General features: G+C 44.1%; 1 protein-coding gene across 1 annotated transcript; it reads left to right on the forward strand.

Moving 5' to 3' along the window:
* Nucleotides 1-45,787: 45,787 nt before the first annotated feature.
* On the forward strand, nucleotides 45,788-222,569 carry CHST8 (carbohydrate sulfotransferase 8). Its single transcript, XM_054200900.1, has 4 exons — nucleotides 45,788-45,926; nucleotides 89,224-89,447; nucleotides 218,806-218,843; nucleotides 221,180-222,569. The coding sequence occupies exons 2-4, from the start codon at nucleotides 89,339-89,341 to the stop codon at nucleotides 222,317-222,319; spliced, it is 1,287 nt and encodes a 428-aa protein (XP_054056875.1). The 5' UTR covers nucleotides 45,788-45,926; nucleotides 89,224-89,338; the 3' UTR covers nucleotides 222,320-222,569.
* Nucleotides 222,570-222,773: the final 204 nt, after the last annotated feature.

Genomic DNA, 222,773 nt, shown 5'->3' on the forward strand with positions numbered 1-222,773 from the left:
TGGCATCACGTGACAGCCAGAAATAAAGAATTCAGCTTCAGAAAAGGAGATGGGTTTTTACGGAGTTCCAGTGCTGGGGAGAAGCCAGGCAGCAGCATCCCCCCAGGATGCTGTCAAGGCGCAGCAGCCAGCCTGCTCTCCAGCTCCCTTCTCCATGGATATATTGAGGGGTTTATGCTGAGTATCAGGAGGAATAAAGCAGGTATAACCCAGAACAGTTCCAGTATTAAACACGACGCAGCAGTGCTAATTTAGGACCTGACTTTGTGTGTTGTTTTAATTCCTACTGATTGCATGTTTCAACGCTGCAGTACCCATTTCGTGATACCAGCCTTCCCCTTTTGCATCGTATGGAGTTGGGGCAGAAAAGCACTAACGTTTGCCGCTTTCCCAAGACTGAAAAGAGGTAATTTTCACTGTGTTTGGGGGGGGGGGGGGGGGGGGGAAGGTAAGCAAGAGAGAAGGAGAAGCCTCTCCAGGCTCAGGCTTCTTTCTGAAATCCCATCTCAGGGCACTTCGGTCCCGTCAGCGGCTGGGCTCCGCACAGCTCCCTCACTGCGCGAGGTTTTCCCAGTTCCGCTCTGCTGCAGCAAGGATGGGAAAGCAAATCTCTGAGTCACACCGCAAAGCAGGCCCGATGACAGGCTGACTAATGGTGCTTTGACAACACCCAATAGATTTTACAGAGATTAAGGTCTTGTCAGAAATTTGTCAGCAGTAGTTTAGGAAATACTTACTGAAGATTTGCAGAGTTAACAACTCTGTGGGTGTTTGCTGTTTGGCTATCTACATAAACAAACAGCTGGCACAGCTGGAATAAAAGCAGCAAAGTTGTTACTAATTTAGACTCCTTGGGCACGTCTCTGCTCCAGGCACAGAAACGGCTGCGCTGGAGCATACTGGTACCCCGGCCAATTTTAAACCACCTAGCTTGGTACTGGAGGATGGCAGCTACAGCAGCCCAGAGCTCATCATGGATTCATTTACCCGGCTTTTTGGCTCAAATATTAGTGCCAACAGGGTTAGCTAAACCCTTTTAAAAATCAGAAAAAGGAGATACAAAGGACTTGATTCAGCAAGAGTCTGATTCAAAGAGGAAACTCTCAGTTGCTGGCTGCAGGAGCTGTGACAGGCTACGCAGATGAAGACAAGAAGCTTGAATTTGCTGTGGGGACAAGGGGGAGGCAGGGTGCCAGTCAGCGCCCGGGCTGCTGAGGGGAAGGGTCTGGCCTTCACTGTGAACCCTTTGTGTCACTGCAAATGGAAAATGTCACATGAAGAAGGAGACTCCTATTAATAAAGAGTCACTGGGGTAATGTGCGGTAGAAGAGGAGGAGGGATTGTGTCTGGACTTGTTCATCTGCAAAGAGCTTTATGTGCTGCGAGAGCGCTGACTTATTGCTTCTGGAAGTCTTTTCTAACTTCAGTGTCAAAGTTCAGGGACCTTTCCCACATCCCTGGCGCTAGCTGGCAGAACTGCCCCTTTGTTTGTAGTAATTTCTTATCAATAGTGACTTGTTTTACACATGTCGCTCTTGCTGGTCAGGGGCTGGTCAGACAAGCAGGACAGGCAATTGCCCAGGGCAGGAAAATGCTCGCTGCCCGCTAACTTCTGGCTGAGAGGAAGGACACAGTCCCGCTTACCCAATCACCTCTTGGCCTATCCCTCAACTTAGATTTATTCTGCTCCCTAGCTTGAGAGTCAGCAAGATTAAAAAGTGCAATGAACAAAAATGTAAAGTATAAAATGAAAACATCCAGTAAACTTCAGACCACCACCACAAGCCACGCTGCTTGCTGCCATCGCAATCTGTCACAGCAGGACTTGCTGAGAAAAGCAGTTTCTTGCAAAAGAGTGCTGCTTTGTTCAGAGTACTCAGGGCCATGCTAAGGCATGGATCGGGGCTAGGTCCTCAGAAAACTAAAGCGAAGACTGAAGAGCGGTACTTTAAGAAGCCTCCCAAAGCTATGCCAGCCTAGCCCAAAGGGGACGACAGTAGAAAATGCATCCAACTATTAGCTGGGGAGAAGCACAGTCCCTACGGTGCGCTGAAGAAAGAGTGAGGAATGCCATTGCCACAGTGCAGCGCAGCCTGCCAGGCTCTAATGAGACAGGCTGACTAACGGGGGAAGGAGATGGGAGATGTTCAGCAGGAGCGGGCCTTGACCTTGGAACCAAGCCCAAATCCTGTAGCGGAGAGTAATAATGAGAAAGGCAAGATCAAAGGAGACAGCTCTAACAGAGAGGCGAAAGAGATGGGTAAAGACACACGAGCACTTACCAAGTACTTGGCTTCTCAGTCCTTTGCTTTGGGCTCGACCTCGTGTTCTCCCGACTCCCTCGCTCCCCTCGTCTCCGCCAGCCCCAGCCCAGGGAGCAGGGACACGCTGGTGCTGCATACAGCACGCCTGCCTGAAACAGCCACAGCCATTATGCATGGGTAATTTTTATTACCCAGGGGCATTTCTCTTTTACATATCCCTAGCTACAATTTTACTGAAATAATTTTCTTTTTTATTGGCCTCTTACATTGTTAAGAGTGCCCGTGATTTCCCCAAGGTGAGATGATGAATGACAACACATCATACAAAGACAAAATACAGGCGTTTGCCAAGTATAAAATGGATTTTTTTCATTTGATACGTTGCCTTTTCTTGTGCAACAATGATAAGCAACCTTGATGGGATGAACAGTACAAATAGAAGTTTAACAAGCGCTCTTCTGAACCCAGGATCACAAAAAAATAGATTCAGTAAAGATACTAGATTTCTACTAACGTGGTTGGCCTCCAGAAAATGGAGTAACCATTGTAAAGACAATTTCAAATACAATCAGCTGTGTTCAATCCTGCAATTAGTTGTGCCTGGGCAGTCAGCTGGGTCCTTGAGAGGTTCCAGCGACTTCAGCAAAACCAGTGGGAATGTAGCGAGACGTACTGTTTCAACTATGTGCCATCACATGCTGGCTCGACTCCTCAGCCGCTCTGGGGTCTTCTCACCCCTTCTTTCCCCCCAGACCCGTCCCTCAGCCCAGGCGGCACAGCTGCCCCACCGGTCCCCAGGAACAGATCGTGCCTCGTCCCCCCACCAGCATCTGATGGCGGACGCAGCTCCCGGCCAACACCACGCAGGCGGCGGCTTTTGTACAGACACTATTTTCTGTTCAAACAGGCATTCCCAGCTGCTCCTGGGGAACAGAACATGAACATCACTGCTTTTCTGGCGGAAGCTACATGATCTTAGCCAAGCTTCAATCTGACCAACAGGTCCTTCCTTACAAAGCCAAGGAAGAAGCAGCAGGCAGCACGTGGGTGTCCACAGGCAGGTACCTGGTGGGAGAGCGCTGCCGCACCACCGGATGAAAGGGGCTCAGGGATGTGCCACGGAAAGATGGCATTGATCCAAACATTTCCTCTCAAACACACACAGGCTCTATGGACAGCAACGACTTGGCCTTAAAAAAAAAAAAACCAACTTAAATTCAGATTAGAAAAACAAGAGAGACGATCAACGCTATTTCAATTTCTTAAATACGTCCAAAAAATCCAATTATCAAAATCTCCAAGTGAACATTGTTGGGCTTACTGCCCTGAAGGCGCATATTTTAGCGGCAGAATGGTAGGATATAGGAATACCAAAGGCCCCAAACACTACAGAAATACTTAAAATCAAATACTCTATACCTACCTATCCCTGCACCTATCCACGCAACGCTGGAGGGAGTGCAGGTGGCCAATTCCGTCTTGGTTTCTTCAGTCCTGGCTTGTTGCCCAAAGAGGCATGCCAAGGGCGAAGAGCTGCCACCTCAATTACTTCCATCCCCCTTTTTCGAGACCTGATCCAAAACTCAGTGAAGTTCACTGAAAGACTCTGACTGACCCAAGGCTTTGGTTGACCCTTGTACCCTAATTTCTTCTATTACTGGGTGGAAAAAAAGATATTCTATTGTTAAAAAAAAAATTACCAGAAGAGAAAAAAAGAATATAATTTCAAAGCACCACATGTAACTAACAAGGTTTTAAAGAGAAGAACTAAGGAGAAAGCATAAATAACATGCAACCCCAAAAGAGCTTATAAACAAGTCACGCGCCTGAACTTTTGAACTCAGTCTTTCCACTGCACTATCATATATAGAAAGGACATGACTGATGGACTTGAAAACTGCATTTCAAATTTTGCAGATGAGATTAAATTAGAGAAAACATCCACATCATTTCTAATACAATGGAGGTGTTAGATTGATTATACTGTTGGATTAACAGATGGTAATTGCAGATACACGGAGACTTTTAAGTCTTCAAGCAAAGGACCTGCAGAAGAAATAGCTATTATTTGGAAAGGCGCGGGAGCAATCTACCTCATAAAATAGATAAAACTTACCGTGTAATATTGTTAAGGTTTTCAGCCAATGTACATATGAAATGAAAAATAGAGAATCAGATTGCTTAAGGAATAATGGCGAGATAAAAGGACCGACAGTTTTATTGTGCGAGGCGCTGGTTAGATGTCACAGAGACTTCAATCACCGAAATGAAAAAATATTTTCACTGTTGCAGTAGCGAGTGGAGGAAGAGTAATGTAATTAAGGGCGTACCCAGCCATGCAGTGCCAAACCTCTGCTGTGGCCTGGCAGAGCCAGCACTGAGCCCGTGGTTCAGCGGGGGGAGCCGGGGCGCGAGATGCATGCACAGCCAGCACAACCCCCTCGCCCCAGGGGTGCCGCGGGGCTCACACCTGGCCCGTGAACACGGCGTCACGACCATGCCTCTCGCAGCATTGGTGCTCTGTGAGGAGACCATGTGTGGCATCAGGTGAGCACAAAACGTAGAGCAAAGTCTACAAACACTGCCTAACTGCTTTGTTAAGCTTTTGTAGACAAGCTGCAAAGGAATCTCCAGCCTTTCAGCATTAGGTGGCAAGTGAAAAGGATCCAAACGTAGCAGCTATAAAATCTCATGAGTGATCTAACGTTGCAGCGCTTGAAGTAGGCTTTTAGATCCAAAGTTCTGCCAATCATATATAGATTGCTGACAAAAACTACAAGAATCAAATCTAAGGGTTTAAAAATGCAGAGTTTTTCCTGAGCGATCACAATATTGATACAGAGGTGGGCTGGGTGATAGGAACGCACAAGCCTTCCCATGCCAGGTGCAAGATTTCACTTCTCGCCTACACGTACATAACCACGGTTGACTCTCTCGCCTGTGTTCCTTTGATTAAAACTATTTATTTGTGATTTTCTAAAGTCTTCATAAAAGCGGTGTATATGCTGTGGAGAAGTGAAATGATCAAAGCATTTGCTACAGCAGCTACCTTGTGTAGTCCTGGAACAATCGATATCGGTCATACTAAGATCCCGCCTTACTGTGACAGAGCTACGCTGTGAAAGCTTGAAGAAAGGCAATGTTGGACTGGTTCTCAGAGCCAACAATAAACAGGTGCCACTCACCAGATTTTTTTAATCTACAAAATAGCGTCCTTTTTGTTCACGTACAGCAATGATGAAGAAGTATTAAATCTTCATCTGTCTGTCACAAAAATGCTGTGTGATTTCCAAAACCCTCCCTATCCCTAGCAATCACTGAAAAGGAAAGTTTCCTGCTATTAAACAGCTTCCACTTAAACTGGGAACCCTCCAGACAAACTGGTGTCCCGGCGGCGCAGGAGCACACACCAAGGGTTTGTCTAGCAGTAAGAGCAGCTTCTCTCACAAGCTTTGGGAGCTTGAATGCGAGCATGGCATTTATTTGTTCACACGCGGACAAACCTGGAACCTGCTGAGAGACAGCTACCTGGAAAATACCAGCTTAAAATAACATCGTAATCTTACATGCCTCAGACAAACCTCTTAAACGTGGGAGATGCAAGTTCAAACCCTTTTTGGGCAGAAGAAATCCCTTGCCTCCTGGCCAACACCACTTCATAAGAAGAAAATTCAAGTGGACGGCGTTTTCCCAGGGACAACCTGTGGCAGCAGAGGGGACCTGTGCAGACCTCGCCTCTTGCGCTGTGCCTTGTTTGCCCCTGCAGTAAGAAATTGGGACCTGCGTTGAGACAATCTGCTTGAAAATCCAGCCGAAACGCCCATCGCTCCTGAAATCACTCCAATCTGCTAAAAATATTTTAGCAGTATCTCAGTTGGAAGAGATTTCTTGTGTAGTTTTTAAGCCCCAAGTGACACACCTGTGTTAAGGACTCCGGCTGTAGGCATTAATCAGGAAAACCTCCCGCTGAGGTAACCATGCAAAGACCACCAGATCATACTCTAACACCATCAATTACTTCACACTAGCTAACGGAGAGGTGCACACACATGTACACATGGCATTGCTTTATCGCAGAATCACTGAATGGTTTGGGCTGGAAGAGACCTTAAAGCCCACCCAGTGCCACCCCCTGCCCTGTGCAGGGACACCTCCCACCAGCCCAGGCTGCTCCAAGCCCCGTCCAGCCTGGCCTTGAACACCTCCAGGGATGGGGCAGCCACAGCTTCTCTGGGCAACCTGGGCCAGGGGCTCACCACCCTCACGGCAAAGAATTTCTTCCCAATTTCTAACCTAAATCTCCCCTCTAGGTACCTGTTTCCGAGGTCAAGTAGTTGTAGCTCTGTGAGGCACTCACCAGATGAGAGCTCTGGATGATCCCTGTGAGGGTCAGAGCATTGTTGGCAACTGGGCACACACAGCTGGCACCGCAGCAGCCTCAGGGCAACTCCTGACCCACCCAGTGCTGAGCCCCCTGTCGCGACAACTGTCATGACACACCACTTGGAACTACGACAACAGCAATCGAAAGACCTCCTGCTTCAAATAAGCCATCTCAATTCACTCCAGGGCCAGAAAACACTTTGGAAATGGAGTTGAAAAAAAATAGAGCTTCTTTTTAAAAAAATGCAAATTTTTAGTCCTAGCAGATTTGCCACCAAGTCTTATAATACAAAATAAACCCAAAATCTTAAATGATTGAAACCGATGCTTATTTTCAGTGTTGTCTTCCTACTGAGTTTCTGTTTAAATGTAGGCTTAATACGATTTTCCCCCAGAAAACAAACTCACAGTCTGGAAAACAGGGAATCTCCTCATCCTGCTTTATTGCTTAAACCAGACCTTCTGGAGACAGTTCTTACTTTGCAAGAAAAACCATATTAACGGTGACGAATAAGCCCGAGATCAATGTTTTATTAAGGACAGACTCCTGTTACAACCTGCACAGATTCTTTTAAATCATAGCCTTTGTGTCTAAATTACAATTTTCATTTGAATAGTATTTTTGGATAGAAAAAGAGATTTGTTCTCAGTGTCTAGAATCCCTGTTGGGGTACCACAAATATAGCAGGAGCTGTCGAGAACATATGCATTCTTATATTAAAGCTATTATTCTGATCAGAGCTCCCATACGCGGCACAGTATATATACTTGTAGCTATCTTTATTTCCATTTAGATATGTTCTGTAGCAAAAGCAGCTTTGTCCTTCTAGCCGCTGAAGTAGCATTGAAGAACTTCCGAGACAGGAGCAGACATAAAGGATTTAATTATTCTTACCTTGGCTGCATGTTTGTGCATTTCTCTCTTGGGAAAACAAAAATTCTGCGCATACGGATGTTTGCAGACTAATGCTTTAGATACATTTCTGAGCAGAAGTTAATTTTCTTGCACGTTTACAGTAAATTTATAGCCAAACCTAAGTGTGGATGTCTCTGAACAAAACAGCATGTTTGAGACATCTGTATCTGAAATGACAGCAAATACTGAGTTACATGCACTTACGCTGTGTCGGTGGGTGAGTGGTTTCAGCAGTGGGCTCTGCAGGATGCCATTCAAGATAACGTTGTACTGAAAAGCTGTGCAGGTTTCAGAGAGCAAAACCAATAGATATTTACATTTTGACTTGGGTCAACAAGGGGTAATGGCTTCAAACTGGAAGAGGGGAGATTTAGATGAGGTATCAGGAACGAATTCCTTGCTGTGAGGCTGGTGAGCCCCTGGCCCAGGTTGCCCAGAGAAGCTGTGGCTGCCCCATCCCTGGAGGGGTTCAAGGCCAGGCTGGACGGGGCTTGGAGCAACCTGGGCTGGTGGGAGGTGTCTCTGCCCAGGGCAGGGGGTGGCACTGGGTGGGCTTTAAGGTCCTTTCCAACCCAAACCATTCTATGATTCTATAACTTGTTTATAAAATGCATCTAGCTCACATCCAAGACATTAAGCGCAGCTAACCGCTGATACAATTGCCAATATGAAGCCTCTGGTCTCCACAACTGCACGGATGGGACGGCAGGAGGAGACCTGCCCACAGATCAGCTCACCGTTTATTTTGGGAGAGGGGCAAAAAAACTGGGCTCTGCAAAAAATTCCTTGTCTTTGGGGACAGAACACTTCATTTTGTGTGTTGTACTCCTGCACGGGTGCCAAAACAATGGAAGAGGCAGAAATAGGGGGGAGAAAAGGACCCGCGGGGTTTGGGGATGAGTGCTTTGAAGTGGAATGGGGTGGTTGCATGGTGGGGGGCGGGGCGCAAGGCCACGAATTGTTCCTCGGCTGCAGCAGGACAGGGTTGGAGCTGACGACCAACGTGGAGCATCTCCCGGGCCAAACTTCTCCTTCCACCAGCAAGACGAGACGACTTGTGTCCAGAACAGGCACAGACGGCCAGGGAGCCGGGCTGAGGGAGGCCGTTGTCTCCGTGCATGGCTGGTAGAGCCACTCCAAACTGCTGCACGATGCCTGCACTAAACTAGAGTAGAATTTGGAAGTGCTGAAACATCACTTCAGATTTTAGGACTATAATTTTAAAAGCCTGGTTGAGAATTCTATCAGAATATGGAAATTACATGCATAAACTTAGTTTCTCTGCAAAAGCGACACATGCTCCAAAAGCCTCCTATTGACATGTTATCTGTGCTGAATTCTCTCTTGAATTTGGAAAAATTAGAGCTCCCAACGGCAAGTTTCTGACTTTCATTCTGCTATATGTACTATATTTGTGCAGATTATCGTGAAATAAAATTAACATTTTCATAAACCAGAAAGATTGTCTTAAGGTCATGCAGTGGGTCCTTACAGTCTTATTACTCTTTAGTCCCTGGTAAATAACTACAGTATAACAGCCACCAAAAATAATCACAGAATGTGACATTATCACACTCCTCCTCCTGGTTACAGCGCAGAAAGTGGATAATAACACTTAGTTTTCTGCGTGGAAGCTGTGCAGAGAGGCCATAAGAAGGACAGAGGAGGAGGAGGCAGCACCGATGTGAAAGCCAAGCGTATCTCGCTGTCTCCCCGCGTGAAGACGAGTGGCCTGCCGTGCCCCAGGGGAATCGCTTCACAGCTTTACGCTGCATCAGGAGGAGGAGAGCAAGGAAGATTAGGAAAGAAGGTGCCATTTGGATTTGTATAGTAGCAAATAACGTACCTCAAGAAATTCATGAATTCAGGCTATAATTCCGCCTTAGATTATGATCATGTGAATAAATAGTTCCTTCTCGTCTCTCATGGATTTAAGATGCCTCCAGCCAGGCTCTCAGAGGAATGAGATCTCACCGTGGGCGGCGAGGGGGTGTTTCCAGCTCTGCTAGTTATATTCCCCATGCGCTGCTTCTCCTTCCCTCCATGGCACCCCCGTTTTCTCTCCTTTGCACATAGGCATACAAGACAACACACTTTCTCCATCCTCGCTCCATGATACCGCATCATTTCCCTACTTACGTGGAAAGATAGAGCCAAGAGGCCAAAAGTTTAACTTCATCCCACAGCACAGAGATGGGGAAAATGATAAATTTATGGCAAATCACGAAGCGTTATCCTGCAAACTGAAGAAGGTGCAAAGCGGAGCCATCTGGCAGTCTCTCCTTCCTCCCTCTGAATCGCTGTCACATTTCAAGATCAGCCTGTGTTTTCCATCAAAAATTGGGAACCCATAGGCCGGGGGCTGGGAAATATCTCTAGAGTAGGTGGGGGGAGGCGCAGGAAGCCTGAATCCTTACTTGATACTTTATTTTGTGTTGATTTACTTCCAATCTGCTGCTTCTGCTTCTCCTAGGAGAGGGAGAGGAGCTGGCAGGTGGTGGGCAGGCAGGTGGTCGGTCCTTCGGCCATGAGCACCAGTGCTGGAGCGTTCGGGAAGCAGGTCTGAACCCCAGAATTTCCTGAGGGTCCATCAATTTCTGCAAGGTCAAGAGATGAATGCACTCAGTCTATTGCAGGAGACCCCGCCCCAGGGAAAAAGCATCCTTCCCACCACCACACACCCCACAACTCTGAGGGTGGTGAGCCCCTGGCCCAGGTTTCCCAGAGAAGCTGTGGCTGCCCCATCCCTGGAGGTGTTCAAGGCCAGGCTGGACGGGGCTTGGAGCAACCTGGGCTGGTGGGAGGTGTCCCTGCCCAGGGCAGGGAGTGGCACTGGGTGGGCTTTAAGGTCTCTTCCAGCCCAAACCATTCTGTGATTCTATAGTCCTTTCACCCCCACCCCACCGGAAAGCTGCAGCTATGCTGACATTTGGCTCCATCTTACTGTGTTTGAGCAAACAAGCTTCTGCAGAGACCGAGAGCACAAACTCATCTCTTTTGATGAAAAGAGAATTTTTCTCTCTGTAGGTCTGCAATTGTTTAGGCTCCCTCTGAACGGAGTTCAGGGATAAGCACGGGTACCCATGACAACGCGGCACACTCAGGCCTGGATATTCTGTGTGGGGCTGGGTGGGTTAGGACACCCACAATGAGGAGGATCTTCCAGATGAGCGATGACAGCAAATCACTTCCATCTGTGATGTAAAAGAAAACCTTGCCATTTCATTCTACATACTTGATCTCCTCTAAGTACCTTCCCATTTGTCCTATAAATAAATAATATTTTTAGTTTGAGTATGCTGTTCTCGCAGGTAAGTGGAAAAGGCTTGTTTCCCTTACCAAGGCAGGAGAAACATATTGGCTATAGGAACGACAACAAGGCAACATTTGTAGAGCCCAGCAAGCCCTGGGAAAGAAAAGGAAGTGGAAAAGTGATAGAGTGGTTCTGAGTTTATTTTGTTTGCTATTCAATTCTGTCTGTTCATTTCTTTTACCAATACAAAATTCTTGAGTCTTCAGGGGTAAAATATTGGTTTAACTAGCAAAGCAAGACTATACCGTAATCACAGTTCTGACCCAATTATTTCACTCTGCTTGGCAATCATTCCCTTCGGTAGGTGAGGACTGCAGTGTAGAGCAGTAGTCTGGAGTGAAAAAATTGCATGAGGACAGGATTATGCCTGATTTTTTTCTTTTCCTATACACGCAACTACCAGCAGAACTGTTCTGATACATTCTTTGGATGGGTCCTTGTGAGGATACAGACATGGAGGCATGTGCTTCTGTGCATTTGCTTATGAGTCACGGAGGACTTCATTTATATCTTAGTTCCACATCTCTTCCATCAAAAGACCACTTTCCCCCCCCCCCCCCCCCCCGTTTCAAACACAAGTCATAAATTCTTGATCCAAGCACTGTGCTTAAGCGGGACCTGACCTCACGTCAGAGACTGCATCACAACATAAAAAGACAGAACATGTCCTTCAAATGCTATGGAAATAGTGCCCCACACAAAATGCCGCAATATGCAGAATACGCCTATGTCTCTTTTACTCACACTGAGATCCTTGAATAGTTGTACAGAGTATTATCACTGATTTGATTGGGGCAGTATTTACTGCAACATATTCATGCTAGTTTTCAGGCCACTGCCTCAGTCCAATTATGATGCAAGTTCTTTTTTTTTTTTTTTTTTTTAAGCCCTTCATGCAGGCTTTTCATTAAAGTAGAAGAGAATCTGTAATGGATTCAATATGTAATGCAAAGATTAGCTTTGAAAATAGACTTATTTCTGCCTAAGTCATCAAATATTACATGTACCCGAGTCTAAGTTCTGAGAAAGCCAAGTGAAATAAGAAGCTGCCTCTGAAGATGATACTGTGGGTGCTGGGTATTAGAGAGATTTTCCATTTGTTCAAAGTCTCCTTTCTACTTCTCTACTCGGATCTTCCTTCCCAAATCTGCATATCCTCCCTTTCCATATCCTGCAGCCTCTTTGCCACCTCTGCTCCCTGAGACCCCCTGACGTCATCTCCTTCTGGTGACCTTGTGTCCCCCATCACACTTGTCTAAGGCATGGGATATACGGCGCATGGCCTTGCAGTATTTCCGCAGCACCAAAACTGGTAACTAGCCAAAATTTTCCATCCTCATCCCACAAAGCTTCCACTGACATTAATGGTTGAAGAGTCAATGAGTGATTTTACCTGATTTGGCCTTAAATGCTGCGTATATTAAAATGGAAAGGAAAGCAAGGAGATGCTGTCAGTTAGCATCCCAGTATTTGGGTACAAAATTAAGAATCAAAGTCTTCTCTCAAATCAGAGCAGACATGAACTCTTAAGAATAGGGCAGAACCTACCAGCAAAACATACAAATGAGTTCTGAAAAGCTATTTCTATTCATAATGAGCCATCAGTCCATCTGGACAAGATTTTTAAGTTCTCAGGGACATTTACAGGCTAATAACTAAATCAAATTGGTAACAAGGAGATGAAGGAAGAGAAATCTTCAAGGCATCAGTTACAGTAAATGGAAACAAATGGGAAGATATTCACAGAAATGATTTTTCAGCAAACAGTTTGCTATGAAGGATCTGCCAAGGGCATAAGGTAAAATTGAACACTTCAGGAGTAAACCCAACAATGACATACATCTGTTTGGTTGTCTAGAAATACATAACCAAAATGAACAATCAAATTCATGAAGAATCCGAGCAGCTTTATAGTTTGGCCTACGGGTTTTCAAGGCCAAGACAACATGCACTGGTGATCCAAGCTAACACTAACTGAGTGTAGTTCCCTGACATACTACTACAGAGGACCAAAAAATTGCTCAATTCGTATTTGACAAATAAGTGATCTGACAACGTTTTTGATTTATTGAGAATAAGGTGTATAGTGATTCACCTTCCTCCTTCCCACCTGTATTTTCAGCTTACAGAGCTGCATAAACGACTACTGAATATATTCATTGAACATTTTATTGGATTGATTTTTCAAAAATGCTTATAGACATCCAATGTTTTTTTCCTTCTCATTTTCTTGCTCATGTCACGCCACTACACTGCGAGTTAGGGATGGCTGGGAGCAGAGGAATCGGAGCCTTGGGGAGCCCTCAGCCTTCTTGGTTATAGCCAGGAGAAGACTTAGGGCACACCGGTGGCAACTCTGACTCCATCCACCAGGACCATCCCCTTTATGCCAGGAGTACCCAAACCACTGCGACAGTCCTGCAAACAACAGAAAGTCCGTTTACACACTGACAGAGCCTGAACTAGTCTAGTGACAGAAATTTTAAGACGCTTAACACTTTGCGTTTATTTTTAATGTTACTCTGCGTAAAATCAGAACCATTAAAATCCTTTCTGTAAAGATATTTCAGTAAAAGCTTTGCTGGTAAAATGAGAAGATGTCTGATGTTTAACCCCCCACCTCTTTGCTGTATTTCTCCCACTGTTCTTGTTGCGTTCAGTTCCTCTGCTACCGGCTCAGTAAAGCGGAGCACGATGCTACTAGTTGTTTAAATATATTTGGGGGAAAAAAGCAAACCCCCTACAAAGCCCTAGCTAACAGGATTGCTGTGAGCCCCAAGGAGCTGCGTTGCCTCTGTGCGTGGGTGGCCCGAGCACACGGCAGACACAGCAAAGCTCCAGAAGCCTACAAACTACCGCAGAGCTGAGGATCAGACTCAGTCCGAGCGTGAGCCGGTGTAAGTACACCCAAAGCAGGAGCTGCGCCTGGTCTTCCCAGCGTGGTTTTCTGCCAAAAACATGTACCAGCAGCACGTCCCCGCAGCCAAGGCTGGCCAGCCTTCCAGGGGGCCCTGCTGCCCAACGAGGAGGGACTGCGCTGGCAAGCTCGCTTAGCCAAAAACTGCCATTGCACAAACATTATTGTTTAGCAGTACTGTTATTGCTTCTCTTCACCGGGGGCTAGGAGGCCTGTGCCGCTCGGGAAAGGCTCAAAAGGATGAATTCCCACGCAAGTGACATGTTTGCATGGCACGCCTGACTGCCACCTCTCCTCTGCAGGGAGCGAGGCGAGGACCAGATCAGAAGCTGGAACTTCAGTAACGGGCACAGTCCCCCGAGATCCCCCCCTGAAAGCCCAGCACAGCAGGTACTAAAGGCAGTAGCTTGTAGGATGCGGAACATCAAACAGCAGTACGAGCCTTATCAAAGCCCAACTCAAAATGGGTGAAGATGGTGCCATGCTCTTTGTGAAAGCCTTCTGTTCCGCATGGCAGAAAATAGAGTGATGCTGGGTCAAACCCCGAAGCGGATCAAAGCTCAGACAGACTGTTCCACACATACACCCTACTTCAAATAGAGAAAGGGGAACAAGTGATAAAACATACTCCAAATGCCAAAAGTCATCCCACGGCTACAGCTGAGCCAGAGGCGCAGATTAGCTTGCCATGACACGCAGGGAGCAGCAGCATCACCAGAACGAGCAATCCAGCTTCGGTGTTTGATACTGCTTAATCACAATGAAGGATGCTCGGCCCGTCTACCGCATGTCCCCCAACCAGAGATCCTTCACACTTTTACAGCAGGCCTACTCATCTTTCTTCCCAAAACAGATAATTGCTCGGTCCCATTGCAAGCCACCAGTGACACTTAGTATGCCGATCACTCCACGCAAGCCCACCTGGTATATAGTGTTTTAAATCCAAGCGCTGTTATGGCTATGCATTTTCACTAGCTCTGTGGTACAACACAATAGCTCTATTCAGTAAGAAGTAAATCTAAATTCCAATCCTCGACTGACGAGGTTTATATAGGTGGGTTTTTTTAGACTTTTATGCATCTTGAAACCACATCTGTCAAAACATGTTAACTAAACAATGGGATACTTAAACACTCGCTGCAATATCAAGATGCTTTTTCTTCCTCCCATTTTGCTGGTTACAAACCTTTTTGATCTTAAACGCTGACAAAGGAGCATTGAAAAAGTCCCCACTGTCTGGAAAACACTATTTATCCTAGACAGTTTATCAATGTGTCATTTAGCTCAAGAAGATTATAAAAAGGGATGAAATGCACCAGCTTCAGAGGGACTTGCAGAAATCCTGACAACTCCCCACTTGGCTCCTGGCTTGCCTGCCCCCACATCCCCGCAAAAAAGGGTCCTACCAAGGTTTCTGCTCTGCTGCCATGGGGATGGGGCAGCGGATGGGACCTCCGGCCCCGCCCCCCCAAGGGTCCCAGCGTGACCCCAGATGGGTCAAGAAGCACACGGCGCTTCCACAGCAAAGGGAACAAAATACGGGGTCTGCTCCAAGGACCACGGACATCAGCGAGAGTTTCTGTGAGGACCTCGAGTCCTTTGTGAACATTTTTGCTGTTCTCTAAACCAAAGTCATCAATAAAAGCAGAAGGATAGATGGGAGCCCAGGCCTGCCTAAGCTGCCAGCTCTAAATGGCATAATGACAAAACGATGATAATTTCACGAAATCCTGGAGGCTCTCCTTACACCTAAATTTTCTCATTTACCATTTGTCCAGCACTGCCCACACTTCCCCATTAGCCTCTCTAGCACAGAGCAAACTTTTGTGTCACATAACTCCTTGGTGTGATTTATAAAGCTATCTCACTTGTTTTCTTCCTAGTACAGCTCATGTAACCTATTTGTCTTTTTATCACGGCATCTTATCTGCCCCTTATTTGCTGTAGCTATTTATCAAAGGCTTACAATAATACCTATTCCTCTAACTTTATTGACGCAGGTGCCTCCACAGGCAAAGCCTGGGCTTTGTCACAGGCCGGCCATGCTGTGGTGATGCCGACGGAGCACCAGCATCTCTGATCAACGATCCCAAGGGGAAACATCGCCTACCTACCCAGCCTGCACGCACACGCCTCGCATGGAACATCCCTGGTTTGTTGGTCTAACAGCAAGCCCAGGTAGATGCCCCGCCGTGCCCGGGGATCAGCAGGGCCACCATCGGCTGGTGAGAGTTCGCTCCGGCTGCTGGAGACTGACTCACGCTCTCTGCCTTCACGCCTCTATTGTAAATGAGTTATACCGGTATTTTGCTGCATGACAGAAGATTTACAAGGCTTAGATCATTCAGTATGTGGAGCTCTCTAGAGATGCGCTTAGTTTTATTGCTCTATTGTCAATGCTATTTCTGCAATTTGATTTCCAATCAAACGCCATGCTGTTCTGCGGTCAGTCAGCCACAGCTTTTTGGGGTTGGTTTTGGGTCTAATTTGCTAGTTTATATCAGCTTTAAAGAGGTAATGAAAAGCAAAATAGTGACAAAAATATTAAAAATATTGATGTTTAATATTCAGAAAAGGTAATAGGAGAAAATGCTTCCTAGGGTGCACGTATATTTATATACCTGTGCACGCAACTGGGGGCAGAGATGTTTCAAGATGTGTGGTCAGTAAAGCATCTTCCAGGCATTAGCTGTCCCAGACAGAAGGGCTGGGGGGTGTGTGCTGGGAACGCAACACACAAATTCCTTCAGAGCCTTGTTCTGGGAATGTAGTACTGAAAGTTGCGGAACACTAAAATCCATAAAGCTGTGTCTTCTCATTAAGAGATGTCTCAAAGCTTCTCTGAAACATGGAGATGTCATTTTTACCCTCCTGAAAAAAGCCAACGTGTGACCCAGCTGCCCCAACTGCCCAGGCGCTCACCAGCCCCAAGAGGCTCCGGGGTGCCTATTAATTAAATCTTCTCTAATGGTACAAATTCTCATTAGCCACATAAACACCTCACTCCTTTTCCCATGAACATCACTATATGTTGATACCCAGAAGCAGCAAGTTCAACGCAGTCATGATGTGTCACGTTAAAAAAGTTAGTAGTTTTTACATTGTCTTTCAATGCAATTTAATATTTCCATGTCCTTTCATTTTTTTAAAAAACAGCAAATAGGAAGAATGTAAATTATGATTTATACATTAACTCCTACTAGTTTTCTTCAGAACTAGCTAGTAGAAAGCCCAATGCTGTCAGCAAATGCAGGCAGAGCGATTCCAGAGCATCCAACAAGGCACAGGGAGTTTTTGATACATGGAAGAGAAGTAGTTAGTACCCATACCTGTAATCCCTCAAGGGCACAAGGATCATTGCGATCTTGGGATACAAAAGGGATCCCGACTCCTGCGGGAACTCGGTGCAGTGCTGAGGGTGGCTTGGACACCCTCCCAGCAGAGCCTCTGCAGCCCTGGGGGACGCTGGGGACCAGGCCGTCATTATGGAGACTGAGTGCTGGGTGGTCATTAGCACACATGCCCTCTGGGGAATGCAGTTCCCCCCCCCCACCCCCACCCCGCAGAGGGCGAGAGGGCTCCCACAGCAGATTTGCCAGAGGGAAGATGCATCAGAGGGAACTGGGACACTGGAGCTGCAGCTGAGGGAGGCCGAGGGCTGAAACTAGAAGGGGGATGTCAGGACCCGCGAGATTGTCTCCTTTAAATCCTTCATAAAGGCTTCCTCGTGCACGGGCTGAGCCCACAAAAATTGAGACGTCAGAGAGATGCGAATGGCAGGGTAAGAGGAGAGGTCAGGCCTGAACAAGGGGAAACAAAAGGCACTATTTTATCTGCAGCAGAAAAGCAGTGGGATGCTGCAGGTACCGAGTGACCCGACCGGAGAATACAATATGCATCATGAAGTCTGCAGGAAGGAGGGAGAATAATTTCTTCTTTTCAAAATCCAATTCAAGTAGAAGCAGCCTTAGCAAAAGCCGCTTTTTATATAAATTAACACAATTCTTCCATATATCACAATGACCGGTTCGGCCAGAGGACTTCCATTGTCTGCAATTTCCTCCCAGCTGCGGTCCTCTGGCTCCGCCGCACACGACACACGCAATAGAGCGGCTCGGCATGAAGACAAGGGCTGTCTGTGATATTCACCAGTTGCCTTCTGCCTCTTAAATGGTAAAATGAGGGCCAGATCATCTAATTAGTCTGCACTGACTGAGCATAGAGCCAGAACAAGGGATGGAAGTAACTCCAAGACACGCTGATTTCTATGCAATCGCCGAGCAACTCTGGACGAGCGGGAGGAGGTCGGCAGCAAAGCCCTGTGCTCCCCACTGCAGGGTCCTCCCTCCACACACCCCGTGAGACCTGGCTTTAGAAAGGCCCTCGCAAACTGCAAACTAGGCTGGAACAAGGTCAGTGACACCACAAAACATGGTATCACTAAGAAATTCGGTGAGTAACTGAATGATCGGAGGAAAACCAGGAGCATCATAGTGCTGCTCAGCAGAGGTGAAAGCTAATGATGTTAAGGCTTTCTTTTGAGCAATAGTCTTCAGCAAAAGGTCAACACCACTGCAATGGTGCAGCTCCCCCCTCTCCCAGGCCACATTGCGATGTCGAGACCAGCCAACATCGTGTTCTGGTCTTGGTTACGAGCACAGTGAACTGGGACCATCTGGCACCTTCTTATCTTGGTCACAGGTGCAGAGAGTTTGCTGTCCCAGTTACAGCAAGTTCAGCACTTCCTAACCATGCCTGAAACTCCTGTTACCTGGGAAAATGTACCCAGAACTCCTGCCGCCTGGATCGCAGCCTGCTCTGGAAGGTACCAGAATGATCTGGCAACACTGATGAAAGTCCATTACCTCAGACCCTATAAATAGCGAGACCCTTTGAGCTCTCCTGGATCGCAGTGGGCTGTGACCAGCATCTCCCCTGAGGTGGGATGTCCCTGAGGCACAACGAAGGGCCCGTTGAGGAATGCCAATACATTGCCAGTATTTACTCTAAGCTTGAGAAGAGGGAAATTTTAACTATAGGCTGGCCTCTCTCTTCCACCTCCCTCCCTATCCATGTGTTTGAATATACACATTAGCCTTCAGGCGTGCGGGTGCCTATGTATTTCCGTGGATCCAAATATTTCTCTCTGAGGAGTGGGAAGGGGCACGCGTCGTCTCATGGGGGTCAGCCACCACGAAGGGACTTTGGTCCTGGCAGTTAAGGACTTGGATGGGGTGTGTGTGTGTGAGTGTGACCCCTTGAATGGGGTGTGTTTCCATGCTTTGTGTTTATACATGTGTCCATGCATATATGTTGATTTGTGATGCCCTGAAGTAAGTCAGCACGAATCTTTTCATTTTCAAATCTGCAATTAAGCCACTGTTATAATTACAACATATTTTGCCGAATCACCTTGTTAATCCTTAAATTGGTTAACGATTAAGTGCTGCTAAAATTCAACCTTTTGCTCTACCACAAAGCATTAATAAATCTTGAATTGCTGGTAAATCATAACCATGTCAAATATTTTCATCTGCAACAGCCATGCAGATGGTGAACCTTTAAGGCCTATGATGGAAGTATCTAAAGTATCTATCACCATCTACACTAAAGGAAAGGAAAAAACCCCAACCAACCCAGACTCAAGGGTGCTTGAGTAAGTTAGATATTTCTGCTTGCTTCAGCCAATTAGTTCCTGAGGTAAAGAGCCTGCGGGTCGTTAGGCTGAGCCAGGCGGGACATCATTAGGGGTTCACCTTCCAGAAGTCACAGAGGACGCAGAGGACAACTGGAAAATGGCAGTGCCTGTGCTGAACATGGGGGGGTGGCGGAGTGAGGAATGGAGGGGCAGTCGGGAATGCTGGAACAAATAAACAAGTGATTTGTAAGGCCACAGAGGAGATGAACAGCACCGCACATGAATCTGTCACGTAAAAATAATGTCAAAACAAAATCATTTAATTTTGCAAGAAGGTAGCAGACCTTGTGGCAATGCGAGAAGGGTAAATGTCATACTTCACCCACTAAGTCTCTGACAGTGTTTCCTGTGATATTTTTATATAAGCTATGGATACACAACATAGATTAAACCACTGTAGGTGGATGCAAGAAAGACAGGGTGACTCAGGCTGGGGAGGAGATATTGATTGTTTACTGTCAAAACAGAAGGATGCACAAAACAAACTTTTTCCTTGGGGATTTGTCCTGAGCCAGCTCTGTTCAATGCCGTATTAGTGACCTAGAAGGTAGGATATAGAGTATTCTCAGTACACTTGCAAATGACCCCCAGCCAGAAGGGACTGCAAGTGTGTGGGAGGACAGGATCAGAATTGCAAATGGTCCTGACAAGCTGGGGAACCAGCACAAACAATAGGGTGCATTTCAATTACAGCCGGCAAAAACACTCCACTGCAGAAATACAGGATGAGGAAAATTGATTAGTTGGAAGTTCTTTAGAAAAGGATCTAGCAATTGTAGTAAATTACACTGAGTGGGAATGAAGAATGCCACAATTTTAAAAAAAAGACAAACGTATGTGCATAAATAAGGGGATAGTCTGCAACTTCTGCAGAGCAACAAGGCTTTTGTTGGGAAGTCTAGCCAGTGTGGGGCATCGTCCCTCAGGAGAGACCCGGGCCACCTGATGAGAGTCTGAAGGAGAGCAGTGGGAAAGGTCAGAGTCCAAGAAACAGGCCTACGTGGAACTTGTGAATAAGTATTTTTATTTAGCCTAATATTCTAGTGCAAAAACACAAGGAAGCAAATGCTTTCTTTGTCCCCAGCAGACAGAAGAAGCAGCAGTGGGAACCCAGTGTCCCCCATCCCGCACAGAGAGGCAGCAGAGCTGGTGAATGCAAACACTGCAGAGGCAGTCTGGTCTTAGAAGAAAAAAAAAAAAAAAACCCAAAACCACTCAGATAATGTGAAACCAGTTTAGCAGGTGCTCACACAACTACTTCAGACCCCAAATAGTCAGTCCTGTGATGAGAAAGGCATAGCCAAGATCAGCATACAGTGATCAGGGAGTGTTAACCACCGAGCAGCTGAGTTCAAGACGTGCCAGTCAATCAAGAGAAACAATAACAAAAAACATATCTTACTTCAAGGATAAAAAAAAAAGGCATTATTTGCATGTTCAGGCAATTGCAATATTATCAAAGAGGTCGTCCCGTTGACTATTCATAGACTGCCCTAGGCAAAGGCTTAAAGTGGTCAGAAAAGTCTCTGACTGCCCAGCAATATAATTTTATTTGTTCTTAATCAAGTTTTAGAATCAGACAGGCTCGTGTAATGGCACTTAAAACACTCCCTTGCTGGACATCTATCCCGTTCAACCTCACCTCTTATCGTCTAGCCTTATTTCTTGGGGACTGCTTTAGCCATAGCTGCACGGAGCCTACTCCGAAGCCTGCAGAAGACAGCTGCTTAGAACGGCACGGAAAAGCCCTTCACCGCCACCTCAGACCCCTCAAACTCCTGCAAACCTCCAAAAAGGTCACGGATGTTGAGGACTGTAGCTCTGTAGCTGAAGCAAGTCGGCATGCCACCACAGGCAGTGGGACCCACCTTGGCCACAGCAGCCCGCGGGGTCCCATGCGGGCATTGCCGCTCCAGGGCTGCGCCGAACCAGCCCAACACAGCCCTAACGAGGCAAACTCATTTCTAGCAAAAACACCCACACGGCCTGATTCGCAGCCACCTTGCATTTCACTGCTGATAGCCGTAATGATAACATTCACCCGGAGAAACTCCCACGTCTTATTCCGGCAGTAACACACAGCACCGTAGCGTTAATGAATTAGCGGGAGGAGAAAGCTACTCATCTGGAAGAGGCTTCTGGAGCAATATAAAGCCGCAGGAAACCTGCCTGATTTGTCTTTTGGCAGGTTCTGCTACTAGTTTTAAATTAACACTGCAAGTCTTATCAACTGATTCTCCATAGGAACTAGTTGAGTGAACCTGAGCACACCTGTAATTGCATGTTAAGGTTACATGGACCTCAGTTTTCTCTCTTAGAACAAATTAGGTTTATTTTTAGGTTTTTGTCTCCGACAGAATCCAAAGCTCCAGCCACAGCATCGTAATGTTAAACCCACAAAGGTCAAAATCAGAAGAAAATTATTGCAGCAGCCCTTACAAAGCGAAACACAGATTCTACAGAGCTCTGTTGGTAACGTTTTGTTCTGCTTCTCTGTCCTTTCACAGGTCTCTGTGCAAAGAGACTATTTTGACACCGGCATTGTATTCCATGAGCGCTAGCTAGAAACAACTTCTCCAACTTACACGAGATTTTTTTTAAACTAAGATTTTTTTTTTATTATTATGATCTTCATCCCTCCCACACCAACTTCGCAGTAATTAAGAAAAGCTACTTGGGTTCTTTGGGTTTTCCTTACATCTTGAATGCAATAATAGTGAACTGTTTGTTTTGGCAGATTAGGGTGCTTTAAGAAATATTAGAAGAGCTAAGGACATTTAAAAATTATTACAGCTTCTACGTTCTTAGCAATACACGATGAACAGGAGGAAACTTTAAAACATGGTAAAACCTTGTGGAAATTGGAGAACTTTTAGAACCAAAATGAATAACTCATCCCGCATGCTTGCTAACATTGCCAAGAGTGACCTGAAAATCAAAGTTAACAAAAACTCTCACCCTGAGTCATCCACGCCTCAGTCACTGTCAAAACCTCTAAAGTATATCAGATCTTCCAGTCAGCTGTAATTAAGAGTATTTTGGAGACAGAATTCCATTCCTCCTAACCTACCTTCTCTTGGTAGCGCAGAGCCTCACTTTCTCTCAGCTTTTCTTCAGGCACCAGACCTTGTTATTTCTCTTACCAGCTCCAGGGTCCCCCTCCCCAGGCCGGCAGTGCTTTGTGGCACTCCTGGAGGCTGGCATTCACCGGGGAGGCTCCAAGCAGCCTTCAGGCTGCTTTTACTCCCACACAGAGCCCTACCCAGGGCTACAGGAGCAGAAAATGTAGATGTTTCAGCTGTGCCTCCATTAGCCAGAAACTGGGTTCAGCTGGAGGGGGTTCAGGCGAGCAAAGCAGCAGGCGCTGAGACCCCTGACATCTCCAGCACCTGTGGGTTGTGGGGTTACTTTGGCTTAGATTTGGCTTGATCACCTAGGCCAAACCTCCCCCTTGCTCGGGGAATCAAAGCTCTCTGAAGGGAAAAAAGATTAGGTACGCTCCAAAATAACCTTGTGGTCCAGGGCGCAGCTGAGATCCCGGTGTCCCGTTAAACACTGCGCCGCTGTCCCAGCCTGATCCATCGAGTTAGAGTCCTGAATTCCTCACTTCTCTGTCCCAAATCCTTGGGAAATTTCTTAAGGTAATTGGGTTCATTTTGGGAGGAATGCTGCAGATGCCTTGAAAACGGGGGCATCGTGCAAATCTCAAAATCTCATTATGTGCCACCGCTCTGCGTTACATAGGTCTAATTCACCTCTGAAATGCATTCAGCTCCCAGCACAAACATCAGATTCAATCACCGCATGATTTTTAAGAAACGGTAACATTGCCAACTAAGAGAAGATGACCTGAGCTACTCCGGCCAGTTTTGATTAAAGCAATAGCGCACCTTTCCCTTCTCTGTGCGTTACAAACTTCGGCTGCTTCCTCTTAGTTACAAAGTTGAGATCTAAAGAGGCAAAACCCCCAAAGTTTACATAGAAAATCACCTTGCCTTATAATCTCAAAATAGGAAGTAAATTTCCAGTGTAGCGCGTTGCCCACCCAGCTGCACTTATGATGTGTTAAAACTCCCTATGCACCAAGCAGAAAATTTGCCCCTAAGCGTTTTTTAATTTTTTTCTTCCCATCCTGCAAACTGCCAGAATACTAAACAGATTTTTAGGAAATTGCTCTCAGTGGTAAAAATTCACCATCTGATCTCCAGGCAGAATTATAAACCTGAAACACAGAGGCCAGATACAGCCCTCTAATTAGGAGCGGGTAGGGATTTTCTGGCAAAACGTGTTTTGTCAGAGAATGTCAATTAATTGACTTGCCCCTCCATGTCTCCCCCAAAAAAGGAGAATTTCATTGAAATGTTCCCTGAGAAGCTCCTGGGTGCCAGCATGGACAAAGAGGCTCCTCTCCCAGCAGAAACTGGTCCGGGAGGTGCCGGGGCTGGGGCTCCATCTTCCCAGGCGTGCTATTTACTGAATAATTAACCGGTTAGCGGCCCCCAGAGCCCACAGGGGCGGCACAGCCGTTCTGCCACTCTTGGACGAGCAGCAAATTAGAAAGTTGTCTCCTCTCCTGCCCTAATTAATAACCATCGGGCCTGGGTGCTCATTGCTGGTGCGCGGCTCAGTCCCAGCATCCTCATTTTAAATGGCAAATTCAGTGAAATTATTGTGAGTCACCCTGAGCTTTGGCTAAGCGCAGAGGGTAGCTGTGCACCACGGCAAGTTATTTGAGGCCAGTAAATAATAGGGATTTGTCATTTCTTCTGCAAAAATGTGAGAAAGGCTATCTGCCGATCTCTGCCCTGCTCGCTGCGCTCTCAATATCCCGCTCTCCTGACGAGGCTTCGGCCAATACATCACACACCGATGCTCCTGGTTGAAATTCATTAAAAGAGAGATGTCTGGGTTGCTCCTTCTGCAGGAACGAGATTTTCTTCTGCAAACTGAGAGCTGATAAAAATTGCCTTTGTAAATACCAAGGTTGCTGGGAATTCTTCCTTCTAGTTTTCTTGTAGGAATGCGTTGGGGGATTTTTGTGGGGGGTGTCCGAGGGACGACCCCCGTACAGAACGGGAAATAGCAGAAATGTTTTGGGTTTTTTCTTCTGAAAAAGTCTGCATTTTGTGGGAAAGCTGAAAACATTTTCATTTTCTCCAGTTCTGACCTGAAAATACTTATTTTTGCTGCTTCTTAAGGCTTCTATGAGAAATCAAAATTTTTCTTCCAAAAATAATCATTTTACCAAAGCAGGCCAGTGTCCCCCAAGGGGATGAATAGCAGCCTGTTAATCGCAGCTGCGCCTCAGCCCTGCTCAGCACATTCTGCACATCAGAAAGAGAGAAAGATGTGAAGAACTATTGATCACCGCTGCTTAAATGCGCTGAAATTCTGAATTGAACAAAAGCAGGGGCCTGACACTGGAAACTTCTGTGTGTTCCCAAGACAAGCGCGTTATAAGCGCTACTTGCAGAGCCTTGCTCACGGAGCCCCAAGTTTAGTTCTTTTCCCCCAAAACAAACCTGCCTTGGTCCTGTTGCAGGTCACAGTCAGGGCTCTCAATTCATGTTCAGCTTGGACGATTTTTGTCACGTCCATAAAGAATTAGATTGTGGCCACTGCACTCACACGCTGAATAAATTGGGAATTATATACAGTCGGAGCAAGCCTCAAATAATGCCTTGCTAGTAACCTAGCCGTATTCTTTTAATTCTCTCTAAATCTCGGTGCTTATGGAAATCCCACAAGAGAAAATCTAAACAAATGAATCATAAGTGTTGTTTATGTAATTGGTAAATGGTGCGGGGATAAGCAAGCACTGCTTATTCCTACACAAACACAAATTAAATATGGCCACTGCACCAAAGATGTGCCCTCTAGTAGTCCAAATTTAACAAGGTTCAGGGATTAAGATGGCATCCCGCTCCTACGATTTGCATCTCCTTCTGCCATACCAGCCCTTCCCAGCTAAGCATCCTGATATACCAAGGGTCCCAAACTGGAACTGTGGATCAGGTATTTTCAAGAAAACATAAGCAGCGCATTTTTCACGTTCCAAGTGAAAAAGGAAAGGGCAAGATAACCCTTCAGCAACCTGACCCCTTATCGGGATCACAGGCAGTCCCATTACCACTATGACAACTAGCTCAGCTCCCAACCAAACGCCCGGAAAAGGCCAGCCAAAAATCCACTGGAACAAGCTCATTTGTCACTGCTGAAGGGAGGCCCCATGCTGGCGCCCGTGGCCGGCGCTTGGCAGAACCAGGCTGTGCAGCATGCGGGGACCGCGGCCGCCCGGGCACTGACACCTTCCCGCATGGAACATCGGCCCCAGCAGGGACAGTCAGCGCAGGGCACGGCGACGCGCAGAGCTCAGAGGCTGGCGCGGAGTCCCTCTGAGCCTGCCACACCGCGAGCACCCGCGGCGCATTGCTTTTAATATTTGACCAAACGGACTTCAGAAATTCAGAAGGCGGATTATTGGGTGGAGTGAGGAAGCCTATAAATAAATAGCAGCAAGCGGGTTTTTTGGGCCCATCCTAGCTTATTTTTCAACTCTGTACTCCGAGGAAGCACAATGCATCCATACCTTTCTTTAAAAGCATCTTTTTTAGGGACTTCAGTGCTGGCGGAGGCGCTGGATTGACAGTCCCGGAGATGCATTCCGCTGTTTACCCACGGAACAGGCGGAATGCAGGCAGCACAGGCTTCCCTCCGCCTGCCCTACCAATGTGCCTTTGGCACTTATTAAAAAATTCAACACCCTCAGATACCTTGCATGGATTGCGAAGGGAAGCTTGAGCGCCAAGCTCTCGGCTGGCAGCGTGCACCCACTTTGTGCTAACCCCATCGACACCCTATGGGCCCCCAGTGCCCCGCTGGCCCCACAGGCAGCAGGAGGATGTGGAGATACCATTCCTTGCTATTGCTGGTGCGTTAGTGTTAATGCTCTAACAAAGCCCCAGGGAGGGTTTGGAGTGGTTCTTTGCACCAGACCAAGAGCGGGGGCTGCGGGCCCCTCTCTGCAGCCGAGGCTGGGCAATGTTCCCGGCCGGAGGAGAGGCTACAGCACCGGGACAGTGGGGGAACGTGTCCCCAGGGCTGGGGCGGTGAGTGCCCGGCCACATCCTTGTCCCTCGTCTCCGTCAGGAAGGTACAGAAATGCCCGCAACGCTGCCCCATCCCACATCCCGCCGCTCAGGCTGCTTCCAGGACGTGTCCCCGGGCTGAGTGGAACGGAAGAGCGCAAAAGCCGGACAAGTTCAGAAGGCTTCATTTTCAGCAAGAAGCCCACATCTAGCCAGCCTCTTGACACTGGCGCCTGTCGATTTACCTGAGGGACCTCGTACGTAGCAAATTCTCAAATTCGCCGTTTCTTATTTCGGCAGAAGATTGGCAGACATTACAAAAGCAAGACAGTGATGTCGGAGTCGGCAGACGAGAGCAGGAGATTGAAGTCTGCTATTTAAATATCTTCTGTACACTGTGTAAGCAGATACCAGCTCAGCTCCCTCAAATTGCTTTACTAACCACATTAACCTCCGGGACGCCCCTTTGTTTCCTGGGGTGAGTGAGTAATAACTCAGGGATACAACGGTAATGGCTGAGCTCACTTTCCAGTGCGTACCGCATGAGACAACTGGTACAGCGTGCCCTACATCTTCAGCCGTGGTTTTCAGAAGTGATGTATTATTAGCGCTGCATCTGAAATAACCCAGTAATTGCTTAATGTTTTATATTTACATGGGCTGTACATTATGTTTGCTCTGAGAGAGGGAAGGAGAACTAAGCAGGAAAGGAGTTTGCAGTAAACCTACAGTAAGCAATAAAGAGCTATAAATGGTAATCTGTCAACAGCATCAGCTTCGCTAAGGGCTTGATTCAGAAAAAGGGGTGCATCCTCAGCTCCCAACAGATCTAAACCTGACCAAATGGGATGAGGTACCTGGCAGGATTGAGCCCTTCCTGAAGGATGAGCTATTAAATTTAAACATACATAAAATCTTATTTGAAAGACCATATTCATTATTAATAAGAGGAAAGATGATCTTTCAGATAAGGCACTGCTGCACCAGGACTCCGCAGTGAGCTCCAGCGCTGCCACAGATTCTTCGCTTCATCTTGAGAGACGTCCCCAAGGTCCCCGTTCCTCACGCCTTCATCCTCGCAGTGGGGATAACTCCTCTGCCTCCCTCCCCACGCCGGGCCGTGCTGGCTGCCTCTGACCACGCACAGCTCCCGGCCCCCCAGTTCCGCTGTGAAGTAAATAATGATTGGTAGTAATAACTTGTGAGTATTTCTTCTTTCTTTCCATCTTGGTAATTGCCTCCTACAATACCATCTATCACAGTAATATTCTGTCACAGGGGATTGGATTTATGCGGTGGGAGAAAGGGACAAGGGATGCATTTTATTTCATTTGTGTAGTAAATGCATAATTCTGCAGAGTTCACCAGATCCCCTAAGAAACTGAGACTAAACCAGCCACTTGCTGGGTTTTCATTTTGATCACGGCGATGTGTGGTCTCTTCTGAGTTCGCTGGCTACATTTGAACCTCTGTCACTGGGAAATGGAGGAGAACAAAGTCAAGCACACCAACTCACGGGTGTTCATCTGTTTTTAAAACAAAAACTTCTGCAGATTTTATAATAGCAGAACCGTCTGCACTGAGAAACCACCCAACCCTATGAAATAAGTGAGCAAGTACGTGTACGTGTGTGCAGCGCAGTGTGAATGCAAACTCACAGTGGCAGTGGATAACCAAAGTTTGCGATCTGCTTGTTTTCCAGGCCTTCAGTCTCAATTCACGTCGCACTGAATACAAAACAAAACGGCTCTTAGCTGTATAGACTGAAGAACGCCTCTCAAGTCAGCTATAATAGCTAAAAGCTATTAGGTTGGGAATTTTTAATGCATGTGCAATGTGGAAAAAACCCACCAGGGAGAGTCCTGGGCATGACCCAGCAGCTGGGGTGGAGGGTGGGAAAAGGAGGAGCATTACCAGCCTCCTGCCAGCCACACGCGGCCATGGGCTGTGCGTGCCGCACACAGAAACTGGCAGGGGTAAGGATACAGGAAAACCGGGAGCTAGAAATCTGTGAGGATATTATACAAGGATCACCATGTTATATGTACCATGCAGTCTACTGTGGGCAAAGAGAAGAAAAGAAAAAAAAAAAGGGGAAGGAAGGAAGGAAGGAAGGAAGGAAGGAAGGAAGGAAGGAAGGAAGGAAGGAAGGAAGGAAGGAAGGAAGGAAGGAAGGAAGGAAGGAAGGAAGGAAGGAGGGAAGGAGGGAAGGAGGGAAGGAAGGAAGGAACCCAACCAAAGCTAATTCCCTCAATTTATATACAGTTGTGTCTTGTAAGTAAAATACAAGATTCGCCCATTCCCAGCTTCTTGTGATTCCAACAGAAAATCCACTCGAGAGGTGATAAGGCCGGGGAGGGGTGAGCATCAGCCAGAGCAGAGGAGAAGCCGCAGCAAAGAGAAGAGCATGGGGCAGGAGGGAGCCGAGGGCACAGACGCAGGATTACGAACAGTGGGGACAGGGGCGACAGCCGAACTGTGACGCAGAGCTCTCCCTTCCCACCGCCAACTCTTCTCCACGCCACCTCAATCATTCTCACATATGGCGATGGCTACAGGACAGCCAGGGGAGGTCACAGCACCCCCTTCTATGTGATCACGAGAAAGACTTCCCCAGCGACAGCACTGTGTGCTGCAGAAGGTAAGGAACCCCGCAGGAGATGCCACCATACCTGGTTACTGAGAGAGCTTTATCAAAATCACGGGAAGAAAGAACTAATTAGCAGTGGGTGGTAGGAGATGAACTCTTTAAAAGGGAAGACCTTACTTTTTATGCCTATGGCACCTCGGTAACAAGCAGAAGAGAAAAGAAATACAGAAAGTACGTGAGACTGATGAGAAATTATTTGAAAATTCATAGAGCGGGACTGGGTATTTAGTTACAACCAGTGAACAAGAAAAGCATTAGCTGCTCCATCCTAGGAGCCGCAGCAGCCCCTCGGGCTCCACCAGCCTCTGCCGGGGCAGGGAGGTTGTGCAGGTTTGCAGCGCAGAGCGGAGGAGGGACGTCCCACGGGCGGCTCCCGGGGAAGGGTGCCCGGGTCCCCCCCTGCCACGCTGACAGGAGCTGCAAGTGCCCTCCAACGCTCAGGGAGTGAGAGAGAGATCACGCTCGCCTGGCAAATCCAACAAAATCCATCTGAGCCCTAATAAAACGTCTCCCGTTACACACTAACCTAGCCGGCAGCGAACACAAAGCAAAGCCCTGGCTGACGTCAGTGGGAAACAGCCGAGTCCCCAGTGGCATTTGCCGGAGGCAAATGAAGGAACATTTGCTCAATCCAGGACAGGCAACGCGCACGCGGCTGAAGGGGAAGCGAATCGGGGCCTTCGTGGCGAGGCAGAAATGGAGATACTGAAAAGTTGCCTTCACGGGGTCTTTGGACCCCTTCGCAAGGCTTCCTGGGCATCAACAGCACTGCAAAGACTGAAGAACCTGGCTTAACAAAAGAGAAAGAAACCATCATTTTTTTTAGTGGAAAAACAAACCCAAGCCCACCCCACACATAAAAGCTGTGCAACAAGACACTGTTAGAATAGCTTGTGGGAAATCTCCCCGTTGGTCAGCCCAACCTGCAGATCTGAGTAGCTTGAAAAGTCTGAATATATGTAATTTATTATTTTCACCATGGAAACGCTCAACAAAACTGACCTTTTCAGTTTCAATAAAACTGGATTTTCCTGTAGGTCCCCTGTCAGCCGCTGCAATAATAAGTGGAAGTGCTAAAACCTGGAGTTATTAAAAACCGAAAACGAGTAAAATGGTACCCAAAGCCTGCTGCTCCTGGGCTGGATCCGGCCGCACTCACTCTGCCAGGAGATGCGTACTCCTTCAAGCATTTCTGAAAACCGATTCCATCTGTGATTCTGCTGATGCAAATATGGAGCATCTGCTAACTTCCACGAAGTTAATCCTGGCTTGCTGGGTCCCACTTGGAGCAGGATACGGCCATCGCATCATCTACGCAGCTGCTTTTATCTGCGGTGTGCCATTTATGGGGCACCTTCAGTGCTGCTGACTATTCACGTGCATTTATCCCTCCCCATCAGGCTCTCCATTTGCCTGTTCCTACGCAGAGCACTAACGCACAGCCTGCAGGCACCGAGGAACAGGAGTCTTTCTTCGCTCTCCGGGATGCTGCTTCCCTCTGGCTGGCCGGAGCAATGACGGAGAAGGATGCAGATGGGGGAACGGAGCAGGATGGGTGGCAATGGACAGAGATTCATAGGATTATTTCAAACCCCAAAGTTTCTTATGTTTTTACCAAGGAATTTTGGCATTCCTGTCCTTCAGGCTACAACCAGTCTCGAGAGCAATTGCTAGAAAATATGGCTGGAAAAATATTGAAGATGTTTGTTTAGACACATGCTTTGTCAAGTATCCATCATTTGGCAGCAGTTGAACAAAGAAATTATTTCTCCCTTGTGTTTAACTTCCTCCAGTGGCTGGGCAGCCTGCCTTTGTTCAGGAAGGTATCCTCAAGGCTGATGAAATTCAAGGGTTCACATCTAAGTCAATGCTCCTGGAACCGGGGGGTTTTGATGTATTCTGATCTACATTTCACATGTCACGTTTTCAGTAAAATATAGACATGGGTAGACGAAATGTAAAACACAGCAGCTTTTAATAACCCTCTCGGATTCCAGGCAAGCTGCATTGTTAACGACAGCTCCAACCATCTTCCAGCACATCCCTCTCCTCCCCGCACTGCTGGTTGTATCAGTTCCAAAGGCTACATTTTCTCCCGAGACTCAGCGTGAGTTGTTAACATGCCAGGTGTACTTGATTCAGTTATTCCACGTGTCAGACAGACGACAACATCAGACTCCAAACAGGAGCCACAGCTCGGGAGGCTGCGAGCAGGGCGAGGGGCCGCCGCGTGGCTGTGGGTGGCACGGGGAGCCCTGGGGACGTGGCCCTGCTCCGGCTGCCACCGCACCGCACCGCCGCTCTCCGAGCCTCCCTTCCCATCTGTAAGACCCATGAGGATGCATTAAATCAGGACTATGTTTCGCTATGCTTTCAGTAAAATATCGCCTGGCTATGAACACCGTATATTACAGGGACAAGATATGGCAATTACCAAGCATTAGTGATGACATTTCTATTCAAAGTGTGCTTGGAAGCAGGCTCCATGTACACTGCCTGCTTGCCTAGAGAAAAGATGCAGAACCAGACCAAACCTTTTTTCTCAGCAGCTTTTCCGCCCCTTTGGACTTCCCAAAATACAAAATCGTGCACGTATCTGATCTCTCATCACTTTCTTTCCCTTTGCTTTTATGACAGAAGTTCTGGCTGTCCCCGTTCCCGCAGTGGAACTAATCTCCGGTGGCCCAACCTCAGCTGAACCTCATTCAGTGTCTGTTGGCTGGGGCAGCAGCAGCAGAACACGCCGCTCGTTAGCGAGGCCACAGCTTTCGGTGGTGCCACCCTGCTCCCCCTTGTACAGAGGCACCAAAGGAGAAACACCCACCTTCTGCTCCCAGGTACCATGGACTAGGCCGTGACGGAGATCCACTTTGTCGAGATTCCTCTTGTATCTTCCCGCTGCCTCCCCATGCCCAGATGTCCCAGCCCTCGCCTGGTCGGGCACCCCCAGCTCCTGGACAAAACCCGGCTGGAGGAGGGAGCCGTGGGAGGCAGGACCCCCCTTGCACGTGGGGAACCGCTCCTTCAGCTCCTGCTCCACCTGAGTTGTCTTAAGCTCAGCCTCTGCCTCAACGTGATATTTTTTCCTTGACAGCTTGAGAAAAAATAACTTTTGTTGTTCTGAAGACTATCAAAAGCAAAAACCAACAAAAATAAAAACCCCTTTTCCTATTTCATGCTGTCATTTTTGGAAGAGCTTTACAGCAAAATGGCTGAGGCGGCTGGCACGCGAATAGCTTCAGGCGATACTATTGCCTGAACGTCCTCACCGTGCCACTTACCGCGGTTACGCAGTGCGCGTGCTGCAACAGCTCCTAGAGCTGCGCATGGCTGGGACCACGGGGCAGGACACCTCACAGCTCCATGGGACGAGACGGTCCGTGCCCTGGAGGACTTAGAATCACAGAATGGTTTGGGTTGGAAGGGCTGTCCCACCCCCTGCCCTGGGCAGGGACACCTCTCACCAGACCAGGCTGCTCCAAGCCCCGTCCAGCCGGGCCTTGAACACTTCAGGGCACAATACCTTAGAGCACAATGGTGTAACAGCACCTTTGGGGCCGCTGGGACATCTTCAGGGAGGTCTGGGTTCACAGAAGCCCAAGTAAAAGCAACTGGCGCTGGAGAGCCAGTGGGGAAGCTATCAGGCTTTGTCAACACAGGGCAAATTACAGAGGTAAGGATTTTAATTATTTCATACCCCCTAAACGTAAAGAATGTTACTGAAAAGCCAGCTGAAGAACGAAGGACATAAAGGGAGCAGGTGAAAAGCTGATGCTGAAGTAGGGACGAGGATGAGCCCATCCACAAACTCCGAGTTAGAACATTTTATTTTAGACCTTTTATCTGTTGCTTTGTTCTGTTTACTGGAGCTTTAGACCTTTGATCCTACCATTGCATTTGCTGAAGGCGGCGCGGATGATTGCACCCGACGCGTTTCCTCGACCGGTGACATTCAGGCGCCTCTCGGCCGAAGGAGCAGCGCAGCCACGGAGAGGGATGCTGGGTGGGAAGCGCATTAGGAGACTGCCCATCCTCTCGGGACGTCCACCCGGGACAGCTGCGTCTCGCTAAACCCCGCCTCGGATGGAGAGACCAGGGCATTTTGCGCACACGGGGAATTTGGTTTGATTGTCGCAGTTCACAGCTTGGGCAGGCAACCCAAGGCATGAGGCCGGTGGTTCGCACTCCAACAAGAAACGTAAGAAAACAGCCCAGAGGTTTTTAATATAGGCATGGCACCCCAGGCACAGTCTGTGGCAGAGAGAGGGACGATCCCGAGCATCTCTGTCCCAGCCCCGCGCCAGGCTGCACACACTCCCAGGAGGTTTTCCACAGCGCCGGCCCCTCTGCGCAGCGGGGACGTCAGCCCTGGGCGACCGACAGCAGCCTGGCCAGCGAGCCAGGGCCGATGGCCAGCCCAGTGCTGGCGAGACGGGGCTGGGGGAGAGGGGAAACCTCTTCACGGTTTATTCCGCAGAAATGAAAGGTCTGACACGGTCCTTCATCTCAGCCCTGCTCGGTAAACGCAGCAGCTTCAGCAACAGGTTTCTCCATACGCTGGGCCAAACCCGGCGCGGGTGCCACCCCCTGCCCCCGGGGCCCAGGCAGGGACGTGGCCCCGCTCCCCCCCCACAGCAGCTTCATACAGAGCTGGGCTCAAAGGAACGGCGCAAAATCAGAGACTGCCTGGGGGAAATTAAGCAAACCCCCCTTCCGCCCAAATTTTAAGGAAATAACCTTGTGCACCGCAGAGTTTGTTTCACAAGGCTGGTTCTTCAAATGACTTTAAATTACACAGGCTCAAATAAAAAAGGATGGCAGCAAATAGGATGCTGTAAGTAAACATTGCTCCTTAACAGGTGGCGGATGAGATGCCAGCCATATCATACAATGGCATAAAATCTGAACAGATTTTCCTAATATTTCTCCTTCACTTCCATTCAAGAAAAAGAGGGCTCCTATTTGCAGCCTGTCATGGAGAGCTCTGAACACTGCTGGGTGTTTCCTCTGGGTTCCTTATTATTTATCTCATTTTCCAGGCACATTTCTCAAGAATCATCCACAGACATTTCCAAGCTTTTATATTTTTCTCCAGTTTTTCTCAGTCCCAGTATTCCCAAAGGAGTTAAAGCAGCTGAACGCGCAATCCTCGCCCTCGTTGATCAGTTTTGTTTCCAGAGAGACACAGCCTTTTTTCTGGACAATGACTGCACACCACAACCCGTCCTTCTCACTCCTCTGTGCGGTCATTAGCTCGGCTCGTCCCTTACCTGCCCCCCCGGGTAAGTTTACCAGCGGCACGGCAAGCGCGGATACGACGGGAGAAGGTGAGGGTTTACACGATAACACACATCATTAGCGCAGACAGGGCAGCCTGATCCACCGGGCTGAGAGGAGCCCCAGGTGAGGCGGCTGGAGTCCTCGATAAATGGCATTACAGCCACTAAACCTGCTGGTGCAAAGGCCCACGCAAGGCGGCCCGGCGTTAGCATTTCACCGTATTGCCTGTCACTATAACGTCACCTCGCTTGTGCAGGGGCCGCGGGGACAGTCTTCCCCAGCCTGTCGCCGCCGTGAGCCCGAGCAGCCCCTGCTTCTGCAGGAATGTGTCTTGAAACACAGATCTCAAAAGCGCCCCAAAATAAAAGCTAATGGCTGCTAGGTCTAACTATTTGCTAGCCCAGTGGCCACTGCTCTCACGTGGGGCTGGCTTGCTCAGACCCCACTGAAGCTGCCTTCTGTGCTTCAGCTCGACTCCTTCATTAGGCATGCTGAAGAAAAGACGCGTTCTTTTACAAATTAGGCTATTAGCTCAGATTCACTTTCTCTCTTCGCTTAATGAAAAGCAAGTTTCTACAGCATGTCAAATAAATAGCCCATAAGTACAATATAGTCAAGTTCTTTTAATGTATTTCTTAGAAAACGGGGTGTTCTCCTGGTAGGTCCAGCCTCACATTTGTATCCATTCCAGTCCTCGGCAAAAGGAGGACCAATGTCTTTGCACCCCGGCAGAAGGCTGCACCACCTCCCTCCTGCCACCAGCTCCTCCCACTTTCAGAACATCTCTCTTTTTCCCTTCCCTTCCCTTCCCTTCCCTTCCCTTCCCTTCCCGGCTTTCCTTCTTGCCCTGCCGCTGCTCTCCTGTGAGGTGATGCTCCAGCACCATGCCTCCTGCTGGTTCTGGAGCCTCATTTTTTGGAAGGATCAGATTTCCCAGTATCCTCAAGCCACTTCACGTTTTCCCTTCCCTTTTCTAACATATGCCCCGTCCCTTCATTCCTGCTCACCACTCTTATCCCCTTTGCTATTTTTTTCCCCATTCTTCTATTGATCCATTTTTCTCTTCTCCCTCTTCCTTTCAACTCTTTGCTTCTTTTTTCTCCCTGCCCCGTCCCACTGAAGCTTTCCAGCTAGATGTATTACCTGCCGCGGTGAGGGGAAGCAGCGCATCTGAATTCCTGTTGCACTCTACGGGAAAAGCAATTCTACATATACCTACAGAAACAGCAATCCATGATCTCAGTGTTCTCCCCTCCCCTTGCTAAATTCCCAAATCCAGACGCCTCCCGTTATCAAAACAGTTTTAAAGAAAGCTAAGGAGAGAATTAAATGGAAAATAAATTGGGCATTTAATGCCCGCTTGCGGAGCGCTCAGCTCCTCTCCCTTCAATGGCCACATCGCTGCCTTTCATCAGGCTGTGGCTCCTCAGAGGTGTCCCTCTCCAACAGCATGTTCCCCGTTCTTCCCAAGATGATACGGACACCCTGTACTGCCAGATAAGCACTGTATGTCGCTCTTCCTTGCCTAAGATTAAAATGAATATGTTAATTTATTTTCTGTTGGAGGCTGCAGCGCGGCGGGGAGGGGAGAGGGAGTGTGTCGTGCTCCCGGCTCTGCCCAGAGCCCCGGCACAGGCGCTGCCCTCCTGCGCACGCCGGCCCCTCGCGCCCACAGCAAACCCTGCGTGCTTCTGCGTAAAGTGGGCGTCAGTAAATAACTACTGCTCCAAGATTACATGATTTTGTGCTTTTTACACCTAAAGCAAGTGAATCCTAACATGCCTTCTCCTCGCATCCTTCTAGGAGAGACCCTCCCCAGCTGGAGCGGGGCAGAGCGCATCAGGGCGACAGGCATTCCCATCACAACCGGTACAGTATCATCTGTGAAATGAAAGTGCTTTAATTGAAAGCCATGTCAGAAAAATCACAGGGATGCCAAGAGAGCATTTTTTCAGCCCTCACAACGATCAGAATAAAAACGTAGAAAGCAGTTGTTCGGAGGGTGGAGGAGAGCTAGCTAGAAGGAGATAAAACTATAAGTTTATACATTCTGTGTATTTTCTTTCCGGTTTTTCATTTCTAAACTGGCTGTCACCCGTGGGTGAATTACTACATGAGGCTCGGGAGGCTGTAGTCACGGAGGGAGTCGGGGCACACATCCACCGCAGCCGTCCAGGCTGACGCACCGCGCGCCCCTGCACTGCTGAAGGCACGCAGAGAGGTAACAAAGAAACGCGTCTCTCACATATAAATTAAAAGCCAGAGAAGGAAAGTCTACTCCCCGGTGAAAAACTACAGAATATTTATATATGCGTTCATGTACAGGCATACACAGACACCCATACACCCGTACACGCACTGCGGGAGGGCAGGGGGGAGAGGGAGACATGGGAAAAACCATTACGGTCCTGCTGCTGCCACCAAAACGCATGGGAAAACACCCAATCCTTGTATACAATCAGATCTCCCAAGGCGTGGTCTAACATGTATCCCTTGCTTTCTATTTAGATGTACTCTCGGACTACTGAATTACAGGTTTAAAATATGCAGAATCAGTGCAGGAAACTGTGGGGAAAAGCAGAAATACGTTCCTCCTGAAGACTCAATTGAATTACTCTGAAAAAATTAATTAAAATTGAATTCTCTTTTGACACAAAGTCTCCTGTTTGCTAGTTCTTGGTATGTCTACTATCCAGTTTCCATTAGGAGATATTATACTCCGTAATGAAATATACTTCAAGGACCCTGTGGGATCAAACAAAAAGTTTCCTGTATGGCGAGAGCAGCAGCAGCAGCAGCATGCTTAATGAAAGAGGGCTGACATATTGCCACTGGGTTCCTATCAGTGATCCATACGACTGCTTTTTAAGGTACAGAAGGGCAAATAATCGAGTGTTGTGTTGATTAGAAAACAGCTGGATTTGCAAAGTGCCCACCTGGAGTCAGGTCTCCATTCGGCCTCGCCAAAAATCCAGGCAGCGGGCAGTGGGAGGAGGGGAGCTCCTTCCGCCCCGAGAGCAGCTTTGTAACTAGGACATGAATTATTAAAAACGAAAGGCTATCGGCCTCTCCAGCCTCCGGCTGTGTTTTTGCCGTCAGTTCCTGGGGAAGGCAGTATCACCTGCGTTAGGGACCAGTGTGAATGAATCACACACAAGACCAAGAGCATTTACATTGCCACTGGTGCTTCGGGTCAGCCACGCCGAAAAATACTGCTTCCTGCTTTACCCTGTCGCACTTGGAGCCTAACGAGACAGTTCCCATACTAAGAAACCACCCAAAAGGAGAATTTCAATGCAGTGTTGAACTGACAGCAGCACAAAGGGTCGCGGACCACCTTCACCGTAGAAGGGAAATCAGTCTGAGAGCGCCAGAGCAAACATTATTTGTGTCTCTCTCATTTCTGCATATTCCCCTTTCCTGGCACTTACAAAGACCAAATGAAACCCCCGGTGCCCTGAGCCCTTGCCCAGCAGCTGGCACTCGCGTCACAAGGGTAGGTGTGCGTGTGGTGGCTCTTTGGGGGCCACAAACAGGTACTTGCCACATCCCAAAGCGGCGCCTCCAGCTGCGCAGCCAGCAGTCTCCTAATGGGATCTTAAAATGTAAACACAAGCTGCTATTTTAGCGCAATCACACAAACGCAGCAGCTTGTGTTCCCTCCTCCTTTATTTCCAGGACAGAATGCTTGACTCAAGCTACAGATATTCCTTTTTATTTTTCCTCCTTTTTTCTTCTCCCTAAGTGCCCGGCCAATCGAGTCTCGCTCACACAAGTAATTCTTATTCGCCTTATTCCTACAATGACAGTTGACGCTGCTCAGACTAAAGGATGCCAAAATCTGCTTTTCCCTAGATAGTAAAAACACAAACAGAAATCAAACCCAAGCAGACTAATAAAGGATTACGAGAGCTGACAATGCTCTGTGAATTTGGAATGTTACATTGGTCGGTTCAAAATAAACCTGAAATCCTAATTCCACCCCGAGCTTTCGCCTCCCCTTTTCACCACGGTTAAAGGCGTTCTTCCCTTTGTCGTATGGATAGTTGTTCACCAAGGGGTTCACTGGTACCACCTTGCTCATCTAGTCCAGATGGCCAGAAGTGATGAAAATCCAAAGGTATTCCAGGAAGTGACCTTGGAGATGCTTTTGTGATTCAAAATTCAGGGAAGGCTGGAAGCCTGATTCTGGAAGCACCGCTGCTTTCGCTCCAAAGACAACCAGTGCACCTGGGCAGCAGCTGATGGGCAAAGGACAGCAGCAGACCTTCCCCAGTTGACAAGACATCTGCTACGGTATTCCACAATCCCCAATTTACACAGGAAATAAGAGCCAGTTTGCATCGCATATGTCAATAGCCAGGATTTTTGCCTTCTTACCCTTCAGATTCTATTACTTCTAGTAAGAGGAGATGACGATGCCTGTTCAGAAATGAAAACTGAGAGGGAAGAATCAGGGAAAAACCTGTAGGCCAATTAGTTTACTTCCCCACCCCACCCACCCCCAGATGGATCTGCTATCTGCTAGCTTTCCTCGGAGAAGTTGTCCAAACTAAAAATCCCAGGTCTGTGCTGCCCTCACCCTCTGTGTGCTGAGATACACAGTGCCTCTGCCCAAACCACGCCCGGCTCTGCCAAATAAAAATTAAATCAAGAGGGTTTTGCAACACAAAAGCCACCCTCTCACTTTTGCCGAGTCCTATTTGAAATAAAGATGGATCATAACGCGAGTCGTTTATCTCTCCTCTCTGATGCATTCACACGCACGCCTACCACTGCGGGGGGATTGAGAGAAGTGACCTGAATCTCAAGCACCTTTGGGTTTGCAAACAAAACCCAACCGATGAGGTTATGCAAAGGCAGCACTACCTCTATGGCTTCCCCTTTACCCCCCCTTCTTCTCCTCTCAGTATTTCAGCCAGTGAAAGAACCAGAAAAACACCGATGGTCTCGTATCATCAAACCATGTGTGCTACGGCGGGGCCTGACTAAGGCATTCCCATTTCACAGGAGGGACGTTCAAGCAGGCAGACGGGGTGAAATCCCAGGTGACGGCAATACTCGTACTTACTTTGATTGTTTATTGAAAACAGCACAACAGGTGCAAAAGAATGGTAGAAGGAAGAACCAGAAATACTGGATTAATTCACAGACTCTGCCTCCCTCCGCGCAAACCACGCGCAAAATCAATTCTTCACATTATATGTTTAAAAAAAAAAAAAAAAAAAGAAGTAGAACTGGTAACAGTGACGTGAGAGGGAAAAGAGAGCAGCAGCAAGGGCAAAGAGAAGAGGGGAAGGTCCAAGGCGGGCTCGTTCCCACCGTGGGGTGTGGGATGGGGGGCACAGAGGCTCCCCAAGGAAAGGGGCAGAAGGTGAGAGAGGCTGAAGAGGGGGTCCATGATGGAGATAGATAGAACCACCCCGGGGCCGGGAAGCGCGCTGTTTATTACACTTTGGGGTTGTTTTGCTTTGGTCAGACCTCAGAAGGGCTCTTCTGCAGGAGCAGGCTCACACGCCTGCAGCGCGCTCCCTCTCTGCTGAGTCACACCAAACACATAACGTCGAGGAGAATGAAAGCAAGTGTCAGGAGATCTGCCCCTGTTCCTGCTGGCCTAAAAAGGAACTTGTTTATGTCACCTATGAAAGAGTCATGACACATTTCTTCAGTGATGGAGCGCTCCCACTAGCATCACTTCTGCTGGCCAGCATTAAGCATATTTTTCTCTAATTCCTTTCCAGTATGATTCATTCCACTCATCCGCTTGGAAAAACATGCTCAGGGTCATCCCAACTGCTGCACAGCGAAGTCCGTCACTGTACCGATAGATGAGGGTTCAATTTCTTGCCCAAACACGGATAATAAGCAGCTGCATACAAGGTGCATACAAATTCTGTCCCTGCGTTTTACGACCTCTGGAAATGACAAAGCAAATCCAATCCAGCCGAGTCATTCCTAAAGAGCCCCAGGCCACAAATGCCAGAACGGGATGGGATTTGAATACATCTAACAGAGACCCAAAGGTAGAACAGTGCATTGTTTCACTCCCATCGAATTACGTCTTGGAGCGGAGGGGAGTATCTCAGCATACACCCACCTGTGTCCTGCTGAAAGAATCCTGCCCAGCACCTACCAGTGAAGTGAGGCCAAAGCTACAGCTCCCACTTACTCCAGGTTATCGATGGAGTTTCCGAAGAGCAGTTTTGGGGACGATTTTTGGATTCTGAGTCTGGTAGGTCTGGCTGTTCTCACTTAGACTAAATCAAATGCTTCTCAAGCTTTCCCTGTCTAAACCATATTGTTCCTTCTGGGCCTTTTGGCTATATTTTATGAAATAACTGATGTCCTCTGTCTCTAGGGGACAATTTGCTGCCGCTACCAAAGGACAAACCATATGATCTAATACATCTCTTCCAACTCTGTCTTTTGGGGTTTCTATATTTTTTCCCAGAGATTTTTATTTTGTCCCCAAAGAATGGTTTGTGTACCCAAGGATTTGTCCTGTTGCTATTCCTCAGTCTGATAAAGACACTGCCTCTCCAGACAACCCTTGTCACTCTTACCTTCCGGCTGCTACCCATGCAGAAGCATAGCTCCAGGGGCAGAGCGCATGGAATTATTTCATATTTTGGTTAACTCCCAGAAGATTCACTTTTCTTCTGCTTCCTTCTATCCCTAGCACGACCACCACTGCGTGTCTCCCTCTCCCATGACCCTCGCTGGCACTGCCCCATTCCCGGCCTGCCCAGCTCACCCTCCCTGCCTGGCTGCACGGGAAGCGATTTTTGGAAAGCAATTTTTTGGAGGAAAGCCCCGTTTCCACAGTCAGGCACGGCTACTCTAAAGCAGCATCAGTACGATAATACCGGATCCTGGGACTGCTCATGGCAGAAGTTTAACTCGAGTCCAAGCACCTACAGTCCCAGGCAGTCGCTTGACCCACAGCTTCACCCTCCTGCACGCGCCCATTCCAGCTGGCACCAAGGCGCACGGAGCTGCAGACCAGCGTCCTTCCCCGGCGGGTCACCTACGGGGCTCAGTTCCGGCTGCGCTGGCATCCCGGGATGAGCGGCTTTCCGAGGCGAGGACCCAAAGGGAAGGCAGGACTAGAGAGCTGGGAGACAACCCAGCCTAGATTTGCTCTCGACTCTCCTATAAGGCTCTCGATGCTCCGCCTTGTCGCGCTATTCTGGACGCACCTCTCGGGGAGGTTATTCCCCAGGAAATGGGGCTGCCTTTGGGTCTCTGCGGAATTTCAGCAACGCTGGGGGTAAAGGGAAAGGGAAGGGAAAAATGAACACTTAGGCCTGAGGATTTGCCTGATCTCAGGAAATCTACCAGGTTGCAAATAGATGTATACACACGCACACATATATATATAATTTTTTTCCCCCCTAAACCTCAGCTGCTTTCGCTGCTTCTCCAGGAGGCTGATTTTGAAATATCCTTTGCAAAGCTGGGATGGATGTTTCCAGTGTTGGGGTTTATTAAGTTCCTATGGCAGCTATTTCCAAGGCTGCTTTGTCATATATTTCTTTGCGAAAGACTTTAAGAATGGCAGAGAGGCTTTGCAGATAAGGGTTTGAATTGCAACCTTTACACTAGAAGTGTAATAGGAACATCGGGGAATTAAATAAAATTATATTTTTCCTAGATGTCTGCTTAAAAAGGAAATTCAGGATTTAATGGATGCCCCAGAGACAAACTATTACATTACATTCCTCGCAGTTCTTATTTGAGTGCTGTCTGTTTGAGCACCTCAAATAGCACAGAATCATTCATAAAGAATGGGCAAGAGAGACTGTGTCCCATCAATATTTCAGGCTTGGTTATCAAATCAAGAGAAATTCATGAGTTCTGCTCCAGCTCTACGCTTACAGGTTTGATACTATTGTTTGACAGTTTAAGGGTTTTTCCCTCTGCATTCTCATTGTCTTAAATATTTTATATAATCTTCCAGTTGATGCTATTGTAATATTTATTAATTTTTTTTTTTTACTTGGCTGCTCTAACCAGTTTTCTCTTTTCTTTCAGCAGGGAGAAATTCACACTCATTTGCTATTTGTGGGGTGATGACATAGTGTGAAGAAGCAGTAATGATGACTGACTGATAGAAGACACCATATGTTCTCTTCATTTTTCTCCGTGCTATTTTCTGAGAGATGAATAAAGAATATAAGATGAACTTTCCTACACTATATAATAAAAAAAATAAAATTGACTTTTCTTTTCAAATAATTGACAGGATGGGGAAAATAATCTTTTTCTCTAAAGCATTCATAGTATTGCTATAAATACCAGGCTCCAAATCAATGAGATAAATAATTTCCAGTCTTTTCCACCAGAAATATTTAACATGCCTCTAAGCACCAAACGCAACTTTACAATTAATTGCACCCTCCCCCAAATGTTCTCCAGCCTTCCACAGCAAACATTCTGAAAATATAAGTTGCGCTTGCCTATGACTAAACAAAGGTAAACAATTCCTGCTGATCTTAAAAGAAGTGAGATTTTATCTAGGGTTCTCAGTGACAATTTGTAAGGTACGATAACCGGCGATCCTCATCATAAGCGCAGCCCTAGTATCACTGGATGACAACAGCAACACTGGGTTATCTGCTGGGCTGTTCCTTTACGCCCTGAGCGTACGGGTCTGTACAACTAATAATACAGAAGGCTCCCTTCCGTAAATATTGCACTGGCTTTAACATGTTTTAATCTCAAAATAATTTGAAATCTCATTTCATATAAACACCTGAATGAAAAATCTTTTCTTGTTACAGCATACGACTTTACCAAGTATATTATTTTCTTATATATAATATTTTTTTTTCCATTCTGTCCTCTTATTTCATTCTAGCCTCTCAAAAGCAAGGCTTTTTGATTGCTACTCTAACTTTGTACCAGGCACTAACTAGCACCAGACACAGCCAGAGCCACACGCGTATCTGCTCCCGTTACGAAGCAGTCAGGAGCAGAAACAAAGAAGTAAACAAAAGGGATTCACGTTGCCTTCTGTTCCATTGGAGACAGACAGGGGAAAAAAACAAAAATCAATCCTCCCAAACACAAAAATAAACCCCAGAAATCAGTGTTTCGAGACACATTATTTTTCAAACTTCCAAGAACATTCTGCAAATAATGGAGACGAAATGGAAGCAAACCGTGAGTCCTGCAGGGAGCGGGGCAGAGAACTCGCTGTCACCGGACCAAGTGCCAGGGCTCTTCTTTGGGCTTTGTTTTCAGGGTCATTCCTTTAAAGCATTTTTCATACCACCACCTGAATAAAGAACAGAGCGCCACGTTCTGCTCACCCTGCTCGCGAGAGCGGCCCCCACCGATGCAGCAGGAAAGTTTCCTTACGCCACACGAAGCAGAGTTGCCCTCGGAGTACGGTATCCTCCCCGGTCACCTGCCATAGCAACAGACATCGAGGAATGTTTTTACATTTAGCGTATGTAACTCAATGCATTTTCCCCAGTTAGACTTATTTATTTTTGCTGTTAAAGCCCATGCGCCCTGCGTCACACAGAATATGACAGAAGGCGCTCAAGTAAAGCAATGACCGCAGTTTTCACGTAAGGAACGTGTGTTATTCTTCCTTTGAACTCCCAGTGGCACAAATGCATCTCCCCCGGAAAGCTGTGCCACCTGCACTCTTTTTTTTTTTCTATGACAATAGAATTACATACACTCAGATCTCAAAACTCTCAATCAAATATTCCATGCATCAGCAAAGAGCTGCCTTGCTTAAAGACTACAGGATTGGGTCCCTAATCAATACTTTAATAAATAACAGCTACTTAGTCAGAACAATTGATTGCTAGGGAGCAGACTAAGTATAATGTATTTCTGTTAATCTAGTCAGAGGATAAATGTCATAGTTTATTTATAAGACGCGCCTGGAACTACTCAGAGGGTTGTAGATAGGATCCATCTTGACCCCCGTTCAACACGGTATGTGCACAACAACTCATTAAGGGGGGACGGCAGGTACATCAACACGTGGCAGCTGCTTCGCTGGTGGCAAACCCCACTGCTGCCACTCGCCCTGCGCGGCCCACGCTCAGCTCCACTGTGCCCAGCAGCAAGGGCAGCTCCTGGGACCCCTCCCAGCCTCTCCTCTCGGAGTGTGGGCTCGGGGCACTATTCCCGCTATCGCTGGCGCTTCTTGCTTTCATCCAGTGGCCGCTTCATCGCCCTAGCAATAGCCGGGCATGCCACAGAGCCATCTTGGGGTTTCTTGGGGACGGAGCCATCCCTTGGTTTTGCTGTTGTCAGACCATTTAATCTGCTTCACAGTTGTGCAGGAAAAGCCTCTCGGTATTTTAGGGTGGAAAATAGCCAGCAGAGAGTGCAAGAGGCACCTTCTGTGCGGTTACTCCACAGTTCACGTTCCAGGCTCTAGACAAGGCACCTCGGTCCCCACCGTGCCCTGGCTCCAGCGCATTCGCTCCCGATTATTCTTCGAGAGCGTCATCGCTTCAGTTCTCCCACTGCTCCTACTGCTTCTCCCCTTGGGATCTGTGTTCAAAACCACCTTCTTCGGGGAGTGTTTGCCGGCCATCGCTCTTCCGAACTGCTCTTAAAACACACACATTTTCAGCAGCGTTAAAGCGCAGCCCGGCGGAGGGGATGCCCGGCAGGGCGCTCGTATCCACCCTGAGGATGGGGAAGGGCCCCCCCGCCCCGCTCCTCCCAGCAGCCCCCCGGCACCGGGGGCGGGGGGGCGGCAGCGGCTTCCCCGCCGCCCTGCGGGACCCCCGGGACCCCTCCACCTCCCCGCCGCGGCCGCTGCGGGGGCTGCCACGGGTCGGTGCCAGCCCCCCAGCACAGGCTCACGACGCAGCTTCCCAGCAGGGGCTGCGGGCGCCTGGGCGTGCACACAGACACGGGCGGACACGGGGACAGGGCACAGGGACGCGTCCTTCGGCAGCCCCCGCTCCGCACGGCGGGGATTTGCCCTTCAGAAAATGCAGAATCCGGCAGCCCCGGAGGCGGCCGGGGGGGGGCGGGCGGCGCCGCCAGAACGGCTCAAACTTGGGGACCGCACGGCACCCCGCAACGGCGACGCCGGCACCCCCAGAACGGCACCGCCGGCACCCCCGCACCGGCACCCGCCCCTCCGGTGCCCCGGCGAGGGGGATGCGCGGCGGGTCGGCCCCGCTCCCGGGCGCGTCCCCGCAGCGGCTGGCGGCGGGCGCGGGGGGGCGGGCGGAGCGGTGCCGGGGCGCGGCGGGGGCGGGGGGCGGGGAGGGGGCGGCGGCCTGCCGCCGGCGGGCGGGCGGGCTGTCCCGCTCCGCTCCGCTCCGCTCCCTCCTCCCCGCCGAGGCTGGCCGGCGCGGAGCCCGGCGCGGAGCCGCCGCTGCGGCGCGGAGGATGCGCTGAGCGCGGGAGGCGGCGCGACCGCGGCGCAGGTCAGTGGCGAGTCGTCCCCCGGGTCTTCCCCCCGCCGCGTTCCTCGGCTCTTCCCCGCACCACTTCGGGAAAGTGCCCAAACTTGCGGCGGCCCCGCGACCCCCTCACCTCGGGGCCGCCCTCCCGCCTTCCTCGCCGTAATTAGCAGCGCCGGTAATTGGAGGGGCGGGCGGGGGCGGGGGGCAGGTGCGGCGCGGGGGATGGAGCCGGCGGGGGCGGGCACGGGGCTGGGGGGGGTTCCCCACGGGGAATAACGGGTCCAGAGCAAACTAGTTGGTACCCGCCGGGGCTGCAAACGCCGCTCCCCGGAGCTGAGCCGCCGGGGGCGGTCGAGGGGGGCGAGGGCACTTGTTCCCCTCTAGGGTGGGTCTGCAGGGGAGGGTTTTAGGGGTGCAGCCCCCCCGGCGGGTCCCGCGTCCCCCTGCCCGGCCGTACCCGCACCTCGGACCTGGCGATGCCACCCGGCACCGCGCCTGGCCCTCGGAACGCACGCACTGCAAGGAAATCCGCGCACCCTGCGAAGAATAATTTTGTAGAAGCGCGTCGGCAGCAGTGGGCTAGTGAGGGGCGAGCGGACCGCCCGGGCACCTCGCTGGCCGTGCCCGGTGTGGGCTGTGGAAGTGGCCGGGAACAAGGCGATCCCCAGCCGTAGCTGCGCCGTTATTGTTCCAAGCTTTTTGAGGGGTTGGGAAAGCCCCTCACTGTAATTGTATTGTAATGTCGCTTTCTGTCTGTCGCTGGCTTGTGTTGTGTGCAGATTAACATGCTTAAAAAAACCCAGAGATGCTCGGTTTTTTATGTTAGGCGCTTACGCTGAAACGCTTGTATTTTATTGCAAGATTTAAAAGTTGCAGCTCTACGGAGAATAGGCTGTATGTACAGTACCAGCGAGGGAGGATGAATGGTGAACCCAAACGGTCTCAGAAGTGAAAATCGGAAATGCAGTCGCTAGATCCGTGTTGTTTATTAATGATACTCACCATTTGATGAGAGAGCTATCCCCCAGTTTATCCCGAGAAGATGTCATTTTGGCAGATGCCTGGCGTCTCATCAATTCCTTTCATGTCCCCCGGATTTTCTTTCCTCCAGGAGCAGGCCACGGCAGCTCTCTGTGTTGGGGATAACCGTTAAGCTCTTCTTTTGAATTCATGAGCTTCCAAATTAAACTTTTACTGACACCTGCTACCTAGCCTGGGTGAGCGGAATGACAGCGTCACCCTGGCTACTGGAGCCCTGCTCCCGAGCAAAGGAAATCACAAACAAAAATAGGTGTAAAGCGCGCGGGCTGGGTCACACAGCGATTTGGGGGAGCTCTGGGAAACTGGCTACTGGAAATTCTAATCAAAGTCTGCTTCTAATGGAGCAAACTTTCCAACCGCAATCACAGGCAGGAATTAAATCCATAGAGTAGACGGCAACGGAGATTAATAATCATCATCATCAATTAGCTGATGGAATCAAACAGAACAAAATGAGGGTAAACAAGAAACTGTCTCCCCTTCCCCCTCCAATCTATCCCACCTTTATTTATCCAGTGTCAAGGATCCCTCCTGAGCGCTGCTTTCAAGTGCCAAAAAATTTAGCAGGTGTCATAACATAAGGTCAAGACTTAATTATTTATATGGAGACATCAATCATCGTGGGGGATGATTTATTTATAAATCACCAGAGCTGTAAAAGGAGACGGTGAAGCCTGATGTTCTCCTGCTCGCCGCGGACGGGGAGCGGGCAGGACGAGCCGCGGCCGAGCCTCCTGCGCAGCCCGCGGGAGCTTCTGCCCGGCCCCGCAGGGAGGAGGCTTTTCTATGCCTTTTAAATCGTGTAACCAAAGTGTCACCGGGGAAATCTCATGCATATTTGCTACATCTCAGTAATGAACATTTACTGATTATGGATTATCTGGAGAATTTAGCTTTTTAAACATTATTCAAATTTTTATGTTTATGTAAGCTAATAAGACTGAGGAGATTCAGTAACTACTCTTTGCCTTATGGTATTTGAAAAGTATGTCCGTTGGGCTTAGCTCAGCATCTTCCAGAACCACTTTTAAAATGCTAAAATAGAATTTTTCTCCCTGAAAAAAAAACACAAACCAACCCTGTCTGTGCTCAGTGTAATGCTCTTTGCTCACAATTAATGCCAAAAATCAATTTGCTAACATGCTTTTTATGTTTCTGCTGATCACAAACAGGATGGCACAGTAAAAGCTTTTATTGCCACCTGATTAGCCCACGGTGGGGTGAGTGAACGGCCTGGGCTAGTGTGGCTGCAGGACCCCGTGCCGGCTGCCGCGGTGCGCAAGGGCGCTGAGCCCTGGGCACGATCCTGCTCCCGGGCAGTCAAACACGCTTTATCAACTGTAGGAGCAGAAGCAGGACCAGGCCCGTAGGTTTCCCAACGGCCGGCCAAAGTAACGAACGCGCGCTTGGGACATTCCTGAGCCCCCTCCTCTGGGTTTCTGAGGAAGGGTTAATTACAGCCAGGGATTCGCAGAGGGCTGTCCATTTATTTCTCTGTTAATAGAAATGGTGCTGCTGATCTTATTTACATGATTGCGTTTCAGACAGGGGGGTGATTAACTTAGACTGAGTGAAACTGGTAAAAAAAAAAAAGGCAGAATACAGGAAGAGAGGAGAGGAAAGTTAGGGTGAAAGGAGTGGAGCTGGGAGGGCAGGTTTCCTTTGCTCTCCTGTCATTATCTCACAGAACTCCCTGCAGCACAAACCCGTGAGCTTTACCGTTACAAAGGACTGTTGGAAGCATGAGGAGTATCCAGGGCAGCTCGTGATCCTTCTGAACTTCATGGCAGGACTCCATTTTGGCAAGAGCAAGTCAATAAGCTCTCCTGCACATCCATTATACTGCTCCCACTGATCTTGGAAGACGACCATTTATCACTGTTATTTCAGTGACAGAAATCCTAAAATAATATTTCACTGGGTTTTTAAGAGGGTGTAAATTACGGGTAAAAGGATGGATGAGCTGGTAGCATCTTCAAGGAACAATTAAGACATTAAGAGTGTGGGAAAATATTTTGAGGCATTAACCAATCAGTGAGAAAATCGGAATTTAGGACCCAATTCGGTTAGGAGAGGTTCCTTGAGCACCCTCTGGATCTCGCCCAGAGCATGTGGAAAACGAAAGATGAATAGTATTTCTTGTAGGCAAGACCAGTCAGCTGCTTGTGTATTCTTACGGTATACTGGGTACATTTATAGCATTTAGTAATGCCAGCAATGTTCACTATAAAGAGCAACAGATGAACGTATCGTGAAACAAGGCGCTGGCAAGGCAGGTGGGAAGCGGTTTCCAAAATACTGCAGTGAGCAGGCTGGGAGAGGTGTCGTAAGCTGGTAAACGTGATACAACAGACCGAAGGGGCTTTAACCAAGGGCAGGGCCAACGCCTCGGCCGAGTCCCACCGACGCAGGACCCAGCCCTGCTCCGCTTTCTGCAGGATCACCACCTCCAAACGCCGGCAGCGACGGTGTCCACGCCGCCCCGTCCCCCGCCAGAAGGAGAAAGGGACGATGGAATGACAGTGGAGCGTGAAGAGGAGAAAGGAGGGGAAATGAAATCGTATTGGCTCAACTGCAAGAAACAAATCGCAGATTTCCCTAATCAGACAGCTGATGCCGAACTGGGGCACAGAGCGAACCACGAGGGAAGGTGGCAGATTTCACAAATTAGTCATGGCAAAAATGGTGAATTTCACAGCTTGAAGTGAATTCATGTTATAGGATGAAACAGCACAAAGTGATTAAGAGCTCTAACTGATAGAAGTAATAAGCATGTGAGCCTTAGTCATCACACAGCAGCCGACATTTCTCCCTGGCTTCAGCTGAGCCACAGGAGCAGCACCTTCAGCAGCCTTCTCCCGCTCCTGATGCTGAGCAGGAGCTGGTGGGCACCACCACACACAAACGAGGTCCCACAGACGTCTCCGGGAGTTCTCCGTCTCCGGGAGGCACAACCGCAGCAGTCCAAGGAGAGTCGGAGCAGCCGCTCCGCAGAGAGGCGTTCTGCAGGCTCCCAGTGCCACCCCCAAACCCTGGAGCCGTGGCTTCAGCAGCCGAGGACGTGCCATGAGAAGAGCAAGCCAGGGGACAGCAGGGCTCGGTCTTCACAGCGTGACCCCCTCCGCTGAACAGCAGAGAGGGAGGACGGCCAGGGGAGGTTGGAACGAGGGGGGACACCGTTGCGGCACACTCCTGTCGTGCTGGGGACAACCTCACAGGACTGGCAGTGCCACTGGTGGAGCCACCTCACAATAACCAACACCACAGTACGCGCCCCTAACAGAAAGCAACCGTTAAACAGCCCATTCGATGGCTTGCTTCCAAAGGCCACCCAATTTCCATCATTCCAGGGGCTAAAAACCAACATGGCAAGCCTCTCTCACAGGTGCGGTTACGTGACTTTTGCTGGCAAAACATTTCAATAGCTGTTACAGCGCGTTTTCAAGGAAAACTCTGCTAACAGATACTGGAACCTTACCCCCCCATTTGTATCCCTGCTTAGACAAAGATAAAAATTCCGAAGAAAAATGTCACCATTGTATCTTAATTCTTTTGTTTCAATGTATGCTCTTCTATCATGGTTATTGAAACTCCGTAGAGCAAAATGGGAGCAGAGTGAGCTAATACCAGCCAGGCTGAGGCCGTCCTGGAGAATTCCTCCTCCGGCAGCATGAGCACCCTCCAGGCTCTGCCGGCGGGCGGCGGAGCTGGGCAGCCTGCGGCTCTGCAGGCTGCCAGGAGGGTTAACAAGCCCAGGGGCTGGCGGAGGGAGCTGGAGCCGTATGGGAGCAGTGAACCCTCGGAGAGCAGAGCCTGCCAGCTCCGCGGCGCACGGAGGGCGTCCCAGCACCGCGGCTTCCGCGTGGCGCAGCTGTAGGACGTCGTCAGGGACAGGGGAAGCTGCTGAAGCTGCCAGAACCAAAGCCATAGAGGAATGCAATGGGGCAGTTCCAGTTCCTTCAAACCCCACCTGGACGTGATCCGCACCCGCTGGCGGCGGCAGAGGAGCACCCGCACCCCGGAATAGGGAAGGCGCATCGTCTGCGCAGAGCCTGGGGCACCGCACAGCCCCGCTCCAGCCCACCCGAGAGCGGCCTGGGTGGGCATCGAAGAAACACCCTCAGAGGAACGGATCACTCCTGAACGAGGATGGGAAACAAAGTTTGGAAAGAATTACCATTTCTAAAGCATTTCTGAAGGAATGCCCTTGAACTCCTGGGAGGGAACCAGACAGGACTTTTAAAAAGGAGGGGTGGGGGGAGAGGCCCTCTTCTCCCAAATTGATTTCAAAACTTGGCAGATTTAAGAAACCTTTCAGTAACGTTTTGTGGATCGATGCTAATTTGATGCATCGGAGCTTAGCGCTGTGCCAATTCACTGTCACACTGATATTAACTAGGCACTTTTTGAGCATGTTTATAGCTCGAGGTCCATTAAATATGCAGACCTGACAATTATTGCACCTTCCTTAAAATACTTAATTTGAAACGTGCATCACAGCGTCCACCAGTGGTCTTTGACTTGTCGTCAGGAGGACTCGTCACTCGGTCCCTGGGAGGGGGGTGTCCCCGCTCCGGGGAAGGGGCTGGAGGTTGGGCCTGTGGAGGTGAGAGAAGGCGGGCAGGGACTGCCAGCCACCAGCACCGCCGCCTCCAACCCCCTTCAAACAGTGACCGACCTCACGAACGTCACTTAATATAAGGAAAAGACACTCATTGGGAGAGCAGGAATTACTCGCGTTGGGAATGGCGGCAGATCAGTTACATACGCTTTCCAAGTGGTCCTTGAACTTGAATGCCTGCAATCTGACATCCCGTTATAGCTAGGAGCTAAATAAAAGTGACTTTATTTTTGAACAGTGGCTAATTTGAGCCAAAGCTGCAGGAGATCCTGGTTTTTAAATTTGGGTCCCTTTAATACCTGCACTGAAATAGTTTGAGAAATGTTGGTTCCTCTTTCTCTTCAGCATCCCCCTCAAATGCAGAAATGATCCCCTTCTGAGCCGGGAGAATCAAAGCAGTAGTTAGCTGGTGACATGTATATTTAGATGACTAACTTTAGGCACCTATGTTTGAATATTTGATTTAATATGCCTTCATTTTTATATCCTGAAATGGGGATGCTACTTAGCTCAAAGAAGATCAATTAATTTTTCTGCTGCTTTTAAGTCCTTTAATGGAAAATGTTACATAAATTATTATTTAATATACTTTAACAGGGTTTTTTGCATGAGCTGCTTGATCTGCTTAAAGCATATAAGTCAGTATGAGCTGAACTAGTAAAATAAATTCAGAAATCTAAAGGGCGCATCAGAATTTAGACTAGTGCATAAGAAGGGATAAAAACTACGTTGCTCTTGCATTTGGCAAAAAAACCCGCAAGGATTGTTGTTTTGTGAACCTTTGGACGTCTCATTTCACAGGGATCACAAAATCCATTTGTGAAAAGATCTAGGAAAGAAAGGAAGAAATTGTAAAAGTAGCACCCTGGTCAATAAAGCGTAGGGGTCCGCAGGCACACAGGGGAGGGTGCCGTGAACCCCTTCTTTGTGCCGCGGTTCAGAAGAGCGGTTCTTTTCCTCGCTTTAGCAGATGCCAGCGGCCCAGGGAAGGGCACACTGAGAGAAGGCAACCCGGCCTGTCAGCAGGAATGCATTTGCCTGGTTTCTCCAGTGAGCAACCCCTCCCGGAGGCGCGCGCACACACACAAACACGCACACACATGCACCCCCCACACCCTGGAGCGGGACCAACAGTAACTTCATCCTTGTGTCTCCCGCTCCAGAAATCAGTCCATCCGACGCAGATTTCCACGTCTGCCAGTTTTAGGGGAAGTTCATTCCCTGCCATCCCTACGATGGTTTACAAACACCTAGGTGCTTTTTCTCCAGCTTTCCCCAAAAGTACGCTTCATCACACTCGCATCCAAGAAAACCACTCTCCAACTACAGAAGCTAATTTCTTAACTTTTCTGGCTTTTCTTCACAGCAGCTAGTAAGATCGCAGGTGGTGTTTCTCGCTCTTAGTACCTCCCCTGGCCGCAAAGCCCCGCCACAGCGTTTTAAAGAATCAGCTGTAACTTACTGGCAGAAGGGTTCACATCCACTTACTGGTTATGCCCGTACGACCCACGGGCGGAAGCTGCTGGCCAATAAAGTGCTGTTCTCGCCTGCCTTTGTGCAGCCCTCCCCGAACTCCCCGGCATCGCTCCTCTGCTCTCCATCACCTCACGTGGTGCCAAGATGGAAGGATGGCAGCTGTCTCCCGCTTCACGCCAGTATTCTTCCTCTGCAGGCAAGGGGGAAGGGATTTGCTTTCGCGCACAGACAGACAATAATATTATCCCGCATCTTTAAACACAGCTCTCCGAGTTAATGGTGCGACAGCAAGAAGCAGAGGCTTTGCGCTTGTGATACAGAAAATTTACACGGATCGCTTCTTTTTTATATTTTTTTTCAGCATTTAAAATCTAAAGTAACTTTTGCATCCTTAAAATAATCAATTCATCCATTTCTCATAAAACGCTATATTTTTTTGATGCTTTGGACTAGCACTGCCCGTATTGCTTCGTGCGTGCCGGCAACTTCCGGAGGGCTCGGCCTGTTCCCACCGCATGCGGTATGGTGTATGCCTGTGGCACTCGGGAGCCGACAGCCCACAGGAAGTTCTTCTAATTCCGCACGTCCCCCAGGAGGTCCACAGCACCGATGGCAGCGTGTAAATAGTATCTACAAGTAACACATCGTCGCACTTACCTGCACCGCGTTGTTCTAACGACATTGCTTTAACCTCCATCGCAGCATTTTTGCCTCAAAATACTAGAATCGGCTTGTTGATCAACCTCTGGTTTACACTGGGAGAAATCTGAGCTTCGGCTAATGTCGGGAGTTTATTTGAGGTCTCTCTCATAATATCAGCGTGTCGCTAGCACAGAAATTCATCTGGTTTTCATAAATATTTGATAGAGCTCTATCATCATCCTCCTCATCATCATTTTGGGCTGGTTGGAAGAAGATCCCCCCCCGCAATTGCAACCCATTTGCCGAGTTGTCCTGGAAAGTCAGTTGGTGATATTTCAATCAGAGTGTTCTTATAACAAATTCCATTCAAATTCCATCTGAAAGGTTTCATCCTGCTGCTCAGAGGAGGATATGCTAAACGCAGCTTCCCATGGGCTTGGCTGCAGCCCAGCGCTTTGTGATTTATCGTTCTCCTTCCCCATTCCGGCTGTGACCTTGGGACCTCGCTCCCAAGTCCCCCCCCCCGCTGCCTGCGCTCCCGCCACAAAGGCGGGGACGGAGCCCTCGGCGCCGTCCCCCAGCATCGGGGTGGCCCTCGGGGCATCGGGGCAGCCATCGGGGCATCAGACCCGCGCTCAGGCAGGTGCCCAGCAGGGAGAGAAGGGGAACCTTCATTTTCCTGCTCTTACTAATGGGACCGAATCACGGAGCATTGTTCTGAAATGACAGGAGTTATCAGCTAACTTCAAAGCACGAAAAGCGTTTACAGAAGACGTTTAAACTATATTGGCCAAAGGCATTTTCTGTGGAGACAGCCACAAAACAGCTCTAATTGGAGATCTCCAAACAGCTGTTGTGCCCTACGTATTCGTATCGGAAAAATAGCTTGGAAGATTATGTTAACATGCGATTGAAAAAAAAAAAAAAAGTTTTAACATTATTACTGATCTTATTGATAGTATACTGGGGGCGCCTAAGACGCTTTACTGAGAAATGTGTGTGTCCGTGGCCAGAGGAGCTGGCAACCCAGATTGTAACATATGCCACTTTTAACAGAAAAATTGTGCAATTGAGAGAAATTATTGCCCCTTGAAGATTACATTCATTATAGATTGTAACAGAGAAATGTCTTTAGAATGGCTGTAGTTCCCTTCAGTTAAATAGCTATTCAGAAATACGATCGTTTGAGCTTATGTATGTAGCTGCGGCTTGTTCTAACAAAGTTATGGAATGAAAGCAACTTTGGGGAAGGTGCGGCAGACCCACGCGGCACTTCTGTTCCTTTATTCTTTCCACATTTTTCAAGGACACATCTTCTGGAAATCCTTGTTTGGATGTACCTATCCGGGTTCCTTAGGATGGGGAATACTTTTAAAATTAAAAAAAGGGCGACTTTTAAAATCATTATTTTAAAAGTCTTTTAGATTTTTTATTTCACCAGTAATTGTCAGGGATTTTCGGCACAGCAAATGATACAGATTTAGCTTTAAAACAAAGACAGCAAAACTTGCTGGTTTCGGTCTTCAGAGTATTGCGCCTGGTATTTTTAATGATTGGCATTGACCATAAGTGAACCTTCTCCGTAACCCCGTCGTAGCCCTGACTTTACATAGATCTTTTCTGAAATGCTGCGTCTCTTATCTGTTGGGAAGACATCAGAGAATCATTACATTAAGTAGTTCTTTGTACAGAACCTCCCTCTGCAAGGCCCTGGTCACTAAGATACCACTGAACACATTCATCAACTCTGGATCGGTCTAAAAAGTGGTGACCCTCAACTGGGGAACTTCCGCGTGGATTCATGCTCATCTTCCCTGTTTCACTAATAACACAACTGAAGTTAAACTACGAAAGTGGTAGAAAATTGTATCCGATAGAGTGTTGCTATTCCAGCTCTTCCTCTGGACTAGCATTAAGGACGCAGCAGGCTCCCATTTAGTGGCTTCTGTTTTTTTGCCCCAGGTGCTGCAGCTCCCGTTGCCCCCAGGCGGTGGTGGCAGCGCGGGGAGTCGCGCTGCGATGCTCCGTGGGTACCACGCGCTAAAACAGCGCCGAGAGAGGGGCATCACGCCAAAAGACATCTCTTCTCTGGCAAATTAGGGGCTCTGCCCCTGAGCGAGCTTTGTGGGAAGGCTGGGCGTGCAGACAGCCCTGCTGCGGTGCCCCGCGGGAAAGGGCGACCGGCAGAATTTATGGAAGGTTGCTATAGAAGAGGTTTCTGTGCTGTACACCGAGTATTTATTTTGGCAGCAGCTCTGTAATTGTGCTGTAAACCACCCTGGGTACTGGTTGCTGTGTACCCAGGCGTCTGACTGGGTGCCAGCCAGCGCGAGCTCTGTGATCATCATCTGCCACCTCGCAGCAGGGACCCTGTGCCCGTGGGTAGCAACAGCCATCCCGCTCCTCCAACCCCAAACCCCACCTCCGGGGCATCTTCTGCACTCTGAACTTGCTGCCGTTTGTGTGCTGGGCGTGCGTGAGAAACACATTTCTCTCAACATGTTAATTAATATCAGGCTGTCTCAGACCTGGCTGACCCCGTTCCCTTGCATTTCTAGGGCAAACAGAAGTAACGGGGACAGCTTGTGCAGGGGGGACCCACCACCACAGCTCATAGGGTCCTACTCACTTGTTTCCTCCAGGGAAAGCCTTCACGTCAAAAAGTCCCACTCAGCCCTGGAAATCTCCTCGTTCTTGCAATGGAGGCCAACCAGAGGTGGCTTTTGAGGTGCTCTGAGCAGAGACAGCACTTTCTTCCAGCTTTTCAGTGTTGCAGAGAGTTTTTTGTACGATGCTTGGTATTATTCATGCAAACCTCCAGCTCCTCATCCTGAAGCGACTTTGAGATTTCCTTCTATAACCCGTCACGCCAGCAGCCCCCTTGGCCGGACTTGCCGTGGTAACCACTGCTCCTTCTGCCGGCAGCTCTCCCGACGCCTCGGTCAGCGGGACGGGAAGCTGAACTCGGCAAGAGGGGACGACAGGGAATTCATCCGCCTTTGGATGGGAAGGAGGGGTGCAGGGTGGATAAAGGAAATCTGTGAGGGGAGCAACAGAGGAGGCAGATGGGCTGGTTCGAAGAAACGTCTCTGCCTCACAGTTCGGAGCGGCGCTCTGTGACGTTACCCGAGCACAGCCCGCGAGACCGGGAACTCTTTCCATCTGATCTGGCTCTTTGCTGTCTGATTAAAGCCTCTCTCTCTCTTTTCCAGCAATACGCCAGCGCACGGGCTGCATAACCCTGGCAGTTACGCTACGCTGGGCACTTTCCCTCTCCGGCTATTAAACTGCCCTGCCGCTTTCTGTTGTCAGGGCTTCTTTCTCCCCCCTAATATCTCACCTAAAACTTTTTCTTTCTTAGCTCCAGGCCATTGCTCCCTGGCCTACAATTTTCTGAGACTGTGAATAATTCCCTCCCTTCGTTTCTATTGTTACCTTGAAGGTATTTATAGACTGTGATCATGTTCCCCCTGAGCCGTCTCTTTCGCTGGACACGATGAATTTCGCTTTCTCAGCCTCTTCACGTGTTACGTTCTCTAATCCACGTATCATTGCCCTCCTTTGTTTTCATCATCTTCTTTTGAAGGTTGGTTACTAGAAATACACAGCGCCGTGGTTTTACACAGCCATTATTTATAGGGATTTACATGCACTTCCCCCAGATATCTGTATTTTCTTACCCAGTGGGGCTATTTTTGTTTATATTGGTTTACTTTATGAAATATCTCTCTTTTCTCCAAATTTAATTTTGCAAATGAAAATATACGAAATAGCTCTCCATTTTGGTGCCAAGTTATGAGCAGAAGGCAGTAAGGCTGACGAAGGCCACCGACAGTAAAGACTCCTAAGGTCAGTTTTCCTTTGCTGCAAAAGCTTTGCCCGAGTTCGGTGCAGCCGCCGGCACAGGCGGAGGGACTGTCCTCGGGACTGCGCCTGTGCCCCGTCCCAGGGACTCTTTCCCTGCCCTTTGGGAAAGTAAAATGGGCTACCTGCCCCCAGCCACCCAGTTGCTCCATTTAGCATGCTTTCCTCCGCTTTATTGCCAAAATAGGAATTTCTGTCCTATGGAAAATCCTAATTTTGGTTTTATTATAGATTAAAAGTCTCAGTTTTAAAATTTGCCATGAAATACAAAATTCTTGGGAATGAAATTCAATTTTCAGGAAGTAGAAAGGCTCCATCTGAATGTTGTTATCTAAGTTGGGAGCTGTGATTCGGCTGCTCCCAGCTTCCTGGTAACCCCTCAGCTCAGCCGGGCGCTGGGCTCCACCACGCGCCACTGCCTTCTCGGCTCGCGGCTTTTCACAAAGCTTATAACAAATCTACAAAGGACAAATGTAAAAAGCAAAAAGCCTCGGGAAAAGGTTGTATCATGTCATGGAAAAGGAGACCGTGCCTGGGAGTGAGACCTTTATATAGGGACAGAATTACAGCTCCCCCCGAGCAACGGGACGGTTGGGATGAAGGGAGAAGTTTGAACCTATATTTGTAAAATTATGTCGTATTGAGATTTCTAACAAAGTCAAAGTACTGGAAGATGGAAGAAGCTTCCTACATGGTAGCAGATGTGGCTGCAGATGTGCCCAGGATTAGATTTCTGCACATCTCCCGTTCACTCGGGTGCCTGTGCAGAACCTGACACTAATGATGTCCCCTGTAAGACAGAATAATCTATCAAACTAACCGGTGCTGCTCCAGCTCACGCCGTGTACTTCCCCATCACTCGGCACCGGTCCTTTCGTTTTACTTAGTTCCTTATTGTTTGAAACAACTGCCTCTTTTTGTCCTGGGCCTGTACTCAATTTACAATTAGGGTCTCAGTTCTGAAACAGCACGAGAAATAACACCTGTAATAATAATACCGTGTCTAAAATAACTAATTCTTAGCTCTACATTGCTTTATCGAAGGAACTTCTCCAACGAGTAATAATAGCAATGTGTATGAGGACACCTGTCACACAGGACATGAAGAACTTTCTAAAGGATGTGCTATCTTCATACTGTACAAATACTTATTCTTAGCAACGCTCCTGATTTCACTAGCGCGCACACACACACCCCCCCCCGTCTCAGCAGAGCCACGCCAGGCCTGAACTGCCACAATAATTAATTGTTCTGTTCAGTGATTGAACCAAAATGAGCGGGGGAAAGGCTTGCTTCAGCTATGTCCGAAAGACAAGCGAGCGCTTCATTTTTATCACCGAAACAGAAATCTTCAAAGTTCAGACTAATTTCCAATACAAAGATCTTTTTTTGCTTACAAGCATCAAAATGAAACATTTGGGTTGTGTTTTTAAGTTTAGAGTAATTTGTAAGATGTCTAGTCAGTTGCTATGCTCATTTAAAAAAAACCAAGCAAACAGAACAACAAACACAAAGTTCAATTTACAAACGTTTTGTAAACGAAAGATCCCAGCAAGGTTTAGCAAGAATTAGAAGTTATCATCTCCTGCCTCGCAGAGAATCAGTGCTTTCAATGGCCACCAACAGGCACGCTGGAAACAGGCTGCTGCCTCTGTCTTTCAGTTAATTAATAAATTCAAGACGTTTGAAATACGCATTGTAAGGCAACTTTATTTTAATTTTCCCAGCAGAGACATTGACAGCTCCTGGATGATACCGCACTGAACTGTCCTCTTTAATGGCATTTTCTTTTTAATAATCATTGATCCACACAAGTTTGTCAGTTCTAGCCAGGAGCCCGTCGCGCAGGTGGCTCGAGAGCTCTGTGGAGGGCCGAGCGCGGCGCATCTCGGCTCTGCACGTCCGCCACGTCATCGCACCGTAGCTGGGGTACGATTTGGATCCTAATTTTTTGTGGCTGTTCTAAATACGACAGTGTACCAAAATACCACTTGTGTCCCCGTGCGCTGACGGCACTCAGAGAGGAAAGGTAAAATCCTGCGATGGAACATAAGGAAAATAAACTAATTTGGAAAGCAGTATTTCCTGTCCGCCCCCAAGGAAAGAACCTCTTATCTCCACCTTCACTGTGTTTGGGCCAAAACATCACCGTTTTCTTAATTTATTGTTTAAAGGGTTGGCCTGGCCAGCCCAGCCCAGGTCTTGCCGCAGATGGAGTCGGGGGGGGCGGCCGAGCTGGCGCGGCAGGAGGGGCTGGAACACAGGGTCCACCTGGGCACTGGCTTGGCCTTCCTGACCCCTGTCACCGGGCATAGTCCTGGGACCCTCCTGGACACCACACTGACCCCAAAACACACGGGATGAAATCAGGGAAAGACAGCACAACGTGCAACTGCCGTCGGCGCGAAGAGGGGGATCTGGGCTGTCCAGAGGCAGCAGAGGTGAGGCGAAGGGGGAAAACGTGCAAGAAGGTGTAAATCTGAGAGCAAGAGCTGAGACGTGAATGCGGGATGAGGAGGAGCCAGAGGAGCCCTGCCATCCATGCCCCAAGGGAGACCTCAAGTGGGGAACCGCAGGCTGCCCCGCCATGGAGGTCTCCTTTCAAGGAGACGGAGCGGGAGCAGCAGTTCCCAGGGACAGGGTATTTGATGAGTATCCCGCAGCCTGGACCTCGGATCAGTCAAAGCGTGGCAAAGCCTTGCTTTTCCCGCTCTCTGCCCTAGGTCTTGTCCTAGAGTGACCTTCAATGTTATGAAAGCAAACACCCAGTGGAAACTAAATCATAACCCGTGGTATAAGAGCACACGTGAAGCCCTGAAAACCCACGGCCGACGTTACAAAGAGGAGCTACTGTACCTTCAGGCTGCTGTACAGAGCCTGGCGGGGCACAATCCCCTTTACAGCCGGAGGAGGAAGAGAGATCAGCACTGCAGCGGGACTTCTTTCCTGAGTCCTACAGGGGAAAGAGACGAGGAAGAAAAGGACTCCCAGTCCTTTCCCGGAGAATCCCCTGGAATAGGGGAGGAGCGGCTTTGGGATCCCCCCGCAGACCAGAACTGCCTGTACTCCTTTTCCAGCGATTCCCGGTCCTCACAGATTACCACCCCTGAGGGCGCTCCCTTTTCTGCCGTTCCTTCCCTGGGCGGGCGTCCCTGGGCAGCAGGGAGGTTTACACTTCTCCGCTTTTCATCTCCTAAGCCGGACCCTGATCTCATTCTCTGCTGCTACACAAGCAATAAACCAGGCACCCGAGCATGGTTTATCTTAGCAATATCCCATTTCTCTGTCAGACTTCAGGTCAGGTGGTAATTTTGGGTGAGGTATCGTCTGCAAAGACAACAAATGCAAAAAACAATCTTTCTCCCAGCAAAGGATAAACTGGATGACCCGAGTGATTTTCTCTGTCGCTACTGCCTATGTTTCTATTATGGAATAAACCGCTGGACAAGGAGACGGATTTAACGCTTTGACTGTAGTGATGGATACTACCAAAAAGCTCAAGTTAGTTCATCTCCTCGCTGCCTTACGAGGGGCAGCACGCGTCCAGGAAAACAGCAGTATTTCTCTCCTGTGCAGAGGTGACGTGTAGAGCACAGCGCATTTCCCCCGAAGGGTATCACGGATTGCAGAGCTGCTGGGCTTGGATGGCTCATGAATATCCGTATGAAGTTACGAGGCAAATTTTGGCTTTCCTTATCGTCACTCTTTCCGAGATATTTGAGTCTGGAATGAATTTTTAAGACCCGTGTACTGTCCCTACAGCTCTAGAAATGCTGAAGCGGGGAGAGGGGAGTCGGGGAGTGCGGGGGTTACAGCCTCTCCCTCCCCGGCAGCCTGAGGACCAGCTCCTGAAGCACCTCCTCAGGCTGCCCCCTCCCCAGCTCGGGACAGGGAGGAAGCAGAACCGTGCCAGCAGAGAACTCCTCCAACAAATGGTCTGTTATTAAGATCCTATTCATTATATGGTAAATATACGTGTTGTCGTACTTCTCAAATGAGAATACCGTGGCCCAGCTCTTACCAACAGCAAGCCACCAGCCCTCAGCCTTGTCTATTTGCCTCTCTAGGCAACTGAAGAAAAAAAAACCTTTCTGAATGTGTTTAACAGAGGGAACCAAAGGTAATTATAGTTTATAAATGTGAAGGTGGCTCGTAGATGTTTACACTGCCCAGACTGAGAAATGTTGTTAAAGGGAACAAGACATCTTGATCCTACAGCGTCCTATTTTTTTCTATGATGTAAACCTCCACAGTACCAGAGGGTACTTCTGCTGCTGCTAGCCCCTTGATTCTATTAAGAAATCCTTGAATATTATTTCTCTGCCTCTTTCCTCTTTCTTCCCTTTTCTTTTTTTTCTGTTTAGCAGATAGAGAAATGCTTCGTGTAAAGCTCCATTGTAGTCGGTGAGTGTCTCTAGCTGACACCGGGTAACATTGCCATTATGATTTAGGGTTTCACTGATCGTGCTTTATTATTTTTGTATTTTGCAGAAGGTTTTAACTCTCATTTTATGTGTTCATCGAATTGTTTAAACTGAAGGGGCTCTCAGTCTCCATTGCCATACCAAAAGGAAATAGAGAGAGCTCGCTGTTATTACCATGCAAACTAGACAGTCTGAACAGTGTCTCTGAGCCAGATGTAAATCCACAATTATAAATCACCGTGGGAAGGGGAATGGCAATCACTGCCTTTTGATTTATTGCCACAATACTTTTCATATAAATACACTGACCGGAATAGGCAATTTAGGTGTCTTTTCTATGTCTTTATGCAGTAAACCTATCTCTTCAAAGCACCATTTGTGCTAGAAGTCAAAAGAGTATCTCTGAATAAAAGCTACTCGCGGAAGAAAGAAGAGATAGTGCCAGGCTTAGGCACAGCAGAGGGATAACAAACATTCGCTGCGTGGCATAACTGTGTAGGGCTGTATAATTTCTACAGATGGGGATGTACAGCATGTGTAGTTGTGTTCCCGCACGGCATAAATGGTTCCCCCTGCTCCAAAGAGAAGGGCTGTCCTGGGACATACGGGGCAATCCACGTTTTAGTTCCCACTTTCCCATAGACTTCTGCGGTATTTTCTGCAAGTCATTTCATTTCATTGCGCCTAAGTTTCTTCATCTGTAAAATAAATCCTTCAAATACAATTGGATCAGCTTCATGCAGCAAATTACATCTGATGCTGAATCATGTCTTTTATCTCTCTATCTGTCTGCTTATTTTTATTGTGAACTCCTCAGGGCAAAGACTATCACTTGAAGACTCATATATAATAAAAGTGTCTTTAGCACCGCAGATCCCATTCTCGGGGACTGGAAGCTTACTGTAATAAAAATAAACAAATGTGATCAGCCACTGGAATTAAAATAAAGCATCCAAACCAGAGAAAATCTATACTTATAACCCTCTCTCATGAATATACTGGCCCCCAAAACCAGATATGCTGTTTAGGTGCATCCCTGGACAGATGTAAAACACTGGCTACACTTCAGCCTTTGGCCAACTGGCAGCGTTAAGAAAAGCTCTTTTGCCACAGCAGAGCCATTTAGGAATAAAATAACCAAGACCGCAGGCTAGGAAACAGGGTACTCAATAGTTCAATCACCTTAGCTACAGACCGGAGAGGAACAGTAATACTCCTGAACCCCTGCTTTCTATTGTAGGAAAAAGTTTGCTAGTCTAAACATACCCGAGCTGGAGAAAGATCTGAAAAGGGGTTTTTCTGGCAATGCAGACACATGGGGGGCGTACGTGGAAAAGAGAGCCACGAACACACACGGGTCTGCCTCTTCCTAGAGCCAGGGCTACCGGCCAGGTTTGGTGGCATGCCCACAGAGCGTGGAAAGTCTCATTAAAAGAGTGCTTGCTTAGATGACAGAACTAAAATCTTGTTCTTCCTGAAAATGTCATCTCCTGATGCAGAATAAAGATACAACCTGAATAGGAATATGCCGGGGATTTGGTCTGCTGAGCAGTTTCACCTGGTCAAAAAACTGAAGAATGGCAAAGATGGAAATATTTTCTTTTGTAATGCCTTGATTTGATAGCTCTGAGCATTAATTACAAATAAATACAGAGAAGATAACAGGCACAGGAGGCTACAGAACACTCTTGAAAACCGCGGCAGGAGGTGCTGGATGGCTGAGCTCGGTCCCTTCAGATTAAGCGAGAGCTTCTTGCACGGACAAAACTCGGTGTCTCCCACCAGAGCCTGGCTGCAAGTCCCGAGCCCAGGGTTGTGCCCTAATGACAGGTTCAGGAGACACTGTTCGTTACCTTACACACATGTTAAACTCATTTTGATCACAGAAGAGGTCTCTGGCAAACGCCTCATGGTGCTCGCTCCCTTTAACGGCATTAACACCTTATGTGGCACTCATTTCTGCATTTTTGCTTGCTCTGTCCATATTTTAAAGAACATTGTTCTCTTCCAGAAAAACAACACAGTTCTTGCAATCAATGCTCGTTTTTGTAAATTAAGAAATGAATTGTGCCAAATTGTTCTCCCCTTTTTCTCTCTCCTGGGGTTATTTGCAATGTAGCTAATGCTCCTGTCTGTGCATCTACTGCGTGCTTTACAGGAAAATGAAATCATTACACATAACACAAATTACTAGACCTCTTTCATAATCACACACTCTTAATTGGTATGTAAGCACTAAGATCACTGTAATACATGCAGTAAGATGTCTCTGACTCACTTTTTTCTCCCAGGTTTAAAGGTCAACGAGAATATTTTTCTTTAATTTGACAGGCACACAAGAAATAATGCAAGACTCATTTATGGTCAGGTAATGCACAAAGAAATCTATAAATCAAGCTAAGGGGAATATTAGATCATGCTCATATCTGAACCCATCTGGCTTAGTTCACAAAGGAATCAATATGAGGCAGAGAGCTCAGTATTACTCGTGATTTATGCTCTTGCATCTAAGGGGAGAAACATTTGCAATTTTTAAGTCATTTCAGCTGAAACAAAAGGATATGAAAAAGAAACTACAGTCGGCTATTAGAACATAGGCATTAGGTAAGTAATTTGATGACAGATCAGGGCTGCTGGAGGAAGGGATGGTTCTAGTGGTTCATTCCACTTAATGACTCAGCACATTGCTGTAGCATTTGGATTTTCCTCCCCCCAAGGTGTATTATTCCAGAGATGTCAAGAAACAAAATTAGCCGGATTGCCAGGTGTTTGATTTTTGTAGATGGATTGCGATTGATAGTTCTCAGGCACAGTACTGTTAGAAAACAGAACACATTGCAACGTACGGCTTTTCTTCATTGCCTTCTTTCAAATACTACTGCCACCAATAAACCCCGCACCTAAAAACGTGTCGTGGCCCAATACTAATCCTACCCCGTACCCTGGTACATACGTAAGCTTTTGATCCTTCTGCAAACACCCAGGATTTACGTGAAAGCTTTCCACCTATATCGCACATCTCTCAACTACGTAAAATCTCCAATTGGCCTTAACTTCAGCCTCCCCAGGAGGCAGGACGGCACGTGCCGGGGGGGCAGGTGAGGGGCGAGAGACTTCACAAGGCAATTTGAGTGTGAAAAACAGATATCACAGTGATGGGTGCTGTAAAACTACCAGGGGAACTGGGGCAAGTAAAACATCCCTTTCAGCTACAGTGATTTGTTTTACATTCAGTGCTAATATCCTTCATAGAAGTACCGAATGCAGCTTAATTTAAATCTAGAAAGGCAGTTAGAGTAAAGGGAGAGCCCGACATATTCTTCTCCCAGCTTATGTGTACAAGTAGAATCAATATTTTTCCCAGTATATGTTGATAAATTATTACATCAGACATTATTGATCCAGCCAAAGAAGAAGGAGGTCAAAATAATGGAAATCAGATGGTTGTGATTAGAAATGCTTGGGATACTCATTTGGAAAAGGTTGATAACTAAAATGGTCTATGGGCTTTACACTTATTGATTTCATAAATAGAATAAGCCTTGCTGATCCACAACAAGGTTACTTGTACAGGTATTTCAGGGGGTTGTGCTACTGAAAGCCAGTCTATACGTCTTCTGGATGGGTTTGAATTATATTTTAGCCCAGCACACTGAAAGCATTCATTTTAAACACCTGTTCCTTTCAGCCACAATTTTCTACTGCGTTTTGCTGCTGAGAGCCCTTAGACTTCATTCTGGTAGTAGGCTTAGTACTCTTTCAAGTATTTATTTAGAAGGTTTTCATATGTTTGTGTCATTATTAATAATGAACGTGTTCATTCACTTACACATGCTTTACAAACACTGGGCAGGCTCCAGGAGCCTCCCGTGCGAGACGCGATGGGTTGAGGCTATGCTATCGATTCTTTCTCGGGTGTATTCTTTTAGCAGAGAATAATACATCACCATTGCACCTTTCAACCCAAAAAATTCCAAAACGTTTTCCAGGCCGAAAAGGGCAGCATGCCTGCAGCAGAGACCGCATCCTCCCTCCCAGGGAGGCACCACCTTGGAGGCACGCGTGGCAAGAGCCTGGCAACGCAGAGCCTGCCACGTCACTCACTACACACAACAGAGAGGAAAAAAGAGACAGAATGGGATTTACCTGAGTGGGACGCAGTCAGGATCCAAAATCCACAGCTTCCTCTCCCTTTGTCTTCATACTACTGGAGTCTCTTCTATTTTGGAGTCCCGCAGGTCTCTTCCCTCACCAGCTTTACCGTCCAGCCACTATTCCCCCAGCGGGGCTCAGCTCCCCTTTTGCAAACTCAGCCCTCTACTCCCATGGTTTTGCCGTTAACATGCTCTCCACCTGCCTCTTCTCCAAAACCCTCCTCCACCCTGCAGCCAGCAGCCTCTCCCAGCCCCCCATCGCCTCAGGACAGGGTGGCCCTTTGCAGTGCCGGTCCCCAGACCAGCTGTGTCCCCTCCCGGCTCTCCGGGCTGTTCCCTCTGCCCTGTGGCCTTGGCAGGGACAGGAGAGGGACTGACACAGCAAACCAAGGCCTGTGAATGCTCGTGGTAAGGGTGATCCCCACCAGCTGGGGCTTGTAAGGACAGAGGGGACCAGAACCTGCTTCACCTGCTCTCTCACAGCGGCATCTTCCCTGGCACCCACAGGAGCAGGCTGGAGCCCTGCCTGTGGGCAGGGTCGTTTAACTGAGCGTATAATGCAAGTATTACTGCCCTCCCCCTGAATTACCAACGAGAAGCAGAGCTCCACTCTGTCTCTGGGAAACGGCGGGGGTTGGTCACGTCTCATCAGTTCCAAAAGTCCTTCTAGACCAGGGTAACACAGGACATGTGTGTGTACAGATATGGCTCATTGAAAGTCAAAAATTCTTATCCCATTTTCTTTCCACTCTTAAGATTTTTCCAAAGTTTCCCTCGAGCATGAGAAACCAAATATGCTTTCCTTAAGGTCTTTAGAAATTCCTTGCGCTGGTTCTGGTGTAATGAATACCAACCGACTGTTGAGTTGACACTAGTTACAAAGCCTGGGCCACATGAGGCAGCAGCGTAGCGTGAAAAATGAAAACATCCATATGTGCTCCTCATTTGCCGTGAGTAGAAGGTGATCCTGAAAATGAATTCTATATTTCTTCCCAGTCATCCTTCACCATGGCCAATGCCTAAAAAGCTGTGTGTTTTCCCCTGGCAGCAGCACATCTAGCAGTCGCAGCAGCTGCGTAGGAGTTATATTGCCAGGGTGACAGAAGTCATCTTCCAGAGAGGTGGGAAATGACACAAGCTCCATGGCACATGTCTAGATCCGTCATACCTGCTCTGCATTATTTAAAGGCACGATAGCATAGCATAACATGTTTTATTGGCTAATTCGGTACAGCAGCAGCATAACCTCTCTGCTGGGTTATAGTTATGAATCTCCTTTGGACACCACGACGCAACTCTTCCTTCTGGATAGGGCCTATTATATTTGTTTCTTGGTCTAGAACAAGACACCTGGACCATCACTACCTCACACCAACTTTATAGGTTCTTCTGCCTGACCAGATTCTTTCATCCTAAACTCCCCAAACTGAGCAGCGCTAGAATGAGAAGGGCTGGGGTGAAACAGGGGAGAAACACTAGTTCCCTGTTCTGTAGGTGCTGCAAGATGACGCGGACTCTCCCGAGCTGGAGCGGTGGGATGTGGCAGAGCTTTCTGGTCCTTTCGAAACACTTGGCCCAAACTGTGCCGATGTAAATGCTAAGACAGAGGGTGCTCAAAGGGCCAGTGCTTAACATCTCCTTCTCTTTCCAGGCACTAAATTCAGCTTTGGACATTTACATGCAATAGTAGTTTGGGATTAGATTTAGAAGTACTCCATGCCTGGGATTGCACCCAAATTCGGGGAAGTCGTTTCAGATCTCTGAGGAGCAGCCTAAAGCCGAAAGGCAGCTGTCCTGTGCATAGAATCTTCATGAATCATAGAATCTTCATGGTCGGAAAGGACCTTTGAGATCATCAAGTCCAACCAACCAACCTACAATCTCTGCCACTAGAGCGTGCCCTGAAGTGCCACATCTAGACGTTTCTTAAACACCACTAGGGATGGTGACTCAACCACCTCCCTGGACGGGATGGTGGGGTGTCGAGCACTGCGCACCGATAAGGCAACAGAAAGTAATCTGGTGTCCCTCAACTGAAACAAGATATGATTTCCCCAGCAGGGATTCAGGTGATAGTGTTTATGTATCTCTGTTGAAATGGCATATTATTCCCAATGCTGATGTCTTTCTGGCCACAGAGGCTAAACTATTATTTCTTGTTCGTACATCCCCCCCACCGCAAAGCTTCACTTCTTTAATGGTTGTTATTTAGAAACTTTGTGTTATGTAAATAAAAGCTGTGACCTTTGCCTTGCCAGGGGCTGGAGCTAAGTTAATGCGGAACAGTGCCAAGAGAGAGTAGGCGCAGACAGGGTTAGAGCACATTTTAAAATGCCATTTTCTTGCTTGTAATTTATTCTTCCTACCTCTAGCGTTCCTCTGCAGAGATATTTATAAAAATAGGTGTTCCATGCACTGTATATCACAGGTTTATTTAGGACTGTTGTTGAAGATTTACACTGCTCAAAAGAGCAGTCATAGCAGATAATTCCATTTGCAAGCTTCAACAAAATGTTCCAGGGAAAGTGCTGTTATCACCGTGGAGAATTTTAATGATGCCAGGGTTTACAGACAACTTATTTGGCAAACAAGGCTGCAGCAACAGACACCTCAGCAAGTTCTTTTGCCAGTGGTGGTTTTCTGATTGTCGCTGCTGCCTGTGGAACACACCTTACATCCACCTCCCAGCCCGCTCCAGACCTTTCAGAACTGGGATCGCCCTGCAGTGCCGACCTCACTCCTCGGAAGCACCTGCCAGGGACTCACCTCCCAGCGGTCACCAGCACCTCGCAGGCCTGACTGGGGAACCCATCCACTGCTCGTTCTGTTATAAAACTTCTTGTTATGGCAATGCAAGTTTTGGCTTTGCCATCACAATACGGAAAACTAATAGTAACTTTACTACTAACGTAATATGATGCAAGGTGACCATGGGAGAAGCTGGGTTAAGGTACCTCCTGCATTCTGGGAGGTGCCTCATTGATCCACGTCTCGTTAACCACAGGATTCACTATTGCAATAAATTAATACGGTGGTTTAGTGATCTGTTACCAGCTGTCGGAGGGAGCGAGGAAAAGAGGAACTTGCAAGCTGGTAACTGCCCTCCCCTCCCAGTCCTCACTGACCACAGCCCCTCTCTGCAGGGGCACTCCAGAGGGACGGCAGTGACATCCTTGCTGTATATTGCACGTTGTATGTAATTATTACGTGCCATATATTGCACATAATAGGTAATAATAATATAGCGCTATATATTGCACTTACCTGGCTTAGACTCCCTTCCCTACAGGCAGACTGCTTTTCTGTGCCAGTGCCTTGGCAACCCCCAGAACCTGCTCGCTTGCCCATCTCTTGGCCACCAGCTGCCCCCGCAGCAGCCTCTACCACCGCCGAAAGAGGAAACCTGACTGCATAGACGTGGCCTTCCCTGCGCAACCCTTCACCGGGGCCTGGAACAGGGAATTCGAGCTACTCCCTCTCGTGTTGTTCCTTTTCAGCGAATCCATCGGGGCTTGGCGTTGCCAGTCTGACATCCCTTCATTAGCATCAGGAAAGCTCGTGAATGTAATCCCCTGTACGCTGCACTGGAAACCCTGCAAGACACCACGCTGCTCCCCAGTGATGTTTCTCCTTTCTCTCACTGCTTTTATGTTGTCAGCTAGAACAAAAGGAGTTTCAGCTAATTATCTGTGTATTTGCTGAAACCACTAACCTACATCCGAGCTAGTGCGAAACAGTTGCTTAACTGAAGTTCTTGGCAGATTTACACACCTTCTGGTTGTAAGTTTAAAAAAATCTGTTCCCGTTTTCAGATTTGCATATTCAGTTTCCTCTTATATAAAAAATAAACATGTTACCTTTTTCATTATTCGCCAGTAACTAAGGAAAAGGAGGAGGATTCAGTAGCTGGAATATTAACCTGAATTGCGGCGAGTCCAAACTCAGCTACTTCTTGTCCACAGATTTCCCACTTCTCTAGGCAAGTTCTTCGGCTTTCGCTGCCCCAGCTTCCCATTTGTAAAATGGGAGCAACAACGTTGTTTGCGCAACTACACATTGTGAAAATCTCAGCTGTTACAGTGACAGGGACAGTGCAGGTGACTAAAGAGATAAACCGTACTGCAAGAACAGGACGTGGAGGGCTTTAATCTGATTTAGTGTTTTGAAAATGTATTTATGTCCACGAATATGACTTTCTTGCGGTGCTGTTCTTTTTTGATGGACTGTTTCTCAGCTGAATCTGTTTCCTCAGTTCACTTCACTACCCAGCTCAAAGCCGTCACGCCAACGCAATGCAGCAGGCAGGACGAGAGGGGCAGAAGTAGTCACTGCTTGAGTTGTACCCACACCAAACAGCAAATCCTGGCCCTAGAGTTTCACGAATCGCTTTTTTGCACAGTGGCACATGACATCGCTGGAACTCAATTGACATTTCCACTGGCTTTGCACGGAGCTGTGACCTTGCATCCAGCATCCCAACAGATGACATGCGATGTCACAGCCACCTCATTGACAGATACAAACCGAACGTCACCATCTATGCACCCACCGTGTTGTCCTCACCCTTGATGGTAATTAAATGTGAATTTTCTCCTCCTGGGCAAAAATTAAACATCTGCAAAGTGTGGAGATTTTACCCTGAGCGTGGGGGGAGAGGGTTCAGATGTCTCTCTTCTTGCAGATAATTGCTTAGTTTAATGAGGAAGTTTTGCAGAATTCTTAACCATTGCTTCTGTGCCTTGTTTAATTATTTGCATATGGCATCATCAAGTTAAAAAGAGTGTGCATGTACAGCACTTCTTCTCATTGCTGTATTAGACATTAATGAAAGGAAGCACGAGGATAAGTTTCTCGCTAATGATGATGGAAAATTAGTTTGAAAATCCCAGAGGTGTCTTGAAAGGTACACCAATGATATATAAAGGTCCAAGGAGAGAAATTCAGTGCAAAATATTGCCTGAGCCCTTTTGAGCTGTTTCTCCAAGAGATGGTGTTCCCATCGAGCTCTGCAGTTCCGGGGGCGGGTGGCAAAGAGCAGATGCAGCGGGGTCTGAGGGACTGCAGCGCACACAGCGAGTAAGCGTGGCTGGTAAGCACGGCGCAGGAGAGACGCCGGATGCCAGCATGGCATATACAGTAAAGGTTATGTGCCTGGAGACCTACAGCCAAAGACAGATTCATGGCTTCTTTTTTTTTAAGTCTCAAGCTACTGAAAAGTTGTGTGTCTGGAGAGGAGCAACGCTTTATGCATTAGTCGTAACATTTGGAAGGGCAGCAAATCCACAGTCAGGAGCACAAGGTAGGGAAAAAAAACAGTTGCTAATTCTTCTCCTTTCTCGTCCTGCAAGATGCAGGCTCCGGTGACTCTCGGGCAGCTCAGTCAGGCCACAAGCAGCCAGCTCAGAGAGCATCACGCTCTGCTTACGCTGTGCTACCCCGTGCATCAGCATCTCGCTCGCAGTCTTGGGCAGTTCTCTGGAGTTTTCTTCTCTTGAGTTTTATAGTGGTGTTCAGTGCGAAGGGCAGAGATGGCATCGATCATTAGGACTTACTGGTTTAGTCGGTGGCCAGGAGTTGGTCAGGTATATAATACAAGCCCCATTTAACGGTAAGGGATCTGTTTGCCCAGCTTCACCCTTTCCAGCAGCTAAACTGGGAAGAGCGGGGGGAGCGAGGGCCGGGGGATGCTGCTGACACGGCTCAGCCGTTTCACCACCCAGAGAGAGCGTCACTTTGGAGGGTTCTTTATTTTCCTGATGGATAGAATCCTAATTTTTTCTTAAGAGTGCCTGGATCCCTCTGCAGATAAACAAGACTCTGACAATAAGGCTGCTTTTCTCAGATACTTTTGAAAGCAGTTTAGAAATAGCCCACGTACACTCAGCTTGAGAACTCCTCCGCCAGGCAGTCGCTGCGCCCTGCCTGCGGTTCCTGTTTGCCTGCCTTGTCTCCCAGGTCCCCTGGGTTATCACTTGAACGTCTTTGACATTAGAGCACTTTAACAGGAAGTTGCTTATTCTACGTAGGCAGAACTGGAAAAAAAGGGTGAGGCAAGAAGGAGAAAAAGATAAACGGAGGCAGCAAATAAGCTACCACTAATGGTTCGAGCCAAAATAGCTTTTTTTTTTTTATGTTTCAGTAGGTCTCTAAAACACAAATACATCACAACCATTAGCCATCAGATGCACGGTTTGCTTATGTTAGTCCTGATGCTCTCAATTTGTTCTGTTTTACTGATCTCTAATAATATTTTGCACACAATTATGATATTGCAATTACATTATACTTATGTGGGAAAGAAGCTCTTTAGTGCTTTCTTCTCATAGTGTGTGCTGGAAGCATGTCTAAACCAGAGCTAATGGTTTGAAGAGGCCTCAGATCCTCCCTGTGTTGCAATGCAACATTTAATAACGCGGTCATGATGCTACTGAAAAGGGATGCAAAATTTGTCTGTAAAAATAAATAATAAAAAATATTAAATATTTTTTTTAAAGTACTGGAGGGGGCTGGCTGTGAGGTGTGAAAGTCCAGAATGAAGTCTAAAATGGTCCATTAACCCCAGTGCCATACCTGGGTATTTGGGGGATCTAACGCTGTGCTCCAGCCGCTCTTCGTCACACCCAGCAAGCTGGACTACAGGCGAAGCTGTCATTTTCTCCGTGTGATCGTACACAAACCCCAGTGATTGTTAGCCCTGAAGAGGGCTGCAGAGCTGGAACGTTGCTATCTGGAACCACAGGAGTTCCTCTAATGGCTTCTCCAGTTTGTTCGATTGAACTTCTCCAGCGACGTGTGACAGCCAGGGCGGCAGAGCTAAGTTTCCCTTCTAACCACAGCTTACTGCGAGCGATCAGCCCACACACTGCTGCTAATTGAGTAGGATAGAAGTAATGTGCAGCCTGATTTGACTTTAAAAAAAAATATATATATTTTCCTCAAGTCCTACGCTGTTTTTCCTCTATTGGAGTCACACAAGCATGAGCTGTCATCTGATGAGGCAGCAGAACGTACAGTAATTACTAAAAGGTAGATTTCAGGCTCTGGCTATTTCTCTCTTGCTAGGATGAGTAGAGGCATCAGTCTGGAAAGAAAGGTGCTCAGGAGCCAGAAGTTGCTTTCAATGAATTTTGATACCAGCGTAGGGTGTCAGGCAGCGTCCCCTGGGAGACACCAAGAATGCTAAAATTCACTAACTAAAATCAAGATGATGAAAGCAGTTCCTTGCGAAAGGAACATTTCACAAGGCACTCCTTCCATCATCCTGGAAGGCACAAAATCTGTTGTGTATCCAAAATGAATCTAGCTAAAGAGCAGGTAGAGATCGGGCAGGATCTGGATCATTCTAAGGAAAAATTAACAGGAAGAATATCCTTCCTTCTTAGAACCCGGACTTCTCTCTGCTGAGAAGATTTATGGCCTGCGTTTACTGCGTCAAGCTGAAGCAGGTTTTTTTCCGGGGTATGGAGTCCTTAAGAGTATTTTGTATCGATATACTATATATCATGCAAAACGTATGTATTCCATAAGTATAGTAATATTCACAGTATTCTTTTTGACAATATAGGACACAGAACTTAACTTTGTCAAGGAAAGCACCTCTTGGATCACAAAATTATGACCAAAGAATCCATTTTCTGAAAGGTCCTGTTTTGTTAAAAAAGCCACTTTGGCAAAGAAAATTGACTCGCTCTAATCGAACCCACAACGCTATTACAATGTGAGATAACAGAGAGGTAACTATACATTTATGGGCATCTGAGCAGAAACTGGCGAAACAAGATTACCTGTGAAATGAAGGAGCAGGAGGGCACTTGTCCAGCTCTGCCCACAGGAGGGAGAAATCCCACCAGCCAGCACCTCTGTCAGGGAAAGAAAAATCCTGCATCAGCTCATTTTTCCGTTTTACTGATTTCAAGTGCTCGAAATTCTTGAATGACGCTCTCCAAAATAATGAGGTTTAAAAATAGCAAATGTCGTAAACGCTTTCTGGATTTTATTTCATAATCAAAAAAATTACAACGCTATTCAAGGTTAAGTGCCATAATATTATTAATCATTCATTACGCATGATTGAATTAAGGGCCAGCAGCACTCACACCAGTCCCGCAGACGCTTGCTGGCTGGCTACTAGCCTTTTCTTAATAGAAGTAGCACAGCTCGGCCGTCTCCAGGGGCTCTAGCAAAACATTAGCTTTTGTAACAGGACTGGAAAGTCACCAAGTTTGGGTTATTTTCAGTTTACGTGGGAGTAAGCTCCAGAAAAAGACCTGGTTGGGGAATTCTCCAGCAGAAGGATTTTCAGTAAGAAGCTGCCCTTTTCACAGAACCGAAGTTTGCTATGTGGAAAAAAAAAAGTTTGGAAAAATACATTTTTCCCTGGGAGAAGCAAAATGAAGGCTCGCCGGGCTGCTGCCTGCTCCGCGCTCCTGGGCTCAGCGCGCTCCAGGCAGGCTGCCGGAGGCCCGCAGTGCCGGCCGATGGAGGGAGAGGGAGGGGATGGAGCGGGAATTGGAGCCCCCCGCTCGCCGGGAAAACCCTCGGCAGGTCACAAGCTTTCTGCACAGCTGTCCAAGCGGTTAGCAGCCAAGCACAATGAAAACGCCACTTAAGGGCCCGATAAATTACATTTTTCTGAAAATCCATTTCTACAAAAATCTCCCTTTGACATTTTGTCCTGATTCGATACACCTCTTTTCCCCAGGGAAAAGGGCTTCTGTTTTCCAGACAATTCTGTCCACCTATGGCAGGGCTCCCGGAGGACCCCTCGCCCCCTTCTCCTGCGTGTCCTGATGAGGACACTCGGCTGGAGGGACCTTGCTGCCCACGGCCACCGCCACATCCATCCCCCAGGTGCGGCCTCTGGGGAGGTGCTGGCGTATCTGCGTAAGCAATTAGCAAACAGGCCTCAAGATTAGAGTTGAGATGGAAAGAAATGCTCAAAACCCTCTGCCAACACAGCTATGAAATGTTTGTCCCAGCCTCAGCATAGAAACATGGTTTTAATGGCACTTAAATAAATTGGCGTCTTACAGCATTCTAGGACATGAATATATTCGTCTCTTTGCTTAGTCGCAGGAAATTGCAGTGATGGATTGACATCATCTTGTAATTGCATGCGATGCACAACCCAAACAGAGGGCTCAGGCGCTGAGCTGCGATCTAACTAAATTCTCAGTATTTGTTAATAACAAAAGTTGAGCTAGCATGATGTAAGAACTGCACGTATAGGCTGAAATATTAATTTGCTATGCTTCGGTTGAGATTTTTAAGGTAGTCTTATTTTCCTTGAATGCATGGGTTTATCATTATCAGCCTGAACACAACTAGCACTCTTCAAGGTTTCTTGCTGAAAAGAAATTGAGCGTGCAAATACTCTTTCATCATAATCACACTGGCTGTGCAGGGTAATTCATAAAAGAGCCAGAAATATATTGAAATTCAATATTGTTTTAGTCCAAATCAATATTAATAATTGTTTGCATTTTTAAAGTGCAATTTACAATTGAAAAATGTACAGAGATCAACCCATAGTTGCTAACACATCAAATTTTCCTATTAAAGGCACAGTAATTTTACTTAAAAATGTTTCTTATAAAGCAGGAGAAGGCATTGATCTGTGAAAACAGCTATCTATTATTTATATGCACAACATTAGAACGGGTTTTAATTATAAATGAGCTAAAAGGTCAGTAACTATTTTATTTTTAAGGTCTGGGATTTTAAATTCAGATAGCTTAATTCAAATATTTCCGCGCTGTGGGCCTGGCAGTTTCTTCCGGCGGTGGGAGAGCTGGCAGAGGGAGGTGCACCCAGGGCTCAATCTCAGCAGCGGGGGCAAAGGAGGGGCCCCGGGCTGCAAACCTAAGTGTTCCCACTGCTCCACGGAAGAGTTCTCTATCTGTGAAACGCTCCTTGAAAGGGTATGAAGTGAAGCCAGGAGGCACTAGTGAGTAACGCAGGAAATGCAAATAATCAGAATTAAGCTTCAGAGAGTTTTGCCAGCGCCAGAGCTGGGGCTAAGAGGCATAGTCGGTTTGCAAATGGACAGACCTGGGCTTTTGTAGGAAAGTTTTGTGACAGGGAAGGATTTAAGAAGCTGTCAAGCACCAGACCATGTCTAAGGTGGCTTTCTGGACACGTGGTCATTGATAAAAAAAGTGAATGTGATGGAACCAGGAGTTAAGACTTTGTATCGCCCTGGTGTGAATGAAGCCGTTGCCGTCGCAGTGTGGATGGCAAGCCAGAGTCCTGTGCGGGAGTCCGGCGCAGGCACACCGCTTTCTTTATCATGTCAGTAATTACAGAGTGATAAAAGCAGAAAGGATTATAAAAATGATTAATTTCTTGATAAAGTCCGAGGAGGCCGTGGAATCTCTGTGCCCGGCACTGTCTGTGGGCGGGTCAGCGAAGCATCCTTCCCACTGGTTCATGTCCAGGGGAGGTAGTTCACCCTGGGGATAACTGACACTGGGCGAAGCAGAAAACTCAGCCCCGCTGGCACTGCTTTCCGTGACCTGTTTGTAACCGTTACCTGCTGCCACCTCAGTTTAATGAAAGCTTAAGGAAACCCTAGATCCAAAAGTGCAGATATTTAATTTTTTCCCGTCACGCTGTGCCTGTGGGATAAGCCCACCCAGCCGCTGGAGCTCCGGCACCAAAGCTGCGGGACCATAATGTGTTTGGTTTCTCTAGGCAACCCCAGTGAAGTCGTGGAGTACAAACCGGCACAACTGAGCAAGAAAACCATTTAGCAATGTGCTATCATCGGAAAATTAAAGTCCAGAAGGGATATTACAGTGATGTAGCCAACAAAATCCAAAGCTAAGCAGTCAGACTAACTTGAGCCGTATCTCTGCCAAACACTGTGCAGAAAGGAGAAGAATCAGACATCCCTTAATTGCTACGAGAGCTGCAGTGCTCGGCGGGTTGCAGGTGTGGAACAAGACCTACAGCATATGGCAGGACCCCCAGTCCTTGACTCCAGCCTTGACTTCTCACCGGTCACCTTTGGCATGTGCTTTTTTTCAGTCAAGGTTCTTCAAGCTTTGTGGAATTAACAGTATATCAATAGTGACGCTACCCTAGTAATATTACTAGTAGGAAGTACTCCTCTCAAATACACATTTTACTCCATATGGGTTTTGTATTTAAAAGAAAAATACTTGATCAAGCCTTTGGAAAAAAAGTGCATAAAAGCAGTAATTTAATTTCATCTATCACTAATGAATTCGTGATTAGTCCTTATCTGTAGTGTGAGAAAGCCAGCATCAGCTGTTGCTCTCCTAAGAAATATCCTGAATAACTTCATGTAAATCACATAACTCCTCCCTGTGCAGCAGTACATCTATATGTTAAAAAAAAATACAAAATCAATGCAATTACTTCTTTCCTTCAGAAAAGTGTCATGGGGGAAACACTGAAGATAGTGAGGCACAGATAATTACATTGATGGGAACCATAAAACCAACCAAACAAAAAACCAAGATAAGCTCTGGTGTTTATTATCGGTGCCAGGACAAATACTGATGCTTCGGTGTGTGCACTATCTGAAATTTGTCTTACCAAGTCTTATTCAGGCAAGTCATCTTTGCACCTTCTTCTCATCCCTCCTTTTACTGCCTGTGACACACAACACAGTGTCTGCGGCCAAAACCCAGTTCTTTTGGTACCTTTTACAGAACCATTAAATGTGAGTGACTTTGGAAAACTAACAACAATTTCTCTGAGCTTCAGTGAAGTCCTTTGAATGCGAATGCCTCAGTTGCAGCAACAAATGCAAATATTCGCGTTTGGGGTAACGTCTCCCCCAGCCAGAACTTGGCTGGTGTCAACCCAGAGGAGGGACGGCGCAGCACAGGGACAAGGTGGTACCGCCAGCCCCGAGAGCCACCCCCCGGCGTTTGAATAGCCCTGCCCGGGACAGGGCTGGACACGCCAAACAGGAAAAGATCCCGATTTTACATTCTCTTTGCTGTTCAGTGGTCTGAGCCTAATTCACCAGCACTAAGATGCTGGTAAGTGTCTCGACAGCGCAGCCCGAGCACTGCTGCTGGGGAGGGGAATACCAGAATAGCCGCCTTCTTCCCTGGGAGGATTCCTCTGCATCACAAACGCTTTGACAATTGTTCCATCTCCTGGAGCAGGCATCGTGATGCCTGTCTGCAGTACAGCAAAAAGAGGGAGGAAAGGACAGAAGTTCTGAGGCTGCATCTGCCTTTGCCTCACCGAACGCAGGAGCTGAGATTGGATGGAGTTACAAACCGCGCCTGATGTCGAACGCATCGAGTCAATAGAGCATATCCCATTCCTATAGAGTATCAATGTAACAACGGGAACTTTCCCAGTGGCATTTAATGATCTCCGATATTTACAGCACACAAGTATGCCTAGCAGCTAGTTGCCTTATCTGTTCTTATTACAAATCTGACAAAAGGTGCTTAAAAATAATTGAATAACAGCAAACCAAATAGTAAAATTCTCCCACTCTACTAGCGCCACAGAACTGATTTTAAAGAGAGTTCATGCCTATTCAGGATTCTCATTACAGCTCAATATTGAAAATCCCCTTATGCTTAAAAGGCTACTGAGTAGTTGCTGTAAAATCCATACGGTTCCTCTGACTGCTCTGAAATTTGGAGTCTCTGAAATTCCGGTGCACACTAGCATACAGATAAGGAAAAACTAGAAGTGCATGGCATGTAGGCATCCCAGTCCTTTATACAGTGACCATACTGATGTCTCTGCTCCCCTACGTAAACGGGGACCTATGGTCCTTTTTCAGACAGCCTTGCATCTCCCGTCTTCCCATTTCTACGGTCCCTGTAACCAGCGGCCAGTGAACAGCCCCATTTCTGAACAGGGACCGTGCCCGTCCCCCAGTGGTTCTGCTGGCAGATGCACTCCCATCTTTCCAAGTACGGCTGTGCTGAAGCCGCAGGTGGTACTGCACCCCTTCCCCAAAGCCAACCTTGCTAAAATGCAACACTTTCAGAAGCCAAGAGTGCAAGGGCAGGACAAATGCTCACCGCCCAATGTAAGCAATGCTCCAGTACAACACTGGCAAACAGGCACCATCAACCCAAACGCTGGGCTTGCTTCTTCCCCAGAAACTCACGGCCACATCCCAGCCCTGCCTCTCCACATCTCCACAGCTCCCCACGCACCCTTCCTCACTCACCATGGCACAAAGCCCCCAGATATTTCTCTTCCCTATTACACACCTTGGAGATCTCTCAGCTTGCAGAAGGGCTTCTTCCCGCTGGTCCCCCATGGCGTGTGGGCCGGAGGGGCTCAGTCCCTGCTCCGGACCTGCCAGCCCTACACCTCCCCGCACCCAGCCAGCTAATCCTTCACATTCCGCAGCAACACGGCAACTGAACGCCAAACAAAAATCCCATTTCATTTTGTTTAGAAATTGCACTTCAAAATAAAATGCAAATATTTGTTTCAGTTTGCTTTGCAAAGTATCCTGGGGGGTTTCAGCTGGAAAGGAAATGTAAGAGGCATTTTAGAGAAGAAAAAAGATCTAGTTTTCCAAGTAGATCTACTTACAGAATGTCTCCTTTCAATTAGCTGCTGGGTTTCAACTGCCCAAATCAAGGACAAGAGGAAACAACTTGTCTGACATACGGGCATAGTCTAAGGGAAAAAGAACCTTGACTAAACAGATGGTGATCTTTCATTAGGGAGAAAGCATTTGTAAAATTTCAATAAGAAACAAATTAGTCATCATGGCTAGAAGGATTAAGAGCCAGTATTAGGTGAAAACAGTCAGATGTACGTCGTTACAAAAGTTGCTCGAGTCAATGAAGGAACCCACTCCACCGCCACAGCAAGATGTTCCATGTCAAGGTTATGAGGGCTATTTTCTCCTTCCTGACGTAACCATAGTAGCATCACAATGAGCCAGACGCAGCGTGAGCCAGGAGGCTGTTTTCGTTCGGCTTTTGCAGAAATTTTCCTGTGTTTTGTTTCCACAAGTGTGGAATTAAAACCACCCTCACTCGTGACAAAGGTTTCTAATTCCTAGCTTACAGGGACCACTGCACAGTTTTCCTGTTTTGCTTGCTTGCTTAGGACTCCCACACGAAGAATCTCCACTTCAAATACTTTTAGGAAAAGGAAATAACATTGAGGAGTCATGAATCTCTACACCTTATTACATGAACCATCTTACATACGGCACAAACTTAAGCCATAATGTTGGAGGACAGGGCCCCACGCATGCATACACATAAAGCTACTCAAAATTGTTGTTATAAAAATGTATTTAAAATCTCATGATGTCGAGAGGTTTGGCATGTGAGGTTTTAGCCAAGGGGTAGGAACATATTGTTTAAGTTTATATTTTTATATATATAAAAGCAGTTCGTGAAGTCTTTAAGCTCTGTAATCTTTTTCTCCTTACCACAACCCATCTAAAACTGCACAGAAAAATTAATTTATAAAAGCAAACTCCAATGTACATTTGCTTCATACTGACATCAAGGAGGGAATATGTCCGAGGTAGTTACTTGTTTGGTACTTCTGGAAGTCCCGCTTATGCCAGGTGTGTCCTGTCCTCCGAAAGAAGGCGTTTTTATTCGGAATAGCCGGGAAACCCATAGAAGAGACAAAGGAAGCACCTTCGGGGCAACTGCAGAAGATTATTTCAGAGATGTGCAACCACCATCGTCACACGAGGGTGCAATCATCTGAAAAAGCCTTTGAAAACATCATAGTTACTTTAAGTAGAAGAGAGATTGAAGCAAGTGGAGGGAGAGGGAAGCATTTCAACCCAGGCTTTAACTAGAACCAAGTGGGCACCTGATAAACTAGGAACTTTTCTGCTGTATTTTACAAGAGAGTTCATTACTTTCCGCAGTTTTCTACATGATGTATTATAGGCGGGACAATATTGCCATAAACGCTGGTGCCAGGCAGAGCCCGGGAGGGCTGGGCTGCCCGCGGGGAGACCTGCCGTGCGCATCGCCTGCCTTCTGCTCGGGGTGGCAGGAAGCTGGACAAGTTCATTACTGACACTCGCTATTTACACTGTCACCACACAGCTCCTGTCAGATGTCAATCTGAAACAAAGTAAAGAAAAAAAATTTCATTTCAAATACAAACTGCTTTTAGAGATTATGTTTTAGCTTAGGAGTAGCATTATAAGCCCTGGAGGATCTTGGAGAGGTGTGTGTATTAACTTGCTAAGGACCCGCTGCAGTACTGAGAAGATTAGTAACACATGACTCCTGCTACAATTTGCACCCAGAAAGATAGGAAAGAAATCTTCTCGACTTTGAAAGGATTATTTTGGTTGTTTACTGAGTGCTGTCCCTTTTGGTCTTAAATTGTAGATGAAAGTGGAAACCAGAAGTGCCCGCTTCCCGTTGCAATGTGATGGAAACAAGAAGGGCAGCTTTAGCAGCTTTGCCGGCGGGGGGGTCGGAATGGGAAAAAGGGGCCATACGTTATCACTCTGACTTCAGCCACATAAATCAGTATCATAGCTTTTTGCAGTTATGTCAAAATTCAGGTTTGGCATATTTCGTAGATTGACATACATTCTAGTGGTGTGCAGGTCCAAAGGACAAAACTGGTATACATAACGGAGGAGAACTGCACCCACTGATACCTGACAAAACAAGTTTCCACCTGAATAAGAAAAAGCCTTTAAACCCCCTTTTCCCCACTTTTTGCAGAATATGGATTTGTGTATATTTGTGAGCAAAAGAGGATCCTGTAATTTTCAGGATTCTCTTCCTGTCGAGAAGTCCCCACGTTGCGTAATTGGAGGAGATGCTGAAAGCCAAGACGTGCAATGGCATCAGTGAGTGGAGAACAGAGGCGTTAAAAGGCAGTAAGTTCTGCCTAATTTCCTACCACGGCGCTGGTGTGCGCTGGGTGGCACGTAGCAGGGGTGCTCGGCCCAGCACGGTGGTTCGGGATGGCTGGGACACAGAAGAGACTAGTTCAGCTGCAGGGAGGAGGAGGTGCCGGCTCCTCGGGCAGAGCAGCGGGGCCCGTTCACCGCACACCAGTTCCTGCCCCTGCGAGCGGTTCGTAAGGAGAGGGAGAGCTCGGGGTCATGCTGCAGGAAAGCACAGAGGGCAGGAAAGCACAGAGGGCAGGAATGCTTCGCTGCCCCAACGCAAACTGCTCAACTGCTCCCTGTGCCCAGCAGCGCGGAGGGCGGCTCAGGACACAGCGTCGGGGCTGCCGGCAGTCACCATCATCCCTCAGACAGGGGTCGGGGGACAGAGAGGTGGGAAGGCTGAGCCACCTCTCTCCATGCCAGTAGTTCACTAGTGATCTCCAAGGATTTGTCAGTCAGAGGAACCTTTAACTGCACTCCTGATTTCATCGAAGCAGGTTCAATTCCTTTACCCATATGAAGGAAAAATACGAATCCAGATTTCTTTCAGGAAATAATTTTGGGGAGACTTCAGGGGCAGGCCATTTTGAACAGATTCAACTAAAAACTTCTTATTTCACCCTTCTTCAAAATACTTATTTTTCAAAATACTTATATAACACTTATTACAGTTATTACACAAAGAAGAACGTAATTACATATGAAGTTGAAGTAAGCCAGACAAAATGTTTTGATTTGAAATATCAGCTGGACAAAATTTGTTCTTTCCAAATCTCAGGAAAAAATCCAAGTTTTTGTTCTATTGAGACATGAGCAGGAATATAGCGACACAAAATCCAGCACCCAAAGATGAACATTTGGTGAATGGAAGCAGCCACAGGATTAATAGTTTCCTGCTTCTTTCTGGGCTAAAGAAGTTAAAGGATTTGGGGCATAATACTTGGGATTCATTTGCATTTCCTATTTCCAAGAAGAAGTGCTGACAGCTACAGAATAATGTGACTTTTAATATCTTCACCTCTAGTACAGTGCCTGCATTTGTAAAACTGCTATAAAAAGTTAGTTTTGCCGGTGAATATGAATAATGTTTATAAATCCTTTTTCTTTTGTAAATGTCATGACAAGCCTGATCTCAAAGCCGGGGGTAAAGCAGAGAGTGGACACCTGAGTGATGGGAAACCCTGGGGCCCTGTGCCTGACGGCCTTCTGTCCGTGTAGGTGCTCTGAAGCACGGAAACGTGTGCTTGGCTCAACGTCAAGAGACGAGAAGCTGCCGTTGCTCGCACAACGCAGAGAGACCCAGCTAATGTATCTTGAAGTGATCATTTCAGTAATAATAGCAAACCATTTTCTAATATTCTTGCAGTAATAGTATTCCTTTTTTTTCTATTCAGCTAATTGCCCGCTGTCATTATCCCAGTCTCTAACTATATTACACAATCTAAGTAAAGTTATCTTAATAGCGCACAAAGTAAGTGCTGCATTACGGTACCCTTTCAGAAGGCACAAAACAACACAGAGTAGAAGACAAAAGCCCATCACAGCTCCCAGCTGCCAACAGCTCCCAGTTAAACTGCCCCAGATGAGCGAGGGCAGCGCTGAAACTTACTGTGTAGGTTTTGTTTCTGTCAGGCAAAGATTGACTTGTAACAGTACTTCTGCATTTCTAAACCTCTCCCTCTGAACTGGCAGCACCCCGAGTCCATGGATGCCGTTAACTGAGGGCGGTTTGGCAAAGGTCGAAGGCACCACCGACGCTGTGCCTGTGCGGTGCCACATTTCTCCGTAGAGAGAGCCGGGATAGCGCTGCACGGAGCCGCACCTCCACGCGGAGCTCCACAGCACCATCCCGACATCCCAGTTTGCCTCCCAAGGGTGGTGCAACCACAAGAGCGGGAGCCCGTGCCCAGGCCGATCCCTGCTGCTCAGTACCTGGTTACTCCCCAGCACACATCCTCAATCCCTGCTTCCAAAGGGCCAAGATTCCTGGGCGCTGCTGCCCTCCTTTGAATAAGGAGCAGGCTTTGGCTGCAGTCGGAACCAGCAGCCTGCCATCAACTAAAGCTCGCGCAGCGTGAGAAATGAAGTTTACCGTGTACCTGTGAACTAGGCATTTACATTCATTCATAGGTGATTTGTAATTGTCCAATTTAGCAATCAGTAGGTGTTTGCAAACAACTTGGGTGTTTTGTTGACTTTCTGATGTATATGGTAATGTAAACCTGATGCTGGCATTAGCTTGCGTTCTGTGATGCACTGGGAGCTGCATCGGCACCTGCAGTGAGGGGCAGGAGGGAAGAGCCTAAGGGTGCCCTGCAGCGGGCAGGAGCCTCACGGGGCTCTGGCCCACCTTGGTCCTTCCACCCCTGGTTCCACATAGGAAAAGAGCCTCTTCTGTTCTCCTCTTGGCACAGCTCCTTTTGTCTCCAGGCTAATTTAGCTGGGCTGGTCGCCAGCTGTCCGGGGCAGTGATAGCACACCGGCACCCAGCTCAGAGGGTGAGGAGGCTTGGGTTCTGCAGGTTCTCTCTGCTGCCACCAGAGAGAAATGAAGGGCTGTAACTGTCTTGTGCCCCCCATCCCTCCTGTTCTCTGCGAGTGACCACGCTCTCGGAAAGCGGTGGTTGGTAGTGCTGTGAAAGCCGCACGCCCTGACATCGTGTTTTCCTGAGATGGCCAGTCTCAGATACGCTACCCACATAAAAAGAAGGTGACCTCAACCAAAGATCGACAGACCTTTTCCTGGGGGCAAGCTATTCTCCGCTTTGCTCTGCAAGGGTTTTTTACTTTCCTTTGAAGCTATTAGGGAAAGATCCAGTTCTAGATGGACCAAAGGCAACCCCCTGAGTTTCTACCTAAGAATTACATCTTGCCCTTAGATTACGATCTTATCCCTGCCATTCTTCACACGGACGTGTTAGCAGGCGAGGGAGAGAATGGCGTGTCCGCAGAGCTCATGGATGAACAAACAGCCAGGTGCCCTCGGACACAAGCCCAAGTGCAGCCTGGCTGACCCATCTGAGATGAGGAGTCAAACCACAGAGACGCAGGTAGAAAACTCTCTCTTTGCCTTTCTTGTGCTGAGCCCTTACCATAACCTCACACTGCTCCCAGAACAAACGTTCGGCATTATGCTCCCAGGGGCTGACTGCACAAAAGCAGGCCTAGAGAGCACTACTTCAGTGCCACTCCTGTCAAAAGATGTAAATGAATCTTTCCCATCATACTGGCTTGCAGTGTCTTTCAGTTCCACTTGGAAGCAGGGGAGAATTAGTCCTGCTTCTCTGTAAGTCAAAGATTTGGTGCCTAAAAATTTTGCTATAATATTCAAGTATTTTCCACAAACATATTTGGATGATTTTTACGTAAAACTTTTTTTCCTTAAAGGGCTTGCTTTAATGATGCAACACCTATTCTCCTACCCAACACCAATACTTCCTCACCCCACAATTCACAGGAGTACTATGGTGATTAATGAATCTCTGTGAATTGGAAAGTGCTATCTGAGTGCTAATTATTATCCACCCAAACACATACTTCTGCTGCTTTCAAGGGCAGAGCATTCACATACCCTGGTAATAGGAAAGCGCAGAAAAACATATTGATACCTTGGAGTTTTATCCACCCCAAAAATGTATAAAGGAAGAATAAATTAAAAGTTAGATGTTTCAATTCATTATTGTACGTTCTAGTGAACCACTCTCCATCTGTTTAATAAGTTCAGGGCAGCTGAAAATGGAGTTTAGATTGGAAGCTGTTGCAACCTTATCTTCTTGCACTCTCAGTAATACTAATAAGAATTATAAAAATACGTTATTGCCCATTGTAAAGAGCACGGTTAAGGTATGTGACTGCAAATCCAAAGTGTAAGTTGAAGGCTTTGGATTTGTCCCAGTTCTGCCTCCCAGATGCCAGGGCTCTGCATGGATCAATCCAAAGCTCCCACACACAGCGTCCCTCTCTCCCTCACGTGCCCGAGGAATTACTGCCTGAAGAAACTGTTAGCTGATGCTCCACTAAGGGTTTTGGAGGTTTTTAATTTCATCCATCTTTAAAATTATGTGATTTGAGTGTAAACGATATTTTCAAATATTTCCTTAATGAGGACACTTGGTTGACATTTATGGGTCAGCGCTATCTGCTTCCAGCGTTCCTCTGCTGCCGAAGCCCGGGACCAGCCTGGCAGGGCTGGGGACACACACGCTCAGCACGCATAAAGCAGCCGTTCCCATTCGCCGGGTTTGCTCTCCTAGGACACGTTAATTAAAGTCAACTGATTGAAAAAATAATTACAGGAGAAGAGGGAGGGGAAAAGCCTAGACCCATAATTTAAAGATCTCTGAAGTTTGTGTTTTGTTGAGAGGTAATAATTTTGTTGAGAGGAAAGAGCTTCTCATTCTTTTTCCTTCTCGGACTCCCTCTATATTCACTCCTGGCAAAGGCGTGCAATGGCAACAGGCCATGAGCAGCAGCCTTTCTTTGGAGTCACCCAAGCGCACGTGGCCTTTTCTTCTTTCAATATACGCTTCCATCCAGCTTTCTTACTGTTGCATCCTGAGGTGTCCCGAAGACACTGCAGTGTCTGACCTAAAGGGTTAGGTGACCCTGAACCCAGCTGTCCTATAGGATGTGGAACACTGTAAACATTGGAACTGTTAAAAACTGCTCCTGTAGCATTTCTCCCGCTAATTAAGAACTGGCTAGGGATCTTCTTTCTTGATGCTGCCTCTACTTCAAACAAAAACATTTCAACAAATCAAAACCAGGGGAAATGGTTTAGCATTTTAAGCTAATGATAATTGTTTTAGAAACCCATATTTGCTCAAGGGTATAATTCATTCAAAAAATGACCTTAAAACTCCGCATTAAGCAAATATAAACCCCTTGTTACTTGAGAGTGGATGTTTTTAAGCTGCTGTCTCTCAAACGACGATCAGGCGTTCCTTGCCAGCTCTCCGTCCCACCAGCTGCCGGGGCATTCCCCATGCTGCCAGCCCCATCCTGGGGGCTGGGAGGCCCTTCAGCTCCCTCACCGCCCTTCTGGAGAATCCTGGGCAGAGACACTTGCCTCCTGCCTGTCCTGTAAAACCAGGCTGGGGCGTCCTGCTCCCCGGGGACAGGCAGGGAGCATGAGTAGGCTACAGAATGGGAAATGCTTATATCAGGGATATTATATATAAGAATATTATATATTATATATTATATATATATAATATATATATTATATAATATATATTATATATATAAGAATATTATATATTCTTAGAAAAGCTCTGACTGGGCAGTTTTACAAAATGATGGTCTCATTCTGGTGGTGTACCAGCCTTGCCACAGGTAGATTTGGTTCAAAGCACCCATTTATCCAAACCCTTGATTATTCAGTGCAAACAAATTCTGTAGCGAAGCAGTGAGAGGGTGGTTGGTGTTCCCTAACTGTTTGCTTGTAACTACAACGTGTGGAACTGTAACACAGTGGCTTTGAAGTCTAATCCTCCTTCCCTAATCTGACTCCCCTAGGGCTTTACAGTTTGCATTTGACCCTTAAAAATACATATATAATAAATATGCGTACAAAAAGTCTATCCATACAACATACACGTGCACACCACAGGCACAGATGAACCTGCACAAGGACCCATAGGGATTTGGATTTCCTAGTGTGGAACAATGTCTTGCCATTTTCTTTTCATTTTACTTTTAATGGGGTGAGAAAGGTTTAAGGGAAAAAATAATAAAAATACGCAGTTAAGGTCTGCCATAATTTAAATAGAAAATAAAGCTGAGTTTGCCTGTGTAAAGAGAGAATTTAGGGCTCTGTATTATCTAAGATACAAGTATCCACCGGTGTTCCTGGCCTGCAGCCTACCTTCAGCTGCTTTAGGCACTGAATAAACATAGTTGCCGTTAAATAACCTTATCCATCAGAGTCACAGAAACGACTTCATCACGGCTACACGACTAGAAACTTACAATACCAGTAGACTGCAGAAAATTAAAAACCAGGTACGGAAACCATGAAAAGTGAACAAGTTGCCCCTGACACCAAATATTCTAGGCACACTGAGAACAAATCTTTAAAGACTTTTCCTGGCATAACTATTTTGAATGATCATCTTTCCACAGTCCATCCTCCCTGCAAACTAATGTTACACAGTCTTTCTGTACTTAATACCCCTTTCGTAAACAAAGGCCACCTTCAAAAACCTTCCTTTAGACCAGCTCACGTTTACAATTAGAAATGTGAGAAAAGCAAAGTGATCCCCACCCCTGTGACTTGCTGCTGATCTCCAGCCAGAGTCCTTGTGCTCAATAATTGCCTTCAATAAGGAATCTGGTTACGTTTTTGGGAACTAGTTCAGTGCTCTAATGGACCTTCCTTCATATTACTGAAAAAGGCAGGACCAGCACAGTTATGTGGCAAAAGCATTTATTTTAATTACTAAAGCCATGTGGCAGTGCTAATGGTTTTCCTCTCTGGGTCTTGCTCTTTCATTTGTTCCCTTCTTAGTACCTCGCAGGCAGGACACGGGTTCCGGCGGGACTGCTGATGTGCTGGCAGTGGAGTCCTTGCCTGAGGGCTGTGCTCAGCGGGGCGTTCCGGATGACACACAAGGTGGCCACCTGGGACTGCGGCTGCGGCCGTTTCCCTGGGACCGCATGTAGCGGCAAGTGTTGGAGCCAGCAGCGACAACTGGCAGAACCGATCACAAAACTGTTTGGGAGTTCCCAGGGGAGCCTTGAACACCCACAGAGCTTCTCCAGCGGGCGGCATGCATGCTTTACCAAGGGTGAAGCAGGCGGTTGTTCGTCCTTCGCCCCACGTTTGACACACACGGTGCGGCTCCTGTGATCGGTTCCCCCACATTATCTCCCTTCACGGTTTTCATATTGTTTAACCAGGGAAAAATAAAAAGTGGCACATGCTTCACTTGAAGCAAGCCAACTATTAAGAGGGGTTGCTGTGCAAATTGCAGCCATGGCATGACCTTTTTTCCCCAACTGCACTTTTTAATGGTATTCTACCTTGTCTTTTCAATATGTTAAAACCAGTGACATATAATTAAAGACAAACTGATGGGGCGGGCAGAAATTGACTGGATGAGTACAATTAACTGTACCAAAGAAATAATAGAGAAATCCGTTATTCGATCTAAACAAAGACTGAAATCTACTAATCTGCCTTGAAAAAATGAACGCTTCTTATGTTAAGTTTTAGGGGTTTGTTTTTTTACCTTTTGTAGATGTGTTACGCCAGACTTCCAGATGCGAGGAGGAGACTATGAGTGAAGAGCGTCTGGGAGACTGCGTGCAGTTCTTTTCCTGGGTCAGGACCAGACTGATCTGAGAACAATAATTATGAGGCTGACATGTATGTTCTCCTTCATCTTGCTGTTTGGAGCAGCTGGGCTCGTTGTCTTCATTCACCTGCAGGATCCAGAAGAAATAGTTCATCAGCAGACACCAGGTTAGCATTCCAATTTCTATTTGGCTCACTCGCGCTTTCACGTGCAACATTTTGAACTTACAGCTTTAACATGTTCTACACGTTTCACAGAGGTTGCCTCAACAAAGGTAGGTGTGTGTGTATTTTTTTAATAAAAGCTATTTTGAAGTTATTTAATAATTTCTTTTTTAAAAAAGAGGAGTTTGCTTAAAAAACAGTTCCAAACTGATTGGCTGATTATGCTGGAATCTTTGCCAAGGTGCACAGGGTCCAGCTGGATGGAGTTAATTTTCTGCTGAAGTTGAGAGCAGCTGCTGCTGCCAGCTACACCACCATCAACATGGAAGTGAGAAATTTTGCCAAAAGTTCAGTTCCTGCAAATACACGCCTCTGAATCCCCCCTTGCCTGTATACGGTATTCAGTGTGTCATGGAGATGCAAAATAAGAGATGCATAAACGAGGCAGGCAAGAAAGATAAAATGCTTTGGGATGCATTCCTTTAATGTGCTTAACTTCCATTAAACTTTCCGTAACTCTCATTCATACGCACGCCATCTTCCTGTGCTACTAACTCTGAAGTGTGTAGAGCCACAAAGACCACATCCACGTGAGAAGGAGAAAACTGTGGGCTGCAATAGTGGTTCCCTTCTGAAGGAGGGGCACGCAAGTATGAAAAAGCACGAGATCTCCTGATTTACTTGCAGCCACTTTCTCTGTGACCAAGGCTGCGGTGAAGGCTGGTTTAGAGCCCAGACAAATGCCAGTGCAGATCCTCCAGCTCATAATAATGTCCCTGCGCGCCGAGGTTTGGTCGCTATGTTTGCTCTTATGTGCACTGAAATTCTCCTTTGACTAAATATGTGCTTTATAAGAAGTCTATTGGATTGACATCTTCCTTGTACATCCCAAACCATTCTGTGATCCTGTGTGTGTGTGTGTGTGTGAACACCACTGCCTATATTTTAAAGTAATACTAAGATTTTTAAAGGAGCTGAACCCTAACACAGAGAACCCTTAAATAATTACATTAAGTGCTAATTTCTGTGTCCAGGCTTATTAAGTGCTTATTTCCACGTCACTAAACAAACTATACTTTAATATGTTTATTATTTAGTCCCACTGCATACCAATTTTGAAAGCAGCCACTCAGCTGAAACTACAGAAATAATGAATCATCAGTGTTGTCCAAAGCAGAGAATTAACCAGTCCCTTCAGTGTTTTTGCAATTAATTTTTGTATACTTAGATGCAAAAGAGTTTACAGATGAAAACTGGTGGTACTGGCCTCATTTGACTGAAACTGGCCAGTAGATTGGGGGTGAGGGGAAAGATGTATGGACAGCAAATGCAGGCAGTGCTCTAATGCATCTAAGAATGTGCAACTTTACATTGAAAAGTTAATTCTTTGCTCCTGAAAGAGAAGGAATTTCTAGTGGCGTCTCAAAACCAGTGCAATTTCTTCTCCATTTTTTCATTATTGGTCCCTCACCGTGGCCTGTCGTACCTCTGTTCTCTCTGCCACAAACCTGCTGAACGCGGACTGCTGATTGTAGCCCCCTGTGAAGGGATTTTGGAGAGGGATGTAACTGTAGAAGGGGACGCCCAAGCACACTTCAATAAAAGCGAGTTTGGCCAGAGTGCCCCAGCAGGGGAGCTCACCCCGTGCCGCAGGGGGCTGCTGTGGGCAGGGTTCCACAGAGCTAAAGCATGAACAGCCCGAGCGTGCTGCTGCTGCCAAAGGTGGGCAATCAATTGCTCGATTCGCACATTCAATTACTATTTATGTTAATAGGAGGCAGACTGTACCCTGGGGTAAAAGGTGCTCAATACAATTACTCTTATTTCTGTTTGGCTGATTTCCATGTGTGTTAAGTGCTTGCCACTCCCAGTGGGCTCAGAAACTCCTCACATCCACTGCTTCTGAAAATGATACCAGTTATCCCTAAAACATATTAGGCGGCTTAAAGGACACAGGAAAAAATATGCATTCATTTCATTAAAAAGAGAGGTAGGCATATTTCATCTCTAGAGATTCTCCTGTGCAAATCTGTCAGTTACAAGCAACGTTTTTGGGGAGCTGGGAAGGATCCTTCCCTTCCCCCGGGCAGGGTGCTTCTCCCGAAACGGGCCTGTTTCTAACGGGGATCAGATATTGCTATAACTTGCTTCTCTGATTGCCCCCTCAATAGAATTGAACACATGCACGTGTCATTAAGCTACTTACAGCAACAGACTCCGCATGGCAAAGTTTTATTGGATTAGCCTTTGCTTTTGTATTTCCCATGTAGTTGCTACGTAGTGAAACGTATTTGCCAGACGCTGGAAGCTCATCGGGAAGGGTGGGGAAAAGTCAGTAACATTTGTTTTCCACTGAAAAGCAGCATAGCAGAACTTTGCATTGTCCAAAAGGACATTTTTCATTGTTAGTACTTTCAGTCATCTTTAATCTAAAATAGTACAAGTTATGAAACAAGATTAATAAAAATACTTTGGTACTTTGGTTTTATCTGTCTGTTGCGGAAATTGTTCTTGATTGTTTTAGTCCTAGCAAGCATGATGGTGAGACCTTGATGTACTACTTAAACCGGTATAAAATCCACAGTCATAAAACTTTAAGTAATGCTTACATTACTTTCACTGAGCAAAGTACTCCTGACAGTAGCTGTTTGTGTTGATTTGTTACTATTCATTTATTCTTTCCCCGTGCTTCACATTGCTACCTAATTGTGATGCTGTACTGAGAAAGCAATATCAAAGTAATTTTCCACAACATTAGTTACAATTTTCTTCTGATCTTTCGAGTGAAACAATCCCATCCTGTTGGCTTCTGTGAGCATATAAACGTTGATTACATTTATCTGTTGGAAACCGGTGCTTACAAAGTCTATGTGCCCGGGACAGCGGGTGTGGAGCCTTTTCTGCTGATTGACAAACATGCTGTCTGTGTAGTTTTATTTATATAATGCACACCGCTCTGAGCAGATATATTTAAAACAGGGAGCCGTTTAGGGTGGGCAAAACAGATTTCCCAAGCCAATATATTCAATTCAATAGATAGTCCTGTGGTCAATAAAGAGACAATAGCTTCACTTACGATAGTCGTTTTCTCGGTGTCTTTTAAAAGTGCCATTACTACAGAGAATGCAGGATAAAGCGGGGGTGTGGGCTGAGAAGTGGTATGAATGATAGCCATATGCCGTACAGAAGGGCAATGCTTTTCTAATAATTCTCCCTGTATAATTATATAAAACTTGGTTTCTGCAGTAATCATGCCATTGTTCTTAGACAGAGTAAAGGGTTTGTTTTGAGTAAGTCAAACACATTTGCACATAGTGCACAAGAAAAATTTAATACATATCCTAATGCTAGTGACTCTTGAACGTATAACTCTCCTGTCTGTGACAGGGTGTTAAACATGCAAAAACTTTACAGTGATGGTTTTTGTCAGAGTTAGGTTGACGGTTGGACTAGATGATCGGAAAGGTCCCTTCCAACCTAGGCAATTCTACGATTCTATGGTTCTATGTGCCGCCACTCCACTGCTGTGTTTTCCTGGAACCACAGAAGTCCAGCCCTGTGGTTCACAGGAGGCACCTTCATCAGCCTGGCACGCACCCTGTCTCCTGGGATTTACCGCGGAAGAGCTGATAGGGCAAACGAGCACCTTTACAGCCTCGGCCAGGGCCACTGCAGTTCATGAGATCATGGACAGCAGGGAGAACTTGGATTTGTGAGAGCTGCATTCGGGTGGTACGGGAGAGCGACTTGGACAAACAGCGTCAGGAGGTGAGAGAAGAGTCTAGAGGATGCAACCCATCCCCACAGCACTCGGTGTCCAAGCTGCAGCCCAGCCAGTCCACGGGCTGGAGACAGGGCTGGGGTTATCAGCACCAGGCTGTCAGGTGGGGTCAGGACCACCAGGGCCACTGCTTCCCAGCTGCACCAGGGACACAGCAGCTATAGCTGTACTACATGTCTATAGCTGTACTTAAGACCATGTGCTCTGTGGACTTTAGTCAGAAGAGAAGGGATATTCTAAAATGGTATCTACTTCTCTAATAGGAAATTTTGCCAGATAAAAGCCCAGGGAAGTATTAATATTTCTATGCCCTATATCCACGTAGCAAAGTTTTCTATATACGGTGAATAACTCGTGGGAAAAAATTATTGCGTTTTTGCCATATGGGTACTGAATCCACAAACTTGTAAGAGTTTTCAGCTAGAACTTTTAAGATGAATATATGTGGACACACACTCCTCTGAGAGCTGGGAAAAGGTGGAAAATACATCTCAAAGGATGCTTGTTGTGAAAGCTCCAAAGGATGAAAACAGGGAGTAGAATGGAAATGGCTTTGCACTCTGACTAGATCAGAATTTGAAAGTCAAGTATGAATGTAACCAAGCCTGAAACTCATCTGACTGAGATTCTGCAGTGATTGCTGTCCTTACCTCATCTACCAGTTCCTAACATAATACTGTCATCATCTTTATTTTCTGCTTTGCTAGGGGTGTGATGGGGAGGAGAGGGAGGAAGGAGAGATGAGAGTCTGAAGGGCTGGCTTGCGAATGCGCTTGCCAGCCTGACGGCACAAGGGAGCCACAGTGCAGAAATCTTCCTGTGTATTGCAGTAGCCTTACAGTAAATACCAATATTAAGCTATACTGAAATTTTCTTAATTACTTATTCAGAGCACATACACCTCGTTACTCACAAATTACAGTCCTATGCACATCTCTGTGTTCACTGTACATTTCCATAATGCTATTCTAGTGCACAATGTACCACTTGTTTGTCATACTAGAAACTTTTTATAAATACAATTGAAAATGAACTAGCATTGATATATAATTTCAGAAGTAATTTTCCTACAATTTGCAACTTACTTCTCTTTATAAACTGGAAGCCGTTTAGTCTGCTTCTCAACTACCAGCATCAGCAGAAATCACGAACAAAAGAAGCTGGTGCCCGTAGGGGAGGCGAGTGGGCTGGCCGATACTCGTTTCAAGCAGAAGCAGCATACAGTTAGGTGTGTAAGGGTAGTTTCCACCAACGCACACGAGTGGATGAACCTTCTGCAGTCGCATCCTCTGAGTCTTCTTTAGCTGAACTTCCCCCGGCAAAGAACTTCCCTGTGTGCAGAATAGTTCCCAACGGTCTGCAGTTATTGGGAGGAAAAGAAAAAGATCTATTTCCTTGTCTGCTAAGGCAAGGCAATTATAAGGGAAACGTGCTCTTATGAGCATGATAGTCCTTTTGCTGTTGCTTGAAATGCTTGGGGTTTAGACGGACGGTGAACGTGAACCTGGTTATTTCTCCCATTGGAAAGAAGTGCTGGCAATGACTTCATCAGTCTGCGGCTATAGGGGGATGGAGCGCTGCCCAGATGGCTGCGAAGCAAACCCTACACCACACCGCCAGTGCAAATCTGTTCAAAAGAAACGCAGTCTAGCGCTGAAAGCAATCACCTATAAGCTGGTTTATCGCAAGTAATATAGAGAGATTGTCTCCTACAACACTTTTTCCCTGCTTTCATGACTATGCCATATCCTTGGCAGTCTTATGAAAAATGCAGCATTTATTTATGACATGGTATTGACAGCATGCCCCTTTTTTTTCTTTTTCTTTTCTTCTGTTTTTACAGTTTCTTTTAACATGCCTTAGCCTGAAGCCCATTAAAGTAAATACAGCTTTTAAGCTATAGCATCGCAGGCCAGCATTTATAGGACCAGCATTTCCCTTTTCCTGTCGACCATCAGCGAGTGCTTCCCAGGAGGCAGAGCACTTAGGTGTCAGACCGTGGAACTGGGATCCCAAGCTGCCGTGGTTTGTTCCTGTCCTGCCCCACTGCTCACAGACTGTGCTATATTGTGTTAAATCAGGCGATTCACCTGCTAAATGCTTCCATTTCCTATTATTACGGGGGTTCTCTGCAGGGAATTCAAGGTACCTAAGGACTGCAAGGTCCTACCACAAAAATGGAAGGCCAAAGCATATTAACTGCAATTATCACAAAATCCAGTGCATCACGGGCAGCAGTTATAATCCCACCTCAGTAGTGCACAAACACATCAGACGACTGAACTCAGGTCCACTGCCCATTTATTTGGTGTCAAAAGGTCCACATCACCTAATCCCAAATGTATTTATCAGCATAAAACCAGAGTGATGTCATGCTAAATCACTCACATAGCACAGCTTCCACTTCCACAGATATCCCTACCGTCTCTTTTTCTGTAAGCATTTCTTCTCAGATACTGACTGGTTAAAAAAAGAAAAAAAAAGGTTTGATATATCTTTTAAAGCCTACTTTTAAAAACTGTCAGAGGTTGACACTTCTTTGTTGTGTCTGGCAAAATAAAAAGTGACCTGCCATCTCAGAGCTGCATTCGTTTATGGTGCTTGGCAACATATCATAGGCAAAGCCCAGCCGCGCTGTGATGTGTCAGAGGACTCTCGGAGCAGCAGCTTTATGAAAGTGCATTCCTGGGGAACAAGCCTGGATGCTTCGCACATTCCCCTGGAAATCTGCAAAAGTTGATCAGCAGACTTCCATTTCACCTCAAAACATTTATTCTAAATATAAGGCTATATTGAATTTTTCATAGAAAATGTGTCAGTACTAGAAAGCTGCCTTCCATATGTCAGCTATCATTCAGTTTGCTTGATTTTTAAAACTTGATACCGCACTGAGGAGCTTAGATAAGTTTAAAATACTTTCTGGCTTTTCTGAAGTTTATGCCGTTTTAAACATGTTTTATAATATATGTTTCCATTTCTCAAAGTTATTAATGTTCCCCTAAAAGCTTAACCAAAACTTCCTCTCTCCAGCAGTATCATCCTTTTTCATTTAGTAAACATTAATTTTTCCTTTCATGATTCTAGTGGAGCTTGAAATTAAAGGTGGCTTTCTTCTCTATTATGGCTGGCTTTGTGTATCAGCATCAAACCTCCCAGTTAACTACTGCTTTAGCACCAGTCAAGAGAGCATAAAAAGCCAAATAATTGATCTTGTATAGGCCCTACACAAGAGCAACTTCTTGTGGACATCTTTATCATTTTCTGCAAATGAGTAATCTATCTATTTTTGAAAGTAAGTGACTGGTTTGGGATCTGTCACTGTTTGACATACGCAAGGTGATTAACTGATCTTAATCTCAGCACAGGCCCTATCCTGCAGGATGCCCAGAGCATCAGCGCAGAAAAGCTCGTCAGCATCGACTAAGCGGCTCGACTGTTGGCTCTGCTCCGACGCTCTGCTGCCTGAGGGTCACAATGTTCTGCATCTCGTAAAACGAAGCCCTATCTTTGTCCCTTGTTGGTCTCAGCCACTTCAGGAGACCTATGGGTGATTAAGGGGCAAAATGCTCCGGCCACTTCTGCACATCAGGGCAACTCCGTCATGCTTGTTCCCTCTTTTGTCAGAATCACTGTCCACTGGCTGTCCATACCTACAGAACTGCAGTCTTTGGGGGCCTCTCTTCCTGCTTCTTAGATAGGAAACCACACATTTTCTCATAAAACTCTTTGCGGGGACTGGATGTCTGATGTTTTGCTCTTTGCAGCGCATTAGCCAGGAGATGAGTGTTTGCAGACTTCGGGTATCCCTACGGGATGAAGGCGAAACACGCTGTGCCACTGAGTGTGCGTGCGCACACTCACGGAGAGTTATGCGGGCTGGGGGGAAATCAAGGGACATCGAATCCCTTTATGGAGCAGTGGGAACTGAACAGCCTCGGGAGGGAGAAAAAAGCAGGTTGTGAATGCAATTCTTCATCCTTCAAGAAGGTGCCCGTGCTCCAGTGCCCTGTTCCTTCTGTCCCAGTTCGTTTACCTTTCTTGTTCCATTTGGCATAACGATTGGCAGCGCTGAGCTTTCTGTACTGGCGGCACAGCTAATGCTTGGGACAAACAAAGGTACATTTGGCTTTAGAATTATTTTAGGCTTGAATTCACAGGAGCCGTCGGATGGCCTGCACTGGCTGCAGACAGAGTGGCTGACAGGGAAGCAAGGGAGACACATAAATACTTACTCTCTTGTGGCCAGGAGGACGAAAGCACAAGCCTAAACAGAGGAAACTGGTCATTTGCCCAGTGGCTATTTGAGAGGGGTGGGAGGGGAGACTCCTTTTCGCCAGCTGTAGGTAGTGCACATCGGCCAAGATCCTACATACCAGTTCCCAGCTTGTTGCATTTTCTTTTCTTGACTTGTTTGACTTGACTTTATTTGTTAATAAAGTTCTGCAGAGCTTAATGCCCATAAGTCAAACCACAGGAGAAATTATAGACAGCAATCACTGCCGCTCTGTGTGAACTGAATGGAGCTTTAATTGGGTCCTCCTAATTGTGCATGCAGCTGCTAGGAAAAACATGATGATGCTTGTCTCAGACAAGAAAACAAATTCCTCTCACTACTCCATTGTAAACAAATGAAAAGGAGTGTATTCAAATAGTCACAAAAGTAAATGTATATACCTGCAGGCAGATACCCTGAATTTTATGCCATAGCAAAGCAATTCTGTACTCATTGAGACTTTAATGCAGTTCACTGTGATTGTTTAAAACTCATCCGAAAGACATTGGCGAGAACTTAAGCAGTGCTGGGATACCATTCACATGCGCAAAACCAGCATCAGCACCCCAGCCACCAAGTTCCCTTAGATACTGTGAACAGCCGAGATTCATACTGGAAACCAATCAACTGATTTTTTTATAAGCTGTTAAATTGAAACCTGTCCCTCCATTCATTTAGCTCAAGAGAGGTTATTACCTTGTAAACAGGAGGCATCCTTAAGTCACTACCTAATTAAAATTCCAATTATTCTGCATTTATGAGCTGCTCATTCTCATGCTACCGAAGGGAATTAAGTTACTCAAGAATGTACAAAGTCAGGTATTGTTTAACACCTATATATACTGACGAGGTGTTCAGCGCTGCACGTTAAACCAGCCATGTCACTGCCTGTTCCAGCAGCATGTTTCACCGATCCCCGCAGAATGATTCTTGCCATCATTTATATTTTGTAGGAGAAAAACAAAATGAACAGACCTTAGCAAACCATTATAACAGCGTGAGGAGAGAAAAGCATGTAAGTGGGAGAGAAACAGAAAAAAAAAAAAAAAGATGTGTGCAGCACAGAAAGAAGAATGGTAGGAAAGGAGGTCTGAGATGCAGAAGTTGGGGTAACTTCCTATTCTGCTCTTCACATTTGAAATTACTTAATGAAAGGAGCTTTGGGGGGGGGTGTAGAAAAACATACACGGAGACTAGTTCTGCTAGATACTTTAAACATTTTTTTAAAAGGAAAATTAAAAAAAACATTATTAAAACCAAAATGTTTAGTGAAATTAGAATGTAACAGAAAATTTACTGCACTTTGATAATTCATGTTACTAGACAATGGGGCCAGAATGATGATGACTGAAGTTCCCAGGGGTGCTAAAATGGAGACAAGGGAAGTCGTAAGGAAAATGAATATTTACTACAGTAAATTTACAGTAGTTAACAAACTTAGAAAGAACACTTTAGATTTTTAAAAGCATTAAATATTCCTAATGAACGGTAATGATCTAATTGTATTACACTTCCACATACAAGTCTTTGAGACATAACACGTTCTTAATGTCTACGCATTTGCACACCATATTTTTCCTCTTGCTTGTTTCCAGAGATCAAATTACATATTCAGTATATTCTGATTGTTCTCTGCCTTTTCCTCTAAAGGCACTGGCTTCACTTCTTAATTGAGACCCAGTGGAGAGAAGTTCACCACAACATAATTTAATGAACTATGGAAGAGTTACCTTTTACTGCATGAAATATCAAGCTGCATGACAGAGAAAGAATATCTCCTAGGTGATGTTTCAGGAGATAATAATTAACTGAGACATCTCCTAAAATAATACCACCCACACACAAATGCAGCCCTTTCCCCCTCTGAAATTGGACAACACATAAAGCGAGTTAATAAGCCAAGGACAGAGTTCCTAAAAGGAGTTCAGTGGCACAATTTCTTTCCTCCATGAAATCACAGATTAGAAATCAGAGACCTACAGTACAGACGAGAGAAGTTTCCTCTTTTCCCCCTTCAACTTCAAAGGCTGAATTGTACTTGATTTACTCTTCATATTAGTCTTGGATGTGCCACCACCACAGTCCCTCCCAGGTGTGAAGAAGATTTTCCTTTTCGCTCAGAAGGGTTTTGAGCCGATTCTGCAGCATCACCCTCACTGTATTTTTTGGTTATTTACTTATATTTTTGGGTAGGGGATGAAACTCTGACTTTTAAATGTGAGGCAGCCCAGGGCACAGGACGGAGCCGCTGGCAGCCCCCCTCTCGGGGACATGGGGGACAGCGCGCTGCCGTCCCCTGCACCGCCATCACCCCAGCGCGCTGCTGCCAGCCCCGTCCCTACCCTGAGTAGCGACGGCAACCTTCTCTCCCTTGGTCTTTGTATATTTTGTTGCAATTTAATGTTAATTAGATTTCAGATTCCTCAAATTAGGGAGTGCAAGTCCAATGCTGGCTCCAACTGAGTCCAGAAGGGTGCGGGAATTCATAGGCATTTTTACAGCATTCAACCCTTTGATCACAGCCCCCCACGCCACCACAAACAGATTGTCATTTGATTGTAACAAAAGATGTTCCACAAAGAACTGCTGAGACACCATTTCAAGAATTCTGAATATTTTAATATTCATGAATTAAATGTTTCTGGGTTTCTGTCCTTTTAGCAACCAAGCACTGATGCTGTAAAAACATTCAAGTGAAGGGCAAATCGTTAATATTCCAAGAGAAACCCTGTTTGCTATGAGAGCAGCTCTAATTAGCAAGACAAACCATCTTCTTGTAGTCATTTAGAGAAATAAGAAGCAAGCACAGGTCTTGATAGCAGCAAAATATTTACCATCTCCTGTCTCAATGGAGAAGGTGCCCAGGGTCAGAGACTCACCTTGGGAAAAGGCAATTCTGTTGCCTGGCTTTGACTTTGCTCCCTGAAGAAAGCTCTCATTAGATCTGTTGCAGGTAACGGCTGCATTTTCTTAGCCTAGTTGCATGAATACAAGGGCAAGTGTAGGGTCTGCAGCTGGGGAGGAATAACCCTGTGCACCCCTCTGCAGAGAGGGACCTGGGAGTCCTGGTGGACAACAGGATTGGATCCTAAAGACGACAGGGCGTTTGTCCCTGGGTGCAGCAGTAGCAGTAACAGCAGGTTGTCAGTCTCCCACCCTCGCGGTGGGCCGCCGCGGTGTCAGTGTCAAACACAACCCGAGGAGGCAGCCGGGATGGGAAGGATTCTCAGAGGCGGGGAAGGTAATATAAGGTGTTGCTTTAAGTCAAATCTATCTTGCAGGTTATTGATACTAAGGGGAAAAAGAAACTTTTCTAGTTTTATTCTTTGCATTTCCTGGACTCAGTACATTGCAGTTTGTGTTTTAGAAATGACGCTCAAAAGCCATTCTGCAGTTCGCATGTTACCCAGCGAGGCTGTGTCACGACTGCAGCGTGTAAATGCCAAATAGCTCAAGCCACCGGCCAGCCCTCATAAATCAGAGTTTAAAACAAATACCACTGAAGCTTATCTACCGGTACTACTGTGTATATTCAATCAATACCCTGGGGCAGTGCCATCTGATAATGCTCTTCCTACTCCAGGGGAAGCTTTCTCACCGATCCCACTGGACAGCCAGCAAACACTCTGTATTCTTCAATACAATGGGCGTGCTTTCAACCAAAAATGATCTTTCTAAATGAGTATATTTAAAATGTAAATTTTGCAAAATTTTATTTCTTGGGGGTAAAAAAAAAAAAGAATAAAGGTTAAAACACATCCGAAAACAGAATGAAACATTCTGGATTAAAGAAAATGATCCACACTGAAAGGCAGACAATGTTGCAGCAGGACAAAAAAAAAAAAAAAAAGAAAAAAAAAAAGGAAAAAAAAAAAAATCTCAATTTATTCTTTTCCCAACCTTTTTTAGTTTAGCTACCAATTCAAAATGTAGACATAGTTTGCCTAAGTGACATTTCAAAGGAAACCTAATATTTATTGAGTAAACCATCGCTGTCTTCTAGACATGGCATTAAATACAACTTGCTCTCCTGCTGTGCTGAGCTCTCTTCTCTGCTTTCCTGATGCAAGAGCAACGAATGGGGCTTTTGGGGACCTACCTGATATGAAGTGAGAGATGTAAAAAATGTAACTTATTTTTAGTTAGAGAATTTTATTAAGGTAAAGATGTAATCCCTTCCTCCAGCATTCTAGTCCTAAACAAAATAATTACTGCCAAAGAATGTCTTTTTTTTCATAAAACATGTACACCAAAAAAGCCACCCCCGAGCCCAACAGCCATAGCCTCCGTCGCAGGATAACCTACCAACCACGGCACCGCTGCTGAGCAGCCACCTGCCCACCGCTGCCTTCTTTCAAAAGCCGAAAGCAAAAAACCCGCATGCACACATATATGAAAACTAATGGACTCCAACATACAACTTCAAAATGTTTACCCAAAGCTTTATAGAGAAGCTAATAGGTTTTTTAAGTGCCACACAAATTTATTGAACTGAAAAGAGTATTAACATGATATGCTAATGAAATAGGCATTTAATAAGATATATATCCATGGAAATTCTGTACGTTTCTGTCAACACAGCATATTGCAAAAATGAGCCATTGAGACTGCAGTTTAAGCTGATATAAAATCAAATGGCCCATGTTAACAAGACAATTAAGTAACTGTCAGAAACTAAAGAAAAAATTATCAGTTCACCAGATATAAACTGCTTTTGAATAATGTGAAAGCACGATTATACAGTATGCAAACTGAAAGATGTTACTGTGATTAGAATAATATGGGTGGTAAATTAGATACCAGTTTTACTATGAAAAAAGTCTAGCTCAGGTGCTTCAAAAAAGAAAGGAAAACTGCAGATTACATGCTGTTTATGTTGGCCTATTTAAAATTACTGGAGAATGCATTACAAGGGAGTAAGCATTTGGAAAGGCAGTAAAACTGAAATTTATGACAGCTGCTTTTCAGCTGGACATGGCAAACATAATGATACACCATATATGTTACGTAGCCGGTTGGTAGATGCTATTTCCCACAGCAAAACATTACCATGCAATGGGTACAAACCACGGGAATTAAACCTTCCGCTTAAAATTCGACAGCTTCTAGCTAGTAATACTGTATACCTGCAGTCTGAAGATGCAATATAGGGATTTCTCCCCAGCAAAAGTTTATTCTCGAGGCAATGCATAAACAGCCCTGTACAGCTCCCTCGTAGGCACATTTGTCAGCTTTACTTTTGTGAAAACAGCCCAGAAGTTGGATGCTCGGAGACACCGGGGAGCTGATCTGTGAGCGCAGCTCTGGCATCCCCATTTCTGCCTCTCCACAATCCCTTTAGCGCAGTAGCTGTCAGTAAGTCAGTGTGGTCTGTGGGCCCTTGGAAGTCCATGGATTGCTTTTAAGGTAAACAAAATGTCCGAATAAAGGTAAGAAAAATAAGCTTACACCTGGCAGACCTCAATATAAAGAGGTCCACATGTCTGCACAATTAATTTTAGAGGCTCACAGATTTAATGAAGGTTGAAAGTACTGTTTGAAGGGTATAATTACCAGAAATGCACCTAAAGCTATGCATTTGGTTTGAACTACAAACCAGAAATGTTCTCTCCAAAAGGAGATTGAAGTAATACACAGTGCTTCCTGGGCATGTAGTATCAGGAGTGCTCCACACCAGATACAAATACCCACCCAGCTAAAGAGTCGCATTATCTCACTGGCCAGCGCAGGAGCAGGGTCAGCAGTAAATGTGCCTGCACTGAACGGCCCGTTTTGCAGCCTCACTCAGCTTCAAGGGGAAAAAACCCAGCACCTTTCCTCAGAAGCCACGCAATATTTGTTTTGTCTTTCATCAGGGAACTTTTGAGGATGACTCTACATGAAGCTCCTCTCTTCCCCTCCCTGTGGTTACCCGTACGGCTTATCCATCACCCCAGGAGCCTGCAGCTCCCCGGGGGCCAGGCACAGAGAAGCAGCACATTAGATTCACTCCAGCTGTAACTGGCCACCACATTTAACCCTCCTTGCAACTGTACATCTTTCAGATCTCTTCTTCTAACATTTACTTATATATGTGAAACAACAGGAAGGGAAAGATATTATCTGGGGAAATAACCAAAGCTTCAGAATCGCCAGTTTGGTTTCAAATTCAGCTTCCCCACAAAAGGCTGCAGAAGTCACGCAGATGGCCTCTGCTAGGGCTGATGGCAACCTCCTCCTTTCCGCTGCAGTTCGGTTCAGCCACTGTACCCCTGCCCAGACAGCAGTGCAAGTCCTTGTGGCAGTGAGCGGGGCTGGACGCGGACAGTATCTAGCAATCCTACGGGCAAGTTAGAGCCTTCCCACTTCGGCACCCAAAAGCATCAGTGATCAGCCTCAGCAGGTTCCGACAACACCTCTGCTTTCAACCTTTTGGTGCATGGGGCACACAGATCTTTCCAGGAGTGCTTTATCCTCTCACACACATAAATAGCCAATTTGCTCAACAATTACATTAGCTGCTAATGCAGGTGAAGATTCAGGTACATAAGTACTTTAAAAATAGCTTTAGAAAACCTGATTTAGAAAACCTGAAAGTCCCTAGGAACTTTTCCATTGATTTGCTTTGGATTGTGTCCCAAGTACTTATCAGTTCCTTCAGCGCCTGTGCTTCAAAAGAGCTGAACTCTGCTTATTGAAGATGATACCCTGCTTTTTTCCTGTTACTGGCTGAAATTCATATTCATAGCGCAGCACTTTGAATCAGAGGTTTTCCCCAGATGCTTCTGATGCTCATCCTCCTTTGTTAAAGAGAATGCTGCTTCATACAGCAGAGCTGGCAGCCTCTATTCAGAATCTACTGTGCTCCAAAGAATGATGTTGTCAGACAGACCGATCTTTCTCCAGGAGCTTTTGCAGCCCTTTTCTTATAAAGATGTTAAAGATAACATGGAAGAGCAAAGGAGCAGCTTTAGAGGCTTGGGATAACAAAATACAAAGCATGACAAAGAATCATAATAGTGATACTTGTAATTGAAAGAGCTACTGAGAAAGTATATCCTGGGCTTTGTGAAAGAATATGGGGAACGAGTAATGTAGGCTGCTAAAAAAATAAATAGATTTTTGTGAAAAAGGATAACAAAATTTTTTGAAGGACTGATAATTGTTTTGTTTCATTGTTTTAACTGAGATTTAATTGTGGTAACTGGAAAGAATATCAGCTCAAGACAGCACACCTTCAGGAGTCTGAGCCCCCAACTCACAATGAAGTTAATCCAGGGAACTGATAAGTACAATAAAAGACTGGGAATAGCACGTATATCATGGGAACAGAGATTCACAGCAGTTATTCTAGCTCTGTGAAATAAAAATGATAATGAACAGATTTCACAATGCATTGCTATTGAGAGTCCTTAGCAACATTAGACTAACAACGTTACGGCGCAGCCTTTCAGGCCAGGTTCTGCTTCCATGGCCAAGGTTTGTACGTCGCCTGCTAGGTGGCATTTTCCAAAGTAACAACAACAACAAAAGATCTCCATTTCCCACCACTAAAGTTTAACTGGTAACTCTAAGGGTAACAGATTTATGCTAGTGCTAAATACTTTTCAAAACTTCAAATACTGAAGAGTAGAAAGTCACATAAAGAGCTTGTTAAATACACAGGGGACAAAGTACAAGATTATTCTGCAAACTACACATATTCAAAGACAGCTTATGCAAGAGTGGAAGAGATTCTTCTAATACGCATCATCATCCTTCATGGAAAGCGTTCCATGCTCCGACTAAACAAGAAGTACAGGTTGCCCTTAACTCATCTTATTTTGGTTAGATTTCCTATTTCTTGGAGTTAGCCCTTTTCCTATTAGAGAGACAAACCCCAACCAAACAAGGAGCCCCAAGACAGTAGCTACAGTTAAATAAAAGCTGGATTTCCTCATTGCTGAGGACCGGCCACAGCCCAGCAAGCACCAAGTGGCAAAGCCCAGAGGAGGGTTCCTGGCACCCAGCGCCTGGCTCTTCCACGCCTGGACGCATTACAGCCTGCAACCAGGCGCTCTCGCAGCCGCTCCCACGATGTTTCTCTCCCTTTGCTACACCTAATGGACAAGTTTAAAAGGATCAAACCACCGAGTGGATAATGTACCGGGTGGGCTCTCTCCAAGTATATTCTTCTTGTTTTCTACCTTTGTAAACAAGTTAAAAATGCAGCAGAGAGGAAAATTGCTAGTGACACATCAGACCTTGCTGGCTTTCCTACGCTACCACAAGTTGTAAAAAGCCACTCTGAATGGCACAGAAAAGCAGTTATGCCAATTAAAAGGGTTGGAGTAATAATTTTGAAGTACCAGATGTCTAACTTGTCATTTTTAAGTGAAGTCTTCTAACACAATTTCTATATTTTCTGGAATTTTTGCACAAAGTACCGTAGCCTGCAGAAGCCTTATAATTAAACACGTATCATAGTGAATAGCACGTACCAGAGTTGAGGATTAGGCGATCTTATTCCTGTAATAGGATTTGCTGCTAATTGTCACTAATGTGACAGCAGTCTCTGTTCACAGGAGCATAGGAATTGCCATGGTGGCTCAGATCAGCAGCCCATCTCTCCATTAAAATATCCTGTCTTTAGCAATGGATGGCATGATATGATTTAGAGGAAAATGCAAGGTAGTCTGCAATAGAATACTATCCAGTAAAGTTTTTTCAATATTCTCATTAGCACTCATATTTCTTACAAAGCTCCTTTTACTTTAGCGAAGAAGCCCAAACTTTTTAATTTATCTTCAAAAAATTCTCTTTCGTGACTCCTGAACCATCTCACAATTCAGAAAACATACAGCGTGGTGCCTCTCCTTGTTCTTCATTTGAACTTGTTTGCAGCATCACAGTCGTGCCCAGAGCAGCTCGTGGTGGTTGCATGGTTAGAACTTCAGGGAGGGCAAAGACCAGAAACTGATGGACTCAAAGGTGGTGTTGCAAGAAGTGAGACGCGTAGAGAAGACTTTCCTACAGCCCGCTGCTGAAATAATTAAGCTTTGGGATCAGTTCAAGAAACCTTGGAATTCACAAGACAACAGCAATAGTAGCGGAAAGCGCAACTGAATTCAGTAGTGGCTCCTACTGACTGTAGGAGAACCACCTCAAATCCTTAGGCCGGGCTGTAAAGAAGGATGAAAGCTACAGCAGCTTCCCTGGGCATACCAGGAGCAAGGCATCCAGGACAAAGAAGCACCTCTGCTGCACCAGCATGGTCCTGCCCTGTCACCCTGTAATGTGCAAGGAAAGAGGATATTAAAGAGGGAGAGGAATGGAGGTGGGTGATGCAAGAAGAGCGGTGCTCTGAATATTTGTCTCATCAAGGGTTAAAACAAAGTCTGCCCATGGCAGGGTTACAGATCAGTCAGCTCCTGACTTCACTTGTAAGCTGCAATCATTTAATGATATGGGAATCTTGTTTCTTTCTACTCTCATACCCAAGTGATCATTCGGAAAACTTGCACCATGACTTTTGCATTATTGTTTCTACTGCAAGAATAAGACAAAAACCAAGCCCTGAAAGCAGTACGCTGCAATATCAGGTAATTATATCGCAATACACTCAAGCTCTTTCAAATAATTAGTTAGTCAAACATCTGCTGCAAATTAATACTGGGCCAAACTTGTCTCTTGGGTAATTCAATGGACTCCAGTACCATTAGGCAAGGGATGATCTGTTCCAACACATTTACTGTCTGTGGATAATTTGCTCTGGTTTAGAGCTTCTTCCTTGCATTGCTCTAGCTTGAAATCCTCTTGCAGTGCAGTTGCTATTTACCAGCTTGTGCTGATGCATCCACTTTTTCTGGCTTAACTCAAGAAAATTCAAAACGCATACACTGCCAAGGAAATGAATTTATTCAATAAGCCCTGCAATGTCAACTCTTACTAATTCTGCAATGCTGGAATAAACAAAGGCAGAAATTGTGCTTGGCCTTCTAGCCAAGGTCCACCAATAAAACCTTATAAATCTGTAAGGACTCATAAATTTCACTGTACAAAAACTGGTATTAAGGCAACTCTTAACTTGGAAAATTCAAATTGCATTTTAACCAAACAACAAATGAAGCTAATATGGATTGACTGCATTAACAATTCATAAATGCACAGAAAAGAAATAAAAACTCTTTACAGTGTCGCCATGTCTTTGAGGCATTGATTAAGCTCTGTAGATGCCGGTCTGTCACATCAGCAGCTATTCAATAAGTCCAGTGTTTGTCCATCAATGTCTTTTGTCATTGGTCTGACTGTCCCGCTCCTGCGAAGCTTGGCAGCTATTTCAAAAAAAAATGAACTGTCACCATGGGATAATCAATTAATCAAGCATGAATTGCTTGACCGAATCTTCTAATGAATGTTAACACGTAAACACTTGTCAGACGCTCTGCAGAACAGAGGGTTTGTGTGGTCGGACTCCTGCCTGGGAAGCTGACTGGCAGCAAAGCCCATAAGCACAGACCTTACACATCACTTACAAGTATTTCTTTAAAATAGATTAGCTACAACCATAATGATTTTATTGATTTCACAATCTTTTCCCTTCTGTGGAAACTGAGGTAAATCTGTGCAGGAAGAAGCCGGCACCCTACAGGAGCGAGGCGAGTATCCATCCTCTCACACCCTAGTGGGAAAGGTTAATGCATTTTCATGAGCCATCACCGCCTCTCACACACGAGAGAAATTTATATCCAAACCCTGTAATTACAATACTTTTAGCAACACCCCAAAATTCCATTGCTATTTCAGTGATAAGCCGCATTCTTAGGGATTACATTTGTCACATTGATAGTAAACTATGCAACAGTTCTCTGTGAAGATGTACATTTTAATTATTTTCTATAAATACAGTGGCTTAAATCACTGTGGCTGTTATTAGCAGAAGAGTGGAAGGTAACTATTTCAGTAAGCAGTATTAATTGTCTGCTAAGCTATCCTGAGGCACGCTGAAGTATCACTTTTGTTCCCTAAACTTATTCTTGAACCTTTAAATAACTTATTTCGTTATTTAAACTGGTGAACAGGATGGGTTAAAGACTTCTTCAGACAAACAGAAGCATCTTATTTCTAAGGTAAGAGGATTTCAACAACCAAACACTAGATTTTCTCCCTCAGAAGTTTTGTTTCTTTTTTTTTTTCTTTCCACTGAAACCTCCAACAAAACCCACAAAGGAAAAAACTCAATACCACATTATTTTTCTACATAAAAACAGAATAGTTTCAAATTTTCTCCAGGCTGAACACCCCCAGCTCCCTCAGCCGCTCCTCACGAGACCCGTACTCCAGACCCCTCACCAGCTCCGTTGCCCTTCTCTGGACACGCTCCAGCACCTCAACGTCTTTCCTGTAGTGAGGGGCCCAAAACTGGACACAGCACTTGAGGTGGGCCCTCACCAGTGCCCAGTACGGGGGGACCGTCACTGCCCCAGTCCTGCCGGCCACACTATTGCTGATACAGGCCGGGATGCTGCTGGCCTCCTTGCCCACCTGGGCACACTGCTGGCTCATATTCAGCTGCTGTCGACCAACACCCCTCAGTCCTTTTCCACCAGGCAGCTCTCCAGCCGCTCTGCCCCAGGCCTGGAGCGTTCAGGAGGGTTGGTGTGACCCAAGTGCAGGACCCGGCGCTTGGCCTTGTTGAACCTCACACCATTGGCCTCAGCCCATCCATCCAGCCTGTCCAGATCCTTCTGCAGAGCCTTCCTGTCCTCCCGCAGATCAACACTCCCAACAAACTTGGTGTCCTCTGCAAACTGACTGAGGGTGCACTCGACCCCTGTGTCCAGGTTGTTGATAAAGACATTAAACAGAACTGGCCCCAATACTGAGCCCTGGGGAACACCACTTGTGACCGGCCACCAACTGGATTGAACTCCATTCACCACCACTCTTTGGGCCCAGCCTTCCCGCCAGTTTTTTACCCAGCAAAGCATATGCCTGTCAGGGCCATGAGCAGACAGTTTCTCCTTAGTTTAAGCCACCACTAAACCAAGATTTGAGCTGAGATTACTGATTTAACATGGAAATGCCTAATGCAAAAACAAATGGATCGAGGGTAGCAGCATCTTGAAATGCCACAGTCTCTACTACTTGTTATCTGGCAACTCATGCACTTTCCAGAGGTTTTAGAGATAAAACACTGTGGTGAGTACATGGATTATTCTGTTCTGAAATTAAGCTGTATGTTCTTTTATGCTTCTGAAATCACATAGTGTTATTAATATAACATAAAAAGCATCAAAGATGAAAAAGGCATGAGACAGTGCATATCACACTATATACATGCTTTTAAAAGCAGTTTAGCACTGAAAGTATGCATCAAGTTGTTTTAATGCTAGTTACCCTGTGTATTTCTATTTTTGCTACATTGTTGTAAGATAATATTTACTTACAAATAAATTATTTCATTCATTGCAAACACCTGAAATCAGTTTCCAGAAAGAGATTAAACTTACAAACCTTGGGCTGTATCAACTTTCAGGCTTCCGAAGCCTGAAGTTAGATCAGCCAACGCACAGCTAGCTTGTTTTAATCAAAACTGAGTTTTTAAAATTATTGCCACTTCTCTTGATTTTCTGGAACCACATGAGTGATGGGGCAGAGCAGCATGTTTCATTCATTCCTTAGATTACAGTTTGTAATGTAAGTGCTCCTTCTGAATACCCATGAAATTAAAATGTATGTGAAGTAGTATTTATTTTCTTGAGAAAGAGAATTGCTTTTGGAGGGGAGGCGAGCAAGAAAATCCCACCCAGGTTGCATAAAATGCTCTCTACCTGTGCCCTCTTCAGCGTGTTCTTCAGAATGAGATGAAAAAGAGAAATGAGGCATTGAAGCGTAACAAAAATATATCAGTTAACACAGCTATCAAGTTTAGTTTGCTTGATGTCATGGAGTTTGATGCTTGTTTAGGCTTTTCCACTATAATTTATACCCTGGGAAAGTACACGTAAATTGCTAGAAAGTATAGAGGGGTGTTAATGTAACCAAAAATAAGGGTCACGTAATGTCACTGGCTTTTCATAGAACAGCCTGGAAACCTCAGACGTTACTTACAAGTTTTATTTAAGGAACAGACATTTTTGCTACTTCCCTGGATTTAACAAAGTCGATAGAAGGTATACATAAATGTAAAGGATTGAAAAGCCATTACCTAAATTTATGAAGCCTGGGATTTCCCCGCATGGGACTCTCAATCCTTTTAAATTCCATGATGCCTTTCTGCATTGATAATAGCTATTCTACAATATCGTTCAGGTCTTATTCCCAACCCCATTTAAGTTTGCAATATCTGTGTAACTGCAAAAAAAAAAATTAAAACAGAAGGGCAAACCGTAGCAAATACATTAGATCTGTGACTTGAGTGAAGCCACACTGCTGCAGATTAGCACATAATTTAGTCCACTGCCTCTCTCAGATGCCCTAACCAGGCTCCACCGCACATGAGCTCCTGTCGCATCAAGGGTTTACTCATTTCCTAGGGGCCCGGAGTGCGATCAGATGTATTCAGTTTAGCACGAGATTTTAATGAAAGATGGCCAGATTGAATGTGCATGAAAACTCCACTGCACTGATACCTGAGAGCATTCCCTATTTTCTGCAGCGCTCACTTTCGTCTACAGAAGAGCAGTGACGTTTCTGACACATGCTCTGTTGCCATCATAACATTTTTCTTACCCTTTTGCCGAAAGCCCTGGGGCTGGGAGCTCCCCACGGCCTGCTGCAGACCAGCCGGCTGCATATACACTAAATGAGTGATTCCAGCATCACCCTAAAGCATCAGCCCACCAGGAGCTGCCTGGGAGGTTATTGCCTGTCAGCCTCCTGCAGCTTCTTAGCCCGCAAAGGAACTGGGGAACCTGTGAGGTGTATTTCATATGGTCCCAAATCGATTTCCATACCTCGGGAAGGGTGTTATCCACAGCACATCTCTGATCACCTAACACCAGATTGCAGCAATCTTTTTGGAAAGACTTTGCCTGAAGCATTGATTTTGCAAATGCATTCATACATGCTAAACCTTAATCATGTGCCTACTCCCATGGAAATCAGCGACACAATATGAATATTTGTTTTCTACTTAATACACTATGGAGTGATAGAACAAGGACAGAAAAGCATCTCTCTCTAAACAGACTAAGGATCGTGAGAAACTGAACCAAAGAAACAATACCTACACTTCTCCCTACCCGTTGCAAAAGTTTTTTTTTCCTCTCTCTCTTGTGGTATTGATGTATATTTCTGCTTCTAAAGCTCTTTTTAATTCAGTGTTTTCATTTTAAAATGCTGGTTGAAGATATAAAGAACCTACAGCATCAATATTTTGAAAGCTGTTGGAACTTACAGTATCAGTTTACAAGATTTTTTAATTCTTTTGTATTCATTTCGTTAATCTTAACTTAATAGAAGGTTTTTTTTCTATAGTCATCTGTAATATTTTTCTGTTAATATGACAGCAGAACACTTATTTAATGAAAAATAAAATGATAACTACTCATAATCACCTGACTGCAGGATAAAGGGATTTGGAAAAAAACTCATGCTTTTAAGCAAGTTTTTAAAATCATGTTTAACATATGACAACTAGTAATAATTTTTTTTTTTATAATCATTAAAACCACCTGTCAGGCCTTGAGCCCAGAGCAGGGAGCCGGGCGCTCCCCAGCGCAGCGAGGGAAGGGCAGAGAGCGGCCCCACCAGCCAAGGGCAGCGCAGATGCGGGGAGGGAGCACAGACTGCACCGGTCCTTATACATTCCATATCCCCTGCTGCTGCCTAAAAAATCTGCGTTGTGATTTGAGGGACCCACAACAATTTATTGTCATTTAGACAATTATTCTGTCACCTGATGACCTCTCCCCACCTGGGAAGGGGAATCAGGAAAAAACAAGGAAACCCAAGGATTGAAATATAAACAGGTTGAATAGAATAATACTAAATAATTAACATTAATAACACTAACGAACCAGTACTGATCCCAATACCAGTATAAAATATACGAGGATTATCCTCAGCCCATTCCATCAGCAGAAGCCGTGCACTCCCCACAGGGACAGCAAACGTGGGATCCTGCGAGCGCTGCGGCTTCGGGAGGAAGGGAAGGGCTCAGGGCTCCGGCACCAGGGTGAGGAGTTCTCAGGATCCCAGCCATAAAGGGAGACAGACAGAAAGAGAACTCCTCAGCAAACTTTCTAATTTCTGTTGAATGTGACGTTCATGGTATGAATTAATCCTGTTGGCAGCTGGGGTCAAGTGTCCAGGTCTTGCTCCTGCTCATCCCTGCACCTGGTGAGCTCGAAAGCACCGAGACCTTGAAACCCACATAGCATAGCTAGCTATAAAGTAAGTATTTTCACAAATTCAGACACTAGAGTCTCCTAAAAGAGCAGTTTTCCCAAGCATTAGAAGACACTCTACTGAAAAATAAAATTACTGAAAGAGAAATGAGTCCTGTGTTGCTCAAAGAGGAGTCGTGGTCTGCCAAGGATGGAGGGGGCTCTGGGGGGTGGAGCCCAGCCCGGCAGGAGGGCTGACAGCAGCTGTACCAGCCGCAGTCGGGCTGCGATGCTGTCCCTCCAGCTGCAGCCCCGTGGCTCACAATGACTTGGCAGGCAGCAGTGTCCCCGATTCCAGCAGCACGGCAGGCTTTAACGTCAACTTTCTCCTACTGCTCTTTGAGATAAATCCAGCATGCTCCTTAATCCTACCAGTGGCTTAGCTCTGCTTTTTCACTACCTACAGCTTACAGGATCAATCCCTGAGTTGTTAAACGATCCAGGAGAAATACATTTCAGGATATTCCTATCTTCAGGCTTTGCAAAAAGGCGATTGGTGAAAAAGACAGTGAATAATCATATTTGTTCTGCTATTAAATGGCCAAATATCTGAAGTGCATCAATTCAAAATGTTCATGCTGCTACTGAATACCACCACACCCACCTAAATACAGCTGGGTAGATCGGTTGGAAGATGGTGTTCACCTGAAGCTGAGAGCTGGAGGTGCGCGCTGCACACAGCATGCACTCAGCTAATCCACAGAAACCAGCAAGATCTGCGGGCAAAAGGAGAATCTGAAACCCCTCAGCAGCACAGTCGCACCGGCTCAGCTCTGAAGTTGCGCTACTGACACTCATCCCCAACAGGAATTATTTAACCTTTTACTAGGAGGGTATGTCATGGAAAGCACAGGATTGAATTCCATTTTCATTCAGAAATGCGAGATCCCTGCCCAGGTGGTGAGGCACGCAGCCCTGCAAGCACCGCTGTACTCACGTGCGGCCGCCCCCCCTCGTTCGGTCGCACGCCCTGTTAGACGGTTGCCACTTGCATTTAGTTGTTCACACAAGAACATGTTTTGACCCGCTGTTTAGTGGAGCAGATATTCCTGTTTGAATGCACATCAGAAGATTTAGTTTAAAATTTATCTGACATATTACAGATAATAGGATCAGATCTTCAGTTGCTGTAAATGCGTCAAAGAAGTCCTTGCCGGAAGCTCAGGAGCTAGTTACCCGCCTGATTTCTTTGGCTAATTAAGTCTTCTACACAAAGTATTGTTTTGCAGACAGCATTGCACGCACGCTGAAAGAGTAATAAACCAGTAGAGCTGTTCATGTTAAGTGTTTGTACTGCTTGTACTCTGTTAAAGAAAGTGTAAATCTATTCAGAAAAGGAATCATTGCTATCATACAGGAAATTAGCTCAAGGATAGCTTATTTCTCAACTAAATAAATACCTGCATATCTCTCTCCACATATAGATATAAAAGGATGAAAATAATCCTCTTTGTGGGTTTTATTTGTTCTTGCTCTAAGTTAACACTCTGTGCCTGTCTAAAAGGACCGCCTGGCACAGTTCATGCACTGGTGTGAGCCAGTACCACGAACCTCAAGGATGCTGTAGCCTTTTCCCTGCAGAGGTGCAATCCTTGCTACCCAGACCTCTCGATCAATGAGCAATTCCAAAAGCAACACAGATCATAATATCGACTGATTTCTTTTGCTTGTTTTATTTCAGCAGCTAAATCCTTGCACAAATGCAATCTGAAGTACTAGACAAGCTCAAGTGTTTCTTGGTCCGTGCGCTCAAGGCCAAAGGAAGAACTCCCTCCCGCTCCACATCACATCACAGCAATGTCACTCTGACTTCAGACTTAGGGTAGAAGATGTAAGTACCAGTAGCGTAGAAGGTCTATCAGTAGCATTAGGAGACCTTCGAAAAACCTAAAATTAATTTAACTAGGGACTCTAATTTTCATACATGTCACAAGGGGTATAAAAGAAAGGCTTTCTGCTACGTTTAACAAACAGCACATGTAGGCATCCTGCCAGTCTTCACACGGGCCAGGGGACAGGCAGTAAACTCTTACAGCTTTACCGTTTACTTCATGGCTTCTCTGAAAACAACAGTGGCTAACTATGTTGATGGAAGTCTTGCCTGTGGTCCCCGAACAGTCATTAAACTCTTAGCCTTCTGTTCAATATAAAATGACATGCTCGTTCTGCATTTCCTCCACTGAGCTGCTGCGGAGGAGCCGTGATTCGATTGATATGCCTGGCCCGAGCCCAAAAATGATTGCATTGCACTTTCCTGTAGCGGGCTGTCAGTTTGCATTCAGAGACCCATGCAGGATGCTACTGTCTGGTCACCCAAAATAGCTTCGGTGCATATTTAAGCCATTTCACAGTGGCAATATGAGAATTAATTCTCTCTTCTCCTTCTGGAAACTTATCATTTGCATGGCAGTGCTGTTCAGCGTGCACGGAATCATCGCATCCCACCACATATTAATATTTTAGTTTGTTATCTCTTAAGTTATTTTTAGCAGCCAAGTGTCCTTGCGCGGAGCTCAGCATTGCAGCGAGATGCTGAGGCATGTTCCGTGCATGGTCAAGGACGCACTGTCACACATCTGCTCAGCAGGCTGCAGCCTTCTCTATTATTAAAGTAATCTCTGAACTCCTACTCTAACACATGTAATCATCAGGCGCAGGATGTCTTTTCCCACCTGCTCGCTATTTATTACCCTGCTACGCTACAAGTTTTAACAGTAACTTGTATTTTAGCTGATAAACACCTGCAACTGAGACTCACCATAACAAGGCACAGGGTGTTTTGTGATTATTTTTTTTTTTGAGCTACTAGAGCATATTCTCAGCTTTTCAGTATGCATTTCTATTTTTAGCATTAGTTTGAGGACACAGAAATTCATAATGATCAAAGTTAATTAAATATCAATATTCTGAATTTACAGGCAAGAATCTCTCCCATTTAATAACCAAGTGGGTAATAGCTTCTATTGCTTTGTCCTACTTTTTGAAAATGCACAGGCTTTCTATAGGAACTGAAGCATTAGAATATCAGTTTGGAAATGGATTTATGTCAAATTTCATATGCTTGAAAGATCAGTGGTCCCCAACTGAAACCTTTGCTGCTTTTTCATGACATAGTAAAGGGCTCCACAAGATCTATGATGTGTTAGCTGCATATACTCCCCTGCCAACATATTAACTATCTAATTTTTCTACCTCTTGAGAGCAGAACTTTTGCATTTTGGCGACTTTAGCACAGTACATGTAGGTATTAAGGGACACATTAATTTTATTATCTCCACCCTTCCTGTTCAATACAGAGAGTGAGAATATGAGTAGTTGAAACCATCAGCAAGCATTGGTGTTACAGTTTTTGAATGTCCTAGGCATTCTCTCAGAAAGGAAGGGAAATACCAATGCCACTGGAGGAGCATTGCAGGCTCTCAGCCTCCCAGGCTTCACCTTCAGGAACCAACCCTTCTGAAATTACAGCATGATTCATTTAGCTGGCTTGCCCTCCCCAACTAACTGTATTACACTCATGCCGTTCTCTGCAAGAAAAAAAAAAAGAGAAGATTCCAACTTTCTGAGAATACAGAAGGCAAATTCTCATATCCACCTTCAAAACTGAAACAAAACAACAGTAGACAGCTCTCATGATTTTGCCAGCATGTAATTTCTGCCCAGTCCTACTGTTCTGCAGTTGCCATGGCTGAGAGAGGGAACTTTCCAGAAAGTGCAAATGCCAAGCCGGAGCAAAGCCCTCTGACCCGACGCCAGCGCTCCTGCAGAGCTCCCGCTGCGTGGTGCTCCCTGCGCGGAAGCACCCCGGCTGGGTGTCGGTGTCCCTGCCTGCGAGCGGGGCTGCGGGGACACAACGCCACCCCCACACCTCCCCTTCCCTCCCTGCCCTGCAGCCTCTGCGCTACAGCATCTCCTCCTGACAAACCGCTTGCAAGCACCATGGCTGAGATTTTGGTCCCCAGGCGGAGGTCGGGGCCGGCGGAGAGCGACTTCCCCGGTGACAACCGTCTGCCGGAGCAGCGAACGAGAAGTATTTGCACCAGCTACTGCACCCAGAGCCGATCTGCATCGCCACCAAACCAGAGACTACAAGACACGTTCCAACTGCTTGTGCTTAAACAGTACTGAAGGACAAGGGACGAGAAAACAAGAATCAGAAAACAAATAATTCCTAATTCATGTATTGCACAAAACAGCTTTATTTCACTGTAGGAAAACCAAAATGGTGGATCCTACAGCTGTTAAATGTTGCAGAGATTATTACATATAGCAGAGGTTAGGTAAATATTTTACAGAAATGCTAATGAAGTATTGCTTATTCAGCTTCTGCAATTTGTTTCCAGCCAATTTCAGCCAATTCCAGCCAAATTTTTTAATTTTCTTTCTTCAGTCTCTGCTTATAGATACATACTTATGTTCACCATCTCACGGGGTATATGATGCCTAACGTTTTAAAATGAATATATTTTAGCAGAGAAAAATAGATTAATATCTTATGTCTGTAGTCATTATGTGATATAACAAATACTACAAGACCATTATAAAAGGAATTTAAAATCTTAATTCATACTATGCAAATCAAATAGTATGAAAGCTCTTCCTGAGCAAATCATATTCTTAAGGAAAGAGACCCAGATCTGTACTATTTCCTAGTAATAATTCTATAAACATTCTATAATTCCATAATAGATTACAGAAATTCAGAGGCTCTGTATCAAACTATTCAGAATATAAGAAACATATGACAAAGTATTTATACAATTGACTTAGCACAGTAGTTTTCAGGGAGGATATGAAAAAGGTAATTAATTAGTTCATAATTTATTAATAAAAAAGTAAGGAGTTGGAAGGGGTGGCTTTGTTTAAAACACCTAGACTTCACTGTAACCACATGTTAAAATCCCAGCAGGACTGCTTTTAAGAGGAAATGGGATAAAATCACATAATTAATTAACTGATAATTTATTCATGAAAAAGGAGTTGGAAGAGACAGCCTCGTTTAAAACATCTAGGCACCGCTGCTACCAGATATTACAATCTCAGTACGGCAATCAAGTCCTTCGTTCTACCCAACGTGCAAACCAAGGGCTGTGCCAATTACTGTGCCATACCTGGTGGGGTGAAGGCATGCACCGGCTCTTTACCCAGCACAACTCATAACCAAAAGTCTTGCCTGTGTTTAAATGACAAAAAAGATAGCACTCCCCGGAAAATGAAGCATGTGCAGTGGTACCAGACCAGCCAGCGTGTCCCCTCCCTCTGCTGAAATTCCCAGGTTGTGGAAAAATTTAGGGGTTCTTGGTCAGCGAGGGTATCGGCATAGAAACCATTCCAGGAGTCCTTGGGCTGAAAAGCTGGGATGGGCGCCTAAACCTAGATAAAGCAGCACAGCATTTGGTAACTGAAATTGATAATGGCTGACTGCCGGTCTGAATCTAGCAAAGCTCTTCCATGCACGCTAAGTAATTAGTTTTGATTGCATGCCTTAAAAAAGTTCAGTGAATGACTTCTGTAAGTAGCAGCGGCTCTGGAACACCACGCTGAGGCTTACTTTGAAAAGGCAAATTTCTAAAAGCAACCAGCAGTTTTGTTTCCTTCCCTTTCTGCATCCCTCATATTTCAACCTCATTGTTAGGTCTTACGCAGCAGATAATAGGATAATATGACACCACACCTGAACACATCCATTCACTGTTTAAAGTCACTGCGTGTCCTAAACAACCTCATAAACAAAAGGCTTCAGGTGCTCAGCAACCCTTTTCAGGATAAGGCCTGTAATGAGAAGCAACTACTTGTATGGCATGCTTGCTCATAATGAGCAGGAAAAGATGAGGATTCTGGTTTATACTCATCTACAGTAAAAATACTCCTGGCTGCAGCCTTCTGCTAATTGCAAAAATCAAGTTCCATTGTTGTGGATGGGTAAGAAAGCGGCAGAGCCCTGTCTGAAAGAAGAGCTCTTTGTCATATCTTTTCCTCTCTTTTCTTTTGACAGCAGTGGAAGTATGACATAGCTGAGTATGGTGTTAGACACCTGGACTAATTCAATCAATTTGAGCTCTTCTGTTTGAGTACCTAAACCATTCCATGATTCTGTGTTCTTGGGAGTAGCTCTGCAAGACACAGAAAACGGCCTGTGAAAAAGGGACATTTATTTACCGTGGCTTCAGTGGCTCATGAGCAATGAATTCACGACCGATGAGCATCATTTCAAACGAGTGTCATCTGTGCCTCCCTACAAGCATATGCGCATGCCATATATTGTCCCGAAAAGTGTTTAATACATATTTAATAGACTTGTTCTGTAAACACATACTAATGGAAATAGCACTGGCTAACAAGGGCAGTCCTGTCCATGGCTTTTAGTGGTGAGACTCAATGAGTAAAGTGATTCTGTGCTTTTCTATGCTAGACAGATGGATCTCATCACTGCACTGCAAAGCCTCTGCTCACATTCACGTTGGTGGATAAAGTACACTGAGGCTTGTTTTCATATCCAACTGCGAAGGCAAATGCCATAGTTAACACATGTCCCAGCGCAGGAAAATCCAAACGAGCCAACAAAATCTCTGAGCACAATCTCCAAAGAGCTTTGCTGAACTTCAATGTCACAGCCTTAACAGAATATCTATAAATAATGCAATAATTACATTAGATTTATATAGAGGCAATCCAAGACACCGGTCCCAGATAAATGGGTGGTTCATTTAATAACTAATCGCAACCATGGTGAGACAATTGTAGACCAAACCAGCCCCGTGCCTGACCACAGCGAGGGCCCCCGCCTCACAGCAGGGGGACAGCACCCTTCCAAAGCCTTGGAAGAAGAGATGCCCAGGAACGCTGGCTGGGATAACTGGAAGGAACTGCCCCAGTTTCATTGACGCACTGCAATTATTTTACATTTTGCCTTCAATGCAGGCTGCACCAAACTCCACAGCCCTAACTAAGCCCGCACAGGAATCTGGCATCCTTCTATAGTAAAATTGGTGAGGCCACCTATTTGTGATGGAGCACAGTTTTATATCCAGTTTGACTTTCTCCTGGAGATTCATTTCCACAGTCTTTTATTTCCCATTGATTACAACAATTCGCAGCAACACCACCTCACGCTAACATATGATCAACTCGCCGAGTTTTGCAGCAGGAGCTAAATGAAATGGTGTCACCGTGCATGTTAGTGCAGTGCCATCAGCGCCACTCCTATTAAACAAACGGATATTAAAGTTCCTCCCGTCTAAATAACTGAGACAAACTCTTCTACTGCATAAATCACATTGGTATCAAGGGGTCAGCCGGCAGACAGATGCTGTATTAGGAACTAAATTTCAAATCAGCCGAGTTAAAACCACTATAATAGAAGATCCTTGCTGTTTAGAAAACAGAACCACCTGGCAATAGTATCTGCTACAATAATATGTTTCTTTCAAAACTAGGAAGCAGAAAACTAAAAGGAAATGTAGTTTTTAAAACATTTATACATTTGCATATTTGCTGATTTAAAGAGAAAGACACTACCTGACAAAAGGACCCAGGCTGCCTGAGAAATGGAGCATTGAGGAGAATAACGCCAACCTCTTCCCTGCTCTGCGCTGCTGGCGGAACAGGGGAATTAGGCCCCTGTGTTCACAGACCCAAAGAAGGTCAGCGGCACTGCTTTAAGGAGTGCTACGTAGGACACACCGGGCAGTTAGCTAAACTAAATCCCTCTGTTATTTAACACTGCAACCCCATCCTTCCCTTTGATTTTTTTATTAAAGCGTAACCCAGGTACGGTGAGCCAAGAAAGGGTTAAAAAGAAAATCTGGTCTTCATACTTTTTTGATTTTGTGAGCATGAATCTCTTTCACGGAACAGCTGTCAAGTCAGCCAACGAAACAGGACTGCTTAGGTCTCCTGATAATACCAACTGCTGCTGTTCATGTATCCTCAGTGACAGCAGCAAGATGAAAATCGAAATGAATCGCTCTACAAATGAGACACTTTTCTGCTTTGACTTTCCAAATGTGACAGTGTTGTTTGTTTTCTCAGTCAGCAACGTTTAGAGATGTTAGAAGGCTCTGGTGTCAGAAAGTTGCTCAGAGGGAAGTTTCAAAAATTAAAAAAAGAAGGCGAAATCTACATAGCAGTTCCATGCACAATTATGTTTAAATTTCTGTCCATTAGTACTACTTCCACCAAATTGCACTACAAAATATTCCTGGCAATACAGGCTACTGCAGACTTTGAGCAGCAACTGTTAATGTTTCCTACCTCCCTACAAACGTGTATTCAAGATCCTTACTGAGCTACAGATGCGAATGTTGGTTCTCAGCATACGAGCTACTGAGCAGCCTCAGCTCCCACCGACGGCTGCAAGAGCACGGATGCATTACCTTCTGTCCGTCTGCTTCGGAGAAAAGCGTTTTCCAATAGATCACAAATTACAGAGAAAAAAAGATTTTAAAAAGCATTCTTTCTTCAATATGAGTTTGAAATATGAACATTTACCCCTCCATCCAAAGAGCTGAAAACACCCTCCAAATATAAATGAATTAAGCTTCTGCAGTACATGCGAAATAAATATTTCTCTCCAGCTCACACAGGCAGAACCTAAGGCACAGGGTACCCGCTGGAACTCATCAATTACTCCCTTGTTTACTGCAATATGTAGCTAGGAACAAAAATGAAAGTTGTAAAAGACTGATTTTTTTTTTTCTAACAATTGCATTAAAACTCATGAGCCATATTGAAACACTGAAATATATTCTTATACATCCAAATGAAACCTTCGTTTTAAAATATATCTCCATTGCATAATTTTCCCTGCATTTTTGAGAGTAAAAAAACTTTAACACTTATCCTTAAAAAAAAAAAAAAATTCAAAAAGGAGAAGGCTTTTAAAAAACGCATTATGTATTTAAGTTCCTTTGGCTTCAAAGGAACACAGGCCTTAGATTTATCTATGTGATGGTTACAGACATGCCTGTTAGAACAGATGGGCTCAGGGCAGTACTGCACGAGCACAAAGAACCTCCCTCACATCAGCGCAGATTTGGACTATGCTGAGGGATTTCACGTGTATCCACCCCAGTTACATGGTGATATCCCAAACCTCTAGAATCTTTTGGAAGTTTTACTCTAAATTCACTGACCCAAAATCCGTTCTCAGTCAACGAACATATCTCCAAAGCCCACCCTTGCCAAATAATCAACTTTAAAACTTCCTATTCTGTCAAGCAAGCTCTATTTGAGGGGCGAGCCATCCAAAAATCCCTGGGTTTGCAGGTGCCAGCTGTGAGACATCCACAGAGCCCAATTATGATTTAAAAATTAATATCAGTACTATGTGCTAACAGGACTTTCAATCTGAGAGTCTCAAAGTGCTTCGCAAATATGAATTTAGCCTCCAAACATGCTGTGAGTGTCCCCATGTTACCAATGAAGGAAGCGATACTCAGTCATTTGGCCACTTTATACAGAAAATCTGTGGGAAATAAAAAATAGTATCAAGAACCCCACAATCCCAGTTTTACACCGCTAGCACAGCACAACGCCTTCTTTTCTTTCTTTTTTTTTTTTTCCCTTAATTTTTATTTGTAACTATTTTCTGATTATACAGGGACGATTTTTTCTTGAACCATATGGGTAACTAAAGCAACTAGGTCCCCAAATTCTCCATCTTGAACCAGTTATCTATGATAATCAGATTATTTTTCATGAAGAGAGTTTTTGGCACCTGGTCTTCTGTAAGACTGAGGAATAAGTGAAGATGAGCACCATGTCACTGCAGTTACCTGGCACTGCCTTATAACATCTTGTACTTTAGCTGCTAAACTGAGAACCTATTCTTTAAAATTTTCCATGCTGGGAAAATCTAGTTGGGGTGATGATTTATTTTTTTTTAAATTTTAAAATAAATGATCCACCGGGTTTAAAAAATTAGTTGGGGAGAGGGGAAGAGGCAATTTTGCTAAGTGAACATTTCCTTTTTTGGTTTCTTTTTAACCAGCTGAAATCAGGTGTATATTCTGCTGAAGAAGTGGCGTTGTTGCTAGTAAAGGGATAGTGCTGCTGTTAGAGATTTGCCTTTTGTTCTCCTAGTTTAGAGGTACTCACATATGTCCCTTTACTCCCAGCGAAGACAATCTCTTTCCATTTCTAAGTCGAAAACCTGAGGGTCAGTCCAAGCTTAGGGCACTGAAAAACTCAGATCAGACAACTAGCAGGATAGTCAATTATGTAAAATCCTTATCAACTGACTGATGCTACTGCTGATAGCATGTGGTCTCTTCTTGGTTTTAGTCCTAATGCTTGTGCATCACAATCCTCCCTCAGTCCATCTGCGGAGGACGCCAAAGCAGGAGTATGAAGGGTTTTGTTCAGGCACTCTGGATTCCTGTACAAACAAGCACGACGTCGCTCAATTAACAGGACTGCGCTCCCAAGAATGGGAGACACGCAACAAAGAAACGAGCGATCCTGAAGCGTCCGCAAATGCTTTCAGTGCTGATCAGTCATTTCACATCCCTTTCCAAAGAAAACAGAGCTGGTGCCACCTGGCCCCGTGCCGGCACTCCCAACTGCCACCGACATAATGAGCCCACCTGCGGATTCCCCAGCCGGGCGCTGCCGGGGAAGCTGCCAGCCTGGTGAGGGGGCAGCGCCAGGCTCCCTCCCCGAGCCAGAGCCTGCGGCGCTGGGCTCACCACCCGTGCTTCTCCTGCCCACTGCAACAAGCTCCTCTACGGGCAGCACATGGAATTTAAATAAGAAGCCAGCTGATAGGTAGCACAACAGAAGTTAATTCTGGGATTTTTGGCATCACCGAACCAGCTGCTACTGGCTGCTAGCAATAGAATGCTGCTCTCCTCCATGGCAAGCCCAGCCATGGGGCACAGGGACACACACATCAAATGAGCATGTAAGCCACTAAAGATTTCAACCTATTGATATCAGGCCATTGCCTCCCTCTTCAGATAATTTCCACGTGCCTTCGTCTCCTTCTTAGACCTACCACAGCATTAGCCTCTTTTGGTTAAGCCTCCAACATTCCCCCTAGAGTGCATCTGGTCCCTTTCCATCTGAGCTCCCCACCCGGAAAGCAATCCCAGCCTTGGGATGTCTCTGCACTCCCCACCCTCGCACCCGCCCTGCAGCTGGATCAGCAGAGCCAGCAATTGCAAGTTACTCTATTGTGCCCCAAAACTGGCAGCCCATCAGGCTGCGTGCCAATGCACTAGTCTGCAGAGAATACCCCTGGCCTGGCCCTCCGTGTGCCAGTCTGGAGCTGAGGTGAACAAACCAACCTGGCCAAAGCCAGGCTTTTGCTAGGCTCAGTGTGGGCATGCCGAAGGGATGGGAAGATGCTCAGAGGCTGGAGCCCCTCTGCTGTGAGGACAGGCTGAGAGAGTTGGGGGGGTTCAGCCTGGAGAAGAAGAGAAGGCCCCGGGGAGACCTTAGAGCCCCTTCCAGTCCCTAAAGGGGCTCCAGGAAAGCTGGGGAGGGACTCTGGATCAGGGAGGGGAGCCACAGGATGAGGGGGAATGGTTTTACACTGGAAGAGGGGAGATTTAGATGAGATATCAGGAAGAAATTCTTTGCTGTGAGGGCAGTGAGCCCCTGACCCAGGTTTCCCAGAGAAACTGTGGCTGCCCCATCCCTGGAGGTGTTCAAGGCCAGGTTGGACGGGGCTTGGAGCAACCTGGTCTGGTGGGAGGTGCCCCTGCCCAGGGCAAGGGGTGGCACTGGATAGGCTTTAAGATCCCTTCCAACCCAAACCATTCTGTGACTCTATGAATCACCCTGAGGACATCAGGTTTGCCAGCCTGCCCTATTCTAAGATATAAGTGGTTTTTCATTGCATTTAAAATGTATAAAGAAGTTGCTGCTGCAGAACTGAGTTGGTTTTGGGGCTGCAAAAAGGAGGAATTTTTCACATCTGTCAGGTTAATTTAAATAAGGTTGGTTAGTCAGAGCAGTTCAGTGGTTTGGAAAGTCAAAAAAAGCCCTTAAGAGATGAGTCGGGCCCCAGGGAAACTGATGATAAACATACTTACCAGCGGGCTATGCAATTTGCTATAACATATTCTATACATGACCCTGAAAGCCATGTCTGTCTCTGCAATTTGAATATGCACACACACATTCACAAACCAAACTTTAAAGAGGTAGAGGTCTTTTGTCCCTTAATGTATTAGAGGTGAATGGATTTAATCAGCAGGTTGATAAAGGATACACCTCCTTAATTTGCTCGACGGCCAGGGCACAGCAGTGGCGCCGCGCGTTGCGGTGTCTCTGGACACGGGCTGGATGCAGCCCCACAGCCCTGGGACTGGCACCAGCAGCTAACAGCCACGCACAAGGATTTGCCACCGTGAACGTCCTGCTGGGTGGCCCTTTGGTCCTTGCAGGGTGTCTCCTTGCTTCAGCGTAGCCTCTAAATTGTCCTGCCTTAACAGTTTTCACACCATTTTAATGTCTTGAACTAGGTATATGTTTGAAGAATCTGCATCATAAATATAACTTTGTCTTTTATGTTGTAGTTAGATATTATATTTGAGCTACAACAGAAAGATGTGACATTGACTTTTCCCAGCATTTTTTAGATTATGCTTCAGAAGCCCAGGAAACCCAGGATGATCTCCTTTTCTTTCTACCTGAGCATTTCTCAACCCAAGTGCTAGCTTGACTGTTTTTTCTGCATGTAAAACCACAAAGAAGCAAATATTTCCAGGATTATGAAGTGGGTACAACTCAGGGTTCAAGCATCAGCTATTGATCTTTGCTCCTATCCTTTGTTATAGCATTACTGTAGCCCCTAAATAACACACGACTGAACTGATGGACTATAAACACACCATTTGTACAGATTCTCTGTGACAAAGATACCAGGACCCAAATTACTTGGTAATCCAGTTTCTCCTAATACCGCATAGCATACAAACCACCAGATTGTGATCTCTTTTAGACCAGTATAAATAACTAGATATAAACTGTTGTAACAGCGATACGAATCTGATCCACTGAGTGCACACAGCTATCCTTGTCCATTTTCCCTGCACTAAGGGTAGAGCAAGATGCTCTGAAGCAGTCTGTGCTGCTAGGTAGGGAAATGTGCTAGGGAAGTTCTCACCCCAGCCACCAGCCTGGCTATAAGACAAGTCCTAATGGGCCTTTTTTCAGATTATCAGAGTCTCTGACAAGGGATAAAACTGCCCACAAAGAATGAAATTTGGAAGACCTAGGGAATGTGGTTGTGCATTTTTGTTCGTTACAGAAAATATTCTTTGGAAGTGAAATGCATAAGGTGGTGAGGCTGGAGAGCATATGGCAGCAGCCACATTCTCTTACGTGATGGGCACACTCTGATGTGTCCTGTGCAGTCCCCGCGTCTGTGCTCGGCACAGGCAGAGCCTCGCTTCGCAGGGAGGAATCTCTCGCTACTTTTGTTAAAGATACGTGAAAGAGCTTACTAAATCCAAGTAACTTCTTGCAGATATTTTGGTCCTGTGATATATTTTAGGTATGATTTCATGTAAAAAAAAAAAAAAAAAGGAGGCGTTAATTGTATAGAGAGTATATATACTGCAAAAATGTTTCTGACGGTGTAAGAGGCGGTGATTTGAGTATACAGAAGATCAGGAGCCATTACTTTTATTGTTATTCTCCTGATTTGGTTTTGCTATTATCTTTTACTTTGCTTTTGACATATACTGTGTAAACTGAGCTGTAGTAAAAAGTTATAAATAAGCTATGCCTCTGAAGCACACTCGAATACACCATGCTCACAGCCCCTACCTCCTTCACAAGGCAGATTTTCCTGGGAAGCTTTGTTTCTCCTGCTTGCTGCTTCACCATTCTGTTGTTGCTGCAAAGTCGCTGTTGTGGAAGTTGTTCTTCTGATGGGAAGGGGACTTTTGTCAGTACACTGCATGCAACATTTTTCACACAATAAATTCAAGAGAAGGTAACCTTATTATGCAATCATTCTCATGAACGTTAGGCAAGCTATTAAAATTTGATGTGATCGTTTATCACAAGCATAGTTACTACAAATACTAATACAACAGATGTGATTAGAGTTTACAAGTGCTACAAGAGAGGATGAGATGTTGGCAATTGTTGTTTGTCACACTTGGCTTAGAATGAATTCATATTTTAAATGCATCGCTTTGTTTTTTCCACTGTGCTCCCAGATGGATGTTTGTCTTCTAATAACTCACTGTTTAAGTTCTGTAAATAGTTGTAACTTCTAGTGCTAAAATGGGCAAATTACCAAATAATGCCAAATATTACTGCTCCACTTATCAAACACAGTTTGATACAAAGAATTGGTTGTGCGTTTTTCAGAGTGCGGGGCACATTGTACAAGTTAACCAGCTTTACAAGGAAATGTTCCTTCTGGCTTGATACCACAAAATATTTGTTTTGAAAGGGGGTTATTCGTTTATTTGTTTTAAAACCCCGACCCTGCCATGTGGTTTCATTTCAGCTATGCAATGGCAGTCAGGCATGCTCTGTTAGCCAAGAACATTGGCCTGTCCTGTGTCATCTATACAAACCTCTGTGTTCTAGGTTTATATTTTGGACAGCTTATTTTAGACATACCTATTTGCTAATATCAAAATGCTAAATAAATCAATAATACGTCAGGCCTTGTGCAAACAGTAACAGCAGGTTGGGTGTCCCAGCATTAACCAAGTCATGTGATTGACAGTTAATCATTTCCTTCCTAGTAATCTATAGATAAGCTCATTTTTGCCTTCACCAAAATACCAGAGTATATGCAGATAGCATCAGAAATACCTCTTCTACATTGTCATTCATAGTGACTCTTGCACTCAACCAATCCAATAACCTCACTCAGCAGATACTATCAAAAATATGCAGCTAAATAAGAGCACCTCATAACTTACCAGAACTAATTTCTAAGGTCCCGAATTGTTACCTTTAATTAACTATAGAAGCAGAACTATGATCGCTGTAAAACAGAGGCAAATCAATAAAATTTAGCTTTTTTAATCCTTGGTGGTACCCATGGTTTGAGCAGTTTCCTATCCTACACATTCTGCCCGATTTCCAAACACCACCACAATATGCAAAATGTGGAGGTTGTTGAATAATATCTTTAAAACTATGATAAGGAATGAGTCCAAATACCAGACAGAGGGAAAATTAAGTTTAAGGTTGTATAAAAATACACCGGTCTTTGAGTTGCTGGGATAAAACGGAATGGATACCTCTCAGCATGCGGCTGTCTTTGAGAGCAGCTGAATTCATTGCAATCTCACTGCTCAATCCACGAAGACGAGAAACAGTTAGAACAATTTATCAAGAGTGTAAAACTGTATTTTCATCCTGCTGCTCTTCACTCGCGCAGAAAAAACCATGAGGAACCACAGACAGGATTACCAGGAACAAAAGCGGAGGGTGCCGTCCCCGCCAGCTCCGGCTGCTGGTGGCAGCCACAGGCATGTGCTCCAGAGCTCACCAGCTCTGCACAGAAATATAAACGTGGTAGATATTAACACATTTAAATCCATAACGATTTATGAAGCACATGAAGAGGTAAAGCTAGGCCTCCTCGTCATTTCCAGTGAAGACAAATCAAATGTAAGGTTTTACACCTTAAATCAATTTTAAGGTTTTAGCCAAGTTTTTTTCTAATCTCTGTGACCAGAGGAGGTAGAACTAGAGTAGGTAAGCTGCTGCTTTCCCTCCTGACAGAAAAACACTGGAAAAAACACTTTTTTTTGTCCCGCCCTAGATGAGAACGTTAGGAGAAGAGAGGGCCAAGGAGACTCTGTGGCCTGAGGTGCGGCACTGGCTTTGGGTGCAGGCGGCCTGAGACCCCCTCCTTGCACCGAATCACACACAACGGGAGATGCAGTCTGAATTTTGCACACCCCCGTCAGCCACACGCTTTCGGACTCAACGGGTATTTAATTCTTTCCGCAACGGGGAAACTGTTGTAGTGTGTGAGTCTGAGAGCGGGAGCCTGCGCTCCATGGACCTCATACGGCTAGGCCTGAATGTTCACACCATTAAAGACCAGACAGGAGTAAACTTGAGAAACCGAGCTTCTGACCGACCAATCTCTTATCAAGGTATCACCCATTACCACAGACATTAAAATACGTTTTGCCAGCTCTCTAGGGCAGAGAATACAGGACACTTGCCTAGGAAAAGCCACAAACACTATGCACAAATAAAATGGCGCTCGTTTCCCAACCTGCCTGTTCCAAGGCGGTTGCTCGTCCCCACAAGGAGACCCTTTTGGCGGCTGCCCCCACCAGCGCCTTCCCCAAACACCCTCCCTCTGTCCCAGGCAATTGCTGGGACAGATCTCTCCTTCCTCTGCCCTTGTGGGCCAACAGCGTCTGTTTGCTTTGAAAGGCGTGGGTCTGGAGGCAGGACCATGGGCAGGCTTCCATTTTATGGAAATGTTATTAAAAGCCTTTTCAAAAGTTGCTTCTGTGGTAAAAAAAAAAAGAAAGGGGAGGCGAGTTTTGTTAACAAAACAAACCCCCTTGAGACATATTTTATTTGCCAAGCAATGTACACAAAAACCTGATTAATTTAGAGTTACATTCATATATTTTAAACAGCCTTAAATTATTAATTTCCATTTTAAAAAATATATCCAAGCGCAGTTGCTTCAGTAATAAATCTTTAAGATGGTGGGACATTTTACATCGTACTGCTCTCCAGAGACTTTTCTTTGCATCTTGGGTTGCTCGTTAAGGCAGGAACAGCAGAATAGGAAGGACTGCACAGCATTTTTGGCTCTGGGCTGGCCGGGCACAGGCTCTGGCAGGGGCTCTACTCTATTGAAGAGCAAAGCAGCTCAACGCAAAGTTTATTGGCAAACGCAGAGCATTCAAAGCATTCTGCTGCTGCTCTGACCCTTGCGTGAGGCTTCCAAGCCCAGGGCCGGTCTGGGCACTGAGATGACATCCCCACTACTGCTTCCCGAATAAACCATTTATACTATACTGATGCTGAAAAGAGCTTCTCTACTTAAGCTAAGAGGCACCTCATTTATAAAGATTTCCTACTGATCTTGTGGACAAATCAAGCCACCCTTTCACAGGACAGCATCTCTTGCCATTCTAAAATTGTCCAAAGCAAGCATTGTCATAGAGCAGCAAGCTACAAAACCGCACAGAACGTTTAATCTAATGATGCACAGACTGCCTTCATTTTCAAGCTGCAAACCCAGTGAAGTTTTACCCACAGATGACATACAGAAAAGTCTTCATAGGCTGAGATTTAAGTCAGCAAGTCCTTGCAATTTGTTTTCAAAGACTGGGGACAATAAAAAGCATCTAACCTGCCTCTCCCCAACTCCGCCGAGCGAGTGGAATGCGCAATGAAGCACTGTCTCAATTGGTACTTGACACAGAGCATGGCTACCAAAGCTGAAGCTTTTGAGCTTTTGACAATTAGAGCTCTACCCTGCCGTCCTTATTCAGTGAAGCTGATGGGAGTTTTGCCTGAAATTGGTTCTGTGAAGCCAGCAATGTGAGACTGCCATGAATATTTTAAAGTAAAGGAGTTGGAATACTCTAATGATCTTATGTAAATCTAGTCTAAGAATTTCATTGGAAATTTTTTTGAATGGGTCATTAAGCAGGGGAGAAAAGGTTGGAAAGCAGCCTGAAAAGGAGAACACTTTCAAAAGCCAAAATACTCCCCGCATTCTTCAGAGCCATCCAATTAGCCTAGCTTGGGGAAGTCAAAGCAGAACAAAGTGACAGAGCATGAAGTGTATGAGCAACTGCAGGCAGACCCTCCAGTTTGTCAGGAGACGGCAGAAAGTCAGTAATATGTAGTTAGCATGCTTAAAGGACAAATTTGAAGCTTAGATACATTAAAAAATACCTAAGATTTAGCATTTTTCTCCTTACCAACAGTGCTAAAAACAGAAGTCTTGCAAAAATTCAAGGTTAAGCAACAGTAAGAGAGTGGTGGTGATACCACTGGTGACAAGTGCCCTGTGGTTCCCTTGGGGCCATGGCCTCCGGCTCCTCTGCAGCATCCCCCAGCACAGAGGCTGGCGCAGGATACCTGTTTGATTAGCTGTTCAACTAATGCTTTTTTATTGTGAAGCAGCACAAATATTTCTTAAGGAATTGCTTAAAAGTCAAAACAACTGTCCTTGGCAGCTGAAGGACTTTTCATGCCTTATTTCCTTAGTCTTTATGTGAATGCATACTATTATTTGTAATGTGGGAAGAGCATATTTATGAATATTTTTGGTGAAGAAGCGATTAGGATAAAGCTATACAGGCACAGTAGGCAAACAGTTTTACAGTATGTGTCTGGCACAGCTCACTCATTAAATCTCATCAGTTTTCTGTTGACTTTTCTCTTGAAGATCTATTCCAGAAGCAGCACTGTGTCAGCAGCATCTATGCTGCATTAGCAATTACTTATATGTATTTGGAATGTTGCAATAAATAAATACTTACTGAGCACATGCCCGGGTAAAGGACTTTTCTTCGGTAGAAGGTCTTACTTAGGTGTACTCAGAACCAGAAATGCTGTCCAGCCCTGTTCCTCTCCTGCACAGGGGCTATAGTAGGTTTTCTCTCGGGCTCAGGGGTCTCAAGGTAAGGACTGATGGCACCTTCTGCCCAGTTTTAATTCCACCATTGCTTGTTCGGGAGACAGAAGGCATCAGTAACTGGGATACATTCAGGACATCTTCCCATGTATGGATGCAAGAGAATATTTTTCTCTAATTCCTGCTGAAAAAGATCTCTTCCTACCTGGTCGTCAGCACTGTGGCACAACACCCAAGTCCCTCACAACCTCCAAGATGCCACTTTCACCTCCATGAGGTGACAAAGAGCCATTATCCTCATTCGGTAGTGGGGAACTGAGGTTCTGGAAAGTTAGCTGTCCCCACCAAGGTCACAGTGACAGCAGACAGCGCATGGCACCGCACATCCAGGTCCCATTTGGCTGGTCCAGCCGCAGTCAAGTAACCAGTGTAAAAGAGACGGCAGAACAGGAGCGGCGCACAGATTTAGGATCAGCAAATCTTTCAATGAAACAGTCACCTGAAAGACGTGGATCATTAAAATGGATCAGCTATTACTCACGCTGAATTAGCTGAATACCTGAATTAGCTTCAAAGTGGTAGATGTCTTTGAAGCAACGATGCTAGTATAAATACCAAATGATTTTTTTACGAGGAAAAAAAATAAAGTTTTCATGGTTTTACCTAGAGGTAGTGCTGATGCCAGCAATTCTGGGAACAGACAAGTTTAGGTTTATGCGACAAGCAAATCTTCACAAATTACACAGGCTGCTTTGTCAGAAAATGATGACCCGCTAAAATTATTCATGCAATATACAGATAAGATCTGGGACCATTGCAGTGATTTAATAAGACAAGGTCAACGCCAAGTACAAACAGAAGTAAAGTTTGGAAAAAAACATAGCAGTCGAGCCTCCTGCAAATAGCTAATGCAGATGATTAAACCAGAAATCTATCAAGATAGATATCATCCCTGGTAACATATTAGAGACTTCACAAAAAACTCAAAATACACAGAAGATGGCATTTATGTGTGCTAGAGAGAGAATTAATATTCAAAGATGTGCTCATGAGAGACAACAGTATTTAGACTGTTTTCATTGAGAATTAAGGGATCTGGAACACTAAGTGACACTCAGAAGGCCAAGTAAAAAAGCAATTTCAGTGACATGTTGGGAAGAATAACTAAAATGGGTCTGAAAAAGTTTACCTAAACCACCAGTTAGAGATCAGATACCTGGGAATGTCATTCTCTGCATTTCTGAGCGAGGAACCCAAATGCCTCTCTGGTTCTTTTCCTGCGAGCAAGTGCCTGCTTTGGCCTCTAACAGAATTTTCTCCTAAATGAGGCTCATAAAGCAAAATAACGCTTCCCAGGCATACATCAAAAGGTAAATGGGGAGATGGCAGCTGAATACAAAATGATTTAGTGTAAAGACATCTAATATATTTCCTACATAAATACAATGGATGAAAACACCACACTGATTAGGAAGTTCATAGTTTTGCATGCCATTAAGCGTCAGAAGATTTTCTTTCATTCTTGTTAGGAATTAGGGAATAGAAGATAGCTCTCTGTACTGTTGATAGGGATGGAAACTGTTGCCTGTATTTAGACATTACAATAATCTCCCTTTCACAACTCTTTCAATAGGTCAGCATGTGTATTGGATATTTATAAACTGGTTCATTAGTTGATTGCTTCTTCCTTCCCTCCCATATCAAGTTACACAAAGAACGAACGAGAGCAGAAAAACTCACCTAGGGCCAAGGTATTATTGATCATAATCATAACATTATAATGTCAACTCCTTACATTTACTACTGTAATAAATATTAATAAGAGTTAACTCTAAGTTATTGGCATTATTACAGAAAGAAATTGGATATCATATTTCCGTGTAAATTCCGCCTTTTCATCCTGCAAATATCAGTGCACGTTAAATATTTGAATTTTCACTGCATTAAAGGTTCTAAAGTTCAACGGTAATTAGTGCAATCAGGTGCCAAATGATTCAATTCCCAGGAGAGCAGTATTATAGAATGAACTATGGCAAAATTTCAGGGACTGAATCTATAGTATAATTAGTATAAAACTCACATTTTTAGCATAATGTAATAATTACATAATTTGTTCTCTGGACTTTGCAAAGCACTACCTATAAAATAATTTTTAAAGCACTGCAATTTGACAAAAATAAGAGTTAAATTATCTTATAATGCTGATGCTAATGTTTGAGGGAGAATGCAAATTACCTTAGGAAAAAGGCTGGTTCATTGGGTAGATGTTACTACAGCACAATTCAGAAATCAAAATTACATAACTGTAAGTGCTGTCTAATTTTCCTTAATATTTACTCTAACTCTCATTTTCCTCCCACCAGACTCATTTCTGTTTCAGATGTTTGATAATGAACAGGCTATCAGCGAGAGGTAGTACTTCAGAAACAAGAGCATACCTGTCTATTAACCAAAGGAAAATAACTACGCTGCATGCAATAACTAGCAGCCATCCTTTCAAAACCTAATCTTAGATTCCTGGTTCTGGAAAGCCTGACAAACAGTTACGGATCTCACTCATGTGAGCCGCACTAAGGGATCATTGAGACAACATAGTTCAGACCTGGCATATTGGGAATGGTATTTTTCTGGATATTATCTGATTCCAAAGGTAAATTAAAGGTTCCTAGCGTGTATCTCTTTGGTTTTTAAAAAAAAAAAAAAAAAAAAAAAAACAACAACAAAAAACAAACCAAAACCCAAACCCAAACCAAAAAAAACTCCAAAGGCAATATTTAAATCAAAGCAGTATCATCTCCTTGAGCACAGAGTAGGTGCTGCAGTCACAGTCTCTAAGTAGCGGTCCCTGTTCCGACTGGTCCTACTTAACAGCGGTCGTATGGAGAGCGGTTTTGTGAGCACCAGGATTAACGAACCCCTGGTATCCTCCAGATTTGTGTGTCATGGTTGACTGAAGAACTGAGCTGCTCAGGCTGAAGCTTTGCGAAGAGTTGGGGCTTTTATTAAGTCTTTCTGCTTTGCAAATTGGTGCCCGGTAGCTGGCGTGAGGGCTCCCAGCGCCACCTCCCCTTTGTGCAGGCATTTGCAGGGGTTTTTACTGAGCCGCCCGTTTCCGTGGGGCTGGTAAGAGTGTAATTACTGCTGAGACCCCTTCTACTCTTTTTGCTTGATACTGCCTGATGGGTTCAACGGTTACTAGAGGCAGGAAAACACACATAGACACACACAGTACACTTGTATAACTCTTTTCTCCACATAAAACTAAGATTTTAAAACAAACAACTGCAGGCACCACGCACGCAATGACAGGAGCAGGAAATATTGCACAGGGTACTCAGTCCGGTTTGGCGAGTATAAATACTGTGCAGCTGCTTGCTGTCAGCGTTCTGCCTGGAAGCACATAACTAACGGCTTCCTTCTGCCCTACTCCCATCGTTATTTAGGCCCCTTCAGCCTCGTTAGGGTTGTCCACCACGGGAATCAACACCGCACCGTTGAATCCCATTCCCTCCAACGCTCAGCAGAGTTCAGACATTCCCCCACGCAGCCTCAGCGGGGGACAGCATTACAACTTAAGATAAATGATACGCTGATAAAGGTCGTCTTCATCATTGTATATCCCTGGGACCCATTTTTCTGATCTTTCTCAGGAACAGCTTACATCATGTTACATCAAGTTAAATAATCACCTAATCTAAACGAAACCGCAACATGCACATACCCAGTGTACCACTGCGTTGTTCTCCCCAGCTAAGCAAGCTGACGGGGTGTGCACCGACCAAGGCTGATTGTACTTAAACCAAACTAACCTAAGCATACTAGCTCTGTCAAGAGCTGCGTTTTTTATGAGCAAGTTTCACAAAACTTTCATAAAATATGGTATCTGAACTGCAATTTGTTTGATTGATAAGATAGTATCTTTTAGGATTTTTTTTTCCCCTCCTGAAAAAGTTTTACCACTTCTAGTGAAGTTTGCTGTGCTTTTAATCAAATGCCAGCTCTGAACATCTCAGCTCAAGTCCTTTGGTGGGACGCATTTGGCAATCCAGGGCATGCCAAACTGAGCAGAGCCCTAACAGCAGAGCAAGGGAGCTCCCAAATACCTTCTGCTGCTTCAAGGTTATCTCTCAGATTGCAGATTAGATGTTCGTTTGCCTTGGCTTATGTCAGGGAGTGCTGTCCTAGACTTTGAGAAGGACTGCTGTTCCCTCAAAGTGCAGACCGTGCTATATATAAAATTGAAATCTTGAACAAAACTAGATAACTTGGGGGAGAAAGGTATGAACTAGCCCGTGTTTCCTCCTCACATTCAGACATTTTCCTACCACTGCGACACTTCAGCTCAGTCTCACAGCAAAAATCTCTCATCCTCCTCCCAGAGAAGGTTTATGTAAATCTTAATTACCGCATCACAGTTTCAATATTTACTGACACGCTGTAAATCCGTTGTGTACAAAGCAGACTAGGATCCAATAATACAGAGGCATTGTTTAATTATATGTTTATTAGAGCAGTAAAACTAATAATCCCCAGTAAAATCTTTGAAAATTATCCAATCATGATAGAGTAATCACTGTCCTTTCAGCGCAGGATAAAAGCACAGCAAACAGACATCGCTGTATCACAAAGCTGTATCAGGCACAGTTACACAGCCCCCAAGCCCAATTCATACTGCTAGCCTCACGCAATCAACGTATTTAAAAACATCCCTTAGAAAAGCAATTGAGTAATTCAAGTTTTGGTACCAGTATCAATTATTTCCTTTCAATGGGTCTCACTCACAGGGAATGGATTCTAGAAGCTCATTTGATACACACAGCTCTGATACAAAGCCAGCAGAGTTAGGGGAGTCTCCCCCTCTGTACCAGCCCTCCATGGATGAGGCCAATCCTGACAAGCCCCCTCTGTGGCAATTCATCAAGTTTCTGGCAAGATTTTTTTTCATATATACAGAATCCGTCCCTGGTCAGACAGAATAACATAAGTGCATTTTGCTTTTTGCAGGTTTACTGCACTCATGTCCTCCTGGTTACAGTGGCTCATGGTGCATGCAAGAATGCAAGCTGGTCACGTAAGAGAAAAATGTGTATTTATCACAGGTTTTCCCCATAAATTATTTCTAATGGTGAGGGGAACACTTAATACAATGTGCATGTATTTTTACATGTGGAGACAAAGCATCAATGTCTCTTTATCCGCTTGTGAGTTAAGAAGCTGTTCTTTAGCTTGTGGGATGTGGCTGTTGCTAAGACAACTGCGGTGCAGCCACTTACAATGTCCGTGATCATGCACCACAAGCTCTAATTTACCCACCGGTTCCTCATTTATTAGAGCAGAGAAACAGCAGGACGGTTGCTGCACCATGTCCCACATGAAGCAGTGTGGTATGAGTGGCTGTCAGTACCTGCTCTGGGTCTAAACTGATGCTGCGTTTGAAAGGAAACCAAATACTGCAGTAAATGCTTTGTCAAAGTGAAGTGTAACCTCTGAGCCTGGGAAGGGAAATGAAGGAAAGCTCTACCACTTTGCAATTGGCACAAATAAAATACAACTTTCCACTTTATAGACTTTTGAAGGATTTACTAGCTTTTGGTGGATGCCTGTAATGAGATCGAAATGTAAGAGTCCTTCAGAGCCTGGGGAAACAAGCAAAAGCCAGCACAGTTGGGGGCTTTACACCTGGTCACTCCATGGCATGGCAAGGAATAGGGGAGTAATTAGGATTCTCTGGCAGAGCAAACAGCACCTCATGCAGTACGTTGTACCACTCGGGAGGATGCGCTAACACCAAAACCTCTCTGTGCTGTGGATAGCGTGCACTGTGCAGTTCACTTTCTGAGAACACCTTCAGGATCAGTCACCACCGTTTCGGTGCCCAGACTTGTCGTGGGGAGCACTCCTGTGGTAAAGCCCTACCTCCTACTAGCACCCTTCTGCAACACATGCCGCTAATTTGGCCAGCGTAGTCTTACATTCCTGTGCTGGCTAGGATATAAAATGATTTTGGGGGCGTTCCTAAAGCCTGTGTGTTATAATCCTATGTCCATGCAAAAGTAAACAGTCAGTCACTATTACTAAACATTGCTAAGGGCCGAGGATGGGGAGAGATGTATGGGCTACGTGTGGGTTGGGCTGAGCAATCACCGACTTCCCCAAAGGCACGGCCGGCAGAAATGCAGGGCCCGAGGCTGGAGAGAAGGGCAATGCAAGCGGCTAACCAGGCAAGGGGAAGAGAAGAGCACATGAACAAACACATATTACCGGCCATCGCAGGATCTGTTCAGGCAGCAGCACCCGCCATCTGAATTCAGTAAAGCACCTTGATATATCTGAATTTCAGTTTTAAATTCCCAGCACTTGCGGTGCACAATGGTGTCACATCATTCCTGCAATGACACCAAGACAGGCAGAGAGAGCCGCTGCTTGTCTTGTTTTGTATATCCAGTCTTAATAGACACGCACCTCGTGTAGAGCGGCGTGTCAGTGCCGAGCAGTCATGTCTGCATTACTACTGATAACAGGCATCAGGGAGGAAAGAACTGAAAGACAACTATAGACGATAACTAGGAAATGCATGTCAAATATTCATTTTCTTGTAATCCAGTACTTCCATTTCTGTCAGAGTCCCACACATCACCAAGACATTTGTAAGTACAGGTTCCTACTCAGATTTTCATGTGGCCAACAGCTAAGCCAGTCATGTTATTTCAACTGCGGTTCACACTCTATGGTATATAGGTCTTTAAGATTCTTCCTCTACCTCCTTGTTTTGTCATGTGTTTATTCTGTGCATAACTATTTTAGTTTACTGCAATAAAATCCATTCTCCTTAAGGCACATTCTCTAATGAACAAATAAAAAATGTTATTTTGTTCGGAATGTGTTATGAACAGCTTAGTATCAATTTTAAAGAAGTGTGACTAGCTTCTTAATGGCTTCTTATTTCAGTTATTTCTAGCTGCAACTATGCCAGAAAAATGCTTTAAAATCATTCTTATTAAAGCATTTTGAGAGGTTTATAGCAATGCTTAGATGTGCCATCAGTATAACATTTTAAATAACACACCTAAAAATAGAACTGTTTCTAGAGATCCTACAGAAAACACGCCCTAAGGGAAATATGCTTATGATAAAAGAGAGTTCCTATGCATATTCTGAGTTTCATAAAGCCGCTTGAGAATCCCAGCTTAGAGACAGGAAGGTTTTGTACCTTAATCCTTATTTATGTTGCTTTAAAATTGAACTGATCTACCAAGCTACTCATTTTTGAATGCTCCAGTTAAGTCCATGGATGTTGCTAAAGGTTCAGCACGTTGGGATTTCAGATTTAGCTTTTGAGTATTATTTTTGAGTCACTGTGGAATCCAGTACATCTGAACTCAAGTAACTAGCCCAAATTTTCCTGCAGCAATTCACATCTCCTAGGCTTCAACATAGACTTTGATCAATCTTTTCATTCCCTGATTTTATCTTCATAATGGAGTTCCCCAAACTCCACTGAACTCTGTGGGATTGCTGAGCATGAAAGACATGCCACAGCAGTAGGTGAGGTACACATGTATGTCCCACTGAAAGTCTTCCTCCTGAGGCTCCTTCCTGCATTACTTGCCTTTTTCCCAAGAAACGTCCAGTAGCTTAAACAGGTATATGTTAGAGCAATACATTACTTAGAACCGTATTAATCCTATTTTGACTCCATTTGTTTCAAATGTACTTCAGTTACAATTGGCTCTTAAAATGAAACAAATACGCAAATACAAGGAGTATTTCCTATTGTTCTCTATTTTCTTTTCAAATAGGTCTAGTACACAGTCATTCGTTCACCCACGCTCACATTTCCCTATCATCGCTGACTACAGCAAGCAGACAGGCAAGTCTGCTGGGCTCCACAGATTACCTGCTTCTTATTCTTCATAGTGTGACGGAACCCAGTTCAAGAGAGGGAAAAACTTTACTTTCAGGTAAAGTGTGTTCACTTTACCGAGAGTGAGCGTTCGACACTGTGCAAACTGTTCTGGAAATACCTACCAACTGGAAATACCTACTTTAGTAATGCCTATTAGTAATCGAAGACCCAAGCATACCCCCAGGATTTCTGTTCCTTACATTCCCCCAGTAGCTTGTCAGATGATGCAACATGATGCCCGAGTATACTAAACAGAGGACTTCGAAACACAGCCTTTACAACAGAATTTGCCACTGTTCAAGAGCATGGTCAAGCTCTCCTGGAAATAAAACGGAAGAATGAAGACCATATCAAGCACAAGTAGGAGGTCCTTCATTTTCCTCATAAGAGTACCTACAAATAAACAAACAGTCAGCTCAAGGCCTGTCATAATTACAAAAAAAAAAAAAATTATTTGCAACTAGTATAAAAGGAACAAGGGAACGTCTTATGTGTCCCCTAACTGTAGGAGCCGTTCTTGGAAAGAATGACTGCTGCTGCTTCTACCTGGCTGGACAGCTGATTATGATGAATTTTGGCATGGATGGTATTAATGATAGTCTATTTCTGTAAAAAGACAAAAGCTGTGTCCTGTCTGTACCTATCTTTTGAGATTACAGTATAGATTGCTGTCTTTTTCCTGAAGAAAGTAAAAAAAAAAAAAAAAAAAAAAGAGTACCCCCTAAATTCACTTAGGTGTGTGTATTCAGCTTTCTATACATCACTTTTATCTTTATTTTTTTAATTTTAAGCACAGTATGTCCTTTCTATTTATCAATAACTTGACTTCCCTTCTAAGGTATTACAGTTAAAAATCCGTTCAAGGGTATGACATGTAATTTAGTTTGACAAAACATGATGCATTAAGATATTCCATTAAATCCTTACAAGCACTTTGTCTGTCAGTAAAGAGGCAGTGAGCATTATGCTGGTGCATCCTGACTTCCCATCTTCTTCTACTCAGTCAGAAAGGAAAGAGTTAATTCCAGCACAGAAGAGCAAGGTCCACTAATTTCATTCCTTTCTGATTGACTCATTCTTTGATTTAAATCAGTTTAAAGAGCGGGTGCTTTTTTTTGGGAATTGAATCACAGTTTCTCTTTGGAAAGGCAACCCCTGTCAATCTTATACATATGAAAGGGGTCATGAAAATTCATATCTGCTTGGATCCCCATAGGGTGATACTTATCTCTGTTGGGTCAACTGCAAAAGTACTCAATGCAAAAGTAAAAGGATGTTATAAATGTCAGTAAAGGCTGGACCAGGAGTGGCTAGAAATAAAAGGAGACGAAATGGAGTAGACAGCCCTGAAAACTGCAAGATTTCTTTTTATAATGATACAGATGAAAATTGTGCATATACAAATTTGTATTTGAAGGGATGTGCTTATTAGTAGTAAGTTGATTATTCAAGGAGAGGTAGCAGTGACTAACTTGGAAGACCAGAGACAGCAGAGACTGAAAGATCTGTTGGGCTGCGTTTTTGACTGACGGAAGCACTGACATTTTTCAGGGGGAATAAAAAGAAGATTTCATAAAAAGAATTGAGTTTTTAAACTTGTCCAAAACAACAACGGATTTTCACTTTTCTGGAGAGTGAAGCTTGATGGTACCACAGCCATATTATTATTAGGTGGGGCTGAGAGGCTCCGTTCTCTCACACTCATGTGTTGCCTCCCATCGCCCACTCCCGGCAGGCTTCATTCCTTCTAACGGCACCTCAGCGTGGAGCCTCTGACAAAGCAGGTCCCTGACACCAGCCAGAGAAGATGGGAAAGAGAAATAAAACAATTTAGAGAAGAGAGAAATTTTACTTACATGTTACCCAAGAAAAAAGTTTTGCGGTGGGTTGGTTTTTAACATTCAGTTATCATAGCGATATGACATGGCAACTAGCAACAGAAAAGGATGGAGAGGAGTTGCAAAAAGGCAACTAATAGCCATCAAGGAAAATTTATCTCCCAAGAATAAAGCTCACACTTCCAAAGGCATCCACATTTCCAAAATTAAGCATCTATATTTGTTTCAGTCTACTATGAAAATACAAAACCTATTTATTGACAGAGAGGAGTCTTTAAATGTAGCTGTTATGGGAAGTTAATCATTCATGGCATTTAAAAACACGACAACATTGGGAGTTCCTCCACTGGGAGCACTGGTGCACCTTGGTGGAAGACAGGAAAGAATAAATGACTATGACGATCTTCTTCCATCTAAGTGCCCACGGTAAAACTCCATCACTAACAAAATCCAGATCATCAATGAGCTTGTTCTGAGTCTGAAATGTCCCAGATAAAAACAGAGATTAGTTAAATTGCAAATCCCTGAACGCAGTTAAGGGTCTTCATAGTTCAGTAAATTCCTCCACTAATGGAGGAAATCTAAGAAAACTGGCCAAAATAACTTTTCAGTAACTGTCACCAGTGAACTTCCAAAAGGAACTGATTTTTAAAATGTCTTAATTAAAAAACAAATATAAAGTATTCCTACAGAACGATTGTAGAATTCTTTACATCTGACATGCCTTCACTGATGAGGAATGATAATGGAGTTAATTTTTATGAAAGTTCTTGTCATCTAATATTAAATTGGACTGGCTTTCAAGGGGCTCATCAGCAATTTATTGAAACTGAATCAAAAGGTTCATGTACTGAATTATAAGTAGTATACAATTTTGGAACAGAGGCACAGAGAACATTTCTGGCTCCTGTTTACTATGCAAAATATGTACCTTGTGTTATTCATTTTATATTACCAAGTTATACTTGAAAGACTATTGATTCCTACGCAATAAATGAAATGGCAGCAAAACCACAAGAATTGAAGAAATCTATTTCAGGTGTTCGTAAGAAGGATATATGCATTAGAGCCTGGTGCTTACAAGTCTATGCTTATAACATTCAAAAAAGGTTATTTCTTCCAATCAACAAAGCACAAAATATAGGTATCTGTTCAAATAAAGGACAATACTTTTAACAGTTATCTTTTTTTAATTAGTTTCTTTAGTATTTATCATCAGCAGTACGGGAACTTGCTAGCACACTGAAATAAAAGAAGCATTCCTGGATTCACTGAAATACTGATAAAATAAATAAATGAAATACAAATAAATTAGATCTCAGTTCAGACTGCACAGTAATGATTTAGACATATAAAGAAGTGGTTACAGGGGATCAAAGCCATTTCTGAAACCGTCACTCTCTCCTTTGTCTGAAGTTTACATGTAATCGATGAGAGGGTTTAACTTACTTTTTTGGTGAGGCGTGCTTTTGTTATCTCAGCAACCGGGCAAGCATTTTCACAGTAGCAGATTGCCATTTCTTTCAGGGAAATAACATTAGAAGATAAGAGCAGCTGACATATTGCACATGAGCATCGTTCATTAGCATACAGAAAGGGAGAATCCAGCAGCAGAGCTGCAATTTTGTTTATTACCGATTCAACAGATTTCTGGTTTACTCCCAAGGATTCGGTGAGAGGTTTTGGTATTAGTCGGGTCCTCTCCTCTCCTGCCCCAAAAGCAGCTGGTGCCAACAGGCTTGTTTCAGCCACCTCCAAAACGTCTAGCTTCTCTACCATGACCTGGCCCACAGAGACTTTACATTTCAGCCAACCAAGTTTGGGAATACTATAAAAAGCTATAACCAGGACAGTTTTGTACAAAATTGGGTTTTGCTATTAAAGCTTTGTGCAGCTGTAAGAGCATAAAAACACCTTAATGTACATATAGCTTTATATTTTTTTTAAAAGTGTTTTAAACCCAGTGATTTTTCCTCAGTTGTGTATTGCCATGTTATCCTGCTCTCATCTTGCATATATTTTGGTGACTTTTTTGTAATGAATTCTGTGCCCTTGATGAGTATTTCCCTTCTTTCGACTACCCTACTCTTTTTCTCTCTCCCCAAAAAGGGTGTGCAGTTTAATTTATTCAAAGGAGAAAAAAATAACTGAATGGAATTCCATGAGGTTTCCAATTTTTTTTTGTTATTATTATTTTTTCAGGAGGGTCAGATATTGAGCCTTACTAACCTTGACGTTGTCACTTCAGCTTAAGGCCTATAAGCAGAGTGGTTGCCTTGCACACAGCACATATGGGCCATTTTAAACAAAAATCGACGCGGTCAGCAAACACATCCAACTGAAATGAAAACACTCTCTGAAAGGCACTAGTTATGGAAAGAGAGCAATTTCAGCCAGCAGGAGCCAGAAGAAAGAGTGCTGTGAAGGTACCTGCAAAAAGGGGGGGATCTATAGCGCGTTCATTTAGTAAAGCCCAGTACCCCACTGCTCCTGGAGCGAAAAATTCAGACGCTCCAGTAGAGGCCTGGCATGGAGGCCACTTTCAGAAATGAAAACAGGGGTTTGCAAAGAAAGTGATAAAAAGGCAAAGCTAGCTTTTAGCATTAAATAACTTGATTTGACGGCAAAGGTCTTATACTCCACCGCAAAGCCTCCAAACAGCACCACTGCCCAGTACCCAAACTGCAACAGCGTGCATACACAAACATCTGAGGGTATCCGTTCTGTAAAGACCTTGGAGAGGTGAGCTATAATCAGACGGTGATTAAACCTTTCCTAATGACTTGATAAGCAATAAAAAAAGGTGCAGGAGAGACACTGAGAACTGATTAAATAAGAAGGTGTCAGATGCAGCGCTGAGGGTATGAGGGAAGGAGGAATTTAAGCATTTGGCTAAGCATTTTAACTCTCTCCCCACACACACATCTCTAGCAAAACAAAGTCTGCAGCGTGACTCCCCGCAATTTAGCCTGCAGATCAACCTCACAGCAAATTGGCTCACTCTGCTCTAAAAAAAAATGGAAATTACTTTCTTCCCTACACTGGCAGGAATTTACCCATAATATGAATCATTTGACTGATTCCAAATCTCCTAGCCAGACATTTTTACTAATAGGATAAGGACAAATGTTTCTATTTCAGGAATAATTTTATAACCTGTTATCAACATTATGAGTTTTGAGGGGTTTTTTTGGTTGGGGTTTTCTTTTTCTTTTCAAGCAAACAAACAGCACTCAAAGAAATCTTTTGTAGCAGACTGTCCAGCCCTATGCTTTGTTATGGTAGGAGAAGCCAAGCGGTGGGAGCTGAGTGAATAGCACTGGGTACCCCGGGGGGAGCGCGGGGCGCAGCCGGGTGATGCTCCTGGAGAAGCTCCCCTCAGCCCTGCTGAGCGAACACGCGAACGGGCACACCTGCATACACCCCAGACAGAAAACTCTCAGCCATCAGCAGCCCCGCTTTGCTCCAGGGTCACTGCAAGCCAAGCCCCAGCTAGAACCAAGATGGTAAAGCATAAACTAAGAGTCACAGACCATACAGCCACTGGGTTCACCTGAAAACAAAACCCCATTTGTATGATCAATTGACCAATTTTGTTAATGAATAAGTGAAATATTTCCAGGGCGTTATGCAAAACCCCAGCACGGGCATCGCCATGATTCTCGCCCGGGGCACTCCAAACAGCCGCTCTCTGCCCACAGACACTTCACAGTGACGGGAAGATGAAAGATGAAAACAGGCAGCCTTTGGGAAGGATTTTGGAAGCTAGAGTAACAGTGCAAAAGTTTTTACTGTCCTAAACACAAGATCCCTCTGAACCGTACCCAAATCCTGGCCCTCCTGCACCAGGCACAAACGCCATCTCTGCTCTCCTTACGGCCGCACAACTCGGAGAAGTGGGAGAATCAGCCCATGAGTATAGCCCCCGGCCCTGGACATGAAATCAAAGGTAGAGGCAAAAACAAACAAAACAGCATTTTCCATACTGACAAAGCCAATTTACCTGTGGTTAATCTAAAGGCACACAACACGCTTCTAAAAAGGAATTGGGGGGAGTGGGGTTAAAGGGCCGTAGATGTGAGTCTTTTCCACTACGCTCCCAAAATGCTGAGCTAAATTTGAAAGCACAGCACGTATACCTTCTGTAGGACTTCCACAATGTTTTCCCTTCCTTCCCAAGACACTACATGGTCATACACAGGCCAAGTTGTGAAAATTACTCTGAAAAATGCTTGAATCTGCACTAGTTATGTTTACAAAGAAGAATTTTAAACCTGCCAAGATTGGTAACGCTGCAAGATGAGAAACTCCCGAGTATTTTAAAAAAGAAAATAAAATAAGTGGCTGTATACTTGACACCCAGAAAAATTCGGCTTCTACTGCAAAGCATATTGAAGTCACAGGAAAGACTTCTGTTAGCTTTTTTGGGTCTTAATGCCAGGTTTTGTACATCTGCACCATTTGGTGCCAAGTTATAGATGGGATAGAATTCATTAGCCAGCGTTACATCATTTTACTGGTTATGTTTCATGTTTTACTTTAATTTTAACACAGTCTCTGGCATTATATTTCCTATTTAAGAGTAATGTATTTTTACTGTTCCTCCCCAGTTCATTACAAAGAGCATGCAACAATTTGTTGATGTATTTCTAACACTGATTTTACCAATTCAGACTGCTTTTATGAAAGGATTGCTTTTAATTTCAAGTAGAATGCAAATTAGGATAGATATTAGACTGCAGCAAGCTCAAAAGCTTTCAGGACAATGGTCATGAAAGGTGCCAGGCTGATAAAATCAGGAACTGATATTCTGCATTTATCTGCATAAAAGATGCAGCTGAGAAAACAAACTTCGGCATCTTCCTATGCCATAAACCGTGCCCACCTGCCACCCAAACCAGCCGCTCCAGAGGCCAGGGAAGGGGAGCAGCTCAAGCATCTTCTGCTCTATCAGCACTGCATCCCAGTTGGAATGACTGTGCTTTGTTAGCAAAGCTTACTAGCACCCAAAAGGTGAAGTAAAAATCAAAATATTAGACTGCCGTCTTCTAGCATTATTTTAAATGGGTGCCCATTCAGAAATACTTTGAGAAACAACAAAAAAGCAGCTGGGATACACGTCTTTCAGAAATATTTGCATAATGAAAAGATCTCCTTTTGGGCACAGGCAGTCAATTTTTGATGCCATGTGATCTCATGTTACTATAGCACTGACACAAATTACATCAGAGGCACTACAGATCTGATTTGGGGAGCAATTCATTTACATCTTCCGAAGAAATTTATGTTGCTCTGTTTTTATCCAAGTGAAAACTCCACAAACACATTCTCAAAACACAGATGAGGAAACCTGGTATCTCTCATGTAACCGAGCCCGCTTGTCGCTACGAGGGCATTTCAGACTACGGCAGGTACCCTTAGCAGATGGTGAGTCGCTGACAGCTTTAGATGTTCTAAATTAAATGAATCAAGATACCACTTGTTCCAAGTGAGTGGGTGGTTAATCACATTCGCCCTTTGTATTGTTGACAGATAATGTTGATTTTGGTAATAAGAAAACTGAGAATTTTGCAGAAGATAGAAATGTGTTTTAAATTCAGAACAAAAGGTCAATTTTCCACTCATAATCAACTCTTCCATTCTCCTATCAAACCACATTTGAAATTAAAAAAAAAAAAAAAAAACAACGCGTTTTTAGAAGGTAGAAAACTCTGGGATTTTCCACAGTGAAGGTCAGGAAATAGGCTGTTGAAAGGTTGTGTGCAACTGATTCTTTCTGTTACTCAGAACTACGGCACAGATTATCATCTCCGATTTCAAACCTTTAAGCATGCCAAGCCATGTGTCAAAATTCACATGAAAGTGTAAATAATTTCCATATTCAATTACCATATGAAACACCATGGCACTCACTTGTACACTTCTATTTCTTTACTGTCATATTATTGACAGATATCTGAACGTTAATCCTTCATATTTTAGCTTGCATTATAGGTCTTCATATGTAGAATAGGAACCCAAAGTCTGGATGGCAATTATGAGGTTTCAACAAATCCAAAATAAAGAAAAAAAATCATTATTTCATTGTTCATATGTGTTCCCATACATGAAAAATGAAGCTATCCTCATAGAAGTCTTTGGCCTGATTTAGGGCCTTGAACAGTCATCAAAGGAATCTCTTGCATGATCAATAGTGTTAGGAGCACAGCAGACTGCTCGCTGCTCTTCAGAATTCTCTTAATTGGGTTTTCCTCAAGGAAAGCAATTCTGTTTCATGATACTAACTGACAATAGCTGTTGCTTGAGCATGACAGCATTATCAAATATGCTGCTTACTGGTGACATTTGGTCAGTATTGAGAAGTAAAGTGGTGTTTTACCAGGTGTTGATCAGGCATGAAGTGTTCATCTCTTGTCTTTTATCAAACAAGCTACCCTAAAAAGACTAAAAAATACAAAACAAAAAATGAAATGCAGTGAATATTTTATGAATTCACTTTAATTGATACTGTATTTTGCCTTCTTAGACTTATCAACTGCCCATGAATTCTTCCTACCACATGCAAATGTGCTACATTCAGAACTCGACAGAATAAATTACTTAGCCTTTAAGGGAGATAATGGGTCCACTGTGGTGTCCCAATTAAGAGAATTCTCACATACTAATTTTATGCTTTCTAATTAAGGCTCAATTACGGCTCTAGGAGGCTGGCCTGGACTTGGGTTGAACGGCAAAGAATTTGAACGGCCAAGGCTGGAGACATGCAGCCTTTTCCGTCATCAGCAACGTTAATGCATTAACATTGCCCCGCCGCGCGCTTGCCAGCAGCAGCTGTGCTGCAGGGAGGGCAGCTGTGGTGCAGATGCACAGCATGCTCTCCCGAGACAGTCCTGTGTCACCTGCCAAATTTGCTCACATCATCTCCACTGGCGGTGAGGACTGAACCCAGCTCCGGCAATGCGGTGACAACCGGTCCTTTCCGAGAGGCTGAGCCCTGGGCACCTGGAGAAGAGCAGGACTCAGCCCTCTGAGGTGGGGTCTGGAGGGAGGTGTAACACCCTCTTACACAGACCAAGCACCTGGGGACACAAACGCTCACGCTTTCCCAGTGACATTATTCTAGCAACTACCCATTTTGTGGTAAGAGACCACAAAAAAATGCAACGCACTCAGGAAAAAGAGAAAGACAAGTAACGTCTTTGCTCTGACTTCAGTATAATGGTGTTAGCACTTTGTACGTTGCTGAAGGACTGCCCAGAAGAATACATCTGCTTTGTGTTAAGAATAGTAACAGGTATTTATTATATGTCTATACTGGAGACAAGGACAGACACTGAAGTAAACCTTCCAAGGACTTCACTGGTTTGGAAATGCGTCCCAGGGCACTGGATAACTGAAGCCGACAATGACCTTGGCAGCAACAGAAGGCTAATGTTTTCACAAGGATGAACTAACTGCTCCTGAACAAACTCTCCGACGTATTAAGGCACAAACAGGCACCGAATCAAAATCAGCCACATATGTCCTCAGCTCCAAACTATTTTCCCCAAGTGGACAGATTTACAGGGGCCAATACGGAATGTCACTGACCATTTACATTTGAGTTCTCCTTGTGCTTCCAGCAGCACTGAATATTATTGCTAGAGGCCATACACGCATCTATTGAGTGTAGGTAGGTACACACACATATGCATTTGCCACATTTGGTCACTGAGCCACAGAACAGAGCATCCACCTTCGTAGGTCTATTAAACTTCCCAGCGCCAGCGAATGCATTTACTCATCTGTGCGAGGCTCAGAAGAGCCCTCCGAGAGGAGAGCAGGCATTGCCCCAGCCCCCTCCACATCCACAGCCCTCCTTGCGCCTCTGCAACAGCCGCGAGAGTCATCAGCACTGCGTGTGCGACCGGCCTCCCGCTCCCACAGAACTCATTACCTCCTCCGGACAATCACTGCAGCTAAGAGCAGAAAATACTACAGGACTAGAAAAAGAAAAATGAGAGTTGGTAGGATTACAAAGATGAGACGGGTTTGTTAGACTGGGAGCAAAATCAGGTTTCCCGTTAGGAAAGAGCGAATGAAGAGGCACGTTTCCAACCTTAATTTTAGCCCCTTCTGTAAAGGCTGAAATGTGTTTGGAGGAAAATGCCTTCCTCAGCAGGCTTCCTCCTGCTTCAGTTGAAATTCCAGCAGGTAGCCTGGAAGTATGCTAGAGAGACCCGATACATTAATTTTTATTTTCTGTTATAAATAAATAATATTATGAAAGAGAGAAAAATGCAAACTGAAATGTCTGTGTTTACAGTGTCTGTATAAGAATTCAGGGGCAGAAATGGAGAAGCTGTCAAAGCACGGCAACACAGATGCACTTCTCTTGTTGTGACACCTTTCTTCATTTTTTAAGCGTGATAGCAGGGAAGGAAAAGGGATAGAGGGAGAGAAAGTACACTAGTTATTACAGTCACAGTTCCAATAAAAATTAAATACAATAAAAATTTAAGCATCCAGGAATAGTAAATCTCTTTTGTCTCCGCATTGGTATAACGTTAAAATGAGTACAAACCATAACATCATCATGTAACTATAAATCTCATCTTTGCTGCAACAGATTGAAGGGGTAGTGTGCCTTCTCATGCGCTCATCGCCCAGAAATATGGTTTTGTTAGACCTGACTCTAAGCCTCTACTTGGAAAAAAAAAAATAATGGAGCTATGTAATTCCACTAATAAAAGCTGGCCCATGACCGCACAGTTTTTTGCTGTGCTTTCTTTTGCTGTGAATCCAAAGGAAGGTATTCGCATCTTCTAATCTGCCCCTCTCTCCTCCTTCAATACACAAAAGCCTAGTTTCCTAATGAAAATACCTAGATTGGCTGCCTAAAGAAAGACAAAATGAGTCCTCACCAATAACAAAAAATAAAAATCCACAACTCAGAGTTGTGTTGGTAACTTAGATCTTTGGGAGTAGTACAGCAAGCACATAAATGTCCAAAGGCAAAGAAGCGATATGGCTCCTGCCTATAAATACACAATGTAGATTTCCCCCCAGATCTCCATGCCCACGCTGAAACTTTTGTGGCCTAGATATGAAGTTTTTATTTTAAGATTTTAAACCTGCTGGATTTCCTTGGTCCCCGCGGACTGCTAAAGGCAGGACTCCAATGGCTCTGTGCGAGAAGCCCTCGCTGCAGGCTGGGGTGTCGTCTGGTGCGGGCAGGCAGGAACTGCCGCCGTTCCTTGCCTTCGCTGCAGAAGAATTTACATGTTATGAAGTAACCGACTGTGGGCTGGATTCTCAAAAACATCTTATTGACTTTCAAGCCAATGGTGCTTGTGGTCTTAAACTACTTTAGTGCTTTCGGAAATCCAACCCAAGTCTGTAAATCAGATTTGTTCTGTCCAGTTTGCCCAAGAGGCAGCACTTTCAAGTTTTCCTCCCAGTCCCAGCATCAGTATGCACCACAACTACTGTCTTTATTCTGAAACACACACGGGTCACATACAGAAAATGAAAACTGTGTGAACCAAGAAACCTGTGACACTCCAAACTTCTGAAACTTATGCTTCAGGTATGACATGAGACTACTTGAAATGTTAAAAATAAAAATTAGAAACAACTCTTTATGAAATAGAGAAACAATTAAATTGATGTTTTAGTTTAGATCGTTAGCCATCCCTTGCTAGGGAGAAAATCATCACCGAGATAGAAAGAAATACTCCCATCCTTGCCATGAACTGGAATTTCAGTTATAAACTGCTGCGGTTGCAGAATGCACCTGCTCTTTTGAGCAAATAGGTCAAAAAGGTGGTTTTGGACCATGGAGGGTCCTGGGAGTTATGACTGACACGGAGGAAATTGTTTTGCGGTCTCTCTTTCTGGTGTACATTAAATATGAGCAGTACTGAAGCAGTCAGTGTACAGACTGGGGTGTTGATGGCTGCGATCTCATTTGAGCAACACGTGTAGAGTCTCTGTCTTGAGCTGCAAGCTCAGGTTGTGATAAAATCCCCATACCTGAATACCGGAACCTACCTGAGCTGGGTCAGAAGCACGTCGAATTTAAGTCTGGGTTAAAATCATGCAACGTTTTCCATGAATTCCAAGGAATACAAAAGTACAGTCAGAACTCATTCAAAGTTTGAACTTCTACAGTGGCAAAAGTAATGAAGAAGTAAAAGAAAGAATTGCAATTATTATGACCTTTTGTCAGTCAGAAGTACTGGACATTAAATGCAATTGGCAGGATCAGAGAATTTCAGACAAGTTCGGGGATTGCCAAAACAGACAACAAAATAAACGCCAAATAAATGCCTGTCTTACCCTCCCTTCCCAGAGTGCTGCCTGCGAGTGCCATCCCTCTTGCACACGCTTACCAAAGCCTGCCTGCTTCAGTCACGTGCAGCTACTTGAAAACATCGGTGCAACGTCCATTACAAGAATCAGGCTTCCAAATGCCCTTTTAAAATTAGGACAAAACATATAAGATTAAGTCTTCTGTCAGAATTCCTACTGCTCCTATTGAACAAAACAGGAATTACATTCACTAAGGGAATTACTGGATTATAAATGGAAACCAATAACTGAAATTATATATGGCAGGAAACAAGCTTGCAAATGCATAGGTATATTATATGAGGCTTCCTTTGTATTTCCTTCCCTCCTTTTCCTTGTAATGAAGAAGCTGTTACTGGCAGATGGAATTAAGAACGAGCTGCTTTGAATGCTTTTAGTCTGTCACTCGGCTTTACGCTCACGAGCTGACACTCAAAGTAACTCCCTTCTAATAACTCTGCAACGTATTTCCCGAGTACTCCGCGCTCTAATCAAAACCTGCAGGCCCTTCCCAAAGGAAGCCTGGCAGACCTCAGCATCACGCTGGCACTTTAAAGACCAGCTGAACAAAGTCTGTCTATTGCGCGGGAACTTTAGGGCAGCACCAACTTCTCTTTTCTTCAGTTACAATTTGTAAACTTCTACGGTCAAGTGCACAATGTTAGGATAGCTGCTAGCACTATTACTACTTTGAAACGGCTTCTATCCAGGGAATTCAAAGCACTTGGGAAATGTTGATGGTAGGAGCCTGGCTGCCTGTCTGCCTGCACTGGTCAACCTCCGGGTGCCTTTTCACATCTCTTAGTCACGTACAGAACCTTGGCACAGACTTGGAGAATGGCTGCACTGGCTGCCCAAAGTTCATCAATGTGTTCGGTGATACCTGCGCTACGGCAGGCATTGCTTCTGGCAGGATTGCATCCCACCTTCTCAGGGAGGTTAACTACAGAAATACTGTTAACTGCATCCCACAGGAAAGTTCTGGAAGAGGGAGGAATAGATCCCAGGAGTTCTGACTCTTGAAACCAACCAAGCTGTCCTCTGTTATCTGCAGGCAATTCCCATTCGATCATTTAACATGGTATAAGCTAACTGAGCCACACTGTATTGGGAGTTATCCAAAGACTAAGAAGGGCATGAGATGTTCTTGTGGCAGACCTAGATCCTGCATGCCAGCTTCCGCACACAACCTGGATTTGCAGTCTCAGAGTCTCTGGTTCTGGACCGAGCTCGCTTCCCCATAAACTGATGAGCCAGGCAAGACCCAGGAGCCAGGCAGCCCTAATGCCAACGCTGCGGTTTCCAGCAGCTCTCACCGGTACAGAACTTTCTTCCCTTTGTTATGAGACTTGCCTTAAAACATGTGTTACAGTTTATATCTGAAATAAGTCATCAGCATCATTGTGTATTGTTTCACAGCAGGGACAGGCTGCCGTGTATGTGTACTTGGGGATGTCATCAAAATACCACGGCTCACCTGATGGCATCGCCTCCTACGCTGACTGCTCTCCACTGAAAGGCTCATGCTTTGATGGAACCCTGACACAAAACTTACGTTCACAATAAATCCTCAAACGCTGGCTTATTAGTATCATGCTAGGGAAAAGCTCTCACTTGCTGGAGTCACCCAAGGATGGAAACTGTGGAGTGTCTTTCTGACAGCAACCCACAAAAAGGTTGGGAGCTCTGGCTGCAGAAACAGACACCCACAAGAGGTATGGCAGCGGCTACAGGAGACACATCCTGCGCTGGCCACAAGCTGCCTGAAGAAAGGTAGGCTGGCAGGGAAAAGCCAGTTAAGGATGCAGCAGTGGTACAACCATAACAGCACACAAACTAATTCTAACCCAGCACTTTGCTTGCTACAACCCTGCCGCGCTCCCTTCCCTTGTAGATCTGACAAGCTCCCGTTCCTAGCACGTACAAGGAAGTATCTTATCAATTATATTTAACCTTAAAACAATATTAGAAAATATCATGTGCCAAGCCTGCAAAAAAGAGATGAGATCACCTGAAAATTCCTCAATAGCAAATGACATTTCTGGAGGTAACAAAGTGCAGCGTCCACATATTTCAAGTATCACGGTACAGAATATAAAAAGTCAGATAGTATGATAAGAGACTAGGACTGGAAAGGATTTTAGCCCTTTACAGATCTCTGAACTGTTATCCTGGTTTTAGACAGAATGTATTCAGCAAATACATTCAAATGACATTCTGTCCTTTAAAACAAAACAAAACGAACAAGTAGTTTCCCAAGCAGCAAAAGGAATGTAAGGTGTGGAGTCCCTAGCGGCTAATGGGGTGGAAATGCTAACCGAAGGTTTTCTCATGGCTTGTGGTGTTTGTAATACCTTGGTAGAGCACTTGTGGATCCAAAACAGCTGAAAAAACCCATTGCTCCACAGTTAGCAGCAGTGGTAGATGTGCAACCCCTAGAAAAGCAGTTTCTAACACTGGATAGCAATCTAAGCTCCCAAAATCCAAAATAATGAAACTTCATGTTTTATACCTCTTTAGGAATGGTCCATTTCTTGTAGGGCTTTATCACAGCCAGCAGCTAGAGTGTGGTCTCTGGGCAGAGGCCACACTACACCAGTGGTCAAAGACCTTCACATTCTTATGAGACAGGCCAGCAATGCTGGGTGCAAAGAGAAGTCTCCAAGAGATCATCTTGCTAAGCAACAGAATCCCTCCTTTCTCTTTTCTTCCTGTGCCTCCCCCTTGCCACGGCGGGTATGGCAATGCCCTTAGTGGCCCAGCTGCCAGGCAATGGGCGATGCCATCAAATCCCGCCAGAGCGTTCAGCAAGTGGGAGGATGTTTGGGCATGAGGGCACTGGATCCTCATTGCTCGTGAGGAAGCCGAACTGAACCCAGAAGAGATTATCTGCATTTTTTTAGTTTCTTCCACAGATTTGAAGCTTCGGAATACTATGCTCCTCCCCAAAATTTTAGCAAAGAGCCATTCTTTTTGCTGGAAAGCATATACCGCATGTGGGTATAAAAGCCTTATTTGAGAAAGGCATCTCCGATGTATCTCGTTTCATCAGATCCATTTTTCAGGCTATATATTTGAACACATTAATAAAATATGTGCAACAGACACTGTCAAATTCATCAGCATTCAGGAAAATAAATAATATTTGCTGTTGTATTTCATTTAGTTTTGACTATTTCACACACCTTTCACCTTGTATATTCATCAGCCTTTCAGCAGCTGCAGGCATCTCTGGGCTCTGGAAGTAGTTCCGCTGGTACCAAGGATGCAGTTTACACTGCAGTGTTTTAACACTCTGACCTCTACTTGCAGAAATTTATGTGCATCTACAGCTCCCTAAATATTGGAGGTGTCACGGTGAACACGAAGCTGAAAGAGAATGATTTGTTTTCACTTATAACTTTTGTTCTCTGAAGTTTCACATTCACAATCCAGAGACCTTCCTGTTAATCATTCCGGTTTTGAGAAATTTTATTGCCACGGAGCAAGCCTGGAGATTTTCAGGCTTGTTAGCAGGCTGTGCCTGGGCAGGGGGAGCCTGACGTGCAGCATAAACCCAGGCGGCTGCCTCTCAGAGAGGGGTTTCTTTGCTAGCCAGAACCTGATTTGGTGACCAGTAAAACAAATACAAGGTCTACCGCACCTGTTAAGGAAATTTCACAACATCAAAGATGTCTTGAAATTCAAGAAAAAAGACCTGCAAGGTTATCTGTGCTATCATCCTCAAAACAGCGGGCTGTTCTTGGCAGGAGTTTTTTGAAAGGCAAGTTTAAGAGCAAAGTGATGATTTTTTCCAGCACTTGCCTGGCAGCAGAGGCAGGCTGATCCCTGGCACAGGGCACGGAAATGGCCAAGGTTCTTCCCACTGCTCGGCTGTGGCGAGCGGGCGGCGCTGCCAGCAGCACTTGCGCCGGGGACACCCTGCAGGGCAGCGGCAGAGGGTGGCACAACCCACCACCGCAGGATCCCAACTAATATTGTTCACTGCATCCGTGAAATTTTAGCCAACGTAAATCCCAAAACGCTGTATTAATTGCCATTCCATTGGGGGGTTTAATAGCTTCTGAGTGGAAAATGAGGACAGAAGAGAAAAATATTCATATAATGGGAAATTAACTCCAGAAAATCTTACAATATGGGAACTGCTAACCATGTGACATGTGCCATAACCACATACTACCCACTTTCTGAGAGAATTTTTTTCAACCACATGCAAAGCAAACAAGAATGCCACACTTTTTAGAGATTTTCTGGTGTACTATACGTACTATAAGGTGACAGTATAAAATTAATGAATTAGAATTTTCAGCAACTCGAGGCTCTCCTGAAAAGAAAATTAAATAATTAAAGATGCAGGGGCATTTCAGACTACAGCGCCCAATTCCATCATTTTACCTTTTGCACCTTTCCAATCACACCTTTACATTTTTCTTAGAGTCTGGTAGGTGGCCACTTTGATCTCTACCCGCTTGTGACATCCCTTTGTGCATTCGCAGTATTGTTCTCTAATACAAATACAGAGGAAATTGTAGCTTAAAAATAAATGAACATTGTGCAGCGTGGGGGACTGATGTCAAAGTAGACTGAATAGGTTTTTATCGAATACTGAAGTCTGTGCTTCCTAAAGCTCCTAGCTCAAGGCATAGTAATTCAATAGCAAATTAACATAAAACAGACTCATAACAGACTTTGAAAATGAGCATTATACGCCTTCTACCACACAGACAAAAGAAATATCTGGCTGTAATATGGGAGATTTTCCACCTCTGATACCCTGGTGAGAAAAAAAATCCTCACATGCACACCAAGGAGTACGATGGCTTACCTTAGCACACCTGAGCATGACAGAAACACATACCTTTCAGAAGAAAAGGGAACGGGATTGACTCGGAGTTGGAAAACGTGGAGCGCTATTTCAACAAGTAGGAAATGTATTGGTAATTCAGCAATGGAAACCCAGAAAGAGGAGCGTGGCACGGGTACAGCCTGAGCGAGGTCCCCAGGCTCAGGAAAGCGTTTAAGGGAGGCTTGAGAGAACACAGGGAGCCGTGGAGCTCCAAACACTCAAACTAACCTGGCAGGAGAAAAAGCAAAATTACCCGTCGAGGGGAAAACAGTATCTTCCACCTCTGTAGAGGATCAAGAGGAGTTCTGCAGAACAGTATTAATAGGAATTACACTGCTACAAACAAACTGCAGCCTGCTCTCCTTGCAACCCCCCTTACGTGCGTCTGCTCGCAGAACCCAAGGGCTCTCAGCAGGCCCTTGGTTTCTGATCTCAAAGAAACCTCCTGGTTTGTAGTACGGTCTTGCCCATGGCTCCCTCTCAAAACACGTTTTTCCTGCGCCGTGCCTGCCCCGTTTGGAAGTCAGGGCAGCTCGTTGGGGCTGTCAAACGGCCCCAGCCCAGCAGGGCTGACCCCTGCCCTGCCTTCTCACCGCCTGCCTGATAGCACCCCCAGCCATCCTCCAGCCCACCAGACCTTTGCTGCCTCCGTTACATCCAAAAGCTTTATGGCTCATAGCATAAAGTTATGTTTGACCCCTAAAATAGCAAATTTGTGCCATTAATTTTGTATGCGATTTTGCAGCCTGCAGCATTTGCAGCACCTCACTCCGCTCGCGCCATCCACAAATTTCAGCACATGTCTGCGTCTTCCCCACACACCGTTAATCGATACGATGAGCAGGCTTAAGCCAGGACTGATCTCTGAAGAACATCATTAGTAATACCATCTGATAATATCCCTTTTAATAGGATCTGTTGCAATCTTCTCTTTAGTTAGTTCCCCGCACACATCACAACCCTGGCATTGATTGTTTTGTGTCTTCAAAAAGGAGACGCTGCGTGTGTAGGTATCACACGATCAGCAAATAGCTGCTTATCGCTCATTCCAGTTTGATTTATAAACTGACTGGAAGGCTTGTTAACCACCCATAAAATTACAGGAGATACACTAAAAAAAAATCCGGCTCCTTATTTATTCGTAAAATCTGCAAAACAATTTCCTTGCCCATAATTTCGAAGGTGGCTGCTGTTACAGTGCTTCCACCAACTTGGCCAACTTTAATTTAAAGTTACCCTGGAATCTCTAATCCCATATTTGAAATTCCTATTACTGGGGGCTCTAATCACAATTGGCTTGGCAAGAAACACGTTTACACAGCCCCACTCTGCCAGTGCCAGGCGAGGCGCACGCTCCATCAGAAATCACTGCCGTCAGGTGGGGAGCTGCCCCTGCACACCACAGATGGGCACGCGCCCACAGTCAGACAATTACTGGTTACGGTGTCTCTGCAACCAGCGGCTGTTTTCTGCCAGCATTTCAAAATTGGGATTGCTTGGGAAGCAAATCAAAAATGTTAAACCATTATTTTCTTATCCTTTATTCTTTCCCACCTGGACAGAATCTCTTTACAGATTCTTTTTGATGAGTAAAAGCTAAAATAAATAGGAGATCTCTAATATGCCATACGAATCAAGCAGTTTTAACTTCATCCTTTCAAGCAGAAACACCACTATATTAACTGCATTTGACGTGATTTAGCCGCTTCTAAAAATATCTTCTGTAGAAATCTCACTTTTTTCCTTTCTTCACACAGCCAGAGCTCCCACTCAGGCTGTCGTTCATTCATTACCTCCCTCTCTCCAGTATCACAGTCTCCGCTGAATGTAAAAGCTATTAGATCTTTTCCAAACTGTTCCACGCATTTCATTTTAAAAAGTGTTGATTAATCTCAACTCTTATGCTGGAAATAATTGAAAACATCCTTCCTGAACAAGATGACAAATATCTAAGTTCCAACAAACTAATTCATCTCTAATTTCATGTTTGCCCTTTCCCCGGAGCTCATTAAGCTCCCATACAGCACCTCAGCTTTTCTGGAATTTACTGATCACAACCACACTACTCCGGGTAAAGGTCATTTTACAGGTTTGTGTCAGTCTTTGTTTAAAGGAGCTTTTGCTCACAGCTGCTCCACTTTACTCTTAAAATCCAAAATGCACAGCCTTGATGTTGTTTCTTTGTCCTGTTTCTCATTCCCTCTTCGGCGTAATTTTCAAAGCAGAACTTCATGTCAGAACCTCTTTTAGCATCTGTAGGGGTTCTGCAGGAGCAGCAGTAGGGTCAAGTCTTTCAATCCTAACATTAGTACCCTCAGCATCAGGCATCTAAAATATAGAATATTCAGGCATGTAGATAACACCATCAAAGTGTTCATTGCAAATGTTACGTCCCTCTCAAACATGCCCTCTTCTCCAATGACACAGGTGATCAATACTTGGCTTAATAATCAGCTACGAACTCTATTCCAGTCCGTGGCACGATGAAGATTTCTTTCTGCCAGGACCTTCAGCCCACCAGGCACCTGTACAGCACACACTGAACATTCTCCTTCAGCTTGTGTCACATTTAACAAACGCCTTAAAGCAAAGCCTTGGGAATATCCTGTCCTTTAACAAACACGTGACTTACATGACAAGTGCTATCCTGATTTTAAAAGGCTTTGTATGAAGAACTAAGCAGTTATTCTTGGTGCTACATACTGATCCGTATAAGGTAATGGAGTCGTTTTCATCCTGAAGAATGAGAACTGATACTTTTACAGTCATTTTATTCAGCTGACATAGTTAACAGAAAATGTTGTACTATGATCAGGGTGGAAAACAATGGACTTAAAAATTTTAGTCCATGCCCGTGGGCAGTACAACGCACCTACGGGAAGGACTTTTCTTGGATTGATGAAAGTTTGGAAGGGGGGGCAGAACAAAACCAAAACCCAAACACAAGCATACTTTTTTACAGTGAACAGTCAGAGGATGCAAAGGGTATATACTTGAACGGAACATGAACTGACTCCCTTGGCTTCAAGCATCAGATGAGGTTTTTTTAGCTAAGTATACTTTCCCATAATAGATCTAGTACATTATGTACTTAGAGTCTTCATAATACAGCATACTAGCTATATATTATCATTATAACCCTGCTGAAGTGCCTAACTCTGTGCATAAAAAAAAAAAGGAAAGAAAAAGATGCTAGGGAATTTGTTTTCCTGTTTAAACAAAACATTTGCCCATACCAAAAGAGAGATATATCATGTGGCAAACATACACAAGCAATTCATTTGCTAAGAAGATTTATACTTAACGTCTAAATATATTACTAGATGGGAAGCAGAGAAGAAAGGTCATCATTCATTAGGTAAAATGAGGGAGGGAGAATTCATCTGTTTAAAACATTAGCATATAAATATGATAGGAATCCTGAACCTCAATGCATTCCAGAAACAACCACAAGTTCTTAGGGGTCCAAGTCATCACTGGCAGACATAATATAGCAGCAAGCAGAATGGCATAGATTCACTAACACCAGCTTGGAGGAAAAGGATAGCTTTAACATAAGTCTTTTCCAAAACTTTGTGATACACCACTGGAATGCATCATAAATTCCACAGGCTGTTAAATGCATCGCCTGGGAAAAGAAGTGTACAAATACACAACTAAAGTACAATTGAATTACAAAAGCTTTATAAGTTAGTGCTATTCATCTCCGTCACTGCAACTGCCTGTGCAGGCTGTTAGCCCTCAATAAGGATTCTTCCCACAAATAAATTTCAATTCACCATTGCCATGACGCGGAGTGTGTCCAGCGGCAGCAACAGCAGCTCAGCTGCAAACGGGGACGTGGGGAAACACCATGAGCTGGTCACACGCAACTGCAAGCCCACTTCCTGAAGGGGATTTGCTATGAAGCGAAGGGAAAAATACTTCAAATCCTCCTGATATTAGAGAGAATTTTATAATGGAAAATATCTTCCCTCACCCAAACCCATCTTCTACTTTAGATCTAGTTGGTGGCAACAGACTTAGCTGAAAACACAGTATGTAATCGGTATATTCAAATCTCTGATAAGAAAACCTTGGTATTATATTATCTCAATGTTCTTTGTTTCACAATGGTAAATTTACTGTTGAGAAAGGAGGCTGGATGTAAACCATAATATTTTCACAAAGAGTTCAGAAGCAAATTCAGTCTCAACTTTCATTATCTCACATCTCTGCAACAAGCAAATTCATCCTTAGACTTATCCTGCTTCCTAATAAGAGATAGGCATCCTAACGATCCTCACATGCAGCAAGAAATTGTTTTCATTTCTTTATCCACCGTTCTCCAGCTTTCAGAACCACCCAACAAAACAAACAAACAAAAATTTCCATCTGATATAACTACACCTCTCCATAAATCCACCGCCACAATTACCTTAATTTAGAGATAAAGAAATAACTGCATTGCACTTTATGATCACAGCTCCAGAGATTAAAATGAGCTCAATGAATAAACAACTTGGGGGTTTCTCCACACTGCGGGCCAGATTCCTCTTCTGCTTAAGGTACAGCCAGGGATATTGTCTATCATAAGCTGAAGAGAGATGAACAGCAACGGGGAAGTAATGAATCCTATAATTCACAGAAGACGAAACCAGTAACAGAAACATGCTGCCTTGGCCGTCACTGGTTAAGGACACCAACAATATAATTAAGCAAATTAGAGAAATTGGGCTGGTGCTACTGCAAATAAAGCAGAAGTGCTGGGAGGGCAGCGGGCAAGAACACTGAGTCTCAAATTGAGTATAACTACTTGGAGAGCAACCCTAAAACTCAAAATTAAAACCAGGTAGATGAGATTTAAACGCAGTATTCATTTCATTTTGTTATTCATAAAACAGAGCTCTATTCATTTAGTTCCTGGTCCCAATTCAGGGCTCATTCTCCTCCTGCAAAGAGTCCTCAGCTGGGCAATGCCAAGGGAAACGCTACTGCACAGCTGCGTACCAGGCTGCCGAGCAGACGGACCATGCAGGAATCCTCCAGGAACCCGTGCAGGAATCCTCCACGTGGTCTGCCAAAACCAAGGTTTATTTTAAGGGATTATGACAAAAGAGGTTAATCAGCAGAAACCCAACTCATAATTTCCTGTATTCATTGGGAACAAGAAGATGAGAGTAATCCAATGACAGCTGTACATCCAGCCTAGAAATTCCACAATAGGCTTTTGCCACTGACTGGGGTTTAACTATTATTCGGTCACAGCCTTATGCAAGACATTGTCTTTTCTGTTTATTATTTTAATGTCGATTGATAAAATAGAAAGATCACCACTGCAGAATGCAGGATCTACTTCAGAGTGCCCAGAGGGACAGAAACGTTTACTGCCAGCTAGCAGAGTATGAAGTGTCCTCAGTGCCTTGTCCATATCACAGGCCTGTGCCCGGAACTGGATTCAACTTTATCCCCGCTCCGTTGTGCACGACTTCAAAGCAGCTCTTACAGATTAAATTATTGCAGAATATCATAGTAAATTTCCTTCCTGCATAAAAAATAAGTCCTATTTCATTTCCCTCTCTGTTACATAATTGGTAACATTTTTCTTCAGCAATTAAATTCTTATTTAAATTCACTTCTTCAGAAATTAGAAGCTGGACCGCCTCTGCCAGCTAGAGATTTTTATTTAAAATATTTGATAGAACTGGGACAAAGCCATAAAACAGATCTTCTCTAACTTCTTTCTCTAATTTTCTTGACCTTCAAGTCACAGGTCTTCAAAAGCTTCTCTATTTTTTTCCCTATTTGTCATTTATGAAACATCTTCCAAAACCACAGTCATGTGGACACTTCAAGTTTCTGAAAATGACACTTCCAACATAATGTGACAACCATTACAACCAAGAGCAGAGAAGGAAGCTGCAATCATTGTTGAAAAATTAATCATTTAAGAATTGCCAGTTTCATTAATTATTGATCATGTAGAACATCCACATACCACACAGTACACAGAGCCCACCACTGGCACCTGAATGTTACGGAGAGCAGAAAGAAGCAGTGATAGAGAACAAGAATGTTTTCTACCTGACCCTCAGCAAAAATGTACTTTTGGGGAATTTCCTTTCTTCCTCAACACTGTTCCTATAGTCAGCTGATTGCATTTTCTGTCTCTGAACATTTTACAAAACAGCAGGGGAATGAACTTTAAAAAAAAAAACAACCAAAATTTCACAGTAAGGTATTATTATTGTAAAGACCAGTTACAGAAGTGATTATTTAGCTAAGGAAATGTTCAGAAGTGGCTATAAGGGGATCATGTGGCTCACAGACCTGACCAAACACACAAGACACCCAGGAGACTCCTGTTTTAATGACAGATTGCTAGGACCAGGCATGCTAAAGGTCTGGAGGCCGGAGAGAAGTTGATCTTTTTGGCTTCTCTGCACACCCTCTCAGAGCAAGCGAATCAGAACAGGGAGTTTCGAGGAAGTTGGTAAGAATGCTAAAAGCTTTGGAAAAAATGGGAGTAAAATTCAAAGAGTCAGCTTTTTTTTTTTTGCTCATGTAGAAAAGAGAGGATCAGAAGAGGACATGAGACAAATCGTCTTAATGTAAAAGGCTCTTACTAAGAGGGAGTTTGATGAATTATTCTCTGTGTCTGCTGGGGAGAGGACAAGACATAATTGGATTAATTTTCAGTGAAAAGGACTTAGACTGGGAAAAACTCTATACATCAAAAGGTAATTATAACGGAACAAGCGGCTAAGAGAGGTTATGGAAACCCTATCTTTCTTTATAGGCACAGGTTAGGTAGACAGCTGTCAGGCATCGTGGAAGCATACCTCATCCTCTCAAGAGCTGCCGTTCCCAAACTTTTTAAGCCTAAAAGGTTTGGATACATACTAGATTTCAGCTTGCCTCTAGGCCTGCCATGTAACCCTTTACAAAGCTTTTTGCAATTAAGACCGTATCAAAGAGGGATAACCTCACTGACCTCTTCACTGGGCCTTACAGGCCCCTTTTTGCAATCTGCACGTATTGGGGGAAAGAAAATAAAAAATAGCAAGATTCCACGGCTATAAAATCTACTGGGTGTCCCAGTCTCAAACTACATAGGGCCAACGATGAGTCAGAGCACAACAGGAATTTGTATTGCCCACATATAACTGGTGGAATTGAAAAAATAGCTTCATGGCCTGGATGCAGTACACGTGATATATGGCACTACACAACCTGGCCACGCACAGGAGCCTCACCAGGTACACCAGTCAGCCCAAACTGACAGAAAAGGAGAGGTCTCATTTCCTTGATATTCATAGATTTAGAAAGCAAAAGAAAATAAAAACAAAATACAAAAAACCCAAACCAAGAAGAAAACAGCACACCCTGAAGCTCCCATAGAACTGGGACTTCAAAATCAAATGTAAAAGCAACAATTTAACTTGAATATCAAGGGTAGGTATAAAAAAAGAACATTTAAATAACAGCCCAGTGAGTAATGATATACAGGGGACTGTAAAGTGATGATATGCGGTGATGGTAGAATAAAAAAATAAAAAGTCATACTTTTAAAGTTAGTTCCTGTAATTCACATACACTGGTAAAACTGTCTAAAAAAGGACTGTAGTTTTTCATCCTTAGATAAAAATTACTAAAATCTACTGATTATCCATTGTCCGAAGGAGGCCATGCTTATGATGCAGAGATAAGAAAACTCATTTAGAGCTATTTGTAAGAACTGGGAATTGTACTTGTGTCTTTGGTAATAACTGTGGCCACACACTTACCCTGCCACACATAATCTATCATCTAATTATTACTGTCCACCCACTGAATTTTAGTGATGCCAAATGCAGCTCATTACCAAGGACGCTAGAACCGGAAGGCACGGTAAAAGCCTAAGACAGCGCTATCATAAATAGTATCAACAACAGTGGGTTATTTGATGGCTCTTGCTCCCAGCCCTGGTATATCTTATGAATTGCTTTCATTAAGTATCTCAGAAACTTACATTATTTAGAAATTTGTAACTGTCAAATTAGACTTTTGGGCAGAGCAGCTTTGGTAGCTCAACGCTACAGCAGCTGGAGACTGAGCCAGAGGACAAGGGCAGAAACACTCTCCTGACGCCTCTAAGACACCCGCTGCGCTGAAGATTAGTGGAACATCAACTTTTCCTCTCCTTTTCTCCACGAGGAGCCTTGCAAATCAGCCCTGGCCCCAACATGCTCTCCTGCCTTCTCTCCGTTGAACCGCCCAGCGTGCAGGAAGGAGGAGAACTCTGTGCAAACCACCTGGACTGCAACTGCTAAGGGAAGAGCAGTTTTTGACCAGTGCAAGAATGTATGTTTTGGCTGCAGTCAGCTGCAGGAACTACTTAGGAACAGCAATATAGGGATTATGTTTTCACAAATCTGAGCAGGCCCCCCAGAATTGACTTGTTTTGCGTCAGTCACTGCTGTTTTCTATCTCTTCTCGCTGTGCCATGGGTTTGGCCACCAGCATCTGAACAAAGGCTGAGGTCTTCAGCCCAAATGCAGTCTCTAAGCCCAGCTTAGTTGTCCACTAAGGTCCATGCAAGACCTTCTGGAGATATAACCGCCTGCCAGGCAGCTGTCACAAATACACTGTGTAGCGCACCAGTCTGTTTGGAACAAGGTTTCTCAGCTCTGCCACCACCACCAGGTTTCCAAATGCTCTTCACTTGTAAGATAAAGCAGAAGAAGTAGAAATCAGTTAGAAACCAATTAGAAAACACAGACTAGTTCCATATGGAATTCTGGTGGTCAGAGCTGCTTTTCCCTTGCTTTATCAGACTTGTCCCTCATCTTGGGCTCGTTAATGTGGCTCCCCTCTACTGCACGAGCTTCATGATGAACCCTCGTGATCTGCGCCAACAGGCAATCACAGATCCCTAGTCCTTTCCCTGATGCTCAGCACTCTTTCCTTGTTAAACCAAGGCACAATCTTATGCGTTGAAGTACTCCACGTAAACCAGCCTTCAATGTTGCTGGGTCTTTGAGAGACCAGTCCCAAATAGGGGTGAGAAAATAAGAGAGTAAGAGAAAGCAAAGATACTGCATATTCAAAGTAGAGTGGAGAGACTGACAGAGATGCACAAAAACTTCCCCAGTATCAAACAGTATCCACGAGCTGTGCATTTCCTAAAGCATTACAAACATCCTCTTAAAAAAACCTGAGCTATAAAAGGGGAAAATGAACAAATATACAGAGAACAGTTCTTGTAAAACAAAGTTCTGGTAACTCAAGTCTATTTTAAGTATATTTATCATTGCGGTAACAAATAGCACACGCAGATGCATAAGTGAAATTATGCTGTCCTATTCCCAAGAAGTATTTTTACACCTGCAATCAGTTACAGCTGAACACAGCACACAACAGGAATACGAACACAACACTCGCAGAAGACGGCCTTTACAGAGGTTCTCCTTGTACCTCAGCAACAGGAGAGAAACCCCCGAAGTTCTCCTCTAATTCAAAGAGATTCTAGAAAAAACAAGATGTAGCCCAGACACCCTTTCCTAATACAGACACCGAAGGAAGATGACATCCTTACCCAATTTTACTAAATGGTAATTAGCATTAACTGTGCTGCTTAAGCTATTTTGAGTTCAGCAGGAGTCAGGAGAAGCCCACACCTACGGAGTAGCAGAAAAGGTCAAACACATGGAAGAGAATTGCTGCCAAGGGAGTTGTATTAGGAGCTATCTGCACAATTCTATATCGTTTATTAAAAATCCTTTCTGTTACTATTTTAAACAGACCCGCAAATGCCAATGTAGGGAAGTAACGGATGTTCTAGGAATGTTTCGTTCTATTTGCTCCGAAATATCTAGAAAAATGTGGGGGACAGGAAAACAAACCTGCCGGTGTTTTCCTCCCGTAGGCCACTCTGTCCTCACCTCTTGGACATTTGAATCTGTATTTTCCCGAATTAGAAATCTGTCACTGGCTTAATCTTTCTTAGCTTTATCTGGGTTGCTTCTTAGTAAAATCACTATTTCACATACGATCTACCAAATCCAATGGAATAATTTATTTCTTGTCTGTACCAGTGGTGTTATGTTGCCTGTGTCAAACCTTCAGGTTATGGTTCAGCATTTAACTCACTCCTAGAGAATTCTTGACTGTCATCTTCAGTGACAAGCGGGTGCAGTTTTCATAATCACAAGCAAAAACTGTAGCTGAGAAAATAGATGTGTGACTTCAAACCTACAGAAGGAACATCTTGACATTTAAATCCAATTACCCTTTCTCCTTCCTGATGAAAATATGATATCAACTTGTGGGAAATTCTACTAGACAAATACATCATATTCTCCAGCTCCTATGAACTTTTCAGCACCACTTTTGGCATTACGCATTGCATTCTTTTTTTTTTTACAAAATAAAATTTTCATTGCATTTTTTTTTTTTTTTTACAAAATAAAGGGTTATGAGTGTGTAGTAACTAATAGGTGATGCCAAGAAGCCCATAAAAATTTTGTTTGGAAAGTCTTCCTAGAACAATGATCTCTCAGTTGAAATCATTAATTGCAAAACTGGAATGAACTCCAAGTAAGACAGACTACTGCTCTTCGTAATAAATTAAACTGTCAATCACTCAAAGCACCCTTAATATCATACTATTTCCCCAAGCTCTTAAATTACAGGCTGAATTTCATTTATCAGGCTGCTGTATGTGAAAAAGGATTAATTAAACTCATTCCAGTATTACAGTAAGGCTCTATTTCTCTTAGTACTAAAGAATAATTGACTCCAAATGAATTGGAAAGTGGGTAAGTAATTGTAGTTATTATTCTGATGTAAATATTAGTTCTCTTTTGACATTTCAAAAGATTTAGTAGAGGCACTTCAGTGATAAGACAGATCATTACCCTGGCTGGGAAGAAGAGATAGCATAGGGAAAGTGAAATTACAATAATTAGTTTATATACCTAAAAATACCCCTATCATTTTTTTCATACAGTTATGTATCTTACAGTACATTTTCATTAACTGTTGCTCCTGATTTATTGTATTAAGTATACCGCTGCAAAGTCAATGCGTTATGTCCTGCTCTTTTGGAAAGAATTCAGAGGTAATATGAGTCCTCATACTGGAAGAGGAATTAGTGGGAAGTTTGTCTCGGAGACAGTCATGACACTGCCAGTGCTATAAAATTCAAATCAAGTGATTGCCATTGCGAGTGACTAATTGTGATGAAAAAAATTATCCCAACAGACACATTGAACAGCAAGAAATCACCTTTTAATTGGACAATCAGACTAGCTCAGACAAGAAACTGCAGCACCTTCAGAATAAACAAAAGCTTTTGGCGTGAAGAACTGTGGGTAACATGAGATCACCAAAGCCATTTTCTAAATAAAGCATCTCCTAACATCCATCTAGAGATCAGGGCCACACATTCAAAATTAGCAGCCCAAAATTTAGCTTCTAAATCTTCATTTTCATTTTGGGATAGGTAGACTGATTTCAGCAAGTCTTTGACCACTAAAGACTATTTCTTAAAACATTCTTTTAAAACAAAACCTGATAAAATACCTGAAGGCAAAGCCTCCGAATCTATTTTTTTCAGGTTTTGCTTCTTTTCTCCTTTTACTTCTTCTCTGCAGTTTTGATTCTCAATCTCTCAACAGAAGATCACAAGAGACCTTCAAAGCAGAGTTTTAGCAATCTGGCCTCTTGAGCAGTGATTGAAATCCAGCATTTCGTTCCCCAAGATGACCTAGGGCCTGGTTGTTTTGACTGAATTGTCAGCACAAGTTCTGCACTTTCTGCGTTATTAGCATGAAGCAGCAATTTTAGACAGACTTTACTCACGATTGGTTTTTTCCAGGCTAAAAATGGGCTGTTTACCTCATAGAACTCTAAATAAATGTTTCTTCCCCAAGTGCACAACATGCAAACCTGCCAAAGAATACAAAATGTTACAGACAGTATTTAATTTCTCTGAGAATGTGCCTGTTCTTTAAAAGATATCCTCTTCTCTTTCTCTCTTTTTTGTTCTCCATTAATTGCAGAAAACTCTTCAGCAGTTTGGACTAATGCTTAATTTTATACGTCTTTGAAAGCAGAGCGGCATAAAGCAGATAGATAGAGCTGAATATTTGGTACTGGCAGGCTTTTTAGTAGTTTGTGTATAATAGGAACAGGTAGATAAAGGCAAGGTAGCTTTGAGTTATCATGAGGATACCTGAGGGTAAGTGGAACCAGAAAACCATTTAAACCAGTTAGTTCAGACAGTCTGTGATGAAGACTGTGCAAAAGAAGGATCTTGTGCAACCAATGGTGAAGGCACTTCAGCAACAAGAACGTTCTTCTTCACAGAAATGTAAATATAAATGCAAGGTTTATCAATAGCTTGAAATAGTCAAGACACTGTTGAGAATAAATATATGAACGCCAATCAGTATACCAAAGTGGATAATTAATTCATTTACAGCTATACTTTAAAGACCGTTAGTATCAGCGAGTTCTGTGTTTCCTCTGTAAAGGTTTGTTATGAAGAACTGCATTTTCCACGTACTAAAACTTTCTGCAACTCGAAAATTAAGTTTGTTCATATTTTGCTGTACATTAAGGTAGCAGATCGATGTGGCCATTGAAGCACAGTGATTCTTCAAATTAAGAACAAATTTGTCTGTAATTTGGGTTTTGCCGCTACCCTCCCTGCCTGACTTGTCACCAATTAATTGGTTCAAACAGGCATTCAGACATAGCGGTGATGAGAAAATTTAAAAACCTGGCTGGAGACAATTAAAATATCTCTATCCCCATTACTTAGTTAATGCCTCCAAGTAGGTGAAAGGAGAAATAAAAATAGATAACAAAGAAAAAGTGATCAGGTTATTGATGAAACTGCTGTTGAGACAAATAAGCCGTAACATTAAGGAGTGATCATTTACAGTCCCACAGAAAGTTCAATACCTTAAGTAAACCTTTCAAAGGGTCATTTAAAATCCTATAAAACTCCTCTTATTTGGCAAAGGATAAGTATCTACTTGAAAGTACAAACCAGAGGATCAGATTAATTTCACAAACTTATACATGGGGTCATGAGTTTTATATAAATCTGTAGCACTCTGTTGGAAATTACGCATAACTCTTATTATGAACAACAAGGGAAAAAAAAAAAGTAAATGCATAGCAATCCCAGAGAAAACTATACCAAAGATGGAGCGAAAAATAACATTAGTCAGATAAAGTTGCACTCAACATGCAGACAGAGAAAGATTAATGTGAAGGGCAACACTTCAGATAAACCAGTCATCACTTAATCAAAATCTCAGGGAAAGATGATGAAAGATATTTTCAAAAGTAGTTTTATTTCTAGGTGCCAAAATTTTGCTGATAAAATAAAAATGAGAAGGTTCAATATTTTGCCTGAATAATATTTTCCGGCAGATGGGACAGTAGGAAACACGGGGCGAGCCCTGTGATCAGTTTTCCTCAGAACAATCATCGGTTTCACAGAGGGAAAGCCTCTGCACCACAACCTCTGTGGAACCTTTGCAGCATCCTGGCTTTTTCTAACCTGTTAGTTAGTAATATCATGCAGTTCCACGATGTCCGACCACCCTGCTGCAGAAAGCACGCGAAATAAAAATCACAGCCTTTAAACAAATCCTGAGATATGCTTCTAGTTAAATAATTCAATCCAGTAAGAACCGGCATATTTCATAGAGTACGGAAGACGTAAGACCCAAGTTTCTCAAACATCCGAGGAATATTGGATATCAAATGGAATTACGGCAATAAAATGGTAGAATAAGATTGGAATATGGTTGCCTAGGAGGTATGTTGCAGAAGTGGGGGACAGGACTGTAAGGTTTACCCCTGGCTGAGCATAGTTGTGAATTGGGGATTTCAGGCAAAAGCCGTATCTTTGTACTTTGGTTTTCCAACGATGCAGTTTAGGGAAAATCCCCCTTCTCTTTAAGTCACTGAGATTTTTCAAGCCGTGGTGTGTAATACAAGAGGGTGGTAGCATCTTCCCAGGGCTTGTTGTATTGTTAGCACCAGGCTAAACACACGGAAGTAGAAACGCAAACAAGCGGATTTTATTTGAAGCAACAGTTAAGAACTGTGGAAAACCGCCATCGAGGAGGTGCTTTGAGCCATTCCACATGTAGTAACTTCAGGCAAACATCCAGAATGAAATAAAGTAGGTAGATTCTTGCTGACCCAGAATGGCTCAGGCAGTTATTCAATGGAAGCAGGTATAACAGCATTCTGATTATTTAAATAAATTATTATAAAATTCAAGCAATATTTGCATCCAATGCCAATTCAAATTGAATCAATAGAATAACTTCAGTAAAATTAATATATGACCCATTTGATTAAACTCTGTGGGTAGTTACAGTGTTGATTATGTCTAACGTGGTAGTACTATTGATGCTTAAATTATACATAAAGCTTGAATTGCGAACTATTCAAAACTTCTGCATTTTAATGATCTTAAATTTTAGCGTGACAGGTAACAACTAGAATCTGTATCTATTCTCTCCTGTTCCTTTGTGTGTTTTCAGATGTGAATGCTTCTCTTGTGCCTGTGTGCAGGTGGTACCCAGCTGATTAAAGCGCATCTTTTGGCCTGTTATTACACACAGCAATCAATTGCAAATACCAGATTAACAGAGAGGGTGCAGCCCAGATTGCCCAGCACGCTTCAAATCCAGCGTTACATTAATGACATAGTTAAGGTTAATCACATTGTTTAAAATTTTCATTGCATAAAGGATTCGGGAGAATCTTCAGACCGCAGTCAGCAGCGAAGGTTTAACAATGCCTGGCAGGCTTCTTCCTTTTGTAGCTACATTTTGTGATCTTTGCTCGGGTGACACCTCATTACCCAAACAGGCTCTACTGCCAGCTTTAAATTTCATCAAGCTCATGCTTATCGCGGTCTTTGATCTAATTGCTGCGTATGTGCACGGGAGCGAGGGCAGTTCTTTTGTGTTCAGCTTCCCGTTTTCCCCCTCCTGAGGACATGCTCCCGCCACCTCCGAGGACGCCCATCACACCCTTCTCATTTCAGATTGTACCCTTCTCCTACTGTCTGCAACAACGTGGCAATATTACAAATCGTGTTTAATCCACAGCAAAAAGAAACCACCCTTCTTCCTTTTGCCTTCGAAAAGATGCAAGTCAAACGAATTACCAGGCCAATGACTCATTTAGATACTGACTTCAAAGTACCGTTTTGTATGTGCCTTTTAAAAACTCAATGCCAGGATCCTGCCAGGAGCCAAAGGGCAGCGTTCCCTAGGGTTCAGGAAGGCCAATCTGCCTTTACAAAAGTCATTTCATTATTGCTGAGCACACCTGTGACCTGGTCGCGGCAGGGTTTCACATGAGCTTCCAGCGCAGCACGCTCCGCTCGCCGCAGAGCCCCGCTCTCAGGCACGGACCGCCAAAGGCATCCCACCGCAGTCCCGCTGTCTGCGGGGCCACAGCCACTCCACAAACACTCCGGGACAAAACAGGCTGCCAACTCGTATGCTAAAATATATTGCCCTGTAAACTAAGAAAGCCCATACTGAGTTCATTCAAATCATGTCCCCTTTTTTCTTTTTCTAAATTTCCTAACGTTTTAATGTTGCTTCAAATTCAAAGGAAGCCTGATATTCTCTCAAGCAGGTAGAAACACCTGCGCGCTGCATGTGAACTGTTTTGCTGTTCCGCCAATGAATGAGGAATATTTTCCCCGGCGTTCCTTTCACCTATGCTCCTGTATATCCTAGAATATTTCTTCCCATGTTTCCAATTGTTCACCAGTCCAAATATTGAACTAATATTCTTTAATTATGGACCTGTTGCTTGGTACTACATTAAATTATGATCACATTAAAATCCTACTGCGTTGCCTACTCCTGACATGCAAAACCAAATTTATTTTCTCAGAACTTCAAGCATCACAATGCACGCAAGCCATTTACACACACACAAAGGACGCTTTGATTGAATTGCTTTCTAGTTATTCTTAGAAAAAACTTTAAATGAAAATGGTGCATGCCTAATCGCTATGAAAAAAATTCTTTCAAGAATTGCCAGAAGGCAACATATAAAATTTTTGTACGTGATTAGGAACTGACTTGGAAACAGGAAGTAAATAAAGATGAAATCTTTTAAAATGAAATCTTATATTTCACAGACTCATGCTTAAAAGATCTGGAATTCTACTACTGATGAAACTGGGCTCCAAAACTTCTTATCTGGAACAAAAAGTTCTAATGAGAATGGAACATGACATTAGCCGACTAACTGCAGTCTCCCCATGGTCACTAGCACGTACAGGCTTTAAAGCACGGTATGTCCTTGTGCCCGTACCCGGCTGCAGCCCCTCCACAGCCAGGGCTCTGAGCCCCCGCAAGGTTAGCACATAGTTCAGACGGCCCATCGTCGTTCCAGCTATGTATAGACATCACAGAACTGATTTTTTAAACTTAGCCTACATTTGCTGAGAAGCAGTTCACAAGAAGGGGTATCAAATGCAAGTACAAAACCCAGCTATACACCTAATTATTTACAGCCATGAACAGATCTATTAGCAAGACGTCGAAATCTCGTTTTATACCCCTTCGCAATACATGGTACACAAGAACCAGATATTCAGCAACTGTTCATACAAAATCAGACCCTACAAATCTACTAGCATTTTTGGAAAATTAAAAGCTAAATCCTGCTCCTTGGAAACCAATGGGAATCTTGTCATTGAGTTCAGTTTGCCCCAGTGCTATTGGCCAAGTACCTCCTCCTCCCAGCACCGCTCTGAGATACCGAAAGAGTTCTCTGGACTCTGCCGACACAAGAGATGAAGCTGTGTAGTTACTTTTCAGATTTTGCCAGATGAAGGCAAACGTTTCACAGTGTTGTTTCAGCACTTTTAAAAATTTAATTCAATATTTTGACTGCTAGTATGCGTACGTGAAATCCGATAATCCAGATGGCAGAAAATCATCTTAATATACAGCATCAAGATGTGTGGGGTTCTTTTGTGGGGCTTTGTTCTTTTAACTCCACATGAAAAGAAAACACAACCTTCTTTCATGGGTTTAGCATTAATTAAAAATACATAGATCTCTACTGACTGCAGTGTGCTACATGGTCATTTCTTTTCAGTACGTAACTCCCTGATTTCCTTTGAGTCCATTAAGAAGTCTATTACGCTAACGGAAGGAAATGTATCACTTCGGTCATTATTCTGTTTACGCTCACACTAAACCACACAGCCTTACCCACAAGATGTATGAAAATTATTTCCCAGGTGAAAAAGGGTTACATTCATGGCAAAAACACACTTGCAGAATGAGAAAGTTATCGAACGCCTGCAGATGAATTGTGTGTGCATGTCTGCTGCTGTGTTACGTGGAGTTACACGACTGAACATACCCCAGAATAAGACCGATTAATATTACGTGTAATGTTCACATGTGATGCCTGCCCTACTGGAGTTAGTGTCATCCATTGCCGGTTTCGATGAGGCCCAAGAGAAAAAACTGGGTCCTGTGACTTATTTTGATTTTTAATGAACCTTCTTAAAAATCCCAAACAGAAACAGGGCTTTTGCGCTTGTCTACATGATTTGGTTTTTAAACTGAGAGTCAGAGCAATGCAAACAGTGAAGGTGCTAATCTCAGTTTTAGCCAATAATCTTTTCATTAAGGGACAAATTCACTTAAGATTCAAAAAGAAGATTTAGCTGTATAGGACATGAAAAGACAACTGGGGATCTTTCTGCAGGACCTCTGTTTTGTGATCTCTTTGTAGAAAAATACAGGAGAACTTGTCTGTCCTCTCCAGGCTGACGTGAAAAATTACACAGTGTTGGAAGGTGTCGGCACTAACCTGAATCCTCATAAATGGCCACAATAGTAATTAACCAAGTGGTAGTAACATCAGATTGGGGGAATTCAAGTTAAAAGCACTATCAGAGTGAGCTTACAGGATTTTTTGTGCACCTGGGACTCTGGTTAGGGATAAAAAAGTTACAGCTTCACATACATTTTTCCATGAACTTACAGGAATTATATATGATTCTCTCATGGAACGTCTCCTGAGTAACTATTTTAAAATATCGGAATCTGCAGTTTCTTATGCTATTTCTAAAGTCATTCTCTGAATTACTAGGAGGAGAAACTGGAGAATCCAAAATGGAAGATGCTGAAGTGCATTAGAGAGAGATTCACGTTGCAAAGTTCAAAGCCATATTCTGAACTCCCCCAGTCTGGAGGGAAGGTAAAGGCCTAGAGGGAATTCCAGGTGATCCACCAGAGGAAGGAGATCCTCACCAGAGGATTCCGGTCCAGATACAGCTGGTTACAATGCTCCAGCGCAGCTGTGCTTACAGGCACGGCTCCTTTGCACGCTGTAGGACGCTGTCTGGCTGCTGCTCAGTGAGGAATAACAAGGCTCCTCTCTTAAAATTCTGCCAACTTGCACATAAACTTGAAGTTATGTCTTTTTTCTTTCACCGACCCAAACCCCTCATACATTAATTTTTCCACAAGTAAAGCAAAGGCTTTTTCAGGGAAAATTCTTACCAAAATATTGTTAGTTGCATGGTCCAGTTCCTTAATATCGTTACGGCTTTGAAGGTTTCCCCAGTGAGGCTGGCTGTGGTGGTAAGGAAACGCTTGCGGGTGTGCCATTCGCTTCTCATCTCTAACCATGCTGGCGAGATGTAACGTGCTTCATTTTTACCCAAAGAGCTTGTCTGGAACCGGCACCAACCAGCGTCACTAGACCTTACCTAGGGCTACTTGCTATGGCCCTGCTGCCACCAAGTTCTGGGGGGGAACAGGCCCATGTACTGGAGCGTCAGGAAAGGGAATTCTGTACGGGAGCTACGTCAGCAGTGAAGCACCTTCAAACGGCCGAGGAAATGGAACCAAGTTAATTGGATAGGAGAGAATCTGGCCTGAAATATGCATAGCGGGGAGAGATGAAAGAGGACAAAATGATACAAAAATTAAATTGTGAACAAAAGAGGGGAGGCGCGCTGATAAAGGGGTCAGGAACTGTGTGAAGAAGGGCATGAAGACCAGAGGGTAAAAAGCTGATTAGCCGTTAATATACAAGTAGATCTGAAATGATGAGGTAATTGTTTTAGGAAGCAAGAGAGACTTAAAACAGGCACACAATAATGATACTGAGTACAGAAAACCCTTTGAAAAAAAAAATTAAAAGAGAGCTTTATACAATAAAAAGAACTAAAAGGGGAATGAGGCTGTTATGGGAAAAAGAATTCAGAAATTGCAAAAGGCATCTGAGCAAAGAGAAAGCCACAGGAAAAGATCCAAACGTGCAATGCATTTAACATCAGCTGCCCAGCATCTGCAATGTCACGGTATTGATGTTTGGTGTCCTGGAGCTTTCCCTTTAAACTGAAGGGGAAATCAATTGAACCTCAAATAGCAAAATTTTGGCTCTGCAAAACATGGCTTTAGGCACCACTTATAGGGAAAATTCTTGCAGAAAGGAAACAGCAGACAGGTAATTTAAATCATGATCACACTGAAATGCGTAAGGAAGCAGAGCTTCAGAGCAATCACCTCTTAAGTAGCAGGATTCAACTTACATTTTTCTTTGGAATACTCTCCCGTATTCACCTGTTCCCACCAACACCCACCAACTCCCTAAGCCCAGCCACGTCTTGTAGCTCTGCTCAAAAATACTGTTGAATGAAATTCATAAAATCCCTTTCTAATTCTTTTGTGAATCATTGAAAGTGCAACAGAGTCCTTAACATACTAGGGCTGGTTCTGCTTAATGCCTTTATCAACAATGTGGATGAGGGGATCGAGGGCAGCCTCAGTAAATTTGCCCTCAGTAAAAAACACCAAATTGGGCGGGAGTGAGGACACCAAGTTTGTTGGGAGTGTTGATCGCTGGAGGGCAGGAAGGCTCTGCAGAAGGATCTGGACTGGCTGGATGGATGGGCTGAGGCCAATGGTGTGAGGTTCAACAAGGCCAAGTGCCGGGTCCTGCACTTGGGTCACACCAACCCGCCTGAACGCTCCAGGCCTGGGGCAGAGCGGCTGGAGAGCTGCCTGGTGGAAAAGGACTGAGGGGTGTTGGTCGACAGCAGCTGAATATGAGCCAGCAGTGTGCCCAGGTGGGCAAGGAGGCCAGCAGCATCCCGGCCTGTATCAGCAATAGTGTGGCCGGCAGGACTGGGGCAGTGACGGTCCCCCCGTACTGGGCGCTGGTGAGGGCCCACCTCAAGTGCTGTGTCCAGTTTTGGGCCCCTCACTACAGGAAAGACGTTGAGGTGCTGGAGCGTGTCCAGAGAAGGGCAACGGAGCTGGTGAGGGGTCTGGAGTACGGGTCTCGTGAGGAGCGGCTGAAGGAGCTGGGGGTGTTCAGCCTGGAGAAAAGGAGGCTGAGGGGAGACCTTCTCGCTCTCTGCAACTCCCTGAAAGGAGGGGGTAGCCAGGGGGGTCGGTCTCCTCTCCCAAGGAACAGGCGATAGGACAAGAGGAAACAGCCTCAAGTTGCGCCAGGGGAGGTTCAGATTGGATATCAGGAAAAATTTCTTCACCGAAAGGGTTGTCAAGCACTGGAACAGGCTGCCCAGGGCAGTGGTGGAGTCGCCATCCCTGGAGGTATTTAATGACGGGCAGACGTGGTGCTGAGGGACACGGGGTAGTCGTGGTTTTGGCAGTGTTGGGTTGATGGTTGGACCCGATCTGAAAGGTCTTTTCCGACCTAAACAATTCTATGTTTCCAAAAGAAGGTAAATTTTTTTACTGTGGAGCTGTGAAAGTTAGCATTAAGCAGTACAAAATATGAACACAGTAGAAATGTGATGACCTTCTAAACTGCAAGGGCGTCAGAGAATCACAGAAAAATTCAGGTTGTACAGCACTTCTGGAGGTCTCCAGTGCAACCTCCTGCTCAAAGCAGAGCGGGCTTCAAAGTTAAATCAGGTTGCCCTGGCCTATCGTATCTTCATGAGAGATTACCACAAAGACTAAGGATAAGCAGATATTTCTAGGAGCCAGTTTTCTTCCCGTTGTCTCTGTCAAATCAGAAATAACTGTCTCTGAATTCTGCAAAGCAGCCTCACATATCAGAGAAAAACCAGACTCCACTGTTAGTGGGGCGAATGCATTCATTCCAAGTAGATGATGCTTCATATGGATGAAGCAATAGTCCTGATCTGGTCAATGGCATATGTCCCTTGGATAAAAAACAGTGTGGGTTGCAACACCAGCGAATGGAGGCTATTACAGCACTTCCCGCTCTGAACTCATTCAAAGCTATGCACCAGTTCAAGAGAAATGAAAATTGCATTGTATTGACATTTCTGTTTGGAAGAAGAAGGTGAAGTGCTTCTGACCCCAGGAGTTAAGTTTTGTAGAAACTGGTTCTCTCACAGATAATGGATTCATTTCTGTTGCATAAAGCAACGTCCTCATAACTAACATGATTTCAGGGGAAGAAGAGAAGGGGGAAAAAAGGAAGCTTCAGCTCCAGTAACCGTCAAAATCCCAGTGATGTTAATAGGCTACTTAACCACAACTAAGACTGACCTCAGCATCTGAATGTACCAGTGAACCCTACAGACACACACTCAACCAACATTTCGGCCCAGCGCCAGACCCCCAGAAACACAGAAATAGCACAAACGGGTGTTAGCAGACCTGAGGGGGGAAGGCTGGGGAAGGAAGGAGAACTGTGGCTTTGGTAGACACCCCAGCTCCCCTTACTACAGAGAGTCACTGTGCTACACTGAAGAAAAACAAAACAAAAAAATTAAAAGTATAACTTTTGCAGAACAGTCACTAGCTTCCTTGGAAAAGATGATAAAAATAGGTCTTATTGAACACAGTAAAAGCTGTTAAGAGAGCTCTTTTGCCTCCAGTTTTACCAAGACTTCCATTAAATGATGCTGTCATGCAATTATTGTGCTGTTAAATACCAGGCTACTGCTGTGCTTTGTCTAAAGGCCACTAATGCATATACTGGCAAATAGGCCCTGGATCATTGTCAATGCTGAGGAAGTCAAAGAGAGAACTACAGCCTTCGTCAAAGTTGTATGAAACTTATATTTGCCATTGTTTTTATAAGCAGTAAAAGTCAGAAATGCAAGTACAGTGGCTTCTACCTCATAGTCAGAATATTTGGCAAACCAAAGTGTTGTTTTAGGAATAAGTCTGAAGAACGAGGGTTCAAGGGTTGCTAAGCGGAACCTGAACATTCCTCTGAATTTGCTTCACATCAAGTGATTGGCACTGTTTAGCAGAGAAGTACAAATTACGAATCGGCCTCAAACTCACAATGACATTTTTACACAGATTGGTCCTGTTGCCACCAGAGCTCGCTGTTCTCGTCTCAGTCCTCTGACCTGTTTCTTTGTGCCTTAACCCAAGGAGGTAACACAGCGTCTCTGCAGTATCTATGGAGGGCAGCACAGCTTGAGCTGCCCAACTGCCTCACCTTGTGATCAGAAGTAATTCCTCACCTCCACCACCAGGTCATCCTGGCTCCCACAGTAAGCCCTGGGTTAGGAAAGCAGCTGACAGCAGAGCTCAGAGACACAGTGGTTATGACAACCTCACAAGGGGTTCCTCTCGTCACTAAAAGACCCTTATGAAAAACTGTGGTGAAGGGAAAATGCAAAGGGAGCCTGAGAGAAGAGCACAGCTAAAGGAAGAGGGTTTAGAGACACGCGCCCCTCGCAGCCAAAGAGAGCAGAGTGGGTCTGTCAGAGGCCCTGCTAGGAGATCCACGGAATCCCTAATTGCAGTTGTTGATCGGGAAGCCCATACCCCAGTGTCTGCCATGTGTAGCGTGTCCTGCAGGTACCACCACCCGTCCCACCGTCAGTGGCAGGAGACACCAGTGACAACCACCAGGGAAGAGCCCTGCGCCAAAGGGGGAAAGACCAAACAAGCCTCCATTCTTCCCAGGCTGCCATGCTGGGCTAGTTCGCCCAAATTTTAAATGGTTTTGATCAGATAAAGCAGCACTACAAGGAACGGTTGCTCACTCATCAATCCCTCTGGAAGAAGACGTCACAAATGAGTACAATTTAGGCTGTCAGAGCTGTCACTTTGCTACATGTTTTATTTAATGCAGATTTATTAATCCACATTAACAGTGAGGTGAAAACTTTTTGTTATAGTGAGAAAAAGGAAAGGGGTAGTGGAAACCTTTCAAGCTCTTACGCAGGCTACTAAATATGGGACAATACTATGAAAACACTTATTTCACAATCCCTAAAAATAATTAAGCTGTTTCTAATGTGAAACACATTAAATCTTTTCATTATTTAAAATTCAATGTGAAAGAAATACCTGCCTAAGGCAAAATTTTATAAACAGACAGTTAAAAATATTTGAGCATGAACCCATGGCTCTCTTCACTGAAGCATTTGCCTAACGCACCCATCCACGTTCCCGGCACGGAGCCCGAGGGAGCTGGCTGTGGGTCGGGATGCTCCCCCAGGCAGCAGAGCAGGACAGCAGAGTCCTCTGCTGATGGTCGGCACCTGCATCCTCCCCATCTGGGCTCCTGGGTTTCCATGCGGCAGCTCAGCAAAAGGCTGACCAGCAGCCGAGCACAACACAGCTGCCTGAATCCTGCCTTTCCCTCGGAAAGGTCACGGACACCCACAAACCCCTCAGAGCAGCAAAGGTGCTGGGCTTGTTCGCACCCGTGTTCTGCAGAACTGCTGGGTGCACGTCTCTCCCCCACCGACCGCGTCAAAAACGCGCCGATCTGACTGTCTGCGGCTGCAATTTGTCCTTACCCAGAGTCATTGTCAAAGCATCGTTCTTGACTTAGATTTAAGGCTTGGACTACTTTAACTTGGGCAAAATAACCCTGGTAAGTTACACAGCGTAACAGAACAGCACAAATTGTTTTGTTAGGCTCACAAACACTGACAAACACTACATTTCACTCAAGTCTATCATGGTCCCTAAGAGCCATTGAAATCACCACCTTCAATCACACCCAAGCAATGAGACAGTCCAGCTTTTTCATAACTCTCCTGTTGACTGAGGGAGGCTTCTCTTACACTGAATTAATCCCTCGTGTTGTTGGAGCTACAGAACAAGCCTCTCACAGCTGCCAGATTTTGCAAGAACCTGATCCTCCTCATCTTCCTCATCAACAGACACTTTCAATTCGCTGAACTGCAGCAGAAAATACGCTGGAAAATCATAGACCTGCATGTAACAAGGGTAGCCTCGCTGTTCCGTATTTTAATTGAAAGGCAAATCTCCTGGAAGCGAGGGTGTCTGCTGTCCTGCACTTCAGGACTCATTTCTGTTCACGCAGAGGAAGTATAAAACCACCACCACCTTGCTCCGAGAGCATCACGTGCCTCTGCACAGGCATCACTGTCATGCAAAGCAGAAAGAAGAGGGAACCAAGCCCAGAAACTGCTGCTCAAATTGTCGTTTGACATGAGACTCGGCAAATGCCAAGTGCTCTTTTTGGAGCAAACCAAGACCTTTAACTGTTCAGAAGACACAGAACGTGGAAAGCCTACTATGTGAGCTGCAGAAGCTTTAATTTTGCTTTGCCCTTCTTTTTCTGATCTCAGTGCCTCTTTTACTGAACAAGCAAGTAAAGGGAAATATCATAAGGTTGTCCAGAGTTAAGTCAAGAATACTATAGCACAGGCAGAAACAAAAGCCCAACAACTGATAAGCCTCCTTGTTTTAACCTCACACTTAGAAGTCAGAAGCATGACGTTCTGAACCTCTGTCCAATGAATTCCAGCCCACTGTACTTTTTGTGATCAGCCTTTGTAGTTTGAAAGCAAATTGAAGTTTTGGGTCCTTTTTTCCCAATAAAGTGCAGGCAATAAAACATATTGCCAGTCTATTAATCTTCTTGAAACAATGCACAAATCAAAATAATTCAGTTACAAGAACTGGGGTTACTTCTGACTTCAGCAGTTGCAAGGTGCAGCTATATTGCAAAATACATTCTTTAATTTTTTTTGGAGTTTAATCATGATCTGGCATTTCCCATTTCAGTGACATTTGGATACTACCATGTTTTTGTAATATTAGTAACATCATAATCTTCATTAGTATGCAAATCTATACCATCTGACAAGTTCCTGATATCTTCCATGGGCTCCTTTGTTGTTGCGGCCTCATGAATTTCATTATGAGACTAGATTATTATCAAACAGTGGGAAGGGGGTGGTGGGGAACAGAGAGAACGACGTGGAAATTATAATCTCTTGTTTTAATAATGAACCCAGTTTCATATTGCAGTTCGTTCTTGCAGCAGATGCTGCTGAGAGAAAAGGGAGCAGAAGGAAATTCTTACAGAGCAGCTTCTGCACAGTAACCTTTCCAGCAGATGCCACTGGAGGGTGGACTGGAGGGAGACGTTCCCCAGCCCTCTCTCTCATTTACATTTCAGATAACAGCGATGATTCCATCCATATGTTTTTGCAATTCGTAGCTTTACGGATGGCAAAAGGAAACGAAACAAAAAACTCCTGCCATTCAAAACCTGGTGGCCGTTTTCTCTCCAATTAAACTGATATCATCAGTCTGAGTATGCAATCACAGTAATTGTTAAAAAAACGTAATTACTCTCGGAGCAGTGTGTGGCTGTAAAAATAAGTACAATTTGACAAAATAGCAAAAAGCTTACAGGAGGGCAAACGTTCCTTCCTGGATGGAAACGGCAGGGCCGCATCCCCTGGGGAGGGCAGCGGTTCCTGCGCGCTGCTGCGGAGCAGCGCAGGTTGTGCCTCCCCAGCTCCTCGCCCTGCCCCGTCACGCCAGCTCCACCGCGGCACCCTCCTCCTCTCACCCAACGCCTGTGCAGTTTTAGGCTACTGGGAATTTAGGCGAAATCCACAATAGGAATTAGGCTGGAAAAGTCCATCGCCCCTCCCTCTGGGACACAGCCACAGGCGGCCACCCCTGCACTGGCCCAAGCCCCAGACACAATATTAGAGAGATGTCTATCCCTGCTGTCAAATTTTGTGTATTACCTGAATTATTGCTTAGTCATTATTAATACCAAAGATACCTCTTTTATTCAAACCTACAACGCTCTCTACAAAGGACCAGACGTAGAACGTACTTTTGAGGTTTAGTCAATTGCAGAAAATCTGCTCCCCGTTAAGTGTGGGATTATCTTCTCCTTTCCTATTGAGTACGATTACACACCAGTCAACCCGATCTCGTGAATTTAAGTAACACTAACTGCTGTTGTTTATTAACTGATTTGTTAGAGGTCTCCCCTTCTCAAAGCACAGATTTTAGTACTAGAACAAGACTTAATCTCCAAAAACTCCATGAATTGTGTAATTATTCTAAGCTATTTATCACTCACAAAATTCACAGAAAAGATTAATAAACTCAACAAGAATGCCCAATTTTTTAAAAGATATTTAGTATTATTTATCAAAAATAAGTGAATTAATAAGCTACAAGACTTCTTCATCTTTTTTGCTATTTAAAACATACATTCAACTGCTAATATAAAAGAAGTTTATATTTTAAAATGCAAAATAGCAATTCATAGCTACACATTAATTAAACCCCTTCTAGTTTTGCTATTTTCCTAGTGGGGGCTGTCAAAAGTCAGAACTTTCGTCATACTGAAGTCACACCGACACGCTCAGAGTTCCCTTTGTTCTCCTCCTCATTAAGGAAAAACCTGTCATTAAGAGAATCTATTTAAAGCATGCAGGGAAATATGTTTGGACTTTGATTATGGCAGTTAAAAAAACCCCGCTATTCAAAGATGGTGCTTTTTTTATTATTTAAATAACATTCCATATTCTTCTAAGACATTTTACTAAGACGACTGTTAAATTAGGTGACAAAAGGTTACTTTTGTCTTTGAAGCTGAAATATGTAACCATTATTTCTTATCTGTCTGGAATTAGAAAAGCTTCAATATCATATATTTTAAAGGACTCATTATCAAAATTCGCCAGACTTCATAAAACAAACAAATGCTTCACTCCCTGCCCTTGTTTAATCCCAGCTAGACAATTTCTTCTGCTTTGTGAAAGGGAAGATTTCTTTCAACATTTGACAGAGTAATATCTTTTCATTTTCAGATTGCACAGAGTGCGGTTGGGAAGCCATAACCACCTCCTTTTCAAAGCATGAGAAATGGGACAGTTGTCAGGGGTATATTTTAAGAGGAAGGCTCAGACAGAATAGGGTAGGAAAAGAAAAACAATGTTCTTATCTTCTTTTTAAAGCCAGAACAAGCCTAACATGCAACTGAAAGGGGCCAAGTAGGTCAGATCACAATGCAGATGGAAGAACTGTAACACAGAATCTTATTTCTCTTTACCTCCTACAGACTTGAATGTTGGCAAATTATTCATACCACACACACACACACAAATTTCTACTGGCAATATACACAGAGCTGAAAAATCCTATGATGAATTGTATTTTCATATACTTTCAAAGTTTTGACAACTAATCCCTCCTACTGAAATTACATCACTTCAGATCTCTGAGCAGACTTGCAAAGTACCGACAGTTTTTAGATAACCCAACAATATTTCCATCACTGACCTTCAAATCTGTATTTCCCACTAAACGATGTCTAATGATGTCAGGATGCTGCTTATTCACTCCTGGACAGATAAGGAGGTGGAGTTATTTATAACGCAGTTTTGACCAGAATAAAAGCACAAAATCCGTGCCCAGCATCTCATGAAAGAAGACAAAGTAACAGCGTGAAGGAGAAAGAATATACCTGTACATCAACTATATGTAGGTTTTATTTTTCCAAATAAATGTGGAAACAGTTACACAAAAGGGATTTACATGAGCTGCCTCAGCACTGCTGAATTTCAGCTCCTGAATGTGTCACCTGCTGCTTATGTAAAAGAAAAAGGCTTTCTACTGTGAAATAATAAAACTGTTATAAAAACATATACTGGATTTCCTTCCCTGGATTTCCTTCCCTACAGCCATCATGGAAAGCTTGCTGGTCTCCTGTCAGTGCCAAGGAAGGGATAGATCCAAGAAGGAACACGTCTGTGTTTGGCACTGCTCAAGTCCACGTGAATCGAGAGAACCAGCAGCAACAACCTGGACAGCAAAAGCTTAGAGAGCTCAGAGTTCTGCTTCTGCCCTGCGCCCACGGGGCCCTTCCTGGTCCCCGCAGGGCCATAGAGGGCCGGGCAGGCATCCCGGCCCCCGGGCAGTGCCGCCGTCCCGCCAGGCACCACGCGCTCCAGCTGTCCGTCGGCGCTGCTGGGATGATCTGCTACCCTCATTCACAGGAATTGAGTATCCCCGGTAATACCCACCATACGCAACTACCAGTCCCTACAGCATGCCAACATGGCTCAGCAATATCTACCCGACTAGCTGACAATTATGCCTTTATCCAGCAGGCTGAATTTCAGAACTAAATAATTTTATTGATTCTTCCCCCCCTGCCTTTTATCTTTCCAAGGTGATCCATTGTCTTCTTCCAGACTTAACCAACCCCAACCAAACCCACTGATAAGCCAGTCCAGCACTAACGTTTTTGCCTGTGCTGTTTTAGTATCTAGGAAGTCTGAAGATTCAGTCATGAAGTCACATAAATCAAGAGATATAAATGTAAAATGGAAAATCTCCAAATACAGCTACTAGCCTTTATTCTGTTTTAATGGTCTCTGAAGCTTACGTACCCCGTAGCACATTAAAATTCCCAACATTTCTGCAAGATTAACTACAGGGACAAGGGCCCGAGTGTCAGAAAAGCAAGAATTGGCACCAAGTCTGAAGAGAGCTACTCAAAAGTTTAAATTTATATGATTTTCTGACACTTGTTCCAGAAGTCAACCTCCTAAGGCACACCCAGTTATAGCTTTACTAATGAAAAATAAGCTAAACTATTTTTTCAATGATAATGCGTATTAATGAGGAACTGCAAAATACATTAGACCATTCTACCTTTCAAACCTTATGCATTTGAAAAGCATACACGGTTTGGCATTGCACTTGAGAAACACAGCCCTTTTTAGGAGGCTCTCTTCCGTGACCTTGAGTTAAATAGAGTTCTTTTCATTTCTTGTTGACTCCAAAACTGGAGCATATCAGCCTATTATGAATATTTTTCTAAATACTAGCAAACTATTTTTTCCCCTGTGCTTTAATTAAAGGACAATCTACCCTGGTAATAGATATTTAATAGCAGGCAATTTTCTTTTGAGATCTAATGCACTAAGGTTGTCTTGCAGCGACTACATGTTAATAGACATTAAAGATTACAGAGCCCTAGTAAATAGGGTAATTATAAATGACTTAATGTCAAAGAACTATAGAAAATTCCTTGAAAGGAATAACTTAGTGAGAAGGCAGAAATACTGTTTTACAGTTATCAAAACTAAAGAGTTTTTACATTTTAAAAAAAAGAGGCCTGTCCTCAAGAACCATCTCACCATGCAAAACCCGAGACTCCGTACTCCCAACAATAAGCACTATGCACAGCAATTGCACAGAAAGTCCTCCCTATTCTCGACTTTTGACCACTTAAACTTTTATGCAGCCCAACGGGCTTGTTGGTAGATAGCGTTGGCACAGCCCGACACAATGCAAAACCTTAGAAAAGACAAGAAAAATAGCAGAAAACTGTTCAGTCAATGGGAAGCTAACAACTTAGATGGCTTGCTGAATCTGCACTTTGTTTTTATACAGTGAATTTGTCTGGGTAGAGGCCTATCCAATAGGGCGTTAAATATCATCTCTGAGCTGAGGTCCTTACCAACAGCAATGGAAGACATCAACTGAAGTTCCTATCTAAGTTGCTCCACCTAAGCATCTAACAAACGTCCGAGCAGGTGAGCAGCAGCCAGCCCATAAATGTGATCCCGTTATACTGTCTGGGATGCTACGGGCAAGGAAAGGCACTGAAAGATAAATCTTATACAAAGCTAGCTGGCACGGTGAGTAGTAATTAGAAGCACATACACACACCTGCTACAAGGTTAAGAAAACCTTTTCTTTGCTCTGAAATCTCTAGAATAGACTCTACATCTACAGGGAAAACATACAGTGTTACAGCTATGAAAAGTAATTCACAATTTAGCATTGAGTAATCATAAATGTTACCATAACTCTGATGTCATTCAGACTTTGGTTATTTAACGCAATGCAAAGATCTGAGCACGGCAGGTCAGCAATGACCGATGGGTAAATACCGATGGCTTGTGAGGCCCTTAGCTGAGCTGAAGCCGTAAGGCTGGATGATGGCACCCAGCAGTTCATGCTGACATTTTCATTTAGTGCAACGTTAGACACTGACGTATATATTGTATTTTAATTAAAAAAAAAATTAAAATCACTTCCCTCTATCAGTTTAATTAAGCATGAATGTGGTGCCTATAGCACAATGGCTGTGCAACCAGCAGAAGCAGGGGAAGGAACTTATATGGTATTTTATCAACTATTCAGACACAATTACCACCCCTACCACACAATCTGACCGTACAAACTTTTTCTAGCACATCTCATCCCACCTATTTCAATATGAATTATTCACTAAAGCACTGGAAAAATAATACCTAGTGAAAAGTGGAACGCTTTGCAAAATTGTGTCTGTTTTGACATAAAAATTTCAGACAAATCAGAAGATATCAAAATATCCTTCTCAGTCTCAAACAAAATGTTTCCATTTTCTCCAATAAAAATAATTCATTTCAAAAGCCTGTAACAATGAATTGTGTAAAATTTCAAATAAAGAAACATTCTGAATTTATAAAAGGCTCTTGCTTCTAGCAAAACAGTATTTCCATAATTTTGTAAAAATGACAGGCTCTCTAAGAAGGAAGCCCTCTCTTCAGCTCTAATTATTTCAAACGTGCAAAAGCATCCACTTTTAGCACTTGAATTTTGTGACTTTGCAATCCTTGTTCTTGTAATTGTTCCTTAACAAGGGAAATATAGTATTTGTTTAAAGGAAACATAAGGCATACCAGTAAATCATACTTTAGTAAAACCAATGTTATTACACAAATTATTAAAAAGAATGCTACCTAATCCCTGAGAAAATCTTGTGTTAAATTGGATTAATTAAAACAAATATCATTACTTTTACAAAAGGCATTCTGTCCCATTTTTACATCCATCACACTTCAATACATAATTAGAACAGATGCAACAAACGTATGAAATGAAAACAATTTAATACTTAAACCTGAAAGAATTTTACTTTTTCCTACTAGTAAATGGAGCCAATATGGATAGTCAGTAATACATGAACCATGACCAGACAACCAGAGATAATTATGGTATTTTAATTCTCAAAACCATCATCCCTGCTTTCTGAGAGCATCTCGGGAGACTCTGGCAGCTGCAGGATGTGCTGCACTTCAAAGGAAGCAGGGAACCAGCCTGGGATGGCTTTTTGGATGCCACCCCATTGTGACCTGCTGCTATACAGATGCGACCCATGAAACTGGACTGACACCGTATTTGCAAGCTGACGGTTCCTATTTCACAGAACGTGTCTGGAGATGTCACGGTAGAAGACAATGAAAAATATAAGCCTTAAACAGAACAGCTCAAGCTTTAGAAACACTGTCAAGCTTTATCATGAATTAATTTCTCTTTTAGTTTGGGAGCAAAAGTATTACAGCGCATGTCTTCCAGCCTCTCATTGTTTCCATCGTCTCCATGTTTCCTCTTAGACAGCAAAGTCTGTAGAGAATGGCCCCATCTTTGGATTGTGCCTGAAAATCCTAGTGCTCCAGAAATAATACCAATAGCTAACAGTGTTTAAAGGAGTCCCTTATGTTAAAACAAGCATAACAAAGTTCTGTGCAAAAGCTTACCTCTTCAAAAGCCAGAAATAATGACGTGCACATGGAGGCACATCCAACGAGTCTTTAAATAGGCCACCTAAAGAACTACTGCCAAGAACTCTGGGAATGAAAGGATTTGGTATCAAACTCCAGAGAAAGGCTGCTGGGAAAGCCTTACATCTGCTCAAGGAGGAACCTCAGCATGTCTGACAGACAGAACCAGCTGGTTTTGGAGACCAGATTCATTTCAGTCAAACCAGGAAGAGCTTACTTTGGGAATTTAAATCTAAAACATCGCTTGGGATTTATGACTAAACATTCCTATATTTCTAATAAAAAAATGAAAAAATCTTTCGGCAGTATTTAAATGCATTTCGATAAACCAACTCTTTAAAATATTTTTTCAAGCATGTCTTCCTTTCAAGGGAGCACTCTGTTTAATAAGCAAGACATCAGTGAAAAATAAAACAAATCACATTTCAAATCCAAGGTGATGCATACTGTAAAGAGAAAAATGACTTCCTTAGACATGCTTATAATCAGCTCAACACCATTATCCAACAGCTCCCCTTTAAACATTAATCATACCACAGCGCTTGTTTGCTTTCAGCGATTTGTCTCATGTTGGCTTTGTTCCCTTTTCCCTGTTACTTCCAGAAAATACAACACAGAGACTCATAACTACATATCAATAAAGTAATTCTACATTAAAGCTAATCACACTCATACGAAATCTGCAGGTACCTTTTCCTTCTTTTTAAGGTAGATGTAAATCTTTCCTTTTTTTAAACAACAGCCATTTTATCAAGGGAATGTAAAATTTGGAGAAAAATGTAGTTAGGAGAAATCACCTTGAGATGCACAAAGCACCAACTTAATCAACAATTCAAAGATATTGCTGCTTCTTACTTCATCACATGTGACAGTAAATTAAAATGGTTTTAATTGTGTAATATTGACTCTTCCTCTAAACAGACATTAGAAAGCTTTTACGTCCATTTATTTTCCTATGTTTCTTGGGTAGGCAAATTTTTTCTGAGTCCTTACTACTTCAGGTACAGCCATTATGGCCATCTGTAAGGCTAATAAATACGGTATCTCTGAAAAAATATATACCAGATGTCCATTTTCCAAAGTGTGTTACTATTCCCCGCTCTCAGGTGGTAGCACTTTAGGAGCTTCCTCTTTTAGTTCATTGGAACACTGCAGATTTCTTATGATACTCGTGTGCTTCAGGAGTAATAACCTGGCAATTAGCGTTAGCTAATGGATACTTCAGAACTTTTCCTCCTATTGCAAAGCCGCATACATGTCCTCCAGATTACTGTCCCACTGATGGATTTGTAAAACGATGTACCTTTTAAATTTCATTATTATTGATTGCTACCCACTTTCTGCAATGCACAGGGCTTCCTGCTGCCTCACAGTCCTTCCTATTCTGGGTCAGAAAAGCTAGTTTTTTATCTCTTTCTTCGTTGTCATCTCAACTTCATAGGCAATGAAGAAAAAAAAAAAAAAGAGGGTTAGGAAAAAAAGAGGAGGAAAAAGAAAAAATAATTTTTTTGTCAAGCTGAAGTCCCAAGACTCCCCTTATACAATATAAAAATCTGAAATGCATGTTACTCTCGCTATTTTTTGTATCTATAATTCATTTCATCAGACTTTCTTTCATGTATCCATAAAGCGATTCAAACAACAGAAATGGTCTAAGTAAATACAGAGCTGGTGTCATTTTATGCCTGGAACAACCAGGCTCGCAGATATGAAATTTCAGTTATTACATTTAACACAGAGAACTATAGCCTTTCAAACATATGAAGTTATATTAATCTCCAACAAATGGGACTTTGGCTCTCACTCAGGGTAAATCATTATGCAGTGCTACTTCCATAATAGCTTTAATTAAATCCGCTCTCTTTTTGGTGAGGTGGGAGACCCCAGAAGGGCACAGTTGGCTGCCTGAGCCTTTTGGCTCTGACAGTACTAATGGCCAGAGCATCGCACCCGCCAGGGTCAGTTTTTAATATGCCCCACTAAGGTCATTTCTACCCGCAGCACAGCAGTAAGAGGCAAAAAGAAACACAACGAGGGTAACGCGCGTATTTGTTGCTGGCCAAGTGAAAAGTGCATTTTGTCGATGCACCACAGGAGAAATCGCAGCACTGGATTGCTCTGCTAAGTGTGGAAAAACATCTTTTCTCTTAAAACATGGCTAACAGAGCTACCACTGATCGCGGCTGGTATATGGCGGGTCTTCCAGTAGGGGCTCATCTTTGTAGACATTTCTATATACTCAGATACTCCATCTGATCTTTCTCTACTTAGAAGTGAGCCAAATTCCATGGATTCAGATGCAGTTATGGCTCAGATAGAAACAATAAAAATGGTGACAATGAGCAGGATTTGGTTCAGCTCCATGATAGTCCTCCCCAACTGAATCCAGTTCAGGACTCAGTGTATTAGGTGTGGGTTAAATAGCTTAATAAATAAATAAATCTCTGGGCCAAAGACTTTCCACCTGAGGCAGAAAAAGAGCCAAACAGCAAAAGAATCATTATTCCCATTTGCAGGAGGGAATGACTTGCGCAACATCCCCCGGGGCACCCATAGTGGAAGTGAAGCTCAGAGGTGGTAAGCCCAGCTTGCTCCATCGCCTGCCTGCTGAAGGGGGTGCAGGCACGATGCTGCTGCCTAAGACGCTCTGAAATTAAAAGGATTTTGACCCTCACACGGAGTCACAGGAATTCAGTATCCAGAAAAATAACAACTACATGAGAAGGACTAAGCAAGATGGACAGAAAGAAGATGCATGTGCTTTTTATGGAGGTTGCTGAAATAGATTTTCCTTTTTTAACTACGCTGTGGAGCTCAGTAGGAAAGCCGATTTATCCTGTGAGCGCACAGCAGTTGCTCCCTGCTAGAGCTGCTGTTTAAGTTTAATTGGAATACGCAGCACTTTTGTAACATTTCTATCAGGGAGAACATTTAAGAAAAGCAGAAAGACACTTTCATTTTGACCCACGCTCATTTCTGCTGCGATCCCGGGGACTGAACCCAAGCGGAAATACGAGCCAGGGAGTGATTTCTTTGTGCCTGTGTCAGTCAGTAGCTCCAGAGGCAGAAGGGGCTCCTCGCAGAGGAGAAAAACAGGCCAAGACTGGCAAACTCAGGGGACGGGCAACAGGACCCGGGGCCTTTCCTCTCCAGGTCCCTGCTCCGAACCCGGCACAGGCCGCGGCGACCAAATGATTATTACCATCAAGTGGAGGTTCAAGGGCCTAAGAGAAGTCACTTAAACGGCTTCAGCTTCACACAGGCGCTGACAGCACAGAAAGTATTGGTACAATTAGCAGAACTGCGTGGTCATCAGTGGGGTGAGGGCTTTTGGCGTTTGTCTGCATTTCCAGAAACAGAATGGTGTCACTGCAAAAAGCCTGTAATGCTTCTTTTGACCAAGAACATTTATTATAAACCTGAAGACTTGGGTTTTTTCCATTTTTATCATCATTTTAGTTTTATTTAACCACCTTTGGTAGTTTCCTTTGCCGTTCCCCATACTGTAGATCAGAAGTCTTTTAAAAATAACTTTTCCTAAAGAGCAATTTACAGGAATACCGCAAGGTGAAAAACTGCTGCACCTTCAAAGGCCGGGGCAAGAGAAAAATCTTCTGAGGAAAACAGCGACAACTTGGCAGGGAAACAAAATTATAAACCAAGTGTATCCAGATAAAACCAAAATTCCCAGTGGGGAGTGCAGCTGTGGTGCCTGACAGAGCCCAACCGCAGGCGCCTCCCACCGTCCCACGGAGCCATCCCGCTGTCTCCAGCCAGGGCAGGACCTGGCTTGTGGGAACGAACACTGTCACTGTCACACATCCAAGCCAGAGCCTTATGCTGGGCACACGCTCGCATTTGGCCCAAACATTAAACACAAAGCATTTTTAATTTCAAGAGAATTTTTAGCCACTGCTGCTACAGAGAAACTTCATTATCAGACCATAAGGACTACTGGCAATTAGGTGTGTACCTACAATATATCTGAAAGAGATTTTTGACATACCCGCCTGCCTTACTCCCCAGTCGGGAGCTGCGGTAACTGGATGGCTCCTCGGGACACACGCCACTTGCTGCAGCGCTCGCGTTGCCTCTTTCCGGCTTCGGTGCTTTTGTTTTATTGCAATGGTAACCATCTTTGCTTACGGATCTATGAATTGCTTCATGCACACAGATAATCTATCGATGCCTACAGCACCGCTTATCCATCCTCTGAGCGGCACAACACTGCTGTCCCTCTGCTGCCGCTCACACACACCAAAAACATGGGTAAAAGCCAGATATTGTAACAAGAAGAGTGCTAAAAATTTTTTTGTTCACCATTTTGAACAAATCATCACAGAAAAGATTACTCAACGGTAGCTGTGCGGTAAGAATTTTGTCAACCCCCTTTATTTAATGATATCACTTTCTGCGACTCCCCTTAAGTCCCCCCTAGTGAGGCTGCTGTGGCTGCCCAGGAGAAGCCGCCCCCTCCAGGATCCCCCTGTGGCAACACATACCGTCCCCACCGAGAACCTCCTAAACACCTCCTGACACCAAAGCGCTCGGGGGAAGCAAAGCCAAGACTGGACTCGTGCAGAGCCATTCCTGCTGTATTTTGTATTCCAGTTAATATTCCCAATTTTATCAGCCACGTTACGTAGGAGCAAACGCTACAGCAGAGGCCAGACAGTTATCCACAGTTTAATAGTTAAAGAGATGCTTGTGCTAAATAAATTCGTGCAGTTCCATTGTGAAAATTCCACGTTCAATAGGTCTCACCAAACCTTGTTGCCTGGTATGCCTGAACTGGCGGAATAGCGTGTTCAGCCGGAGAACAACACAGGCAAGGGCAACAGCTCAAGAGCCTTGATCAGTCTTTTTCTACTCTGCAGGTACATGTAATGTTCCTGCAGTTAGAAAACTCATATATACATATATATACACACATACACACACACACGTACATACACATGCTCACTGGATTTCTTTATTGATGAAAAAAATGTTTCTGCGTATTTATAACAGCTCTGCAAGGTACTCTGAGCATTATGCAATTTATACCCTTATGAGTACCTAAATGTAGGATTTTTTTAAACAAAAAAATGCTGCAAATACTCATGAGGTGCAAAGACATTGTTGAAAAACTAGCAGTATATGACTGTAAAAATGCAATATTCACTGTGAAACTTCACATGCTTCACACTACCAAGCGTTACTCAACAACTCTAAAGGTATGTTACATAGTTAGAATTTAATTCTGGGGTATGACAGATACCTGAGTCCATGACAGTCGCTCCAGGAAGCACTCATTTAGGTGCATCCACAAAAGCAAATAATGCTTTTCCTATTTAAGAATAAGATAGAGATTACAAAGGAGCCAACCTCTAGTGAAGTACACGAATGGAAATCCCAAGGTTTCTTTCTAGAAGATGTAGAACTGTTAAAGCAAGCTGGGATTGCGTAAAGGTTAGGCTTCACAGTTCTGCCTTTTGATCATCTTGCAATAAATGGCCCGTTTATTTAACTTTTCGGTTTCTTTTTGACATACTAGCTAGGTGCACTATGCAGTTTGACCTATAATTCTCAGCTCAGCGGCCAGGCGTGTCTCACCTAGTCAGTATTGCTCACTTTATGCGTGTCCGTAGAACAACAGCCAGTTCTATTACATAAACCAGTTTTAAGCACTGTAGATAAAAATCTGGTCCCAATGAAGCGAGCGTTGTGGCTTCGGCAAAACAGGTGCCATACCATGTATTATGTAATTATATTCCCGTAGTGAGGAAGAAACGGAAAATATCTCAATGAAGTCTGAAAGCAATTAAGTTAGTTGCTACCCTATAATGTTGTAAGGGAATGCTCTCCTTTCCCAAACCTTCTTGTAGGTTTCCACCGCGATGATTCTTTTTCCGTACTCGGCCTTGTAGCAGGGCTGTGAAAGCCTACAGGAAATCACTGGCTTGGATGCAGGACCACGACTGAAGTAGAGATTTTTCTTTATTAAGTTAATACCTGCGCCAATTTACTCAACTGTCCAACACGTCCCACGAGCTGTGCTTTTACTTTCCAGATGTGAGGGGCTACCACAGAAAAAGGATGGGAAAAGATCAAGCTCAGCAATGAGAACTGAAAAACGCTGTGCGTATTGACGAGAAATTCCGCAGGTGTTTTAGTGCCTCCCACTTCGTACCCACCAGGCACACATTTCGCGCACAGCAAGAGTGTCAAAACCATGTATCTACATCCAAAAATTCTTCATATATTTCACCCTCCAGGAAAACTATTTTCTGAGGTATAGAAGCCTAATTTTATAGGGCAAAAGGCTTATAAACGCAGTGCCTGTACGTGGTCTGGCCCTCCGTGCAACAGCCATGGTCCCCAGTTACACACCACGGAATACCTGGCAGTCTGCTACAGTCAGCCAAATTCCTGAAACAGTTAAGAATTTACTGTGCATAATCCTTTCTCATCATGTCAGAATAACCTTAATTTTCCCCTCAGGTTGCTTCAGAGTACTTGTGAGAGAGGAAAATGTTTGAGGCCATGTTTTCTTCAGCTCCGTTGATGAGCTGGGTGCCCTGCACGGCAAAGCAGGAGCTGTAGGCACAAGGTACGGCAGTACAGCATGCACAACTTATACTGGTAGCCTTACTGTCCTGTTCTCCCCGAAACTCTGCTGGGTAAAGCTAGGAAAGAAGGAAAAATAAAAAAAAATAAAAAAAAATAAACACCAAACCAGGAGGAAAAAGAGCAAGACCCTGCTCCAAGTGAATTTTTTATATCCGTTTTCAACATTCTCCTGGGCACCAGAGCACAAACAAACAATAGCTGATGCTAAATTTCTCATAAAAGCATGATCAATAATTGAGCTATATCTGTGGTGTGGTTTCTACGCTGGTAGGGTTTCAAACTTGGCAATTACTCCAGATCACCCATCAACAATTGTTCACCGTTTCCAACTCTTCTCACACTGTCAGCGCAGCAGGATCCCTTCCTCTTGAAAGAACAGGCTTTTCTAAAAAACATTTGGTCAGCCTTACATTAACTTAATTTTATCCTTAATTTTATCCGGTAGTAACAGGGAGGAAAGGAATGGGGCTATAGGTCAGACGAAGTACCGTCAGGCACCTTGAATTTTTCCCGGCTACATGCTTAACATAAGAAATAGTAGATATACAGCAGCTGTACCTAGAGTCGCTTGCTAATAATTAAGTATTTATGATTTCATCTCCTTGCCAACTTTATACTCCATATTGAAGGAGGCAAATTGTATTAATTTGATACAAAGATCTATTGTTTGGAAAAATAAAATCTCTCTTTATGACATCTGCATAGCCATCTGAAATACTGTTTATTTACCTCTTCAGTTCTGTTTGATATGTATTTGGGACCATAACACACCATTTAAATGCTGTCTCTCAAGTGTAATACTCTTCTCCCTGTTAATTGTGGAAAACAGAGCTTTTTGCGCAGTATCAGAAAATGAAAGAAGGTCATGACATTCTAGTGAGCTTTTTTATGGTTTATGAAACCTTCATTAAACTTTTCGAAGACACGGCCTTGAGTGGCTTGGGAGAAAGCAAAACCCTCAGAGTGCTTCTGGGGAACATCACCTGTAATTTATTCACTTTGAATGCGTTTTATGGTGCAGCTCAAGACAGATGCATGACATGATTCCAACATCCACAAACCCGAGGCATGAAGTAATTGAATCCATAACCAGAAACTGGTAAATGGGTAGTCTTATGAGTTATTCTGTAAGTGTTACACGGAGAACAGCTTGCTTCACAATCATTATTTTGCTGTAGTGCAGAAATCACGTAATGAGGACTTCATGCTGTTAGGATCCTAACCCTTGATTGTTAGAACATTTCAGTCATATTAAAAAAATGATATATTGCAAGCAGATAGGGAGAAAAATAGTAATTGGAAGCTCAGCAGTGGGTTAAAGCCACAATTTATTTACCATTTCCCTCACATTAGATGAAACATTAATAGGACTATTAATAAGGATTCTGTATTGGGTCTGTCACACAGCAGTAATGTATCAAACTATGCTGCTGCTAAAAGCAGAACGTTAGTATACTTTTCTTAAGGCTACAGAGAAGTCTTATCTATTCTAAAACCACTGAAAAATGTTAATTTTTATAGGTGCTTGAATCAGGACGTGACCTTTAAAGAGAGGGAAAAACAATACATCCATCCAATGATATTGATTTCTCAGTTACACAAGGTGAACGCATTAAGGAAATTGAATTACAAATTAAAATTCAGCACTGATTTATTAAATATAAGGTGCTGATGAAAAGTGATTCTCTTTCAAGATGCTTTTCTAATTTCCATTGCAATTGCTATCACCACTGTAGTTATTAGATCCCAGAAAAGCTGATTCTATTTTTGGTCATGTAGTTATAATTCAGAACTGTTTCAGGCTTTTTTTGTGCTACTTTCCCATTTAACTTAGGTCGATTCTTTGGTCTCTGACACTAAAAACCAGTTGCTCTTTGGAAATGGGAAGGGGAGAGAGGGGCAGCTTGTCCAAAGCCTTTGATATCTGCAAACATGAGCGTATTGTTGCAGTAACATAATACCTCTTAACAGTTCTCTTATGCATTGTTTGCCACTTGGACTTTAAAGAAAATTCACTGTTTCAAGACAAAAACAACAAAAATATTCTTCTTGAAAATATCTCAAGTGAAATCAGTCAAATTGATTCAGGCTTCTGCTGGGGCAACTTCTCAAGATGAACACTGCATGGCTTTTATTTTTAAACTCCTGAGATTAAATCATTATAGAAAGTACGCGTTTTAATAGTTCATAGATTAACTGAAAGACCAGTTCATAAAATAATGTGTATATGACATCATTAAGTATAAAAAATCTCCTATAATTTTAAGCTATTCCCAGCCCATTGCCTCAAAGGCGCAATGTACTTTGGAACAGATTTCGGTTTGTTACTTTTATATATATGCACACACACATATATATATATATTTATTATATTTTATTTTTTAAAGTAATACACCTTAGGTCAGTCTCAAAACACTAACTTTTAAACACGAACCCAGGTGCTGCAGGTAACGCTTAGATGAAAAGTCACAAAAGAATAAACAGGAAGACTTCTGATCTCAGGTTCGGGATGAGAATGAAGCAGCTTGCTTTGAAATAATTATTTTACTGCAGAGCAGAAATGGCATAATGAGAACTTCACGCTGCCAGGAGCTGTAACCCTTGATTGCGGGAATACAGCTGTCACATTAAAAATGACACATTGCCAGGAGATTGGCATAGCTGCAGTAATCATAGACCTCACATCTGTGCTACGCTTGCCCAATTAAGGAGATTCTTAGTGCAAGTCTAGGCCAAGGTTAATGAAATTATTTAATATGCTTCATTGCAGCAGAGTTGTTTAAAGAAATAAATGGAAAGGTACATTAAAACTTATTATTCTAATTGACAACAGAAAAAAAGTGGAAAGCCAGAACCTGTTGCTCTAACAAACCGTCTTTAAGAAACCATTGCACAGAACCATGGGTAGTTTAACCAAACTGTTCGGTTATAGCTATATACTATAAAGATAAATGCTTAAACCAAACCAAAGAAAGCAGTTTTCATCATGACGCTGATCAGGGAAAACAAGCTCAAGCGCATCTTCAATGCAGATCACATTTTGACATGAAATTCTACATTTCCATATGAAATCCTGTTCCTGTGAGCATGAGACAGGCGGCCTTCGTTATATCTCAGCTCTTTATTATACAGCTAACAAACATCAGCGATCCTTGCAAGCCTGGAACTGCAAACGGGAGTGTAGCTGCCACAGGAAGAACTGGCCTAAGGCTGAGCTATATTGGTTCAAACCAAAAGTGAGTCCTTTCACTGCCGGTACCATCTGCTCAGCAAAATACCACTCGCTTGTAAACATCCACATTGCAGAAAGAGGGGAACAACCCTTTGCGAGGCAAAAGCTGCCTTGCTAACTGCCCTGCTGCGAAGCGCAGGGCGGAATCTGAAGGGTCCCTGATGGCAAACCCTGGGGTCCCGAGGAGGTCGGGGGCTCACCGAGCCATCGGCGGGACCCGTGCTCCGGGGACGCGCCTCAGAAACGATGCCCTGGAATCGCCTGGAGAAACGCAGACCTATTTTCTGCCCTGTGGCATTTGTTCATCCAGATTAAGCAAACAGCTAGTAGGTATGATTTTGGTAGGTACGACTGGATATAGAAGACAGCTTTTTCACTCAAAAATTATCTTTTGAATGGTAGCCCGCAACAGGAAGGTTGTAAGTCTACTATTCGGAAAAAACTCACATTTACAATGAAGTCCTCAAATGATCTAGCCAAATATTTTCTTTTCTGTGTATATACTTATCTAGAGCAAGTTATCACCATGTGTGAAGCGTTCCATACCCCCTCACAATCATTTCTCTGTCTGTTCTCACCACAATTCAGCAATAACTGAGATAACCACTGAATAAATTAAACACCAACACTACCCATCAAGATGAATGAAGAATTTCTTTAGTACTGTTGTAATGTGAGCATACCAACATACAGTGAGTAATTTAAGAAAAAAAATCACCTGCAGCATAACGGGATGTAACTATATTAGTTTCCAAATGATTTAGCCTTGAACCACTAGCTGGTACCAAAAAAAAAAAAAAAAAGCTTCATGAAGTAAAGAAATTCACAACCATGAATCCAGTCATTATGATTTTTAAGGGATATGAAGCCATTTCTAGCAGTACAGACTTCGCTCGCTGAGCGATTTTGTATTTGCATGCTCTGTTAAATACATACAATTTCCAATTGCAGGGAAAACAGATATATTTTTAGTATTTCCTTTTTTAAATAGTTCAAAGCTATAGCATCAAATTGTGTCCTGCATTGCCAAATAGAAATAGTGGTATCAGTCTACTCGATCCACGGCTACAAACCCAGCAGAGCCGAGCCCAGAGCGCGAAGGTGCAGCACCTTGTGCTGAGAGCCCCCATCTCTCTGTGGGACAGGCCGGCAGCCAGGAGAATGCGTTAAAACGTTCTTTAAAACGCGACAAGGAGGATCATTGCTTTCTACAATTTCTGTCCCTATTACTTTATTTTTCCTATATTAAGGGTAGAGAAGGCTAGCTGGGCAACAGGGATTCACAAAGCTATAGAAAAAGAAAAAAAAAAGGATGCATTTCCAATGTTTTGTTATGAGGCCTTGCCAAAGAATTTAATAAGTTGAATTTTCCTATTAATGCAATTGAAAATTTAATGACCTTCTTAATTTATGACTTCACTAGGCTTGAATTATAAAACAATAACACAAGCTGCACTCTAATTGCCTGAGTGTGTCTGAAGATGACAGCGTGTTTAGGCTTTCACTTCAGCATCTAATCTAAATATATTAACAAATAGCACAAAAATCATTGCAGTTGTTCAAAGAGACAGGACAGATTTAATTATTTTTTGTGACAAACAAAACCATGCTATTGAAGCATTATCCTTACTGTTATATTCCACATTGTGGCGGAGCATCCCAAGGGGAGTCCCTGCAGGTGACACAGGGCACTTCCATGCAGTGGCTTAACTCCCCCCGATCCACATGGCAAACAAGGGCGCAACCTCTGTTTTTTCTTTTTATTTTAACTGGTTTATGCTGTTTCGTGACAGTTTAATAGTAGTGTTGACTACGAGACTGTTACACTACATAGGAGCTGTCATGTTCCATTAACTTTATTTTTTAAAATTATTGTCTGTACTTTTTTCTTCAAAACAGAAAATGCACAAAATTAAAACACCTCATATTGCATTAGTAGAATTGGGGGGGGGGGGGGGTGGAAATTGGTTTGGGTTTTTTTTAAACATATTACGCTTTGATACTTCCAATAGTCACAGAAATTACATTCCAAGAAATATCGTTGTAAGAGAAACTGAATATTCCCAAAATGAAAGTTTCCTAAATTGATCTTGTATCTTCATTACACTAAAAGTCACATTCTAACCTTGAGTCAAAATCCTGTTTTCACCTGGATCTTAACTGGAAAAAGCAGTACAGGATGGTTTTTGTTTTGTCCTTGGGAAGACAGGGTTATTGCTGAATTACTTTTGCCCTTTGACACCCGGAATAACACAATTCCTAAATGCGAGTTGGTACTGTACCTGTCTGCCGCTCTTCCCATCAGGGGGTGGCTGGTAAAGGTGGGGCAGACCCACAAGTTCCAGAGTTCAAGTTCATTCCTGTCCAACCCAGATCAGCTACTTAGGTGCCATATGTTAAGTCTCTCGTGTTGTATGACAATGGTTCTCTCTCCAGTAGAACAACTGGTAACCTTTTTGCCACAGAGGTCTGGAAACTTTAAGAAGGAGCTGATTTCTGGGCTTTCTGGTTGCTGTAGGAAGGCGTGCATCCCTTTTTCAATCACAGTGGCTATGCTATCAGCCAGTCTATTGCAGGAGTGCAGTAAAGTCACTGCGAGTGATCTCAATGGCACAAGGCAGTTCCTACCACAGGAGCCAATCTACCCGCTTCACATGGTTATGTGCACTGATGTTGGAACTAAGTGATCTGGAAGGCTGCACATCACTAATTGATCATCTAACATCGCTTAATTTACTACCAAGCCAAGCAAATGGTTTATATCAGTCAAATTACTGATTTTTTTATTTTATTTTTTTAAGAGGGCAACTTGTGATCCTTGCAGACACACTCAGAGTTTGAGGAAGGGGAGGAAAAGAAGGAAGAGGATGCCATTTACGGGCATTAGTATTCCAACTGTCTTCCCCAGACTGTCCTTTTCCCCTCCTCCTCCCTCAAAAGAAAACGGAAAGGGAAGAATATGAACAGAAGGAGTTGCAGGGTCTAACGGTGCCATTTGTCACTGCCAAGATTCATCACTGATACAGGATTACAAGAGGGAGCAACTGAAAGGTTAAGGATTTATCTAGAACATCTGAAACGGATATTAAACTGAGATTTATAGCAAAGTGCTTAATGAAAATTAATGTTTACTGTCTTAGCTATTGTAATACCGGAAACAGAAAGAAACTTGCTCCTTTCCCAGGAGGCACCATGGACCTCTTCCCCAGGTTAGCAGCACCTAGGAGCAGTACGTATGTTTAGCATTCCATATTCTGACTTTGCAGGGCAGAATCTTAGAAAAGAAATATGTTCACAAGGGTGGAGCACTGTAAGTGCAGAGGCGAAGGCTTCTGGAGATGCCTGTGAGAAAGAGGTTTTAAGTGCCTAAATGTGGTTCACTGCCTGCTGAGACTAAGACCCTACGAGCAATAAAGGCTTTTATAAAAGCTAATAAAGGCAGCTTTATTGGTTTTGTAGAGCCACCATCAGCATTTTCCTTTCAATATCTATCTAATGACATGCTTTTAAAAAGAGTTATAGGCTTGTAAAGATCAATGAAGAAATAACGGACCACGAGCAGAAGTATTACAAGCCCAACACCTTCATGCCCATACTGTTCTGAGGCTCACCTTCATCTGATGAGAGATGGTGGTGCTACCGTCCAAGCTCACTTTTAGGAAGTGAGCCACATAAAACAGACAGGTTTTTACCTTTCACTACGTAACCTAGTTATGAATTGCATAAAGTTCTAGAAGAATACCTTTTTTAAAAAATACAAAATTGCAAAAACAAAGGCTTTCATGTACATTAAGAATAGCAGCTTCAGTTATAAAAAGAAGAAAAAAGAGAGAAGAAAATCATTACAGATTTCCACGTTGTGCTTTTTGCAGGAAATGTACCTTATCTATTTTTTCTCTGAACTTGGACAATAAAAGTCAACTAAAGTATTTACTGCTCTTATTAGATTATGTCTAACAAGATTTAGGTTCTTAATGCTGTTACTTACTGTCTAAAACGCTATGCAGATTTTAATTTAATTAAAAATAACTTTTACTTAGAATGAAATCAGCAGTATTCTCATAAAAATACAGGATACGGTGTTGTCCATTGCTACCTCCCTCTCAATTTCAATAAAAGTGATGCAGAGAAGAAGGGAATTTTTATTCAATAGTTTGAACTAGTAGCAGCATTTTACATGCCATGACTATTAGAACATTCACGTATGTTAAAGGAAACATAAAATACAGATAAATATAATTACATCCAGTTGAAACAAATGGGATTCTTCACTTGACCCAGGGTTTCTGTATTACGTTCATCTAGTATTCGATAATTCTCTAATTCAGTAACAAGTGAATTAGGGTTCCTCAGTCCCTGTGTAGTTTTAAGGCAAGAGAAATCCCTATCTGGATTTCTAATTATTTGCAAGCTTATTCCTTAAACAAAGCCACGCAGAGATAAGGGACGGCGCAAAAACATTCAAAACATCAGAAATCCTAATAGGCACTTCTCTCTTCAGATGTTTGTGTATATTTATTTTGGTTGTTGTGATGCCTTTAGGGTGCTGAAAGAGAAGAAAGAGAACCCTGAGAACTAGGAGGCGGCGCGGTTCTGTGGGGAAAAGTGGTGCACAGCAATAAAACAGACTAATTCCTTCTGGAGGACTCACAGAGCAGTACGGTTTAACCAAAGACACTACAGCTAGGTTTAGATCTCTGTAGCCTTAATATAACAGGGAATAATTTTGTCGCATTATCGTACTGACAAAGGTGAAATCATCACTAAAAATTACTGGAACAGGCTTATTTTAGACAGTGTTAGTTATGCAGATTTTCAGAATACGACCAGAAAGTAGTATTTTAAAAAAAAAAGAAAAAACCAAACAAAACTCCACACCAAAACATTAAAACCTCTTGATTTAATAGCCGCATATTCTATCCACATTAATTTGAAACACTCCATAGAGCCAAATAAAGCTTACAAGCCCCCACACTAAAAATCATGCAAGTAGTTCACATATACACAAGTCTAGCTTTTGCAAGGAGTATTGCTATTCTCTACATTGGTTAGTCCACTGTGACACTTTAGTGCAAGGCCAAACAACTGGATAATGGTATTTGAAAGTCTGTACCACCAAAGCATATGCACAGTAGGAGCATTGGGAAAGTGTCTGTGTCAACAGTGAGTATGTCCATCAACGGGAACTTAAAAACACAGGCAGAACTTGCAAGGAATTCCAAGACAAAGAAGGCAGCACAAAATACGACAGGAAAAACTCCTGGGCAGAAATCAGGGAAAAAAAGAAGTCATTCCTTGTTCAAAAGCACTGCCCGTGATCTGCAATATAATCCCCAGTTAAGGAGACCACTATTACAATGTTTGCAGAGCACCAACCACTTGTGCTCTCGGTCAACCAGTTACCATGCACCGCGCTCCTGAGGAAAGCACATCCTTCCTGTTTTACAGCTGTGGAGGCTGATGCAGAGAGATTCAGTGATGAGCCCATAAGCTTGTAGTTTTATGTCACGTCAGCTTTGAAACCTACCATCTTGCAAACTGTTGAAAATTAAGCCCATTTAAAACATAATCAGCAAGACCCAAAGTGAGTGTTGCCTACCTTAAGTACCAAACTCAGAAACTGCCGGACCCATACTTAGCCATTTACTAACAGCAGATTACTTAAGAATTTTTCTTCTATTAATTCACTCCTGGACAGTTATCTGCTGTCTTGCGGTTTGACAGAGTGCACTAAGAAACACACCACATGTATGAAATACAAAATCAGTCACTACAGAAAAGATCTCCTGAGGAGCCAGTGTCGCAAAAATATGTTCAGACTTTATACCAGAGGTTCTGTGTCTAAACTTTAAGGATATTATTATATTATTGCTTCTCTGTAAAAATAAAGAATGCAATAAACCATTTAGCCTTTCAGTGAGTCCCCCCAAGCTAATAGACCGGTACGGAGCTGGAACGGCCGGTAGCCAATTTCAGTATATTGGCAAGAAACAAGCTCGCTAAAGACCCCATTGCCTACCCGTCCCACAGCGTATCTCTGTTAATACGCATGGAGTTTGAAAGCCTTGTCTGAAGAGTCTGACAGTCACCAAGGAAATCACTCATATTGCTTCTTCCAGCACTTGCTGTCAACAGCTTGGCAATTACCACCTTCCTTAATGGGGAAAAAAGGGAAATGATGTCAATTGATAGTCTGGAGGCTCATTTGTTTACAAGCAAAATGGGGCTATGGATTCAAATTTAGGAGGTGGTAAACTGAAATCAGACCAAACTTCCTATAATTTTAATTATTTGATTTTACTCATGAAAGATATATTCTTCTTTTATAAGATTATCAGCCTTGCACCACATACAAACCATAGAAGTGAAAATACAGGTTTCTCAAGTTCCTCTGGTGGAACTGACAGGAGAGATTCTCAGAGGAATATACTCTGAAGAATTTCACTTTTCTGCAAACAAACCAAATGCACAAGCAGTTATGAGGAGGGACTCAAGGCCATGCTACTATGTAAGTTCTCAAAATAAATGGAATCTTTATGTCCCGTATAGCAGAAGGTATAGAAAAAGCGGTGTGAAATGGCATGTGGTGCGCCTTTGCAAGTTTCACTTTATTTCAGCTCCACCAAAGAAAGTTTGGAGCATCTCTGAAAACAGAATCGGAGACTGCTGGAAAAGCATAAACCCAATCCCTGCCAGAAGGCCTTCGCCGCTTTAAGATGAAAATCTAAAATGGTGGGAAGCAAAGCTAGATTTGCATCAGGAAACACAGACATTTAAAGTCATTCTAAAGAAGGGCACAAAAAAGTTTTAATTCTGACTTAGTCCTTACGTCATAGTTTTTGACATCTTCACTTTTTGGATAACTAAAGCTTCTCCTGCAGGCCATTATGGCAGTTTATAAAATGCCGTCCCCTTTTTATGCAAGGAGAAAAGGTTGGGAAGCAGCAAGTGCGTGTGAAATAGTGATGTTCTTTTCCATACACCTTCCTGATGGTTTTAGTTTTTCCTTGAGGCAGACACAAAAACAATGAAAAAATGTGACCAAAACTATATCCTGAGTATTTTTTAAACACATTTGTTTTCCTACATTAAAGTTCTTGCAGAAACCAAAAGAGTCACTAACTATTTTATCAACTATTTTTTCCTCTAATAAAATTTAACAGGAAGAAATTTGCTTTTTGCAAGCCCACTGCGGTTTTCCAAAATACATGGTTTCAGTGGAGCAGCACTAACTTCTCAACCCTCTTTGGGAAAAGCAGAGTGAGAGGAGAAGGCACAAGTAAAAAGATGAGGAGAGCAGTTTGCCGTCACTTGCAGAAGCGACAATGCATTTCTATTCGCTCACTGAGGAACCGATCCTGTACCCACCAAAGTAAATGCCCAATTTTTCATATTTTCAACTACAGTGCTATACAGTCATAACTTAACTCTTGCTTAAACAGGAGCTGCTATACTACTGTAACAAAGGGTTTTTTAAAACCCGTGCTGCCGATTCTTAGAGTAGCAAATCTTCAGACAGTGGAGTTCAGAAGTTTTAAACATTCCATTCCTGGACAATGTGTAATAAAGCTGTAGGGAACACTAAGGTAAGAAATATAAATTCTGTTATATTTTTCCCCCGGTAGATCAACTACAGGACCATGAGAAGACCACCAAATCAGATCTGCAAATACTAAAAGGTTCTGATGCGCACTATTCATTTTAAATGAAATAGTCACCTGCCATTGCAATGAAGTCACAACTTTGAATGCAAAAGAGTTTAATATAACATCAAAAGTGGAAATAAAGACTGAAATTAACTGACTTGTCAAAAAGTAAAATATTTATTAGTAAACAGTTGAGACGAACACAAAAGATTGAGACTTAGGGGCTACCTAGTGGAGTTGCATACAACTCTCGAAGATTTAAAAACTGGTCTTATCTAGTGTTTCCACGTAAGAGTGCAACCTGCAGGCATTCTCAGCACAAACTCAACAAGCTATTAAGCAGCTCAGTAAAAAGTCCATATCTGACATGAGAGAGTTACATTTCCGAGGAAACAAATGGTCAGACAGGTAAAGTCCTGCATGTGCACAGTTTTCTGCTACAGTCCTGGGCTTTCATCAGCGCTAGAGCAGAGGCATGAAAGAAAGAGCTGCAATATTGAATTACAGTGTGTAAGCCACACATCCAGTCAATGGTGTGCTTCGTTCTCAGGAAACACTTCTGTCCGTAAGACGATTGTCTCAGAAGACTGAATTAGAGTGGGAGATTACTTCAGAGATCCTTTAGCCAATGCATAATGAAGAGAATGAACTGTATGTAATTGTATGCAATGTACTGAGTGAACCACGAATATATTGAAATGCTCTGAACAATGATCATCGTAGAAAAGCTTTCAATGGAATCAGACACATTCACACACTTTCATCAGCTAAACAAAAGTTAGGTTCGTAGCTAACCATATTCAGCACCCAATTGCCTACTCACTGTTTGCACGCACCAACTTACACAAGGAGATGATTCGATTGGCATAGCAACTGTATCCCACACGTGGGTTCTCAAGGTAGATGCAAACAACTCAATCTCTCAGTTCATACAACCCCTTCTTGGGATGATGCACCATTCTACATCGGGATACTAGAAAAATTAGCAAGTGCTATTACATGTGAATGAAAAATGCAGATATGGCCATAAAACGGCAGCTCCAGGTCCCACAGAGAGAGGCAACTATACTGGAGCCCTTCTGGTTCCTGCAGCCCAGGCAGCGGCTGCACAGGCAGAAGCGGCACCTGTAGGAAATGGGGAAGAGTGACCAAATGGAGAATACCTGCCTTTTCTTCCTGCCATAACAGATGGGACCCCTTTAGAAGACCAACGTACTTCATCCAGGTGTGGAGATGAGGAGCACAATCCCCAGTCCCCACAGAAGGCTATTTTTCTCTCCCCGGCATACCTGAGGTATACTGGCACACCACTGCTGCATCTTCTCTTTCACTTCTCTGCCAGCTCCCATGTTCGTAAATTGTGCAGGGGAGGGGAAGGACAACGCAGTGACCTGGCAGAGGCAGCGACTAGTAAAGTGAACAGAAAAGCCACGGGGATAGGGGAAAGCCATTTACTTTAGCAGCAGCTCCCTGTGCATCCCCATCCAAAGTATTTGCAGTCAACTGTGGGTAGAAAAATAATGCTGGAATGGAGAAACAGAGCCGTGCTGGGCAGGGTGCAGGGAGACAGGCACCAAAGGCTTCCCTCCAATGCAGGTACCAAGCTGTAAATGGATCAAACACCAAGATATCCAGTACCTAATGGGAAGGGTTGTGAGCAGTGGTTAACAGAGCAAGCATCCATGAAATCCCACTCCTGCTGAATTGCCTTATAATGTCCACATGATATAATGCTTCATTAAGCTCAAACCATATGTTCTATAAGCACCTGAACCTGCAAGACACTCACACATCGTGTGAAGCATTAAGTACCCTCAGCAATGCGTGTCCATTTTAGCACAGTCCAGTGCTAAAATAGTTGAGACCTAATGAGAACCACCAGTCCTTATCTGATACACAAGTGTGTTTGTGGGCAGTTTTTCCCCATTTCCACCTTGAATAGGTTTCTCTGTTCATTTCAACTCTTCCTGAGAGAAGTCTAACACTTCTCAGTCTCTCTCCCTGTTGAGTACTCTTTTCTCAAGTTACTATGAATTTCTTCTCCTGTTGCCTAGGGTTAAGGAGTCAGAGATTTCTCAGGCAGCAAGGACTATTATCCTACCTTAGTGAAGCTTCTTCATCCCATTCACCAGAACAAAAGAACTTCTCTCTCATTTAAAAAACCCTCCTGCCCTCAAGCACTGCCCCTTACACTAAGGTAAGGAGATATTTGACAACTTGTGCAGACATGAGGTCCTGCTGTCCAGGTGTCCTACTACCAATTTTCATTGACATTTAGATAGCCAAGGAGAAAACACGAACACCAAACCGCCACTTTACTGATGGAGAAGTCCCTGCTGATATGCCTGGTGGCCTCCAGGGACAAAAGCAGTATCTGACTGCCTCTTTGACCTGCTGGCATGGCTTTGTCAGGCAGAGTTGCTACATCTGATTTGTGATGCAGTTTCATGCCATCTGCTACCATAGCCTTCAAGTCCTTTGACACCTCAGCATTGCTGTTTGTTTCTTTATTAATTGGACTTGGAGAACAATTCACTTAATTTGTGCTTTGGCTTGGTTATCCTTAATTTCTTGAAACAACATTTCTTGAAACAACATAACAACATTACAACATTCAGAGACTCCACAGTACTAAAACCAGAGAGACCTCCAGGTGGAATAAGTCTGTTTCACTCCTCTCTGTTTCAAGTACATTTCTTAGAGCACGTCTCCAATTTCTTGGAGAAAGCACTGTTATTATCTTCAACGACATAAAGGTGAGCAGCTGCCACATAACACCCTTTTGGTGAAACAGACACAGACAAATCCCTCAACATGGTGTCCAAAGTAGAAAAACACAACCACAGCTGTAAACACAACACAGGTGATTACAGCTCCTTCTCCGAGCAGAAAGGAAGCGTACCATTTTGGAAGACTCACTTCACACAAGCCATGTGAAGTATGCCACGAGTGCAGCAGAACTCCCAAACCAGATACCACTGCAGACTGTCTTCCCCTTACTTTTGATTGCAAGTCCATCTCTGAAATACCTGTATCCCCACTGAATGCAAAAAATGGGAAGAACAAAGAGAAAGCTTGTTACTAAGTTCAGTATTCACTTGCGTAAGACTTTGGAAAGACAAAGGTCTGGATCACCACACGAGGTAACAAGGCACAACCCCTTCAGAGTGGGGAGATCCGTACCATTCCCAAGTCATTTCAGGAGATATGTAACTTCCTTGCCACTTTCAACTTCATGTATTTTTCTTGAATTACCACTGATTACTCCATCATTTATCTTCCTGGCTAGCATCCTCGCTTGACTGTCTTTAGTCAGGGAGTAGGACAGTTCTCTAGAAAACATTATAAACTTTAAAATTAAATGACAGCCACTTTTTCTAGCTTTACATGAATTTTTCTAGCTTTACACAAAAATGTTAAGTTGTGAGTTCCAAAAGTTTCAGAACGTCTTAAAATGGCCTGCACTTACCCTTAAAAAGTTTCAAACTCGCTGAAACTCAAGACTAGCACCTTGACTCTTCCTACACGGGTTTCCAGCTCTGGACAAGCCCTGGAAACCATATAAAGTCCCAGAGACAGTGGAAGTAGTCAGCACTCAGGTTTTGAGCAGAACCATTTCCCCCTCATTCTTACTGATGTGAGAGTCAATCCAAGACACTAGTCTTACGCAAGCAAATTGTTCTTCCAATCGGTCACTAAAATCTGGCTGGAGAAGGAGTGCAAGTGAGCTCCTGAACAAGAAATAGGGAGTCTTCCACAAAGGAGAGGAGTAGGGCCGGTGAGACATGACTAACAGAGAGTCACCACTGTCCTTCAGATGCTCATTAGTCGGGAATAAAAGGCCTGGCCAAGAGCTCAACCCCTCACACCCAGCTTTCCCAGAACTGCCATCTCCCACTTGTTTCTCACAGGTCACAAACGAAGAGTCTGGCCAATTATCACCCCTTCTGCAGCATGTTTTGTAGCTAAGTTGCAGATGTTAACTTTTTTTTGAAAATACCACGTATTGATCTCTTACGCTAGGAAGACTTGTCGGTAATTAACTGTGAGAACAGGAGAAAGGGAAACTGTATCAGTTCCAGCTAATTGACTGTAACACAGAGTAACATCCAGCATTTGGCTGCGCATCTGCGGGGTATGATCTACGGTCCATCTAGCAAATCAGCTAACTTCACCACTCAGGGGCACGTCTGGGTAGATCTACCTTTGCAGTTTGCCTGCAGCCTCCTCTTTCCATTTGCGCTTTCTCTCCCAAAGAAATGTCTCTACAGAGCGACACGAAAGCAGTCCAGAATTCTACCTGTATTACTTTGTCTTCCCTCCGGTAGCAAGAACACTGAAGCTTTAGTGTCCTACTTGCACAACTTCCTGAAGCCTTTCTGGGGTTCTAGGTGAGCTATTCCGGCCGGCTGCCAACTCCTCCTCTGCAGTCACAAATTACATGAGGTGCTTGCTGGAGATTCACTGAAACTCCTCTGGTTACCTGGATAGTTCTTACAGGCTACTAAACGTAAATACAGTGCTATATTTTAAACCTCAGCTTTTACTTTTAATAAACCTGAATAAAGGGTAATGTCCTTGTCAAAGTCACGCTATGAAGGCAATATGCAAATATTAAATATGAGAATGGAGAATAACTGAAAGGTATTAAGTATAAATTGCAAGTAACTGCTGACAGTGCCTGAAAGCTAATGATGCTCATTAACAATATTCCCAGGGATAGGTTCACAAAAGGAATAGGGAGTGTAATAGCACAGGCTTGACTTTTCTGCTTTCTTCATAGAATTCTTATCAAATATAAATTAAGTCAGAAAATAGCACTCTCTAATTAGGATGGCTAAATAGCAAAGAGAAGACTAAGTAAACAAGTAGTGGTACCTTCCTCGCAATAAATTCACAAACAGCTTCTTGTATTCACTCAGTTGAGTTTGCAATATAAATTCCCTTAGTTTTATTAGCTATCAAGGAAACAGACCAAGTGCAAGTTACGTGATTATTTAGGCAAGGAGATGGATTCAGTGTGTTTTAGAACATAAAAACATTATGAAAAAACACAGCAGCATGTGTCTTTCTCTAAAGGGTTCACATACCTGCTCTTCTGGCACGTTGCAAGTCAAAGAAGTATCAGGGGCTTTGAATTCTAAATAATACAAGAAGCTTCTCTTCAAGCAATTTATGATCTTAACAATGGAGTAGAGGACAGATGAAAGAAAGCCTCGTTACAAAGTCTGAATGTAAATTAATAACTTTCTGGACAAGACTAACACCACAGTTTCGAACAATACTGAACTAACAAAGCCACTGCAGAGATGTAGGTGGTGGGACGCACCAGGAAGTCACAGCAACACTCTAATTGGGTTTTGATTCAAAAGGAATACATTCCTGTAAAACGCTACCATTTCTGTTTCTGCTTCTCTCTTGCTTTGACAATTATTTCTCACATGAATTTGTGTTTAAAAAAAATGGAAAAACAAGCGGAAGTTTCAGGAGATGGCACTTCTTACTCGTACCCTTAACACAAAAATCGGTACAGCAAAACAGCCAGGAGGCAAGTTGTGCCAGAGGCACAAAGCCTTTATGTGGGGGGAAGAGCCGCAGGAGGGCAGCCCAGGTGCCCTGCCTGGCGAACACCGTGTAGGCCCAACCACGGCACTCGGGTGCGCCCACATTTAGGAACAGTGGGGACCAGCTCCACGCTGTCATCTTTTGCTCCAAGAATCCCTTACTGGAAAAAGCAGAGAACACTGTGTACGAAGGGCACCCTAAGGTAAAACGTCAAGAGGGACATTACTTCATGACTTTGTGCAGTTTTGCTCGATTTGGAGGTACAGGATTGGCTACTGGTACCACAAATGAACTGGGAATACCAAGTTCTTTGACAGTATGAAAGTCCTCAAGTGGCAAACATTAAAAGTCACTTAACGTGTGTGCTGATCTCTACTTTGGGTCCCCCATTTGTAATTTTTTTTCTTGTTCAAACTGATGGATGAACCAAATGCTTTTAATTATTTCCAGGGTATGCCCTTCAGAATTGCATTACTTCCCCCATATACAGTACTTCTGTCCAGAGACTCCCTTACTTCATTAAGATGGAAAGTCATTTCAGTCACAAAAAGCCAGAGTAATCGCGTTTTAATCGACTGAAGTGCACACAAGCTGCTGCCATCGTAAGTACCCCAGGACACAAATGCAGCCCGATGCTGCGTTGCCTGCTGCCTCTGGGATGGATGGTCTCACTTAGATTTGATGCCCACCTCTCTGAAGCTCACTCGGGTTGAAAAGCACAAGACCCATGTGAAGTAATTCAGTTTGTGCACAATACTAGCACAGGAGAGGGGAAAACAACGATGAACGGCTGTCTTTTTCGGAAGTATTCTACTTCACCACAACAACTGCTTAAGAATAAGCCACAAGTCAGGGTTCAAAGTTCCTCAAATAGATTGCATTTAAACTATTAAAAACTGCATGCTTGGCAACGGTAGGATTGAAACAAAAAGCTAAGAACTGAGGAGGAATGAGTTATCTGACTTACAAAGGAACTCACACGTGAAAGAAGGCTCATAAAGGGATAGAAAACTCCTAACCCTCAGTAGCTTTGCAAACTTCTTACACCGTCCCAAACCAGGGAAATAGAAGCTCTTTACCTAGAGTCATGTTTAACTACTTAGGGCTCCAAGGGGCTATTTTGGAGACTGGAAATAGCCACAGAAACATTCTATCCATCCCCCTCTGTGCAAAGGAAACAACCATCAAAGCTGTCTGATATGTTTTCAACTCCTTTAACTCAGACAGATGGACTCAAGAGTCAGAGTCTTTGCCACAAAGCGCAATGGGAGATCGATGTTACATACCAGAACCATGGAGGAGCGAGAACATCAGAAGGTTTAACATTTGCACAGCAAACAAATAAACATTGTTGTATTTAACTGCACTCAAATATTTATTTTCTATAAGCCTTACTTCAAATGCAGTATATTTTTGTTAGAATAAAAACGCAATCCTGTCAGATGCTGCTGTTAATGAACGTCCCTCTGAAGAGTGTAAAATGTCCGACTTGGATTTTCTCTATAAGAGATCTGGGGTTTTTTAGCATCAACATTGCTGGCAAGGACAACAGTAAAGCAATAGAACACAACTTAAGTTTCAAACTGAGAAGGATCAATTAAAATGGAGTTAATCAAATGCAGACATTTTTGTTTCTGGAAATACTATGAGCTTAACTTCTGTTACACCCTCAGAAGTGCTGGATCACAGAGTCAGAGCAAAGACCGCGAATTCTTTATGCAGGGAAAGGAAAAAAAGGGACAGAAACAAAAAGGATGCAAATGTTAGCCAAAACCAGAGACTGTAGAAAGTGCCAAAGAGGAGCCAATAATTGCATCTTAAGAATACTAACGTTGCACCATGGAAGCGAGAAGTAGTACTGTCAAGTTAACAGTCCTTGCTCTCCATCATGGCTATAAAAATCAGCACTCCCCCGGAACACACACCACCTACTGTGGCAAAAATATGTCACTCTCACAGGGAGGTTCTTCAAGAAGCTGCAGCTTTATATCGCGTGCAGCCCGTGTGCTCTGCGATGAAGCTTGCGGCAGGATCTCACCCACAGCAGCTCCATCCCCAGCCCCCCCGGGCCAGCTTCACACCCGCTGGAGATGTTTCTACAGCCACAGCCCACCGACGTGGGGCACGTTACGGACACGTGCTAGCCAGGCAGCTGGATGCGCGCTATGAGACATCCAGAGATAAGCAGCAGAACCTGGGCTTCAAACCTTAGTCTTCGGTGGATAAACTACATCTCGTGACTTGAGCCAGCATCTGCAATGTGGTGAACTGAGCACCATGATGAGAAGTCAGATACCTACATTCTAATCTAGGAATTACTACAGACTCACCATATGAGTCTGCATTTAATTATTTTTTTTATTTAATTTGACCGGTAACATGGGGGTGTCAGACAATCAATATCTGAGTTTGTAATTCAAAAGGTGACGACCTAAAATCGGATCAGTTTGGCAAACACAACTATTAGCCTCTCTGCTTCTCACCTGTGAAAAGCTGGAATAGTAACAAATAACTTACTATGCTTTACGATGCAACGTTAAAAAAAAAAAGAAATCATTACATGGTACGTACTGTAGCGATGAATATCAGAATACAATATTTACAGTAACATCTAATTTTTTTCCAGAAAAGCTGCATTACCAGCGAGTTCCCCAATAATTCACTCTCACAATTCATAGATAAATAAAATCATTCTTGTCATATATATAATTATTCTGCCACCAAATACAAAAAGGTGCCATAAAAGTGAATGGTGCTGAGGAGACTGAGTTTGACCGCGTTCGTTTCAGGAGTGACAGACAGGCTCTTTGGTCAAACCGCGGGAGGCTTATGGTTTTCCCTGCACACACCCTGTCATTCATACAGAAAGGAGTAAAACTTGTTTGCATTATCTTTACCATTGCAACAATTAGTGCGAAACAGACATGAAAATAAACGCCCTGCGTCTCAGAAATACGTGGCTTCACAAGTCTCTGTAAAAGCCAACGATGCCTGTCCTGCCACCGAGCATTTCGCTTCGACCGGGGCTCAGCAGCGTATGGTTTAACCAGAGCACCCGCTGGAAAAGTTTACTCATCAGTGGGAAGTGGCACTGCAGAGCTGCAGCTTCTCCAGCGACTCAGAGAGGTCAGGGATTACGGAGTCACTGTAGAGGTTTGCTTCTTTCTGCAGCCACAATTCAAGATGTGCTACAGCTTTGCTCAGCCTTCTTTACTTTGGCTCATTAATTTCGTCTGTGTTAAAAGGAGGTACTGTGTGTGCAGCTGAGATGGGGACTTCCAAGGGGGTTTTCCCTGATCAAATAAGCCAGAAGTTTTAGACTAAAAAAAACATATACACATAGCGTACAATTAAAAGAGATACACACACATAAATTTTTTCTATTAATTAGGCCTCAATTTCAAAATAAAAGTATTTTCTAACAAGAGGTTTATATATTTAAAAGGTATTCCAAATACGTACACTACATATGTATATTATACATACATGTAAAAACAAATAATTTACAATGGTAGCAATCTTAAAAATAATGAAGTTTCTTTAATGAGTAATTTAATTCAAGTATGTAAATAATTAGACACCAGAGTAAGTCAGGATCAGAAATGGGCAGGGTTTTTATACTGTACAAGCTAAGAGCTCACTTTAAACGATGAAAAAGTTGGAAAAAAAAAAGATGATCTGACCAATATTTTGGGCAAAATCCTTTTTAAACTAAAAATTTTTCATGCTAATTGGAATTCTGAGTACTAATCTATTATTCATTCTGCGATTAAGTACATGCTGTTGCCTTTGAGTAAAGACCTGAGGCTGGAGCGCACGAGGGTAGGAGACTTGAGGCAGATGTTCATGCAACGAGAGAAACGGCCCCTCCTGAGCCTATTTCACAAATCAGTTTGGATGAAGCAAACCAGTATACACTGCTCACAGAAGCCCATTAAGGGATGGAGTCACAGATGCAGACTTGAAGTTATCATTTTTATTAAGAAATATTTCAGCTGTAGTATAGTCTCAGAACAGAGGAAAACACCAGAGGCAAACCAAAATTAGGTCTTGAAGCAGAGATTGAAGAGAAGGCAGAGAGGCAAAGCTATATAATATTACATGGGGAAGATGAAGGCCATTTTATTGTGTTGCTAGTAGCATTTTTTAAAAAAAGCAGCTCACAATGGGTTTGCCTGTATGGCAGGACTGGATGAAGCACAAGGCTCGTATTTCATGAAAGACAACAAAAGCAGACATAAAACATAGGCTGAGCTCAGGTCTGGAAAACCACAGTTGCACAAGGGGAAGAGAAAAGAACCCCATGAAAACTGACATAAGTGATGTACAATTGATAGAATGATTCTGTCTCTTGGCTGTTTTGCCTCCGTTTGAACACTAGTGAGATGTTGGTCATCATCATGTCTGGCACCAAATGTTTAATGATCACTAGCTTCACCTGGGTGCAGCAGACATCAATGCTTTATTTATGGCCAAAAAAAAAATGTTACCATTTTGGCAATAACATCTGAAAGCTGGTAAGTAACATGGACAGTAAAGATGTAGCATAACATTAAATTTAGATTTTGACTAGTATAGTAGATCTATGCAATGTAACTTCCCCGAGTTCACGGCACTTAAGAGGTTTTTTCCATGTAGCTTTAAACCTGAAGTGACAGACTGTAGTGTAAGACAGCTAGAAGAAGCCAACTTTAGAAGTCACAAATTCAGAAAACATTGAAGAGATTGGCAAGTGCTTCAAACATTTACATTAAACATAAATTGTTGTTCTGATTACATCTTAAAGCTAGTAAATGAAGAATCTTTTTTTTTTTTAAACAGTTACTCATCTCCTACTAGCATTTATTTTTAATTTCTTTAAGCACAGCAAGGTATTAATCTCAAATAAGTTACCTTTATGAAACACTACTACAAAAACATCATAATTAACCACAAAAAAGATCGGTCTCATATTTTCTCCTTGCACTTTTAAAATTTTTTTTAAATTTTTTAATAATTATTATTCATGGCAGATACATACCAACTTTAACAGGTAATTACACAAAGTGTGTGGTTTTGCTACAAGCTATCACTGCTCCCGTTGAAGTCAGAACAAATGACCACAACCAAACAAATCTGGGGGAAAAAAAGCCTAACCTAACTTTTACATTACAATTTGGACACAGCAAATGCTTTGATATTTGCATCTGATTCTGTCCAAAATACTTGCGCAGTTTTCCGACAGGTGACCAAGCCTTTTCTCACCTATTTATGTTTTCAATTGTGACAAGCTCAAAATGCTTTCAGAAAGGGAGTGGATCTGTAGACATTATATGATCTTATCTTCCAGGGAGGGTGACACAACCATTCTCCTATCTCACACTGGCAGGCATAACTAGTTCACAGTGGGAGAAGTATTTAAATATGTAAATTCTTGCCTATGCATGGTGACAGTACTGATAGCCAAAGTAAATCTCCACGATTCTATGATCCATGACAGAGGACGAGGCATGACCTAACAATACTCGATCCAGTTTAAGGAAAGACCAAAAAATTAAATACTTGAGAAGAATACACTGGTGCTGAACAGAATTGTGCCTACAGTCTGTAATAACACTATTATGAGAATTACTGAGTGCATGATATTACTTATGCACATGAAACCAAAAGATATCCATAGAAAATGAGCAGAATTGACCAACCCACACCACCAGACTAAATTCCTTAACCATGTTGTCAAAAACTGTACCTCTCACATATGATTTGTGCCTGTAAGAGAAGAGATAGCATAACAATATTCTGAATTTATAAGGAAAATAATACTTCATTTCAAGCTTTGCCTCAAGAAAGCCTAAAGTAAAAGTTAAGTAACTAGTCCAAGTAGCTGTATTAACGATGCCTTAGTGTGGAGGCCGAGCAGCCAACGCAAATCTAGCTCAAGTGGCTTAAAGTTATGCATTAGGGTTAGGATAAAAGATGTTACCTCTGCTGACAAACAGAACATTTTCATGGCTTAAACAGATCACCCATGTTCTAGTATCAGTTCTTTCAGAGTGCCGGTGCTCAGTTTTTGCTGTTCGTTTTGGACAGCAGTTTCCTTACCTTCATTGCTCTGTAACATATTACACAGCAGTAGAACAAATGTGGTTCTTTAACCGATCACATCAGGAACTGGGAAACAGCTCAATAACGTCTCCTAAAGCCTGGTGCAACAGAATCAGTTTTAATCCTCCAGAACCCACAAAAGGATGCTACAGGTTAGCTCTGTTTCTCTTTAGAATATACGTTCGTTCTTTTGCAGTTTGAGAAGCAGCTAGGAGGTTTAAGACTCCTTCTCTAAGATGTCTGGAACCTATTTCTGATGAAGTAAAAATAACATGCCCTTTGCTTTTAATAGGCACAGAATCGCAATACCCCCATCCACCTTAACTTTAATTTATTGCTAAGAAATTGCTACAGTGGAATTCAAGCTCAAAGAGGAGCCAAAAGAGTAATGAGCATTGCTAGGTGAGCTGTAACAGCATAGAAATAACCACAGCAATTTTACTCAGACTCTACTATAAACACCAGTTTGTAGATCTCATTTTAAAAAGAAAAAAAAAAAAAACATGGTTGATCGCATAAGTTGGAGTTACTAAACTGCAATAAGGTAGAACATGAACTGTGCATGCACAGTGTTTCTGAGAGCTTTCATAGTACCATGAAAATTAATCTGAATGGACTGAGCTACTCCAGTGATGCCTTCTCTTATAATGCTTTGCAATATCTTTACCCGTAGTTGTCCTAGTCAAAAAGGCCGTAGATTCATAATGCAGACTTATCAAACCACAGTCTTCAAGCAACTGAAGTTCTTAAGCAACAGTGACGATAGCAGTTTTATGAGTTGAAAAGCTCCAAACTAGTTTCATAATTAAGATTTTTTTCTCCATTATACATTCCTGTGTTATCAACTTATATTTAGCAGAGCTTAGGAACAGTAGAGAGATCCTACACATCTGCTAAAGATGCTTTCTAGGAGTTTCACATCTTTATTATTATATTTTCAGGTAGACATCACTGTAAAAGCCAAGAGATTTGGCAAAACACAGTCTGTATTGGTTTGTCTCTTCGAAACTCTACAAACATTCCTTCAGTCATACATAACTCCACCGTGCGCTGTTTTAGTATCACGGCACAGGACAGTACTCAATGCAAGCTATGACTATGGTTAAGTACCATACTACTCTAAGTTGGGGGGGTGTGGTGTTGGAGAAACCACACAGCTTTAGGTAAGTACACAAAGAGCAGCTTTTTTTTAGAGCTCTAACCTGGGATCAAGAATTTCAGCTGCTTCTCATTCTGCCACTGGCCTTTGCTCCATCTCAGTTTCCCCATCTGTAAAAGGGAGGTAGAGACATTCACCCCATTTCACAATTGTCATGACATCTCTAAATACAGAGGCCTTCCAAGGAGTATTGTTACTATAAAATATACATTAATTACGATTCATCATTGGTCTGTTTATCATTATATTAACAGAACTTGTTCCTGTTTTCCTTTTATTTCCTGAGAGGACACACGGTTATCAGTCCAGCAAAAATGAAACTAATGTTTTTATTTTTACTAAATAATGACTTCAATTTCTTTCTTTTTTAGGGATAAAATATAACATGGGATTCCAGCAACCAAAAAAAGTAAGTTTTCAGAAGTACATAAGGAATACTGTACCCATACTGCGAGTATGGATAAAGGTGGCTCAGAGCAGGCCGCTAGACCGGAGATGAAGCATTGAAAAGGAAAGATGCATCAAAGCTTTGCCATGAAGTGTAAATTTTCCTTTTAAAATATGAATTTGATAAGCTATGCAACTTTAGTTTCAAGAGTTTTTCCCTAGACTGGCTATTGCTAAAAGATACTGTAAACTTTGCATATATTAATATTCTGTATGAAATCGTACCGATCAAATTAAGGTCTGGAGAGGTACTTAAAAAGAGACTAAAGAAGAATACTGGTGAAATTCCTCCATCTAGTGGCTGTTGGCACACTGAGAGCGGCGGTGACAGCCCGGCGCTGCCTTTCGCTGTTTCATAGCTGGGACAAGAGCAAAACGTGCAGAGGCAGAAGGGTGCAGCCGGCAGCGGTGACCCCAGCGTCACTGCCTGCTGATGTCCCTGCGGTGGGACGGGCACCACGCCAGCTCCACCTGAAGAGTTACGCTGACACAAGACGTTCAAATCATGGCGTTTGAGTTCCCCCAAAACTGCAGGTTCATCACCGTCATTACAGCCGCGAGTATCTAGGAAGTCTGAATTTGATAACCTTGAAATACCAGCCACATCGTGAGTGAACAGGACTGAATTTCAGCCACTCTCTAAGGGGTAATATTTAGAAATACATCTGGTGTTTTACATAGACAAAAACTTTAATACGTCTTTGAATACCAGAAACAAGCTCTAAAGAAAAGAGCATAGTACAACGATCACTCCCAACAACCGAGTATGTAGTGTCTTGTATGACACATTATCAGTTGGCTTCCCAGCCTGCACATCACACACCAGAACAGCCAGCAAAACATTTTAGAAGCCTAAGTTCCACAACAACTTGCACAGTACTCTAAAAATTGTCTTTAATACTGATCTGTTCTGTTTGAGTTCTGTATAACAGTTATCATTTTAAGCAAGTCACCTACAAAATAATACAATTTGATTTTTTTGACCACCAATGCTTTTTGTAATTAATAGAGTCTCTTTTTTGAGACTTTTTTTTAATCTCTCACCCTTAAAGAAGTATGTGGCAAGATAAAACATCCATGACAGCACAATTTTGCTAAGTTATCAATAGCATCTCTTTTTTTCAGCCAGAGACTTGTAAAATTACTATTACAATTAAGACTGAATTTGCCACCTTGAAAGCGCATGACCCTACTAATGCCCACACTATACAACTTAAAATTCATCCAGTATCTTATCTTTGAAGTCAGTTTTAAATACTATTAGGGAGCAAATAAAGACTGAAAAACAGAAATTTCCAATTTATAAAACCTCTAAATAAACATTAGGTATTTTAGATAAGCTATACATTTTGCAGCTATATCTGCTTCCTCTGCTGGAACACTCCCCAGCGACGCGTATGCCACTCGGCTCCTAGGCGAGTTCTCAAAACAGGGCTGACGGGTAGTTAAACAGTGTCCAGAACCTAATCACAGTCTTAGAGGCACAGACATGTAGAGAGGGATTTAATTCAGCTGCTTTGAGAAGCAGGACGTAATGGAGCACATCTGGGCTGCATGCCAAACGAAGTATTAACCAGAGAGATCCCCCTAATGAAGGGGAACAGGTCCCAGAAACCACTTACCACAGGCCCGCTTGGCTCACCCTGGTCTCACTTGCCTAATTCCAGGCACAGCTTCATTCCTGGCCCTCGCCGCTCCTCACCACATCTCAATGGCTTTGGTGCCAGGGTCACCTCCCTCAGCCTATTCAGGCTGCTGCCACCAAACCCGTTTCTGCGCTGCAAAGCCCCCACGCTCCCCCCACGTCCCACTCCTGTGCCCTCCTTCACATCCTCACCAGTGCTGCAGACCTCCCTCCCCTGCCAGGCTTCTCTGGGCACAACTGCACCCAAAGAGGGGGGAAAACCCAGCAGATCTGTGTGCCAACGGGCAGTCAGGAAGAGCTAAGTCAGCCCTCAAAACACTGGGACACCTTGTGTGGAAGTTTCAAAGACAACATATCCAAGACAAACCTATAAAAGCCTGGGTACGGGCACCACCTAAAATACAATTAAATCCAAATCTGAATTGGAATTCACCAGTTCAGGCTCATCTCAGCCTTTGAATTGCACGTGAGCACCAAACAAGGTGACAAGAGAGAAGTCATACAGCGCTGAGGACTTGCAGCACTGCATTCTGTTGTCTAACTCTGCTCAACTCAGAACGTATGAACGGATCCACACTAACTTCTACAAGCTGTTAATTGTGACAAACATTCTCTCATTTACTAACATCTTTCATCTTTTTTTCTCCCATCAGGATTGTGTTTCCAGCAATAACCAGGACAGAAGATTAAGGAAAACCACTGCAGAGGGAGCAGCAATGGCAAAGCAGAGCGACTCATTGCAAAACATGCCCCCCCAGCTTCAAAGCACAGACAAAAGGCAAAGCAGCATCATGTTTGCGATGAAAGACCAACAGAAAGGTGAAGAAATTAATTCCATCAGGCTCCATAAGCGGAGGAGGAGATTTATAATTAAGAAGAGCCCAATTCTGATTTCCATGAACAGCTCCATTCTCAACCTGCCCACGCTTAAATCTGAGGATAGAAACAACAGCAAGTGGAAAAGTCTCTATCAGATCCAAAGAGAAAGAAAGCGGGTTATGAGGGAAACTTGTTCTAAATATAAGAGTAATAACAGAAGAATAATCACTCCTTATCACGTTTCAAGAATATTTGTAGAAGATAAATACAGAGTTTTATACTGCGAAGTCCCAAAAGCCGGCTGCTCCAACTGGAAACGGGTGCTCATGGTTCTCAACGGGCTGGCTTCGTCCACAAAAGACATACAGCACAACACGGTGCACTATGGGAACTACTTAAAGAGGCTGGATGGGTTTGATCACAAAGGCATTTATCACAGGCTCAACACTTACACGAAGATGCTTTTCATTCGTGAACCTTTTGAAAAGCTGGTATCTGCATTTCGGGACAAGTTTGAACACCCAAATAATTACTACCACCCGGTTTTTGGAAAAGCCATCATTTCCAGATACCGTGTGAATGCCACCAAAGAAGCACTAAGGACAGGCTCTGGAGTCAAATTTAAAGAGTTCATTCAGTATCTCCTGGACGTACACAGGCCCGTGGGTATGGATATCCACTGGGATCACGTCAACAGGCTTTGCAGCCCATGTTTAATAGACTATGATTTTGTTGGGAAATTTGAAAGTATGGAAGAAGATGCAAACTTTTTCTTGCACTTAATTGGTGCTCCACAAAATTTAACTTTCCCCACGTTTAAAGACAGGCACTCCAATGAAGAGAGAACTACCACTAAAATTACACAGCAGTACTTTGCACAGCTTTCTCCTTCCCAACGACAACGAAGCTATGACTTCTACTATATGGATTATTTGATGTTTAACTACTCAAAACCTTTTGAAGATTTATATTGATTCGAGAGCTGGGACATTTCCACAGTTATATCCGTTGAATTGCGTAACAAATCCAGGTGGCTCCTGTTTATATATACTTGTCTGTTAGTAAACAATCGGTTGAAGAGCAGGGAAAAAAAACCCAAAACAGAACATAAATGGCTAGTGATGTTTACACCTTCACCTTAATTGCCTCCTTTTTCAAATCATATTTTTTCTATAATTTCTCCATGTGAAATGTATGTACATACATGTATAATATTATATGTCAGGGCTCCCAAATAAAGCACATAATTTTCCATGCTGGTGTGGCCTGTGTTTGCACTGGGAGGATGGTTTGAAACAGGGCAAACACAGCTGGCAATTCTACAGTGCAGCCAGTATTTCAAGCGCTTTCCTATTTAGAAAATAAGTCTCAAAGGGACAGAGTAGCAAGGAAAAAAAAAATACACTGAGTAATATTTACAGCTCCTCA

The sequence above is a fragment of the Rissa tridactyla genome, chromosome 4 (assembly GCF_028500815.1).
Source record: "Rissa tridactyla isolate bRisTri1 chromosome 4, bRisTri1.patW.cur.20221130, whole genome shotgun sequence".
Classification (NCBI taxonomy): domain Eukaryota; kingdom Metazoa; phylum Chordata; class Aves; order Charadriiformes; family Laridae; genus Rissa; species Rissa tridactyla.

Excerpts from the sequence above, each read along its gene's own strand:
- CHST8 (XM_054200900.1), top strand. The coding sequence starts at position 89,339 with ATGAGGCTGACATGTATGTTCTCCTTCATCTTGCTGTTTGGAGCAGCT. Across the intron at positions 89,448-218,805 it reads AGTTCATCAGCAGACACCAG|GGATAAAATATAACATGGGA; the intron begins GTTAGCATTCCA and ends TTTCTTTTTTAG. Across the intron at positions 218,844-221,179 it reads GATTCCAGCAACCAAAAAAA|GATTGTGTTTCCAGCAATAA; the intron begins GTAAGTTTTCAG and ends TTCTCCCATCAG.